At 41.1% G+C, this 263,755-nt stretch overlaps 1 protein-coding gene and 1 long non-coding RNA gene across 10 annotated transcripts; one reads left to right on the forward strand and one right to left on the reverse strand.

Moving 5' to 3' along the window:
- Nucleotides 1-19,340: 19,340 nt before the first annotated feature.
- On the reverse strand, nt 19,341-54,183 carry LOC132014030 (uncharacterized). Its single transcript, XR_009403189.1, has 4 exons — nt 54,098-54,183; nt 43,587-43,614; nt 27,325-27,566; nt 19,341-19,702 (listed from the first exon to the last, which is right to left on the reverse strand). It is a non-coding gene; the product is annotated as an uncharacterized LOC132014030 (long non-coding RNA).
- Nucleotides 53,897-238,261, forward strand: FAM110B (family with sequence similarity 110 member B). 9 transcript variants are annotated; one of them, XR_009403184.1, is made up of 6 exons: nt 53,897-54,292; nt 93,738-93,835; nt 137,698-137,786; nt 219,525-219,574; nt 220,494-220,680; nt 238,012-238,261. XR_009403184.1 is itself a non-coding variant. In XM_059394605.1 (5 exons), the coding sequence occupies exon 5, from the start codon at nt 200,532-200,534 to the stop codon at nt 201,642-201,644; it is 1,113 nt and encodes a 370-aa protein (XP_059250588.1). In that variant the 5' UTR covers nt 54,204-54,292; nt 93,738-93,835; nt 137,698-137,786; nt 174,998-175,041; nt 200,233-200,531; the 3' UTR covers nt 201,645-203,489. The 9 variants fall into 9 exon arrangements, 4 of the variants coding, with proteins under 4 accessions (XP_059250588.1, XP_059250585.1, XP_059250589.1 ...); XR_009403186.1 differs by having other exon boundaries at nt 219,528-219,574; XR_009403187.1 differs by lacking the exon at nt 219,525-219,574 and having other exon boundaries at nt 53,898-54,292.
- The last annotated feature ends 25,494 nt before the right edge of the window (nt 238,262-263,755 follow it).

Here is a 263,755-nt window from a genome sequence, read left to right on the forward strand (position 1 = left end):
CTAAAATTTATATGGAACCAGAAAAGACCTCGAATAGCCAAAGGGATATTGACTCCACTTTCTTAATCTGTAAGAGAAACAAGGCTTGCCAAATGAGATATTTCATCTAAATAATCAATCTCACTCTACTGGAGCCTGAGGCTGTTTCTAGTGACCCGAGTCTGATGGGACGTGGAGCCTCAGCCCCCAGCAAGTTGTTAGGAATGGCAGTAGGCATTGGCTCTTAACTTTGGAAGCGGACGGGTACATAGCCTCTACACACTGAACGGCGTTATGTGCCTCCATCATTGAAGAAAGACACATGCCCATCTTTTACAGATCTTGTGGCAGACTCTCACTGTTCATGTTTCCTCTCCTCTGACATTTCCACTGTTGCAACCAAAGGCCATTTCCTTTTGGTCTGTCAACAGTGGAAATTGCAAACAGCTGCTCACCCATCCCTTGGATAATAGGATCTCTGTACACATCATGTTATCAGATCTTCAGTGTCACCTCCAGTATCTGAAGTAGTCACAAAGAAGAAGAATTTTGAAGTTGAAAGGGGCTTTAGTAAACATCCAACCCAACTCCCACCCAAGGCAGGAGTCCCATCTGTATGTTCTGTGTTTGAGCCATATTTGGCCTCTGCACAAAAACTTCCAGCAACAGGGGGCTCATAACTGCCAAAGCAGCATATTTCTTATTCAGGTGACTTGAATTGTTAGCAACATTATTCTTATATTTAAGTGGAATCAGACCGTAGTAGAAGCTTATTCTATTATCTAGAATCAAACAGAAGGAGTTCATATATTGTATTTATCAGGTAGTTCACCTTTAAGAAGAAAGCCTTCCTGTTTCCCCAAATGGTGTATTCCGGTTTAAACCTGACTGTTTCCTCATGTGAAATGGTTTACATTCATCTTACTATCCTTTTTATTAGTTTCTGCACGTTCTTTATTTTGTGAATACTCCTCTTTTAAAAAGTTATTCAAATAACAAAATTGGCTACAGTTCATAAAAATAAATGATCTATAGTCATAAGCAAAAATATGGCAGAAACTCACAAGCAGAATATTCCAGAAAATAGGGAGACAAAAGAATACAGTATATTTCCAATTATATAAATTCAAAGTCTGACAAGTTTGCATATATAGATAATATAACTATAAAGAAATGCCAGCTAATGATATTTATGAAAGTCATGATAATCCTTCTCTCTAGAGAAAGAATGAAGGTGAGATCAGAGACATGTGGCTGAGTTTGGGGGATGTTTTAGAGAGTCATTAGTGTTTCATCCCTTGACCTGAGTGGTGATTTCATGATATTCACTGTATAATTTCATCGTTTGAATATGTATCTATTTTTATGAATGTATATTTTCCAATTGTACCCATTTAGCATTTTACTCTTAAAAATATGCATGCATACACTTTGACTCCATAATTTAGTTTCCAGAAAATTATTGTAAGCAAATAACTAAGGATATACACAAACTTTTTAGCTCAAGGCATGTTTAATGCAACAAAGTTTGCAATAAAAGGGGGAAAAAAAGCCCAGAGTAAGTTAAACATTCAAAGTTAGATTGAGTTATTTGTGACATAGGTATGTCTGGATACAAAAGTATACCCACGATTTTTTTCTGAATAAAAACATACAAGAAGCTGCCAATATGTATAATCACCTTTTTGTAAAAGTCTGAAAAGGATTTCAATGAAATATTAATAAGCACTTCTCAGAGGCTTACTAAGGTTCATTTTTATTTTCCTTCCTCTTTTTCATCTCTGCTTTCAGATTATTCTATAATGATATGTGCCTTGTATGCTTTTGAAATAGAAGTATTATTAAAAATAAAATATAATGGACCTGGTGGGCTTGATAACTCTAAATGACACATGAATCATGCCCACTTGCGTCCCACAAAATCTATTTTTCAGTGCAGTGAAATTTTGCACCTACTTTGTAGGAGTGACAATAGGATACTATGAAAAAAGAAACAGGGAATAGTCAAGTTAAATACAAAATCAATGGAATTCAACTCCTATCTTTTTAAATTTAGTTTTGTTTTTTTTTTAAGTCAAAGTTATTCAGTGGCAGAAATTCACAAAGCCTGTCAATGCCTTGTTGGGAAAAAAAAGCAACCTATCATGCCCTGCCCTTTCCCTAATTCCTGCCTCCCAATTTCAACTGTTTTCCCTTATCCTTTCACTGTATGTGTCTCTATTTTAAACATTGCTTCTTTCTGTAGCTTTAAGCATAATCTGCTTCTCACAACAGAAGTTAAAGATCTATCTCTTTTTCAATATACCATGCATGTGCGTACTCCTGTCTTCACAACCTCCCAGTATCACAATTGTGATTATACGAATTTAGCGTTTCCATCCTCATGACAGGAATGCAATATTCATAGCTAAGTCATGTGCCATCCATTGCTGAAAACCTTTCCACTTTCCCTGGAGGTAATAATTATTTTTCTTTGTTCATTTGCTTGGGTTGCAATGTGCTTATCTTCCCCAGTTGTAGAAACCCAAACCCATCCCCCCTTGTAACCTCCTTTCAGTTCAGCCAACATAGCGTCTATTTTTCAGGTTAACAAATTTTTTGAAGAAAAACTCCCCAGAGCTTCTGACTCTCTCAAATCAGACCTGGGTACTCGCCCAGGGCCCCTTTTATCTTCCTGGTTAATCTTTTCCCTCTCTCTATTGTCGACCTTCTGTTTCCTGGATCCCATGACTTCCTGCTTGGTGTACTGGTGTACTGTACAGTTGTACTCCTATATGTATGTGTATGTGTGTGTGTGTGTGTATATTTTAAGATTTACTTATATGTTTGAGAGAGAGCATGAGTGGGAGGGGCAGAGCCAGAGGGAGAGAGAATCTGAAGCAGGCTCTGAATTAAGCACAGAGCCTGATGTGGGGCTCTATACCATGACCATGAGATCACGAGCTGATCAGAAACCAAGAGTCCAAAGCTTAAGCAACTACCCCACCCAGGCACCCAAGCGTACTTGCATATTTTGATGGGATGCATTGTTTTGTAGCTTCCCAGAAAGTGGTGCATGGAAAGTAATTTCTCTGAGACTTTGAATGTCCCAAAATGTCTTTATTCTACCTTCTCACTTAATTGATGGCTTCTGTAAATTCAAAGCTGGAATCATTTTCCCTCAGAATTTTGCAAGCATTGCTCTACTGTCTTCTACTTTCCAATGTTGCTATTGATAAGTCTGAACTCAATTAGACTTTTGGCTTTCACATATAGGCTTATAATATTTTCTCTGAAAAATCTTGGGATCATCTCTCTGTGAAAGTTCATCTATTTCATTCTGTCTGGATACTTAGTGAAAAACAGAGTCAGTCAGTTCTGAAACTTGTCTTGAATTCCTTCTTCAATAATTAATTCACCTCTGTTTTCATGTTTTTTTCTGAGTCTTCTATGATTCAGTTGTTGAAATTTCTGAAGTCTTGATTTTCTTACCTTTTCTCTTCATTTTCCACACTTTATCTTTTGTTCTGCTTTCTAAGAGTATTTCATAAAATAATTAGTCTCTACTGGGCAGCTGAGGCTGTTTCCACTGACTGGACTCACGGAAAACTGTAGATCCCAATCACTCCATTGGGGTTTCCCTTTCTACTATTATACTTTTAATTTTAAGAGCACATATTTTAATCTGTGCATGCTCTTTTCTTTTGGGGCCTTCTATTCTTATCTCATCAATGGAATCGCTTCCCTTATCTCTCTAATAATAGTTTTCATTTTTCATGTTTTAAGTAATCTTCTTTCTGTATTTTCTCTGATTCTTCCAAATTGCTTTTTCTCTCTCTCTCTCTCTCTCTCTCTGTTCTTGTACTGGTATATTTCATATTCTGCCATCTTGGTTGGGCACCAGAAAGCTGCTTGGGAGCTCTACAGAAGAGAATAGGACTTGTCAATTATGGGTGTCACGAAAGGGTCATCTGGCTAAGCCCATTAGTTGGAGAACCGCCAATGTTCATATCTTTAGGTCTTTTCCCCAGGGTTATTTGGCTGATGGAATAATTTTCTAATGTCTGCCTGGAGTGAAGAAGGCAGCATACTAGGTCAAGCTGCGGGAAGAGGACTAGAAGTGGTCATAGGAAGTCTCAGTATTGAATACAAATACACTTTCCTACAATCCCCAACTTTCAGTGAAGAACACCAGCTTTCAGCTCCACCAGAAGTCCTCCAGTTTGGCCAGAGATCCACTACTTCACCCACCCCCTACAGAGATGTACCTCCGGTCTTCTACCAGAGTGAGAAGGGAATTTGGGAGCTCCAGCTTCTTAAACATGATTTCATGAAGTCTTCCAGGCTCCAGGCTCACTTGTGGCCATCTTCCAGGGGGACTTGGTGCTGCCAAACCTTCTCTTTGAGCAGTTTGGTGTAAATCAGATGCTTCTCAGCTTTACTGGAGCCAGCTGAATTTCAACTTTTTTAAGTGTGCTAAATCAGTAATCATCCATTCATCTGCTTTCTAGCTTTCTAGTTATCTTCTCTTACAGTCTCTTTGCTCTTGTGGAGATATATATATATATATATATATATATATATATATATATATACACACATATATATATATGCATACATACATACACACATATATGTGCATATACACATATATTTATTATATTATATTATTTATATACATTATATAAAATTTATTTTATACTTAGAAATATTTTAAGTAATCTAATTTATTAGGGATTTGCCAGGATGCACAGATAAACATGTGCATCTTAATTGGAAACTACCCATATATTTTGTCCCATGAATTTCTCTTATGACAAGTTTTTCCAAATTTTATATGTTTCAAGATATTTCTTTTTTTTTATTAAAAGATTTTATTTATTTATTTGACAGGCAGAGATCACAAGTAGGCAGAGAGGCAGGCAGAGAGAGAAGGAAACAGGCTCCCTGCTGAGCAGAGAGCCCGATGTGGGACTCGATCCCAGGACCCTGAGATCATGACCTGACCCGAAGGCAGAGGCTTTAATCCACTGAGCCACCCAGGCGCCCTCAAGATATTTCTTAATGGAAAAACAAGGAAGCATATATACTTTTACATTTTAATCTTGTGCTTTTTTTGCCCATATTTCACCCTTTTCGGGTAATTTGGAAACTCAACCATGTGATAGGAATGACAGGAATAATAAAGAGAGCTACTATTTTATGTACCCCTGACTTTATACTATATCAAAGTAATAGGTAGCTCTCATAGCTTTGTGTTATCTGCACATCTGATAACCACATTCTTCATCTTCCTTTAAGTCATGGGTTGGCAAGCTATGACCCGTGATCCAAACCTGGCCTGCTGCCTGATTTTGTAAATAATGTTATTGGAGCATAGCCACGCTCATTTGTCCACAACGTGCTACAGTGACAGAGGTGAATAGTTGCAGCAGAGACCATATGACTTGCAAAGCCTAAAATATTTACTTATTGGTCCTTTATAGATGAAGTTGGCCAATCCATGCTTTATGTTATTGATAGAACCTATTAAATATGACAAGGCTAAATCTAATCCCACTGGTGAGTCACCAAACCTTTCCCATGACTGACATTGATTTATTAACCAGTCCAATTAGATAGCCAGCAATAAATGAGCTTAACTCGTCTTTTGGATTGTACAGATCAAGCACATAAAAGATAAAACTTTAAAATATTAATGCTAACTTTACATTGAATGAATTTACTTTTAAGAAGTCCCCCATCAGTGTGGGTTTAAGCAGTGATAACATTCAATCTCAAAAAAATCACTATAGATGATATTCATGTACAGGATTCCTAAATCCTGTGCTTGAAAGATACTGTTAAGAAAATGAAAAAGCAAGCCACAAACTAGAACAGAGCCACAATATGTAACTCTCACCAGAGGACTTGTATCCAGAAGGTATAAGGAACTCTGATAATTCAATAATAAGAAAACAAAAAACTTAATAAATAATGATTTGAATAGTTTCATCACACACACAAATATATATATATAAATATGTATTATATATATATATATATATATATATATATATATATATATATATAAAATGGGTGCCAATAAGCCCTTGAAAAAAAATGCTATCTTTTGTCATCAGGGCGATTCAAACTAGAGCCACAAAGAAATGCCAGTATGCACCCACTACAATGGCTGAAATTAAAAAGATTGACTCTACTAAGTGTTGACAAAATGTGAAACTGCTGGGACTGCTATACATACTTTTAGGATTACAAAAAATGGTACAGACCCTTTGGAGAAGAGTTTGGCAGCTCCTTATTAAGGAAAAAAAGAAAAATGTAACATACCCTCACCATGACATAGCAATTCCCAAGTATTTACCCAAAGAAATGAAAATGTGTGTGCTTACAAAGATTTGTCCTGGAATGTTCAGCACCTGATTCAGAAGAGCCAAAAACTGTCCAGTAATAGCTGAGAGGATAAACAAATTATGGTATATTTATATAATGGAATGCTATCTTGCAATGACAGCAAATGAACTCTTGTAACAACATGGTTGAGGCTAAAAAAAGATCTGAACGAAAGCAATCGGACACCCAAAGGGTGAATGCTGCATAATCTCCTTTTATGAAGTTCTTAGAACAGAGAAAACAGTGTCTGATAACAGAAAGCAGATCAGTGCATGCCCCAGATTTGCAGTACAGGTGGAGGGACTGACTTTATACAGGCAAAAGGAAACCTTTGGGGGCAATTTTCTATACCTTAATACTGACGGCAATTACATGCTTCTATATGTTTGTCAAAACTCATCCCACTGCATATTTAAAATGGGTGTGCTTTGTACACCTGAAATTAATAGAACTCTGTGTGTTAACTATACTGGAATTTTAAAAAATTAATTAATTCATCAGATGGATGTGCTTTATTGTCTATAAATTATACCTCAATAAAGTTGATTTATTTGAGGCATATATACAGAAACAGGGAAAAAAAAAACAGGAACATAGATGACAGCATGGTAATGGCTAGATGGTAGAACTGTGGTTGATTTTTTACTTCCTTATCTTGCTCTTCCTTGTCATCTAGCATTTCCATTATTATATATAATGTTAGTGATAAAAAAGGATAAAAGTAAAAATAATACCCCTTCATTAAAAAAGAAAAAAGCCATTCTGTGTTTTTCTCATCCCCTGCAGTAATTTTCTCATCTCATCATGAATAGACAAGCTTATTCATCCCTTAAGCAGCAGGCCCCCAGTAGTGTCTAGTGAATGAAACAGAAATGCTGGATCACTTGGGTCATCACCAGTACCAAAACTCCCTGGTCTGCTGCCTCTTGAGAATCATCCAGAACGTCCTCCACCCAATCCTTTTTTTCTGGACCTTACCTGCTGACCTCCATCTAGTTTTATAGTCCTACAGGGTGTGTCAAAAAAAACCCAGAGATGGACAGTGGTTATAGAGGTAAAAGCAGATTCAGCCAAAAACTATTGCAATATGGGAAAAGAAATCTCACTATAGAACTACACTCAACTCCAGATACAGCAAGGAAAAGTGGGCCTTTATAGACAAGGAGCCGTGTGAAAAGTACTAAGAAGAAACAGGAGGGTGGTGGTTTGGGGGGAGGGGGGGGTTCTGACTAAACTAACTTGGCAGGATTCTTGCAAAATGCAGGCAGAGGAACCAGATAATCATAGGGGATGGGGTGGAGGTAAGGAATTTGATCAGATATGAAGGGTGATCAGGTACCAAGGGCAGGGGATTCTCACTAAACTGACCCAGCAGGATTCCTCTTGTTCTTGAGGTCAAGGCCCAAGGACAGGAGCCCAGTTGAAATAGGGCTTAAAGGAGACTGACAAAAGTTGGATCTTTATCAGGTGCCTTTTGTCTTCCCATTTCAAATTGCCTGTCCTGTGTAGGCGGGCTCTCCTCCCTATAAGACCAGGCAGGTAACAATCCCGGGAAGGGGTCATGGGCTGCTAAGACAACTCCTTCACCCAGAGCTGGGCTATTGCCCTTACCAGGACCCTATATGTGTCCCTTGCTAGTGAGAGAGCTTCTCCTTCGTCACAAGGTACTGTTCCTTGGAAGAGCCTCAATTTAGTGGGGGAGGGGCTTCGTGCAATTTTGTGCAGTTTTCCCTCCTGTTCCTTCCATTCATTTCTTGAAATCTTTCTTTTTTGGCTAGTTTCTGCCACTGTCTTTTGATCCGAGGAGGCATTCCTTCCCCTGCCTAGAAAGTCAAGAGGATATAGAAGCATTACTTAATCCTTGTCACTTCCTCATTCCTCCGGCATTGCAAGTCTTTGGTGTGTGCCTCCTCTGACAAAGATAAAGAAAATATCTAGTCTATCCTGTAGAGCACAGAAGGCTCCTCTGGGCAATGGTGACAGGCCTGATAAATTGAGTTGGGGACCATGTGTGTATTCCCAGGCAGAGAAAGGAAATTTTTTATACCCGAGGAAGCCAGCCAGATAGCAGGCAGCAAGCTGGCAAAGGTTGCCTCTGTGTCTTACCATCTTGCTTTACCGTGCCTCCTCTAAAGCTATGTTTCATGAGAGGCTTTTACCCATCATGTCAACAGATCATAAGGAATCGCTGAGAAGGTACACTTTCAGAGAATGTAGTCAAGAGACTTGCACTCCTGCCTAGCTGTGCTTCTGCTCCCGGGATGGGATAGGGGGCATCACAGAGAAGACTAAGTCTTGGTGGCACTGAGCTCCAGGTACAGGAAGGACTGGCATCGGTGACAACTTCCAGGCCATGGAAAGTCTGTTCCAGATGCCTGAGAAGTCTCCCAAACAAGGAAGTATAGTAATCTCTGTAGGACTCATAGAGTTGTATAGAGATCAGTTGATAAGTGATATTCAGTCACTCTAGTTCTTATAGAAAAAGATAAACCTGAATTTAATTCTCATGGGAAAATGTGTAGTATCTGAAAGTCTTCAGGCCTCGCAAAGGCACTGTATATTTGATATTTGAGAAAAACATCTGTAAATGATGAAGCAGGCAGGCTCTTTGAATGGTGAGAATACACACCCTCTGGTCCTGGGCTCAGTTTTCTCCATGAACGAGTGTTTGAGGCTGAACAGATGGTTAATGGCAGGGATACAGCATAAGTGAAGTACTATGTCAAGTTCAAATCTGATAGCTTAAAAAATACAAGCTTTCCCTCTTTCCCTGCATCTTTCTTACTACATTTAAAGAGAGGATTTTGCAACCTGCCTGGTCTATTATCAGGAGAACATGCAAGACAAGGAGCATTCCACTTTAATAGTTGTTCACTAGAACCCTGTGAATCTATGTGAGCTCTTCCTCTTCCAGCTCAAAGCTCTTTGCCTGCATGGAAAAAAGGCACAGGCACCTTCGTTAAGTGTGATCAATGAAATGACCCTGTACAAGTTCTTAATTGAGTATTAGATTGAAGAGTATATTAATCCATATGGAAGTTGCCATTTTTGCCTGTGATACATGGTGTTAGTAATAGAATACAATGTTTTGGAGTCATAATCTTTAGTTACACGAGAACTGGCAATTCATTTATTCTAAGAAGGAGAGAAATGGAGAAGCATAAATTTTAAAATTCAAAAAAATTTTTTGAAATGCATGTCTGCTGACAAAAAGTTTTCTCCATATTCCAGTAAGGAAGACTCACAATAAAGTAGGCTCTCCAGATAGATGGGAATGTCATTACATGAAAGTAAAATCAAAATCAAGATATATGTATAATTTACCAACTTTCCTATTTTGGTCTGAATCTATTTATTTGGGAGAGAGGGTAAAATACAGTAAGGTTTTATTCAGCAGTCTTTTCTAAGAAATTAAAAAAAAATGTGGTTTTGAAATATTTTGGTTCATGTATTTCTGAAAATATCGAAGAATATTTGCATTTGTTCATTAAAATAATGAGATAAATAGGTTTGATATGTTGACAACTTAAATGTGTAATTTTCATTTTCATCAAATTTGTGTCTTCATTCTGAGTGTATAATAAGTTGCTATTTTGGGATTGATTGGCACTCATTATTAAGAAGGAAAAGGTAGAATAAGGCTAAGGACTCTTAGTACTATGACAGTCTGTTTTCCTTACCCAGAAAAAAAGTTATCATCATTGGTCTAAGCCTTAAATACTACTACTTTGCCTTAAATACTACTACTATTTTTTTTTTCCTGAAAGGACCTGTCTAGCTCCAGGATTCTTTAATTTTACAAACCAATTAAATTATACTACTGGTGGAACAGAACAGTTACTCTGTGTTCTGTGGTATTCTATGCAGCTCATATTCTTCTGCCTATTGGGATTTTAAAGATAGTGCTACACTGAGCATGACTGTGATCTCTACCAAGTTTCTAAACAACTGAGAAATAAGATAATGGAATAAGGCAGTTGACGAATAGCGCATGACTGGAGAATGTGGCTCAGACAAAAGGATTCCAAACTAGTGACCCTAAAAATTCATCCAGGGCAGGTTGGGACAAAGAAAATGTGGGACCAGGACAGGGTTGCCCCTCACCTCTCCGCTACATTTCTCTCTCCAACAGAGCCTTCCCTAGAGGGATAGTCAAGGAGAATGCTTATTGCTTATAGGCAACAAACTCCAAATGAAAGTGGCTAGGCTAACATGCTCAGATTCTCCTTCCCAAATCACCACATGGGTCATTCTGTATCTCTAGAAGTGGAATGGTTAAGACACACAGAGATAGACTAATGTTTTTCCATCTGGAAGGGAACATCAGAATGGAATAATCTTTTAATCTTCTTGTTCTGTATCAAGGATTGGGGATCTGTGACTGTAGCAATTTTATTGTCCAATCCAAGAAAGACAGGTAGGTTTTATCCTACATGATACATGCAAAGCTGTGTAACAGACAGTCTTCCTGGATCACTGGCTGGCCAGGACAGTGAATACATATGTATCCTCCATGGTAAAGAATATCACAATGAATTAGTATCATCTGCTGTGGACAGGCATGGGAAGGTGAGTAACTGAGTATATGCAACCCATTTCCCAGACCTAAGCCCTGGGGCCTATGAATGGAGCTCTTTGAAATCAGGAATCATCCAAGGAAATGAGAGAAGCTGCATTATTTGGATTAAAAAAAAAAAAATCCTACTCTTGTGATTGTTCCCGAAATAGCATTTTATTATATTGTTCCACAACACTAAAACACTGAAAGGCATCCCTATCACCTCTGAGATGAAGGTCAAGTTCTCTGCTTCTACACCAGTATTTTCTCCCATATTCCTCTCATGACTCTACTCAGTCAGTCAACAAAGACTCTGTCTCTACTACCATGAAAATAGATTAACCAACCTGGCAGAAACTTCCAGCTCTTACCTGTAATGCATGTTTAGGAATTAAGTAATTGTGTGCTATGTGCTATGGTCTGAACATTTATGTGCCCTCAAAATTTGTACGCTGGTATTAGGAGGTGGGGCCTTTGAAATGTGATCAGGTCGTGAAGGAGAAGCCCTCATGAATGGGATTCCTCTTTTCATAAAAGAGACCCCCCCCACACACACACACAGATCCCTTGTCACTTCCACTGTGTGAGGACACAGCAAGGAGGTCCACAATGAACCAGGAAAAGGGCTCTCACTAGAATGCAACTGTGCTAGTGTTTTGATATTAGACTTCCAGCCTCCAGAACTGTGAGAAACAAACTTCTATTATTTATAAGCCACCAAGCCTATGGTATTTTTGTTATAGCAGCACAGAGCGGTTAAGACACTGTGAATCCTTTGAAATTGCTTGAATGCATGTGCAGTTTTCTTGGGAGAGGACTCATGGCTTTCATTAGACTTTTCAAAGGATCTGGGCCCCCAAATATAAACACTCCACTTTTTACAGTCCCTGGCACAGATCATGGACAGAGAACAGCAGCTTTTCTAAAATATCCTCTTTGTCACAAATCCTTTCACTGGGACCACCTTCCCCTTTAGAAACATGTCAAAGGTGGCATGGCACAGGAACAGCAGGGAGATATTTTGCACCTTCCAATAGCTTGACAGTGTCCCTTCACCTTGCTTGGCCACAGTCCATGCTTCACTATCACCACATATCCTTGGTCTAATGATAGATCCAACTCTGTTCACATTCCTACAAACACCACCAATTCCAGAGCCTGGCTGTGGGAATATCCAGTGGACCTGTTCACTGAGAATGTCTTAATTCTGCTTTTTTCTCAATCAACCCAGTTGAGCACTTTTCCCAGTAGGGAATGGGTGAATTAAGATGTTACTGTATTTCCCCCAGAACTGTTCAAGTGTTGGGAATGGAGTAGATACAGAAGAGATTTCTGGCTTGAGTAGAGTTCACTCCAAGTTCATAGTACCTTCAGGTAGGTCTGAAATGCCTGCTCTGCCGGTATTCGCCACTGCTCTTAGACGCCATTTTTAACAAAGGGCAGAAAGGAAACCACTGTTTACGCAGGTTCTCCACTATTTTGGAACTGCAAAAAATTTCTAGACTGACCTTCTACTGGGCTCTTTTTCCAAACATTTTTTCAAAACTTGGTTTGTAAAAGCAATCACTAACTTCTCAGAGAGAGCTTAAATCTGTCCTTTTCTCTTCCTAAGTTTCTAAGGTTTCTTATTTTCTACTGAGATTGGAGTGTTGCTGGGAGAACTCTTACTATATATTTTTTTCACCTTTGTATACAATTCAAACTTGAAAATGGAAGAGGGGGGCGCCTAGGTGGCTCAGTGGGTTAAAGCCTCTGCCTTCGGGTCATGATCTCAGGGTCCTGGAATCGAGCCCCGCATTGGGCTCTCTGCTTGGCGGGGAGCCTGCTTCCCTTCCTCTCTCTCTGCCTGTCTCTCTGCCTGCTTGTGATCTCTGTCTGTCAAATAAATAAAAATCTAAAAATAAAGAAAGAAAGAAAGAAAAAGAAAATGGAAGAGGTTGTTTGTGGAAAGTTTAAAAAAAAAAAAAAAAAAAGGAAGACAAAACAAAAACCCAGTTTCTTAGGTCTTCAGTTTGTGAAGTCCAGACCTTGAAAACTTTCTGTGATCTATCATTTTAACAAGTACTTAATTGTGGGAAAAAATAATGAAAAATACTTCATTTCATTTGAATATAAGAGAAAGTTGATTCAAACTATTCTCCCAGATTCTCTTTCCTCTTACCTTCTTACTGACTTGAGAGATTTATCTATTTTATTTTTTTTAAGATTATTTATTTATTTCATAGAGATCACAAGTAGGCAAAGAGGCAGGCAGAGAGAGGAAAGGAAACAGTCTCCCCGCTGAGCAGAGAGCCCCGATGCGGGGCTCGATTCCATGACCCCAGGATCATGACCCGAGCCCGAGACAGAAGCCTTAACCCACTAAGCCACTCGGGAGCCCCTTTTCTATTTTCATCAAGAGCCAAATCTTAGTTTATAAGGGGCATACGCCAAAATGTTCATTTATGGTTTTCCTCTCTTTTTGTCTGTCTTGTATCTTTTCCTCTTTTTTGTCCTTTGTTTCTATTCTGACCAGCTCCACCCATGTCCAAATTATTTAGTTCCTAAATTATTTAGTCATTATGATTTTTCCTTAGTGCCTAGGAACTTTCCAAGTATTCTAGAGATGCTCACTAAGCATTCTCCAGGGTCAGCCAAGAGAGAAGGACAATGGCTTCTTCTCTCTTCCACCTCATGGACGGGGAAAGAATTGCTCCCATCTACTCTCCAGAAGAACAAGGCTGCTTCTATGCTCATTCTAAAAAAGGTGCAAGGAACTTACTCTAGCTAAAGGTGAGAGAGACAAACTCAGCATTGTCACTCAGAAGAACTGGTAGCTTCCATGGAGGTTTCTCTTCCCTCAGAACCACCCTCCCTCCACACACACACCCCCAGGACAAAACCCCATCGCCACTTGGACTGATGATTTAGGACTTGGAAGTTACTGAGGGAGTATCATCTACAATGCATCCTCAGGAATGCATGTCATAATAACTTCTTCACCCCAAGGTAGCTAGTCAGCCACAGTTGAAGTTGGAATGTTTTCAAGTCAGAATTCCCTTACTCTAGGTGAAGTCTGCAAAATTACACCGAATTAACTTCATGAATTTTCACCTACAGATGTGGCAGATTCCCTTGTCTCAAATCATGCTATTTAAAAAGGTAATTTGGATTTCTTAATTAGGTAGAGTGGGTAATAAATTAATTTGCTTAATTACAAATGTGATATCAGTTTTCTTAGTTATGCTAAAAAATGCTATTCACTAGAAATATCAGTAGGTTAGAGAAATGCCTCTCTTCTGTTTTCATTTCAGTGGTTTCGTAGAAAAGAAAAATCAATTGAGAGATCTTGAGTTACACTCAAGCAACAGAGAAAAAAAACATTTTCAAGGGATTTCTTAGTAGAAATGTTGATGTACTGGTTCTTAGCTTAGAAGAATCCATTTATGAAAATATTTTTAAAGGTCTATAAGACATCATTAAATTTAGAAGAATAGTCTTAGATGAAATCAAGGTATCAGATTGCAACATCCAGCTTCATTTATATGATTGATATTGTGCTGATCTTCAAATAAATATTTCTACAAAAGGAGAAAAGAAGTTTCCCTGAGTTATAATATGTTCTTGGGACTTACTCTCTATTTTCTTCTCCAGATGCCATTTCCAAACCCACGTAAAGTAATAATGACAAAGTCAGTTAGTCATAAGACTTTCTATTACTATGCATGCTGTTTCAGTTTACAGTTTTAAATTCATCTTCCAGTTACTTTGTACTAGTCCTGAATCTGATACATTTACAAATGATGCAATTTTTTTTTTTTTAAGACAGGCAGAGAGAGAGAGGAGGAAGCAGGCTCCCTGCTGAGCAGAGAGCCCGATGCGGGACTCGATCCCAGGACCCTGAGATCACAACCCGAGCCGAAGGCAGCGGCTTAACCCACTGAGCCACCCAGGCACCCCAAAATGATGCAATTTTTAAAATGGAACCCAACAATTCAGCCTGACTAATATCTCACCAAATAATATTTTTTAACCTAAAGAGAAATTTCCATAGTCTGGTGAAATTCTGGGATTGAAATATAAGGATATGCCCTAAGTCTGATTTTATAATGAGAATACTGCAAACAGGCTCTGCAGATCTCCACTTGAAGCTTACAAACCTTTCCCAGGAAACTTTGGGTAGTTCAATATAATTCTGGGACTGCCATGGTTCCCTGACCTATAGCTTAAGTTCAGCTTAAGGAATGCTCCATTTTAGAACAGTTTCTAGGAAACAGGAAAAAAATGAATAACCTCCAAGTGGGCTAATTTAGCACTAATATGGTCCTCACCAAATTCAGACTCAGACACAGTTGCAGAGAGTTGTTGAAATTGATAATTATGAATCCACCACCATGAAGATCTGATATGATAGGATAAATCAAAGAAGAACAGTAGATAAAAACCTGCATCTGTGCATATATAGTCTTCTCATTTACAAACTGTATCAGAGGTAACTTGGTTTTGTGTGTCATTATTGTTCGATGTCCATTCTTTAAGCACACTCAGTGGTTCCTTAGTACTTTGATAAAGTTACTGTACTCAGTGGCAAGATTCTGTAGGCACTCTGGGATGGTTTGTAGATCTGTAGAAGTTTCTCTGGTTAATAGTCAGTAAGGGTAGCACACTCATAAAGCTTGTTCTGCTCAATATCAACACTGACATCATGGTATTGAAAGGCTTTATTCTTTACAATCATAGACCTGGAGAACTTAGTGTTTACTATCATATCAGGGACAAGAGCAGAATAAATAAACCATATACTCAGCTAAATCAGAATGTTGGGCATGGTAACGCAGCCTCACTTGAGTCTGGGAGCAATGAAATTCTTTTTCTTCTGGGATAGAGCCAGCCATTCCCACTTCTATTACAACTAGTCAAAACCCTATTCTATGTACATATCCACTGATCGACTGCTGAGGCTCTCTCTCCACATGCAGGTCTTTCTTGCCCAGGAAGTGTAATAAATCAGCTTTGTCTTATAGTTGCCTTCATATCCTTATTAACGCTTGTTCTGTGAAATGTATTTGTCTGGTCAGACTTGGATGTGATTCTATTTGCCATGCAGACAAAACACTTGAAACACGAAGACATCTTAATACTAGTTTGCTCTTAAGCCAGTCTCCTAGACCTGTCTGAACCATTTCTCAAATATAAATAAAGGTTCATATTCAAGGATTATTGTTAGGACTAAATAGATTTTTTAAAAAGCAAAAACATGTTGTAAATTAAATAATATTCACTTACTTGTGGAGCATAAGGAGTAACATGGAGGACATGGGGAGATGGAGAGAAGTCAGTTGGGAGAAATTGGAGGGAGAGACAAACCATTGAGAGACTGTGGACTCTGAGAAACAAACTGAGGGTTTGGGAGGGGAGGGAGTGGGGGGTTGGGTGAGCCTGGTGATGGGTATTTTGGAGGGCACATATTGCATGGAGCACTGCGTGTGGTGCATGAACAGTGAATTCTGGAACACTGAAAAGAAATAAAATAAAATGAAAAAAAAGGAATGTTTACAAATGTTATTATTATAATTGTATATAGATGCATTTATTATATCCTTCCTTAGATCCCATCACAAAGAGAAAGAAAAATTAATACAGAAGTAAAGGACTTTGTAAAAATACTTAGGGATTTAAAATCCTTCCATATCACTTTTGAAGTGGATACTGTTTTTTCAAGACCCTGAAATTCATTAACTTGGAAAAAGGATATACAAAAAAAAAAAAAAAGTAACCTTTGAAAACTACCAATTTAAAAGCATCATTCACAGGGTGCCTGGGGGGCTCAGTGGGTTAAAGCCTCTGCCTTTGCCTCGGGTCATGATCCCAGGGTTCTGATATCGAGCCCTGCATCGGGCTCTCTGCTCAGCGGGGAGCCTGCTTCCTCCTCTCTCTCTCTCTGTCTGCCTTTCTGCCTACTTGTGATGTCTGTCAAATAAATAAATAAAATCTTTAAAAAGTTTTTTTAAAAAGCATTATTCACTATATTAAGTTTATATTATAAATATATAATAATTAAATATATATAAATTATATATTAATATATATAAATATATAATAATTAAAAACATTATTTGCCTGCCCACATCATACTAGATGTTGGAGTGAATATATAAATACGCATACAAGACAGCTCCTAATATCAAATAATATACAAAAGATTTAAGCAGATAAAATCAATGCATACAAAATAGAGGATAGTATAATACTAAATGCCATGATCCAGACTGTGATGCAGACATGTGAGTTTTAATAAACTATTATAAGTTAAAACAAAACAAAACAAAAAAGGCATTCTTTGGCCCTCTTTTAAAACAGGAGAATCTCAGTAAGAAAGAAAGGAAGAAATTCATCAGACTAAAATTAATATGTCATGAATCAGCCTGAAGGTATTATCAGTTACATACCATAGGAAATTACACTGTGGTTTATTTTATAATTATTTTTGTCATTAAAAAATTATTGATATACAGGTGCCTGGGTGGCTCAGTCAGTTAAGCATCTGCCTTCCACTCAGGTCATGACTCCAGTCAGGCTCGGGGCTCAGTGACCCTCTCCCTTTACCCTTCCCCTGTGCTCTTGGTTTCTCTCATTGACTCTCTCTCAAATAAACAAAATCTAAAAATAATCATCGCTATGGTTCACAAAGTACTCTTTAGAAATAAAATCTAAATGATTTGCTTAACAAAAGGAGGAATTAAACAACGAAAAATACTGAGGACTAACAGCATTACATCATTACCTCCCAGGGGACAACTTTTCTGTAGTCACCTTAAAAATCGTGCTAAAAGTACATTCCTTGTCCTGGAACCTAGAACTATTGAATCAGAATCGCTGGGGAGTGGGGGAATCGTTTGCATCCATCTGAAGATTTAGCAAGCACCCCAGAGATTCTGATGCAGTTAATCTAGGGAAAACCTATAGAGAAACACACCTTAAGAAATAAAATCATTGGTAGAGGACATGGCCTCTTATTACTTAAAATGTTCTTTGGTTGAAAGTTAGAAAAAATGTTTTATTAGTAGTTATAATTAGAAAGCTTTGTCAACTTTCAGAATATATATATAGATAGATATGTATATATCTATCTATATATATCTTTCTTAAACACATACATAACATTTATAAATGTTCACAACATTCAGTATCATATAGACTATAGCATGGGTCTATAATAAAATGAAAAGTAAACGTAAAAATTTTAAAACATGTTGGAAAATTTAAATTATATTTTTAAATAATTAATTTATTAAAGGCTATATCTTAAGGGGAAGTATAATGTACCCAAAATGAATGAAAGTACTATATATCAAAAATTGCAAGGCATAACTTAAGTAGTACTTAAAGATAAATTTATAGCTATAGATTCTTACCTTAGAAGAAGAGGAAGTTGAAATTTAATGAACCAAATATCAAAACTAAAATAGAGAAAAACATAAATTATTGGTCCCAAGAAAATGGAAGTCAGATAATAAAAATAAGAGCAGAAATTAAAGAACACAGCAACTGTATCATAATTAGATCAAGAAAGCCAAAAATTGTTTTTTTGAAAAGACTACAATAAAAATCTCTGCTGAAACTGATCAAGACAAAAAGAGATAGTCTGTACACAGACACAAATATGGTTAACAGTGAAGGCAGGATACAAGGGAACACTCTGAATCTCATTTCATTAGACTAAAATTATCTTGATGCCAAAAGTATATGAGAAAAGCAAATAAAAATTAAATTATAAACCAATTCATTCATGTGCATAGACTCAGGAATATCTTCTAGCTAAATCAATCCAAGCAATATATGTGAAAGTACAATCAATTGTATCAAAACACTATCTTTCAGGAATTCAAGGTTAGTTTAACATTAGAACATTTGCTCAAATAATTGAGCACACATGTTAGTAGATTAAGATAACAAAACCATAATATTTTTAATATTTTCAATAGAATCAGAAAAAATTATTTGATGAAACTCAACTTATTTATAATAAAAATCTAAACTCAACAAATTAGAAATAGGAGATAATACACACTAACAATTGACAACAAAGACTATATTAACGATCAAATGGTAGTAAGCAGGAACACAACAGTGGTGTCTTATACCATCATTTCCAAGAAACATTTTTGTGGAGACCCTAAAATTCAGGTCTTTATACATTGCACAAGAGACTTCCAAGTGTCACCATTGCCATAGTTCCAAACATCAAGTGTCACCTGGTGCAGAGCTAACACTTCACACATACCTGTCTTCTGTTGGAGATGCTTTTTGTACCACAGCCTCCACAATAGTAACTCAAGTTTATAAGCATTTAAGTGCAAGCATCAGTTCAAAAAGATCTCTGTGCATCGAAGCTGAACCAAGTCTTTAAAGAATCAAGGACACCTGAGGCATGACATGATTCCTTTTTTCGTTTATCCTAGAATTTTTATTTATTTATTTTTGCAAGACACACACACACACAGAGAGAGAGAGAGAGAGCACAAGTTGGGGAGTGATAGAAGGAGAATGGATCCCACATGACCTGAGCCAAAGGCAAATATTTAACCGACTGGGGCACCCAGGCACCCATGACATGATTCTTCAACAGAAGTTAAGGGCGACCTGCAGTCACTGATCAAAGGAGAGGCTCCTTAAATCTCCACAATCGTAAAATCTGTGAGGTCCAGATGATCCCAACTGAGGAAATTCTTTATTCATTGTGCTTCTCTAAAAAAACTTCATCAATAGCTTCTGGCATCTCTCCATTTCTGATTTCTGAAGTGGAATCTTGTTCTGCAATAAATTATCACAAATATGGGGCTATAGCTCAGTGGTAGAGCATTTGACTGCAAATTATCACAAATATGGTGGATTAAAAAAACAGGAATGTATTCCTTCATAGTCCTAGAGTCTAGAAGTCCAAAATCATTTTCACTGGGCCAAAATCAAGATGTCAGCAAAGACTTGCTCCCTGCAGAGGCTCTAGGGAAGTACTCTTCCTTGCCTCCTCCTGCTTCTAAAGGCTGCTGTCATTCCTTGCTTGTGCCACATCACTCCCATCATGGTCACATTGCTTTCCATCTTCGAAGAATGTCATCTTCCCACCCCTGTCTCTTAGAAAGACACTTGAGACTGAATTTCGGGCCCACCTAGATAGTCTAGGATAATGTCCCCCATGTCGAGAACTCTAACTTAATCATATGCGCAAAATTCTTTTCTCATATAAGGTAATATTTGCACATTCCAGGATTAGGACTTGATATCTCTGAGTGGCCATTATTTAGCTCATGACACAAAGTGACCCGTCCTTATGGGGAACATCTGGAGGCCCTGAAGGTAGCAGTCTCTATATACCCTGGCAGGGCTCCACTCAAATTTATACCTACAATGGCTATCCTCAAACAGGTGGCAATATTAAGTTCTGCCTTTGCAGGCCAAGAAGTGACAATGCCTGCAGCTGCCATCATAGTAACAGATAGCCACAAGCTTGCAGTTGCTGGCTTAAATTTTAATTTAACAGCACATCAGTATGCTCAAAATTAAGGGCACTTGCCCACTGGCTAACACAGACCTTGCTATATAACAAAAAGCCACTAAGTAGGTATTTAAGTTGAGCCAAAAATACCGTAAAGATATTTGTCAAGGAGATTAGATTTGGAGAAAATGTTCATTACAGTAAAAACTGTAGAAAGAATAATAAAATATTTGTGCTTTAGCAAGGGTTTTTTGGTTACAAGGGACAGAAATCTACTCAAAAAAAGAGGACTGGGGGTGGGGTTACTGTAAGAATGTGCACGGTGTACACAGTGGCACCCAAAGCCGTTCCTCTTTAATCCTTTCTCAGGCCCCATTCATTTGCCTTTGTTTCTTTACATTCACCATGCGTTTGCCCAGATATACCCACTTACTCAGTTTGAGTGGAACCCATGATGGCCACCCCCCTCGGCTTGCCTCTCGATAACTTTTGGCAATTTCTTTCTGAGTGTCTTACTTCAGAAGGCAAAACACCTGATTTCTCCAGCTTTTGTGAACTAGAGCTACACTCAGAGGTTATGGATTGGCTGACCTTGAAGCCCTTGTCAATTCCCACCCAAGGGCAGAGTGGGCAAAGGATTAAGGCAGGGTCATGTGCTCAAAAACACACCACCTGGGGTAGAAGGGGCTATATGAGGACACATCTCCCCACCCTAAACTTTAGGCAGGCACCCTAAACTATATCAGCCATGATCTCCTGTTGAAAATCTAGATCATTAAAATTCAAATGACTTCTCATGAAACCAGCATAAATGTAAAGGTTAAAAATCTTAAAAAGCAAAATATACCATCTGGTTGTTATATTATAGGCATTTACTGGGGAATGGATTTTTTAAATATAAGTATGCTCAAAATCTAATGTCACATTCACAGTATTGCACTATTCCCTCTTCATCTCTACTGCTTCTAAACCTTCAGTACATTTACTAAAAGTTCTCTTACCTATAACCTTACCTTCCAATTTCTCTTTATTTCCCCTCTGTTGTCACTTAGACCTTTGGGACTAACAGGATAGCTGAGCTCTATGGGACTCAGATCCCAAACAAGCTACACTCTTTATCCCTTACCTATCTGTTTCAAAGATGCCAAGCTTTCTGCTCTGTGGGAAAACTGTTCTTAAATCCTGAAGACATGAATGAAAAGAGAAACTAGCATAGAGTTAAAAATTCCAAACCAGACCAGCACCGAAGAGATTGTTTTGCTAGTTCCTGAAAAAATGTGATGTCAATTGTGGTGAAGATCTACTTAGAGATACCCTGCCTCATATACTGAGTCCCACTATGAATTGAGAATGGTGCAAAGCACTGGATTAGGACAGGACATCCCTGGACTTGAAGAACTCCCCTTAGCAATTGAAAGCGAAATGGACCAAGTGATCACAATCTAACATTCAGGCAGAAGAAGAGGTTTGTACGTAGTGACAACTAGAAGGATCTGGAAACATAGTCTCGCGTATTCAGGAAAGGTTCCACCACACCAGTATCATGTTTCGTATATGAAGCAGATGGGAGAATTCCCCAGGCAGACAAAAGAGAAGGGGAAACAGTGGTACGAAGATAAATATGTGCAGAAGTCTCTGTTTGTATAAAAACACCGAAGCCTAGTGGTGTCGAACACAGTGGCTGGAATTTTCAGAATGTGTGACAAGAGAAGGGTAGGACGTGAGACAAGAAGCATAAACTGAAGCCACGTGGTGAAGAATCTGGATCGACCGCAAAAAAATATGGATGTATCCATAGGTCACTGGAAGACACAGAAGGGTCTGAGATAGAAGAGAGAGATGATCAGATTTGGGAGAGACAAGACAAGGGCAAGAGTAAGTTAAAATGGGGAAGACTCTGCTGGTGGGAACTCATTTGGAACACCTTCATAAGAATCCAAGTGGGGACTTAGGGGAGCCTGAAACAAGGTTCAGAAATGGTAGGAAGGGGGGCATTTCAAAGGTGGGGTCCATTGCGGTGTTCACAGTGAGTGAGAAGAGAACCCGGATGTCTTCCATCAACCCCAGATTTCTGGTGCGATTCAGAAGTGAGGACAATGCTATCAATGAACTGCTTATGAGAGAAAGAACAGAGTTGGAATAGGTTTGGAAAGTTGGGGTTGAGAAAGGGGCTGGGTGAGGATGGAGACGGAAATGTACCAAAGGTGAACTTCAAAGGATTGGCTAACATTTAAATAAGACAAAACAACGCCATGACTACACGAAAAGCTACAGAATTGTACATTTGAAATGGGTGACTTTTATGGTATTTAAATTACCTCTCAGTAAAGCTGTTAAACAACAAAAAGGCCAGAGAGAAAGGATTCACAAAAATGACTGAGAATTTCAAGGAGTAGAAGGTAAATATTCTTCAGACTTTTCCTTGCTTTTCTTATTCTATTACTTTTTTTTTTCTCACTTTACCATTCCTTGTTCAGCTTCCAACCTCAAGCTGCCTGTTTCATAATCCCCACAAGAAAGGGCCTACCATTCCTTTTAATGGACCCAAATTCTGATGACTCCAAGTCAGTAGTAAATTCACACATGCTGGTAGTAAATTCACATATTCACATTTCTCATAAAGGGCACTTGTGACGGAAGAGAAACTATAATTTTTATTTGATGGAGCATGTGCAGAATGTCAGAAGAATTTAATGCACGATAATAAAGCAAAATGTTTTATTTGCTACATTTTGTAAATGATTTTGACCTTAAAATTGAAACTTTTAGCCAGATAAACCATAACCATACATAAATACTATAATATTGGCTGAGAAAAAATTCTTTATATTGGATAAATTCATAATCCTGAACATTTTTATATCAGTAATAAAGTATTTGTATGCTTACTAATATATAACAGATTGATGTGTGATCCTGAAATCATGTGATTTATTTAAACATGCTAGAAGGTGACAACCACAGGTGTTCTACCAAGAAAGAATGAGATTACTACCAAAATAGAACTGTGATTTTAAAAAGGGGGTGAGGAGCGCAAGAAGAGCCCCATTCAGAGATCCTGTTAAAATGGACATCAGGTTGTGGTTATGTCATCTTTTCTGCTCCAAACTTTCTCAAATCTTCCCATCTCATCTGGAATAAAAGCCAAACGCCTCCCACTGAGCTTCCTGGACTCCCCCCACCCCTTCCCTTCCTGACCTGGTCTCAGATTCTCTGCCCCCATGTCACATGCTCCTCAGCCTCTGGCCCTCCGTGGGTCTCGTACCTGCTGCTCCTTTGGCAAGGCTCTGACTCTTTCTCTGCCCTCTGGTCAGAACCTCTTGAGCTAGATAACCACCTTGAGCTAGAAAGCTCTCACCTCCTCAGATCTTCCTGATCTTGGTCCTGGACCTCCCTATCCTCCACCTTTGCTCTATATTTCCCCATAGCACTGGTCCCTAAAATGACCATGTTCCTTTTATTTGGTTTTCCTGCCCCCTTTTCCACACTTAACAATGGCTCCACGTAAGCAGACCTTTGTCTATTTTGTTTGCTCACGTGTCATCAGCACCCGTAAGAATACCAGGCACATAATAAGCTGTCCATAAATATTTTTGAATGAATGAAAGAATCTATTCCTTGAAGTTTGGGCGATACATATTTATCCAGTAAGTATTCTAGAAATCAATACACTCTCCACGACTAAAGAAGATTTTTCTCGTTAACATATATTAAGAAGTACAAGGTATTTCCAAAGAGGATTTCACCTCTTTGAAGTGCTGAGAATCCAGTATGAATCTTAAGGATTTAAAATGATACACATCCTTTAAAGGAATTAAGCATGTGCCAACATGTGTTTAGCCCATCCTGTGGTCCACTGCTGGTCACATCTGCTTATGTATCAAGTATCTATAAGAAGCCAACGCATACAGTGAGTAAGGCCAAAATTCTATGTATATTTCTGTATCCAAATAATTTTTAGAAAATAATCTTCATGAAGTTTCTTGAATTCTTTTGCGTGTGTGTGTGTGTGTGCTTTCTTTAAATATATTTTATGTTTATTCCTGTGTGTTGTATTTTTTATATTGGTTGATTGTTAACTCTGGGTACAGAGAATATTTATCTTTCTTTTTTCTTGGTATCACTTCCCCAAGTTTTATCCCATAGATTAAAGAAAGCCCATGATACATATTGCTGAATGGTCGAAAGCACATAAAGGCGAGACTAAGGAAGTACTGCATGCGAACACTGTTGGCATGGTCCTCAAACTATCAATTTGATTTTCTTACATTCATTTTGTCCAGAGCTTCGTAGAGCTCTGCCCTGATTAAGTAAATAAAGAAAAAAATAATTGGAAATATTCGGCATTGATACTGTTTGAAAAAATAACTCCCATGAGAGATCAGAAAACACACACACGCACATTTTAATGAGATCTTCTATTTCAGAGTCTAAGGAACATCTGGTTCATTTGGTGATATATATCATAATGTTAAGAACATAGAGTGGCTAAAGCCCAAGAGAATAAAGTGTGGTGGAAAATATATTCAGTGTTATTGGAAATGCGATGCGTTTTATTGCAAAACAGTAAAGATTTATGACCGAGTCAGGAGGGTTAGCAGTACAGTTTTTTCATTTCTCTTTAATAAATAAATTATGTTAATAATATGTTAATAATAGCTTTAAAAAACATCAGCAAGGTACACTATAATTTTTAAGTTACATAATAAAACAGTGACGAGAAAAATGTTTCTCCAATTAAAATTTCTATTTTAAAATTCCCTACTAAATTTATCTATAATTATTTTTAGAGGTCTGTGAGGGTTCCAGCTTGCTGACCTGAATTTAATTACTGCTTAATGTGTTTCATGCACACGTGTTCAAAATTTTAAAATGTTTTCTATAGATTATTAATCAATATTTTATATTCTGCCAGTCTGGTTGAAAAGCATATGAAAATAAGGGGAATCAACAAGGAATAAAAGTTTGCTGTGCATTATTTCATGTCCTGAATTTAACAGAGTATAAATATTATTCATTTAAAAATACCTTCTTTGAGGACAACTTCCTGAGCATAAATAAAAGAGATGCGTAGCGTTATAACGACAAAGCTCACCAGCCAACCTCAAGGTAATTAACTACATGTCCATTATGGAAAACAGATTTTTCTGACAGAAGGTAATGGAAGAAATATTTGAGGATTTATAACAACTATTCTGACGTCAAGTTTTATAATATTATTTCCTTTTTCATGAGTTTGAAGAATATGGGTGGAATTCTCATGAAATTCTCAGAGCCCCAGTGTTAGTATAACGTCAGCAAGCAAGTTTTCCAGAGCCAAGTCTCGCTGTGCCTTTTACCCAGGTGAATTCCATAAACACCATCTGTAAGACTCTTTGCCTTTAAATAAGTCCATTTGCTTGTTTAGGGGAGGTATACACTGCAAGACATTTACGAAAATATGGTATAAATCACATGCAATGCTCCTCCAAAATTCTACATTTAGATAAGAATATTCTCTTACAGCAGGTTTCAAATTACAAAGCCTAGAACTTCTAGGGGGAACAAAATGTTAAGCTCCCTAATATAAACACCCCAGGAATAAATTACTGCTTCCAGGATTTTTCTCCCACCTTCTCAGCCCCTGTCTGACTATAACTTGCTTCCCCAACTAGCTCCATCATGGTCGCTAACTAAGAAAAACCATCCGAGAAGTAAATATGGAGGAAACCCTCCGAGGCCAGTTTGAGGATGTTCCATAGGCTCTCTGTTGACTAAATGTGTGCTCTTACTTCCAGAGTCTCTTCAAATATTATTCTTGCTCTACACACTGCTTTCTGATCTTGTGGAAGTAGGGCCAACTTTACAGAGTTAGTAGCCCAAGTACATAATGTCCTCCCTTGAGGGATATTGGGCTGGCTCTTTCTCCAGAAAAGTTTCTCTTTTATTCCCTTAAGACAACTAACATTTCACCATCAAAGAAAACTTCACACATTTTGGTTTCCATACGAGAGAAACACCAATGGAAAGCTAAATGTTTCCAGACTTAGAAGTCTGATGGAAACAACAATAACTCATATGTTAAAAGACCAACTTGCCAGACTCCCCTTTTAACAAGGAAAGATCCAAATACCACTTGGTTCACTTTTTCCCGTATCTCCATTAATATCTTGAGACAATAGTAAAAAAATAAAAATTAAAATTAAAACTTGCATCTGCGTTATAAACTAAGAATGACAGAACATGATATGCCAAGAGTCTAGGGCAAATTTTTACTATCCAATCTACTGCATTCACAGGGCTCAATGGAGAAAAAGGATTGTGGGTCACTTGGCCCCTACACTCAAACCAGTACAGTGTGGCTAGGAAGAAGGAATTAGGAAAACATTTTGATTTCTGCTACACATTCATTTCAGCTTCCATCCTTACCACCCACCAGAGACTGAAACTGCCAATAAAAAAATGCAGCCTGCATCCCAAAGACAAAAACAAACAAACAAACAAACAAACAAAAATGCACACACACAAAAGCAAACAAAACCTTAAGGAAAAATAAAAATTACAGGCAAGAAGAGAGAAAAGTCTTCAAAAAAAATGCATACTAAGAGATCTTATCTTTTATGCACTTAACCTGGACCAAATGAGCTACTTTTTAAGCAATGAGAATGCCGGTAAATGAGAATAATGCAAATCCCACCTTTTGCCTCAGTCTAAAAGAATGACACTGAATAAGTATAGTATCATTCAAGAATCTTCTGTGGAAAATGACAGAAACCTAAATCACCTTGTGCTAAAGAGGAAAGTTTATTGGCTCAGTTATCTTCAAGGGGTGGGAGGTGGGGAAGGGGCAGAGGTCAAGCTGGCCTTGGAGAAAGCCGGATACTACATCCAAGTGTAGTATCTCCCTCCGTGCCCGCTTCCCTCTTCCCTCTTATCTTCTCTTGCTTCATCTTTCACTCACCTTTGCTCCTTCTCTTCCTGTCTCCTCGGCTCCAGACCTTCGTGTCTCTGTCTCTTCATCTTTCCTTTCTCCATGTCAGCTGTATTCTAAGTGCTACACTCTTCACATAGTAAAGGGACAGGTTCCCAGCAGCCTTGTACTCATATCCTAACGGCTCTAACAGCAGAAAGAAAAGGAGTGTTCTCTGCCAGCTCCATTTTAATCTTGAAGGACACTGAGAGGCTTGGGTTACATTCCCATCTCTGTAACAGGGGAGAGAGTAACGTGACCAGCATGGCCTGAGTCATACATCCATGTCACCATGGTCGGAGTGAGAGAACAAGAAGAGCTCAAAGGAAGGGAGAAATGTTTTAGAAGAAAAGGTGAAAAAATCATGTTTTACTTACTGCAATGCCTGCAAATCATCAGAGCTTTTTGCTAGGTCAGTATTAACCTTCTCTCTAGGTATGGATATTTCTTTTTATACAGCTTTATTGTGGTATCATTGAAGTACATTAAACTTCATGTATTAAAATGTAAATTTGATCAGCTTGGATATAACGTATATACTCTTGAAATCATCACCACAATCAAGATAACAAACATTTCTATCACCCACAAGTTTTGCTCATGTTTCATTGCGATTCATCCTTCTCTACTCCCTTTACCTAGTGGCCATAGACCAGCTTGCTGTTACTGTAGTTTAGTTAGCATGTTCTAGAATTTTGTACAAACAGAATCATGCCATAAAGGTTCTTCTTTGCCCTGATTCTTCTTGCTCAGGATAATGTGTTTGAGAGTCACAAATATTGTGCACATGGATAATTTGTTCCTTCTTAACGGCTGAGTTGTATTCCATGGTATGTATGTACTATAATTTGTTTATCCATTTCCCTGTTGACGAACATTGGGTTTGCTTTCAGTTTAGGTTATGACAAAGTTGTTACGGGTTTTTGTGTATAAGTCTTTGTGTAAACACATTTTTGTTTTCCTTGGGTAATTACTGAAATTTGAATGACTGGGTCATATGATTGGTATATCTTTAACTCTTTTAAAAAACTTGCAAATTTTGTCCCATGTAGGCTCTCCTTTTCACTTTCCCATCAGCAATATGTGAGAGTTCCCATTGCCCCACATCCTCACCAATACTTAGTATGACCAGTTTTTTAAATGTTAGCCATTCTATTGACTGTGTGATGGTATTAATTTTTTTTTTGCATTCACCTCATGATTAATGACGGTGAGGATCTTTTAATGTGTATATTGTCCAATTTTAGCCTGTACATTCAAGTAGTCTTTTTTTTTAGTTGTTTCTCTTGTTATTGGTCATAAGAGATCTTGATATGCTCTTATTATAAGTTCTTTGTCAAATACATATGTTATATTTTCTCCCAGTCTGTGAATTGGTGAGGTATAAAAAAATAAATAAATACTTGGTGTTTGTAGGCTGTCCTCTGCACAGAGCTCCTAAAACCTTTGGAACTTCCTGAATGATTCTAATGACTTTTTGTTTTTTTAAGTATAGTCCAGACAATGCTACATTACTTTCAAGCATACAGCATAGTGATTCAAGAACTCTATACATTGTGCTAGGCTCACCACAAGTGTAGCTACTATCTGCCATCATATGTGATTGCAGCACTATTGACTATATTCCAGGTGCTATACCTTTCATCCTTCATCCGAACTATCTTTTGTTATTCATAACAAACTTCTTTCAGCCACATTTGAGTATATGTGAATGCAATGACTTAAGGTAAGGCCACTAGAAAGCCTCAGAATAGAACTGATCATCACCAGAAAGACCAAGTGATTAGAAGATTGGAACTTTAAGCTCCACCCATCTACCTGAGGGGAAGGGGTTACCTGGAGATTGAGCTCTATATCCATGGGCTGGGAGGATAGCCTTCCCCAACTTCACTAGGACAGAAGCTTCTTTGCTTTGGATCCTCCCAGACCTTGCTTTATGTCTGTTTTTATCTGGCTATTCATTTGTATCCTTCATAAAAACTAGTAAACATAAGTGTCTGAGTTCTGTGAGCCATTCTAGAAAATTGTCAAACTTTACAAAGGTATCCTACCATCCCCCAACCTATAGCCAGGTAGTGAGAAGTCTGGGAGGTCTGAGACCTGCAGCTGGCATCTGAAGTGGGGTGCAGTCCTGTAGGGCTGAGTCTTTAAATTATGGAGTCTCTGCTAACTCTGAGTAGTTGAAGTCAGAATTGAATTGAATTGTTGAACACCCAATTGCATGTCTGGAAAATTGGAGAATTGGTTGTTTGTGTTGAAAAACACTCTAATTTTCAGTTTTCTTAATGGTGTCTTTCAAAAAACATAGGTTTTGTTTTTGTTATAGTTCAATTTATCAATTCTTTCTTTTGTTTTTCATGCTTTGGGTGATCTAATAAATTTTTGCCTATTCTAAAATCTCAGATTTTTTTCCTATATTTTCCTCTGAAGATTTTAGAATTTTAGATTCCCTATTTAGATCTACATCTGTTTTGAGTTAATTTTTGTTTATGATGTGAAGAGTTGAGGATTTCTTTTTTCTGTACAAATGCATAGTTAGTTCACCACTATTTGTTTAAAAATACTACCTTTTCTACATTTGATTTTCTTAGAACCTTTGCCTAGAATCAATTGGTTTATATGTGTGGATTTATTCCCAGTACATAGGAGTAATAAGTGCCCCAGCATATCTCCTATAAACCAGACACACTGTTTACTCTCTTCCACTCATCTGTATGTTTATCTTTTCATTAACAACGAAATGTTTCAATTACTGTAAGATAAGCCTTAAAATCAAATGAGATAAATCCTATTTGTGAGAGATTGATTACCTCTTTCAAAATTGTGTCATCTGTCACTGGGTCCATTGCATTTTAATACATATTTTTCAATTGCCTTTTGGAGTTTATGGAAAAAAGTCAACTAGAATATGGATTAGGATTGTATCAGATTGCTACATCTGCTACATCCTTGGGGATACTTGTATTTTCATAATTTTAAGTCTTCTAATCCATGAACATTGTATATATCACTATATTTATTTAGGTAATTTTAAAATTCCTCTATGCAATGCTTTGTAGCTTACAGCTTGAGGGTCTTAAGCTTCTTTTGTTAGATTTATTCCTATGGATCTGTATCTGTCAGAGTTTTACATATATATGCATTTGTAATGGGAATTTGATAATGCAATTTTGAGAATCTTTAAGGTTGTTGTTTTTTTAATGCTGGAACAGAACAGATAATTCTGAATGGAAGAAAGATACAAAGTGAGGAACAGCAAAGTCAAGCTAAAACCCATGAATATAAACTGAAACTTATGAGTTATCTGGAACGCATGAAGACACACTGGAGCCTTATCAGTTCTTATTGCCTCTACCATGATGAATTTCATGTCCTGCAGGAGAAGTGGACATCTTGAATAATGGAGTTAAAGCACACTGGCTCATCAGTAAAAGCAGAAGGAGGATTTAACGGTAAATGGAAGAATTGCAGACCTAGGTATTCCCATACATCAAGGAGCTAAGCCAAGAGGTGAACACCAACATGAATGAGGTACAGAGGTTGTTTGTTCCAACCTCCCAAGCAGATATACAGAAGGGCCACTACTTTACTTCTGCATTCTGAATCTTGCATGAAAATATGACTACATTTTACCTAATTGGAAATATGCGGAGAAGAAAACACGAAGAAACAGTTCATTGAAGATGAGTTTAACACATCACAAAATCACAGAAGTTCACTCCTTATCAACTTGCCACCCATAGATATCTCTTCAAACCATACTCAGTGTTCAAGCAGAAATAATAGCAAAGTCACATTTCTACCAAACAGGAGGCAAACAATGACAACAGTAAGACTTTTCCCCAGAATGTATGCAAAGACCTTTCTGGGTCTCAGGTTGATGTTCATTCTTCTTCCAGATGATTTACACTCTTCATTTGACATTTTGTAACCTAAATAGATATAAAATAAACTACTATTAACGTATCTTATGTTAACTAGGAAACAGAAAGGTGAAGAAAACAAAAATGCTGGTTAATATAAGCATTCATATCAAGATAAGAAAAAATACTCAACTATTACAGTACTTAGTTCTCTAAGTGTTTACATGATAATAGCTGGTAATTATAACTAAATTATTCTGCTACCCATTCAAAATTCCCTTTGCCTTCAGAAAGTACATCAGCTGGTAATGGTTGTTCTCTCTTGAGTGACCAAACCTTCATTTTTGAATGCTCTAGTTATTAGCAATGCTGCCTGAATTGGCTTTTTGTAGTTTCCAATGACTTTAATCTTAGGACATGAAAGTAACTAAGAAGTGCCCCTAAGGGATATCCTACATTCCAAGCATACTGTTTCCTACCCGCACTGTGGAGTAGCTACCCTATTGTTCCTTAATGGCCATGATCAATCATCCCAGCCAATATAGTAACAACTTTCTTTGTCTGGTGGTTCACTGATTAAAGCATCCCAAAGTGGCCAGGTAACAGTCTTAACTTCCAGCTTAGCGAAATTATTGTTGTTCCCACTGGTGGAAACATTCATCTTTTGGAATTAAGATCTCCAGATAAGCAGTGTCCAAAGTTGCAGAAACAGAAAGCAAAAATTTTTCTTATAGATCATCAGGAGTCAGAGTAAGATATTTCCAATCCCTCATTTCTAGATGCCTGAATCCTGGATATGGGAGAAACAATTGACTTGTAGCACATACTGCATCCTGGAGGAAGTTTTTCTACCTCTCCAAGGTGCTGTCACCTAACTGATGCTATAAGTGAGTCCTCAAAATGCCAGTCCACCTGCTCTTTCAGGATAGTGGGAAACAAGGTAAGACCAGTTAATTTCATGAGCTGGGGCCCACTTCTGCTCTGCATCTGCTATAAAGTGAGTTCCAACAATCAGAAACAATGATGGAATCCTGTGATGATGGATAAGGCATTAATAAGTCCATGGATGATGGCGTTTAGAGAAGCATTGTAGTCAGGGAAGGCAAATCCATATTCAGGGTAATTGTCTATTGAAGTGAGAACAAAGTGCTGCCCCTTCCATGATGCAGTTGTTTATAAAGTAGTCAACATGCAACTGGGTAACTAGCTGATCACTCTGGGGAGCAGTACCATAGCTGGTACTCAGTGTTAATCTCTGTTGCAGGCTGGGCATTCAGTAGTAGCTACAGTTAGATCAGCCTTGGTGAGTGGAAGGCCATCTTGCTGAGCCCATGCATAACTTCCATCTTTGTCACCATGGCCATTTCATTCATCAGTCCACTGGGCAGTGACAGGGGCCGTCAAGGATGAAGCTGACTGGTATCTACAGAATGGGTCATCTTCTCCACTTGATCAATAGAAATTCACTTCTGTTGACATCACTCTTTAGTAAGCCTTCACATGGAACACAAATGGATTCACATTATTCACCCATTCTGTCAGATCAACCCACTTTCCCCTTCCCCTGGTGACTGGAGCGTGCCTGACCCTGAGAGTGAGAACCTCCTTAAAATCGTGTGTGCTATGCACCTCAATTGTCTCATTCACCCTAGTCCTGACCCAGGTTGATATCTCCTTCTCTAAATTACTTAAAAGACCAAGAATCTTCTATTTTAGAGTTTCTAGTGTCTATCTATCTATCTATTTTAGAAATTGAGGAAAACAAGAAAGATGCCGGAAGGCAAGAAGAATAAATATTGACCAATTCTGCCCAGAAGTTTCAGAAACCAATGGTTCAAGCATCCCTTTTCATGAAATCGATAGCAGACCAGACTGGACAGTTTAGACTTCATGTTGAAGACAGTAGGGAGTCATTGAAGAGATGACATCACTCAATTTGTAGTATTCATAGAAGTATCACTGATTGCAGTGTGGACCATGGAACATCCAAAGGGGAAAGGGGAAGGGACTGAAAACAGGGTCGACACATTCTCTTCCTGAATGAGCTTAGAGAAGTGATTGCCATTCTACCTCAAAAAAGTTTATAAGAAAAAAAAGAGTTGTCAGTTTTCCTCAAGCTAATCTAGAGGAAGGTTGGGGAGTGAGGATATTGGACTGGGAGTCAAAAAGAAGCTTCAAGGATGAGATAACACTTGTACAGTCTTAGAAAAATATGTAGATAACTAATAGACGAAAAAAGGGGGAAGGTGTATTATAGGTAAAAGTGACCTGATGATAGAGGGTCTGGTTTAAGAATTAGCAGAGCAGGGAAAGGAAAAAAAAAAAAAAAAAGAATTAGAAGAGTATGTGCAATGGCTGAAACCAGATCTTGGGGAACATCTACCCCTAGGGAAGAAACAAATGTTTTCATCAAACCATGAGAAATTCCAATGCATTCAGTGGGACTCACTTCTATGTCAGAGTACTAACTGTTCTAATTCCTAGTTGTGGTCTTCAGGAAATTAATTTACCCAGCCTCTCGCAGACCCAGGTAATTATCAGGCATGATACGATGAAGTTTGTTTAGAGAATTATGCAAAATCCAATTCCAAGCCCTCACATATTAGGTGCTTAAAAATGGCAGTTATTATTATTACAAGGATTTAAAAATGGTAACTTGAAGAATCATGCAGTTATGTAATTTTGTGAATCCCTCTTCAAAATGGGTAATTACAAAATGTTACCCTCAAGTAGGATCTTGAATGACCCTCTCTTTGTGTTTTTCTCAATTTGGGCCTGCTCAAAATATTACCAATAATTCCAATGAATCCTAGAATATAAGTTTATTAAATTGACAAATAACGTCAAGCTTGAAGAAAAAGTATATTTGATATCAAATTAGAATTCAAAAAGGAAGCAAAAATGGTAGAAGCTAAAATCATTAGGGACAGTTAGCAGAGTTTAAAAATAATGATAATAAATCTACATGAACTTTCTTTCTGTTCTTCAAACACTGGGTTAACTCTTGCACTGTGGCCTTTGCACTGGGTTTCTTCCTTGTCAGGAACATTTCACTTGCTTGGCTGTCCACTGGGTCATTCAGATGGTCATCAAAGATCATCTTTGATTTAGATGGTCATTCAAATATTATCTTTTCAGAGTGGCTTCCTTGAGCACCCCATCTTAGATAGTACTATCCTTCCATCTAGCAGCAGGTTATCATATCCCTTTCCATCACTGCCTTCATTACATTTATCAAAGCCTAACAGATTTTCATTTCATGAAGCTCACTTAGAGTATGGCAGGTGTTTCCTTTGCCCAATGACTATTTCTCTGATAAGATTCTTTGATGCCATTCACAAACCCAAGACCCCACTGGAGATTCTACTTAGACTGGGTGTGCTCTGCTGGTCCCATACTCCGTTTCCTTCCTTCTTTTCAGGCAGTAGCCATCTCCAAGCAAGAAAAGCAGTTCTTGGTGAAAGTGGGGAGAACAAATAAGGAGGCCATTGTGTCCATTGTCCATTGTCTGAATGGGGCAAAATCTTGTTTTCTCTTTGGGCTGGCAGGAAGTGAGGGAGAAATAGCTGGAGTCCAACCTTTTTCGTCTCAGTAGCTTTGTTCCACTTGGTCTGACCAAATAGCTTCAGGCTAACAAGTGTAGTTCTTAATTCAACGCCACCAATCCTCTTGGATACCTTCAGGAAAATTTTCTCAGAAAATAGTCTAATTGTTAACAATAGGTTGAATGACAATTTCAGTCTTTTCATTCTATTTTCAGTATCTTTATTTCTCTTTTAGAAAAAAGTTAATGGGAGTCACATAGGAGCTGCTATCCAGACTACTTTTTAACTATTTCAGTGCCCTCACTAATACCCCTAGGATTTCTTTTAAATGTATTGTTGGCTACTTCAGAGTAGGTTGTTATTGTTTTAAACAAAAATACTGTATACTTAGATCTCTCAAGCTTCACCTTGAAGATCTGGTTTATTGTCCCAACCTGATGGGATTTCTTTGAAATCTGTTTCATATTTTTCCTTTAATTATATGCAACTTTGTACTGCTTGAGATGTAATAGGTTATGTTCATGTTTAGAAATTTTGTAGTGTTAATGTAACTTCTTTCTTTGTACATTTTAATACAATTTTAATTGAGATATAACTGGCATTCTAGCATATATTTACATATATTTAATTAAAATGTAACCCATATGTTGGGCTCCCCGCCGAGGGGAGGAGGCGCCCGGGCCAGCCGGAGGCCTCTCCTTGGGGCTGAGCGGGATGGCGAGTGTCGCGAACCCGGAACGCACCCACAGAAGACACCAGGCTCGGGGGATCTGTCGAAGCAGGATCTCACTTTATTGTGCGGGGGCACACCTTATATAGAGCAGCAGAAGGGAAGTGAGGACAGAGGGGGAAGAGCCAATAAGATTATGCCAAGTAGCAGTTGCGGCGAGAGGAGGAAGTGCCATAGGTTTCAGGAACCGAAACTGTGAAATTGGCGCCTTGTTGGCCGGAAGAGACGGCAAGCCGGCAAGCCGGCGCCATCTTTATTCTGGGCCGCACCCTGTGGAGGCACCTCTAGTTATGTGCCTTACACCCATAAAGATTTACATGCTTATATATATTTAATTAAAGTATAATTGAATATACAAATCTTGAGTGGAAGCTTGCTGGATTAGCACAAAGTGAACCTCTGTGTAGCTATCACTTATTAAGGAAACATCAAATAACTACACCTCTTAAGCCTTCCATGCTCCTTCCCAATTACTAATACCACCCTGTCCCCCACCCCCCAAATTCCTCCTATCCTGATTTCTAATAGTTGGCCCTTCCATTAAATATAAGTGGAACCATATAGCACACATTCTTTTGTATCTGACTTCTGTTATTTAATAATGAGTTTGAGTTTCACCCTTGTGGTTGCACTGATCAGTAGCTTATTTATTTTTGTGCTATAGAGTATTTCATTGTATATTATGATTATACCACAATTATCTATCCGTTGTACTACTGAGAATATTGGGGTTTGCTCGTATTTAGCTCTTAAAAATACTGCTGTCGTGAGCATTCTTGTGCATGTCTTTTGGTTCATGTATCTATGCATTTCTCTGGGGCATATATTGAGAAGTAAAATTGCTGGGTCCAAGAGTATGAGTATGGTTAGCTTTGGTAGACACTGACAAAGTGCTTGCACAGACTTACGCTCCTACCACCATGAATCAGAGTTCCAGTTATTACACACCCTGTCAGGGATTTTGGATTTTAATTTTACTCATTCATGTAGGTATGTAGTGGTAACTTATTATGTTTTTAATTTGTATCCCTTGATTATTAATGAGGCTGAACACATCTTTTAAATACGCTTATTGACCATTTGGATAGCCTTGCTTGGGAATCCTTATCTAAGTCTTTTGTCCATTTTCCTTTGTTGTCTGTGAGTTCTTTGCATATTTTGTATATAAGCCTTTTGTCAGTCATATGCATTACAAATGGCTTGTCCTACTTGGTTTACCTTTTGATGAACAGAACTTCTTAATTTTGATGCAGTTCATTTTATTAAATTTTTATGTTTTAACTATGTAGCTTTATAACAGATCTTGGTACTTAATAGTAAGATTCCTCTAATTTTGTTCTTTCTCCAGAGAGCTTTGAATAAATTTTTTTAATGTTATTTGTTTTCTTTGTGCACATTTTATTCCAATAGGTTATAAGTTATTAAATGGCAGGATCATCATTTTTTCACTGGGAAAATGACTTATGCATTGTGAAATTCTCACATCTATGTGATAAAATCTCTCTTCTTCTGTTCTTTTCTATTAACTAAATCAGAATCTCTGCTGACCCCAAAACAGAATCAACAATATTTCTATCATACTTTGGCCTATAATCAATCAATCAGGCAACTAAGAAAGTTTTAATTCACTTAGTAGTCTTAACAATAGAAAAGCATCTGACTTTCTACTTTCAATACATGTTCTTGATTACCCAGAACTAATTGTTTTCTAATTTAATCCTCTAGGGCTATAGAACACAAAAAATTTTTCAAATAGTTTGCTTCTTAAATCTACAAAGTTCTTTCTGATTGCAAAATAGAATATTTTCCTTATCTAACTGATGTCACTTTTTTCATGCCTAGTCATTTATAAAAATACAGAACGACTGACCAGTCTGCTGTCTGCCACACTCCTCAGACTCTCAGAAACGTTAAGAATTATCTCTCTTCCCTGTCCTCTTATGACCTATCTCCAATTACCCCCAAAATTGTTTGCTATCTTTAAAATGTGATGATAAAAACTAGCCAAAACGGAGAGTGAAAAAAGGGTTATTTCTCAGACTTTGAAATGGTCCTTTTTCCAAATATACCATTCCAGTACAGAATGAAACAAAAGGTTCCAAATCTATCTCATTTTTGGCTTATGAACTGAGGATTGAGGTGGGCTTTCATTAATGAAATAATGGTTTGCCAAGGTGTTTTCATCACTAGTGTTCAAGCAGAGGCCATCTGCCCATAATGAAGTAGGCACTTTGGGTATGAGATTGAACTAGACATCCTCTCAGATCAAACTGAGACATCCTCTCAGTCAAAGATTATTTGACCCTCAGGACTTTTCCTTTTAGTAATTCATTAGCTTGCATTATATTGCATTTTCTATTGTTACTATTTATCACAAAGGGTTATCATTTTTCCTTATTCTAGATCATCCTACCTCTAATATACAATCCATTTTCAAGTCCCACTGGCTGTACTTCAGAAATACAACTCAAATTCATTAAAAGTTCCTCCATCTTAATTACTACCACCTTAGTGCAAGCTACCTCCTCCATCTGCTTCCCTAGACCACTATGAAATTTCCAAGCTGGTCTTTACAATCCTTAACTATCCTGCACCACCACCCTGAAAATTTGTGACATCTCAGCTAGATAGGTGTTGCAGGAACAGAAGGCAGATTACATTGCTTTCAGGAAGCAAGCAGAATAAAATGTAAATTTCTTACCACAGCCTTACTTTTCCAAACTCACTCTAACTTTTCCTTGATCACTGAAGTCCAGTTGTACAGGTTTTTCTCTACTTAGACGATAGAGTAAGTCCCAATTAACTCATTGTAAGTTGAAAATACAGTAATGTATCTAACTTATGAAATATCATAGCTCAGCCTCACCTACCTTAAATGTACTTTGAGCACTGATATTAGCCTACAGTTAGGCAAAATGATCTAACACAAAGTCTGTTTTATAATAAAGTGTTGACTCACTCATGTAATGTATTGAATACTGTAGTGAAAGTGGAAAACAGAATGGTTGCATGGGGACAGAATGGTTGCAAGAGTGTTGGTTGTTGGCCCTGGTGCGTAGGAGCTGTGGCTCTCTGCCGCTACCCCCCCATCACAACAGAGGAAACTACCATGTATCACTAGTCCAGGAAAAGATCCAAATTCAAAAGGCAAAGTATGGTCTTTCACAGTATTGTTTGCTTTCACAGTATTGTAATGTTGAAAAATCATTTAAGTTGAGCTATTGAAAGTCCAGACTTTCTGCACTTGTCTTCCTTTATCTCAAATACACCTAACTGATTTCTCCTTCAGGACATTTGCCACAGCCATTCCTTCTGCTTGGAATACACTTTGCCCTCATCTTTGCATGGCTGGTTCCTCAAATGCCATCTTCCCAACTAAACCTTCTGCACCACATGATCTAACTCAACCCCATCCCTCCTCAGTCACTGGCTTTCTATAGCATTATTCTATGATAAACAAGCACCCTCATCATCACCTAGATCTTACACAATCTTTATTATGTGACTGATTTTGCTCTCCCACTGTGAGAATATGGTATAAGAACCTGTTTCTGCTGCATCATCTTAGAGAAACTTTGCCATGTATGTTGCTTAAATGAATAAGTGAATTAACAAACTACTGAATTAGTGAGTAAAGGCTTTTGATGAAATGTCCATTCTTTCTGCATCTTCCTCTACTGTCATCCTCCTAATTCTGACTTGTTATTGTAAAAACCTTCAACATAATTTACACTTGTAGTTTGTTGAGTACATAACTGCAAAGGTCTCATCTTGCGCTGTGAATTCTAAGAACCTATTTAGACACACTCATAAAAACATTATCTTCAGCATATAAATATTTTAGGTTTAAAAAAAGTGTTTTAGATTCCTTAATTCTGGATTAGTTAAATTGTTATAAATGATTTGCCTGTCATTTGGTGAAGCATCAACAGTATACTATTGCTGCCATCCAAGTAATCTTTTCAAATACCTGGGATTTCTCTTCTATAAAATATTATTCTTGGATTCTCTTTTATGAGTTTTGAAGCTTTTCTTATCACTGCAGAGAAAAGAAATCCAAGTAAAAGGACCAGAAGCCAGAACACTGCAGGCATATTTGTGGCTGGAGTTATTCTACTTCTTGTACATTATGTGGTTTACCTCAACATGTGGAAAAATACAGTAAGTTCTTCATTGCCCAGGGTGCAGTTATAGTCTTGTGTAACTTAGATGCTTTATTCTTTTTACAAATATCTCATGATAAACACACACTATGCTAAAATCCTTTCTGAATAATTACTATTTGCTTAAAGAAATGGAACTTTTATCTATAAAAACTATTTTAAACAAGCATGTTTCTGCTTGCCCCATTACCTCTATTAATAAATTTCAACCCCACAAATGTGGAAAAATGCCTTTAGGTTTATTAAGATCATTTATTCATGGGAGTATACAGAGTAAATCAGACCTGCCTATCAGGAAAGACAATAAGGAAGAAATCTGAGTTATGGCTATACCAGATACGCTTATAACAGGAAATGTACTTCTTCTCTATTCCAGATAATATTTCTCTACTATTATGAGGGAAAGATTAAATTAAGTGTACAGTGTATTCAGTCTATGCCCCACTTATTACTTTTTCTGTTATGAAACATTTTTTTTAAAAGTTCTAAGAAGTCATCAAAAAATTTAGTTTAGTTTCTGACACTTTCAACGACCTCATCCATTTCACTAATAAGAAAAAGAATTCTTTATGTATTTAGTCTTAATGATTAAGAAGATCTTAAAGATCAATTGCTTTATTTTCTTTGGGATCTTGAGAATTTATGAGGGCTTACTACTATTTTGCTATATCTGTAATATTAGACATACTAATCTGAATGGAAAATTAAGATTATTTTAAAAACAACTAAAACCTTTCCTTACTCCAGAATCTCAAAATTGTTTTTTATGTACAATTTTAAAACATTTGTTTTATATAAAAATTGTTGAATATTACATCAAATAATTATGACTCATATTACTCTGTATTTCTCTTTATACATTAAAAAATCTTATTTTAGCATTTAATCATGCCGATCAACAGAGGTTAAAAGTACTCAAAAAGAATATTTTATATTAAAGTTAGTGCTACAATAGCCAAACTATGGAAGAAACCTAGATGTTCATCAACAGATGAATGGATAAAGAAGATGTGGTATATATACACAATGGGATACTATGCAGCCATCAAAAGAAATGAAATCTTGCCATTTGCAATTATGTGGATGGAACTAGAGGGTATTGTGCTGAGTGAAATAAGTCACTCAGAGAAAGACAGCTATCATATGATCTTTGTGATATGAGGAATTTGAGAGGCAGGGTGGGGATTGGTGGAGGGTAGGGAAGGTAAAAATAAACAAGATGGGATTGGGAGGGAGACAAACCATAAGAGACTTAATCTCAGGAAACAAACTGAGGATTGCTGGAGGAGAAGCGGATGGGAGGGGTGAGGTGGCTGGGGTATGGACATTGGGGAGAGTATGTGCTATGGTGAATGTTATGAAATGTATAAGCCTGATGATTCACGGACCTGTACCCCTGGGACTAAAAATACATTATAGGCTAATAACAAATAAATAAATAAATAAATAAATAAAGTTAATGCTGAATGACCAGTGACTTTCTTATGACCATCTAGAATCTTCGGAAACATTGTTTAGAAGCAACGATCTAACTGGCTGGTGTACAGTCATTCCCTGATGATTTTTTTTTTTTTTTACATTTTTAAATTTTTTATTTTTTTATAAACATATATTTTTATCCCCAGGGGTACAGGTCTGTGAATCACCAGGTTTACACACTTCTCATCATTTCTGAAGTTAGCTTCCTGTTTTAAATCTTTGTCCAGCATAGACTCTAAGAGCACTTATCAGTTCTTTATTTTATTTACAATTGTAATTTCTCTAACAGAAAAACCCTATGCTCCTCTTTTTAACCCTCCCATTTTATAGAGTCATATTAAAATTTCATTTCCTCGAGAGAAATTCTATAATCACCCCTCCCATCTGACTTCTCCATACAGCATCTGTTTGGTACTTATTTGAAATTGATCTTGCATTATATTTATTTGACATTGTTTATCTGTTAAGTTTTTTTCATGGGTCTATTCTATTACTTAAGAAAATAAAAAATTACCCATGGATTGAAATGACATAATTTGCTGATAACTTTGACTCCTTCCAGCCCTTCCACATCATATGCACAATGGGCTCTCTACAGTTTGAGTAGCTCATTGGAAAATCTCTCATAATGACCAAACTCAATTATAGATCAGTGCATCTCTATAAATTATGTAATCACTTTACTCTAGTGTTGCAGTTAGGGCGGAAGATTGCAACCTACATGAACCAATCTATTCCTCATGCAATAGTTTTTTAAAACACTCTCTTAAATATAATAAGCTACATTTAAATAGCTTTATCTATTAAAAGATTTACTCATTAGGAACAGCAAAGCTTTCTCATTGCAATTATTAATATGTGTACATATATAGAGATAAGCAGATAAATAGAAGCTTATGAAAAGCACAATTATTTACTCATGTCACATAACAGTCTGCAAAATGATTTCTAGTATATTTAGAGTTACAGCATTTGCTCTATTGCACCAGAGAGAAAATCAGTGTCTGTGCAGGGAAAGACAGAAAAAAAAAATCACAAAATAAAAATTTCTAGCACCAGAATTTCTGTATGCCTTCCCTCGGGGATGGCCACACCTGTGGCGTGGCCTGTGGAGTTGGGCACTGGAGATCACTGGCTTTTTTTGACAGCCCTGCAGAAGCCAGAGTGCAGAGAGGATATTAAATAATTTTAAACTTCAGGGCCAGTCCTTAGTTAAACAGTCTTGAAACTTCTACAGATGTCTAATGAATCTGTTATAACTCATCTTATCAAAATGTACAATGGTCCTTACCAATCATTCTATTTATTTGAGAATAAAAATAAGGTATACCCATAAAAAGTAAATTATGTATTTAAGATACATGTGAGTAAAATAGAAGTGAAGGAGAAAGCACAAAATGTAATATGACTAGCATCAAAAATTAAGTATTTTCACAGTTTAAACTGTCTGCAATATACTATAAGCATTAAAAAATTATACTGCATATGAGTCTTATGGCTCAAAATAAAAGAAGATTTTGTAGTGACTTTTCAGACTCCAGAAGAAGTCATCATTCAGTAAAGCTAAAATTATTTTATGCTAAATTAGTAGCATAAAAGATTTCATAATAGCATATGATCTTTCATATGAATCATATATTTTGGGTTCTCAGTATCTCTTAAACATTATTTGACCACATGAAACATTGAAAATTGAAATTTGTTACCTATCATATAAAAATATATATATACCTTTTAACTTAAATCTTTTTTAGAAGCTGAGGCACAGGAAAACAGACGTAGTATCTATTTCATCCACAATTTAGCTAAATGCAAGTTAAGGAGTAGGTTGTTTATATTTATATAAGATAACCTTCTGTGTTTATAAAGCTATATGGAAAATGCAACATGTCAGGGGGCTATACACTGGTGGGAAGTCTGTGTGTATAGAAACACATCCCCTTTAATTAGCCCATTTTAACTAACGAGGAATATAAATTGCAAACTGTATATATAGCCACCTAGATGGAGCTACAGATAGCCCACACCATGCATCTCTCAGCAGGATTTTATGAGCAATAACTATTCAGTGCTTGTAAATACATATTTACAATATTCACTGTAAATAAATAAATCAGTATTTCCTCTACCTATTCTTATTGTATTTGGGCTCGCCTCTTCATTCTGGAATAGCTAAAACTATGATTTAAGAGAATATTACTGGAAAAAAATGTTTTTCCTCCAGTGAGGATGGATCCTTTGCCAAATATTAGTTGACCAGGTATGCGTGGGTTGATTTCTGGGCTGTTACTTCTGCTCCATGGGTCAATGAATCTTTTTTTCATGCTGGTACTATACTGTTTGGATTACTATAGCTTTATAATATAGTTCCAAAATCAGAAAGGGTGATGTCTCCAGCTCCATTCTTCTTTCTCAGGATTTCTTTGATTGTTCAGGGTGTTTTGTGGTTCCAAATAAATTTTAGGTTACTCACCAGAAAAAAGACAGTTTCTTCAATAAGGCTTGCAGGGAAAATTGGATATTCACATGCAAGAAAAAAAAAAAAAAAGAAAGAAAGAAAGAAAAGAAAAAGACAGTCAGAAAGAAAGAAACTAGACCTATCTTAAACCACTTATAAAAATTAACTCAGAAAAAGTTAAAGACTTAAATATAAGACCCGAAACTATAAAATTCCTAGAACAAAACATAAGGAAAAGCTCTTTGACATTGGACTTGGCAATGTGATTTATTTACGTATTTATGTTTGGCTAGGACACCGGAAGCACAAGCAACAAAACCAAAAATAAATTAGTGGGACTACCTCAAACTAAAAAGCTTCTGTGCCTCAAAAGAAATGATCAACAGAATAAAAAGGCAACCTGTGGAATGGGAGAAAATATTTGCAAACCATTTATCTGATAAGGGGTTACCATCCAGAAAACATAAAGATTTCATACAACTCAACAACAACAACCGAACATACACACAAATAATTCAATTTAAAAATGGGCAAAGGACCCGAGCAGACATTTTTCCTAAGAAGATATTCAAATGGCCAAAAATACCTGAGAAGATGCTCAATGGCATCACTAATTATCAGGGAAATACAAATAAAAACCAAAACAAGGTATCGCCTCACACCTATTAGAATGGTTATCATCAAACGGGAAGGAAATACGTGTTGGAGAGACTGTAGAGAAGAAGCCCTTGTGCACTGTTGGTAGGAATGTGAGTTGATATCGCCACTGTGGAAAAGAGTATGGAGTTTCCTAAAGAAATTACAAATAGAACTACCCATCAAGCAATTCCACTTCTGGGTATTTATCCAAAGTAAATAAGGAGATTAACTCAAAATGGTATGTGCACCCCCACGTTCATTCCAGCATTATTTACAATAGCCAAGACATGGAAACAGCTGAAGTATCCATCAGCAAATGAATGGACAGGGGAAATGTAGCATATATACACAATGGAATATTATTCAGCCAAAAAAAAAAAAAAGGGAAGGAAACTCTGCCATTTACAACAACACAGATGAACTTTGAGTGCATTATATTAAGTGAAATATGTCAGACAGAGAAAGACGAATACCATGTGCTGTCACTTCTATATGGAATCTAAAACCTCAGACTCCTATCAACAGAGAACAGATGGATGGTTGCGGGGGGTTGGGGTTGGGGAGGAGGTGTGGGTGGTCACAAGGCACAAACTTCTAGTTATAATATAAATGTGTTCTGGGGTGTAATGTACAGCCTGGTGACTGTAGTTAACAATATTGTACTGTATATTTGAGAGTTACTAAGAGAGGATCTTAAAAGCTCTCATCCCAAGGAAAAACATTTGCACCTGTGCAAGGTGAGGGATGTTGACTGAACTTAGTGTGGGAACCATTTCCAAGAACACACACATCAAGTCATTATGCTGTACATTTTAAATTTATGCAATGTTAAGTTTCAGTTATATCTGCATAAGATGGCGGGGGAGGGAGAACTTGTAGCGAGGCCTTGTGCTACTGGGGGAAGAAAGCAAAATCAGCTGTCAACCACACCCAAAGAACCCCTCTGTTTCCAGCTTTCCAGGATTCCAAAACCCCATTCTACTGTGACTCCCCTACCACCTTCACCGCTCTGCTTGGGTGATTCACATCTTGTTTAGAACCAAAACAGTCATCACAACTCTATTTTCTCAAATATAATATTTTCCTTTAGAGAAAAAAATAACACCTTAGGCACAGGAAATTAACAAGAACATTCTGCTCTTCATTTCTTAAACATGCGGCTTTCTGAGTCTTTTCAAGCCCGAGGATGAGCTGGATCCTCCCGTAATTCCCCTTTCACACTGCCAGGTGGGACAGGTGCCCCGAGCAGCGTGCAGAATTGGGGCTTCTGCAGGCTGCCAGAGCTTCCTGTGTTCCACTTGGTCTTGCAAGAGAGGCTGAAGCATAGAACCTTACTCCAGTTCTGAGGGATGGCAAGTTGATGGATATGAAGTGACATAATAATTACACCACTATCAGAACACGGATTTACCTCAGTGAGTATCTGATGAAATTTTGTCAAGTGCTCTGGTTTTGCTAAGTAGTGTGAAAAATTTCACAAGGGTGTTTAGCTGCATCCCCCCCTCATATGGCTTACAGTTGTAATGAGGTTAATGAAGAGACACCCGAATATCATCAATTGAGCAGGACAATTTATTAATGCATAGTGAGGTCCGAGTTCTGAGAAATAAGCAATCTAATCAAATGAAACATAGGAAGACTTTCTAAGAACAGCACGATTAAGATATTTTCTAACAGTTTGGGAACCCAGCCAATCCAAAATTCAGAAGGTTATTATGGTTGATGATTAGAAGAAAATTATGCTAGTATTTAAATTTTCTGTTTACTGTTTTGCATAAAACTCCCAACTCACAGCTAAATAGAAAAATAGAGGCTGTCACAGGAAGACGTGAATATTGATAAATGCCATAATTATGTATCAAGATTTTTGTAGCCTATATTGATTGTGTATCCATACCTCTGTTCTATCAATAATACCAAAATGGAAGCATAGACTGATTTGTTTTTTCCCAAAATATTTCAACGTACTACGACTTCGTCTTCTTTATATTCTCTGGCATTCTTTATATTCTTTGTTTGGACGAAGAATTTGGATTGGCTGGAATAAAAAGAGGGGAGTAGAGACATTCTCTTCGTCACCCCATTCTGTCTTTTTTCTAACCTTTCTCCCTCTGTTCCTCTATCTCATCCCCCCTCTATGACAAACTAGCTGGCAAATTTCAATTGCGGATGTTCTGGAAGGATATCTACTTAGAAGTCTTGACTGCTAGTGGTGAGACTAGCAGAAAATTTATAGTATGTGTAATTCGTGAGTAAATAAAATGAGTTAGTCATTGAAGTACTGCGCCAAATATTGATTTTTACCAGTTCGGGGAATGGAAGAATAATATAGAAGAGGTAATAAAGAATACATCTGACTGGGTTGTGTGATTACACAATGAACCAGCAAAGCTGTTGTACTAAGCACAGGTAAGATGTGAATGACTAGATGCGTGAGTGAAAACATTGAAAATGAGAGATTTGGTGACAGAATAAGTGAGGGAGGAATGAGTGGGCGAATGAGCTAAAATTCACATCCATACCAAACGCATTCTGACATTTTGTTCAAAGCTTCTGATAATTTACAGGTGATTTCTGCAGATGTCAGAAATACATTGTTCATCCTTCAGATTAATCCAGGTGACTGAAAAATAGAATGCCTCCACGAAATTCTGAGTATATTTTTATCAAACATTTAGAAGCTGTAACATACACTTGAAAAAGAGTTCAGGGGGAGAAATGCACATTGAACCCTTAGGTTCATGTCTGTATACCTACTTTAAGCCTGATTTAAATAGGGGAAAATGGTTATTATGTATCAGTACCATCTGTGGCTCAGAGACCTAATATTCCCTCACTTGTCCTTTTCTCCTTGTTCTTTCCTGTTTATTATATATTTTGCTCGTTTGCATCTCCACCATCTAAAGGTAGAAAGGAGAAGAAAAGTTCAAATTAATTCATTTTTCTGGCTACTAATGGTCTGGTTTAATATTTGATTAGGACGAGGTTTGAATGAAATCAGCGATTTCAGTTATTCATGCCACTTTTGATTTTTGATTCCAGGGAAAATGAGAATTAGTGAGATGTGCACAAAATGAATTATATTTCTATTAAAGAAGGAGCTTAATGTTCTAAATTCACCTTGCCACCAATAGTTTAAAAATGCTCCATATGTTTGGTATATTATTCCATAACATGAGAATACAGAAGGTGTATGTACATATTTTTTTTAAGATTTATTTATTTATTTATTTATTTATTTATTTATTTATTTAAAAGGGAGAGAGAGGAGGGGCAGTGGGAGAGGGAGAAAGAATCCCAGGCAGACTCCACGCTGAGCAGGGAGCCCAAAGTGGTGCTTGGTCCCATAACCCTGAGATCATGATCTGACCCAAAACTAAGAGCTGGATGCTCAACCAACAGAACCACCCAGGTGACCCAGAAGATGTATATATTTTCCTAGTATTCCATATACCAGGCAAGCAAATTCTGGCAGCTTAATCCTTCCAAAAGTTTTAAAAATCCAGAAGCAAATAAAAATTCTGAACCAAATAATAACAAGAGTTCACGTATTTACTTTTTAAAAAAGATTTTATTTATTTGACAGAGAGAGACATAGGGAGGGAAACAAGCAGGGGGAGTAGGAGAGGAAGAAGCAGGCTTCCCGAGGAGCAGGGAGCATCATGGGACCCTCAATGCCAGGACGCTGGGATCATGACCTGAGCTGAAGGCAGCTGCCTAACAACTGAGCCACCCAGGTGCCATTATGTATTTATTTTGTAAAAGCAGACACAACCTCTCAAGGCTGAGGCACAGATCAGCTTTAGAGCTGGAAAGGACCTCAGCAGTTTCCAGCCCCTCTGGGTAATTAACTTGTTATACACAATATTTGGCAATCTAGAGTTTCTCAGGAAATTTTCTATTGTGTTTGGTGTCAAGAACAGACTAAGAAAATCATTTCATTCAGTTCAATTGAACAGGCAGCATCCATGCGCCCTTCATGGTCTCAACACCACGGGGCGGGGGCTGGGGGAACATTCGGTCATCAGCTCCAGCTCCTGGGTGCCAACGATAACAGCTTCTCCTTCATCTGTGTTCTCTGTAGTGGAGTTTCTGGCTCCCACTAAAATCTAGGCTGACTCCCTTTTCTTGTTTGTCCTTCAGCTTCTTGAGAACTGTTGTAAGTAGTTCCCTATATTCAAGTCCCTGTTTCCTGCCTGGATTCTGACTGATGAGAGGGAGTGTTTATGCAGGGGGAGAGGGCTAAAAGGATAACTTTAGCTATTAACAGGTGACAGGTGAGCATCAGGGCTGTCGGAGATAGCTGGATGGAGTCAGGTACAACATTTGGGTTTGTTGGTCTGTTTGCTTTTAATCTCCGACCCACTGTAGTCTGTTGTTTGCATACAGACTATAAAATACAATGCAATATAATGTTCCAGCCATGACAAATGGCTATAAAAGTTTCTAAATGGCAGCTTCCAATTTTTAACCTCATCTCTTCTCACAACAGCAATTAATTCAGAGCTACTGCTGGTCTACAGAAAGCGTGCTGAGTAGCACCGTCCAGTACAGAGCTAGGACAAAGAAAAAACAAAAACAAAAACAAAACAAAATCCTCTCTGAAGATTAGAAAATGAAACGGAAGTTAGAGACCAAAATTCTGGAGTCCCTGGTAAATTAGCAGTGGTTGGGGACATGGAACTGGCAGACAACGCATAGGAAGAATGCATAGGCAGAAATAGAAACAGGCTAGGGCAGAACATTAATGAGCACTGCAGTGTGGTAGATAGTCTGAGAAAAACAAGAAGCAAAGATGGGAAAGAGGAGGAAAGAGAAGCATGAGCCCCACAGTATGCCACTTGGGTCCACTGAGGCATTAAAGAGGCATTTTGTTCAGTGTGCTCTGCTGATGAAGGCAGGCTGCGATTCATGTTTGCCTACCCCCAAAATCAAACATTGAAATCCTAACCTCCCCAGGTGATGCCATCAAAAGGCATGGCCTTTGGAGGTGATTAGGTCATGGAACTGGAGTCCTCATAAATGGTATTAGTGGCCTCATAAAAGAGACCCCAGAGACTCCTGCTCCCTTCCCTTTCTGCCATGTGAGGACACAGTGAGAGGGCCATCTATGAACCAGGGAAGTTGGCTCCCACCAGACACTGAATCCCTTGGTATTTTGATCTCTGACTTCCCAACCTGCAGAACTATGAGAAATGAACTTCTATTACTTGTAAGCCACACAGTCTATGGTATTTTTGTTATTACAGTTCAAGTGAGCTAAGACACGGGAACATAAACGTATTACATGTTTTAGAAAGAACTCCATCAAAACAGTGGGAGTAATTTACTCGAAAAATTCAATCACAGAGAACTCAGGCTTTCTTTATTGGTGATAGAGACAATAGGTGCCAATAGAACTTTCCTCCATGATGATGGAAATGGTTTTTGTCTGTGCTGCCCAATGGGGTAGCCATTAGTGACCCGTGGCTATTGGACACCTGAAAATTGCCTAGTGTGACTGAGAAACTAAAGTCTTCATCCAACTCAATTTTAATTCATTTAAATTTAAATAGCCACATGTGGCCAGGCACTATCTTATTAACTAGATGATTTGTAGGACTGAGAAACAAGTTTGGTTTAGAGTAAAAATTATATAGGCTTTGAGGTCACATGGACCAGTTTAAATCCTTCGGTTATTAAGTCTGTGACCTTAGCTATGTCACTGACCTTCCCTGGGCCTGGGCTTCTTGTTCCTAAAATGGGGCTTCTAACATTCATGCTTAGAGCCATTGCTACGATTCAAAATGAGGCATATAGATTGCACAGACCAAATATTCAATAAATGATAGCTGTTAGTGGTATTAAATGATGCAGGTCAGTATTCATGAACATAATTCAGTTGTTTTGATTTCTCCAATCATGAGCTTGCACATGTAATAAACTGTGAAATACGCAATAAAAGATAACCCTGGGAGCAGTTGCCTCTGGTGGAGTAGCTTCTTCCCGGTGATAACGCATGGACAACGTTTTCTAGTTAGCGATTCTCTTATCTCTGCCTTGCTGAGAGCTGTCCTTTTTCAGTGCAATTGCTTCTGGCAAATCCACCCTGCTCCTCCCAAAGAGCACTCTTCACTGCTTTTTCTATAACCTCAGAAGAACTATAGGCTGTTCAGGAAAAAAGACAAATGGAGCTTGTTCAATCAATAACTTTAATTTTACATACAATTCTAAGTCAATGGAGTCTGATCAGATGGTCTGTCGGGTTTCTTTCTGTGGAGTGAAGAGCACACCTTCAGAGACATTTGCTTAACCCTGGCTCGTCCTTACAATCTCTGGGGATAACTCAAAAAAATATACATACCTATACCTCCTCCCCCTGACTGGAGACTTGGCACCGTTACCAGTGCTCCAGGTGATTCTGTTTCAGGGTTTGAAAATTACTGATGTACACTATTTCTCTCGGGGGGACTCTGGACAGATGGGAGCCCAGGTTAAATGAGAGATTTCTGTACCACTCTAGGGCAAGGACGTGGCACAGACATTACATGGGTCCAGCACAAGGATGTGGCAAACCTCTGAATACCGGACTGAAGTTTTCCCATGGTGAACCAGAGCCAGTCATTTGAACAAGTGTCACTCAGAGCTGGGCCTGGATTCCAAATCTAACTTCTCTTTACTTCTCCTCCTAATCTCCCCTGTCACGTTTCTGGAGATGGTCTACTTGTACATTTTGCAGGGCTCAAAACTGTTTCTGATATACTATCATTCAGCTCATGGGCTTTTGTGCATGAAATTTCACTAGCTGTTGACATGACCAGGTACATACCCATCTGAAGAAAAACAAAGGAAAACTCTCCCCCCTGCTTTTTTTTTTTAAGGAGTTAAAGAGGAGAAGGGAGTTGGGGGAAATTGGAAGGGGAGGTGAACCATGAAGAGACTATGGACTCTGAAAAACAATCTGAGGGGTTTGAAGGGGCGGGGGTGGGATGTTGGGGTACCAGGTGGTGGGTATTATAGAGGCCACGGATTGCATGGAGCACTGGGTGTGGTGCAAAAATAATGAATACTGTTATGCTGAAAATAAAAAATAACTTAAAAAAAAAAACACAAGCAAAGCAAAACAAAACAACCCTCCCCCCAAACTGAAATATACTTAGGGCTGTAGAGATTCAGTAAAATTCTTAGGAGTTTAAAAATTCTTAGGAGTTAAAAAATTAATTCTTTAATCTGTTATGAATTTAACCTAAAGAATAAAATCTTTAATGAAAACTACTGTACTATGAAAAAAAAAAAAAGATTTATTTATCTTAGAGAGCTCAGAGTGTGAGAGGGAGGGGTAGAGGCAGAGGAAGAGAGAATCCTTAAGCCACTCCCCACCCAGCGTGCAGCTCCCAGGCCTCTAAGATAAAGACCTGAGCTGAAATCAAGAGTTGGCTGCTTCACTGACTGAGCCACCCAGCTCCCCCACTTTATCCTTTAGAAACCACTTGGAATCAGAGGTTCAGAGCAACATCTTCATGTCTGTCTGACCCACTCCCTTACCACCCAAAAGTGACATGTGATTTACGGTGAGGCAATATACCAATTAACGTATGGATGCTTGTTAGGGTACTAGCCAAATATTGTTACATACTTTGGGAGACCATTTCTGTGGAACAAAAGAATTCCAAGCATAGGCCAAGGGCCCACTTCTCCTGAACAAAATGCAACACAGAAAAATTCCAGCACAACAAACCAACTTCAACAGTCCCTGAAAGTCTGTAGCAGGCCCTAAAATTTTCAGTCCAGAAAGGAGGGAAGTATGGGGAATTATGAAGGCATGTTTTATGGAATAATTGGCAAGACAAAAAATTTACTAGGATGTAATGGTTTAGACATATGATTGTTTTCTTTCTGGTTTTCTAACCACATCTTTTATTAATTTTTGGTTTTAAGGGGGGCAACGTGAAAATATTAAACCTACCTTAAGTGAGAACCTTAGTCCTAAAAAAGTTAAGGCTTCCTTATTTTATTATGAAGAAGCAATTTAGGTGATAGAGAAACTAGGACACATTGATTACATCCCTGACTTTCAGAGGCTGGATCACATGGGAATCTTTTATGGCTTGATAAGTGAGTATTTTGGAAAGAAATCTAACTCCCAATAAGCTAGAAGGACAATTGATTGATGCATTTCCTTAGAAACTGGGGTTTTGATTGTTTTCAGAGGTGGCTGTCTGGAGGGGTTTGTATTAATGTCATCAGGACTCTTCCCCTCTGTTACTCAATTGGCTTTCTTCTCATGTGGCCTTCCTCTCCCATAGGTTATGTGCAGCTGGTTCAGGCTTACAGGTCACAGTCTCAGAAGCTGCTATATTCGCTCAGAAAAAGGAGCCCCACCCTCCAGGATTTGATCATGGGTGTCTCCCCTCCTCCCTTTGTGCCCGGGGTGTGAAATGCTCTCTCATTGGCAGGCTTGGGTCAAGGGCCCCTTCAATGACAGGAAAGGTCTGTCCTATATGCTGTGAGGGAGCAATTCTTAAAAAGAAGAAGTTGAGACAAAGAAGTTAATTTTTTTTAATAGCTTACTTTGGGGTGAGAAGAATTACTTCTGATTTGATATACTAATGATGAAAAATAACTTCATTCTCCCATTAACACGACTTTTGGGTTTAATGAAGACCACAACATAGTGTGTGACCATCACATGGAATGCATTTGTATGCCGAAGGAAAGTTCCATTCAAAACCCAGTATCATGTCACTTTCTGAAAATGGTTCTCTTGTAAATAGCCAAAAATTTATTGTGGAAGTCTGAGTTTTATTTATTTGATAATCTCTGAACTGGAATGAAACAAGTCACACAATTCAGATATAGATGATCTTTCTGAGGAAATAGGATGAATGCAATTTCATTTCAAATGTACAAAAATAATAAAGAAATCTTTGCTAAATATTTTAAAGAAATAATTATGTTGTGAATTTGTATCTCATTCAATCGTTTTGGTAAATATGGATTTCATCCACTAGAGTTCCCAATAGTAAAAACTAAAGTAGAATGTGCTCAGTATTCCTAAAACAACAAAACTCTCAAAAAACCAAGTAATTAAGAAAGTCTGAAGAAAAACATTACAACTACACATTATGACATGAATCCCGATGTACCTTGAAACATTTAGTTAATTGGGAAACATCAGCGGACCCCATACTCTAGGGGCTGTACATCGTGCTTGAGATTTTTTTCTATATTCTTTACTATTTTTTCAAAACATTTTTTGGAGTCTTAAAGGCTTGCAGTAATTAAGTTTACAAATGCTAAGCAGGCTCCACTGACTATGCAGAAGCGAGTCCATAGCAAATGTCAGGCACTAAGATCATCTGGATGGGTTGACTAACCAGGTGAGGTTATCACATTCACAAAACAGGCTCTAGATCCCCAGTGCGCTGGGGTCTGATCTGGGGCTTCCTGGCAGTTGAGATTATGTGGATTCTTCCCACCGGGTGGGAGCGGCGGTGGGTATATATGGAAGGGGTTTGAAGGTGGGAGTGGGGGCGGGCGTGTGGGAGGGGTTTGGAGGTGAGAGCGTGGGGTGGGCCTGTGGGAGGGGTTTGGAGGTGGGAACCGGAGTGGGAATGGGGGAGGGGATAGAGCGGAGGGACTCGGCCGGGCTAGAAGTGGGGGTGCAGGAGGGGGCGGGAACAGGGAGGGTTGGGGAGGGGGCGGGACAGAGGCGGGGCGGGGCGCTCTATAGGGGCGTGCACACTCCACAGGGACACGCGCTCTGGGGCACAGCAACTCGCTCCAAGTTCCCTCCCTCGCGCTCCGCGAAGCCCGCCTGAGCCCTCCCACTCGGTGCAGACCGAACCATCGCGGCCGCAGCCAGCCGGGCCCTCCACGGCCTTGAGTCCCCAGCCCCCTTGGCTTACCGGGTCAGCTCTTCTATCCGTGGCCCCGCCGAGGCGGCGCGAGGACTAGGCGCCCCCTGCGGCCCGCGCTCGGCCCTCCGGCGGCGCCAGCGGCCCGGACCCCCTTCCTGGCGGGCCCGACCTTCCTCCCTGCCGTCCCCGCAGCTTGGAGCCCGGCTGGGGCCGCACCGCCCGGGGCCAGGGAGCGCGGCCGAGGTAAGTCTGGGCCGGGAATCCGGCCCGGGCGGGGGTCGGGCGGGTGGCCGCGCGGCACCCCGACTGCGCACAATGCCCGAGCCGCGCGCGGCTGGAGCGAAGCCGGATCCGCCTCTAAGCCTCCGCGCCCGGCCTGTGTGTCCATCCAGCAGGGCCGGGGAGCCGCACTGGCCCGGACGGACCCCCCCCCCCCGGCTCGCTGGGTGGGCCGCGAGAGGAGGCGCTCGCTGCGCGTCGGGGCTGGGCGGGGAGGCCGGGCAGGGGCGCTGCGGAGCCGGGCGGGCTTGCGGGGCGCGAGCGGCGGGCTGCGAAAGCGCGCCTGCCGCTTGCTGCTGAAGCACTGTGTAGGCGAAGGCTGTGGGGACGGCTCCTTGCGTTGTTCCAATCTCGGGGGCTAAATACCTAGGGGGTATCTGTATGTCCTAATCGCCGTCTGGGAATTCTTGCAAGAGATGCAGATTCAGAGGCTCTGAAAGTTTGTTTTTGGTTACCCCCTCCAGCTGCACTCATGGTCTCGATCGTCTCCACTTTCTTTGAAAGCACACAGATTTGAAGTAGAATGAAATTATCCTTGGCTCATTCGTGCCCCCGTCACCCAGCGGAGCTCATAACTGCAAAGCTCGTGCAGGCTGTGGGAAGCCGCCGGTGCCTGCTGCCCAGACTAGTGCCCTCTGATTGTTGTTGGAAGAGGAGTGCGTGGTGGAAATGGCAGTGACAGTTCTCCCTCCGCGCAGGCTGGTGGGAGGGTAGCAGAGATAACTTTGCTGTGTGCTTCAGTTACTCGGGAAAGTGGAAAGAAAACACCTGGTGCCGGCTTTTTAACCCTTTCATGTTGTTATTCAGATTCCAAAATGAATAGCCACAAAAATGAACAGGCTGTCTTTGCTGCCTAAGATACGGGCAAACTCTGGGTTTTTCCTCACGGCCATATCCTGTGCAAAATCTGGCACACATCTGTGACAACATTGCGTGGCTGGCATTGTAAGGACTGCAAACTGGTTTGTTTTTGAGAAGCGGAATGTGATAGTAGAATGCGCATCTTTGCAGTATAAATAATGACTTTCATTGTCCTCATATCCCCTGCTGGTATTGAAGTCCCATATATAGCCTCTTCTCCCCAATTTACACGTGGAGTCTTTCCATGGAAAATACCTGTACTAACCCGTGCCTGTTTTGTGACATCACAGCCCCTGGTCATTCAGATGAGCTAATGATTAAGCATAGTTATTTTACGTAAGGGCGAGGTCACGATAAGCCAGACTTCTTTGTCCATAATATCCCATTGATTTATCCCATGGTATTTAAGTTGCGACTATAGATCTTGTAACAGTAGAGTCACTAATTGAACAGGGAGGTGACCATGCTTTGTCAGCCTGATAATCTCTAAAGTGCTTGGAGCAGCGCCTGGAACACAGTGCTAGGTAAGTGTCACCTAGTTTTATTTTTAATTTTTATCATCAGTCCATGTGTTTTTCTGTTTGGAAAACAGTTGTTTTGTTTTTCAGATCGCAGCACTTTTAAGTCATGGTCTATTTTTATCTTGTTTAATTTTAGATCAGAATTGAGGTTGAGTTGTTTTGCTTATGACTGACAATCCATTCTGTGTGTCATTCTTACGTACAGTATACAGCAGATCTGTAAGGGCAAAAACACAGTCCTGAGCTGTCACATCCAGGTACTTTTCATAATAAGGAGACTTAATTATCCTTAAGGGCCTAAATGTCTAAGGAGGAGCCTAGACATCGGGGAAACGTGGCGTCTGGACCCCATTCTGAACGCCCTCATTCTCCAGGTTGACAATACTTCCAGTTACTACTTGAAATTCTACCGTGGTGGCACAACAGTGGGGTAACTCCCACTTGGTCAAAGGTAATAAAGGATAAACATGATGTATATACATCAACCAGATCTTACCATTCTTATTTGTTCTTCCAAATCTTTCAAGCAGCCTAGTTAGCTAACATAAGGAAAATGAAAACTACGTACTTGCCATGTGTCCATAACCAGATGATTGTGTTTGCCACCTAGATATTTTAAAAGATTTCCAGGGATTTACTTTCATTTGGGGTCCTCCCCCATGCCCTTTTAACTTTGAAATGATATCTCTCTTATTCCTCAACAGTTTACTTAGCTAATCAAAGACATGGCTAAACTCTTGGGGCCCTGCAGTACCAAAGCTGCTGTAGGCACAGTCTGACAGTAGGTGGTGCTGTAGGTAATGCTGGTGAGCAGGGTGCATTTGTGGTCAGGTAGAATTGGAGGGGTTAATTAGTATTCCTATTGCTTGCCCTCTCCCCCAAAATATGCTCTCACTACACAGGTACCATTTAACAGGCTTTTTAGGAATAAACTTTTTAAAAAGTCTCTCCTTTGTATTTCCACCTTTTTTGGACTATTTACTGGGCCAGGTTTTTCTTCCCGAAAACCATAGTATTCCAGGTGTTAAGATAGACAATGCTTTGTAAAAGTCTTATTTAATCACCTGTACTCTTTACTCTTATTTTTTAATGATAGGGTAAGGTTGACCGTTCTGAGCCTAGAGGATCTCCAACTAACCTGGACTTTTTTTTTTCAGTACTTAACTTGCAAGAGAGAGAAACAAATGATAAGAAACTCAGTTGCATCATGACTTTAAGAAAACAGCTTCTCATTTACTCTGATTTTTACCATTTTTCTGAGTCCCAGTATGATGCAATGAGCATTGATATTCAGGATGAAGACTGAAGCTCTGCAAAGCCATGACTCATCCAAGAAAAATATATTCATTCTGTTTAGTAGAGCACAGAGGGTAGGGAGTGAATAAGAAGACTCAGAACCAGGGCTCTCTGGACTGTAATCCGAGCTAGCTCTATGGCTGGCTGGGGGACTGGCCTGGTCGTGGGCAGTTGACAGTGGATTCTCTTTATTCCAACACAGGATAGTTGTTATCTTCTTTCTTCGGATGACATGAAGTAACTGGCTGAGTCACATAGCTACTAAGTTGCAAAGCTGCGATTTTAACCCCAAGACAGTGTGCCTGTGGAACCCGTGGATCTTTTCACCACACCATGTGGACTAATGTCTGTTTTGCACAGTCAGGAGGTGCTCACTGCATTCTTTTGGGGTTTGATACTGACAAATCTCTTTGTCATAACTCAGTGACATGCTTTGAATTTCCTGAGTAGTGTTGGGAGTCTAAAACAGAAGAGAGGAAGCTCATTTTAATGTTCAGAGGTAAACCCCTGAGATTTCTCAATACTTACTAAAGATTGCTTATTTCGGAAAGACTCAGGAGAAGGCTGGCAGGTTTAACTTCTTTGAGCTATGTAAAGGCCAGTGCAAATGGTTTAGAAGATGAAGTCGTGCTGGGTCCGTTTTTGACTTTCTTGCTCAGGTGATCTGGTGAGAGTCCTAGCCTCCCCTGTATCCACTACTTTTCTCCCCTTGGGTTAAAGGAACTTTATTCGTTTCCATCACTTAACTACATCAAATAATTAAATACATTACAATGATTAATGAAACACCAGATCGAACTCCTTTGATGTATTCTTTTTTTTTTTTTAATTTTACACTTTAGCCAGAGCTTGATTTAAATTTTAGTGGTCATTTTTGTATTGGAAACATTCTAGAAATATAAAATAGTAGCATTGGGCAATTATTCAGAAGAGAGCACAAATTTTACCCAAAATGTTTACCCAAGAAACTAAAGGTAGCATTGATTCTGAAGCTTGAAAGCATAAGTTAACAGGATCATTCATATGCAAGGTTTTGGAGAAAGTGGTAAGAAGTACCGTTTCTCATTGCTTGTGGTTGTCATCACCTACACAATGAACTACAGATAATGAAGGTATGGGCAAGGCTTCAAAATGTTTGCAGAATACGTTTTCCTCCTGTTTTTAAGCCTGGGTTTGTTTTTTAGATGATCTCTTGTGGTACAAGGTTAATGACCTTAAATCATGCATATTCCTATTATGACACGTTAGCTTTCCTCCTTCTTGTGAAAGGGGACTGCATGTCATGTTTATGTTTTTAACATTTCAAGTCTCATAAGGAGAGTCACATAAGAACACAAGAACACAGCATTCAAAGATATAAGGCTGGTTTTTTCTTTTTCTTTCTTTTTTTTTTTTTTTTTTTTTTGGAAACTTTAGTAGTTAGTAGATGAAGCAATTGACTTCCTCTTTCCAGTATGTTTGTTTGGTGACAAAAATAGTGAACATGTGGATGATTAAACAATTTTAAACTGGAACTAGCACAAAAGCTGGGATTTTAAAATGGTAAACACTTCAGAGGGAAGTCCAAAGGTGAATAGTAAGCAAAAGGAAATAAATGTCATTTGGCAGACAGGTTTCTAGAATTATAAGAATTCCGTGGTATGTTTTATACGTCCAAGCAAGATCAATGGGTTTTGAAATTGTCCAGCTCCAGATAAAGCTTTTAAAGATACAGTTAGAAGCATATACGAAATTTTTTAATGGTTTTGTTGTAAGGCAGAGCATTTGCTCCTCAAAAGCTCCACTGGAAGTTTGTGTCTTTTCTTTTCCTTTCTTTTTTTTTTTTTTTTTTTTTTTGGTCTTTTTCAGGAGGAATCACAGATAGGCTTCAAAATAATCATTGCCAGCATTTTTTTTTTTTTTTTTTTGGGTATCATTGTCTGGAACTTAATGAAAAGAAAGTAATTATGAGAAAGAATATTGTTTGGTAATTTCTTCTATTATGATTATTATGTTAAATGGATATTTTTAGAGCATTCACTGTGCGCCTAGGTACTAGGGATAAGTAGTGCTCAAGAAAGACTAGGTTCTTGCCCCCTTGAGGTTTTATAGTATCAAGTGGAGGAAAAAGGTAATAAAGAAATGAAAAAGATTTATTTATTTATTTTAAAGAGGGAGAGAGCACTCATGTGCATGTGGGTACACTCAAGGTGCGGGGCAGAGGGAGAGGGAGAGAGAGAATGCTCAATGCATACTCCCTCCTGAGCACAGAGCCCAACATGGGGCCAATCCCATGATCCGAGATCATGACCTGAGCCGAAATCAAGAGACAGGTACTTAACCAACTGAGCCACCCAGGTGCCCCTTGAAAAGCTAGTTTGAAGCAGTAGTAACTGCAGTCTGGAATGAGGGTGACATTCCCCGCTTGGTTGGGTGGTGTGGGAGGGCTCCAGGGAGGTTGTTTGAGCTGAGACTTACATGGGGGCGAGGGAGAGGCAATCTCTGCAAGGTCTCAAAGATCCTGAGGCAGGCGTCCTGAGGCAGGCAGCGCCTGCCTTTGTGAAGAACAGGAGATAGCGTCAGAGGAACCAGGTCAGTAAGGCCTTGCAGACCCCAGGGGGTGGGGGGGGAGGGAGGAATTTCTGTTTATTCTGAAGCAGTGGGAGCTGCTGAGGGTGTGACACAGGAGGGCCAGGCTCTAGTGTGCAATCTGGCAGCTCACATGGCCTGCTTATGGAGAATGGATGGCCAGAAAAGAGTGGAAGTGGGGAGACAAAAAGCTGTCATGGTGACCAGCCAGGTGAACTGGAAGGAAGGGAAGGAAGTGGGAGGGGGGATCCCGAGGTTTGCACAATTTTGAATTTCTCCTAACCAAACCCATTATTGCTCTTACAATGCATCTTTATTGTACTAACACCAAAAAAGAAAACATTCAAAGCCAGTTAAGCTTTGACATACAAATCCTGATTTCAGGTATTAAAATGGGAAAATAGATGTTCTTAGAATTGGTGAAATATGGCATATTCTGGAGCTCGAGCCGGTTTGTATTTTATTTCTGTTTATCAGTGATCAAGTTGAATCCTGTTTTTTGGAAAGACCTGCGGGTCATATGTAATGGAATCCCCTCCCTCAGGATTAGAGGCTGGTGTAGACAATTGCATCCAGTGTTGGTAGTCTTTCTGATACTTTCAAAAATGTGTAGAGAAGGGCTTCACAGACATTCATTCTGTTGCCCCCACATGCACGACAAACCCACTGGTGTCAGAGATTGAGGAAGCTGTGACAGTCCGTATTTGTCAGAATGGGGGATTACTGGCTCTCTTTCTGTGATACCGGGAGCAGGGCAGAGTGAGGCCAGGGTGAGGGCTCAGTCAGGGCCATGAGAATTCCAGGCCAAACACTTAGTTGAAGGCCAGCCCATTACTGAGACAGTTCTCTAGGTGACTCTGTCTGGGTGCAAAGACTGGTTCTGTTTGAACGTGAGTGAGTTATGGAGGCTCCTGGAACCTCAGTTTCTTTTCTGTAAAGCGGGGATAACCTACTTCATGTTGTACCTGCTTCATAGGGTTGCTGGGAGGGTTTCAGTAAGACGGTGCTTGCAAAACGGGAAGCACTTCACCGAGGCTAGTTGCTGTTATGTGTTACTGTGTTGCAGACTTCCCTTATGTCCTCATCATACAGGTCACAGGCTGAAAGTCCCTTTTTCAGAGACTCGCCCTGACCCCGGGAGCTAAGGTAGCCCCTTCTTCAGCCACCCTCTTTCCCATCATCCTGCTTTATTTGCTTCAGAGCCCCCGTGTCGAACTAGAACAGTATAATTTGTCTCCATGATGAAAGCGCCTTCCCCAGGTTGAAAGGGACACTGACGCGGCTGCCGAATGCACATTGCCTAGAGCCACATCAGGCCCCTTTCAGGGCCTCGTAAGTACTTACCCAGTGGGGTCCAAGGGTGACCTGCTGGTTAGGAGGACCTTGAAGGCACAGCAAAAAGGGCAGAACTCAAGCAGAACTCTGCCCTCACCTTGGCGTTTGTGCTGTGGGTTGACCGGCTCTCCAGTGGGGTACCTGAAGTCCAGCAGGCAGGATTCAGACAGTCCTTGGTCACATACTTTGGGGACAGAGAGTCAGAGGAGAGCCAGAGTTTGTATTCAAAAACAAGGATTTCTTGGGGGTAGGACATGCTCGTTGGTTCACCCTGGCCTTTCAGAGAGCGTCACTAGCTTCCTCCTCAAGCCAAATGCCACCCAAGGCCTCCCTGGTCCATGAGATGGCAGCTCCCAGGCACCCCTCCTTGTTGTTGTCGTCATCGTCCTCCTTTTTTTTTTTCAAAGTATTTTAAAAGATTGTTTTTATTTGTCAGAGAGAGAGAGAGAGAGAGAGAGCCCAAGCAGGGGGAGCGGCAGACAGAGGGAGAAGCGGGCTCCCCACTGAGCAAGGAGCCCCATGTGGGCTTGGTCCCAAGACCCTGGGATCATCACCTGAGCCAAAGGCAGATACTTAACTGACTGAGCCACCCAGACGTCCCTCAGGCAACTAGTCCTTCTGTCAGAACCACAAGAGGAAACAAGGTAGAGAAATACACCCACTGTAAAAAACAACCAGTGGTTGTCAGACTGCCCTGGACGTTCCAGAACCCCGCCCTGAAACTGGGGCCGTAGCCTGCTGTCTGATAGACCTGCGCAGTCAGCAGTCTGGGCTGTGGGCTCTCGCCCCTGCATCTGAGCCGGATCATGTTACTTACGAGGCCACATCTCACTATAATGACTCTGCTCAGGGCATTTGGACGCGTTTGTATTTCGCAAAGGGAAATCATACCCATTTTAGAAATAAGAATATTTATATATTCCTTTCCAGGCTTTTAAGCTGTCACAGTGCTCCTCACTATTTGACTGTGGTCTTTGAGTAAAGTGAAATGAATAAAATGTAAGGACTTCTCTTCTTTCCTTTTTTTTAAAATTCTTTCTTTCTTTTTTCCTTCCTTTCTCTCTCTCTCTCTCTTTCTTTCTTTCTTTTTTGTAAGGACCCACTTTCATATCGTGCAGACACACTCCGCAGTCATAGGTGTATGCTTGTGTCTGTTCACCTACAAGTGCAAACTATTTGTCGTCTTTCTTTCTCTGGCTACCGTGGGGCCATTGCTTCCATAGGTGGTCAGAAACAGAAACTGAACTCAGAAGTGTTGAGAAATACCAGTGAATCCTGACAGCACTTCTGTGCCTTGACTCCATGGTTAAAACAAGGTGAAATTGTACTTAATTGTACTATTGTACTCTTGATATGAGTTGGGGATTTAAAAAATTCTTTTAATCTATCCCTGGCCTGTGCTCATTCAAATGATCATTAATTGGAATGTTGTGATTTTTAAGAATCTGATGTTGTTATTCCCAAGACATTTTGTTCTTGTTTAGTGACCATGAGAGAAGAGGAGAAATCTTTGTGTTGGTTCTGAATGTGACTGGTCAGGGATGTTCTTTGTAGCTTTTGAGGACCTTGTTCTAACCTACAGCACAAATTGGGTGTGTAACCATGTAAATCTTTATATAATGTTTTGGCCAAAGTGGCCATCTTTGAGGGGTTAGACTAGCTATCTAGCAACTCAGTTATTTCACTTAATGAAGATTTTTTTTTCTAGTTCCTGTTAGCGAATTTGTCTTTGTAGCTCTTATACGGGAAGAGGATTACAATCATAGAAACCTATATTTTGTGGAAAGTTGAAATAAGGTTCTATCTGTATTGTTTGGAAATTGGTTTAAAGTGAATTTTCCACAGAAGTGAAGAGGAGTCCTATGCATATGATGTAGCGCGCTGTGTGTGTGTGTGTGTGTGTGTGTGTGTGTAGAGGTCAATTTTCAATATGATCTTCACAGTGGCCGCTTTTCCCAGTCAGAAGTAGCTCTGCTGTTTCCCCACTGTCACATACTCCAGCTCGTATGGCCTATTTTGCTTATCTGATTTCTCCTTCAGGTATTTTTTTTTTTTTTTCTCTCAGAGTTCACCAGCACAGGACCAGACTGCTTTAGTTGTTAATTCCCAGTGCTATTTCCACATATATTTTCCAGAGTGATTTCAGTGTGAGGCATTCAGCTGTTGAAGAGCTCTGTCTGCCCTTCAGACCTTTCCCCAAAAGGTGTTTAGATACTGTGAGTTAATGATAAAGAGACTGCATCCTGAGGACCTTTTAATTCAGGATACTAAGACATATTCAAACATTCCATGTCTGGAATACTTAAATATTCATCATTTTAATTTGGAGTTTTTTGTTTTGACCAGGTAGAATTTGTTAGTCATAGATACCTCATGTTGGTCAGGGTCCTCCAGAGAAACAGAACCAATAGACTTCTTTCCCTGTCTCTATTTCCATCTCCTTTTGAAGGAGGTTTGTTGTAGGGAAGTGGCTCGTGAGGTTACGGAGGCTGGGAAGTCCCACACCTGTCATCTGCAGGCCGGAGACCCAGGGGAGTCCATGGTGTATGTTCCCGAGTGAGGGGTGGGAAAGGCGGGTGTCTCAGCTGACCGAGAGCAGATCCTTCCTTTACCTTTTTGTTGTATTCAGGCTTTTGACAAACTAGATGAGGCCCACCTACATTGTGGGGGAGGGCGATCTGCTTTACTCAGTCTATCCATTCAAGTGAGTCTCATCCAGAAACATTCCTACAGGTACGTACTCATTCAACCAAGTATCTGGGCACCTTGTGTCCCAGTCGAGTTAATGCACAGACTTCTTTCGTCCTCATGCCATGTCACTGCCTGTAGTAGAATGGAGGTGACCTCAGGGATGCTTCTGACCTCGTCCATCCTCCAAAGTGTCCTGTTGCCCTTGTTGGAATTGTCAGGGTATCTTGTGAATGAGGTCACGTGCATCTCGCTGATGCCTTCTTTGACATGGAGGATTCAGCACCAATAAAGCCAAGATTCATCTCTTTATTTTTGGAGAAAAATAAAGCTTTGTCACACTGACATGGGGAATGAGCCCCATGAAGGGGAGAGGCTTTCAGATTGATGGCTCTTTCCAGCTGAAGTGTGGCATCTTGATATTGAGGTCAGGACCCCTGTCTGCCGTGACGTCCCCGCTCTATTTCCCTCTCTCTCTAACTCTGAAATCTCTCTCCTGCCTGCCCCTCATTCCCTTCCATCTTAGTTCAGTTCTGGGCCATCTTGACCTTTCTGGCTGATGGCCCTGCCCTGAACTTTCTTCCCTTTCCTACCTCCACTGTACTGTCTCCAAAATTAGCTGAGGTATCCGTCTGCCACATTGCTCACCTGCTCCAAGCCCAGACCACGTGCTCAAAACCAAGTCCCATTAACTTGCCTTTCCAGTTCTTCCCAGTGTGGCTTCTGTGCCCCTCTGGGCCCTTCCCTTGGGTGTCTCCCTGTGTTGCGCGGGCTCTTCATTCTGTCCGGAGTGCCTGCTCACCTCTGCTCTGCTTCATAGGATTCCGGTCACCCTAAAACACATCTGTCATGCCTCCTCTCTAATTATTTTCCTTGACCATATATGGTCTGAATAAAAAAAGAGCAGAAGAAGGGGGCGCCTGAGTGGCTCAGCCAGTTGAGCATCCAACTCTTGATTTCAGCTTGGGTCTTGATCCTGGGGTCATGGGATGGAGCCCTGCGCTCAGCATGGAGGCTGCTTCTCCCTCTCCCCCTACTTCTCCCTGCAGGTCCGTGCGTCCTCTCTCTCTCTCTCTCTCTCTCTTTCTTGCTCGCAAATAGACAAATAAAATCTTTTTTTTTAATTTTTTATTTTTTATAAACATATAATATATTTTTATCCCCAGGGGTACAGGTCTGTGAATCACCAGGTTTACACACTTCACAGCACCCCCCATAGCACATACCCTCCCCAATATCCATAATCTCATCCCCCTTCTCCCAGCCCTCCTCCCCCCAGCAACCCTCAGTTTGTTTTGCTAAATTAAGAGTCACTTATGGTTTGTCTCCCTCCCAATCCCATCTTGTTTTATTTATTCTTCTCCTACCTCCTTAAGCCCCCATGTTGCATCACCACTTCCTCATATCAGGGAGATCATATGATAGTTGTCTTTCTTCGCTTGACTTATTTCGCTAAGCATGATACCCTCTAGTTCTATCCACGTTGTCGCAAATGGCAAGATTTCATTTCTTTTGATGGCTGCATAGTATTCCATTGTGTATATATACCACCTCTTATCCATTCATCTGTTGATGGACATCTAGGTTCTTTCCACAGTTTAGCTATTGTGGACATTGCTGCTATAAACATCGGGTGCACGTGCCCCTTCGGATCACTACGTTTTTATCTTTAGGGTAGACACCCAGTAGCGCAATTGCTGGGTCATAGGGTACTTCTATTTTCAACATTTTGAGGAACCTCCATGCTGTTTTCCAGAGTGGTTGCACCAGCTTGCATTCCCACCAACAGTGTAGGGGGGTTCCCCTTTCTCCGCATCCTCGCCAGCATCTGTCATTTCCTGACTTGTTAATTTTAGCCATTTTGACTGGTAGATAAATAAAATCTTAAAAAAAAAAAAAAAGAAGAACAGAAGAAACAATCATGTCTTTTATGATGTTGAAGTTACTTGAATGTGAGGGCATAAAAGTATATCTCTGCCTTATGACTACTGTTGGACTTGATAGAGGGCATAAATCTTACTTAAAACAGCAGCTTCTTGTGCATATCTGCCTCCATCTTAAGCCACTCTGCTACGTGAGTAGTTTACGTCTCAAGATTGAGGTGAATGATCTCTTAGATGCTGAAGGGGTTCGAGGCTGGGATCAAGGCACCACTATTGATGATATCCTGAGAGATCATGGAGAAGATGAGAGGTGCCAGAATCAAGTCAGATGTCCTGATTTTTCAGAAAGTGGCGAGATCCTAGACCTGCACCAGTATGGGGGCTGCTGGCCACACATAGCTATCAAGCACGGGCTACATGGCTAGTGTGAACTGAGATATCCTGTAGGCATAAAGTACCAAATTTTGCAGATTACACTTGAAAACAGAATGTAAAATAACTCATTAATATTTGGGGGATATTTTGGACTGATTGAGTAAAATATATTGTCAAAAATGATTTCATCTTTTTCTTTTTAATTTTTATTATACCCACAAGAGGATTAGAAATAACATATTGTTCACCTTTGCAGCTTGCATTGTATTTCCATGGGAGGATGCTGTTCTAGACTCTACAATTTAATTATTTCACTCTTGCAAGAGCATTCTAAAACATAGTGTTAAGCAGATGGTTGTGTACATGTAGAAAGGGAAGTAGTAATAACTAAAAGCAAGCATAGTTTGACTAAGAACAAATCAGGCCAAGCTAACCTCATTTTTTTTTTTTTTTTTTTAATTCAGGTTACTAGCCCAGAAGATCAGAATGCTTCTCTAGATTTCTATCTGGGTTTCTGTAAAACACTTGAAACATCTCCTCTGATAAGCTCAAGAACAATTTAGAGTACATAGGGTAGTTGTCTATTGTGTGGCTGTGTCTGTAGCTGGTTGAACTCAGTTCTTAGAAGATCTTGTATAGGGGCACCTGGGTGGCTTAGTGGGTTAAAGCCTCTGCCTTTGGCTCAGGTCATGATCCCAGGGTCCTGGGATCGAGGGTCCTGGAATTGAGCCCCGCATCGGGCTCTCTGCTTGGCAGGGAGGCTGCTTCCTCCTCTCTCTCTGCCTGCCTCTCTGCCTACTTGTGATCTCTGTCTGTCAAATAAATAAATAAAATCTTTAAAAAAAAAAAAGATCTTGTATCAACCTTCGTGTCAGGAACAGACTAGGGATGCTTTCAGGCTTCCCATAGAGCTTATTCCATTTTAGTCACATAAACTAAGGTCGTTTGTGAAGAGGTCAGGTTTGACCAGGTTTCAGGGGTCTGGAAGAAGGTATACCACATCAGCCATGTTCTGCCAGACGGTCTGGAGTTCATTCATGGCACACATGTATTTAGTTCATATATGCTCAGACACTACATCAGGTGCTAAGAATCAAGATTAATAATGCATTGTCCCTAACTTCAAAATTTCATCTTGTGGGTAAGAAAAACCCCCATAAAATCACGGACTGTGTGGTAACACATTGGTGTGTTGGCTGCCCAGCAATGCTAAGAATATCACTTCTGCTCTGCTGCCACCAAGAATGGCTTAGTATTAATTGATCTGAAACTAAAATCATTATCTTTAATGGTTCATATCTAACAACTTAATACATAGCAAGTTAATTTATAGAGGGTTTTTTCCTAATTGGTTTTATTTATATTTTTCCAGCTTTATTGACATATAATTGACAAATAAAACTAATTTATGTTTAAGACATACATTGATAGACATACAATGTGGTATTTTGGTGTATGTATCCATTGTGAACTAGTGACCACAGTTAAACTAATTAACACATCCACTACTTTATGAAGTTATTGTGTGTGTGTGTGTGTGTGTGTGTGTGTGTGTGTGTGTTGAGAACATTGAAGATCTACACCCTTAGCAAATTTCAGTCGGGTATTATTAACTATACTCATGTTGTACATGAGGTCTCTAGATCTTATTCATCTTATAACTGAAAGTTGTTCTCTCTTCTTTTTTTTAAAGTTTGTTCTATTTTTTTTTAAGATTTTATTTATTTATTTGACAGAGATCACAAGTAGGCAGAGAAGCAGGCAGAGGGAGAGGAGGAAGAAGGCTCACTGCTGAGCAGAGAGTCCGATGCGGGGCTCGATTCCAGGACCCTGGGATCATGACCTGAGCTGAAGGCAGAGGCTTTAACTTACTGAGCCACCCAGGCGCCCTCTCTATTTTTTTTTTTTAATTTGTTATTTTTGACCAACATCTCCCGATTTCTCCCACCCCCTCGTCCCTGGCAACCACCATTCTACTCTCTGCTTCTGTGAGTTTGAATTATTTAGATTCTGCATGTAAGTGTGTGAGATTATTTTTCTATTGCTATGGTAGAAAGCTTGGTAATATCTACTTTGAAACATTTCCAGAACAAAAACACTTTGACAATATACTTTTGGGGGTTTATTGGACCCATGTACTAGAGTGGGTCCTTCAAACTCATTTCTCAGAACATTCTGGCTTTGCCCACTAGGTACATATACAGCTGCATTCATACAGAAGTGGATAATTCTGCATTCTGGGCAGCTTGGAACTTCTGCTGAGAATTATGAATCTACTGAGCTCTTATCAATCTAAGAGGCTTATTTATTGTGGATGATTTTTTCAAGATTTTACATAGCCCATCCACTGCTTTGATTTTGTCAGCTTTGGTCTTCCAAGTAGGTGACTCTCGGTAACACTTAGGTGGCAAGGAGTTGTCTTAGACCCTTCTAAAATCATCTTCCTGACTGAGTAGCCCTCTCACCCATCACACTCTCTGCTTTGGCTGAAGAAGATTCCAGAGGCAGCCAGGTGACACCTCCTCCTGTATTTTGGTGGAGAGGTCAGTAAGTACCTCTTGCATTGTTACCATCCAGTGTGCGCTACACTTTACACATTAAAAGTTTGTCAGAAACATGAAAGGCAAATAATATGATTATAAATAATAAACTTGACGCAAAATCAAAGCTCAGCTGTAGCAACTTAGTAGAAAATTATGATCAATTTCTTCTCTATCTTGACCTGTTTCTGTGTTTAATTTTCTCTAGGTCTGTTTTTCTCTGATTTTATTTTATTTTTTTTCTTCAAAGTTTCTCACATCTTTTTGTGAAAGAAGCAGGATTTATAGTAAAACTGGAGGCTTTCTTAATGTAATTTTTGGTCTGTAAGTGGGTTGTATAAAACTCTTTATATTGAGAAGATATGAGTCGTGTATTTGACCTTGTTGAGACTTTCATACTAAATATTTAAATCAGTGGCAGTCAGCTTTTTAATTATTTATTTTTTGTAGATGAGAAGAATATTTAGTGGTCACTTTTTTTTCACATCCCAAATCACAAGTTCTATGGAGACCTGTGGCAGAAAAATCTTCCAACTTAATGATTTCTTGTCTAGAAAATCTCAGAGGGGGATCTGACAATGTTTCTCGGCCCCAAACAGTGCATTCTCTGGGAGGGGTTGGTGGACCATGGGTGGCAGGCATACCTTTGGGTTCCCATGCCTTGTTGGGGGTGGAAGGAACCTGCTGGAGGTCACTCAAAGTTGCTCCATTTCTTTCTCAGAACAACATTGCAGTGTTGGTATTACTGTGGTCCAACCTTACTAATAGGGACAGTTGTGCTAGGAGGTGAGATGGAATCTTCCGGTCACTGGGGAGTGGAAGAGCTAGTATAGTGCATGGACTCAGTGAACCACAGCTGTGTGCAGTGTTAGCTATGGGCAGGAGGCGTTCCCACTGACCTCCACAGCCTGGCCATCCCTGGTGGTGCGTCTCATTTCCCTGAAATGGCAAAATGGAGTGAACATTTCCACATGTGCCTTCTCTGGCTGGTGTCTTCCTCCCTGGAGCGGCTCCCAGAAGTCCTGTGTTTCACGCTCCCCTGGCATGTCCCTTCTGCCAACACTACCTCCCCTCCCTGACCCCCCACTGCAGGCCTGAGGGGGATCCTTGATGGGTTTTCCCATCTGATGGGTTTTTCTAGAGCATCTCCCCATCCTAAAAGACTGTTTTGGAATTATATAGTGTACTTTCTCTGGAACTGAGACTGGCTGGGCTTTACCCAACAAAAGATTTCTCTCAGTACCGCAAATGAAGGCAAATATTTTGATGTTCCAGAATCTTTACCTATATGTATCAAAGATGGACTGTAACAGCAAGAAATGCCAAGGCCAGTGTAAGAGTGTGAGGGGAGAGGGTTTGGGATGTGCCCAGCGGCCGTCCTCAGTCACACACTAGGGGCTTATGTGGAGATGAACTATTATCCTGTCCAAGACAGCTGTCCCAGCCAGGCATATGCCCACACTCAGTAAATAGTACTTGATGATACTGGAAAGGTCTTTGTGGGGTGGAGGGATTAGAGGATTGTATGCTGTGCAGATTATCCAGCCAAGACCCATGAGGGAAAGTGATATGAAGGTCAGAGGTGGCCCAGACTAGATTGAGCCGCCATGTAAAATGGATCCTCTATTGTTTGGACTGGCAAGGGGGGGATCCAGAAGGGGCTGGACAGTCAGCTTCCTCTCCCCTATGCTGAGACTCATTGTTTTTATCCTGACACATACCAGCTTCACCATGACCCACATGGTTGTCGCCATTTCTAGCATGATCTTTCTGACTTCTGATTTGGGTTCATTTCATCTTACCTTAGAAGCTGAGTTGGCTCCACGGTAGATTTAACGGAATCTATTCAGGGCACTCTCTCAAGGGCACAGTGTTGGAAAATAAGGTCACATCTCTCTTTTAACACTGAAATAAACTGATAAATGCTTGCAAGCAGAGGAGGAGAAGAACGAGGTAGCCAGCCTTCAGTTTGGGGGCATTCATTACTGTGCTAGAAATGAGACTGGGGCATGTGGCTCCCAGGAAAGGGGATTTTCTGGGCATCCAGATCCTGGCCTCCACATGTGCAGAGATATGCTTTTGCCTTCCGTTCTCTCTCGCTTGGCAAACGCCCAAGCAAAACGGGAACTCTTGGGGCTGTCTTGGCAAAACAGATGTCAGTTCTTCCTCAAAAGGCCTTTCAAGAATGCCTACTGCAGTGGTCCACACCGTCAATTGATAAGAACCTCTGGGATTCTGTCGTTCCCCAGGGGCCCTTCCCCGAATAGGAATTTGGGGGCAGAGTAGAGGTCAGCTTGTGACACTGCTGCACAGCTGGCTTTGGGAGTCCTGGATCTGGGTCAGTGGTTCACAGATGCCAGCACACCAGAATCACCTTCTGCCAACACTACCTCCCCTCCCTGACCCCCCACTGCAGGCCTGAGGGGGATCCTTGATGGGTTTTCCCATCTGATGGGTTTTTCTAGAGCATCTCCCCATCCTAAAAGACTGTTTTGGAATTATATAGTGTACTTTCTCTGGAACTGAGACTGGCCGGGCTTTACCCAACAAAAGATTTCTCTCAGTACCGCAAATGAAGGCAAATATTTTGATGTTCCAGAATCTTTACCTATATGTATCAAAGATGGACTGTAACAGCAAGAAATGCCAAGGCCAGTGTAAGAGTGTGAGGGGAGAGGGTTTGGGATGTGCCCAGCGGCCGTCCTCAGTCACACACTAGGGGCTTATGTGGAGATGAACTATTATCCTGTCCAAGACAGCTGTCCCAGCCAGGCATATGCCCACACTCAGTAAATAGTAGGGTTAAACATAAACATAATAGGAGGGTTAAAAATAAATTGCTGGTCTGTTCCCAGAGTTTCTGATTAATAAGTCCAGGGAAGACCTGGGAAATTGAATTTCAAACAGGTTCCTTGTTGATATAGAACTGCTGATCTGGGTGAAGTCCTCTTTTTAGGGGTGCATGGTGCTTCATTGAGAGCTCCCAGGCACAGTAAAGTTGGCAAGAGCCTGTGCAGGAGGGAAGGAGACAGAGGTTATTTGAAGGTGGATGTCCTGTAAGAAAATGCTGGGCAGGCCCAAAAGGGTTGCAGACATTCTCCCAGACAAGATCTGCCTTCTGTCATAAGCTTTAACTTCTCATCAAGAATATGAAACAAACAAAGAATCTGAAACAGATAAAGAGGAGAAGGGAGTTGGGGGAAATTGGAAGGGAAGGTGAAATGAGAGACTATGGACTCTGAAAAACAATCTGAGGGTTTTGAAGGAGGGCGGTGGGAGGTCGGGGTACTGGGTGGTGGGTATTATAGAGGGCACGGATTACATGGAGCACTGGGTGTGGTGCAAAAATAATGAATACTGTTACGCTGAAAATAAGTAAAAGATAAATTTTAAAAAATGCATAATTTTTAATGGAACATTTCTTCTTAATAAGCCACATATATGTCTGCTTTTCCCTAGCCATTTTGCATTTGTCTTTATAGTCTTTGTGGATATTCATGTCTAAAGTATCAATGAGTTATGATTTGCTTTTGGGGGTACCATTTACTAAGTATTTTTAGACATTAGGAAGCAAGACTATGATGAAGCTATGTTTTATTTCAAAATTAAAAAAATTTAATGGAAATCTGTCTTTGGAGCGTATTCAGCCTTCATAAAATGTTTTTAAATGGCATTCTAAGATGTTTTTGTTAACATCAAAACTTTGGTCCATGAAAATGTACTTATTTCCTCAGGTTTAAAAAAATGTTTTTGTGAAATGATATCCTTTTTTCTTAGGAGTTTCTGGTCTTTTAGCTGATGAGTTTGATGTTCTTTTAGACAGTGAGGTTCTTTTTTGTTTGTTTTAGAGTACATAAAATGTACGCTCTTGGAACAATTTTTCTTACTTTGACAAAAATTAATGTAGATATTATTAAATGGATTAAATTTGGAGGAATAAATATAGCAAAGGTGATTTCTAAATTTAGTCTTAGGCCCTTAAGTAAAAATGCCTTCAGTGAACTGAAACATGGTTTTAAAAAGTTATAAGGGTTTTAAGGAAACATCTAATGAAATGTGTGTTCTATAATTGAAATAAGTCCTATTTGGAAACAAACTTAATTCAAAGAATATTGAGCTATTTCTTACTATATCGTTCAACTCATTCTATTTTTATGGTTTAATTATATAGTTGACCCATTTAATCTGAATACCTCACCAAACGGAAACTAGGGTATCTTTTAAACAATTTTAGAATCTGAGAAATCTGATGTGTCTTTGGTGAGGGTGGCCAGAGGGAACTAGAGCAGGTATTCTCTGTGGCTCTTTGATTTTTTTTTTTTTAATCTATGAAATAGATACTTTTAGATAAATGATTATACTGAGCAAAAAAAGAAGCTAGGAGTTCAAGTAATATCTGTATTATCTCTTGTTACATAAGAAATGACCCCAAAATTTAGTGGCTCAAAAAATGTTAAGTGTCCCATCCTGACACTTCTGTGAGGATTCGGGGTGGGGTGTCTTCTGGAGGCCACAGTCAAGGTGTGGCTGGGGCTGTAGTCACCTGGAGGTTGGGCGGGGCCTGGAGCAGATGCATCAGAGGGGGCTCAGTGAGGAGGCTGGTAAGTTGAGGCTGGCTGTTGGTTAGGGCGTGGAGCTCAGTTCCTTCCCACCTGGGGCCTTTCTGACTGCTGTTTGAACTGTTTACTTTATAGGTCCAATTTTTGGCCAGGGAAGCACAAGAGAATGGTTTTTCACAACACCCAGGACTGGATCCCTACCCAACTCCACATATTCACCAAATTTTTCCTGAGGTACAGCTTTGCACCAGAGTTCTCTAGGCAGACACCTGCAATGTTCTTTGCCTCAAGGATCCCAGAAGAGATGGTGGAGTGATCAGAATGTTCTAGCCTAAAAGGGAGGGGAGGGAATAATAGCCCAGGGAAGTTTTCCTGAGGCAGGTTAGATCTGAGCTTTGTCACATCTGTTCTACCCAAGGCAAGGTAGGTGTGAGCCAGGTTTGCTTTAGGCTTGAACTTTGTACAGTGTGGGGTGGGAAATTAGAGGAGAGGGGATTCAGTCTCTTTTGTATGGGTTTGAGGGGCATGAACACAAAGTAATGGTTTGTCTCTAAATGAAATTACAGTGGACATTACAGCAGTATTTTCTGCTAAGATTACCAGAGTCTCTCAAAAATAAATTGTGAAGAAGATATCATCAAGTTGGTATCTTGGATTGTACTGATTTTCATATTTGATTTTTGATAATTGATTTTATTGATATTTGGTATTTGGTTTGATTTAATATTTCATTTGAGTTAGTAGCTGAAAGGTGCTAATGAGGTATTTAATACTTGTACTGGGGCCAAAAACTGAAAAATATGTGACTATAAGAGCCTACACCAGTATTAATGTCCTATGGTTTCTTAAGATTTAAAGGAAACCAATGGAATTCCTAAAAATTATTCAGAAATGTACCTTGGTGTTCAGAACTCCTCTATATTTTATAATGTACTGTTCTAAGCACTTCATATGTTTTGGAACATTTTATTCTCAAACCCCAAAAAGCTTAGGCTTCTGTTACCATTTCACAGGGCTATAGAATGTGAAGTTTATTTAGAAAAGAACATATAGGGACACCTGGGTGGCTCATTCACTAAGAGTCTGCCTTTGATTCAGGGCATGATCTTGAGCCTGAAATTGAGCCCCTCATCGCCCTTCCTGCTAAGTGGGGAGTCTGCTTCTTTCTCTACCTCCGCCTCTGCCCCTGCCCTGCTCTTGCTCTCTCTCTCAAATAAATAAAGTCTCTAAAAAAAACAACAGAAAAACCAGAAAGAAAGAAAAGAACATATACACTAATTATTATGTTTTAAAATATTCAAATAAATATATTAAAATGTCTTTATCCTTATCAGTTTGTCTACTTGTTCTCCCAGTTATTGAGCACAGGATGCTTAAAGTCTTCAACTATGATTGCGGATTTGTGTCTTTCTCTCTTTAGTTTTGTAAAGTTTTGCTTCATTTAGTTTGAGGTTCTATAATTAGGTGCATACACTCTTAACACTCTTAATGTCTTTGCACTGAATTGACTCTTTGATCATTATATAATACCCCTTCTTATCTTCAGGGATACTCCTTGTCTTGAAGTCTACTTTATCTGATAGTAATGTAGGCATACCTGTTGTTTATGATTGGTGTATACATACACACACATACACACCATCGCATGTATGTGTAGTGTGTGTGTGTGTGTGCATGTGTGTATGTAAATATGTTTATAAATCCTGTTATTTTTAACCTATCTGGCCTTTATACTTAAAGTGTATCTTTTATAAGTGGCAGATAGTTAGTTGTTACTTTTTAATCAATCTTGAATATTATCTCTCTCTCTTTTTTTTTTATTGTGTTATGTTAGTACCATATAGTACATCATTAGTTTTTGATGTAGTTTTCCATGATTCATTGTTTGCATATAACACCCAGTGCTCCATGCAGTCCCTCTTAATTGAGGGTTTTGTCCATTTACATTTAATGTCATTATTGATAGGGCCAATTTTGTCTGCCCTTTCATTATTTTTATTCTGTTGTGTTTGTCCTTTCTTTTGCCTCATTTTGGATTATTCCAGTATTCTTTAATAAGCAAAGGTTTGGTTTTATTTTTACTGGCTGTTTTAGGGACTCATCTATGCTGAATTCATATTACAACTTCCAATTTAATCTAAGAATCTTACAGCTGTACATTTCCATTTACCCTCCTGTCATCTGCTGTGCTGTTGCTATATATTTTACTTCTACATAAGTTATAAACTGTGTAATACAGTAGTATGTTTGCTTTACAGCCAATTATCATTGTTTTGTTCTGGTTTTTTTAATTTAAAAAAACTTTAAAATATTTATCCACACTTTTTCCAGGTCTTTGCTCTTCATTCCTTCTTGTAAATCTGAATTATTCTGTTTGGTGTTATTTCCCTTCAACCTGAAGAACTTCCTCTGTCATTTACTGTGATGTGGATCTGCTAGTGACAAATACTCTAAGCCTTCGTTTAGCTGAAAATGTCTTTAAGTTGCCTTCATTTTTGAGGGGTAATTTTGCCAAGCAAAGGATTCTAGATTGACAGTTTTCTCTTTTTTCATTTTAGCACTTCAGGTAGGTTGTTCCATTCTGGCTTCTATTGCTCTTTATGAGATGTTGGCCATTATTATTATTATCTTTGTTCTCCTGTATGTAATGTCTTTTTTACCTTCTTGCTCTTTTTTTAAAATTTTAAAAATTTTTTATATTATGTTATGTTACTCACCATATGGCACATCATTAGTTTTTGATGTAATATTCCATGATTCATTGTTTGTGTATTACCTCCAGTTTCCCTTGCAATACATGCCTTCCTTCTTGCTTTTTAATTTTTGTGTCTTCTTATGGTGAGTTTTCAGAAGTTAGACCATGATATGCCTAAGTGTGGATTTGTTTGCCTTTTTCTGTTTGGGATGCATTGAGCATCTTGGGTTAATGGTTTGATATTTTTCAAATCTGGTACATTTCATTCACATTTCTTGAAATATTTTAAATCCTATTGTTCTTGCTCCTCTAATTATTCATATTCTGAAGTGTTTGATATTATTTCTCATGTCACTGCTATTTAGTTCATTTTTCTCCTGTCATTTTCTGTGTTTAATTTGGAAAATGTAAAGCACACTGACTTGTCTTTTGCGATGCCCATCCAGTAAATTTTTTTTTCAGATTTTCACTTTTTTAATAAAGTTGTGCATTTTAATTTCAGTATTTTTAACATACCATGTTATATTAGTTTCAGGTGTAGAGTATGGTGATTCAGCAGTTCTAGATCTTCAGTGCTCATCGTGATAAGTGCTCTTTAATCCTTCTCCCCAATTTCACCTGTCCACCCTCCCCTCTGGTAACCATCAGTTTGTTCTCAAGACTCTGTTTTTTTTGGTTTGCCTTTCTCTCTCTCTCTTTTTTTTCCTTTGCTGGTTTGTTTTGTTCCTTAAACTCCACATACGAGTCAAATCACATGGTATTTGTCTTTCTCTGATTGGCTTATTTCACTTAGCATTATACTCTCCAGCCCCATTTATGTTGTTGCAAATGGCAAGATTTCATTTCATTTTTATAGCTGAATAATATTCCTGGGTGTGTGTGTGTGTGTGTGTGTGTGTGTGTGTGTGTGTACCGCCCCTTCTTTATCCATTCATGTATGGATGAACACTTAAGCTGTTTCCATATCTTGGTTATTATAAATAATACTGCTATAAACATAGGGGTGCATGTATCCCTTTGAATTAGTGTTTCTATATATTTTTTGGATAAATACCCAGTAGTGTGATTACTGGATGGAAGATATTTCTATTTTTAATTTTTGAAAAACCTCCGTTCTGTTTTCCAAAATGACTGCACCAGTTTGTATTCCTACCAATAGTACACAAGGGTTCCTTTTTCTCCACATCTTTGCCAGCTCTTGTTGTTTCTTGTGTTTCTGATTTTAGCCGTTCTGACAAGTGTGAGGTGATATCTCATTGTACTTTTGATTTGTGTTTTTCTGATATTGAGTTATGTTGAACCTCTTTTCCTGTGTCTGTCGGATGTCTTTTTAGAGAAGTGTCTGTTCATGTCTTCTGCCCAATTTTAATCAAATTATTTGAAGTGGGTTGTTTGTTTTGTTTTGTTTGGTTTGGTGTTGAGTTGTATAACTTCTTTATATATTTCAGATACTGGGTGCCTGGGCAGCTCAGTCAATTAAGTATCTGCCTTTGCATTAGTTTATGATGGCAGGTCCTGGGATGGAGTCCTACATTGGACTCCCTGCTCAGTGGGGACTCTACTTCTTCCTCTGCCTCTCTCTCTATCATGAATAAATAAATAAAATATTTAAAATAAATAAATAAATAAATATTTTGGATACTAACCCTCTTCAGATATGTCATTTGCAAATTCATTCAGCAGGTTGCCTTTTTAGTTTTGTTGATTGTTTTCTTCACTGTGCAGAATCTTTTCATTTAGATGCAGTCCCAAAGCCCATCTTGGCTTTTACTTACCTTACCTCAGGAGATACCCTATCACCCTATCCAATAAACTTTTTATTCAAATACTGTATTTTTAATCCTGGATTTTTATTTAGTTCTATTTTAGAATTTCTATTCTGTACTAATATTTATCCCGTCTGCTCCCAGTGTATGCTTATTTTTCTATATATTCCTTAAGATATTTATTGTAGTTGTTTTAAAGTTGTTAACTACTAGTTTCATGAATGGAGTCATCCATGTTTCTTTTCTTACTCACTAGGTTAATTCTTTTTTTTTTTTTTTTTAAGATTTATTTATTTATTTGACAGGCAGAGATCACAAGTAGGCAGACAGGCAGGCAGAGAGAGAGAGAGAGAGGAGGAAGCAGGCTCCCCACTGAGCAGAGAGCCCGATGCGGGGCTCCATCCCAGGACTCTGGGATCGTGACCTGAGCCGAAGGCAGAGGCTTAACCCACTGAGCCACCCAGGCACCCAAAACTAGGTTAATTCTTAATTATGGATCACATTTTTCTGTTTCTTTATATATATTGTAATTTTAAAAATTGTATCCTAGATGTTGTAAATAAAACAGTAAAAACTGAAGTATATTTTGTTTCAAATCTCAGAGTGTGCAGGCTCTTCATTTTTCATGGATATTAGGGTGAGGAGCTGGAAATTCAGATCCCTTAGAATTCAGCTAAAGCCTGGGTTGCACTTTTAATCAAATTGAGTTCACCTGATCTCCCTTTTTTTTTTCTTTTCTTATCTCTGTCAGTATTTCAGCTGGCAGAGTGTGAGACTACCATTTTAGATATTTTGATTCCCCTCCGCATTCAGAGCCTAAGGTACCATGAGAATCTGTGGGCTATGTGATTTCTCTTAGCTTTCTAACCTCTTCACTGTCGCTCTGTTGGTTTTTAGAGAGGCAGGTATGGGGGTAGATGGGAAGACTTACTAGTAATTTGCTGTTGCATTTGTTGTTCTTCCAGATTCCTGTTTGTCTGTCCTACCAGTTCACACTGTCCTTGAAGGCTGGTGTCTCCGTGTTCCTGCCAGGTCAGGTCTGTCTGTGGGATCTTCATCCTGCTCTACAAGCTAGCCAGGCCCAGCCTTCAGATATGCCGCCTACGCTGGCTTTCGTGAAGGGCTTGTTTCTTGTTGAAATTAGGTCTTGTTGAAATTAGGTCTTACTACTCTTTGCTAGACTGACCCACAGAAGAGTATGGTTTTATTTTGTGCAGGTGAAATTCCTTGTGACCACAAGATCAAAGGCCTTTCTACATGCTCTGTATCCTAATTGGAAATGAAAGTCTCATATACATTTTTTAAAGCAAATGTCCCACAGTTTGAAATCCCTCAGTGAGTTTTCTGGATTATGGTCCGGTTTGATCAGTGGAGAACACTGGCAGGTGATCAGTGCAAGTTGAATGTGTTGGGTGAGATGCTTCCCCTTTTTCCTATTTCCAAGATTAAAATTGGATACCTATACAATTTTAATGAGCCACCCCTAGTTAGAGATACCCAACAATAAAATATCTGAAAGAGCATAAGAATAAAATCAAACCTTGTTCTCTGGCACTTGCCCTGAGACAGACTTCTTTTCAGTTATGAAACTGGCCAATCAAATACAAGTCAGCAAATAGGAGAAGTTAAAGATACATAAAGTGGAACCATAGCTGTCTTAGTCTTTTAGACTGCCGTAACAAACTACCATTGACTAGGTAGCTTAAGCAATAAACGTTCATTTCTTACAGTTCTGGAGACTGGGAAATCTAAGATCAAGGTTCAGGCAGATTCTTTGTATCATGAAACCCCATTTCCTGGTTCATGGACAACTGTCTAGTCTTGTGTCCTTACAGGGCAGAAGGGGTGAGGAAGCTCTCTTGTGTCTCTCTTACAAGGGCACTAATTCCACTTACGACGCCTCTGTCCTTATGACCTAACCACCTCCCAGAGGTACTGCTTCCTAATACCATCACAAGAGGTCCATTGCAATAACATTACTACCACTAACGGTTGAAACATAATGGATTATTTACTGTATTTCAGGTTTCAACCCAGTGGTATTGAATGTGTTGTCATTTAATTCAGAACAATTCTGAGTAGAACTGAGATTTAAATTGGTAAGTGTTTGACTACAAAACAAACACCTCTAACTACTAAGCTATTAATACCCCCTTGTTTAACCACTTTTTTTTATGATCAGTCTGTTATTTAATATGTGTTCGATGGTCCTATCAATTCCTTTTTGATCATCCAGTAGCATTTTACCTAATACATAGTTTTTGTGAACAATAATGTGAAATGTTTATAAAAGAATTCCAAGACTATGTTTTTTGAAGTATATAATTTATTTGGGGGAAATAAGGCTTACATTCAATAGCCACACAGCCAAAAAGTGCTACAAAAGATCATGTAATAAATGCTGTATTTATGGAGCAAGTTGTATTTTTTATCATGCAGTTTGGTATTACCATCAAGATAGGTAAACTGTGGGATGCCTGGGTGGCTCAGTAGGCTAAGTGTCTGTCTCCTGCTGAAGTCGTGATCCCAGGCTCCTCAGCAGGGAGCCTGCTTTCCCTCTGCCTGCCGCTCTTCCTGCTTGTGTGTGCTCGTCGTTCTTTCTCTCTGACAAATAAATAAATAAAATCTTAAAAAAATTTGTATATAAGACTGATGAATCACAGACCTGTACCCCTGAAACAAGTAACATATTATATGTTAATTAATTGACTTTAAATTTAGAACAATCGAAAACAAAACCAAAAAGATGAGTTATGTAATTTTGAAATAGTTTACTACTATTAAAAAAAAGATAAGAAAATTGTCTTAAATATAACAGAGCCATTAATTTGATGTTTACTAATGGTGTCACTTTTTCCTGGCCGGGAATATATATATTAACAATTCATTTCCTCGAAGCCCTAAAGATTGGGTATAGCAGACATGAAAAATGAAAAGTTCAGTCCTCCGTGAAACCGTACCCTAACTGATTTTACAGACATGCCAGGTGGGGCTCCCATGCCCTACTTGCTCACTTGCTGGAAGCAGCATTGGGATGGGAGGCACGAGCAGCATCGTGTGGTCTGTGGATGCTCATCTTCCTGGATCCTCCTGATACCGTCCAACTCTTGCTTTAATAAACATAGTGATTTCTGTCAGGGCTTCACTGCTGAGATGCGTCTGGCTCTACATTTCTGTTCTGATGGCTAAAGCTTTCCTGTGATACGTGAGGTCAGGAGTGCCCGTAGAGGGGCGCCTGGGTGGCTCCCTCACTTAGGAGTCTGCCTTCAGCTCTGGTCATGATCCTGGAGTCCTGGGATCGAGCCCCTGCTTAGACGGGAGTCCACTTCTCCCTCTGCACTTCAACCTGTTTGTGCTTGTTCTCTCTCTCTATCTCAAATAAATAAAATCTTTAAAAAATGAAAAGAAAAAAATAAGTACCCAGTAGACATGGGCTACAACGTGGATCAACCTGGAGGTCTTATGCCTTAGCATAAATGAACCAGTCTCTAAACCAGTCTCTAAAGGACAAACGCTGTATAATACCACTTACACGAAGTAGTTGAAGAAGTCCAGTTCATGGAAACAGAATCAGCAGTTGCTAAATATTGGGTGCAGGGCCACTGGGGATGGGCGGGGGGCAGAGTACAGAATTTATTTATTTATATTTAATGGGTACAGAATTCCAGTTTTTCGAGGTGAAAAGAGTTCTGCAGGTGGATGGTTGTGATGCTTGGACAAGAATAGGAATGTGTTGATGGTTAAAATGGTAAATTTTATTTTATTTTTTAATTTATTTGACAGAGAGAGAGATTGATCACAAGTAGGCAGAGAGAGAGAGGGGGAAGCAGGCTCCCCGCTGAACAGGGAGCCCAATGCAGGGCTCGATCCGAGGACCCTGAGATCATGACCTGAGCCGAAGGCAGAGGCTTAACCCACTGAGCCACATAGGCACCCCAAGATGGTAAATTTTATATCAAGTGTATTACACCACTGATTAAGAAACCTAATTACATAAAACCTCATGTCAGTAAAAGCATGAATTTAAACGTTAAATAAAGGAATGCCCAGTAGATTGCATTGCATTTTATTAAGATTATGCTTAGTTTTTATAGGACAGCAGAAAATGCCAGTGTTGATGCTGACATTGTTCTCTCCTTGCTTATTAATGAGATGAATAGCTTTTTTAAGAGATAGCTAAAAGTAGAAGATTCTTTGGCTTGATATCATTGCCACCTGCTCTGGAAAGTACTTGAAAGGGACTCCAGTGATAGTTCTCGCCTAGACAAAGGGCCCCAGACCTCAGCATTGTTGAACAGTTTTAGTCTCTTGAGGACCAAATAAAAAACAACAGTGTGGGAAAGCCACTGTGCCTGCGTGTTTGATGAGCATAACGAGTGTGTGTGTGTTTTACAAACAGTGTAATTGATTCTTAGAGTCCCTGCGGTCCAGCATTGAATATATCATGGAGACTAATTTTTTAAAGCAAAAAAAAAAAAAAAAAAAAAAAGTGAAGAGAGACAAAACATCTCATCAACACCCTCGTTTTTGGGATTTGGACATTCCTGGTAGAATAAGAAATCACCAGTTTATGATCATAGTGGAAAACAGAATTTTGTTGACAATTTCTTGGCATGGTAGGGTTATGTAAGTACTATTAGATAATTTTTATTTTTTGAGGAACATAGTGATTGATTTAATTACTCATTGATTTAATTTAGTCATCCAAAAAGTGTAACGTAAAAAAGTGCAATTATCACATCATCCGGCAGTTGCACTTCTGGGTATACACTCAAAAGAACTGAAAGCTTGTGTATACCCATGTTCAGAGCAGTATGATACACAGTAACTGAAACATACAAGTAACTCACGTCTCCATCGGTGGAGGAGTAAGTTAGCAGAATGTGGTATGTCTATAGAATGCAACGGTGTTCAGCCTTCCAAACAAAGGAAATTCTGACACGGTCTACAACGTGGATGCACCTTGGAGATAGACTAAATGAAATGAGTCATTGCAAAAGGACAGATACCACATGATTCCACTTACATGAAATACTTAGAGTAGTCAAAATTATGGAGACAGAAAGTCGTTGTCAGGGGGAGGGGGGAGTGGGAATGGGATTTGCTGTTCAATGGGTACAGAGTTTCTGTTCTATGAGATAAAGAGAGTTCTGGAAATGGATGGTGGTGATGGTTGCACAACATTAGGAATGCGTTTAATCCCCCTGAACTTTACACTTAAAAATAGTTTTAGATGGTAAGTTTTGTGTTGGGTATTATACCACAACAAAAAATGTTTAAATATAACAATTTAAAGATCAGTTTCCAGAAAAGATAAATGCTTTTTGCCTTAGGTTAGGAAGTTCCTTACTGCTGCGTTTTTTTTCTTGGAAGAAGTATTTTCCATAATATAGGTTAATAAGGGATTTTGTACATAAAAATTTGAGTAACTGCAAAATACATGTTTTCTGCAAATACTTTCTGCTGGACAAAGAAGTACAGTGACTTCGGAAGTTATATTTTGGATTTAAGAAATCTCTGGTGTTGTACAAGTTCAAAAGAAAATTTAAGTTTTATTTATTGAAGTAATCCCTATACCCAGTGTGGGGCTTGAATTTATGACCCCAGGATCAAGAATCACATGCTCTTCCTCCCTGAGCCAGCTAAGCACTCCACAAGTTTGAAAAAAAAAAAATTTTAAAGATTATTTATTTGAGAAAGGGAGAAAGAGAGCATGAGCAAGGTGAGGGGCAGAGGGAAAAGGGTAGAGAGAATCCATACACAGACTCCCTGCTGAGCCTGGAACCCCACACAGGGGGCTTGGTCCCAGGACCCCAAGATCCTGACCTGAGCCAAAATCAAGAGTCAGAGGCTCAACTGGCTGAGCCACCCAGGTGCCCCTCAAGTTTGAAAATTTCCAAGGAAGGAAACTCCTCTGTTTTTTTTTCTTCCCAGGGTAGCATATTAGTCCTCTGGAATATATCAGAATTACTCCTGCTTTATATTCACGTTGGTGCATCTAAATACTGTCCCACCCAGCTGTTGCTGGCATGTCAGCTGGGAACTACTTACCATAAACTGTTTGCTTTGGAGTTTTATTAATCTTTTCTAAATGAGATATTATTTCAGGTACTGACTCACAATCATTAAAACCCTGGAAAAATGACAATATTAGTAATTGGATTATAAACCAGTCAATAAGTGCTAGGTTTATAAACACATATTTGTATAATAAGCTCTGTGTTGAGTGTTAAAAGTGAATATTTGAAATGACACTCTTTCTACAAAATGTGTTGTTTGGAACAGGTGCATTTATCCTTAAGATAAATTTGTGGACACTGTAGTAAGCCGTTTACAGGTTTTTTCATTGGGACGTTTTTCAGATATTTTTATCTTGGATAGAACATTTTTGACCAAATATGGTTTGCTAAGTGTTATTGTTCATGGAGAATAGATGAACAAAAGTGATGGGCTACCTCTGAGTGAATTTAATGAAACTTTTGAGTGTGTTTTTGTTGTTGTTGTTGTTGTTTTCTTTTGTTTTGTTTTGGTAAAGCCTAGAGAAATATAGGGATCTGTTTAAATTCAGTCTAAATACATTAATTATTAGAAAACATAAAAAGCCTCTTTTGAAGGAGTCTTCACGGTATGTGAGGAGTTTCATGTGAGGTGATTACTGTCTTTTTGGTTTGAAACTCAAGAGAGTATCTAGTTGTATAATCCTGTCTTTTTGAAAAGAAAGGGTAATTTTCTAGGTTTAAAGAAATCAATGGTTCATAATCAAGTGACTCCTGTGTACCTGGCATTTTTGCACATTTTGTTGAAATACCTTATCCCAGAGCAGGTAGTATTTCCATTCCTTCATGGAAAAGCAGGCAGGACAAGTTCAGGGGGCGTTTGCCCATTCTGATTCCTTCACTATCTCCTTTATAACACATTGGCATGTAATCCTTCCTGATCCTTTGAGGTAAGGATGCAATTATCTGCATTTTATGGACCGGGAATCTGGGCTTTAAAAGGTTAAGTTAGTTACTGAGGGTCACATGGTGAAGGTGGGAAAGCAAGATGTGAACCCAAATGACTTCGCAATAGCCAAGAGTGTCTGTGAAGTAATTATTTTAGTTCTGTTCCTCTATCCCAGTGAAGGCTGCCTGGAATCATTAGAGGGTCTTCTGTCTTCTGTAGCCCCAAGATGACACCATTTGCCTGTACCCACTACAAAATCCCAGTTGATATGCTGCTGATGGGCATAAGGACATACAGAACTGGAGTATCTTGGAACCCCTGACTCATCAGAAGTATCTATGAAGTATCATGACCTGGGCTAAGTCCCAGGGATTAAGAGGACCAGGCAGGGGTTTAAGGTTCATCAGGGAGATACAGCCGTAACTAATCTTTGGATCTGGGGTGAATGTTTTCATGGAGACCAGAGGCGCCATGGGCACAGAGAGGAGGAAGTGGTAAAGCGTGGAGGGCTCCTTCTCAGAGGAGGGATTGTTTGAATTGTGTGGAGGCCAGGTTGCCTGAAGCCTCCAGACGCACATCAGGAGGTGTGGGATATTTCAGGCGGTGAATGGCAGGCACAACGTGAAGGCAAGAAAGAGTGCAGCCCCATGAGCGTGTTCTGCAGTGATTCAGGACTGCTGGACCCAGCATATAAGGGAGATGGGCAGGAGAGGCGAATTTAATAGGGTGCCCCCAAACACGAGGGGTGTTTGGCTTTGATCCTGTCTGTGATACAGAGCCACTGGAAGAACAGAAGGATCATAGGCATGAGGGTGGGTTAGCCGGGCATAGTCCTCAACGTTATGAGACATACATACATACACCCTCAACGTTATGAGACAGGTTATGAGAAGGATCCATGCAGAAGGTTGGAAATCTGGGCGTTCGTTGGGAGACAGGTTGCGGGATGACAGGTAGCACATTATGATGAAGTGCTGGAAACAGAATAGGGCTCAACTGTCAGCTCAGTGAACTTACGCTGCCCGGTGTCCCTACCTCATGAGGCAGTCTCTTCAAAGTTGAGATTGGTCAGGGCTGGAATGCTCCTTCGTAAGCCATATTTGCCCCTCTAACTTCTGCCTCTCAGAATGATGTCTCTTCCTTCCACCTTCCACCTCCACTTCCCTAGGTGATTGCAGTATTGCTGGGTCTTTTTCCCATGGGCCTGTGCCTCAGTTTGTCAAAGATCAGACAGTATGTAACGCTCTTACCAGAGCCTGGGTTGTGTAGGAGTTACAGGGTGATTCCAGGCTTGTGCACGCTCTTGGGGACACCAGCACTGGGTGGATGGCAACCGGTAGAAGATGGAGGCACCTAAGCTGGGCTTTGGAATGGGACTTGGAATGAGTACATCCAGAGTGTAATGGTGTGTTATCCGCACCCCTACGCAGCTGGCCCATTTGAAGCACAGTAGTATTTGTGTGTATGTATATGGAATTTGATAACTCTGTTAGCTCAGCATGTGATTTCACTAGTATTTATGCCATAGGTAAAGAGTTGTGTGATAAACTCAGGCTTGAAGGTCTGTTTCAGATTAATTAGTTTAGAACTCCTATCGCGGAGTGCATTATTTACATTTTTTGGTTGATAAATTTTGAAAGGGCAAAGAAAGGGCTCTTTTTTAATCTTGGTGTCTTTTCTCATCTAGTTACCAACAACATGGCAGCCCCTCAGAGAATATTTGTTGAATGAATGCCATTTTTTCCCTCTATATTTGACACTAATACTATAAAATTTTTCCATCTCTATACATTTAGAATCATGATTCTGTTACATAATATTTTAGCCCTTTTTAACCTCTGAGTCAGCTGTAACTTTGATAAGCCTATCTTAAGTATTTATTTACATCGTAGATAGGCATGTCCTGTAGATCAGGTCAAAGCTCTGTGGATGCTTAAGAGGTGTTTCCCAAATAACATATCAAAGAGTTTTAGAATAATTTTGGAGTTGATTTATAAGCTGACCCATATTTCTTCACGTTTCCATACTTGATAGTTTTTTTCTATGCATTTCTTGGTAATTCTTCAGTCTCCTATATATTACCCTACATGGATCACCAACAGTTTTTTTTTTTAATATTTTATTTATTTATTTGACAGACAAAGATCACAAGTAGACAGAGAGGCAGGCAGAGAGAGAGGAGGAAGCAGGCTCCCTGCTGAGCAGAGAGCCTGATGTGGGGCTCGATCCCAGGACCCTGAGACCATGATGTGAGCTGAAGGCAGAGGCTTTAACCCACTGAGCCACCCAGGGACCCCATATTTTATTTGTTTATTTGACAGAGACAAAGACAGTGAGAGAGAGCACACAAGCAAGGGGGCAGGACCGAGACAAAAACAGACTCCCCGATCCCAGGACCCTGGGATCATGACTGAGTCACCCAGGCACCTCTGGATCACCAACAGTTTTAGGAAGACTTTTCTTTTACAATGAGGAGGTTTATTTTATTTTATTATTTGTTTAAAGATTTTAAAAGATTTTATTTATTTATTTGAGGGAGAGACCATAAGTGGTGGGGGGGGAGGGCAGTGGGAGAGGGTGAAGCAGACTCCCCAGTGAGCAGGGAGCTGGACTCGGAGCTCCTTCAGAGGACCCCAGTGTCATGACCTGAGCTGAAGACAAACATTTGCCCGGCTGAGCCACCCAGGCACCCTGAGGAGGTTTGTGTTAGACTACATTTTATTAGCCCACTTTCTGGAAATCTATTATAAAGCCAAAACATATTGGATTTGTAGAAAAATGGAATAATTTAGTTTCCCTATAAGCAGTAAATTTGACTGTTGGTTTTTTCTTTCTCTTTTTTGGTGGTCTCCGGCCTGGTACTTACTTACCCACCACTGATTATTAAATATGTGAAGATGTGGAGTGCCATCTGCTGAAGGATTTTCAGGTCTTATTGATGAGGTTACTGATTTCCAGGTTACATGATGGTGGCCCAGAGTTTCGTTTTTAATCAGTTTTGTTGAAGTATATTGAATATATAATTGAATTCACTGATGCTAAGGGTATAATTCAGTGAAAATATGAAAATTCATATTTTCAACAGTATGCACAGGCATGTAGCACGACTACAGTCATGATATAGAACATTTCTGTCCCCACCATACGTTTTGTCATCCTTGTTGCAGTCAGCCCCGTCTCCCCTTGTAACAATTGATCTGTTTTCTACTGCTGTAGTTTTGCCTTCTCAAAAAATTCATATACACGGAATTAGACATTTAGTCCTTTGTGTTTGGCTTTTTAGTGTAACGTTTCTGAGATTAACTTATATTGTTTCATGCATCAGTAATTCTTTAATTACTGAGTAGTGTCCCTTTGTGTGCTATACCGTAATTTACTTATTCATTAGTTGATGGATATTTGAGTTCTTTCAGGTTTTGGGATATTAGGAGTAAGGCTACTATGAACATTTTTGTACAGGTCTTGGGAATTTGTGACTTTAAGTTTCTCTTGGGTAAATACCTCAGTGTGAAATTTCTGGGTCATATGGTGTGTGTTTAACTTTATAAGAAACTGCCCAGTTGGACAGAAGAAAGAGAATTAAGGAGTCGGTCCCATTTACAATTGCACCAAAACCTTAAGATACCCAGGAAAAAACCTGGGAATAAACCTTTGCCTCTAACCAAAGAGGCAAAGGATCTGTACTCAGAAAACTATAGAACACTCATGCAAGAAATTGAGGAAGACACAAAGAAGTGGGAGAATGTTCCAAGCTCATGGATTGAAAGAACAAATATTGTTAAAATGTCTGTGCTACCTAGAGCAATCTCAATTCAGTGCAATCTCTATCAAAATACCATCAACTTTTTTCAGAGAGCTGAAACAAATAATCCTAGAATCTATATGGAATCAGAAAAGACCCCAAATAGCCAAAATAATGTTGAAAAAGAAAAACAAAGCTGGTAGCATCACAATCCCAGACTTCAGACTCTGTTACAAAGCTGTGAACATTAAGACAACATGGTACTGGCACAAAAACAGACACATAGGTCAATGAAACAGAATAGAGATCCCAGAAATGGACCTCAGCCCTATGCTCAACTAACCTTGACAAAGCTGGAAATGGAAAAAAAAAGACCATCTCTTCAACAAATTGTGTTGGGAAAGAAAATTGGACAGCCACATGCAGAATGAAACTCTACCATTTCCTTACACCACACACAGAAATAGATTCAAAATGGATGAAAGACCTCAATGTGAGACAGGAATCCATCAAAATCCTAGGAGAACACAGGCAGCAACCTCAGTGACCTGCAACAACTTCTTGCTAGACATATCTCCAAAGGCAAGGGAAACAAAAGCAAAACTGAACTATTGGGACTTCATCAAGATAAAAATCTTCTGCACAGCAAAGGAAATAGTCAACAAAACTAAAAAGCAACTGATAGAAAGGAAGAAGATGTTTGCAAATGTCTTATTAAATAAAAGACAAGTATCCAAAATCCATCAAGAACTTATCAGACACAACACCCAGAAACCAAATAACCCAATCAAGAAATGGGTAGAAAACTTGAATCGACATTTCTCCAAAGAAGACATACAAATGGCCAACAGACACATGAAAAAGTGCTCAACATCATTCAGCATCAGGGAAATACAAATCAAAACCACAGTGAGACATCACCTCACACCAGTCAGAATGGCTAAAATTAACAAGTCAGGAAACAACAGATGTTGGGGAGGATGTGTATAAAGGGGAAACCTCCTATGCTATTATTGTTGGGAATGCAAGCTGGTGCAACCACTCTGGAAAACAGTATGAAGGTTCTCAAGAAGTTGAAAATAGAGCTACTCTATGACCCAGCAATTGCACTACTAGGTATCTACCCCAAAGAAACCAGTGTAGTGATTTGAAAGGGCACCTGCACCCCGATGTTTGTAACAGCGGCGTCCATAATAGCCAAACTATGGAAAGAGCCCAGATGTCCATCAACAGATGAATGGGTAAAGAAGATGTGGTGTGTATCTATCTATCTATCTAACTATCTGTCTATCTATCTAGATCTATGATGGAATATTATGCAGCCATCAAAAAATGAAACCTTGCCGTATGCAACAATGTGGGTGGAACTAGAGGTTATTATGTTGAGTGAAAGAAGTCAATCAGAGAAAGACAATTATATGATCTCATGCATGCAGAATTTAAGAAAAAAAGAATCATAGGGGAAGAGAGGAAAAAATAAAACCAGACAAAATCAGAGAAAGAGACAAACCATCAGAGACTCTTAATCATAGGAAATTAACTGAGGTTTACTGGAGGGGGAAGGCGGTTCAGAAGATGAAGTAACTGGATGATGGACATTAAGGAGGGCATGTGATGCAATGAGCATGGGGTATTATATAAGACTGATGAATCACTGACCTCTGCCTCTGAAACTAATAATACATTATATGTTAATTAATTGAATTTAAGTTAAAAAAAAAAAAAAGAAACTCGCCATTTATATTTCAAAGTGCCTGTGACTTTTTGGATTTTCTGCCAACATTGTAAAAGGTTTCTAATTGCTTTATATCCTTACAAACACTTGATATTTTTGCCCTTTTAAATTTAGTCATTCTTGTGAGTTTTTAGTGGTATCTCGTTAAGGTTTTACTTTGCATTTTCCTGCTGACTAATTATATTGAATATCTCTTCCTGTGCTTACTTGACATTTGTTTATTTTCTTCTTGCAAGTGTTTAAATCTTGTCCCCTCCCCCCACAGTGGTTTGTTTTGCTTGTTTGTTTGTTTGTTTGTTTGGGGGGGGGTGTCTGGCACTGAGTTTTAGTACCATGAATGAGTGATTATGAAGAAATGTAAGGGAGGTATTTTGTGGCTATTTTGTATTTTGTGGTTGACTTATTTTCAAGAAAGGAATCCCATTCAAAGGATATTTTGTTTCCTACACCATTTTTTTGCTGTTTTGGGCATAACTAGAGGGAGTCTTCTGTTATCTGTTGGTTTATTTTAATTTAACTTGCCCTGCTTCCCTACCTATACAGTTGACTTTTGAACAGTACAGGAGTGAGGGACCTGATCCCTTACCATGCAGTAGAAAATCCCCGTGTAACTTTTAACTCCCCCAAAACTTTACTAATGGCCTGCTATTGACCAGAAGCCTCCTCTATAACATGAACAGTCAATTCACACATACTGTGTATGTTATATGTACTGTATATTATATCCTTACTGTAAAACAAGCTAGAGAAAACAAAAATGTTATTAAGAAAATCATAAGGAAGAGAAAATACATTTACAGTACTGTACTGTTTTATTAAAAAAAAGAAAATCAGGTATAAATGGACCCTCACAGTTGAAACGCATATTGGTCAAGGGCTAACTGTTCTGTTGACAAAATCTGTCAACTCGTATTCTCTGAGAAAACCTGAGGATTCTATTAACTAGCTCTCTAAGCAAACGTTCACAGGTATACATTCATCACGTGCAAACCTTGACTCCGTCCGATGCCACTGTGAAAGCCTCCTTAATTATCTCCCTCATCAGCCTACAGAGAGCGAGGACATCGTCTCGTGCTTTTGGGTCCCTTTGCACCTGGCACTGTGCAGTGTGAATAACCGAGGAGTCAGCAGATGACTGTTGATGATAATAAGTTGCTGATCTAGGTAAATTAAGTGCTCTTGAGTGATTCCAGAATTTTAGAGAATAAGAGTTCTGTCTGAACTGGTAGGTCTAATAGGGAAATATCTTGAAATTCTCACTTTACAAACTGCTTATATAAGCTCTCTATAAAATCTTCTTGAAATTGTGTTTTAGCAAAGCTATGATTATGATTTGACTGTGAATAAGAGAGGGAAAGTCTATTTTTAGAGTAGACGTATCTAGGTTAGACAACCTAGGAGTATCCTAAATTTTATTTCCGGTTTCTCATGGGCATGAATGGCTTAATCTATTTTTTCCAGGGGAGCAAAAGGCAGAGTATGTTTTTGATAATTTTGAGTAGTGTTTCATATTAACGTAAAGTGAAGTTGACTTACCGAGTGGTGTTCACGCTGTGTAGAGTAAGAGATTTTTAGAAAACAGATGAAATAATAAGCTCTTGAAGAGTTTATTTATGGAAAGTAAAAACTAGTTATGATCTAACAGAGCACTTGATTGGCATCTCTGAAATCTGAGGTCCGGGACCTGCTGAGCTGTGTGACTTTGGAAAAGTCAGTTCACAACTCTGGGCTTTCATTTCCTTAGTTGTGGAAGGAGTGGATTTACAGCAGCTGACCACGCAATCCTAGCTTGAAACTATGTGCTGTGAATTATTTCTATCAGGATGGCTTTAACGTCACATGGCGACTTTGAGGAAAAATCCAATCCTGAAATTCGTTTAGGGTATTATTCTTTAACCCGATCATAATGATGTGACTTTGACATGTCTCAGTCATTAGAAGAAGAGCTGACATCTGTGTTGTTTTTCTCTTCAAAAGTGTGAGAAGGAAAAGGCAAAAATAATGATAAAGATGAAAAGGATTTTTTTAAAGGAATTTTTGATACAGTTTAAGGCAAAGCAAAAAAATACTCGTTGGAAAAATTGTTAAATATAAAACTTTTTACTTTGTTATTATGAGTCACCATCAATCTCAAACACCTCTGGGCCCCATTTAACTAAAAATTTCTCTAATGCTTTTTTTTAAGTATACATGATTTTATTCGTTTGAATTCCGGAATCATCTATTTCTGCAGGCTGATAAAACCTTAAATTGCAGGTAGTAAATAATCAAAAAGAGTTGTAGAACTTGGGAGTGCATATTTCTATTTTAATCTGGTGCTAATTGTTACTTTATATTCTTGCTGAACATTGTTAGGTACAGGGACAGGGGAAAGAAGATTGTTTTGAAAGTTTTAAATGTGTGGGAAGTATCAGTCTTAGTTGTTATTTAAATAGACATTTTCAGGCTTTTTTTTTCTTTTTCTTTTTTTTTAAAGCTCTGCAAAATCTGGCTCAAGATTTGCAGCCTTACTAATAAACTTCCGACATACCGTTCATTACACATTACTCCACAAAGAAGATAATGAGGGTTGGGACATTGCATTGACCTTAGTGAAGTAGTTCTAAGCCATTGTCTGTCGAAGTCGCAAGTGCCTCCTTAAAAATTTTACTGTGGATTACTCCTACATCTATGGAAAATATACAGTAAATCTCAATTTAAAAAGAAAAGATACCTTTTGCAGTCGGGGTATTTTCTTTCCTGTCTCTAGCTCCCACTTTCAAGTAAACAGAGATGTAGTTATTTGGATTGATGGTATACAAGGAAAGCAGATGCTGGAGAAGATGTTTAGATTTTCCACCATGGTATTTTCTTGGTGCATTGCTGGATATTCAGATAACAATTCTTTCAGGATGAATCCAAATACAATGAAAGCGTTTATGTGTCAGAAGACCTGTGGACTGGACTTTCCTCAAAAAGCCTCAGTTTCTCTCTCCATTTGTAAAACGGAATCACGTTGTTTCTGAGCCTGAGTACATGCCTGGTCAATTGTTTCCTTCTTAAACATGAAACGTTGTGTGCTCACCATTTGGGACAGTGCTGCCTCCGAGGTCTGCCCTGCCTCCGAGAGAGAAGCCTCAGGATAACTGGACATATGTGAGAGCTCATGCACAACTGCATTTGGAAAACGAGACAAGCTGAAGCGCCTGTTTTGTAATATTTTATTTGCTTAGAAACATTAAGAAAGTTTCTGAAGTACATGTGTTTCCCTCCGCACAATTCCACTGTCGGTGAGGGGCTACCTTGTGTCCTGCATGGTTTTGTGACCTAGAAGGACTGACAAGACACGTGGGTGGTTGTGTGTTTGGAGGGGCGCAGAGCCACTGGGGCTGGGGACTCCAGAAAGATGCAGTACACAGCCTCCTTGGGATTGTTTTCCAATAAATGCACAAGCAAAGCCCACCCCGTGGTTGATTTCTGTTTTCTCCTAGAATCGACTTAAAGTTGGCTAGAACGGCTATATTTGAAAGAGGCTTTGGGCTCAGTTTTTTCCCCCCGGTATAAGGAAGAAATATACTGTCTCTCATTCAAGGCAAATTGGTCTCTCTTTCTTTCTCTCTCTCTCTGTTTTTTTTTTTTTTTTTAAGGATTTTTTAATTTATTTGACAGAAAGAGAGATGACAAGTAGGCAGAGAGGCAGGCAGAGGGCGGTTTGGGGAGGGGAGCAGGCTCCCAGCTGAGCAGAGAGCCCAATGCAGGGCTCCGTCCCAGGACCCTGAGATCATGACCTGAGCTGAAGGCAGAGGCTTAACCCACTGAGCCTCCCAGGCGCCCCAACATCGGTCTCTTTTTAATGATCCTTTAAAAATGGATTAATTTTATCCTCTGGAATAATTTTTAATCTGTGTCCTTTCCCTTTAGAAATCCCCAGTTGGACAACAAGAGAACCTACCCTGTTCTTTCTGCATCTTGAATTGAACGTTACCGGGACTCTTGGAGGTCTGAGAAGGAAATAAAAGGTAATTCCATGTGAAAACATTTATTATTAGATTTATGCGTGACCCGGAGGATCATAAAGTACAACCTTTTTATTTGTGGAGCAGAAGTTAGGTGTCCACCTTCCATTTCAGCTGCCCTTTCCTTCCTTCCTCTGTTCCTTCCTTTCTCTGGTCCTTTCTCTTCCTTCCTTCTTCCCCTTTCCTCCCTCCCTTCCCCACCCCCTCCCTGCCCCCTTTCTTTCTGAGCATTCCTCCATTCAGCTCTCCTGGGCACCTGTGCTCCGTCCCTCCCTGTCTCTCTGGCCCCGGCAGGAATGAGAGCAATTGGCAGAAAGTGCTGTGAACGTGCTGCCCACCGGTATCTGAGCACACTTGGCCATGATCCCAACAGCCTGTATTTCATGTTGTTTGTTTCCCTGTACATTTAGCTATTGAGGTGGGCCCCTGGCTTTAGTAACTGAGAGCCTCGTGTGGTTGGGCATTTAGTGGGCCATAGTAGGAAAGACGTTGGTAACCATTGAATGGACATGGGGCATTTATTCAGAGGAAGGCTTCTTATTCTGTGATGTCTTGTGCTCCGGTCAGTTAAAAGCCCTGGACTTTGGGTCACGTGTTCCTGGGACCATTGAGCTGTGCCAGCTTTGAGGTTGGATTTCGGTTTCCTTGTGAGTTTCTTCAGGGAAACTTGAGGGGTGGGTCCCAGCCAGATTTAAGCATTGGCTTGTGGATGAGGTGGTTCAGCTCTGACTGCACTAGCCCTGGCCCCTTTCCTATCTACTCTCATAGCCCTTCTCTTAGGTGGGATGGAGGGTAGCCGTGGAGAGCCAAATTCCTTGGGGTCTGTGGATAAGACTGTGGCTTTGCTGTTCTGAGGATCTGGGCTCTGCCATGTAATGTATGTGGGAAAGCTGTTTGCTCTGTGCCCTGGTGTCTTCATCTGTCAAGTCAGGATAATAGTAGTGCCATTTCATAGGATTATTGTGAGCATTTAATGAGTGAGCTGCAACATAGAAGGGCGCATGCAGGATGCTTAGTAGCTTTTGTTACAATCCCCTTCTGCAGAGCAGAGATAATCACACTCACTTCTCATGGTTCCTAGAAGCATGAAAAGAGGTGGTCCTATACCGTGACCTTTAAACAACATGGGTTTGAACTGTGTAGGTTTACTTATATGCAGATTTTTTTTTTCCATAGACGTATGTACAGTATTGTAAATGTATTTTCTCTTCCTTATTGTTTTCTTAACATGTTCTTTTCTCTAACTTGCTTTTTAAGAATATAGTATGTAATATGTGTAACATATGAAATACGGTGAGTCAATCATTTATGTTCTCAGGAAGGCTTCCAGCCTGCTGCAGCCTATTGGTAGGTAAGTTTTGGGGAGACAGAAGGATTTTTGACTGCATGGGGGTTGGCGCCCCTAACCCACATGTTGTCGACTGTAAAATCCATTATGCCAGGCACATAGTTCACTCAGCAAATGGTAGCCCTCAGGGGCAATGGTAAACTAACAATAGCATTGCCAGCAAACGTATGCAGAATGGGACAGATACGGTGACTCTGAGTGCGGGCTAATATCTAACAGTACTATGCAAGAATGGCTACAAATTCAGGGGGCACCTGGGTGGCTCAGTTAGTAAGCATCTGCCTTTGGCTCAGGTCATGATCACAGAGTACCAAAATCAAGCCCTTATTGGGCTCTCTGCTCAGCCAGGAGTAGACTTTTCTCTCTGCCTCCTCCCCACTCTCATGCTCACATTCTCTCTTTCTCTCTCTCTCAAATAAATAAATAAATGAAATCTTTAAAAAATATGGCTACAAAGTCAGTTTGTATTCATTGAAAGCATTTTTTAAAATCCCATCATTAGCTTATTAAATCGTTGCCCACACATTGGACACAAAAGTTAACTCAGAAAGGCTTTGTTTATGATTAACTATTGAAGTAAGTAGATGCAAAGTTATATATTCCTCTCATTGTTTTATTCTTATTAGTGTCTATGTTTTAAATAAGAAAGATAGCCTTCTCTTGGATTTTTATGAAATCGTAAAACTACTATAAGAATAAAGATACTAGATCTTGAATAACTTTAGAATCCCTTCTCCTACCTATACATGTCTTTGATCACAATATATATGTGTAAATATTTTGGTATTTCTCATTAGATAATGCCTTTCTTTCATCATTCTTAAGTATTAAGTATATTGAAATATTATCACCCATGTTATATGGTTATTCCAAAACTATAAAAGGGGAAGCTGAACTGAAACTGAACTGAACTCTAATAACATTTGATTCTACTATACCTAAATTAAGTGAAGCTTACAGGAGTAGCTTTGACATGCTTTTTTTCCTATACTCTGAGCCAAACACATTGGAGTCTTCAGTATATTAGAGAATTTCTAACCATGTCTTTAAATATTTTATTCATTTATTTGAGAGAGAGAGAGAGAGAGAGAGAGAGAGCGCCCAAGTTGGGAGGCAGGGGCAGAGGGGGAGGGAGAAGCAGACTGCCCGCTGAGCAGGAAGCCCAATACGGGGCTCAATCCCAGGACTCCAAGATCAGGAACTGAGCCAAAGGCAGACACCCAGTTGAGTGAGCCACCCAGGCGGCCCTCTTGCCCTTTTTTTTTTTTTTTTTAAGATATTTGCTTTTGGTACACTTGAAACAAATGACATTCCATGGCTTGAGAATGTCTTTTAAAGAAAAGAGTATATCATTCAAGTGACTATGAGTCACCTTAGGATGTGAATGTGTTTGAGCCCTTCTAGTGACAGAAGCCGTCTTGTTGTCCTTGCACCTGTGCGTGGCAGAGAGCATGCTCAGCGAAGACGGGAACTGAATTAAAAACACAACAAGGCAGTTGGAGAACTGAAAGTGCCCTTGCTAGAATACCAAGAATATGATGATTTTTCAAATTTGCCTTTAGTATTACTGTAATTCAGTTTGAATTATAAATAAAGACCTTTCGATGGGAGTGACTTTTTGCATGTATTTGGAAGCTGTGAAACTAGTTCTTTGGTCTGTCTGAAGTTTACGATGCTGATAGGCTGAGGTCTGTCTTGTCTTTCCTTCTGCCCGTCCTTCCTGCTACCTCTTTGTCTTCATGCCCTCTCTTCTTCTCTGTCTGCCTTCCTCCCTCTCTGCGCCCCCACCTCCTGCCTATTTCTGAGATGGACCAGGCCCTCTCTGTCCTTGGTTGTTGTCTTCAGAGGTCCCAAGGAGAATTCAAACTAATAGCAGCAATCAGCTTTGATCAATGATGCTGCAACCCCTGCCCTTTCTGTTATGACTTGTGTTCTGGTAGACCCCCGTCCCACCTGAGGGAGGGACAGCCTCTCTCTTAGACTCCATGACTGTACATCTCTGATATGGAGTTAAAATCGCCCCCACCTCTCTTTTATTTATTTAAGAGAGAGAACAAACGGGAAGTGGGGAGGGGGCAGAGGGAGAGGGAGAAGCAGGCTGCCTTCAGTGAGCTGGATGCAGGGCTTGATCCCAGGACCCTGGGATCCTGAACTGAGCGGAAGGCAGATGCTTAATGACTGAGCCACCCAGTGGCTGAGCCTGAAGTCCACCTCTTAGAGTAGTTTTTGTCAATGTTCTCTGCTGCATCTTTCCTCAGCTAATTTGGGAAGAAAACATTCTGCTTCTATTAACATCACTCTTTTCTGGCAGAGAACAGTATTATGGTTGTGTTTCACAGGAAAGACCCAGGCTCAGCCAGAAGTGTGAAGTTCTGTTTGAAATCAGACTTATTCTCTTATCTGCCAATATTTATTCCTCATGATAGAAATCTAGAACTGTGACTCCTGAACTGGCTTAGCATTCTTCCCAGAAATAGACATTAATCTTTTTTCACAATGCTCTTTAAAAATTTTGTATTTGCATATAAATTGACATAATCATTATGATTTTTTTGGAGATTTGCACAATTTAAAACATGTGACTTTGTTACATGGTTGCACAGAAATTATGGTTTGTCCTGAGATTGAACAAGTGAAAAGAGTGCAGCTACTTCTCAAAATTTGTAGCATGAGGAAGGCAGAGCTTCTGGAAACCAGGGAGTAGTTTAGTTGCTGTACTGAATGGAATGTTGGTGAGCCCCTCCCCTCCATACCCCTGCCCCCTCCACCCTAAGGTAAGCTTTGGTTCAAACTCTCAAGGAGACTTCTTTGCTTTGGGTACAGATCTGACCTGAGTACCATCACAGAACAAGCCATTTAAGCAGGAATATATTTGTATATATGTAATATACAATTCTTAAAATCTTAGGAATATTTTAATTTTTCTTTTCCAAGTACTGAGCATCCTGGTTTGTGTTGTTTGTTTGTTTGTTTGTTTGTTGTTGTTACTGTTTTTGTTTTTTAATTTTTATTTTTTGAGTTTCTGGAATGTAAACTCAGATTTTCCTAGACTGAGATTTTCTGAATAATGTCCAGTCAGCCAACCCACCTTCCTCCCTTCCTCCCTTCTGTTATTATTTAGTTGAAGAAGAAAAACATCTGATGGTATGTTTCAGTTTTTCAGGGGCTGTTGATAGACCTTTCATATATGAGTGGCATTCAGTACATGTTGTTGTTGTTGTTGTTATTTTTTTTTCTTTTTTTGCCAACTTGGTTTTCTAATCCTAGGCTCTGATTAACCTAGAAAGCCTGTTACCTATAGTACATAAATTCTAACTTTTACTACATACGATTCTTCTAAAAAAGCACTTAGTGCTTTTTCAGGTTTCATACCCAAATGTGTAATTTGGCTTTCCTTCTCTAAAGGGAAATGTGTCTTTTGTATTGATTTAAAACGTTACCAGTTTAGGTTGCACACTGAAATTGTAGAGATGAGAGGCTCTGCTTTAACAAGAAGTACTGGGTATAATCTTTAAAGTTTTTCTAGTAGCATCCCTTTTCAATGAGTACCCTTCTTTGCTATGTTTTCTGACTTGCTTCCTAGGTTGATTAGAATCAGAGAGCAAACATTTCTTCCCTCTCATTGTTCAGGGACACCTCTCCACCCACCCTGATCAGTGTTCCATCTCAGAAGCTCCTCTCCCTTGGTCAGCCGGACAGAGAGGCATCACCAAACCATGACAAAGCAGGGACTGTCTGGGTTTGAAATGCAGGCTGTAGGAACCAAAGGAATTCTAGATTGTTCTGACCTAAGAACTCACCCGATTTTTGTTTCTCAATCTTCAAAAGGTACTATTTGGAGGATCTTTGTGCCTATTGAAAAAAATGAGCTGTCTTCCTCTCCCTGAACGATAGCTAGCACAAGTATAAACGCGTGTTAGCTTCTTTTCACTTAAATTTTAAATCTCAGATATTACTCATTCTGAATTAGGTGGCAAAGCTCCATCGTGCCCTGGGAACACTATTGATGACTCTTCTCTATACCAGGAGCTGTGTTGTGTTTGCATTTGAAATCACGACATGCCCAAGTTAGACATGTGGATTTCACTTCAGTTCCTTGGTTTTATGGAGGAGAAAATTGAGACCATGTTCTCGTTGCCGTCACTTAAAATATTTATAGGAATTCAGCAAAGATACCATTTTCTATTGTTATTCTCCCTGTATTTTTATGTAATTGAAATATTTCTGGGAAGTAAGTAGTACATTAAATCTTATTGAAAGTGATTAAGCAGGAAGGGATAGATTTCCTTTATCTGGGACCTATCAGAGCCGATCTGGCACTGGGATTTCCTAAACAGTCACATATTTCTATGTCTTCATGTAATAGTTCACATAACAGACGTGTCTTTGGGCGTCCACAGTACCAACCATATGGAAAGATTGGGCTCCTGCCTTTGAAAACAACACAATTTGCCAGATCGATTTCATCTAATCCTGGACTTCTGTAAGTTTAGCATTCTCTTGGGCCACAGAGACGTTTTTGGTAGAAATTTCCTGAAGTTGCTGAAGAAATCCTATCACCGGTGTGTTAGTTTACGCAACTGCATTTCCCGCTTGTCCCTCTGAGGTCATTCTGCACGGTGTTGCCTGCAGTGCCTGGAGTTAGGGTACAGTTATCCTGGCTGGCTGGAAGTCCCAGGGCCTCCTCACTGGCCCTGCTTCAGGGAGGTAAACTGAGCCCTGAGTCATCCTCATGCTAAGAGAGCTGCGAGAATGTCCTTGTGAGAGCCTCCCATGAGTGGGTCCTGTGAAAATTGCTAAGAGCTTAGATGATTCTCCGTGTGATTCAGAGACTGAACTCCTTTCCCTCAGATTGCACGTAATGTGTTTAATACCCAATAGATCCCATGCTGGGGAGGCAGAGGGCTGACGGCAGCCCCAAAGCACCCTGGGCTTTGTGTTCTAAAGAAGGCTTTTGTCACCAGCTCTGATTTCTTTTGCTCCCCTTGGAACTCTTTGCCATCCATGTAGAAAATCTTATCGATGTGGGATGGCACCGAGATCACACGGTCTTGAAATTTTTACTCCCTGGTACCCTTCATACAATTTTTAAAATAGTAATTTGGTAAATTGTTTCTGTTGTATCGGCTGTGTTCGGAGCCAGGCCCGTCTGTTGGACCCTGGGAGGGGTGACGGGAATTTGAGAGCTGAATCCCGCTCTGCTGTCTAGCAGTGGTTTGAGTTGCCTAGAGAGGTCACTTCCTTCTCTGAAGGTCACCTGTGTTTTGACACGCTGTACCTGCCTCAGCTCTCTCTTACTTCTGCTTTTCTTCCTGCAGCACATTTACTTTTTCTTGCTTTTGATTTGGGCACAAATTGTTCTGTCCCCAAAGCCAATTCATCTGCGTTCTGTGACAGTTTATTTTTTGAACATAAAAGCAAGAGCAGTTTGTTTTTCTCTAAGCATTTCATTTTTACCAATATCTGAGATAATGCTCACCAAGAGAAGATACACGCACACTCAGAGACACAGGTGCTCCTGGATGGTCTCTCCTGAGATCAGGACAAGCATTTTTTAAACTCTGTTTTCAGCGAGGCTTAAAATGTCCACTCATGATGTTTCTTCTTTCTCTGTTGCCCTTACTTCAGCAGCCCAGATGGCATATGATGGTTTATTGGTAAAATAAATTTTAGTGACAAATGCATGGGGTTTTTTGTTTAAAGCGGGGGGCTAGAAATGGGAAATGGTAATTGCTAGCGTACATCACAGTAACTTAACCACGTGAATAAGCAGTAAGTGGAAGTGTTCACTCCAGCGAGAAATAGGACCGTACTAATGTAAACCATGGTCACGTTTCTGCCTCTTCTCCTATTCTGCCCTTTTACCAAAACTGGAAACATTCCACCATGACTGGATATTTTTGATGGTCCCTGTCACTTAATTCATGGTGATATTTCAGTCACCACGTCAGCACACGTTCTTTTATGATACTGTGTCTCTCCCCTCCCTCGTTTGGATTGGTGGGCATTCCTACTTACGGAAGCCGCAGCCAGAAGAAATCACAGCAGGTGCACTGCACGCTGGGCAGTGTCGTTGCCAGATAGGGAAAGTGAAGGCGTTGCCCTGGGTGGTGCAGTGTGCTCACCATAGTGGTCACCAGCTGTCACAGACATGTGGCTTCAAGGTTCTGGGGTACTCTGGCTGGTGGAGGAAGAACTTGGGGTCAACAGCACTTCCTGGTGTGAACCATCTGGTAAGTGAGGATGCTCCCCAAACTAGCGTGTGTCTCACCACGTTCTCCATTTTAGCTACAGGACTTGGTAATCCTGCAGTGATCTGATCACCAGATGGTCGGCAGACGGCTAACTTTTGCTTGAGTCTGGAAGCAGCACTGAGAATCAAAGATACTTCCTTGTCCCTGAGTCTGTCATACAGGGAGTAAACGGGGATCTGGCTTCAGTTCTTTAGTAGGACTTGACCTCAGATAGGCCGGATAAAGTCTCCAAGCCTTAACCTCCTCGTGTTTACCACGCAGAGAAGTAGATTCTGATTTCTCTGCTTCACAAGACATACAATTTTTGATTTGACCATGATAATCAGGTGGTAAATTAGAAAAAGTGTTGTTACGGGACTGAAAATCATGTTATTCCTTTTTCTTAGACACCATGCTTCATACTTGATCCGGGATATTATACTAATTGCATTTATGATGAAGACATTTTAAAATCACAGATGTTAATTGATGTAAAAATAGAACGTCTGCATTTTTATTAAGCTGTTGAGGAACAGGGTTTGGGTGCTTCTTCCTGATTTTCTAGCCAGAAGCACCAGCGATAACTGTGGGTAAGATGTCAATGTCCTGCAGAGACGATATGGTGTGACCTATTTGGGTTTTGGCTGCTTTGTAACGCAGACTGTTTCACACAGCATGTCTGTTTCTAGTGCATTCACCCATCTAGTGCATTCACCCATCTGGTTTACCTGGATTTTCTGCTGTTCAGAATCACAGTGAGTTCTCCCCGTCTCCTCGCGTAAGCGAGGGCAACTAGTTCGGTGATGCTAACACGGCAGCCTGTAGGGAAGGGTTTAAGAGGTGCTCTGGACAGCTGGGTCACCAGGGTAATGCGTGCACCCCCCCACACACACACCGTGTGCTGAAGTTTATGGGATGAGACTGCCCTTTCCACTCCACTAGGTGAAGAGGTGGGTGAGGAAGTCGTTTCCTGGGTGTCACGCTGTTTTCCACTCTCTAAGAGCTGCCATCTGCGTCAAAACCAGTTATCAGATCTCCCTGGATCCTTGTAGAAGAATTGAAATAGAGAAAAAGCATCTGTTCATTAGCATGCCGGGCCTCCCTGTGATGTCTAGCTGCCCCCCCCCTTCCCCCGCGACACTGTGGAAATGGGCCTGACTCCTTTCTGTCCCTGAGACTTTGAGCGACACTTTGATCTTCAGAATACATCCCTCTCCCTCAGGGCTCCGGGAGCGGACACTGTTTGCAACGGAGATGAATGACATGATTTTCCAGGGTAGGAGTGTAATGCCTCAGGGATTGTCTGATATTTAAAGACCATGAATGAAAGCAGTGGACAGCTTGCCAGAGCAGGACATGAGAGCTATTGGACGATTGTTCCCTTCTGGGTTGGGAGCCTTCTTGGTGGCTGATTGTGTAAACCGGAGTTGTTTGACCACTGGGTGTGTGTCTCCCCACAAGGAGAGAGGGGCTGGTAAATGTCAGCCCAGGCACTGGCGGCACGTAGCTTCAGGAGGCCCCGTGCCTCAGCCCTGGTGGCCTGTGGAGGACGACTCATGTCCGTGATCAAAGCACTCAGGTGCCTGGCGGTTTGCTTTCAGATGTGAGAATGACTTCAAATCATGGGTTTTACCTTTGTCAGAAAGTTGGGATGTCAAGCAGTTTGGTCTCATGAAAGCTCTGTCCTGTGAATCAAGAGTTTTAATTTCCATTCTGGAGGAAATCACTGACTAATTCTTAAACCCATGACAGGTTACCTAATCTCTCCCTGCTTTGGTTTTCTTACCCAGTGACAGTGATTTCCAAATTTGAACACTTTAACACTGTTTACTGTGGTCTGGCACTGGTCTCAGTACTTCAAATGTATTACCTCATTTAATCCTCGTAAGGGCTCTGGGTTATGTTCTATTATCCCCATTTTATAAATGGAGACACTGAGGTATAGAGAAGTGAAAGACTTCATCCCGGGTTACACAGCTAACAGTAGTGAAATAGTAATAGAAATAGTAGGGAAATGTAATCAGACTGATTCTAGAATTCCATTCTCTTAAACAACATGCTGGATTGTCCCTTTCTGAAACATTAGTATAGCAGCCCCTGATTCCTGTGTAAGTGGTTTGATTGTGTGAGTATAAATTGATTCTTTCCTGCGAGGTATCTGAACCAATGAATATGACAACCATTTGGTACTTACATAAATTCTGGGGGGCTTGCGTAAAGCACTGTGCTACTTGGAAATGAGTTTCTGTAGCGGCCTGGATTCATACTTAGACATTTGGGTGCTCAAGGCACCACATACATTTGTGCAAATGAATTGTGGATGGCCCTAGGGTGCCACTCAACACAGACCACCATAGTCATGACATCTCTCAGATGGCATCACCGGCCGCCTGTACCGCTGTATCCCCAACCCTGTATAAGCTAACTGATAGCCTTATTTAGAAAACATCCATGCACATATAGAAAAACATATTGCACCTGTGATAATAGTTCATGCTTTATAAGCTCACCCTCGTGTATCAAAGCTACCTTTGAATGAAGTGAAAAAAAACAATTATTTTACATAGCATACCTCTATATGCTGGCATGCCCATATGAAAGCAGCAGCTGCCAGGTAAATAAAGAGGCTGGTAGGATTGCAACAGAAGAATGAAAATAAGTCCCTGTACTAATTTCTCATTTGGATGGACATGAGTTGGCCAGACTGTGGGTATTAGAATTACAAACTAATCAGCTTAGTAATTTTGCAAATTACAGACCTCACCCAACAGAGTCACAGAATAAAAGCCAGCTTGAAATATTTCAGCTGTCACTTAGCTTCACGCCAACACAACTCACTCACACATCAGATTGTAGAGATTCACAGCTATCCTTCAACAAAGCCCCACTTCTGTTTCAAATCAGGTAGCACTTGGAAATCCTCATGAGATAAGGACAAAATACTATGTGGGTGAATTGAAACAAAGCCCTCAACCCACTGTATCTCTTAAAGACGTTGAGTAGTAAAGAGGTTATAGAACACTTACACTGTTTAGTTTTAGGAAATCCTGAGTTAATGGGGTAAAATAAAGCTCTCTTTTTAAGCAGCTTGAATTAGTTAGAAGTTGAAGCTTTATAGTCTGTTAAAAAGTTATTTTAAAAATTAGTGAAGTGGGGATGCCTGGACGGCTCAGTTGGTTAAGCCCCTGCCTTCAGCTCAGATCATGATCCCAGGGTCCTGGGATGGAGTCCTGCATCAGGCTCCTTGCTCAGCATGGAGCCTGCTTCTCTCTCTGCCTCTGCCTGCCACTCTGCCTGCTTGTGCATGCTCTCTCTTCCTCTCTTTCTCTCTAACAAATAAATAAATACATTAATAAATAAAATCTTTTGAAAAAATTCGTGAAAATTAGTGGAGTGAATTAATTGTAATCAGACAGTAAGTCAGTGTGGTGTACATCTGTGTAATTAGAATAGTTAACGACCATGTTTATTACATGGGGAGGCATAGCCCTGAGTCCGCCATGTTGTGTGGTTCAGAGCACACTGGAATTGCATTCTCTAGCCACTCAAAGCAGTTCTGGATACATCTTTGGTAATCAGGTCTACACAGCTGTATCCCATCTCTGAAAACATGATCACACTCTCCCTTGCTCCTGTGTGGCTCAGCCATGAGGGTCTTGACTAGTCAAGATGCATGGTAAACTGCATGAGGGCAGGAAGTTTCGTCTGTTGACTGCTCTATCCCCAGGGCCTAGAGCAGTACCTGACACCCAATGGGTGCTCTACTAATAGACAGCAAATGAGTGAATTGAACTGTTTCCTCATCTAGGATTGCTGCATTCTCCAAAATTATTTGTACGCTTTGTGGCAATTCTGAAGAGTGCCCACTTCAGAGATAGAGAAACTGAGGCCCAGAGAGGTTGTCAGAGCCCAGACATTAACTGTCATAGGGATAGTGAAGCCTTGTACTTCCATGGATCGGGTTTTCTCTGTTATACCGTGTATACCAAGAGTCTTCATTGAGCACGTATTCACACGTTAACAAACCCGAGATAATCAGAATGTCTCAGTACCACTTACATAATTTCTTCCCCGCCCTTTCAACTTGAGGAACCCACTAGAGCAGAGATTTGAAGAAGGAAATTCGTGTGCACTTCTTACCACAGATGAATACATGAACTTGTATTCGCATGTCTTAATCTTCAACTTGCATCACCTACCCTAACTCACTTTTGTAAAAACATGACATGTCAAGTCAAGCAACCACTAGTTGTGCCATTCAAACGACTACATCTCCTGTCTTCACTAGACTGTGGCATTCTGCCAAATGACGGCTGTGGGGTCACGATATTGTAGTGATCAGTGTCCAATTGAATATGCGGTGCTTGATGGCTTGACAAATGCTGGAGGGAATTTGCTTTACTTACCTAGGTTCCACAGGTCTTATGGCTTAAACTGAGGAGCCTGTTGTGTATCTGTGACAGATTTCAAGAGCTGGTGTTGTTGAACAACCGTGATGTTCACACGCTTTCAAATCCAAAGAAAGTTCATTGGAAGATTTAAAATTTGGGTGATGGTAGAGAGCATTTTCAAACAATACGGAAATGGTATTCCTGGAGTGAACCTAATTGGGTGGAAAAGGGAAACTCAGTAGATTTCTTTCCTTTGAAAACTGTAAAGATTGTACAAGAATGAGATGCCCTCCATTTTTTGGAAGCAGTGATGTGAGCCTTCTGAAGGATTTCAGATGGTAACGTAATTCCCTTCCTTATTTTAGCAGTCCTGGTCTGTCTAGAGAAAAGGTAAATATTAGTTACCTGAGCTATGGCATCCATGGTCTGCATTTGGTAGGATGGTTGTCGTGAGGTTTGAGGGCTAGGGTGTATATTCCTAAACTGTAGCTGTATCTGGGGTGTACTGGGAGCTGCCATGTTTGTTTTTTTTCTCTCGTGTCCTCAGCATTGTCCCTGGAAGCCACTGGGCCTGGGCTTTGGTTCTAGTCACTGAGGCACCGCAGCTGACCAGGGGCACCAGAGGCCTCCTGAGACTGGAATTAATCATGTTCTCTTTCCCCTTCTTTCTCTCTTCTTTTTAAATTGATGCTAATCAAGCAATGATTCTTTGTAAATCTTTGAAGAAGTAATTTCCTATCAAAAAGTAATAGAGGAATTCTGTCTTTGTACAGTTTATACTTGTTTTGGTAAATGACTGCTCTCTTGTAATACTTGAGAGGCTATTTCATGCCAGTAATGAATATTGAGATTTTAGTGTTTTTAAAAATAGCTTCTTCATGTAGGAGGTTGGTGTGCTTGGTCACCAATATGAGAATTTTGGGGAAAAAATGTTAATGTCAGAGTCGAACTTAATTTAAACTTTAGCTTCTTTCTTTTAACTTTCAACTTCCCCAGAACAGTTATTAGCATAAAAGCTTAATGGATTCACACTCCCTGGGGTATATATGTGCTGCTGAAATTCAGTGTTTGGTTCTAAATACTTGCTTAATAATCCCTAAACCCACTCTGAAATGCTAGTGTGCTTAAGCATAGTCCATTATTACAAAGCCAGGCATATTTTGAGGATAAAAATAGAAGCATTGACTATTCCTTTGGTGCCTGTTTGGTGGAGAATATTTTGGTGCTGCTGAATATTTTTCACTTTTAAAAGAATGTTACATTGACCTCACCATTGTTCTCACGTTGCTGAACCCTGACTCCGTCATCTCCACTGTGGAGTCTACCCATCTCCCTTCCCTGCCTTGCACCTCACAACATGTCTGGGTGATCTGCTCTCCTGCTTGTGCTCACCCTGGGCCTTCCTTTCCCTTCTGCCTTCCCTCAGCACTGCCTTTTTTTTGTTATGTTCTGGAGTTTCTCCATCCTGATTTGCAGATCTGGGACACTTACATTCCTTTTTGCCCTGACCTCAGGACCTTGTGACTTGCTGCTGTTTTCTCTTGTCTTGCTAGGTCAGAGGCGCTCATCCCCTCCACTTCCTGCCCTCTTGTCCATCCACTTCTTGTGACTGAAATATGTGCTCACACCAGGGCTCTGGCTCAGCCATTAGGTCGTTTTGCACCCTTAACATCACACCCACACCTGCTTCCAACTATTCACACATTGATTATCTCAGCCTTTTTTTTTTTTTTAAGATTTTATTTATTTTTACTTGAGAGAGAGAGAGATGAGAGCGCACACACAGAGGGAGAAGCAGACTCCCTGCTGAGCAAGGAGCCAATGTGGGGCTCAATCCCAGGACCCCAGGATCATGACTGGCGCCAAAGGCAGACACTTAACCAACTGAGCCACCCAGGCACCCCAATTATCTCAAACTTTATGTCACCTGCTGGAGTCACTTAATCGATAATCTACTCCATAATTAAATGTACTAGTTCACAAATCTCCAGATTTTCCTGCTAAAACCATTCTCCTAGCTTTTCTGCTAGAGTACCACTGAGGTTGTTACTAAGGAACCATCTTTGGAAAAACTGGAGAATCACCTGGACTCCTCAGCAGTCACTCATTAAGTATTTTGGTTCTTGGACTTTTCATATTTGCTCTTTAATTTTTGTCTTTCCTGAGTTCCAAGTCAAGCGCCTGTCTTCTTTCACCATCTAACATTGCTGAAGCTATCTCCAGTTGGTTGCTCTGTCCCTCGGGCATTCCCTTTCTGGTTTACTTTGTGTGTTGCCTGTAGGGGCATCTTGATAAAATAGTCTTCGTGTCACCTTCATTCTTAAAAACCTTTTGCTAACTGCCTTAGACTGTGGGGGTAAAAGGTACAAATAAGGTAGGTGGGTGGCCACCTTTTGCCATAGGCAAGCTCTGATTTACCTTTTTAGCCATTTCTGTTCTCCAACTTGGAATCCTTCTCAGCTCTGTTGATCTATGGGAGATCTTGAATGCTTTGTGCAAACGCTGCTCATTTCCTCACTCTCACCCTGGGGTAGAGTCCCTGCTCCCTTTCTTCGCCTAGCTAAATAATGGTAATACAGGCTGTAGTCAGCAAAACCAAAGGGGCATCCCGTGCCTTCTTCAAAGACAAAACTCTTACTTGAATTTATAGCCCTTATTGTTTTATGATCTCACAGTTAGTTTTGAATTATTGGTGGGGTTTTTTTTTTTTGTTTTGTTTTGTTTTGTTTTTAACTGTGGGTTAAAAAAAACAACATAAAATTTACCACCTTAATATCTAAGTGTACGGTTCTTGGTGGTGGTGTGTTACTGTTTTATATTATCACTTTCAAATTTTCTGTATGTGGATTAGCTACATCTCTACAGCTGATACATAAACTGAAGCCTTGGGTTAGGTATTGTTTGCTTCATTTCCTTCAGTTGTGCATTCATTATGTGCCTATTGTTTCCAAACACTATGTTTTGCATCCTTGACTCTGTCTAGTGCGTACAGCAGATGTGAAACATCTGACAACTGAGTTTTAGACATTTATTTTAGGAATAATTTTTAGTGGTGGAACTTGAAAACAGCTTATGTGAAGAGTCATAGCTCATTCTTTTAAAAATAAATGCCAAATTAGACAAGCATTATTCTGGGGGTAATTTCTCATGTAAGAAGAATCTTTATAATAGGGATGAAGATTTTTATTTCCTCTCAACAAGACTGGTATGATAGATATTTAGTGTGTGTGTGTGTTCTTAAACTGTAATGTTCAGTATTTTCTATTATAACCACTCTGTCTCTCCAATTTCCTGGTTATTGTCATTTTTACATTGCTGGGTCAAGAATGAAAGGTTTCGTGTGTTTAAGTCCCAAACTCTCATATAGTCTACTCTGTTTCTGGGAAGTCAGCTTGGTTTTAATATAACTTTTTTATTTGGAGAATTTTAGAAGTTAGTGAACTAATTGATGCGCCCTTCCCATGGATGGGCACCATTTTGTGGTACTCAGGCTATTGTTTTAGACATGTGCAAACTTGATTGTGACAGATTAAGAACTGTCACCTTTCATATGTAAGCAGATGACAGTGGATACAAGTATTTCATGAAAAGCTAGTTTTCTTTAACTAAAAAAAATGTAGTTGGTCACAATTCTTAAGCATAGAACAAATGTCAGAACTGCCATTAATTAGGTTAGATGTTTCTGTATAACTCTTCACAGTCTTGGATGGATGGATGGATGGATAGATGGAAATATATACTTTTTTTTCCCAAAATTCTGATTTTATTTTACTCTAACATTTTTTCTTTAGTTTCATTCCATCTTATTTCTTTTTTTTAAGAAATAAAAACTGTAGTTGACACAATGTTACTTTAGTTTACTGTGTACAGCATAGTGATTCAACAGCTCTACACATTGTGCTGTGCTCATCACAAGTGTAGCTACCATCTGTCACAATACAGCGCTATTCCAGTACCAATGATTATATTGCCTATGCTGTGCCTGTATCCCCATGACTTTATTCATTCCACAACTGGAAGCCTGCAGCTCCCACTCCCATCACCCATTTCGCCCATCCAGAAAATAGTATGGAGGTTCCTCAAAATTTTAAAAATAAATACACATATGATCCAGTAATTCAGGAATTCAACAACTGAGTATTTACCCGAAGAAAATAAAAACACTAATTCAAAAAGATATTTGCACCCCTATGTTGGTTGTAGCATGATTTACAATAGCCTAGATACGGTAGCAGCCTAAGTAGCCATCTGTAAATGAAAGGATATAGAAGTGACACACGCGCACACACACAGGCATATTCCTCAGCCATCAAAAAGAATGAGGTCTTCCCATTCCTGCCAACCTGGCTGGGCCTAGAGAATATTATGCTAAGTGAAATAGGTCAAAGAAAGACAAATACCATATGATTTCATTCATTTGTGGAACCTAAAAAACACAAATGAATAAACAAACAAATTAAGTATACACTTTCTTAATTGATCACTCACCATCATCACACCAAACATTATGTGAGTCTCAGAGTGTACTCTATCTTATACATCACACATATCAGTAATAACACTGTATTGATTGAAATTGTTTTAATTCTTCTTTTTTTCCTTTTTTTTTTCTTTTGAAGAGAGTGTGCACAGTAGCAGAGGGAGAGGGAGAGAGAATCTTAAGCAGGTGGCCCCCTGCAGCGAGGAGCTCCAGGCGGGGCTTGATCTCACAATCCTGAGATTATGACCTGAGCTGAAATCAAGAGCCAGATACTAAACCAACAGAGCCACCAGGTGCCTTTGTTTTAATTCTAATAGACTTGTTTTGCTCTCTTCTAATAGTCTGAGGGTTACTGAAAAGCAGGGGCTGCCTTGTTTATCAGTAGTGCCTAGCAGAGAGCCTAGCATGAAATAGAAATGGAGCAAATGTCTATAAATTGAAATAACAGCAGGATTGCTTATAAAAGCAAAGTGAAATGCTGAATATTTATATTTTAACAATAAATATCTACTCTTAAGCAATGGGCAAACATCCTCTGATATTTACTTTTTCTTATAATATGTGGATGGCATGTGTATCTTAGCATTCCCTGGAATTAGTCAATAAGTACTTACAAAGGATATAGTAGATAATATAGTTATTATTTTGATGAATAAAAGATGAACACTTTTCCTAATATATATCATACAAACCTAAATAAGTTGTAATGTTGATGTTGCTCTTGCTGATGTTAACATTAGTAAACTATTGCAGAAGGGCTGATTCCTATTTTAACATTTCTGAGAAGTATTGCTTATATGTGATGATCTTTAGAATAGTCACTGTCTTAAAAAAAAAAATAGTCACTGTCATTAAAGATGTGTATGTCCTGGGGCACCTGGGTAGCTCAGTCTGTTAGGCATCTGTCTTTGGCTCAGGTCAAGATCCCAGACTCCTGGGGTCAAGCCCCACGTCAGGCTCCCTGCTCAGAGGAAAGCCTGCTTCTCTCTCTTTCACTCCTCCTGCTTGTGCTCTCTCTCTCAAATAAGTAAATAAAATCTTTTAAAAAAATATGTATGTCCTGCTTGTCCTCAGATTTCATGGTTTTATAGGATGTGTGGAGATTTCCTTCAGTGCTGCTTCTACTTTTCTTTTTTTTTTCACTTGTTGGTTACACATTCATGCCTATGAGGACGGTTGATAATCCTGAGCGTTATTGGGAGGAGGTACTTTTAGGATAATGTTATTTTTATGTCAACAGAGTCTGGCTTAAAAGAAAGCATATTAGTTTTCTGTTGCTGTGTAGCAAATTTCCACAAGCAGCCATTTCTTAGTTCACAAGTCATGGCTCACAAGTCATGGCTCGCCCGGATTCTCCATTCACAATCTCACACTCAGGGTATTGGCTGGACTGTGTTCTTGGTTGAGATTTTGGGGAAAAATCAGTTTCTAAGTTCATTCAGTTTTTTGGCAGGATTGAGATCCCCATGTCCTGGCCCTCAACCGAGGGCTGCCATTAGTTCTAGACGTTTCTAGAAGCCTCTGGCATTTCCTTGCCCAGGTCCAGCAGAACCTCTCATCAGATCTTCGTCACTTCCCATCTCTTTAGTTTCTCTTCTGTGCCCAGCCAGAGAAAACTCTCTGCTTTTAAAGAATTCATGAGATCAGGTGAGGCCCATCCAGATAATTTCCCTATCCTAAGGTTAAGGCACCATATAACATCCCTGAGTGCAGGAGTAAAATCCATTATATTGACCGTCCTGGGATTATGTAGGATGTGTACGGGGTTGGGAATTCCTGGGGGCTGTGTTAGAATTCTCCCTCCCCAGAAAGTTCAGTTAAGATACTTGGGAAATGCCAAGTGTACCTCCACACTTTTACTTTGAGAAGCTGAAGACTATAGGCTTCAGCCTATAGGCTTTCTCTTTCTCAATCCTACTATAGTTCTGTAGGAAAGAGCAGTCGTCTGTCTTCATATTAAGAGAGGTCTTTATAGTCAGTAAGGTTTACGGTTTACTGTTTGTGGTTTTCATCATTGATCTGTATTCTTTCAGCCAATCACTCCAGGGCCAGTGGGGGCCCTATGAGGACTGGAGTCAAGTGTGCAGAGTCTTACAATTAACATGGAAACCAAACTGACCCAGGTTAAGTAAGGGCTTAATCCAGGAGAAGAACTTAACAAGGGAGGCCACAGGGAAGGCTATGAACTTGACAAGCTAGACCATAGGGAGCCGCCCTCAGTTCATGACCAGAGAGGAATGACTTGCCAGAGTCACTGTGTTTGGCCGATGAACCTGGAAACTGTATTATGGTTAGAGGGAGAAGCCAGAAGCAGCAACCAGCTAGGAATTCAGAAGCGAATGTTTATAAGTGGCAAGGAGATCTAGAAATTTATTATGTTCCTTGACTTACATTAATAGAAATGCTGCTAGTAAAATACATGAGAGTGGGGGGAGCTTAAACAAGATAAAAGAGAATCAAACTGCTTTGTACGATCTCTGATCAACTGGGTAGAACTTGGTTAATTTTAATAGAGACCATGGATAGGTGTTTTTCAGGCTGCATGTCAGGTGAATGATCCATTTGTTATTAACTTGCTGATGCAGTTGGGCTGATGAGTATTGCTTTAAGTGCCTATCCGTTTTTCTTCATGTCCAAACAACTTCGCTAACCAGAAACACCTGGGGTTATATGGGTGCCCAGTACCCGATGTGTAACTGACATGGAGTTGTATTTCACACTGATAGCATTTGGGTTTGCTTGTTGCCCTATCCCTTGCAAAAAAAAAAAAAAAAAAAATGCAACACTCCTTTAAATGAGATGGGTAATTTACTACCATAGTGATAGGCTGTTTATTGTTTTGGAATACCACACTTCTCTCCTTGTTTAAATCACATACTCCTGGTTTTCTCAGGGTCAGTATTCAAAGGGAGTTTGGGTTTTCCTTCCTATCCCTTCCATTCATTTTTCGGCTGAAGAATTTTTAAGATACAAACAAATAGACATAAAAGTCATCTCTGAGCCTGGGAACCAGACAGGGAACATATCTGTTTTCACATAAGCAAAAAAATGCTGCTGCTTTCACAGCTATTCACCGTGGAGTTCTCGCCACATCGTTGGCTGATAGAACTATAAATAAACTCAAACTTCAGAGCTTTGTACCTCTGAGAAGGAGAGCATTTAGCTTCATCTTCTGCGACTAAAAGTCGCGATGCAACCACAGTACGAAGAGGACATGGTAATTTGCAGGGTAGCGGCGGAACCGGAGATGTGGACATGCTGACGGTTTTAAAGCAAAGCTACAGAGGAAACCATTTATTCATTCCATAAATATGTATTTGAGCCTCTTCTACAGCTGGGGATATAGTAGGAAACAAATCAGACAGTGAGTTCTGCCCTTGAGAGGCTTCTGTTTCCTTGAGATGGAGCAGAGATGCGGAAGAAAAATACATAAAATATTTGATATTTCAAGTGGTAAAAAGTAGCATTCAGGAAACTCAGGGATGGGGATAGATGTATGTGTTGTAGGATGAGACAGTAGCATCTTAGAGGGTATGCTAGGCTCTAGGACAACCCTTGTATTGGGTGGGGAGGCCAACAGAGTATGCTGTGGCTTTTCCATAATGTCCTATAAGATGACATCTCAGCAGACTGGGGTAGAGATTCTCCTGCTGGCCGTGAGGACGTGAGCCTTGAGAAGGCCACATGGCGAGAGTGGGAGCTGCCTCGACTAGGGAATGAGGGTGGGCCCCACCTGCAGCCAGCAGGAAACTGGGACCTCTGTCCTGCAGCCTCAGGGTTTGAATTTGGCCAACAGCCACAGGAACTCAAAGGAGAACCCTAGGATCCTAAAGGAAAGCTGCCCGGGAGATACCATGATGGCAACCTTGTGAGACCTGGAGCCAAAGACCGAGGTAAACCACACCCAGGCCTCGACAAATACTGGGAGATGTTAACTGGGTGCTGTTTTAAGCCACAGAATTTGTGGTAATTTGTGACACAGCAGCAGAGAACTGATACAGGTAGGGGCCAAGGAAGGCCTGACGAGGAAGGGATGCTTGAGTCAAGCCTGTACCTCGGAGAGTGTGAGCCAGTCAGGCAGGGTTCTGTGGGAAAGGACCCCAGGCAGAGGGAGCATCCACGAGAGCATCACTGATGGGGTGAAAGGGGGGTGGGGGAGGTATGCTATCAGAAGTGAGGTCGGAGAGTGTTTGGAGCCAGAGTGGAAAGGGCCGTTGGGCTGTTAGGGTTTCGGCTGCTGCCCTGAAGGCAATGGGAAGTCATTAGAGGGGTAAGGACCAAGGAGTGACAGAGTCCGACCTTCATTTTAACAAAGTCTCCTTGGCTTCTGTGCTAAGATGGCATGAGACCAGTAAGACACTTGCAGTAACTCAGAGCACAGGTTTGGCAACTTGGGCTAAGGTTCAGTTGTATCGGGGTGATGAGGAAAGGTCAGGTTCTGAGAATATCTTGAAACTGAGTGTATGGGATTTAATGACATCTTGGATGCATAGTGTGGCAGAGAGAGGAGCATTAAGGATGACTCCAGGGTTTCTGGCCAAGATAGCTGGAAGGAAGATGCTGCCATTCATTGAGAAGAGCAGGGAATAGGGTCAGGAGAGGGATCTGGAGCCCAGCTTTGGGCCCCTTAAGTGTGAGGGGCTGATGATAGGCACAAGGAGACACCAGATTGCTTCTGGGTGTACCAGTCTGGCATTCTGGAGAGAAGATGGACTGAACATACACATGGGGAACTAGTTAGCACATGTATGGGACCTAAGGCCGTGAGGACCCCAAGATAGTCAGTGTAGATAGGCAAGAAAAAGATTAAAGGCTGAAGCACTGGTGCTCCAGTAACATATTTCCAATTGATTTATCGCCATGAAAAATGTGTTTTCTATTTCTCCAGAACTTCAACTCACTCAACACTTTTTTTCCTATTTGCTTTCAAGATATGGTATTATCTGTTGGACCCTGGTGAGTAGGGAAGTACAGCTGGATAGGAAACCCTGTTGTCACCTCATGCTGGAAGATTCTAGCACTAACTAGGAGCAGATCTCTTCTTCCTGAGGGGAAATAGATGTGTAAGCCTAGACCTCCTTCCAACCCCAGCTGAATAAGAACAAGCAGAGCATTTGTGTATCTTATCAGAGACCTCAACTTCATTACCAAAGAATGGATAAGCAATCAGTGTGGCTTTTCAAGATGGCATTTTCAGAAGACCCATGACTTGCTGGTATAGTTTGCCTTTTTTTTTTTTTTTTTTTTTTTTAAGATGGAGAAAACAAGCAAGCGCGAATGGAGCTGGGCAGAGGGAGGAGGAACGAGACTCTTAAGCAGGGTTCATGCTCACTGTGGAGCCTGATGCAGGTCTCCATCTCATGAACTTAATGTCACAACCTGAGCCAGAACCAAGAGTTGGACACCTAACAGACTGAGTCACCAAGGCTCTGCTAATTTGCTATGCATCTTCAGTTAGACACCACTAAACAGAGAAATAGACAAAAATAGGAGGGTACCCGCTGGGACTTCAGCAGATAGGAAAAGATAGAGACTCCGAAGAGCAGGGAAGTTGAGAGGAGGGGAGAGAGTAGTCTCTGGACCCCTGTGTAATCTGCATTTATCAAGAGCCCCAGAGCTGGAGCTCACACCCCTTTGGAGTTATTGGGAGTGGGGAGAGCCGTGTACCTCACAAGCAGAAGATCTCTCTACCTGTGGATACATCTGCTTTTATATAAGTATAAGTATAATTCATAAATTTCTTTTTCAGGTTCATTAACATATTTATTCCTAAATCTTCCAAATTAACAATTACTCTGTAGCATTTTCTCTTCTTGTTTTGCTTTCCCAGTTCTCCATATTATCAGATGGGCGATTTAATCTAGTATCGAATTGCTACATTGTCAAAGTAGTGCCTTTTTTTTTTAAAAAAAAAAGGGGTCACACAGGCGGTGATAGAAAATCTTTGGGAATGGAGACAATTATTCATGCCCTCTCTCGCTCCAGAAAGGGCTCGAGCGGCAAACCTTCAGAGTTTGGGTTTCAACTGGTTGAACTTCTGGAATGAGGACACCGGGTTGGCCTTGTTACCCGGGACAGTAGCCGTGGGGTCAGAGGGCAAGCCTGTTTGAATGTACACACCCTGATTTATGGTGCTTTAAGTCCAGAGTACCTGTCCTTTCTGCCCACCTTGAGCATTGCTATGCTCAGACCTGACTGCACTACCAAGGATTTTGTTTCATCTCCAACTTCATTCCCCTTCTCCCACCCCTGCAAGCATCTTTTTTTTTTTTTTTCCATTTCCAGTTACATTCCCTTTTGGCATTTAAATAGTTAACCATTCCTCATCTAAAGATTACATCTGAATTAATTTTCCTTAACCTGTGAACACAGATTCTTTTGTGTCATTGGAGAATACATCATGCTTTTCCCTACTCCCTTAGTGTTTTGTGTGCCAAAGCACAGCATTTTTCAGTGCCCTTTTCAAGTTGAGTGAATCAGTTGAGCTCTTACGTTAACAGCGGTGAATTTTTTTTTTTTTTTAAAGGTGCTTTGGGCCTGGGGAGATATCCAATCCCGGGCCAATGAAGCCTTCCTTTGTAAGAACATTTTCTGTAGCCATCTTGAGTCACACTTAGGACATACTCTGTTTCCAGCTGTGATCAGCGTTAACACCTGCTTGCTAATGTGCTGTGTGTAAGAAAGGATAAACACCCTCAAGTCTTCTGCTGCTTGATAAAAATTAGCAACTTCCAGAAACTTGAGAAACATTTGCCACATCTAACATTATACACTTGGATACAAAGGATTGTTTATTTGTGTATCTGTTTTGCTCTGAAGCATCAGTTTCCAATTTAAAAGACCAGATTCCACACTGCTTTTAGGCCAGTCTGGGTCAGAGGTTGACAAATGATGGCCCGTGGACCACATCCACCCCACTGTCAGGTTTTGTAAATAAAGTTTTATTGAAACACAGCCACGATCATCCATTTATGTGTTGACTGTGGCTGTTCCATGCTGTAGGTGCAGAGTTGAGAAGTCATGACAAAGACTGTGTGATTTGCATAGCCTAAAATACTCATTATCTAACCTTTCACAAAGTTCGCCAACGGTGGTCTAAAATATCTAACTTTTTTTAAACTAAAAATTTGCAGCCATAGCATAATTTTGGAATCATTGATGTCGCCAGCTTTTTAAAGTTGTCCAGAAGAGTCCATAGAGAAAAGAGCCAGTGGTTTAAAATAAATAAAAATTCAATGTTGTTGTTTTTCTACTACCACTTCCATTTCCACAGGTTATCAAAATGTGTTTAACTTAAGCAGAATGTGTGGAAATGTAAAAGAAAAAACATTTCAGGTCACACTAAAAGAGAACATTGGCGTTTCTCTGTAACCTCCATATTAGGATGCATTCTCACAGGGCCTGATCATATTTAGAATTAAAATCCTCGTGAAGGCATAATTCACACATAGCCCCAGGTCTCCCTTATCACCCAGTTTGACGTGATTATAGCCTAAAATGAGGCTGCATTTGCTTTGACTGAAATCAAATAAGAGCTTAGTTTGCTTCGTTTTCCGTGTGTGTGTGCACGTGCGTGTGTGTCTGTGAAGATTCCAGTGCTTTTCTGATGGGTTAATTACATTTTCATACTAATGCGTAGTTTCTTTGAGCGGCTGTTCTATTTTCCATAGGCTTTGGTGGTGAATGTGTGTTCCAGTATGATAAGGATAGACCCCCTCCCCGTGCTCTTTCCACCCCCATCACCGGGGTAATTGCAGGGTATTGTCGTAGAAGCCGGACGCAGAGAACATTCTCTCCATGGCTGTCTTGTGCTTCGAGGGCTAAGGCTGTCTTGTGCTTCTTCACCGGGCTCCCAGTGAAGAAGTCTGTTGTTTTCGGTGGGAACGGCCTGCCTTTCTTAGCCATCCAGGCCTGGTAAATGAGGGCAACGGAGGGGTTGTGTCAAATGTGGCAAAATCTAATTACTGCTTGATTTATAGCCACATCACACTGTAGCCGAGGGGCGAGTTCACTGCCATGAAGCACACTTGGCTGGTTACAGGCTGCCTGAGAGTTCTGCTCGCTTCTGCTGGCCGCTGGAGCAGGTGGCTCCTCTCGTTGCTGAAGTCTCGGGCCCCTGGGGGGAGATCAGGCCAAGGCTCTTCAGGCACCTGATGCTGGCATGGGTGAGGTCATGCTGGGCTTGCTGGACACACACACACACAGCACACTGAGACAGCTACATGCAGCGTTTTTGGCAAGGCTTCTCTTCCCCATTTCCTGGATATTAGGAAATGAAACTAGTGTATGTTCCTAAGGAATCTAATTGGAGGCTCTGCCCCCTTCACTGTTCTGATTTCTTGTGCTGTTGTACATCAAGCTCGAGGATCCAAATTCTCCAAGATGACAGTTTCCAGTGCAGAAACCCCCTGGGTGGACCCATCCCACTCCCTTCCCAGTCTCCTTTAGAAGACCCCGTGAAGGCTCAGAGGCTCAGAAGCAGACGTGTAGCCTCATGGGGGCAAAGGTGCATGGCAGGGTCCGCTGCCCGCGCGCCCCTCCTTCTACTGGTTCTCACTGGCAGCCTTGAGGTTACAGACCTCTCTCTGCTCCTGACCTATGAAGTGGTGACAGTAGTTAGTATCTGCTTCATAGAACTGTGGCAAGGGTGAAATGAGGAACAGGTGTTTTTTGATGGGGCCAGACACAGAGAAGGTTTTCAGTGAAGATTAGCTGTTCCTGGGCCAGAACTGAATGGAAGACTCACCCCCGTCTGTGTTCTCCTGTTCCTGCCCCTCACCCTCACAGGTGGGTCGACCATAGTGGTTTGATCTCATTTGCTTTGTCCCTGGGGACAGCCAGTTTATCACTGATACATCTTGGAATTTTCTGCATGTGGCTTGGCTGGGGATTTTTGTTTTTTGTTTTTTTAAATTTTCTATAGATGGTACACCCCCTTATTAGCTTCAGGAAGCCAACTCCCACCTTGCCTTCTCTCCTCTCCCCTCTCAAAGTTGTAAACTAGTTATCCATACAGCTGTTTTTATTTCAGAAGAAACTGAGGCATAAAGAAATTCAGTAATTTTACCTAAATCCACATAACTCATAAGGAACAGAATAGATATTCAAACCCAAGACTGTCTTAAAGCCTCCTAGGACCTCGAGATGCTTAACTGTGAGTTTGTTTATGTGACATACAAGTCAGGAAAAAAAAATAAAAGGCAAAGGGATATAGGATATTCCTGTGAAATACGTTTTAATTTCTTCCAGAAAACTGCTTTATTACCAATGTGAGACGGATAAAAAAAATATCGTCAGGTAAAAAGCAGAAGAGTCAACAAAAACTTTTAAGAGAGGTGTTGTAAAGGGGTGCTAACAGTGGTTGACTGTTGAAAATAAGCTTTCCCAGGGCCTATAAATAGAAAAAAAAAAAAATTCTCAGGTCCTAATAGAGTCATCTAAATCTAAACATAAAGGTGCAACATGACATTCAAATGAGTAAAATTATAACTGACATGAATTCATGGGGGACTGAGTCGTCTTTCTTCTTTATATATGCGTGGCACGCTATGTATAAATAAGAGGTTGGAAAGTTCAGAAGAATTTAAAATAAAAATAGTTTTTAATTAAGACGTCAAATCAGCAATAAGATTTTAAAAACTTTGTAGTGAGACTATGTTGGAAATAGCATTCTTTTAATACAGTATGGGATATTTGTTGAGGTAAGACTTAGAGATATTAAGTGTACAGTTTGATAAGAAGGTCTAAGAAACATAGACTCTCATAGAACCACCCTGATCAAAATGTAGACCATTTCCATCACCCCAGCAAATTCTGTCTTGCCATTTGGCCGTCAGTTTCCCCTTTCTAGCACCATAAGTTAGTTTTATCTGTTTTTAAATGTATATAAATAGAATCACAGTAAATATCCTTTGCTCTGGTTCCTTTAGTTCGATAATATGTCTTCCAGATTCATCCATGTTGTTGACTCAGTAGCCGGTTCCTTTTAATGCTGAGTAGTATCCCATTCTGTGGGTGTAGTGCAGTTGCCTTTTCTCTGGTCTTCTGTTAATGGATATTTGGCTTGTTTCCAGTTGGACATTTGGAATAAAATTGCTGGGAACAACACTGCACAAGTCTTTTTGTGGACGTATGTTTTTCTGTATCTTGGCTTATACCCCTGAGTGGAATTTCTGGGTCAGGGGCCAAATGTGTGATTGACTTCAGGCTTTCCCATTAGCAGTGTGTGAAAGCTCCAGTTATTCCACGTCTTTGCCGACAATTCGTATTGTCTTTATTTTTAGTGATTTGAGTGGCTATGAACTAGTGTCCTACTGGGTTTGAATTCATATCTCCCTCATAACTAATGCTTAATACCTCCTCAGGTGCTTACACATGTCTTGTGCATCTTCTTTTGCAAAGTGTCTATTGAAGTCTTTTCCCCTTTTTAAAAGTTGGATTGTTGGTCTTTCTGTAATTAATGTGTAGCCCTTTATTTTTTCTGTCTAAAAGTTCTTTTTCAGATATACGTATTAGTTCTATCTTCTCCCATTTCATGTTTGTCTTTTTTTTTTTTTTTTTTTTTTTTTGTACACTTTTCTTTTTGGGGCTGGTTTTTTTTTTTTTTTTTAAAATAATTTTTGTTTTTTTTTTTTAACTTTTTTTTGTTTTTTTTTTTTTTTTTTTTTTTTTTTGTGACTCTGGGATATCTTAACCTAATTCAAGGTTGCAAAAATATGCTCATGTTTTTTTCTAGAGGCTTTACACTTTTAGATATTAACTTGAAGGTCTGTGATCTGTCTCGAGTTGATCATTTTGGTGTGAGGTAGGGGTCAACGTTTACTGTTTTTCTAAATGAATATCCAGGTAATCCATCATCATTTTTTGAAAGTGTTTTTTATTCTCCACTGAGTTGTCTGAGTTCCTTTGTCCAGAATCAGTTGTGTATTTATGGATATATTTCTAAGCTCTTCTGGTTCACTGATCCAGTAGTTTGTTCTTATTAATGCCATAATATTGGAATTTCCTTGTCTTTATGCAATAGCTTATGGTCTTTCTTTAGGACCCCTTCTTATCAGTGGAAGCTCAGATGACCCAGCATACAGGTTCTTCACAGTGGGACACGTTTCCACAAAATGGGAAACATCACTAATATTTGACATGGAATTTTGCAGGTGGAGTGTGTTTTGCAGTTGGATGACTTCGGTTTATTCAGATATGAAAAATCTGGTGTAATACATTCCATTTCACTGCAATTTAGGTCAGAGAATAATGCTGGAAAGAAATATGTATGAAGGCCTGAGTGAACACAGACTACAGAACAGCACAAAACTAGTATATAAAAAAGGAAGATAGGTTAATTGAAATTCCAATTAATTTCACACAACTGAGTCCAGCCAGAGTTTGAAATGACAGTGCTTTAGTATTGCTCCTTCTTGGTTGTCATTGGAGTTTTTTTTTTTTCCCCTATAAAATACATCTTTGGATATCTTTTGGGAGGACAGAAATGAAGTTGTTTGTCCATAAGAAAAAAAATAATAGAGGAAATTCTGCTCAAGTTCCATTGCTAAAAATGAGGAAATTAAGAAGAGTAGTAATTACAAATCAAAAAAGATCTTCTTTCTCTATGCTTCCTCTTCTGTTCCTGTCCTAGGCTGGGGTTTGAGGCAGGAGGCTCTGGCCCATCTATGCAGGGCCTTGACTCTTGCCTGGAACATCTAAAAAAGTTAAGAGTATTGATTTTGAGCTGTTAGACCACCCATGACTACTGATGAAGTATCGAGACCTTTAGGGATTTCTAATTACTTCATCCAAAAACACAGGATCCACTCTTTGTGGATAAGCTGTGCTTATTGTAGGCAAAATGAAATTAAGTAATCTCCTCCTGTACCCCCAGCTCACCCTCAAGGTAACAGAACACGGAGTACTATCTTCTTAAATCCTGGCATTGACTCATATCACATATTCAAATTGCATATGTTCTTAAAAGACATTAAGAAAACATGCAGGGATGCCTGGGTGGCTCAGTTGGTTAAGCCGCTGCCTTCGGCTCAGGTCATGATCCCAGAGTCCTGGGTTTGGGTTCCTTGCTCAGCAGGGAGCCTGCTTCTCTCTCTGCCTCTGCCTGCCACTCTGCCTGCTTGTGCTCTCTCTCTCTCTCTCAAATAAATAAATAAATAAATAAACCTACCTAAAAAAAAGAGAGAACACATGCAAATATTATGCCTACCTTTTGGAGGAAGATGATTAAAACTGCAAATGCTCCTTTAGTCTATAACATGTGCCAAATACCATCAAGATAGGGGGTGAGTGGTTTCTCTTACTGCCCTCTGGGCTCCTATAGTGCTTTTCCACTAATCTGTTAGGCACTTTATGCCATTTATTCCTTACAGAACATTTCTCTGATGTTAATTTAAAAACTTTCTATGTAATTTGGTACACAAATCACTGTGTAGACTTGACTCAGACTTCATGATAAAAAAACATTCATCGTGTGCTATTCCATGTAGAAAGAATTTAAACTCTCCTCTTCATTAGAAGACCTGCCTGCAGTAGAATTAAAATACCTTCTCCCTGAATGGGAGCACTGATTTGGCAAAGATCATGAGCAGTCAGTTCAAGAGGAATGTAATCGAATACTTGAAATTTAAATTAGCTTGTAATCTGACTTTGAAAATAAAGCAGAAGAGAAGCTCAAGAAAGTTTCCTTAAGGTGAATTAATGTCCTTCAAGTCTCTTCCAGTTTCAAAGTTAATAACATACATACGATAAAAGTAATATGCAATGAGGCTTATCTTTTCCTGTGCTTATTCTCCCTGAGACACTGACACTGTGATTAGAAAATGCTCCCTATAGAGAGAGCACCCACATCCGCAGAAATGGTTTTCAGATACCACCAGAGATTTACAAAGTGTCTCGGTAATGTTTGGAGGAGTAACTTTTCTCTTGATTGTCGCTGTAAAGCATAAAGCGATAACCCGAGAAAGAACCTTCAATAATAACACAGATTTTGTTTATTTTGAAACTAGTCAAGTGTTCCTATTTTCAGAGGTTTCTTTTCTCTTCAAATCACTTCTTCCTCATTCTTGAAGGACACATTGTTTTTCCCCTAAAAATCACTGAGCAGTAAACACTCCAGGAGAAGAGCACTAGTTAAATGAAAAGGGTCCCGTAATTATCGTTGCTGCTTTTAACAGGATTCCGAAAGAGAGATTTTTTTCTTGCTATAAAAGAAACCATGGAAAAGAATGTCTACATATGGAACTAGGAGCAGGAGAAAATAGGAAATCCAGATACAGAAACTAGGCACCAGGTATGAAAAACTTAACATTCAAAAAAGGAACTAGAAGGGGGAGTGATTATTTTCAGTAGGGGAAAAAAGAAAAGTCTTGGCTTTACAGATAATTACACATTTAATGATATAGATGGAGTAGAGCTTAGGTTGCTTCAAGGCAAATTTGTGTTAAACACTTCCCACTTGCACATTAATTTCTATTGTGACACTTAAAAAATTGGTCCCTGGATATAATAAAATTGCCTTTAAGATATACACAGGTAAATGGAAATATCTTTCCAACAAAATCATCGAACCATTATCCATTAATGATCCTGAGCTAAGGTTCACAAGTTTTTTTAGACTATGAAAAGTAAAAACAGTCAGTAGAGGCAGACACACTAAAAGGTGGTTGTTTTGCTTTATCTTAACTTTAAACTTAATTGCTACTCTAGTAGTAACAATCCATAAAGCTTCAGAAACCTGCCAAGGTCTCAGTCAATCTTGAAGCATGCTAATGTTCCTAACTTTATATCCAAAGAAATGATTTTTTATTTCCTTCATCACTTAAACTTACTGGCTTCTTTCCAGACGTTTGAACCGAGTCATGCCTTCCAAGTGTGTAAGAATGCTTTTAGATAAAAGGAGACAATTATCCAAATAACTAAGGCAAGGAGTATCTGAATTGCGCTTAGCAGTGTGGACTTAACCGTGCCAGGAGAGGCTTGCCCTAATGTCTAATCAGCAAATTGACTGACAATCCACGCTGAACTCTTGATTCCCATTCTGATGGTCTGACTTAGGGCTGGGAAGATTAGCTCATCAAAATTGTGTTTGCTGAGGCTGCTACTTACTCGCTGGTTATTTACCTGCTGGTTAGCAAAGTTAAGTTGCACCATGAAGACTGGCTGTAGGCTAGATCTGTCAACCAGGACACAAGGCAGCAAGAATCTCCAAGCCTGAGATATTAGAGGGGCTGTACTCATTCAAAACTTGCCACCCACAGGTTTTTCTTTTCCTTGGGAGGGAGTAGGAAGAAACACAAAGTTTTAATAAACAATTTATGTTCAATGTTAGTAATAGCACAGTAGAAAAATTTAAAACTTCAGACAAGTCAACCACGCAGAAATTCACTATTCACGTTGTAGGATTTGCTCCCACACCTTTTCTCTATATATTCAGACATCTCTGTATACATACATAGGGAGGTAATTTTAACAAAATGGAATCATAATACATGTTGATTTATGACTCTCAATATTTTAGCTTATAATCTCATTTAATAAATACTCCTCTAAATATCGCTTTTGAATAACTGTATAATGTTCCATTAATTTTAATTATGCACATTATGGTAATCAATTGGCTATTGTTGAATACAATTTTCTTTCTTTCTCTTTTTGCTCTAGAAGGGATACTGTGATATGACAAATACCATAACTATATATTTTTTGCAAATATCCTCAGTTATTTCTAATTTATTTTTGTGCACATGATCCTTAGAATGATTTTCCCATAGCACATGGGCATGGGTAAATGTATACACATTTGTAAAATTTTCAAAATGTTTTTTCCCACATTGCCCCAGGGGGGGAAAAAAATCCATGCTTATTTAAATTCCAAATTTCTAGATGAAGTTCTTAACAGTATAACATTTCCCATCTGGGTTGTCCCCAGAGCATGCTGATTATATATTTATATTATGTACTTCTTTTGCTAAAAGAAGGGTCTGTTTTTCTAATACCAATAATATCACTTGGCCTGGATGCTTAATTTTTTGGTCAGCCAAGTATGATTAAATAATGCTTACAAAAATGCTAGGTACTCTCTAAATGCTTTCTGGATGTGTTAACTCATTTAATCCACATGATATCATTATCTTCATGTTATAGATGAGAAAATTCAAGCATGAATAAGTTAAGTAATTTACTCATGGTTGCCAGTTGGAAAGTAGCTGGATTGGGATAAAATATAACATGATACAAGGTGAGAAGTACATGACATTCTAGCAACATAATTACTCCCATTCAGGAGGCTAAAACTTCTAAAGTTTTGATATGAGCCCTTTGAAGACACCTATCCTTTGGCTCCTACTAACATTAAAAGTTTCAGAAAAGGGGCACCTGCGTGGCTCAGTGGGTTAAGCCTCTGCCTTTGGCTCATATCATGATCTCAGGATCCTGGGATCCAGCCCTGCATCCAACTCTCTGCTCAGCAGGGAGTCCGCTTCCCCCTCTCTCTCTGTCTGCTGCTCTGCCTACTTGTGATCTTACTCTCTATCAAATAAATAAATAAAATCTTTAAAAAAAAAAAAAAGAAAGTTTCAGAAAGACCCCAGATGAATTTCATAACAGTTTTGTTTTGTAGTTAAATATTTATTTGGATGAAACTAATCGTTCAAAGTTAGTAATGTTATAACATGATTATGAGCATTCGTACCATGCATAGTTGAAGTTCTTCCATGAACCTTTTGCTTAAAATAGCAGCACATATTGCTCATGCAAGATGATATGCCTTGATTTTGGACAATAATCATAGAGATAACACTCAAACACTGATGCTGATGCTATACAGAACTATTTATAATTATAGGAAATGTCATTTAACCGAAATCTGAAATGGTTAGGCATTCCACTTGAGGAGACAAGAGCTACAATTTAGGATGTTAGTCCATTTATTATAATTTAAAGGTTTGTAGGAATTATCCATGGTCAGTAGAGAAAGAGTCCAATCCTGAGCCCTTTTGGTAGACAAAGATAAATGATAAGGTAAACACTTTCACATCCTAGAAGATGCTTATCAATGTCCATTAAATATGGTATGATTTGAGAACAGAAGGGAAGGTAATAAGCTCAGGACGAATATTGCAAGCCAATTCAGAGCTTATTATATAATTTTATATAAGATTTTTATATTACATATATGTTATGTGTGCTATATTTATATTATATTATTTATCATTATATATAATATATTGGCATACATAAAATTATTTAATAAAATTTAATTATTACACCCACGGGATAACTAATTTTTTGAGTATAAGAATAAATGTGGTTTTAGTGTGAAACAGAGCAAAATAGGAACAGATTGAGTCTGGAGTCCCTGAACAAGCCAGTCTCTGAGGCTCCCCTTTCTGAATTCTGCACCTCACCCCTCCAGGGAGCAAAACTCCCAGGTGCTTGTGGCCTCCCTTGTCTGTAAATTCTGCCAAGGGAGATATTCTCAAACCAGGGTCATATAATAGGGAGCCGATATATATTTCTGGAACTAAACTAGATGATGAAGCAACATCACCTCAGTATTTTATTTTATTTTTACCTTAGTATTTTAGATTCTCAAATAATCTCCTCTTCTTGTCTTAAACTTCCATTTCTTAAAAGTTGCCAGTCAGAATGTCAAAGATTAATTGTAATTGGTTATTTAAAATCATTCCTGTTAAGGTATAAATCCTGATGTCTTAATTAGTGATTTTTGTTGTTGTTGTTAAAGAAAGTTTCTTAGTGATATTAATTTTTAATTTCCAGAATGCTCATTCATTAAAGGCTCTCTGCTGTGCAGTACCATTTGGACATGTGGGTTCTGATTCCAACATGTCCGCAACCATGTGTGAAAGTCCTTGTGCATTCGACCTCATCAGCTGAATAAACCCATGTTTGACTTGTAGATCTATGTAAATATAAATGAGAGGAGGATAGGAGGTTTGATTTCTGAAGAATATCAAAGTTCGTTATTTATGCAGTGCTTAAAGTTGTATGCAATGAGAGACTTTCAAAATACCCTATCATTGATTATTAGACTTTATAATTAGGAAACAATCATTTGGGTAAAACTGGGCTGCTCTAGAAAACAGTTGAATCGAAAAGATACTTTCCAAAGAATATTGTGTTTGTGAGTTAGGACTCTAAGATGCTAATCCCAGTGCAAGACTGACCTATAATTTAGCCATTTCAAAGTCTGGAGTCCTAAACTCAGTGGTCCATTGGGTGGGCCGGGGTGGCAAACTGTTAGGAGAGGCTGAGAGCATGTAGGGTCTCATAAGTTTATTATAGGGGGTACAGCAGGAGCATGGCCCAAGGAAGTGGGGAGGGAGAGAGACCCTGAGGAATGGTCTGTCCAGGCGCTGTGCTCAAGAACCACTGACTTGTGCTGTCCAGACACGCACTTGTGGGTCCTATGAAGGCCCTCTAGGAGGGTGCTTGGGCCGTGTGGGATCTTCACTTTACAGATAGAGACCGTGTGTGCGAGGGTCTCAGACACACCTTACTGTGCTACCAACTGCAGACCATTCATAGCAGGCCTCCACGACAATCTCTCCTGAGCTAGTGGCCCCCAAATTCCTAACTCCTTAACTATCTCAACTGTTCCCTACCCTTCTGTCTCTCTTCGCCAATACTGTAAAATACGTATCAGAAGGATAAGAGAAAAGGTGATGGCACAGGCAAGGCTTTGAGAAGACACCACAAGATGCACCATTGGATTGTAAACCGAGTTCCACCGAGAGGACTCACGCAGTCTGCTTATGGCCTGGCAAGATGACCATCTACACACAATCATTTTTATCAGTGAGTGGCTTCCCAGGCGTCCTTGAGAACGGACTCCCACAGTGGTGGTTTGCGCTGATATGCAAAGGAGCCTCTGAGGCCCTGTTGACACGGTGGGGTGGCTTCTTGGTCAACAGGGCAGCATGCGAAGCCTCTGAATGAAGAGGGGCCTGAGGGCTGCAGGTGGTCTTTGGAGCAGCTGGGGTGATTTCTAGCAGCTCCATTCCGTCTTTCTCAGCCTGCCCATGTTACACCTGCATCGGGCACCTTGTATGCTGCATTCTAAGAAGGAAGGGAGGGAAGGAGGGAGGGAAAAGGAAGGGGGGCGGGGGAAGGGAGAAAGGGAAAGGAAGGGAATGGAAGAGAAAAACGAACAGCCAGTGCTTGGGACTTATGAGCAGAGAAGGAAGGAGCACCATACTTCCTAACTACTCACATGCTTTTCCACCAGTTGTCCTACCCATTCTAGTCAGAGGAGACTTTCACAGCTGGGACATGCTTTTCTTTTCCTTGGAGTTGGTAGTAAGTGGTATGCTAAAGCCACTCACGTGGTCTGGGGGGAGCTGATTGTTAACATCTGTGCCCAGTGACTTCATGTTAGTTGGTGGCTTGACATCCCACGGTGGACATGCTGCTGGTCAGGGCCACATCATCCCAGGCTGGCTGTTCTGACACAAGCTAACCCATAGTGGGCATGGGTTGGGATCCATGGCATGTCCTGGACCATGGCTCGGCTGCTGGTCTTTGCTCCCTCCGCTGGCAAAGCTGGGGGAGTAGAGCTGGACTGGGACTCCCAGTCAGCTGAGTGAGAGAATCATCAGCCACGGAGATCCAGCTTTTGAGCAGATACAGTTCCTTATAACAGAAACAGCCCTCCTGGATCCCTTTCAGCAAGCTGGACTTTGACCAACAATGGAAACTGAGACACAACTGATCAGTCTAAAGTTATCTAGGAGCCATAGGCTTAAAAAGCATCATTTTTAGTATATAAAACCCTAGTTTCTGTTCCAAGGAAAGGACATTTAACAAAGCTCTACATGGAAATTCTTCTTTTTTTCTTTTTTAAGACTTACTTTATTCATCTGAGGGAACACAAGTGGGGTGAGAGGCAGTGGGAGAAGCAGACTCCCCGCTGACATGGGGCTCCATCATGGGACTCTGGGATCATGACATGAGCCAAAGGCAGATGCTTAACAGACTGAGCCACCCAGGTGCCCCCCTAGATGGAAATTCTCAAAACGTAGGCTTTCCTCTCCTCGTTCTCCAAGGTTGGAGATTCAGAACAGAATTTGAGGAAATCATTCAGGTGGGTAAATGGTATGTGTGGTGAGGGACTAATCTTCCTTGCCCGGTGTGCAAATATGAGATGGACATGTTTGTGTTCTTTGCACAAGGAAGGGTAAGTGAAGGTTTTGCCTTGCAAGATAGTGGGAATCTCTTACTCTTTAGAAAGAACTGAAAAGGAATCGGCAGAGTTTCAGGGGGCTTGTCCCAAACTCTCTTCCTCCTTTGGTGGGTGCTGTTTGCCTCTGTGTCTCCATGCCCTTCATTTGTCCTCAGGCCCCATCAGCAGCTCCAGGACCTTCACACACTCTTGGTCCTCACCCGCCCTCCCTTTAGAAACCTTCTGCCACAGACAAGTCAGTCCACCCCCACTTCAAGGCAGTTTACCCCATGGTGCTTACTCATTTGTTAATGAATCACTTAATGTTTCTCTCTCTCATTAGGTGGAAGCTCTGTTAGGAATCAGAATACTCTGTCTCTCTGCTGTCTTTGCACATAGTAGGTGCCAGAAGGTGTTCACTGAAGGAATGAATGATTTTTCAGAATCAAGGATGCGTTGACAAAAGTTCAAAGACAAAATTGCTTATTCTTGAGGTCAAAAAAACAAAGGCTCACTCAGCAGAGAGGCAGTCAGAAAGATGACCAATTAACCGCTACTTAGTTTCAAACAAATATTGGTTCCAAACATGTTGAAAGATAAGACCGAAGAAAGGACAGCCGCTCCCGCCTCTCAGAAAGGGTCTGCTTAATGCTTATACAAAACAGGCATGAGAGAAATTCATCAAACAGCTTTTTAAAGTGCCGTTTTTGAGCTAGCAGTCTGTTAAATGAAGGGGAAGGCAGGGCTGTTCGATGTTTCCTAGATAAATGCCTGGAAGTGTTACTAGTCTGTATCCTGGCAGCCTCCAGGGAGCTGTGCCTTAGGCCAAATCACTGAAGCCAATTCCTCTTGGAGTTATAGCTCCTGATGATACTGATTGCACTTTGATAATTCCATGGTTGACGCTTCCAGGTAGCACGCCGAGCAGTCATTTTCTTTTGCAGACTCGTCTCTGTCGTATTCTCCCAGAGTTTGTGTCTCCGTGTACGTTTCCCCACACTTGCTGGCTCTTGAGTTTATGGACCATGAGTTGCTGTGCTCTCCCTTGGAAGTTTATGGGCCATGCCGTCCCTTTCTCCAGCTCACTTCCCAGACAGGTGTGGGACACAAAGACTGGAGGATGAAAAATGATCCGTAGGCAGGATTCCTTTTCCGTGGCTCCTGATTAATCCCTGGAGATATCTGGTTCCTTGGAGCAAATCATAATGCCTTTTGAGAATGTCAGCTTTCTCTGAAGGTTTTCAAAGGAGAATCAGAGCAAAACAAAACTACAGAAATGAGAAGTTTGCATCATTCTACTGGATTACAACTCGACTGGTAAAATATACCCATTTCTGAGAATTACTGAAGGAAAGTTTAACATGTGAACAAACAGATTTGATTAATATCACCGCAGGATGGTTAATTTTGTAAAACATACTGAGAAGAAAGAAAGGACTTTAAAGGAGAACAAATCCAGACAAAAAGCTGCATTAGACGAGCTGACTTCTCCTCTCCCTTTCTCACATAAACGTGTCGTTTTAAATTGAATCAAACTTCTCATTATCTACTTTCCCAATTTATATTCCATAGAAAACACTTTTAAAATGTATATCACATGATCTATATTGCAAATCATTAATGAAATGTAATTATATGCCCATAATTTCCTGAAAATACCTTCTAAGATTGGTTCTTATAGAGTCAAGTAAAATTGTAGCAATTACATAGACAAAAAGGAGGTGTAATAATTTTTGTTTCTAGAGTGAGTACCAATAATGATTTTCTGTGATGAATCAAGTCTGCCATTAGCTTGTCACTGTTAATTCTAAACGGTGTTTCTGACAAAACTCGGCAGTGGGGAAGTGTTTAGATACTTTTTTTAGAGTAGTGTGATGCTGGAAGAGAAGGTAGACAATAAGATGTAGCATCAAGCTTGCTGCTATTAATAATAGCTTGATTAGAACTCACTGTGTGCCAGGCCCCGTGCTAAGTGCTAATAGCTCATTGAAATAACCCTGCAAGGTGTCTCCCATTATGGCCTCAGGGATACAAGAAAAATCCAGTCCCCTGCCCATTCACAAAGGGAGGAAATAGCTGATCCAGAACTTAAACCCAGTCAGTCTGATGGTTAGGTTCATGCCTTTTATCTATGCATCGGACCACCTCTCACAGGATTTGGCTTCTAGACTAATTTTTGCCATTAAATTGTGAGGTGGGCAAATTTATTTAATTTTTGCTTTTATAATAACTTCTTTTTAATATATTTTTATTAATAACTTCTGATATCCCTTTTCCATCTCATCTAGCTCTTAATTATTATTCAGTACTCTAGTCAAGATTATGACTTTTGACACCTTGATTAGCCCTTTTCCACTGTGGATGGCAATGTGCATGGTATTTCCAAGTATACTGAGAGATTAATTAGCACTTTAGGACAAATGAGTGGCAAATTGCTAACCAGGGTAAATAAAGTGAGGCTTGGATTTTATAGCACTCAGATTTTAATATCCTCCTTGTATCGATTGTATTATTTCTCAGTGCTGGGATCTGTTAAGTTTAAGTCAGCCGGTAGTTCTGTGGATTGATTTAGCCACTCTTTGTTTCTCTGCATTGGAGAAAAAACCAAGAATGTACTTTTAAAGATCACTTATAGTTTATAAGGTGATGCATTAATCTTCAAAATGACAGGAAATCAAGATGATTTTGTCTGTGAAGTTTAATTATTAAAATTTAATTTGCTCATGTGCTTTGCTCCAAGAGCTCTGTGCTAGCAAACTAGCTATAATTAGATTAGCAGCCTGCTAAGCGCTGGTGACAGCCTGCGCCTCAGAGAGCATGTGCTGGATTCTGCATGAGCCTCTCCTCATTGGCTGCTAGCATCACTGCTCGCCAGTTTGATAGGTTTCCACAGCACTCTTTATGCTGCATTGGAGACATAGATACAGAGATACTCCTCTGTGTTCTTGCAACGGTGGAGGTGCTCAGCTGGTAACGGTAAAGGAGGAGGAGGGCACCGGGGAGAAGGTGTCTGTCTTTGTTGTAGTGTATTGGAGCCACCAGCTGCTGGCTGCTGGGGATCAGGGAAGAAGTTTCAGTTCACGGTAATTACTTGGAGGCTTTCTCTCGCAGGAAAAACAGGGCCATGCATGAAATGAAGCGCGTTCCTCATGTCATCTGTTTAATTTGATCTTGCTTTTGTTAATATCATGCATACTCCAGCGTTCCCGGATTGTGGTGTGTTCTGCCGGAGAAGGCTCGGCCGGTAAACAGCTACCCTGTTCATGAAGGAATATTGTTTTCACCTGGATTCAAGTGTGTTGTGTAGTGGGGATTGATGCTTATTGGTTCTCTTCTGTTTGGGAAAGTCCGATGTTGCATCAGCGTAAGTGTCTTTGGAGGTGCGTGTCAGTAGCCGGTTGACTTTGTTTGCATGGAGTCCGGACTCCCGTGATTAATGAGCAATCAAGGAGAGTTCAGTGAGACACGCTTTAATTAGGACGGGGCAGCGATTCGCCTCGTGTCGACGCGGGGTCTTAGCAGAAGTAATGTGCTATTGTTTCTTCAAAGATGTGTGCAGCCTTCATTTTGGATGGTTTTCTTTGTTTCACCTTTTGTAGTTTTCCTTAAGCCTTCTGAATATGGAGAATATTAGCATATCCTGTTTTGCCAAAAAATATATTTAGGTGTGTAGTCCGCCGTGCCAAAGGGAGAATTTTTCACTCTGGGCTTTGTTTAACAGGGACATTGCTTTCGGAGTTGAAATGAAATCACAGAAAGGTGGGGTTCTTATCACTTTGCCTCAGGTTTGACAGCATTCAAAAATTCCTGGGTTGTTTTCCAAATCAAATCATAAGTGATCCTAAATTCCATCATAAAGATGCTCTATTTTGGAGGAAAAATAGCTACGTGGCCCAGGCTGGGCTGAAGGAAGCCCAAACAAACGCAGTGGGACTCCTTGTTTTTCAGGGTACCTTCGCCGTAGAGTGGTTTTACACCAGGAGAGCCCCTTGGTATCCCTTAGTCTTTAAACTTAAAAATCGGTGTCCTTACCATATCAGGCTGTGGAGACCACAGAAACTTGTGTATTGACTCACCAGTCACACGGCTGGCTAGCTGCCACCATGCGTCTCTCTATCAGTGGAGAGCCCTGCTGAGAGCTGAAGGCTGTCAGGAATTCTTTCCCTGCTCCCGAAAAGCCAAACATTGCCATTTCACTATTTTGTTAAAATAACTGCTTTGACTTATGGCTCTCTTCTGGCTGAAGGGGTTCCATACATTCTTTGGCAGAGGAAAACTTGAGCTTACTTAACTGGGCTTCTCTCCCTCACCCCACCCCCACCCCAACTACACGTTCCCCTCCCTAGGCTATCCCGAGGTGTAATAAATTGTCGAATGTCCTGTTTCTCTCAGATGACAGTGTGAAGAAAAAAAAAATAAAGGCTATTATGAAAGGTGGTCATTGATGGTGACGGGGCATCATGTGTGATGACAAAGTTTGATAGTTGTTCAGGGTAACGCGGGGTCTCTAGGGACGAGAGGCAGGATGCAGCGGTTCCATGTTAAGTCACCACATGTGACAGGTTGGATGTGAGAAGGGCCGCTTACTTCCTGTCTGGACTCCCCTGACACGAGCCACGCCTGCTTCAGACCTGAGAAGGGTGCTTTGCAGTGGCCGAGATCACAGTCGGCTCCAGTGCTCCTTGCTCTCCTTCCCACACCCCGACCCCACGCTCCCCTTTCAGCCCCCGGTTCGTCCAGACAAGGAAAACAGCCTGCTCCTGACAGTCCAGCTTGGACACTCGTTGGGGGAAGAATAATCGGATGCATTTCCATGACTCTCTTTCTCCCTCTCCTTCTCTTCATCTCCTGAAATACTTCCTAAATTACCTTGGTCTTACAGAATTTCCAAGAAGTAGGCTGCCTTAAGAGTAAATGATTGCTGTCCTCCTCCGTAAACATCATAAGCCTCCTTTCGTGAGCTCAGCTCCATTAGGCTGTGTGTCCTAGGAAGCTGTGGGAAATAGTTCTAAGTGACAGACTCTCATGGGCTGAATCTTAAAAGACTGTGTGTCTAGAAGGAACTCCTTAAAAATGTGATGTAAATGTAAATGTGCGTGGATATTGTGTCATGTTACCTAGGATATCCCAAAGGGCCTTTTAACATAACACTAAAAGGGCATTTCTCAGATAGCATTAAATGAAACGTTATTTAGCTTTTGGCAAAGTTAACAGAATCTGTACTTTTATCCTCAGATGAATTACAGCTCTTTTTTTTAAATACATTAAGGGAAATTTTTATGTATTTCTGAGATAAAACTGTAAAAATAAATTTCTTAGACACTTGAAAATTTTGTTCTTTCCCCTCCTTGTAATTCTGTGGCTCTTTCCTGAAGAGAGAATGACATTCCTGACCAATCAAACATAGGTCCGTTAGCACGAACTAGAACAGAAAATGGATAATCTTCTGAATTAAAACACGAAGTGATACTTTATTTTTCTTGTAGAGGCTCGTAATCAGCAGGAAAAATGGAAATCAGTTTAAAAGCAAAGTCATTTCGTATATATAATGTGCCACAAAGCAGCTGGGCTGAGCACAGTCTGGAAGGAATTGTAGGAAAGAAGGAGCAGTGTGCACTGCGGGCTCTTGGATGTAAGGGTTGCAGTGTAACACCTGTGGGTGGCTTTCTGGCTTGATACCCGGGCATCTGTGATACCAAAGGAATTGAGGGACATCTGTCATTAGCCGTTGATTACCATCTCAGGACTGACCCTCCAAAATCTGCCTGGGTTGGAAAACTCTTTGAAGAGACATCAGGCCTCTCCTCTAAGTGTATTTCTTTTTCTTTTTTTTTTTTTCTTCTTGTTATTTCATTCTGTAGTTATGTTCACTTAACATGTGCTCGGATCTGTGATAAGCATGAGTGAGAGAAAGATAGACACATGGCCCTCTGTCTGTAAGAAGTGGTCCTGTGGAAGAAGAGAGAGAGTAGAATGAATAATAATACATAACATATGGTGTACAAGGAAAACCGAGGCATTGGCTTGACGATACCAAGGAGGGGTGACCAGTTCTTTAAAAAGGGTGAGGAGAGAAGGCTTTAGGAAAAGAGATAGTAGCACCCAGCCCCCAAACCAGAACTCTCCAACTGCCACTCAACCCACACAATATCCACTACTCCTAATACCTAGCAAGGGTTGGTGTGGGCCGCAGATCTGTTCCATATCTCACACTGACTTTCAGTTTTATTATGTGGTCTGTAATTAATGTAATAAATATAAACTCATTTTTTTTCCTCCTGCTAACACACCTTTTCAGAATACACAGTGGTCTGTTGCATGGAAGTATTTTTGTTTTAATAGATTTACATAGCTTGGGATTTAAAAAAGATTCTTTAATGTCACCAGTAATTTAAATATATTCAGTAGTTTCAAAGTTCATCTTAAAGGAGTCACCAAATACTTTCCTTACTGTTGGACTCCCCAATCATTTAGTGATTATTTTTGCAACTGTTGGCATAGCCAGGAATGATCATTTGCCATTGGATGCCTATTGATGCTTTTATTTAAGTCGTTCATTTTGTAGATGCTCATTAGAGACAAGCTTGCAGAATTGGGGTTTGGAGTATAACACTGGTATTGAACCTTACTATGAGTAAGGCCTTCTTCTTTCTGTGTACATTTAATTGAATTTAGACATATTTTAAATCTTGCTAAATTTGGTGGAAAGTCCACTTCAAGGATCGTGTGTTTGTGTGTTAGATCTTGCCACCAGTGAAGCGTCTCTCTAAAACACGTTCTCCATTTCCAGTGTACAGAGCCTGGCATCACAGAACCCTCCGAAATCTGCTGTGTTTTGCCCTAGTCAGGCTTCCCTACCGCTTTTTTCTTAAGTGGGAATATAGCCTTTACTTCTCTCCATCTTCGCCCCCTCTCACTGTGTGGGAGGTATACTCCTTCTGAGCCCACGGCCCAAGCTAGCAGCCCGCTGACCCGCTGGCCTCTGGGAGACAGCTCCCTTCAGTTTTTCTTCTGCCTGGAAATGTTTTCTTTCCAGTCTCCTCCTCTCTGGCCCTCCTTTTTTTTTTAAGATTTTATTTATTTATTTGACAGAAAGAGATCACAAGTAGTCAGAGAGGCAGGCAGAGAGAGAGAGGAGGAAGCAGGCTCCCCACTGAGCAGAGAGCCAGATGTGGGGCTTGATTCCAGGACCCTGAGATCATGACCTGAGCCAAAGGCAGGAGCTTTAACCCACTGAGCCACCCAGGCGCCCCGTGGCCCTCCTTCTAAGTAGACGTTCTCCGGAGTTCTGTGCTTCATCAGCTTCCCTGTCACATGCCCTCCACTGGCCAGTCCCTCCACTGCCACAGACTTAGCCAGCACTCCCGTGTCCCCATGTGACCCCTACTCCCATTCTGCCAGCCTCCTGAGCTCTTTGTGCCTCGTGGGCCTCCGTGCCCCCTCTGCCTGGAACGTGCATCTCCCAGTAGAGCTGTGGCTTGGTCCCTCCCCACCTTCTCCAACCGCTGTGACGGCAGGAGCGTTCTGAGATAGCCCTTGTTGTATGTAGCCTTCCCTGTGCGGAACGTAAACTCTGAGGCCAAAGATTCCTCCCTTAACCCCCAGAGCCTAGAACAGAACCGGTCTGTAGGAAGTGCTTCTGTCAGTACTTAAGAATGAATGAATGAATGAATGCATTTATGCATGCGTAAATGACTGCTGCCATGGGAGTGTGACAGTGCAGGGGAAGGGTGCCCCTGCGGCTGTGAGGAGTTCTACCCCAGCCAGCTGAGTGGTCTGTGGCAAGTGCCTCACCTGACTGGGCCTGTTTCCTCTTCTGAAATGGGGCTTGCACAGCAGGTGGGCGCCAAGGCCCTTGGAAGAGCTAACACCTTATCTCACCATGAGATAGACTTGGGCTCGGGATGTGCAGAGCAGCCATTCCGGAAATGAGATGACGTCCTGTAAGCCTTTATTTATGTGACTCTCTCAACCTGATATTTATATTCTTCTGTGTAAGTGCTGTCTCTGGTCAGACGGCTCCTTAAAAAAAAAAAAATTGAAGTGAGCAAAACCCTTAGCTTCTACATGAAACATATAAGAACCAGCACATTTTGGTGTACTTACATGTTTATCTATTTTTTTATTTATTCACCATTTTTAAAAAGAATTTTCTACTGTTATGTATACTTAGCAGCCTGCCTCTTTTTGTCAAGTAAAAAACCAATCACCATTTTTTTTCCTGTGTTTTCAGATATTCCATGCCGCGGAGACTAGCTGGATGTAGAACAGACTCCCTGTGACACCTGCCTCCCGTCCATAAAATACTCATCCCTCTCTCAAGTAAGTACGTCGCTTTATTTTGACCCATTCTGAGCAGAAGGTATCGATTCTCTCTGAAAACCTGTGCCATTATTACATTATGACAAAGAGGCTGAGAGGCTGAGCTTTCAGATATTTTGCTGTCTGGCAAAAAAAAAAAAGTCCCTGTCTTCGAGGTCTCTGCTAGGACTAAAATAACAGTCAGCATGATTTACGTGTGCTTTTGCAAGGGCTTCCGTGATAGGTCTTTTACATATTTGCTTTAATAATTATGGTTTTTTCAAAGGCCATGTCATATTTACCAATCATACTGATCAGATATTTAGATTTGAAGACAATATTAAAAAGTGAACATCTTTGCACTTTAATGAGAAGTACACTGTCTGTGGTTGGGGAATTAAATGAATTTTTCTGACCTGTCAAATGGTATAGGGCCAGCAACGAGCGCCCTGGGAGTTTGGGGAGCGAGCGTTTTGCAGGATGGCCCCCCAAAGGAGGTCATGTCAAGAGGGAAGTACCTAAATGCCAGCCAAGGGACAGACTGAGAGTAGGGGGCACGTGTTGCCAGAGAGCCAAGCAGCCCTGGAAATGTGCCTGCTCCGTGGAAGGTGTTGCTGGGGACTTTGCCCCACATCCGTAACACCCCAGGATTCCTTCCTGTCTCCAGAGCTGATGGAGAACAGAGACATCCTAGAACCAGACCCATCTCATGAAGGAGCCAAGGAAGTGGATGAACAGTGGTCAAGGTCCAGATGGTTCCTCCTTTTTCCAGAGAGATTGGGAGTTCAGTATCACCAAATGAGGACATTGGGGATGTTTAGAAGTTGAAGATGGCTCTCCAAGTAACTGATGTCTACAGTGACCACGAAGTGGTAAAGAGCAGCTCTCATGAGGATACGGTCTTAACCTGAGCACCATATTCCCGAGCGACCACATGCTTTGATTTGATTAATAGCCTTCCTCAAGCCTCTTTTCCAGCATCTCTATGTAATGGGCCATTGCCTATAGAGTATGTAATGCGCTATATAATTTATTATAACTGCGTAATGCGTGACCTAGTTGGACTGATGTTACCACTCTCCAGGGACTTCAGAATCCAATTTAGATTGACAGGTAAGAACCAGCCTAGACCAGGTAGATTTCCTGCAGTCCATGGACAGAGGGGCATTATAGAATAAGCCAGCAGGTGACCCTCAGTGATATACCCTGAAACCCTTTACTCATCACCTTTAAGACCTTGTCTTCTGATCCCAGATTTCCAAAGTTCTGAATTGAAAGCCCTGGGCTCCTGTTGGCTGGAGGGAGCTCCTCATCTCCCATCCCCAGGTCTGAGATTGCAGAGCTGCCCATGAGCACAGGCAGATTTAATGGAGAATGCCTCCAGCATTCTGTGTGCTTCACTCCACCTCATTCTAGGAGCCCACCGATCCCCATCTGCCCACAAGTGAGGAGTTTTCTGTGACATGTGCTATATAAAAGCAGAAGAATTCCCCCAGCAAATGGGCCTGTTGGTCTCCCTTATGATTTCCAACACCCCTACTCCCACACACAGCCATGTGTGATGGTCACACTCACCAATGTTCACCCAGCTGGCTCCTGCTGGCAGGTGAATTGGCCACCCTGAAGGGCAAAAAAGGGCAGAGGGGTTGGGGTGACATGAGTATAACCTTAGCTTCACTGTTCACCAGCCTGCGAATGGACTTTACTTTCTGAGCCTCAGTTTCCCACATACCAACTGAGAATACCGGCAAGCTAGTAGAGATGTGCAGAAGGCTAGGGGCATAGCTACAGAGTGCCCGGTACGGCGTAGGCACAGGAGAGATAGAGGACCCTTCTTCCTCCCTCCCAGACAAATTCTGGAGAAAACAGTCGGTTACCTTCACAGGCATAACCGTCTGGAGTTTGTCAATATTTGTCGATATTCTTATTTAGCTAGGTCCTGCCCTGGGGAGATTAGAAAGGACTCAGCCACATGACTCAGTAGTGCAATGTCACCTGGACTGGAGACACTAATTCTTAGCTTTGTATCTCATTCGCAAATAAAGTCAGGTCACTGTGTGCAAGTTGATTTCAGTTGTGTGTTGGTTTTCCTAGAAATAAGATGGAAGCATTTCTTTAAAAAGCTATGTAAAGATTGCTGTGAAAAGCATAGTTCTTTTTTTTAATTTTTAAATTTTTATTAACATATAATGTATTATTAGCCCCAGGGGTACAGGTCTGTGAATCTCCAGATTTACATACTTCACAGCACTCACCAGAGCACATACCCTCCCCCTACCCATCCCCTCCAGCAACTCTCAGTTTGTTTTGTGAGATTAAGAGTCTCTTCCGGTTTGTCTCCCTCCCAGTCCCATCTTGTTTCATTTATTCAAAAGCATAGTTTTTGTCTTACTATCCAAATGTTTTCAACTGTTTTTGGCGATTTTTGCATTTAAAGTTCATTAAGCTTTCTTCTTTTCTGAGCTCTTACCTTAGATAGATAATTAGCCTTAAGAAGGCATATGTACTAATCTTGTCATTAATGTTTTTCACTACTTCTCAATACCTACATTTAAGATTACTTTGTTTTTAGAGTACAGGGTGTGTCTTTTAAAACCAGGGTTCCTTGTTTAAGGAAATTGAGAAAAGAAAGGCATAAGGTGGATTTGTAATGCTCCTTTGGTTAAATTTTTGAGTTTTTTTAACCTGGAATATGAAACCTTCTATATGTTGTATATGAGTCATTTTTTTAAGATTTTGTTTATTTGAGAGAGAGAGAGAGAGAGAGCATACAAGCAGGGGTGGGGAGCAGCAGGCAGAGGGAGAGGGAGAAGCAGACTCCCCACCGAGCAGGGGGCCCAGACTCTGGGATCATGACCTGAGCCAAACGCAGATGCTTAACCCAGTGAGTCATTTTTTAATAAGGATATACAAACATTGATTTCTGTGCATTATCCATGTGATTGCAATTTCAGGGAATAAGTTACAATGTTCGCCTTTGTTTTTAGTTTCTTGTTATCTGAGTCAAACTTAAGTCCTGATAAAGTCAGTTTCTCCTGGAAAGTTTCCTTTTTTAAAACTTCTCTGGGACAGCTCTTTTTATTCTTTTATTGTGTAAGTGCTAGGTACTTAAGAAATTGCTGGGAGCAGAAACCACCTTTATACGTATGCCCTTTTCTGCGGGTTAAATGGTCCTGACCAAAAAATATGAGCTAGTTTTCCCCAAACAGTTTTTTCTCCATTTCTGCGTTTCCCAGAGCTGGTCGTCCGTAACGAAAGATTTGTTCCTTGTCCGCGACTCCTCTACCTTTCAGGCCTAGCATCTCTGACTTTTGCCTTTTCCCAGATCAGCTCTTTGCCAAGCAAATATGACTCAGAGCTCAGGTTCCACGGGTACAGTCAGGTGTGGCTCCTCAGAAGCCGGCTCAGCTGACCTTGAGCAAGGTCTCCCCAGGAGCCAGCGAAGCCCAACCACTGTAATGAGAGCCACCTCGCAGCCCAATGGAGCCAGGTTTCCACCTCGCTCACTGCTTTTTAAAAAAGAAGAGGAAGAAGAGGGGCATTCTCTGGCAAAAATAGCTGGGATTTTTACTTGTTTTATTATTTTTACTTGTTTTATTCTCCAGGCTTCTTTAAAGATAGATGTAAGGATATTCTCCTCTCTAAAACAAAATACTCCTCTCCTCAGAAAGTATCATTCTATTTTTGAAGATTTAATGCCTGTTTATCGTGAAGTTCAAGAGGCCATTATGGATTGCAATTTAAAGTGTTAAATTGCCAATTAAGTTATTTGCATATTTAAAAATGCTGTTTTCTAATCAAAGAAATTCTATAAGTTACTGTGTGTGTATCTAGTTTTTCACTGTTAATTATTAATGGCTCTTACAGAATTGATCAGTTCATTGTTAGTGTAGTCACCGCTTTTCTACAAAGAGCGGTGGAAGAGTGAAGCCCATAGTCTGTGGAAAGCTTGCCTTAGGAGCTCTGTGCTACAGGCATCATATGCCTAATCTGTAGTCCGCACGCTTGCCCTGCAGAGAAGGCATTAGAATTTTCATTGTGTGGGTGAGGATACAAGAATTGAAGAGCTCAATCTGATAACAAAAGGCAACCATGTGACAAGATGCACTGGGTATAAAACCCAAGTTTAGGGGCACCTGGGTGGCTCAGTGGGTTAAGCCTCTGCCTTCAGCTCAGGTCATGATCTCAGGGTCCTGGGATCAAGCCCCGCATCGGGCTCTCTGCTCAGCAGGGAGCCTGCTTCCTCCTCTCTGTCTCTGCCTGCCTCTCTGCATACTTGTGATCTCTGTCAAAGAAAGAAATAAATAAATCTTTAAAAAAAAAAAAAAACAAAACAAATGAACAAAAAAAAAAAACCAGCCCAAGTCTACCCCCAGGTCTTTCAGCCCTTTGATTTCTTTATTGTGATGGGGTCATGAATGGAATGAGAAGGATAATTGAGGGTGACTGGACAATGGGAAAGTCACAAGAAAACATGGATGTCTGGTGGACTATCAGAGCAATTCCTTGGAAACCATGGGCTGTATTCAATTAATTAGAGAAGGGATGAGGCCCCAAAAGTCAAATAATGAGAGAAAAGAACCGTAAGAGCACACCCATTAGAGAGAAAAAGATACCTTCAGAGTGATTGCAGCTGTGATGGGTGAAAAGCTACACTATCAAGACCTTACTTTTTCTTCTCCAATTTGTTGAGTGTCTGCTCCATCATTAGGTATAAATTGAGAAAGCGTTTGTGCATCCTGACTACTCAGAGAAGTTTAGAGAGGTGGAGGCCCGTCAGGACTGACTAGTGAATACTGGAGTATCATCTCCATACTGGTCTTTCTCCTCCATAGCCTGGTGCTGTGGTCTGAATGTGTCCCCCACCCCATTCATATGTTGAAATCCTAATGCCCATTGTGATGATGTTAGTTCATGGGGCCTTTGGGAGGTACTTAGGTCATTAGGGGGGAGCCCAAGTGATGGGATAGTACCTTGGTTAGAGAAGCTCCAGAGAGATCCCTTGCCCTTTCTGCCATGTAAGGACACCGTAAGAAGCCTGCAACCCAGAAGAGGGCCTTTACCAGAACCAGTCATGTTGGCACCTTGATCTTGGACTTCCAGCCTCCAGAACTGTGAGAAAGAAACGTTTATTATCTATAAACCACCCAGTCTGTGGTTTTTTGGTATAGCAACCCTAACAGACTGAGACACCTGAGATGAAGTTGGTCCCTGCACGTGGCCTTTGGGTAGTTCTTGCACATACCTACTCTTTAGCTTCACAAAGCCCTGGTCTGGTATTACCTTGAAATTTACCTCTTGCTCTTGCTTGAGTCTCATGGGTCTCTCTAAAGGGCACATTTAAAGCAGAGCTCAGCCCAGCATCATCCTCAGACAGAGAGATCCAGTTTTTGCCGTGACGGTCAATGGGAGGAACTTCCTCTGGAAGGAAGCCCCGCTGAGGGACCGCTGGCTCTTACCCTGCACACCCAGGCAGGCCTCAAGCCCTGCTCGCTTTTCCTCAGGGCTTGTATGTTGGCGACAGCATCTCTTCAACACCAGAGAGCTCGGGGCTGACTTAGCCTTATTACAGCAGTCAGCCTGTCTCTGGTCTCTGCTCTCAGTCCATTTAGCAAGCAGAAAATTCTTTTAGAAACACTCTGTTCATCTTGTTACCTCCTTGCTCCCAAACTGTGTTTTCTTCCAGTTACCTATCGATCAGATTTCAAGTCCAGAGCCCTTCAGTTGAAGCCACCTCTCAGCTGACCTCCCCACTCTCAGCCAGAGTCCGCCTCCTTCACCCTTCTCGTGTTCCTGACACACCTGGCTCATCTGAGTGTGTGCTCTGCTTCTTGCCCCGCCCTCCCTACCAGTTGCTCATTCTCAGAGTCCATGAGTTCCTTTGAGGCCCATTTCAAAAGTTAACTTTTCCTTTATTTAAAAAAACAAAAACAAACAAACAAAAAAAAAAACAAGACAACTTTTTTGAGCCAAATCCAAGAATCTCTACCATTCATTGATTTATTCAACAAATTCATTCAAGCCATTTCTTCACAATTTAGTATATATCCATGTACCTTTATAGGTAGTCTTACAATTATCCTTTGCTTTAAGCATTTATATGATTCTCAAATTATATGATAAGTTTATTTAAAAATTGCATCTTACTGTAAAGGATACAAACTCCCAGCGGTGATGTGGGAGCATCCCTCTGGTGCCTTCCCCCAGGGAGCATGGGTTGGACTGAAATCTTAAAAAAGACTTGCAGATGTTCTGCAGTTGTCCGAACAGTTCTAGGGACTGATTATCTTCCTGAAGAAGCGTGAATTTCTTTACCAGCACGGCAAACCTTTCGTGAAAGTAACAATTTCATTCAACAGCCCAGATTGGAAAGCTATTGCCAGTTCTTAAGGTCTCCAGAGTCGAGTGATCTAAGTAGACTTTAAGAAAACACAGTCGAGAGAAAAACACAGCATATCCTCTGGAAGGACCCCTGGAAGGAAAACAGACCCACCGACAGCAAAAAGCACGAGTAGAAACTTGATCGAAGTCCCACCCGTATAGGAGGCCCAGTTCAGGTTTCCTCTGCTGTGTAAAGACCTCACTTTCTCCTAAATCTTCATTTGTTCAAAATTGGCATTGCCCGTACTCCTAGTCCCTTATGATGGTGAGTGCGTATCCTGGGCTCTCTGTAGTCCCTGAGTCCATAGGGCGTACTTACCATTGCCTGGTTTCTGTCACAGTTAAGTTCCCTCTACCTTTTGCTAGCACGTTATACGCAACTGGGGGGTAGGAATAACATGTGTACTCTGTGTCTTTAGAATCTAGCAAGCTATAGAGGATTTGTAGACTTTATAGAGTCTTTATTTATATTTTATTTGTAGAGTAGTTTGTAGACTGTAACAGGACTGAAGGGCTTTCTCTACACCTAAAGAGGAAAGTCATAGTAGTTTTCTCATCTGCCTTTTTACAAACTCTGATGGCAGCCTTTGCAAGTACAAGACACAGCAGCACCAGGTGTCAACAGGACTGGTGGTATCGTTTCTCTGAAAGAAAAAGACACCGTCTACTCGTGGAAAAAGGAAGGGGGGACAATGTCGCTCTGGCCAGCAAGAACGACCAGGAGACCTCAGCTTTATTTCTGCGTAGCTGTTGGGATCTCTCTCCCCCGCCCGTGCTCGTCTATATATACCAAGGTTGCACAACCAATCACTCGCAGCCGCATAGATACAAAATCCTAAGTTCCGCCTACTGGCTCGCATCCAGCCGCCTTCTTAATGGCGTGTTTACTTTCGGGCACCGAAAAAGTCGTGCGGCGCCCGGGGCCCCCCCTGCGGGCCCAGCTGGAGCAGCTCCGCACCGTCGCCACCTGGCGGCGGCGACGGCTTGAGGCAGCGGCAGCCGATGCAAGGAGCGGGCACGGCGGAACCCAGAAGCATTCCCGCGCATGCGCTACAAGCCGCTCGGGCACTGACAGGACAAAAAAGAAAATTTAAGTTATTTGTGGTGGGTTATCGTTGAACATTTTGGTATAGAATTAGAAGAGCTTGAACTCCAACTTTAAACTAGTCCAAGTGGGGAGTAATCAAGGCATAAATAGCTTTATCGAAAAGCTCTTTAAATCTGGACTCCTCAAATGCATTTCAATCTGATTCTGTTCACAAAATTTAGTTGAGATACAAGTCTGTTCTTTAGGGAAAATTCAGCGTTCCCTAGGGACTCACGGATTCAACATTCAGAAACTCAGTTGTTTGTATTTGGCTCCAAGTTCAGTAATTGCCTTAATTTGCAACTTGAGGGAGGTCCCACCTCAAAAGGCGCACATCAGCACTGATGAAAAATAAGGAATGAGCACAGCTATGCCCACTGTTCACACTCACCCCAGCTTCACGTTCTGTGTGTTAATCCATTCATTTCTTCCATTAAAAAAATACATGTATGTAGGCAGAACAGAAGCTCTGGTTCCATGCAAGAAGAGTATGGTTAATTCATGGGTAGGTCAGATCCATGACATATGAAAGATTCCAGTACTACATCTTTGGTCTCTTCTCATAGATCATAGCAATCTATGAATGCCAACTAAGAGTCTATTCCCTATGTCCTCTGAAGCTTCCAGGTGTATTTCTGGGAGGTGTGCTTGGGAGCAAGACCTCCACAGCTGACATTCTTCTCATAGAGTGACATTTTTCTCAAGGAGAGAGTGCAACGTATCGATGGGATACACTCCCCACTGAAGAGACAAACACGCAGCTTTCAAGCATCATTTTAATGGCAGTTGGCCTTCAATAGTGTCAGTTTCAGGTTTTAAGTGGTTTGATAAGAGTCTCATGCTTGCCTTCCATCCAGTTGGCAGTGGTCTTGGAATCTCATTTTAATACGACTTTTCACAGAAAAGCTTAACACCTTTCATACCCTGCTGCTCTCCATCTCCCAGGTAGAGAGGGGGCTGCCGAACTGTTGTCTTCACCTGTTAATGTGGATTACATGCCAAAGAGCTTCCACTGAGATGCCAATGGGGTTTTTATACGTCATTGCGGGAATCATGGTAAATATCCCCACCCAGTAGTGTGCAATCCTAAGCGTAGCACAAGGTGCAAGCTCCCATCCTGCATTCCCCAGACCCCCTTCTGCACTCCGTCTTGCAGGGGTTGTCAGCGTGGTCATCCCTGGCCAGACAGAGTCAGGATCGATATGTGACTGTCTCTCCAGTCCCACTGCCTTTTCGTGCTTCTGCCTTAGGCTCTGTCTCCCTGCTCCAAACCTGAAAGCAGACAGCAAAAATAAGGGGCGAAGGCAGGGCTTCACTTCCTTTTACCCTCCAAGAGTTTCATTTGTGGTTCATTTCATGCTGTACTTTTAAGAAAGAAAAAAGAAAAAAAAAAAAGACCCACTTTTTTTTTTTCTTTCATACCATTTAATCATCCAGGAGATCTTAGAAAGCTGATATCCTTATAGATTTAAGATTTTGACCACTGGCTTGTTTCAAACCAGAAAGATGCAGGCGTTTGCTGAACTGGGCCTAAGAAGGTTTTACTTGACAAGTTTTTAGAGAACATAAATAAATGATCTCAGAATATACCTGGTATGTTTATGCATACGGCCTTTGAAGACCATGTTCATCTTCTCCCCCACCGATGTGTATTTCTTCACTTTGAATCTGCCCCGGGACTTGGTCCCTGTTATGTAACATGCTGCATTCTGCTTTCATGTAGCTGATTATTCCTTCCTGCAGTCCTTGAAACTGCCTGGCTGTAGATGAGACATTGCCCACCACCCTGTTGTTCATCAGCTGTGTACTGTGCTCACATCTTCATAACTGACGCTCCAGTCGTTCTGAGCTAGTCTCCAAGAGTGCCAGACCAAAACAAATGGCCTCATTTGGAGCCTTTGGAAGCATCTCTCTAATTCTTAACATACTTTGGTCACTAAGCACTCCATTAAGATATGCTAAAGTGCATTTAGGAAGAGTTCTATGAATATGTTACTTTAAGTCCTTCTTTAAGAAACAGAAGGTTAAGGGGCACCTGGGTGGCTCAGTCGGTTAAACATCTGTCTTCAGCTTAGGTCATGATCCCAGGGTCCTGGGACAGCCCTGCATAGGGCTTCCTGCTCAGTGAGAGACTGCTTCTCCCTCTGCCTCTGCTGCCCTACCCTGCTTGTACACTCTCTCTCTCTCTCCATCTTTGTCAAACAAATAAAATCTTAAAAAAAAAAAAAAAGTGAAGAAATTCCTTGAAGACATTTTATGCCATATCTGCACCACTTAGGGGTTTTTCATTATCCTTTATTTGTTATGACATCATGCATTAATCTATATTTCAAACCGCTTATGATTATTAGACTTCTGTATCCATTGATCTCATATTTTTAAGACTACTGGAACCTGGTTTTGAAGTGCTATCTGAGACATTCTTCTATTTTAAAGTAAGAAGTAGCCACCTCATTTGGCACTTAATGTCATACATAAGTAAGACCACTGTGCACTATCTCAGGATATTTTGTAGTGAATGTTACCTCTGTTTTAAATGTGTGCCTTATTGCTGTGATGTGTAAAAATACTTCACAAACTGCCTTCTTTGATCTCTGGTCTCCACACTGGTCGGTAATGGCTGGCGATATTCTTAGAGTATGTGTTCATACTGGTATGTTTCCCGGTGAAGACAGTGCAGTGTTTTTTGAGGTTTTGGGGAGGGGGCTTTCAAGATTTTATTGATTTATTTGACAGGGAGGGAAAGAGAGCATAAGCAAGGGGAACAGGAGAGGGAGAAGCAGGCTCTCCACTGAGCAGGAAGCCCAATGCAGGACTCGATCCCAGGTCCCTGGGATTGTGACCTGAACCGAAGGCAGACGCTTAACTGACTGAGCCACCCCGGCACTTTGAAGATGCTGCAGTGTTGATGGACCAGAAACTCCATAGCATACATAATAACTTACATGTTGTGGCACAAGCAGAAGGTGGTGAAGCTGTGTTTGATTTAGGATTTCCTGGGCTCTTTGCAGGGGCCTGTCAGGGTGGGAAAGCATTTATGTGCATCAATCACCTCCCTTAATTTTCGTAACAGGTCGTTGTTGGCAGAGAGCAGGTAATCAGGGGGCGAGTTACAAGCCCATGTTTGTCTGCCTGCAGGTGCAGCCTTCTCATCCACCTTACCGAAGGGTGTCAGTCATAGCTTATGCGCCAGATGTTCCTCAGACTTCAGAGCTAAAATGTTTCCTTCCTATTTAGAAACCATATTCTTTGGGCAGATGAGGTTTACGAAAGGATTCTCTGAACCAGAAAACTTGCAGTAGATGCCAACAAGAGTTCCACTTCAGGCTGTTTACTCAATAGCGGCTTCAGGGATACCCGTGTTCTCCATTTCTGTCCTCATCAAGGGTGGCGTGGGGGGAGTGGCTGGGGACTTGGATGGGTCAACTGGCCGTCTGGGACTCAAGTCACTGGACTTTGCTGCCAGCTCTCTGACTTGAAGCTGGAAATTTGCTCCCTGCCCCAACAGACCTACAGATTGTATAAATTCATCAGCCTTGGGGTGGGGGGTGGGGCACTGTCACCTAAGGCAACAGAAGCACAGGAGAAAAGTAGCATCTCAGAATAGCATGACTCCTCTCTGGGAAAGCCAGCATATATACCTCTCTGTCTCCCTCTATATCACAACTCTGAAAAAAGACCTCTGCCAAGGGGACCTCATTTGCTCATCAGTTGAATGAATGAATTACATTTCATCACTGGTTTTCAGTATAGGTCCCTGGATTACAGAGGTTTCCAGGCTGATGCAGCATCGAGATTGGAGGCTCTGCTTCTGCCCAAACCACTGTGTGTCCATGTGTTTTATACATGGATGTTCCACATAACCTTTACTTTAGAGACCATTTCTGTCGCTAAAAAAAAAAATGCTCTGAAGACTAATGAATATCAAGATTCTTATTACATCCTAAGCTCTACCCTTCAGGGCCCAGTACCAACTTAAAAATCAATGAAATTAATGTCAACATGGGTAAGTTGTCAATGGGAAAATACGAGTTGGCTTACCAAATTAATTTGCAGCTTTCCAAAGATGTTTCTGTTGGGTAAGGCCAAAAGAGCTCCCCAGAAGTAAGACTCCCTATTAGCTAGCTAGCTCAACACCAGATACCCACTTAAAGCCCTACTCCTACCTTCTGTAAAGTTTTGCTCTTCTCCTTGCCTGCTTAGGTCTACCTGCATACTTCGAAGGGCACAGGTGATTTAAAGTGTGAGGTTGCTCCCTGCTCACCACCATTTGCTGACTCTGATCACTTACACCACCATTTGCTGACTCCCATCACTTGAAGTTTAGGCCCCTTCACTTCAGATACAAGATTCCCCATGATAGTCTGTTTACCTCTTCTTCTCTGTCTGTGCCCCTGCCCCCATGAAAACTTCCGTGTAGGATTATGAAAGGATACCCAGCCTCTATAATACCAAGTTCTCAACACCCTTGATCTTGGGTTTAGACTGTTCCTGGCCTGGCACTCAGTTTCAGGAGTCTGCTTATGTGCATTCCTTCCAGAATGGCTTCATTACCCTAGACTCCCGTGATTTACCCCTACATGCTACCCTCAGGTGGTCTCATGGCCTCTTCTACACTTTTCCTTCTGCACTGAGATCCATCCTTTCAATTCCATTGGTTTCTCCTTTCCTCTCTAATCTGATCTCCTGGGCACCTGGGTGGCTCAGTCCGTTAAGCATCTGCCTTCAGCTCAGGTCATGATCCCCGGGGTCCTAGGATGGAGTCCCCCATCGGGCTCCCTGCTCAGTGGGGAGCCTGCTTCTCCCTTTCCATCTGCTACTCCCCCGGCTTGGGCTTTCTCAGTGTCTTTGTCAAATAAATAAACAAATAAAATCCTTAAAAAAAATTCTGATCTTCTCAATGACAAAACATAGATACCAGTCATTTTTATATCCCTAGTGGTATCCCTCATGGTTAGAATAGCACCTGGCTCATGGGAGGGGCCCAGTAAATGTTTGCTAAGGTGAAGTTAGATGAAAAAATAAATTTTATTACAGTATGTATTTTAAGCAATGCACAGAGTATCAAAAATTTACTTATTTTGTACTTGTGATAGTATGCAAGGATTATAAATAATTTTGTAATTTTAAAGGATAATCACATCCTTTGGTTTTTCCATTAAATCTCATTTTACTATGTGCATACATATATTCGGTGAGCTTGTACACAACGGTGAATTTCCCCATTTAACCAGTCACTCCATAGCTGTCTTCACTGTTTTACTGACTTGATGAATTCCCAGTTCCATCATGGCCCAAATGTTTTTAAGTCACATATCTAGTTTAGAACTCCTATAATAAAATGACATTTCAGGATGGAATTCTCCATATTTTGTAGTTAAATTTTGAATTCAATGAAACGTTTCTTTTTCTTTCCATAATCCCTTGTCTGTATCCTCTTCCTTCCTGGAGGAGATCCGAGTAGAGGGATTGTATATGCTGCTTTGATAGGATGCCATGAACACTTAGTTTAATAAACCACATTATATTTTCCCCATTTTCCAAACTTCAGGAAGGTTTCTGATCATCACTTGATTGGATGCACTAGAATTTGTGTGAAAGTTCCAAGAACACTGAGCACTGCTTTCAAGTTACACCTTCTGCTTGGCCCAGCTCAATCCTGAGTGTGGGGCTGGGCGGGGTGACAAGAGTTACAACCACCTTCCAAGGGGAAGTGATACTTTATCTGAAAACCATCAAGGACAGATTTTTCTGCTTTTCATGCTCCTTTTTTGATCAGAGGGTTTACAAGATGAAACCCATGCACCTCAGCTTGCTGCCTTATAAATTTGATCCCTTGTAAATCTGCGACATTTTTCCTTGTTACAACAGTTTTATATTCCTATGTACATAAATACTGCCTTTTGACAGGATCAGAGCGCGCGCCATGAATATTCCTTTAGCAGTGGTGAAAACTCTGCAATAAAGCGTCGAAGTTTTAGGATGACAATCAAATGGTCCAACAAAGGGCAGGGAGAAGCTAAAATAAAACCTTCACAGATGAGTGGTTTATTTCACATCAACTCTGTGGTCTTAATACTGTCTATCATTTGCTGCCTTTGTGTATCACCCATGTGAATCGGTGAACTTTAGTGTACGGGGCTCATAAAGCATTTTGTCCCTTGAAGGTCATCCGTGGCTAAGCTATAATCTCTGCTGTTCTGAGAACATTCCAGATCTCTGTCAACCACATCATTTTCACCGGGGATCTGTTTCAATGTTTACTGCTTCTATTTTGACTGCTGCTTCCCTCAGTGTAGTGCTTAAAACGTGGTGCTTTAAATTCACAGTAATTCAGTTTCATAAATTGATCTATTTGTGGGTGCCTTAGTTTTATGAGTTTTGCTTTCCACAAATAATAATAATAATAATAATAGAATCTGAGCCCAAAGCCATTACCTTCTACTGCCAAAATACATTTCTTTCCCTGGTCATTTTTATTTATTTATTTTTTCCTGATTAGCATGGTTTTACCTTGCGGTTATTCTGTTTGGTATGATAAATGGATTATGAACAAAATAAAGACGAAAATAATTATGACAGTTTGAAAACACATTCACCGGCTTGGAGGAAATCATAAATACCTAACATTGTAATGATTTGATACAGAGAATTTGAGAAATAGATATAATATTTGTGCACTGATAAGTTTTATGTCTAAGCTAGTTATTTGTGGTAAAAGTTCGCGTAGTCCTTATTTATTTTTAGATCAGGTAATCATATTTTCAAAGAAAGCATTTCATAGAAGTAACATGGCACCAAACTAGTTTTTACTTTAAAAAACATATTTTTGCCATGATGGCATCTTCTAGAAAATTTTATAACCTATACTTCTGAAGTATGATCTTTGTACTTCTCCCCAAATGCATCCTACATTAGCAAGATTCAGGAGCAGATCTTCAATGAATTAGTTTTATTCAAAATAAAGCCTAAGGTGTCTGTATACTCTTTTGGAAAGTTCCTTTGAGAAGCTCAGTGTTTTCATCTCATCATTTATTTATTTATTTTTTTAAGATTTTATTTATTTATTTGACAGAGATCACAAGTAGACAGAGAGAGAGGGAGAGGAGGAAGCAGGCTCCCCGCTGAGCAGAGAGCCCGATGCGGGGCTCAATCCCAGGACCCTGGGATCATGACCCGAGCTGAAGGCAGAGGCTTTAACCCACTGAGCCACCCAGGCGCCCCTTCATCTCATCATTTATAAGGGTTGCTCTGGGGTTTTCCCCGCGAGGCCTCGTGAAGGACACTGCCTCATTTTTAATAGTACCAATACTAATCCACAGTAATAATATATAGCAGAGGACATTTCTGGGATGATTGTGCGCTTTGCCCACTTTTAAGCATTTCCCTGGAGTTTTCTCACTTCATCCTCCCAACATCCCCTTGGTACAGATGAGGAAACCAAATCACACAAGTTCCATCCTTGTGGGACTGCTTTCTGCTTGGGGTCAGCTGTGCCTTACAGGTGTGTCCTGGCTGTGCCTTGCAGGTATGGTCTAGCTGTGCCTTACAGGTGTAGCCCAGCTGTGCCTTGCAGATATGGTCCGGCTGTGCCTTGCAGATGTGGTCCAGGTGTGGCCCAAGTGTGGCCTTGTCTTCACCAGTCTAGTGAATTTTTGACCGTACAATCTCTGTAATAGGCCAGAAGTTAAAACCACCCCAGAAGTCGAGCATTGTAAGACCAAAGAGAAGGGCATTTTTATGCTCATCTCTCCAACCCAAGTTCTATTTGAAGCCTAATGGAGATGCCCCAATTTAGGGATTAGTGGCTACTCGTTTCTGGGTTATAGAGCATCTTCTGTGCTTCTTGTTTCCAGTTGGGGCATAAGCCTTTGTCTTTACAGAAACCATGTTCTGCCTGATCCTTCTGATAATCCCTTGGTTATTTGTCTCAACTCCATTGTCCAGCTGTGTTCACGAAGCCACCTGGTCTGCTTGATGTACATGAATGATGTTATACGTGTCTAGCTTTGAGGCTCAGTCCCTTCTCCATCAGGATTCCACATCAGACTTTTATAACCAGGTGAGCTGTAACCCACAGCATGAATTAAAGTGAAATCTGTGAGTGACTTTATCACCACCATGCCTCCCTCAGAGCACATTCCCAATGGTCATTGACACCTTGAAGAGGTGAGAAAAACATGATGCTCAGGTAACTTACCAACATTAATGCTATGTGCATTCTTTTTTTTTTTTTTAAAGATTTTATTTATTTATCTGACAGAGAGTCAGAGGTCACAAGTAGGCAGAGAGAGCAGGCTCCTTGCTGAGCAGAGAGCCCGATGCGGGCCTTAATCCGGGGACCCTGAGATCATGACCTGAGCCAAAGGCAGAGGCTTAACCCACTGAGCCATCCAGGTGCCCGCCATGTGTGCATTCTAATAAAAATAATTACACTAGCAAAAATCATAGTTGACGGTGATCCTGAAAACCTGAAATGCAGATCTCTTCCTCCTGTGGTCGCTGGGTTATAGGGAATGTGTGAACTGATCTCTCCTTGGCAGAGCAGCCTGTTACCATGGAAACGTGCTTACTAGTTTCTAAATCCTTCTGGCTAGTTCCAGGAATATTAACTCTATACTAGTACTAAAAAAATCATTCTAAAATTTATATATCTGGCATTTGAATATATATAATTATTTAAAAAAGAGCATTCACTTCAAATTACAGATAGACTCTGCTCATCTGAAGAGTAGTACATTTGCTATTAGTATTTTTTTAATGAAGATTTAATTAGTTTATTTGAGAGAAAGAGAACACGAACAAGTAGAGGGAGAGAGGGAGAAGCAGGCTCCCCACTGAGCAGGGAGCCCGATATGGAACTCGATCCCAGGACCCTGGGGTCATGACCTGAGCCGAAGGCAGACACTTAACGGACTGAGCCACCCAGGTGCCCTGCATTTGCTATTATTAATAATAGTACTTCATGTAAGTGTAGTAACCACTGCTAGTAGACTGAGGTTCAATTGCCACTGAACCTTTTCTCCCCCATCATAGTTTTGGCGGTGGAGTCATCTGGGAGAACATAATTTTATTTAGTCATACTTTGCTATTTATGTACTATTTTTGTCTTTTAAACCTCAACTTCCTTATGGAGACATGCTGTATTTACCAAGCCTACTGTCCCTGCACAGACAGGATAAGTAACTGTTCACTTTTTCCCCCTTAACAGTAGATTTTGGGTGCGGCGCCTATATTCCTGCTAATTTCTTAGTCTAAAAGTCAGGATAGCTTCTAAAGGAATATACAGAAATCTCAAAGTTATATAGTAATTAATCATGATATGTTAAATATTTGTGGTTTTTGAAAAAGGATAATTAGGTTTTAAAAATTGAACATGAGTCATTTTCAGTATTTAAGTCTATTTTGCAGACTCTGAAGAAAGTAAGCTTGTTTATTCATTCTGGTTGTTAAGTTCTTGCTTGTAATTCAGGTCTGATCCTCTGGTCTCCCTGGGCATATTTAGTGTTCCCGTGTAACACATTAATTTGCATACATTTCTATACGTGTTGTTAAGATGTTTAAATGGAGGGGCGACTGGATGGCTCAGTGGGTTAAGCCTCTGCCTTCAGCTCGGGTCATGATCTCAGGGTCCTGGGATCGAGCCCGGCATTGGGCTCTCTGCTCAGCAGGGAGCCTGCTTCCCCCTCTCTTTCTCTGCATGCTTGTGATCTCTGTCTATCAAATAAATAAAATCTTTAAAAAAAATGTTTAAATAGATATAAATGTGGATACTGTACATGCCTATTTATCCAACCATACTGTTGTCCACTTTCGGAGGAAATCTCATCTACTTCTTACGTGTTTCTTATGGTCTTTCTTACTGCATGTTTTCTGCAAGGTAGCATATGGCCTTACACATAGGTGTACCTTCATTAGGTACACATTAGGTACACTTCATTGCCTCACTTTTCATTTTTGAGAATTTTCATTGATTTCTATCCTTGTCTTCATTTTTCTTTCCCAGTACCCCATTGCCAAATATTCAGAAACATCACCCTTTTGTTCTGCTGTCCCAGTCACAGTTTGTGAATTTGTCCATGCCTTTGCTTCTCTGGAGTGCTCTGTCAATACTGTCCACCAAACTCGGGATGCCTTGGGTGGCTCAGTGTGTGCAGCGTCTGCCTTCGGCTCAGGTCCTGACCCCAGGATTCTGGGATTGAGTCCCACATTGGGCTCCTTGCTTATCAGGGAGCCTGCTTCTCCCTCTGCCTGCTGTTCCCCCTGCTTGTGCTCTCTCTCTCTCTCTCTGACAAGTAAATAAAATCTTAAGGAAAAAAAAAATTGTCCACTAAACTTTTCCTGGCCCTAATGCCTTCTCCTTGTCCCTTTCTTATCTCTCGTATTGTCAATTCGAGGATATCTTTTGGAAGTCAGGGATTAGAAATTCTGTGCTTCTAGTTCTCTATAATATCTAGCATATAGACATTTACAAGCTATAAATATGGAAATGCCACTCCCTAGGTTTAATTTGGTTCTTCCCTCTATACTTTGAAAAAAATAATCATTAATACAATTTTGGGTATATGAAGTTATTACCATAAGATGCATTCTGAAGGTGGATGGGGTCCTTCAGAGAGCAGCATGCAAGGGGGTGATATTTTGGCCCCATTCTCAATTGAATGCATTCCATAGATAGTCTGAGCTTGCTACCGCTGCAGTAACAAAGTTTAGTAGCCTGAGTGGCTTCAACAACAGGAAGGTTTTGCCTCTCCGTCCAGGAAACAGGGAAGTCTGAATCAGGGTGTCCAGGCTTCATTCCTTGCTCCCTGCCTCTCCCTCACGTTCTGGTGGCAGTCTTTGGTATTCGTCGGCTTGTAGAAGCATCACCCCGAGCTCTGCCTATATTTTCACACAGTGAAAATCTGTGTCCAGATTTCTCCTTGTCAAAGGGACACCTGTCACTGCATTAGGGCCCACCCTCCTCCAGTATCACCTCCTCTTAACTAATGACATCAGAAAACTTCCCAAACAAGGTCACATCTTTTTGTTACTGAGGAGTAGGTGGGACTTCGACATGTAAGTTTTAGAGGGATGGAATTCAACCCATAACTCCTATCATTATAGTAAAACTCCCTTTATAGCCCAAGTCTGTTTGGTGATTAACAACCCGTAGACCTTGTGTTGGGACCACAGGACAAACCAAACCCAGCTGGTGCAGGTGCTCTTACCAGATGAAGTCCTGCGCATTTATGCCGCAGCCAGCTCCACCAGGCACTCCGATGGTCGCGTGCTTGGAGCGTCCAGTTACGCCTAATCATCCAAGCTTCAGCTTGTTTGAAGAGTAAATTCATCGTGTCTAAATGTTTGCCAGTTGTCACTTCCAAAACAAATCTTTAAACATCTTTGTCACCTTTTCGTCAAATGATAATTTCATTTTAACCCAAAAATAACCATGACCAGATGAATATTTCGTCAAAATAGACCACGGTATTTTATTGATTAGAGCTGTATTGATTTCCAGTCGAGATAAACTGACTTTCTCCAAAATCTAATTATTTTTCCTGATTGTGATTTAATTATGGTGGATTTAAGACCCTGGCCAGTAGGAGCGCCAGGGTCCAAGGGCAGATGGCAACTATTGGCTCACCGTCGTTTGTCATTCTTGGTACCTATTTCCTTGAAGCTACAGGTCTGTGACCTCCAGCCATGAGGCAGAAGAAATTGTTCGTTGAGAGTCCCATGGCACAGGCATCTAGCCTGAAGGGAGACACTGAAGCAGTCGCTGGCTGGAGCTAGCTATCCCTTTCACCAGCTTGTATTTATTCTACTTAAATGATGCTCAGGTCCTACATCTAAAATGTCAAAGGAAACAAAATCTTCAGTATTAATGCTACTTCTGGTTATTTTTTGGGTCATCACTTCTTACTCTTCCTTTCATTCAACAATGCTAACTTCTTCACCAACACTTTCCAAGAATGTGTTTACATGAGAGCAGAGCCAGGATGTTAAGAGACCCAGATTGCAAACAACTTTACCACTCGTCAGTGACATTCGGAGTGAGTCACCCTGCCTCAGTTACAGAAAGAAGAGCACTGATTGACAGAACTGGGAGAAGACAACACTGAGTAACAAATGGATATTTCTCAAAACCTCTTTACTTCCATTTCAGAGCCCAAAATTAGGAGATTACTTATTCACTGTGTACCAATTTCTTATTGTATAATTTGATTTTCATTTTAGGGGGGCTTTCCATTGTTTATATAATTTGATCTCCAATAAAAGATGTCATTCTCATGTCTAACTCTTGGTTCAGATTATATCTAAGTCAAAATATTCAAGAATATTTTTTTAGACCTAGCAAGCTACTTTAAACCAGAATCCATGGATTCTAGTTACAGCAAGGAATTTATTTGGGCATGTACTACTTATAAAGCTAATTACACATGTTGCATGAACGAGTTGATTTCTGCCAAGATTGTCACGATGTATTTCAGCCTCCAAGGGGGGGTTCCCCATCTTAGCTGTGCACGAGTCCATTGCTTTCTTATACCTACAACTCCTCATATACCTCAGCCGTGCCATTACCCAGGACGGACATTAGTCATTCTGGCTGGAAACTTCAAAACCATTAAAGAGATTCAAGAAAAGAGTGACATGATTGGACTTGTGCTTTAGAGAAGTCTGTCATCATCTTCCTGTGTGCAATATTATATAGTGCAGTGCTCATTACAAAAAGACCTATTGAGCGAAGGAGCTCTTCAAAGCAATAAAAGGGTTGAATATGTACATAAGGGTCTTAAGCCTTAATTTTTAAGAATTTCTTATTTTGTTGAAGGCAAGTTTCAGTTCTCAAAATTAATTAAACTTTGTCAGGGGACACAGAGAGAGGTTTATGTAGCTGACCTAGTTATTGCAATATGTAGAATGGGACATGTATTTCTAGGAGTAAATACCCATGACGCATATCAGTCTTGATAATAAACCGCACAGGTGCAGTAGCCCCGTGTTCCCATCATTTCCACTACTTTGACTCTTTTCAGGAGACATAAGGTACAAAAGTGAGTCATAATAGTTTTATTTCCCCAGCACATTCTGTCTCCTCGCTTGGCACTTACCAGCCTTTCCTTGAAGCTCCACTAGTGCCTGTTCATAATTCTCATGGACTGTGTTTCACACTCCAGTGTAGTTGACTGGTTGCGTTGGCCAACTAGAGCACACCTTGTCGGGGCTGGAACCCTGTCATTCTGTGACTCTCTGCCTGTCACCCACCGCCAGTCTTCTTCCTCAGCCTACTCAGTACATGTTTGTAAAATGAACGGATAAAGGATGAAGACAGAGCTGCTGTGACTCTGCAGCTTGCTCCTTAACCTTTGCCTCCCGGCAGACTTGGATTCCATGCTTTGATTTTTCCTAAGACTAGTCTCTTGAGGTTCACCTGTCAACTCGAGAAACACAATTGATTGGCTAAGATATTTCTTGGAAGTGTGATACGGAATCATGTGGTTTAGATTGGGACATTATAGTCCCGCCTGTTTTTCTCGCAAGAATGGCAGCAAAACCTTCTTGAGCTCATGAGCATGTGGTGGATGTTAAGGAAGTCTAATAAAGAAGATTGCAGAACATTGGAGAGCAGGCTGGGTCCTCAGACAGAGTAGAAAAATCCTGTGTTGCAACTACAAATAAAAAGGAAATGTAAATGTATCTTTTTATATACAGACCATTTTCTTCCCCACTCTCTTTGCACCTGGGAGAGGGAGGACCACAGGGCAAAGTGAGACTAGATTAAAAGACTATAGACTTTTTTATAATGTAGAATTGATTGTAATTGTTAAAAGTCAACCTGCAGTAACTTGCTTGCACCCTTCTATGCTGTCATGCGGTATTTAATTGCTTTTGCAATAATTACTCCCCACAGTTTTTCTACTGATTCTTTTTACGTTATTATTACATATTTTCAAAAATTCGCAATTGATTGCCTTTTTCACTATTCTTTAAATACTTGAAATTATGTTTTTATATGCCAATACAGCCAATCCAAATAAAAAGCACACTGTATGAAGTTAATTCCAAAAAGTTTCTCAGATGACATGGCTCGGTGATTTCTTAAAGGATAGAAGAGCACTTTATTAATGGAAAAAACCGAAGTCTATCTTCTCCTGGGAATACAGGTTGCATTTTAACTGAGCAGCTGTCAGTCAGCCACTTCATATTATTGACATTTATTAGGCAGTGGATTTCTACATTAGCAGTCTCTTCTTGCCTTCCCTGAGAGAGGAGAGCTTCCTCAGATGGGTAACCATCAAATCTCCAGCCCAACAGCTGTGCCCAGCAGTGGAACTAGGTGCTCTGGGACATTGGTGTTTCTTGTATGGGGAGGGCATAGTTTCAAAGACGTTTGCCATTCTCCTAAAATTGCTTTGGGCTCCATGTTGCCTAAGGTTGAAGAACAAGTTCAGGAGCTATAATCACCTGGATTTCATTATAGCTCTGCCACCTAATAGGGAGGGGGGTGATCTTGACAAGTTAGCTAACTTCTAGAAGCCTCTGTTTCCTCAGTTGTATGCCTGATATACAACTTGGATATAAAGTACTTAGGATACAGTGTTACTTTGTTATTATTTTGATGGTCCCATTTTATTATTTTTTTTCAAAAAATTTTTTTATTAACATATATTATTTGCCCCAGGGGTACAGGTCTGTGAATCATCAGTCTTACACATTTCACAGCACTCACAATAGCACATACCCTCCGCAATGTCCATAACCCAGCTACCCTATCTCTACCCCCCAACCCCTGGCAACCCTTAGTTTGTTTCGTGAGATTAAGAGTTTCTGATGGTTTGTTTCCCTCCCAATCCCATCTTGTTTCATTTTTTCCCTCCCTACTCCCCATGGCCCCCAGCCCTGCCTCTCACATTCCTCATATTGGAGAGATCATATGATAATTATCTTTCTTTGATTGACTTATGGGGTCATGGGGGGTAGGGAGGAAAAAAATGAAACAAGATGGGACCAGGGAGGGATGGGCCAGTTTTCATTGCATTAAAAAGGATGATTGAATTATTTTTCAAAATGTTTTATTTTTTCCAATTTTCAGGTGTCATTTCAACTCTGAATGTGTGTGCAAAGCTGGGGAATTTGGTTGTTGCACCCGTGTAAACAAATGGGAAATAGTTATAGGCCATGGAGTTAGGACAAAAATGTCTAGTGGTTTTATACTCTCCCCAATCATTTCTCTTTCCTTTACCTGGTTCCAGTCTACATGAATTTCAGTCCCACAGTTTAGTTAATAAAACCCAACACCACTGTTCCGATTTCAGCTACCATAGTACATTAACTGTCACTGCATTAAGTGGAGACGTCCTAGTCAGCTCTTCAATCCACAAATCACTCCATATAAGCAGTAGGTTCTCATCATGATGAATGAACAGTCATGTCACTTCTTTCAGGGACCATCAGTGATGGGTCACTGCTCCTCTCATGTCCAGTTCACCCAGAGCCAGATGTGTAGCTGCATCTCCCCCTTGCCTCCCAGTAATAACTCGCAACATTTTATAAAAATGGATACTCAGGGAATTGGCCAACCAACATGGAAGTGCCACACAGCAAGGAGATTGGAATCGAAGGTAAACAGAGGGAATGGCTCTCTGGGGAACATCAACCTTGTGTCATTCAAGAGACTCCAGAGATGCCATAGGAGCTGAGTGAAGAATGTTTATCGCATGGGTGAGAAAGCCGTTGGGCCCAGAAGGATGAGGGTGTTCCACAGGAAGTGACGCCATCAAAGACTTCACGTTGCAGGGGTTTTGGGGCATCCTCATGGCACTGAAAGCATAAAGGATTAACTGTTGGAAGAGGAATGTGACAGTTCACCACAATGTAGAAAAAAAAGCTTGCCTCCTTCCTGTAGGGTGAGATGGAGAAGGCAAGCATCAAGCATTTGACCTCCTCTTGCTCAGTTCTCATAAGAAATTAAAAATTCTCGATGTGTTTATGTTGTCGATTATAGTGTTTTAAATTAGAGCGCTCTCTTCACTGCACATTTATAACCGACAATAAGAGAGCTTTAAGGTTTTGACAAAAAAATTTAAAGGCCACAGAACCTTCATCATTTTTGTCATGTGTTAGTAGGTACTTATTGCATGGTTTCAGCTTACGTGGTTCTTTTCCTAGGCATCCCCTTGCAAAGCAGGGCCCGTCTGTAGTCAAAAAGAGTCAAAACAAATCCTGTTGCCCTTTGGATTTTCTATTACTGAAAAATCAGTTCACATATCCTCTTTAATACTGTCTTATTTTCCTTTTAAAAGGAAAATGCTTCCTTCTCCTCTTACTTATAGCCTTTTAAAGGCAGTTCATCTAGTAACAGATGCCTTCTTGATCATAGAACTTCCCTGACTGTCAGATATTGGCTATTTTTAATTTTCAAAAAGTCCGGAAATTAAATATTTAAAGACTCCTGTTTTTGCGGTGCTTTTAGTGAAATATATTTTGCCCTGTGAAAGTTAATGGTTCCTTTGTTTTCTTCATAAAAGAAGGCCCTGCTGGTATGTTTCATAGGCCCACAGCCGGATCACTGCATTAGACGTAGCAAGGTTTAGTGACAGTTCTTTAGTGATTACTAGAGTCACCATTCATATCTGTAGCCTCTTGAGGGGTGAGAAATGTAATCTTGTTTGCTAGCTTAAGTCAACAAGCTGAGGGGATTCATTGTGTATCTCGTCCTATGCGTGCAGACTGTTTTGATTTGAAGAGCTCTAAAATAATTAAAACCGTCTTGTATCCTTCAACCTCATAATAATTACCATTTAAAACCTCCGAGTCAGTTGGTTTTGAAAGATGTAGTATAATGAATAATAATCATGGCCTCTGGGTTATGTCGAACGTCTTGTGCCCTGGTGTGTCTAATAGAAAGGAACCTTGATTATAATTTTGGAGACTGTCCCCAGTGCCACCAGCATGCCCGTGTCGCCCTGCAGGTCCCCACGGGGCCTCAGGCTGACAGCATGCTTGGTCACGTACAGTAATGAAAAGTCTTGTACGGGGAATGTTTGTGCTTTCAGTGATCGGTTTAATCAGGTTCAGGGAGTGAAGCTGATTTTAACAGAGCGCAAAGTAACTCTGATAGTGGAAAGATGGGACTTTCTGTACTGTTTTTCCTGTTCTTACTAAAGTAACCTCCTTAGCAAGGAAAGTGACTACTTTTGTTCTTTTCGGAATCTGACCCCATAATGTACATGAATCAACATATAGTTTTTCATGCGATTTATTTTATCCTACTTATCAGCTCTATAAAGGGAAAATGTTTTGCTCCAAAGCACTGTTTCCTGAACCTGAGCCAGAGATTCCCATGAGGAACGATGAGGAGGTGACAGACATAGTAAAGCAGGGGGGAGGGGGGAGTCAGAAATGGTGATTTTGAAGATCTTTGCTGGTTCTCAGAGTCTAGTTATTTTATTTTATTTTATTTTTTTACTTCCATCCAGAACAAAAGGGCAATTTCAGTAATAGGAAAATGAGGAGCGCACAGACCTAAGGCAGCATGGGTGCAGCGGAGACCTTCAGAGTCATTGTAGGCCCACAGAAGGCTGCCCCGAGCCCCTGAAGGACAGGCCTTCACTTCAGACTTGGTCTAAAACCTGACAGGAAGCCTCTCCTTTGGCTTGAATCCCATGGGAGGCTTTCTAGTACCTGTTAGGAAAACAGGTGACTTGGAATTCAGTGCTTGGCCTCCCGGCCGGAGGTGTCTCTTCCTCAGGGGAGCTGGGCGTCATGGCCCAGGCCTCCTGACGTAGCCTCCTGATGGCCAGGAGGACAGCCCCCTTCACTACAGCCCTGCACGCTCCAGCTCCCCTTCCTCCCCCTCCTCAGGCAGGAGCCCCTCCCCTCTCCCACTCTGTCACTCTGTGACCCCCAGAGACTGTTAAAGAAGTCTGTGCTGCCTTTCTCAAGAGTTTCATTACTTCTTCACCTTCCGTCCTTCTTCCAGAAGGAACTTATTCTTGACCACCATGATAGGCCTGCTTTGGGGGTGCCTGTTATGCACCGAGGCACTGACATGCGAGGCGTCGAGCCACCCATCAGCCACCTTCAGCCGTCTTACAGACGTTAATGGATAAAGGAACAGCTGCCTTGGTCAGGAAGTCGCCAGTAAATAGCAGAATTTGGATTCGAACGCTTGTCCTCTTGTACAGCACATCACACATGTGTCGGCTTCATGTTTATCTTCCCCGCTAGACTTCATAGTCCTTTGTCTTACCTGCTTGTCACTTCTACTGCCACCCTAAACATCCAGTACCATGCTTGGCCTTGGCCTTCTTTCCATAAATAAATTTTACTGGAGGACCAAATGAGTGAATCGATGAAAGTTTGAACAAACTCCCAAGAAGCTACAGAGTAAGATTAAAGAGTAAAATACAATTTTAGAGGCACCTAGGTGTTTCAGTGGTTAAGTGTCCGCCTTTGGCTCCGGTCCTGGGATCGAGCCCCACGTTGGGCTTCCTGCTCAGCGGGGACCCTGCATCTCCCTCTCCCTCTAGCTGCCTCTCTCTCCCTCTCCCTCTCTCTTTCTCAAATAAAATATTTTTTTAAAAAAATTTAAAAAACAGAGGTGCCTGGGTGGCTCAGTCCTTAAGCGTTTGCCTTCAGCTCTGGTTGTGATCCCAGGGTTTTGGCATCAAGCCCTGCATCGGGCTCCCTGCTTGGTGGGGAGCCTGTTGCCTGTTTTTCCCTCTTCTCCCCCCCCCCCCCCCGCTTGTGTTCCCTCTCTCACTGTTTCTGTCAAATAAATTAATAAAATCTTTAAAAAAATTTTTTAATAAATAAAAGCAAAATCCAATTTTATAAAATCAACATAATATTGGCAGGACTATTTTTCTGCTGTACCTGTTTGGCCATGGTGCAAGTCTAGGGCTAAACTTACTTCCTGGCCTCGAGCAAAAAGCCACAGTAGCTGTTTCTAGTAAGCGTACTGGAAAGTGACAGTTGCATTCTCCACAGTACTAATCCTGCATGGACCCCTTTTCTGGTTACTGGCCAGGTGGCACGTAAAGGCAATTTAGGGAGGCAAGCTGGTGTAGAATCCCTTCTATTCCAGCCCACATGTGTCCTCCACTGCCAACAGTGGAAGGATAGGCAGGGAAACAAGGTCAACAATCCTGGACAGTGGCGAGGTGCCCAGGTTGCTGATGAAGAATCCAGAGGGGCCGGCAGGCATGCTGCCACCATCAGAAAAGCAGAAGGTTGTAGAACTGCCAGAGTGGCCATTGGAGCTGGTGTAGTCCCACCTGCTTTGATCCGTGACCCTTCAACTAAACAACACCCTGGTGCCCTCAAGTCATTAATCTGCCCTTCTTTGCAACCAGTGTATTATGGACGTGAGTCACGCCTGGAGAGAACAGTCTATGGAATTACTCAGTTTACTTACTCAAAGGCTGTAGTGAGAGTCTTGGAGACAGGGCCACAGAGAAAATTTGGAACATTGTGCATCCTTGTTTATTCCGACGATTCTTTCCCTTCCATTGCTATCACCTATACCACACCAGGGACAGAAGTCTATGAAAAACTGAGCTGTGGAGTTCATTGGACAGAAGTCATCTGTGAGGGGTTCCTGGGTGGCTCAATCAGTTAAGCGTCTGCTTTCAGCTCAGGTCATGATCCCTGGGTCCTGGGATCAAGTCCCACATTGGGTTCCTTGCTCAGGGGGAGCCTGCTTCTCCCTCTCCCTATGCCTCTGCCTGCCTCTTCCCCTGCTTGTGTGCTCTCTCTTTCTCTCTCTCTCTCTCTCTGACAAATAAATAAATAAATAAATCTAAAAAAGAAAAGAAAAGGAAAAAATAACACTGTGATGCAGGACTAGCAGGAATTAAACTTGCTATACATCATATCCACTCTTCACATTTGGGCTGCCTAGAATGATTTATTCAAGAAACCCTACAAAGCAGGTGATTATATTGTCATACCCACTTATTTACAGGAGGAAATGGACTCACTAGTCTATTTGTCCTAACCAGAAAGTACTACTAACTGCTATGATTAAAAAAAGGAAAAAGAAATCTATGTTAGTTCGTTTTTTACATGATTATGCATTTTAATTAGTAGAGAAAAAAGAAGGGAACTGTTAAGATGATTAAAATTTAAGTGTTTCTTTGGAGAACCATTGACTCATGAAATGGCTCAAAAAGTAGTCATGGTTGGAAAATTTACCCTGATATATGGAATGAAAAGTTAATTCTGTTTTAAGTAAAGGTAATGGTATTTTGAGTATATTTCACCTGGTAGCATTATCTTTCCTGTCATTTTTTTTCTTTTCCCTAAATCAGAACCCCTAACTAAAGATTCTTATTCTCTTAGAAAAAAATTACTTCAAAACTTGACCATGTTATTGGCCAAGTATTACACTTTCTTTTTTATTTCAAATGCAGACCAACAGGGGTTAGAAAAATCAGATTAAAGCACAGATTTTGAGGGGCCTTTTTTCAGTTTTTGAGAACATTTCCACAGAAAGTCAATTACATATTGGGCATTTGAAGGTGTCACTTGAACAATGTGTAAAACTGTCCGACACACTCTGAGTGATGCGGGGGGGAAAACACTGATGGTGATTATTCCTCAAATGAACTCTTTAAAACTCCTCAAATAAACTATTACTCTTTAAATAGCTATAAAAAATGCCACAGGAAATTAGATTCCAGATTATGGCAGGCCAAATACAAAATCTTTAAAGTGTTATTTTAGAACACCACTTTCCAGAAGATAGCGTGATTTCTTAATGGTATAAAACATATTTGATTGAATACTATTACTTGATTGTAACAGTTCATATATTTTACACTTTAAAAAAATATTGGACTTCTGAATAATGTGAATTGATTGATCTTTATGAAAATAATGTTAGGTTTTGTACTTATTTACAATTCTGTGAGTCTCTTTTGGCCAACATAAAGCAACGTTCTAAATGCACATGTTCATTTTGTACCAGACCCAACCCCCATCTACCCATAAGTTTAAAATATTAGACTGTGCTCAGTAAAGGGCTGTCTCAGTGTCATGGACAAAAATATGCCCCTCACCCCTTTGCTGTCCATTCAGTGCCTTACTGGCTTACATTTAATGCCGATTTTTTTAAAAAATTAATTATCTGTGTTTTGAACTCAGTAGATTTAGGGGCAGGAATTGTGAAGGGGTTAGGAAATTTCTGGACACACGAATAATCTAATGATAAGACCATTAGAACTAACAACCTGGTTCCATGAGGAACACCAGAAACCTAAGAGAGCAGACCTCTCCAGGCAGTGTTTCTGGGTAGTTACGTAATAACCAGGAATGATCAATAAACAGATATGCAGGTGTGTGAGGTACTTTTAAAGGAGTCCATCACAAATGCTCATTTAAGCGGATCCTTACATAGACATGCGCTGAGTTAGTACAAAGACATAGCTCCTGATTTCCCTGTCTCCCCAACTGTGAGCAGGCCCCTCATTCGCCCACAGTGGGAAGGAGTGAGGGATTAAGGCCACAGCCTCTCCTTTACCAAGCACACAGTTATGCTGGACAGTGTGCGAGGCACTGTCCGTGTCTCATTTAACTGAAATAAGGAAACATTCACCCTCGGATAACCAGATACCTCATTGTTCGGATCAGTGACATGTAAAGCAAAGACCATTGGTAAAAAGCAAATCTCTCTTGAGTTGTTTCTAGGACTGTTTAAAATCGTAACTGTTTAAAATAGGTTTCAGTTTAAAATCAGTATCTTCTTATTGACAGTTTACAGAGTAATTTCTACAAATAAGTTCTAATTTGTTTTTGCTTGAAACATCTTGAATATATCCTTGTCAAAAGCTAGACTTCCACAGTCTGAGGAGCCTAATCTGTACCTTGAGTGTTTGTTTGTTGAGCTAGTAACAACCCCAGCTCATCCTGCAGTGAAAGTCCCCTGGTTGTGACTCCCCTCTGCTGTGGGGGGTGCTGCTGAGGGCTGGGCCTGGTTGCTGGGTCCCCCCGGTGAGTTTGTGGCCCCACCTCGTAGTTCTACAGCCCTGACCTGATCCAGCCTTGTTCTAGATGAGTGCTGATTGCCATGAAACCTGGAAACCATTTCTGGCTATGTCTTCCCAAGAACATTCCCCTAGGAAATATAGGGCTTTATGGTTTTAAGGGATCTTCCAGTTTCCTGCAGAAGAAGGAAACAAATCTCTGACGGGAGGTGAGTCATTAATAAAGGGGGGTCTCCTGGGTACAGGTCTTTAACGGCATTTCATAGGTGTCCGTGCACGCAATTGCTTTGGATTCATGTCTTGGCTCAAACTCAGTAAGCATAGATGATAAATGGCAGAGGAGAGTGTAAGTGACTTCTTCATCGTTTTTTTAAAAAGGCTCATGTACGCTCACAGCCCCTTGTCCCTTTAGTTTGGTATTCTATGTTTTAAAGTAACTCACATTCTGGCCTACCATTAATGTCATCTGCAAACTTAGTAAGTTTGCTCTCGCCTGCCCTCTGGGTCTTTAATGATCATGCCTTGTCCCTTAAGAAGGGAAAGACTCACTAATAACTCAAAGGCTAATATTTGTAGAGGGAGACTGTACTCTCCCAGATTATCACTATGATATGAGATGGAATCAGAAGTCCTCAAAGGGTCCGTCCGTGACTTGTCCACTGTCCATGCCAAGAGGCTCTATCAGTCTGAGAGAATTATTCCTAGAATCAGGATTGCTGTTTCTCAGGTCAAACAAATTTGTATTTCATAATTATTTATTCATTATTATAAGCATAATTATTTGTTATTGTATTTCATAATTATTAAAAATTCATGCCACAGTAATCAGTTAAATATTTCCATGGATTCTCAGAACTATCTTTGAAAGCTGTAATTAGGAATAATACCAATCAGCATTCTCTCCACCTGTGTTCATTCTGGGGCCCTGTGGCCTCCACTGTCACAGCCAGCCTCACACTGATCTCAATGACTTGACATTCTTTTTTTTTTTAGATTTTATTTATTTGTTTGAGAGAGAGAGAATGAGAAAGAGAAGAGAGCATGAGAGGTGGAAGGTGAGAGGGAGAAGCAGACTCCTGGTTGAGCAGGGAGCCTGATGATGGGACTTGATCCTGGGACTCCAGGATCATGGCATGAGTTGAAGGCAGTCACTTAACCAGCTGAGCCACCCAGCTGCCCATGACTTGACATTCTTGATCATGAGACTCCCAAGTTCATCTCTTTTGAACTCCAGGCACAGGACACCAGGCTCTTCCTTCTGGACTCAAACACCAAAGAGGGATTCCCCTTTTTAGTTACCTGGATGAGTTGGCAAAGAGGCAGGTAGGGGGACGGGCGTGTGCTTTAAGTGCCTTTTCTGGTATGGATGTGAAAGATGAACCCCCTAGGTGAGTAACCAGTGTTTAGTAAGAGCTACTTATCGATGTGAGCCAGACACTGTTATAAATCTTTCGCGTGGGGGCGCCTGGATGGCTCAGACGTTTAAGCATCTGCCTTCAGCTCAGGTCTTGATCTCTAGGTCCTGGGATCAAGTGCCATGTCGGGCTCCCAGCTCAGTGGGGAATCTGCTTCTCCTTCTTCCCCTCCTGTGCTCTCTCTGTTTCTCTCTCTCTCTCTCTCTCTCTCTCTCTGTCAAATGAATAAATAAAATCTTTTTAAATAAATAAAAATGTTTTGTCTGTATTAATAGAGTTAATCCTGACATAATTCTAGGAGATGGGTAATATTTTATCTCTTCTGACAGAGGAAGAGTTTGAGATACAGAGAATTCAAGTATCTTGCCAAAGGATATTTAGCGAGTTAGGTAGAGGCAGTATCTCAACCCACCAGGTGCCTCTCCAGACTGGACGTGTGCAGTCCTCTGAATAAGGGCAGCAGGAGCGATTGTCTTCACTGGCGTCAGACCTCTAGGGGAACTGAGTGCTCTCAGATTACCTGTTCCTCTCTTGCAGACTTTGTTGTTGTTTTAATTTGTAGTTGCATAACTGTAAGTTCTAGGAAAATCTGTTTTCCCTAGAATCTGTGACTCATCTTGACTAACACCATATTTTAAAAATATTCCACTGCTCACCTACCTGTGCCCACCCCGATGCCCCACCCCATTCAGTTTCCTGCAGATTGCTTCCTGGGCTTGTTTTCCATTTTCTTTAGAACTGCAAAAAGGAATTTCCCTCATATGTCTTTTGTGTAGCTATGGAGTGCTATTAATATAGTACCTTTACCAAAGAGTAAATCACACACACACACACACACACACACACACGCACACTAACCAGGGCTGTACTAAGATCATGTCAGAGTATGTAGGAGCTTCTTGGGACTTTTCCCTTGTTTCTGACCCTTAGCTTCCAGATGTCAGTACTGTGCACAGGTGGCTAGCGATAGAGTGTGCCTTATTCAAATGTTGAGTTATCCTCATTACTCTGAGTACAACTTAGAGTGGGGGGAAAAGTTTTTTGTAAATTCCTGGTAAACAGTTCTGTTATTAGAAGCAGAATAGCATAGTGATTATGAGCTAGAACTTGGGAGTGTGAAATCCCTGGATTGGAATCCCAGTTTAGCCTCTTGGGGACGCTTCAAACTCTGGCAAGTTCATTGACTTATTCAGCAGTTATTTACGGACTCCTATGTGCCAGGCACTGTTCTGGGCTATGGAGATGCAGAGGGCAAAACAGACCAAGGCTGCTCCAGTGCAACTTAATACTAGCATGGAGACAAACAGTAAGTAAATAAAGGTTAGATTATCCTCTGGGCTCCACCTTCAATATATTTCCAGAAAATGACTGTTCTCATGACCACACTGCTGTTACTGAGGCCAGACCCCTGGGATCATTGAAGTGGTCTCTTTACTGATCCTTGCTTCCATTCTGGGCCCTACAACCTATTCCAAAGAACCCCAGCTAACTCCTGGGTCCAGATCCCAGCTCAGCACAACAGTGGCCCCCATGCCCCTGTGGAGGTGGTTGCGGTATTTATAAATCCCACAGCATGGCAAGGTCATGCCCCTTAGGTGGTCCACCTCCTTCCACACCATGTCTGTGATCACCCTCTCACCTCCTTCCAAACTCTGCTTAGAGGCCCCTTCTTCAGTGAGGCTGAAGAGTCAGTGAGTCTGACATAGAGAACATTGCCTGAATGTGGAAGGAGCTACCGTATCTGTTGAACATGCAAATACACCAACCCTAAAATTCAGACCAGATAATTGCCTTGAGACTTTTAATGTTCAGTAACCCATCAGTAGGATAAAAGCCTATTCTGAAGGTCTTGGGAGCCCTCTTCCTTACACACACTGACATTTGGATGTATCGTGACAGTCAACCCAGAGATGATGAAGAATGAATATTTAGCCTATTAGGAGATAAGGAGAAGACAGGTAAATTACTTTATTTGTTCCTGTCCAAAATCTCTTCCATTTCAGGTTTGTAATTCTGGGTTCTGGAGGCTGGGGGTTATAAGACCCTGTAGAGTGTCTGGAATGGTTTGTTAACTGCAAACCATTTCAAGCTTCCCCTTAGTTCAATGCACACAACATTTGGGGGCTGCCTCTGGGAGTGTAAGTGTAGCAGCTCCCTCAAGACCTAAAGAAAACTGAGTGAGGAGGCCAGAAAGCACATGTCTGAGGACCCCATGGGATGGCTTAAAGCAAAGAGTCTCTTTAGTGGCAGGTTTATTTCACAGCATTTTTTGTGTGTGTGCTAGTCCTATCCAGAATCCCTTAAGCAAGGAAAAAAAAAAATCAATAGCAGGTAAACCAATTAGGGAACCTAAGTGAAGTGGTTTCTGTGAGTCTAATAAAGCAGAAGGCAAGCTGAGCTACATGAGAAGAGCTGATAGGATTCCGGGCAGTGCTTTCTTGGTGGCAGCTGGACACAGATACGGGAACAAAGAGGCGTTTGTTCGAGTTTCCTCCCCAGTGGGACGATCCCTGAACCAACATTCAGGAAAAGAGCCAGAGAAAACTTAGAAAGGGGGAAAGCTGCAGAGGCCAGAGCCATAGAATGATTGCCAAAGTGGGGATGGCAGATATCTGGGGTTGGGGGCAAGTTGGTGGGGGAGGGGTGGGGCTTAGCCTCTCAGCACCACCATTTCTTTGTTGGCCCAATGTGATCCTCAGAGGCATGCGGTGTGGAGCCAGATTGCCTTCTCTGCATTCTGGCCCCCATGTCTTCCTGTCTGGGGCCAGGCGGGCACATCCTTGAGCAAACTATTGGACATGGTAACACATTAGGGCCTCAGGTTCTTCAGTTGTAAAGTAAAGGATAGGCAGAACCCCTCCTGACTGCCATAGGAGGACATCTGTTCATATTCATTGAGCACCTTGAACAGTCCTGGTGCACGTAAGCACCATCTTGGAGTCATCTCTGTAGTCATTACTACTATTTATGAGGCACCTCATGAATATGTATACCAATAAACATAGTGTGTAACCAAAAGGCATTTTTGCAATTTCCTTATTTAATCTGCATTAGACTTACTAGGCACTTACGTTGCCTGTTTCTTTAGGGAAAAAAAAAAGAGAGATTAAATATGAGACAACATTTTAAAACTTTAAATCAAGGGGCGCCTGGGTGGCTAAGTTGGTTAAGCACTCTTGATTTTGACTCAGGTCATGATCTCAGGGTTGTGGGATCAAGCCTGGCATAGGGCTCCACACTGAGCATGGAGTAAGCTTGGGATTTGCTCCTGCCCACTCTCTTCCCACTCATTCTCTCTCTGTCTCTCTCAAATAAATAAATGAAAGATTTAAAAATAATTTAAAAAAATGTAAATCAAAAAGTATATCTATCTCTATAAATACTTATGCAATCCCGTGAAATCTCTTGACCTCCAAAAAAAGTATCCGAAAGATTCTAGAGTGAATTCCTTAGATATGGAAAAGATATATCCTATGTGAACAAATGTCATTAACCTTAAATTTAAAAAAAAAAAAATGTTTACCTAGTTACCATCAATTTCCATATTGATAATAATGCCATTTCCATAATCTCAAGAGTCTTAATTTGATATATTCCTTTTCTCTTTCCTCCTCTCTCTCCTGACCTTGTTCCATGACATCATTTTTCGTAAATTTGATGAAGGACCATGTACTGTCCCAGAAACGCCGATCTCTGCTTCTCCAGTCAAGAAGCAAGCATCATTCACATCTCAAGAGCCAGAAAGCTCTGGTGTCTTACTGACCATGAAAAGGGCATTTCAGATTTCAAATGCTTCCTATTCCAAAACCGGTCACATGTTATTGCAGGACATGATGGAGACCAAATGTCAGGTCGGAGTGCTGTGTCAGATCAGTGCGGGGAAGTTTAGCTAAGTGGCTAATGGAAAGCTTCGTACTACTGGTGACTTCTAAGCAGAGAGTTCTCGGGGAGGGGAGAGGATGGCCATGGTAGGATGCTTCCTTAGAGACAGAGTGAAGAAGGATGCTTTACTCAGCACATTTGGATTTTCAGCTGCAAAACAACAGGATCTGTAGCTGCTTCTGTGAACCCCTTCCATGCCATTCCAAAAATTCCTCTCTGAACCCAAATATGGTTAGCAAAGTACCTCTTTTTTACAGGTACAATTTCAGGTGTTAGTTTGTCACGGACTGCAGAAAACCTTTTACCTTTTCTACTCTAAAACACGTAATAATAGTAATAATGATACAGCTACAAAACCATTCAACCATATTTGTGCTTCCAGCCTTATAATCTCATTTTTAGATTCTCATTTTAACATTGCCTGCAGACGTTATTCCTATATATTACTTTAAACATTCAGAATTAGTATTATTCATGATTCCTCTGAACGAGGAAGATAACAGTATCCCTCTGGTAGCCAAAGAAACTCTGTTGAGTGCCCATCTCCATGCCCACTGTCTCAGGATGGCTGAACTGAAATTCAGGATAGAACAAGTAAAAATCAGGTAGCATCTCTGAAGAAAGTTTGTATGCGTGCTCTCTTTTGTCTTCGTTTTCTCTTCATCTGGGTTGGGGAAATGGTGGTTTTTAAATTTCTCTTTGGGATAGAAGATCTAATACTCCAAATAACCAGCTTCTCATTGGCAAGGTTTTGAGAAATATATATTTTGAGAAATACATATTTTACTTTTCTTGAGGGTCCTTGTAGTCTTTCTGCAGCAATCGCCTTAGCATGTATTCGACAACTCTGATGGTTTTAATTCCTCCCGCTGACCTGTTTTCTCAGACATTCTCTTGACTGTACCTCTTCCCAGGCTGCCCCGTGCAAGGAGAATGGCTGCTTGCTGGGACCAGTTTGCCCTTTGGTGCTTGCGGTGCCTGGCAGGGTTCTAAGTGCTTTGTACGTGTTACGCCCTTAACTGTGTCCATCTGGTAGGATAGGTGATATGTGTCATGCCTTTACTGTCAAGAAAGCCATAATCTGCATCAGGGATGTGCCTCCAGTAAGCAGGAGAGCCCAGAGTGAAGCCAGCTTCTGTCTGAAGTCCAAGTTCATACTTTCAGTCACTATTCCTACGGTCACTGAACAAGTGAGCAAAACATCCTATCTCCCGGCCTTGTGTCTGCGACTCAGTGACTCCAAGGGCACCTTCCGCAAGGGCATATGATTTCTGATTGAACGAGGGCTGAGGAAATGCACATGGCCTGAGCATATTTAAAGAAGATAGACAAAATGCATTTGCTCATAAATATTTATCATTCTGTACACCCTGTACATGCCACATTGCTTTCTTATTGAGATTGCTTTGGGAAATCACTTTTTCTGGGCGTTTCCCTTCTGGTCTTCCCAATCTAACTATTCTTGTGTAGAATGCCCTAACAACTGCTTAATAGTGAGGAGTGATGGGGGATGTAGGAATGAGAGAACAACCCCACTGATAACTATTATCTAACCAGGAGACATTCCGGGAAGTGTACCTCAGGGAGTACCTCTTGTATTTCAGCAGGTGAACTTCTTTTCTCTGCAGTTTATTTTTGTATTAGAATACTGGCTTATAGACTTCTGGATCTCCAGCACGGCGGCTCCATTGCTGTGGATAAAGATAATCCACAGGGAACGAGCTGCTGGGGAACTCAAGGGGAGGGAATACCTCGCCCAGACTGTTGGGGTTTGGATTTATCTGCCCCAAAGCCATGTTATAAACAATCTCGCGTTTTAAGAAGATGCCTCTGGGATCCATGAAGTTCCCACAGTGAGGAAACAAGAAGGGATGTAACCGAGCCATGAGACTGGAGGACGAGGGGGCCGTGACTGAAAATCCCGGAGGGGTGTCTGGACTCAGAATCCGCTGTGAACTTTGTTCAACAGACACACCCCTCGCCTGCCGGAACAGCATCCACGTGGAGATGGAGTTCAAGGGTTAGTGATTCAGAGTGTCCCTCCCTGAGAAGCACTAGGTTAGGGGATGCTCGGAGGGAAGCTGCTTTGGAGGCCTGTGAGAAACACGCTTCTCTCCTCCCTTACCCGTTGCTCCTTCCATCCCTCAAACCTTGGCTCCTGCAAACCGGAAGATCAGTGATGTCCTTTGACCATGTGCGTGCACGGCCACTTCAGTCATCTCACGGATGTTATAACAGTGCAGCAAAACCTTCCGTGTGTTGTGATGTGGGTCTGAGAAGTCTGGTAGGGTTCTGCCAACTAAGGAAAGGTGGTTTGGTCTTCAGTCAAGATCAGGGTCCCAGACTTCACACATCCATGTGAGAATGCTCCATATTGAAAATCTTAAATGTAAAAAATTTAACCTGGGCTATATGCAGATGTGATGCAGTAATAATTTAAACTCACTTTTCATTGTTTCTTTTTTTTCATGACTTGCCCTGGGAATATGCCAGACATCAGACAACTATATTAAGGTTGGAGTCCTCATAGTTTATTTGTAAGTTAATTTGATTATAAACAGTATAATATAGCTACCCATCCCACATAGTACATGTACTAGAAGCCTACCTCCTTTCTTTTAGAAAACTGTCCTGTTTCGTAGAGTTACTTGTGGCCTCCTTTTGCCTTAATGCCTTCTTTCCTGATATACCTAGAGCCCATTTTTTCCCAAATGTTCCAACGTTTCTGCCATATGCCTTTGAATAATATTTCACAGAAACTCAAACACGCCTCCTTCCTGAGGCTCTTTATCCCCCAGGGTCATTTCCAGGCCAGTTACTCTCTAAGCTACCCCACAGCTGCTATGGCGGTGACTTCTCAACACAACGCTAGAGCCTCCCTTGGCCCTTGGCGGAGGGGGCCGGTGTGGGGAGAGGGTTCGGGGGAGAAAGGGTTGGGAGATCTTTCCTTTTCTTGGATTCCTGTGTCTTTCCTTTCTGGGTTTATTCTCCCATCTGACAAAGCACATCCTCTATGAGCTCCGTAAATAAAGTTTGCCTGGGAGGTGTACTTTTGAATCCCTACATGCCTAAAACATGTCTTTATTCTCTCTGTGCTTGAAGAAGGATGGCCTGGGCATATGATTGTAGGTTAAACGAGCATTTTCCCCCAGTTTTGAAGACAAGGCACCACTGTTCACTGGAATGCTCTGAAGAAGTGCGGTGCCATTCTGGTTCCTGTATGTGTTCTGTTTATCTCGTGAAGCTTTTTTAAAAAGATCTCCTATTTGTCCTGAGTTCTGAGATTTCACAGTGATGTGACTTCCTGTGGATTGTTTCTTTATTCTTTTCTTCATTTGTTCTTTGAACTGCTCTTCCTGGCTTCAGATGCCTGTGTCCCTCCATGACTAATTTTTTTTAAATTTTTTTAAGAATTATTAAATTCTTAAATAGTGTCTCCCTGCCTTAACCTCTATTCTCTTTGCCTAAAATGTTTATTACTAGATTTAGTAATATTACTAGACCTGGATAGAGCATCTCATTTTTATCACTTTTTTCATAGCTATTTCCTAACTTCATTGTTTGTTTATTTGTTTTGTTTGGTTGGTTTTTGTTTTGCTCTACCTTCTGGGAGAGTTGCTTGATTTTCCTTCAAATCCTCCTATGGAATCTTTACTTCGGTTAAATATTTAATCTCCAACTCTTATTTATTTATTTTTTTAAGGAGCATTTGGTTTTTATATTAGGGCTGCAATAGCTTTACTTATTTCTCTAGACAATTTCCTAGGCCTTTTGAATTTTCTTCAGATGTCCTTTGAATACCTTGTTTTCCTCCAGGTTCCTTTTTTCTGTTCGATTATTTGGGTCTCTGGCTTTCATGTTGGAGGCTTGGCTGCCCATTACCACTTAAAAGGGAGTTACTGAGAACCTGATCAGGATCTCAGGGGAAGAAGGTAAGACCTGTCGATGGCAGAATGTACTATATTGAATCCCATCCTAATCCAGCTTTCTCCAGATTGGAACCCCTAAACTTCCCGAGGTATGCCTTTCCCTCTGCCCAGTGCACGCGTGTGTGCACACACACGCACACACACACACACACACACCTGGGCTGATGAGTTTCTTCCAAGGGAAAAAACAGTCCTTCCCAGAAAGCATCCTGTATCTGGCTGCTGGCATGGACAGCTTGGCAGAAGAAGTGAGACAAACGCCCCACCACTTGTCACCTTCGCTGTCACTCAGTCCTGTGGGGGCTCACCGAGGTGCAGTGGGGTCTTGCCTCTGTTCCCCATCATGGGGGGGCTCAAGGACCCCCCAGTATTGTGTTTGGAGTTTCACAGGATCTGTATTTTTAGCCTGCTTACTAGCCACACACACCACCCCCCCGATGGGCCTGTCGTGTGCCAGGGTCTTGCCTCTTTGGGGATGTTGCCAAGAAAATTCACTTGTCACTGGGATCTTCCAGCACACTTAGATGCCATTTCCACTGTCCTGTTGGGTTAGCTTCTACTCATCCCTCTGCTTTGGGTCTCTTGCTCTTTTTGCCATTTTTATTAGTTTATACTCATTTTATTTATTTATTTATTTTTAAAATTTTATTTATTTATTTGACAGACAGAGATCACAAGTAGGCAGAGAGGCAGGCAGAGAGAGAGGGGCAAGCAGGCTCGCGGCTGAGCAGAGAGCCCGATGCAGGTTTCAATCCCAGGACCCTGAGATCATGACCTGAGCCGAAGGCAGAGGCTTTAACCCACTGAGCCACCCGGGCACCCCTTTATACTCATTTTAACAAGATGTGGGGAGTGAAAGGAGGTAAAAGAAGTCAGGCTGCCATCTTGAACCAAAAGTAACATTTGGGATTTCTTCCACTTTCTTTATATATATATTTCACATTATTCAAATTATAGCAGTTGCTAGCTATATTCTCCATATGATGCTTCCATCTTTAGAAACCATTGTGCAGAAAATGCTAAATTCTGTAACATATCAACATGACAGGGTAAAGATTTTATACACTGATACTAATTATAAATTATTTAATTAACATGACTTGTGCTTTTTAAAGATCAGTTGAGAGAGAACTTGTCAGCTGCGCCAGACTTGTTTCCATAGCTGTCCTGATTGTAGACTCCGCCACACCATTTCTTGCTATACAGACTTGCTTTGGAAGACAGAATAAAAGCAGATTTCTAAGTTAATTACTAGTGTTTGTGACAGAGATTCAGTTTTGTTCTATTTTTATAGAAAATGTGTTCTTCTGATTCTTGAGGAGGTTATGATATCCATGTAGGAAAAAGGTCTCTTTAATTTTATATGCTCTGCTAATCTTCCTTGCTTTATCTCTCTTTTATCTTTTTTCACATCTTATTCTGGAGAGAGGATCCCTGTTATTTAAGAAGAGTGTCGATATACAGAAGATAATAATGGAAATATTCAGCTCTTAAAGGGAAGACAGGGTTCCCAAGGAACATCTTCTTGGCCACTAGGTCTAAATAAATAGGCTTGATTAGAGCCTAACCTGCAGATTAGAGGCTATCCATATACTGTCAGAACCTTTAGTACTAGGTGAATTAGGGTACTCAGTCATCCTGAAATAAAGTGAATTGGACCAGATGGGTCTCTTAAGTCCCTTCTGATGATAAAATCTACTGTGAAATCCTCAGCTTTCTTGATAGCAAAGTATAATGGACCATTGCTCAGAAAAGTTCTAATGGATTCCTTCTTGGGTTGCACTATCTACCAAAAAAGTTGCATTCCCAAAGCCAAACAGAGCTCATAGACAAGCTAGATGTAGAAATTGGAATTCCATATTATGCTACACACCTAACTTTGTTCATGATCTTTGCTTGCGCTCTTTCAGTCCCAGAAATAATAGCGTGCACCCCGGTGACGCATGTAAAGGTAGGCGAAGGCAGAAAGGGGAAGACACCCTCCACTGGCCTGGTACGTTTTGAGATATGCCAGAGGGTAGGAAAATTGTTGGGTTTTTTTTTGTTTTGTTTTGTTTTGTTTTGCGTCACCAATTCTAGAGCAGCTTTCCATTCTTAACAGAACTTAAATTTGCAAAGCACGTGTTTTTAAAGCTTTGCCTCTGACTTTAACACACATCTCTGTTAGAATGGTCATTTAATATAGAGAATGAATGAGGAACACTTAGGAAATGTCATATATGAGATGACCGAATCCTGTTCTTCTAAGTCAGTTATAGGAACTGGGGAATTTAAAAAGAAAAATGATTCATTCCTTTTAAGTTTTGTAGACCAAGAAGTCAGTTCTGCCCAAAATCCTTTTTCTTTGATGCTATTTTTTTTTCTTTTTAATTTGTTGTTAAAATAAGTTTAAAGCACTTCAGTCAGGAGTAGGAAATCATTGAAAATCTAGAATTGTTCTATATGAATTAGATGTAATTTTTCCTTGAAAATAGTTTTGAGAAACAATTTCAAAGAACACTATGAATGTATTATTTTATTTTATTTTACTTCTAAACTCATATACTTCCAACTTGGTATCTTCCCAAGCATGAGTAAGTTCATATGTTAATGCCTTATTGTTTTCAGTACTATTTTAATAACATATTTCAATGCCAGAATCTGAACTGTAAAAAGGAAGAGGTACTTTTTTTTTCCAAAACAAGGTTTCATTTTAGAATCTCATAACAGTTTAGAAAACACAGTCCCATCTTTATGTTTTTGAGGCCAAAATTTGAGTCTTGGGTTGTTTTTTCAGTATTTAAAATATGGAAAATGTTAAAGCTTATTTCTTCATAGAAAATGTCTCCTAATCTGATAAACATGTTCATTTCTGTTATAGTTTAACCTGTTATTTTTTAATCTGTGTTCTTTTTAAAATAGTAATTGTTCATTTATTTGGGGGAACAGAGTGGGTATTCCCCCCACATCCTGAGCAGGCTTTTTTTTTTCCCACTTTCTATTCTGAAATTATAGATTAAAAGAAATTTACAAAGATAATAGAAATGCCCTCCCAGCACACTCCCTACCTCCCCTCATGGTTGTGTCATATAATTATAGTGCAGTATCAAAGCCAGGAAATGGACATCATGACAGTATGTATGTGTAATGACATACATACTTTACTTTCTCACGTGTGTAATTTCACATAACCACCACAATCAAGATACTGTTCTATTTCACAAAGGTCTCCCTTTCCATACTCCCTTAAATACACACACACACACACACACGCACACACACGCACGCACACACACGCACCCCTCCCTAACCCCTGACGACCATATATGTGTTCTCCATCTCTGCAGTTACGTAACTGACAATGTCATATAAATGGAATCATTTAGTATATGACTTTTGGATATTGGCTTTTTTCGCTCAATGTAAATGCCTTTGAGATCCATCCAACTTGTTGCATGAATCAGTAGTTCTTTGTGATTTCTGACTAGCATTCCACATTCTGGATATGCTGAAGTTTAATTAACCATTCACCCACTAAGGGGCATTTTTCAAGTTTTTGACTATTACAAATTAAGCTACTGTGAACAAGTGTGGATAAGTCTTATATGGATTTGGTTTGCATTTCCCTGGAATAAATGCCCAGGAGTACAATTCCTGGGTTCTATGTAAGTTTACACCTGGCTAAAAAAAAAAAAAAAAAAAAAAAACCTGTCAACTGTTCTCCAGAGCGTCTCTACCACGTAATATTCCCACTCGTTGCATACTGTGATCCAGTTTCTCTGCAGACTTACCAGCATGATCTTGGTGATAGCACGTTTTTATCTTAGTGGCCGTTAACAAGTGTGTAGAGAGAACTCTGTCCTCTTAGTGGTCAGGGATGTGGAACATCTTTTTCACCTGTTTGTCTGCCCTTCATATGCCCTCTTTGTTGAACTGCTTCTTTGTATCTTTTGCACATTTTCCAGTTGAACTGTCTGGGTTTTTTTAAAGTTGAGTTTCGAGTTATTTGTATGTTCTAGATAGGAGTCCTTTGTCAGATACATATTTTGCAAGTATTTTGAGTCTGTAGCTTATCTTTTAATCCTTGTAACCGGGTCTTTCACAGAGCAGAAATTTTTTAATTTTGGTAAGTCTAGTTAATCCATTTTTTTCTTTTTTGGATCATACTTTTGTTGTTCTATCTAAGAACCTTTCACCAAACCCCAGAATCCCAAAGATTCTCTATTCTCATAATAGAACCTCTATTATGTCCTTAAAATTCTCTAGCTTTATGTCTTCCAAGTAAATCTATGATCCTTTCTGAATTTCTGCATAAGATAGGAAGTTTGGGTCCAGATTCATATTTTGGCCTATAGATGTCCGGTTTCTTCAGCACCATTTGTTGAAAAGACCGTCCTTCCTTCATTGAGTCACTGTGGAATCTTTGTCAAAATCAGCTGACCGGGGGCACCTGGGTGGCTCAGTGGGTTAAAGTCTCAGGTCATGATCCCACGGTCCTGGGATTGAGCCCCACATCAGGCTTTCTGCTAAGCAGGGGGCCTGCTTCCCCCTCTCTCTCTGCCTGCCTCTCTGCCTACTTGTGATCTCTGTTTGTCAAATAAATTTAAAAATCTTAAAAAAAAAAAAATCAGGTGACCATACTTGTGTGTGAGGGATACTTGCACTATATTTGGGTTCTCGTTCCGTTCCATTGATCTGTATGTCTGTCCCTCTGCAGTATCACACAGTCTTTATTACTGTTGTTATTTGATAAATCCTAAAAATAAGAAGAGTGATTCCTCTCACTACATTCTTTTTCAATATTGTTTTACCTCCTATAGTTCCTTTGTCTTTCCATGTAAGTTTTAAAAGAACCTTATGTGTGTTTGCATGTAACTGATACAAGGTTTTGCTTGGTACTCTTCCCGTCTTGCACAAAGTTGCATTTAAACTACTTTGCTTCTATCTGCTTCTTCTTTGTCCTCTATATTGTCTGACATGATTGTCTACTCTGAAAATATCAAAAATTAAAATTTAAAAATCTAAAAAACAGATTCAGCAAGGTTGCAGGGTATAAGATCAACATACAGAAGTTAATTACATTTCTGTATACTAAAAATGAATGCAATAACGAGTGCATAGAAAATTAAAAATCCACTATTATCTAAAATGGCTAAAAAAACAAAATACTTAAGGGTAAAGCTAACAAAGTACATATAGGCCTTATATTTTGAAAGCTGTAAAACTCTGACAAAGAAATCTGGGATGATATAAATAAAAGGAAAGACATATCATATTAATAAACTGAAAAATTCAGTTTAGTAAAGATGTCAATTATCCCCAAATTTCTAAGCAGATTTAATGCCCCCCAAAATCCCAGAAAGATTTTTTTATAAATACAGTTTCCATTTTCCTGCATTTTTTTTTAACAGGGACATCTAGAATTTCCACATTTTAAAAATGATGGCTTGACCAGGGAAATGATTTTCCAACACTACCAAGTACTTTTTTTAATACTTCAAATTAAAGGGACGCCTGGGTGGCTCAGTTGGCTATCCATCTGGCTTTTAGTTTGGCCCAGGTCATGATCTCAGGGTGGTGGGATTGTTGCGCTCAGCAGGGAGTCTACTTGAGATTTTCTCTCCCTCTTCCCTCACTCACATGCCTGCATGCACCCTTTCTCTCTCTCTCAAATAAATAAATCTTTTAAAAAAAATACTTTCAGTCAGTAGTAACACTTTTCCTGTAAAACTTGAAGGCAGTAGCTTCTGTGTGCCATGCCTCGTGCTGCCATCCTGAGTGCCCACCATAACCTTCATGTCCACACTGGGAAGAAGGTGCTCTTGTCATCTCTGTGACAGAAAAGCAGAAGTGCATGGAGGGAATTTACTCAGCCAAAGTCACAGGACCAGATCGTACAGAAGCAGGATTGAAACATACACCAACTTGAGTCCAGAGTCTGCCCTGCAGTCAGAGGTCTTGCTGCCTTCCTCAGTATTCTAAGGGACTCAGACCAACATCTTTCTCAGATAACCCTACTTCTTAAAAATCACCATAATCCTTTTTGCTACCTGCTTTCCTACAAGGCTGTTTTGTTTGTTTGTTTGTTTGTTTTGAGAGAGAGAGAGAGAGGACGGAGGTGAGGCAGGAGAGTGGGGCAGAGGGAGAGAGAGAATCTGAAGCAGGCTCCATGCTCAGCACAGAGCCCGACTCTGGGCTCCATCTCCCAACCCTGAGATCACGACCTGAGCCCAAATCAAGAGTCAGATGTTTAAGTGACTGAGCCACCCAGGAGGCATTACCCCCATGCAAGGCTATATTTTCTAATATTCCCAGTATACCGTAACATTCCAGTTCTAGCTAGAGAGTTGGACCCAAGGATTATATTAAATTATCCAGCTGCAAGGCAACATTTAATAGATCATTTTTGGGGGGCGGGGGGGGAGAAAAGAGGTTTAGCTAAAGAGCTTTCCCATCTGTCAGAGAAGGGTGACTATGGAAGTGCTGTCTTTTGCCCTGCAAGTGGAGATGGATTTTGGAATGACAACGTTACTTTTCATAGGTGTCAGGGGAAGTAGGTCACTTTATAGTATTTATCAGAATATTTGAAAAAGCTGACATTGAAAAATGAGAAGTTGAATATTGAGTAGTTCTTTGTCCAAAAACTGGAAATGGATTACTAAGATATTTTCTTCTGAGACAGACAATAGCTTTTTGTATATACTTTCTTTTCTCCTCTTTCCCACTAAGATAAATTTGAATTTAATGGTCAGTTGTAGCTTCACAAAAGGAGTCGTTTTGCCTTTACATATATATATTTTGGCTTCATTTATTGAAATATTTTTCTGGGCATACTTGTATCCACAAGAAAGCTCTAACCTCCTTTTGCTCCAGAAACAACAATTGGAGAAATCGAGAGAGCCTCAGTAATAAAACAGGTGAGCATTTAAAAGCCTTTGTCTGTCTTTAAAGCTATTAAACAGAAGAGAAAAATCCAGTGCTCTCTCTCTCTAGAAATCAGTAAAGAAAAAAGAATATCACAGAAGAGTTAGATTCCCTCTGCGCTAATGGAGGGGGAAGTTACATGAATCAAAATGTTCATTTTGGAGATGTAGGCATCGCATCCCGTGGTTCCTAGTGATATTGTTCAGTTCAGAGCCAGCGGCCTCCCATCGCAGGCGTGCAAAGTCCTGACTGCAGGATTTAACGACTCCCATTTCTAAATTGCAGTTGTGGATAAACATTTTCTAAAGAATCTGGAATGACATGATCTCAAAAATGATCTGATACTCTGCAAGCAAACGTAACACCATTAGCCTATGCACCAAGGTCAACCTCCCAGCTCTTGAGCACATCGGAGGCTACCTCTGACCTCCTGGTGTCATCAGCGCCTGTCTTGCCCCGTAATCATTCCTTAACCCAAGACGTGGCTCCTAGGTGTGATGTCCATGGTCAGCCCATAAACGCACAAGGCATCTTCAGAGCCTGTACACTGCTTGAAGGATTCTGCACAGTCCGTATATGGAAACACGCTGTGTAAAAGGTACTAGAATTTCTGGGTCATAAAGCATGTGAGACACCAACTACAGTACAGATCCAGAACCACTGGAGCGTGTGGGAAGAAAGGTGGTCCACTGACAAGGCCCTGCTGGGTCTCCGTGGCCATGGTTGACAAGATGTCCATCTCCCTCTTCCTTCCTCTCTTTCATCCAGGCCTCTTCATCCATACCTTCTTCTTCTTCTTCACTGTTTCTTGGAAGACTTAAACTGAATATCAGAAATATTCTTGCCACTTTCTTGGGGCACCTGGGTGGCTCCATTGGTTAACATCTGACCTTTGATTTTAGCTGAGGTCATGATCCCGGTTGTGAGGTCCAGCCTCCAGTCAGGCTGTGCAGTCAGTGGGGAGTCTGCTTGAGAGAGTTCTCTCTTTCCCTCTCAAGGGCCGGGGGGGATAAATAAATAAATAAATATATATATATATATATATATATATATATATATATATATATGTTTTTTTTTAAATATATATTTAAATATTTTAAAAATATATATTTTTTAATATAGTCTATTCGATTATTCTTTCAGTTTGTCTTCAGATGTTTCTGCTGACTTTGTCTTCTGTCTTTGTGTATTCTCTGCCCTCCTGTTCCTGTCTTCTTGCTCTGAACATAGATTAAATCTACACAATGGGAAATGTTGAAAAAGCACTTGCCATTCACCCGCCACACCCTCCTTCCCACTGCATGGATCCCCTCTAAAATTTCTTGAACAGATGGTAAGCCTGTGTCTTGCACAAATCCTTCCTGGGAAGAAAAGCTCATTCTTTACAGAGGACTTAGTTCCAGTGCAGGATACTCTTAACTGTTCGAAAATTCTTCCTTCAGTCAGTCTGCAGATCGCCTCTGCAGTCTCTGTTCTTCCTCAGATAGCAGTGTTTCTCCAGGTCCTTAAAAAGAACAGTGGCTAAGGCGGATTGCCCCCTGTGCTAACGTAGGTCCTACTGCCATCTGCATGGCACAGGTCAGGAACAAGGAGGCCAGGGAGATGCTGCGGTAAAGGGTGGAGCCAGGGGAGGAACCCCAGAACCTGAAGGATGCAGCCCCATGAGCCCCTCTTTCCTCCTTGTTTGCTTAGCCCATCTGGTCCTCTGTCATCGGTGTCTCTCAGACGACTTTCCTCCACTCACCACTGGAATGGTTACGGGTTAGACTCTGACTTTTCCGTCTTTAGCTCTACCCCCCTGCTGTTCTTCCTTAGAACCCAGCCATCCTATCTCACTGCCTTTTCTCTGAGTTGTGCAGTCTGCGCTCTGGAATGTTGTGAATGCCACACTCGCCTCAGTATGTCCAGCACCTACATAGGTGGCTGGTGCAGGGTTGGCTTTAGTCGGTATTTGTCTAGTGATTGACTTCCTGCCATTGATATTATATATGCGGTGAATTCTGAGCTGTTTCTCCCTGGGGTCTCTGATTTCCCATTGGTAACCTTCAAATTCAGGGAAGCGATATGTTCTTCCTCTGTCTTGTAGGAGATAAAATTGTAATTGATCAGAGGATCTGCTTTTGGCAGAAGAAGCAGTAAAGGGAGAGTCGTCGCTTCTTGTCACTTGTAGGTTTTGCCTCTGTGGCAGTCTGTTATCTGTGCCAGAAGGTAGCTGCTGACTCAGTGGAGTCAAGGAACGTTCCCACAGCAACAACACTGGTGTTCCATCTTGCAGCATCTGCCCATGCCCACCCATGGTCTCTGAGGGGGCGTCCATAACCTCCACCTGGACCCACAGCGTCTCTCCCCCCTGCCATTCCTTTAGAGCCATCATCATTCAGAAAGGTCTCCTCCAGGGTCACAGGCCAGTTACAAGATGTCCCAGACAACCTCTGACTCCTCTAAGCCATTACTCAGCGCCTGTGTTAATGTTTGTAGTTCTGGGTTTTGTGTCCCTGTTCTCAGCACGTTTGTGTGAAGCCTCTCTCCTACCTCATGCTCATGTTTCTTTTTCTGCTATATCTTTTCTGTCAGCATACACATGTGCTGTCATTTCTACCATCTTAAAGAGGTAAAAAAAAAAAAAAAAAAACTCTCTTGATCCTACTTCCCCTCTAGCCATCACCTCTTCTCAAAGCTCCTGGAATAAGCCGCCAACACTCAGTCTCATCTCTCTTCCCTTCTCTCCCTAGCACTTTCCCGAGCTCTTTCTACTGAAGTCGGCAGCTAGTTTCCACCTTGCTACTTCCTTGTTCTCTTTTTCTTGTTAGCAGCTATACTTATCAGACTATGTATTTTCTTTATTCCTCTTACTTATCATCAGGTATACGAGCACCATAAATGTGGTTCATTTTCTTCATTGCCTGATCTACAGTAGATGCTCAGTAAACATTTTCTGAATGAACCTTGAGGCTGCTGGTGCTTCCTACCTTCTAGACCTTCTGTGTACATGAACTTGCTTAACCATGCCCCTTTAGGGGGCTGCTCCCTTGAGGGCAATTAGGTTGTAGGACGTTGTCATTGTCATAGCAAGTGGGTCTCCATGGTCTGAGGGACTCATGCCTTCTACAGGCAAGCCCAGAGGTGGGCTTAAGCTTCGTCAAGACAAAGTCTGGTTGTTACCTCATCACCTGATGACTAGCTTGTTATTTTTCCTGCGTTAAGAAGACATTCTGTAAATGAAACAAGATGGGATTGGGTGGGAGACAAACCATAAGAGACTCTTAATCTCACAAAACAAACTGAGGGTTGCTGGGGGGAGGGGTTTGGAAGAAGGGGGGGTGGGGTTATGGACATTGGGGAGGGTATGTGCTTTGGTGAGTGCTGTGAAGTGTGTAAACCTGGTGATTCACAGACCTGTACCCCTGGGGATAAAAATACATTATATGTTTATAAAAAATAGAAAATTAAAAAATAAATAAATAAATAAAAAGAAGACATTCTGATTTCCTTAGGAAGATATTGGCATAATTATTTTCCACCAAGGAGGGTGAAGTGAAATTTTGAGATCCCCTCAGAGAACCTTCCCAGACCGAGTTTTTATTGTCACAGCCACAGACTGGATGTATTGGGCCTATTTTTCATATTTTATGAAGGCCATCTTGCCGAGTTTTCAAAACATCCTTCCTCCTCTCATTCCCCCTCACTGTTTCATCCCTCTGGCACAACCTAGCGTGGCTCTCTGCAGTTTCTCCCGACAGCGGGGGACACAGTTTCTGCCACCGCAGCAGGAAGGAGGTTTTGTTATGAAAGCAGCCTGAGGCCTGGCATCGGATGGGTTGGAGGTGGTGAGGAGGGCACCTGCTGTGTTCTTTCCTCCCTGCCTCTCTGGCTCACATCCAGACCAGCCCCTCGTCCCTCCTTCCAGGGATGGGTGTTTCCATGACTGTTAGAGCAGTGCAAGGGCACAGGGTGAGAATATAGCCAGACCTGAGGTTGACAACAAGCTGGCCAGCTTCAGGCAAGTCCCTTACACGTTCTGAGCCTCAGTTTCCCCATCTGCTAAGTGGAACAAATGATACCTGTTAGGCAAGGCTGATAAATATAAGGTATCCATCCCACCTAGCCTGAGGTCTGGCAGAGGAAAGGTAGCGCCCCACCTCGACAAATGGTTACTGCTCTATTTCTCTTCTTAGACTTAGTGATTGTGCCTACAATCGAAAGCTTGAGAGATCATGAAACACTAAACCTCAGCAACCACATTTTGGCACAAGCAAGATAATTCTTGTTAAAAAATAATGGAAAACTTCATTTCTCGCCAAACAAAATATGATAGAGACTGAGGGGGGAGAAAAACGATTTCAAAAAGTCTACTCCCTTTTATCACTTTGAATGAGTCATTTTTCTTTAGTAAACAGGAGTGAGAAGCTTAAAATTAATCAAGATAGAGGCAGATAGCATCATTCTAAAGTGAAAGCATGAAGGGAAGTAGTAAAAAAAAAAAAAAAAAAAGGTGCCTTATATGTGAGTGGATCATGAAGGCGGAGCGTTCAGAGCTTATGAAAGACACATTTTGTCCATCCTGCAGTGTCTGTAGTTTTTACAAGTTTTTATCAGATTACTTTTACTATGGACTTGCGATTACCGTAATCCTGAGAGAGCCTCTTAAATGCACAGCTGTGTGTTTGTTTTCTTTGCATAGCAGGAGCATGGAGATGGGGAAGGAAGCAAAGCCTTCGGGATAGTTTTAGCTTTTTGTTGTTTATACTGAGGCAGAGACCCATCCTGAATTGAACACATGTCAGACAGGGTCCCTGCAAGAGATACCATCAGGGAGTGTGGCCTGGAAGAAGGGGTCCTGGTGGCAGTTGAGAATGGACAGGCGGGAGAGGGTTGTGCTCCCCCTCACCCCCCGAGATGTATCTTTGTCACCAGGATCTCCCCCTCCCTCCTAACGGCAGCTTGCTTCCAGACACCTCCAAACTGCCTAGCAGAGCCAGCAGTTTGGCCTCCTGACTGCTGTTCCAGTTCCAGCGAGCTCAGATGCAGAGCTGGAACAGGCCTGGGCAAGTTGAATGAACTTATTAGTCATTCCTGAGCTCCTTGTCACCTGGACCCAAAAATAATACTTCAAGTGCAAATTGTGGTGAAACCTTACCTTGTGCCATTCTCAGTTGGAAAATGATTGGTCTAAGATTGGTAAGTGCTAGAGATTAAACTGTGTGCCGCGAAACTAGACGTCGATCTACTGAGGTGTCATACTTTGAAAATGATTATTTGTCCCACAATTCCATCTAACCCTTAAAAATGAAAAAACTACAGTTATCGCTTCTGGGTACACTTGAGGCAGAGAACTAGTTGTTCTAACAACTGCTGTATACCAACTATTCAAGAAACAGTAATTCTAAGTGTTCCTTGGCAAATGAGATCCACAGTATTTGTTTGAAATGAACCTACTGGTTGTGCTTTAAAATTCTACCTTGTATTAATTTCCCTTTGTGCCACATTAGCGTTCTAAGCAGAGTTCAGTGCTGGTGTGTTCGTTAAGTTGTGCATTGGCAGGCTGTTGCCCCAGAGTCTCCAATCAGAAGGAGGCATTTTTTTTTAATAATTTTTTTTTCTTTTAAAGATTTTTATTTATTTATTTGACAGACAGAGATCACAAGTAGGTAGAGAGGCAGGCAGAGAGAGAGAGAGGAGGAAGCAGGCTCCCTGCTGAGCAGAGCCCGATGCGAGACTCGATCCCAGGACCCTGAGATCATGACCTGAGCTAAAGGCAGAGGCTTAACCCACTGAGCCACCCAGGCGCCCCCAGAAGGAGGCATTTTGAGTGTAGTTTCAAATGTGTTAAGTTTCTTCCCAGTGGCACTTTTGGAGCTTTTCATTTGACATATTAATTGAGTCTTTATAATATAAAATGATGTGCTAGATCTTCTGCTGGGTGCTTGGTATTTTATTTCAGCCTACTATGTGCATGGCTGGTGGCTTTTCTAGAAATAGCAATCAAAAGCACGTGATCCCTACTATCCGATGCTCTGGGTCGTAAGATAGTATGAAATCTCCGTCTTATGTTGCTCGTTCTTCTTTCTAATTTATTTCTCATTATTTCCATCCAAGTTCAGGTAACTTTGATAGCTCTGCAGTCAGCGGTATCCAGAAAGAAAATGAAATTAATGGAACCCAATTTATAACCACTCCACCTTCTCTACTTCTGCATTTAAGCTGTTAGCAAATAGCATGGTTATTTGATTTCACAAAAAGTTAGGAAGGTAAACTCTAAGTAGTAAATAGCCATTTGCTAAGCAGTAAATAACCAAGGTTAGAGTTTAGAACTAAAATATAATTAGCGTGGGTCCTTAGCCATATTACTCAAATAAAAAACACGTAAAATGCATCACCCATATCTTTTTAAAAGCACTGGAGTGATGGTGTGACTCAGTGAGGTGGGCCTCCTCCTTTAGGGACATTGGCAAGATTGAATTTTAAAACCTCGGGCACCTGGGTGGCTCAGTGTGTTGAGTATCTGCCTTTGACTCAGGTCATTATCTCAGGGTCCTGGGGTCAAGTCCTGCACTGGGCTTCCTGGTCAGTGAGGGGCCTGCTTCTCCCTCTCCCTCTGTGCCTCCTTTCTGCTCGAGCTCATTCGTGCTCTCCTTCAAATAAATAATTTTTAAAAAATAAAAACCTATAAGATGCATTAATGCAGTCCTGAGGACATCATATGTGCTTACCAAGAAGTGGTCATGATTAACACGTTAATTATTAAACATAATACCTAGGAATTTACCTAATACAATTAGAGTGATCTTGATCTACTGTCAAAAAAAAAAAAAAAAAAATGCTGCTTTGTTTTTTCTCCCTTCAGGTTGAAAAATGTTTCACAAATTTATTTTAACACGTTGTGAAGTGTATTTCAGAGTAAATATCCTTTTACCCCAAGGCTGATGCCTAGAAATTAAAAATATTTTCAGAAATGAAGGATCGCTCTGTATTGTCACCCTTAATCTTTGTTGTTGCATGTATGTGCTGTGGTTGCCGTAGAGTACAAGTTTACACAGCTAAAGGGAAAAGTAGTATGCAAAATGCATTTACTGAGAATGAATGTCAGTGGAGAATGGGGCACAGGGTACCCAGATCCACACAGCCCCAGATTCTTGGTCAGTTCTCTCAGAGGCGAGGCACAAGTACTTACCCTCTCCTCCTAAACAGGGGCTCAGATAGCATTTCGGGGGTAATCATGGGGATGGATACGGTGGCACTCTTAGCAGTATCTCCGTGAACAACACACGTAGCTCACAGAGTTCATAATCCGCGACATCGTTAAGCCCCTGCAAGACCATTAGGTTCCTGGTCTCTACCTAGGGGACCAGCTAACACTGAGACCAACGCGAACTAGCCAGGCTTCTAAGGCCTGCGATTTGAGTGCCCTAGTCTATAAAAAAGGAACGTGGTCCCTTGAATTCAACATTCATTTAGAATTTGGCCCTGGCCTCCCACATTCTCGCAGCTGAACGTAAAGCCACATAAAATTCTCACTAGAGAGAATAAAAGTGACAGAATAAAGAGAATAAAAGTGATCCGAAAGTGGTATCATTTTATGTTTGTTCGGAGAAGACAGGCAGGCCTATGGGATTTTCATTAGGAATTCTAGTAGCCCTGCTTTTTAATTATTTGTAGTTATTTTCATTAAGCAAGCACTTATATTGGCCAGTGATTTTTGGCACTGGCTACACACACAGCCTTGATTTCTGTAATCTCCGGTGAAATCAGGCAGAGCTTCTCCACATTGGAACAAGTTGATGGCCCTCTTATAGCAACGTTTCCTTTACCTTTGGCCAAAAAAGAATATTGAACCAGAAGTGTGATTTTTTTTTTCCCCTCTGATGCCCTTTTTCCTTTAAATTGTCTTAAGTAGGAGAAAGGCATTTTCAAAGAAACCCGTAACATTTTTAAATAATGGATTGACTTCAAACTGAAAATGAAGCATGTGAATATGTTTTCTAAATGACCTTGAGAATGACATTAAAGAATCCATCATAGATTGAGATTTGACCTACTATTTTTCTCCTACCAATTTTAGGTTTGATTTCGTTTTTAATAATGACTTTATTATTTACTCTAGCCTGGTTCACTCACATAACTGTTTGCTTTGAAATTCGAAACCACATATTTTCTCTGTAACTCAGATAAAAATGGGGTCACGCAAATGACCTTTCAGACAGAAACTGCATGGTCCATCCACTTTGACAGAAATAGCACACACTCACACACACACACACACACTATCGCTGGAGAGTAATGGAATCATTTTAAGACAAAAGATCATTCAGTTACCATAAAGCTTGAAATCTAATGATGGTGATTATCAGTGCCAATTTGTGGACACTGGGGACGAAATTTAATAACCGCTCACATTTACTGAGCAAACTTGGTGCCGAGTTCCACGCTGAGCCCTTTTCAGTGTATTCCCTCACAGAATTCCCACATCAGCTCTAGGAAGCGTAGGAATCATTATCCATAGATGAGGAAATTGAGGTACACTGAGCTTGAGTAATTTCCTGGGGTCGCAGACCCCACTGTGGAGTAAGCGCAGTAGACCTTGACCTGGAACCTGGGCTCTGAACTGAGGAGGGGCAGCGAGTCCAAGGGCAGAGGGAAAACCTGAAAGATATTATGTGGAGCCCTTTTGTCTTTTGCCCTGGATTCATGAGGGTTAAACTGGAAGTGTGTGTACTCTTTTTCCCAGTGCCCTGAGAACTCACCTAGCCAAGTTCTTCTTTCCATCCCCACGATGAAATCTCAGATGGGACCCATAGCTCTTCAGTTAGTCTTAAATAATTGAAAATTCTCAGATCAGTTTCAGGATAAAAGAGCCCAGGCCAGCATTTGTCTCAACCCAGACTCCAACCTCTCATCTGGTTTAAATGAGCTTCTGCCTCTTCCAACTTGGTGTTGGCTTGGAAGGGGAGGAGGAGGAATTACTGTGGAGGAGGAGACATTGTAATAAACATTGTGGGTTTTTCCTCTCTCCTTCCTTTCTCCAGTTCCTTTCCCACTCATGATTAGGTATCACCTCTGACCTCTCCCTGTAGGTCCTGTGAGGGTGTGCAAATGTGCAGGGCATGCAGAGTGTTGTGGGGAAGAGGACAGGATTCCTCTCCTTGTCCCTGGGCATGGGCTCTTCGTAGCTGGCTCTTGCTGGGAGTTTTTGGGTTGCCTGGCGGCAGCCACACCCCCTCCAGCCACTCAGGGGGCGCTCACAGCCTTTCCCTTGGTGCAAGGCGGCTGGCTTCTGTTGAGGGTGAATCTTTGGGGGAATTCCTTTTATCATAACCCCAGACCACCTTTTCCCAAGTACAAACATGGACCTAGGAAGCTCCCATCCCTGTACACATGGAAACACAGCTTCCTCTCATCTGTCTGAGATCAGGTTAGACAGACATAGCCTCCTACATCACAGTCCTGAGCAGAGAGCTGAGACTCCTATGGCAAAGTTGTCTCCCCTTCTGGTCTTTGTTTGCCGACTTGACATGAGGCAACACTGTGGGTAACAAATTGCACCCCTCCATGCTTCCCTCTGGACTTGCTCGGCTCACAGCGCCACCTGGAGGGTATTTCCATAACACAGGGCCTCCTGGGTTGTCAGAATAATTTTCTCACATTTATCAAAACGCAGGCACAAGTCTCCTGCTGTTGCACCAGTGTGCCCCAGCACATTATATGAGAGCTAGTGAGATAGACATCACTTCTTGATCCATATCTGGGTAGTTGTTTTAAGTGAAGAGTTGGCCTCTCCCACATATGTGCCCTCATTCCAACATCTGTTTGTATCCTACCATTGTGTAGAATGCACATTTCAGGAGAAACAGGACTTAAAGGAGGTGCTGAGAAAGTGTGGAAGTGGTTTACCTAACATGTGGAAAATTGAAACAAAGTAATGGAAACTTAGGGTGGAGATTGTTACTAAATAACATATGAATGAAGACCTCCTCTAGCCAACTGAAAAAAATAAGCTGAAAAATGATGAGGATACTGGAATCAGAAGTTGAAACGTTATTTGGAAAAGCCCCTAGGGGCACCTGGGAGGCTCAGTTGGTGAAGTGTCCACCTTCAGCTCAGGTCATGATCTCAGGGTCCTGGGATCCAGTCCTGCATCCGGTTCCGTGCTTCTCCCTCTCCTGCTTCCCCTGCTTGTGCACTGCTCTCTCTTCTCTCTCTCTGTCAAATAAGTAAATAAAATATTTTTTTAAAAAGTCAAAGGAAAAGCCCCTGGCTTCCAAGAGTATTCAAAGTGATAGTGTGAATGGCCGGATTATTTCACTTACAGCTTGGAGCTGATGCTGATGGTCACGCTGAGGTCAAAAAAGAGAAGCTTCAGCCATCAGAATTATAGATGAGCGGGATTCACCAGATGATAAGAAAGAACGAGGCACGTCATTCAGTAATTGAAAAAGTACAGGTCCTGAAAGGGCAGTGGTTTTGACTTAATGCTTCCAGATGGTTGGCCCTCTGAATTCTTAGTTTCTGTTCAGTCACTAGTGTGCAAATACAGTCCATTTTTGGAAACATACTTACTTTTCCACTTCTGATATGCTCCTCTACTTTTGCATTGTATTTTTTACAATTATTTTAGCACTGTGAAAGAAACCGATTCAAAGGAGTCTGCACTTGGAAGGGAAGATGTTGAAAACATGGCGTATTCACTAAAATTGATAAATCAGTGTCTTCCAAGGGGAATGGCATTGCTTCCTTTAGCCCCCAGAACTCTTAAGCATTATTTTTTAACGCATTTTGCTTCTAAATATAATCTTTTTGTGATAACCACGGTATTGTTAACTATGTGCGATATGTATTAAGGAGGTGACAAATTTTGTGACACCCTGCTGGTTCAGAAATCACCAGCGTTGGAGGTCAGGACCGATGTGTGCATGCACTGGGCTGGTTTGTAGGGGCCGCTAGAGTTGGGTTTGGCTCAGGCCTGGCATGCAGAAGAGCAAGCAATGGAAGAGAGAGTGTACTTACCCATAAGCCACTTCTCAGTAGTCATACCAGAAGCCCAGTCATCCTCAGTATGCCCCCTCACCCTCCACACCTGGTGTGTCTGCAAATTCAGCCCAGTGTACCTCGTCAGCATCTCTTGAATTGTCCATGCTTCCGTCCATCCCCAGAGACCCCCTCCTCATAACTGTTATGTGAACAAAAAGTGCCTCTGCCCCTACTGAATCTTCTCAAATCCCGTAAAGAAGTGGGTACTATTATTATCCCCATTTTGGAGATGGAGAAGTTGAGGCCCAAGGCTACTCAGCTTTATGGGGCTGAGCCAGGACCCAGACCCAAAGTCAGCTGCTCTGAGCCCTGCTGCTCTCTCCCACCCCCAGACAGTTCTGACTGGCTCCTGTCAAAGCCCCTCTGGCTCCCCTCTCCAGCTACCCATTCTCTGCCAGCTGGGGATTTCTTAAAAATACAGATCTGACCATGTCACTGATGCTTCATTCCCCTTCTGTTTGCTCCCCATACTCTGCCTAAAACCTGGAGTCCATCTGCCCTTGCCACCCGCAGTGGGTCTCTGACCACTGTCCCCTTAGCACACCGGACCAGCCACTGGCTGTCTTTGATGTTTCTGAATTGTACCATGAACTCAGTAGACAGCCGCTTTGAGAATGGATGGACGCGCCTTTATTCCAGATCCTCACTGCCCTTCATACGACTGACTACTGAGAAGTGGTTTGTGGGGAAGTCTTTTGGGACAGTCCTGCCACATTTGTCACTGGCATTATCCAATTCATATTCGTCATATGCATTTTGAGTCTTTTTTTTCCCCCTAAATTATCATGACTTCCTGTTTCTTTACACCTGACACCTAATTGCTCCATCGACAGGTACTAACTGATTGAACACAGCCCATCATTCAGTGAGCACTCCTACATTGTGAGTGCATTTCTCTTATATTTGTTAAGAATTCAAACGTCACATTGTCCTATGAAACTGTGTGTTTTTTACTTCACTGACATGGATGCTTGTCTGTTCTTAAACGGGAATATCCAAGAACAGCTGTGAGAGGGACCCCCCCCACACAGCAAGTTGGAATTTGATGCCTTAAAGTCATTAGCACAAACACTATTACAAAAAAAGTCAGAAAGCGACATGGCACAATTGTATATGTATCGCAGTGTTCTGTGATCAGACACATGAGGAAATTAGAAAGATCAGTTCTTCAAGAATCCTTATTAACCTCAAAGGTAAACTGCTTCTTTTCTTATTTGCCTCCAAGAATGTTTGAACCGAGATGTTCTCAAGCTCACCAAATTCAACACATTCAATTTTTATAGATAAGGTCACCACACTGAGCTGTTTGGTGATCAGAAATTGAATTAAACTCCCCCTTGACAGCAACATTACCGCCTTGTCCATGCCGGAAGGCACCTGGGAAATGGCCAGTCTTCACATATTTAAGAAACTTCTGTAGGTGGATCTGGGACTGTGTTCAATCCCAGGGTGTCCTTGCTCTAACTGCAGTGCTTTCTTCATACTTAAAATTTAAAGACCAATTAAGCATTAACTATCTCTTTCTTTTTACTTACCAGAAGCACTTGGCCCCCAGTGTTTCACAAATTGAATTTTAAAATCGGGTGAGTTTCTGCAGAGATCTGGATTTGCTGCTTCAACAGTGAACAGCAGTCCCCATGGCAGCCCTTAGCTGGCGGCCTCTCACACAGGCCACAGTCGCCCATCATCAGCCCCACCTCAGAGGCACTGCGGTGCGTGGTACCCGGATTCCAGCACCTTTACCTTTAAGCATTTTTCACATAAAGTGTGTAGAGGCATTTCAGTTCCAACCTGTTGCTTCCTAGTACAGCAGCGGGCTTCCTTCCCTTTGCCCTGGCCAGTCAAAGGCTGGACCAGCTTCCTGGGCATCACCTGGGATCTTTGAGAAATGCAGAAGCTCGGGCCGCATCCCAAATCTACTTCAGGATTTTCCATTTCAAGGACATCCCCAAGCAGCCACCGGCACCTTCAAGTTTCAGAAACACTGCTACAGTGAGTGGGAGTCACCATTTGTTTCTGCGCCCTCTGTCCCTGCCTGGTATTCCACTGCCACACAGATAACATGTCCAGAGCGCAGTGGAGTTCACACGTGCTCTGCTTCAGCTGACCATTTTGTACCTTGGCTCTGCCAAGCTTTATTCTCCAGTTCATTCTAGACTTTCATGAAATGTTCCAATGAATATTCAGCAAGGTCGAATATAGCGAAATAGTTTGCAAGTGGACATTTCTCTCCATCTGGCTTATGTTTCCTCTTCTTAGCCAGAAGTCAGCGCTCAAGCAGGACTGTATAACTGTGGCGCAAGCAGTCCTGTGCAGCTGAGGTCAAATTTTGCTTTCCTGGAACAGGATGAGGCAACAGCAGTCTCTCCTGGCCACGCCTGAGGGGTCTGCCCAGGTGTTGGGGACCAGTGGCAGGGCTGCGTCAGCAGAGGGTCATGTGCCACAGTGTTCCCTGAGCACAGTTTGTGGTTGTCACAAAATGACGTCGAGATGTAGCCCCGAGTTTCCAGGTGTATCATCTACCACTTGACCCATCTTTTCACCAAATGTACTTGGTCCTCATCGAGACCATATACCTTACAGAACTCTGGGAATGTACAGCTCTGTCCCAGCCCACACTGTTGAAGCAATGAAAAGCACAAGAACACAAGTTAGGGATTATATGATTAAATAAGTATTAGAAGAAGGAGCAGTCTAAGCCACCTTCATTATGTTTGAAGTACGCATAGTTTGTTGGCTACTCCAGATCCTCCAACACGCGACCTGTTCCTACAGCATTGTCTTCTGCTTTCAGTTCTTTCAGGAAGCTGTTTTTCTTGTCCTCTCTGAAGAGTTCAAATTAAAGCTTTTTAAACTCTGAACCTGGTGCTGTGTAAATATCTGTTGAAAATTATTAGGGCAATTGGGCATGACAGAGGAAAGAAGCGGGGTGGAACAAAAAGGAAATGAAGTGGAAAGTGGTTGCAGTCAGTGCCTTTCTTACATAATCCTTCCACACCGGTTTTGTTCTAGAAACTGCTCACCAAGGTTAGATGGCTGGGAGCAGACAGTCTTGCCTGCAGGAGCCCTCCGGAGGGTGTCTGCCTCCGTTTACCCATTTTCTCGCCTTTTTTTCCAGGAAGAAATCAGTGTGAAAGCAGCCCAGTGAGCTTCCTGAGGCGTGAGCCCTGGTACACAGACTGGTGTCCGTCAGTCCTGTGCGTTGAGAGTAACGATTCTTATTTAGTGTTCAAAGATCTCAGAGCCCGCCGTGACAGGGCATGCTGGAGAGTTTGGGTCAGTGACAACATAGATATTTGGGCTTCTGGTCCTGATGGAATGGATGGAATTACAAGGGAAGAGTCATGCAGGGGCATGGGCTTTAAGGCCAGTTCACAAAAGGATGATCAGGACAACTCATCATTCAGAGAGTATTTTCCTAAGAACAGTGAATGCAGGAACCATGGTCCAATCATAGGCCAATAGTCCCAGGTGCCATTTTCAAAGTGGAGATAGTTCGTTCATTCTTAGCTTCTCAGAACCCCATGATTTAGAGGGAGAGAGGATCTTGGGAATCTCATTCAAGCACCTCATATCCCAGATGAAGGGAGGAGGCCCCGGAGAAGAGGTATGAGCTCCGTCACCTACCCCCACCGGGCCACCTTCCCACTTGCCTTGCAGAAAGCTTGCTTTGGTCTTTAACACAAAGCTGATGGGTGCAAATCTCAGTCATGTCCTTCACTTTGCTCCCAAATGTACTGCCACTGTCCCAACTGCAGACACATTTGGAAGCCCCAGATGTGAAGATGGAGCTGGAGATGTTATACTCATTCACTTACTGGGGAGAAATGTGGCCTGGTAGGAGTGGGGGCATGGTGGGTGGGGCAACCCTCTCTCAAGCGCCTGGTAAGATCCAGTGGGGTTGCCTCTGAGCCCAGGTTCTGCTACCTGTTCTGCTTCTGAGCTCCACAGGGAAAGGGGCTCCAGTTCACCTTCCATTAGGTGGACCCTAGGGTGGTAGATGAAGAAACACAGAAGGCTCCGCGGAGAAATTGCCGCTCCCCTCTGGCATTTCATTCAGAATTTGTTCAAAGAAGCAATCTCACTTAATCTTCATGAGAGGGGGGAGGAGGTGGCTCTTTCAATTAAATTGAAGTATCATAACAGAACTGCACAATTAAAGGAAGTCATTATGTAGGAATTGCCTTGGGGCTTCTCAAGTCTTGCCTCGGAAAATATTTTTATTAGAACAAATCCTTTTGCAGATTACCGAAATTGTCTCTTTGCAAAACATGGCGGTGAGTGTATTTGGAGATTGAGTTTTTAAAAGATGGTAAGGGAGGGGTGCCTGGGTGGCTCAGTGGGTTAAAGCCTCTGCCTTCAGCTCAGAGTCCTGGGATTGAGCCCCACATCTGGCTCTCTGCTCAAGCAGGGAGACTGCTTCCTCCTCCCTCTCTCTGCCTACTTGTGATCTCTGCCTGTCAAATAAATAAATAAAAATTTAAAAAAAATAAAAAAATTATTAAAAAAAAGATGGTAAGGGAGAACAATCAGGCTTCCCTTCCCCCACCTCCACTCTTGTTCTTAATAGACACTTCATTTTCTTAACATGCAAGTAGATGATTTTATGGTTATACCACTCTCTTTATTTTGCAAATTAGTTTTTTGATGTTAGTTGAATACATGATCCTTAATATTCCTAATTATAGCCAAAGACGCCGAAAAAGTCTGTACCCAGTTACTTTGGGATGCTGATGCATTCAAAAATGTTCTCTGCCAGCAGTAACAGGCAGAGAGCAGAGTTGTTCTTAGAAAAATGCTACATATATTGTGTACTAAGTAGAAAGCCGTATATATATTGTGTACTAAATAGATTTCTTTTGGGAGTACTGATAAATGTTTCCTTACAGTGGTTTTGGTTGAGGGAGAAGGTGGTCAAATTGTTCAGAAAGCCATGAATAATAAGTACCTGAATAGTTAACTATTATGCCAGTTTTCTCTAACGTGACATATTTAGGTGTGACTGACCTCTTTAAGATTGTGTTCTGAGTTCCCTAAGGGATTGGGGGACCTACACAACACAGAGACACTTTTGTTTTCTGCTCATTAAGTGTGAAAAATCATGGAGCACTTATAATCAAATTATCTAGTTACAAGGTTAATCTAGAGGTTTTTCTAGTTTTGTTTAATTAAAAAATAAGCTTGTAGTTAACAGGAAGTCCTACATTTGTCTCCGTTTTCAGGAGAAAATGTTTTCAAATATATTAGTTGGCAAAAGTAAGATAACCGAAACAAGCTTTTTTATTTTTATTTTTTTTCATCTTTGCTGCCAATCCCTTTTCTTGCCAGTATTTTCAGTTTTTGAAGAATTAAAGAAGTGCTCGTTTCAGATGTTATGGAGAGATTGGGTAGTAAGAAATCAGAAGTTTTGCTTCGCTGAGAAAGAGACGTATTCTAATTCACCGCTGCCAGAGACTGCAGCAGATGCCGGATTCCTAGGAACCCAGGGGCGTTCAGTGAACTGGGAACGCGGCTCTGCCAAACCCGCATTTCCACATTCAGCCAGGATTTCCTGGGTTTGATACAAGAAATGCCAGCCGGGCGTGATTAGGGGGCGGATCTCACCAACGGGGAGGCGGCCACAAGAGCCCACGCGTGGGAAAGCTCGGCCCCTCTCTGTCCCCCAGCACCCGGGTCCGACTGCGGGCGCCAGGGCGCGGGCTGGGATGCCGGGCGCGGGCGGTCCGCGCTCCGGGACCCCGGGATCGCCGCCCAGAAGCGGCCCAGGGCCGGGAGGCCGGCGGAGGCGGGGGCGCCGCGGGGTTTCTCTGTTGCTACAGCCGTGATGTCACTCGCCCATCCTAACCCGCGGTTGGTTGTTGTGTGTTTCAGCTCTGCCTGCAGTTGAGCACAAAGACCTGGAGGAGACTCCCACATCCTTCAGGGAGAAGAAAGGAGGCAGCTAAGCAGATTAAAGGAACTTGTGGCTTGTGGCCTTTCAGAAAGGGGGAAAGTGAATCAGAGGCCCGGTGGCAGTTAATGAGCTGTGAGATGAGGCGCCGCTGCTGCTGACACCCAGATTCCAGGCTCCGTCCGCTGCCCTTTGTGCTTCGTGTACATGTGTCTATTCAGCGTATCCGGAGGCGCCCAGACCAGAATCCAACACGGCTGCCGGGGAGAGACCACCCACCATGCCCACGGAGACCCTACAGACAGGTAGCATGGTGAAGCCGGTCAGCCCCGCGGGCACCTTCACCTCGGCGGTCCCCCTGCGCATTCTCAACAAAGGGCCCGACTACTTTCGCAGGCAGGCCGAGCCCAACCCCAAAAGACTCAGCGCCGTGGAAAGGCTGGAAGCGGACAAGGCCAAGTATGTCAAGAGTCAGGAGGTCATCAACGCCAAGCAGGAGCCGGTGAAGCCGGCCGTGCTGGCCAAGCCCCCGGTGTGCCCCGCCGCCAAGCGCGCCCTGGGCAGCCCGACGCTCCGGGTGTTCGGCAGCCACGCCAAGACCGAGAGTGGCGTGCAGAGGGAGAACCTGAAGCTCGAGATCCTGAAAAACATCATCAACAGCTCCGAAGGCTCCAGCTCGGGCTCGGGGCACAAGCACAGCTCCCGGAACTGGCCGCCTCACCGGCCAGACTCCACCGACCTGCACCGGCACTCCTTCGCCGAGTCCCTGAAGGTGTACCCCACGCAGGGCCGCGGCAGCCCGCAGGAGGGCGGCTCCCACGTGGGCAGGAGGCTGCTGGAGCAGTCGGCCGAGTCCTTCCTCCACGTCTCCCACAGCTCCTCGGACATCCGCAAAGTGACCAGTGTGAAGCCCCTAAAAGCGATCCCCTGCAGTAGCTCCGCCCCTCCCCTGCCTCCCAAACCCAAGGTCGCCGCCATGGCCACCGTGAAGTCCCCGGAAGCCGAACCGGTGGAACCAGCCTGCGGCGTCAGCCGAAGACCCTCGCTCCAGCGGTCTAAGTCGGACTTGAGTGACAGGTATTTCCGCGTGGACGCGGACGTGGAGAGGTTCTTCAACTACTGCGGACTGGACCCTGAAGAGCTGGAAAACCTTGGAATGGAAAACTTTGCAAGGGCTAATTCCGACATCATATCCCTCAACTTCCGCAGCGCAAGCATGATCAGCTCAGACTGCGAACAGTCTCAGGACAGTAACAGTGACCTTAGAAATGATGACAGTGCCAATGACCGAGTGCCATATGGCATTTCTGCCATCGAAAGAAATGCTAGGATCATCAAGTGGTTATATAGCATCAAACAAGCTAGAGAGTCACAGAAGGTCTCCCACGTGTAAGACCAAGTGCGTGCAGAGGAGGGAGGGGTGGGTCTCTGTCTGTGCATCCGCAGTCGTGAAGGTTGTGAGGTCTCCTTGAAGTGTTGTGAGCTTCTCCACTCTCTTTGTGTTGCTCGTTGTGCAATGTTTCCAAGTTGCATGCCTGTCAACATGGGGACTGACCTGGCTTCCACGTCAACCATCGCTGCAGAGCCTGGCTGAACACAACGTCATCTGCCAAGAGTTTCAGGCCAGAATCCGGTTAGGGCTTCAATCTTAAGCAAAACTGTTTACACAAAAAATGGTATACAACTTCTTCGATATTTATGTGGTTCTTGTGTTTTTATATCCCACGCTCTTGTGTCTTAATTAAAGGTTTTATCAACTGGCTTTTAAGTTGAGAGTAGAATCTTTTTGAAATAAAAAGCCAATTTGCCTACGTGTGAGCCGGAAACAGTGGGGAAAATCCATGAGCTCTGCTACCAAACAGATACAGTGACTGACCTAAGCTAGAGAACCAGGCTGGGTTTTCTGAGGAAGAAAGCGGTGAGCCTGATGTCAATCATTTGCGTATTGGAATTCTCCTGCCACTTACTAAAGTAGTGGTTAGGGCAACAGTGCTACGTTTTGTGTCCGATTAAGTGTGTAAATGTTGGTGCTTCTGTGTAATACCCCAAGGAAAGACAATCAGAAACAATGAAGGTGATTCAATCTAGGAGTTTGGGGGTTGGGGGTTTTTGTTGATGTTCTTCTGATTTGGGTTGATTCCAAAATTTCTACTATTAATCTTATGACGGGAATGATCCTAAAGCTGATACTAAATGTCTTTAAAAAAAAAAAAAAAAAACTTGTTTGTTTTTTGATCGAGAACTGATATTCTGTGCTGACTCTCTTGCCTCTCTCCTTCTCTCCCTGTGCTGTTGATTTATTTGGGAGAGGGGAGTGGGGCTTGTGCAGGTGTGAGCTATCTGAAGACATGAACACAAATGGAAATACCAGCCATATCAGTATAGAGCCTCCCATTCAAAAGCGAATACCTTTCTTAACCGAACCATTATCTGAGCAGTGCGATTGTGTTGTCTTGCATATGTTATTCTCCCAGGCTGTGGACCTTTGTTACAGCTCTAGGAAACTGTAGAAACATGATGCCATGTAGCTTTTCCACCCCTTGGTCTCTAGTGCTGCATAATCGACTCATTCCTGTTTTCCCCAGTAACCTGTCTTGCAGGTGGATCGTTAGCTGTGGACCAGCTGACAGTTGTAGTGTGTGGTGGCGGAGAGGTAAAAACGTGTAGCAGTCTGCTTCATTGCGCCGTACTCATGCTCTGAAGTTCTCAGCAGCACTACCTTAGACTTTATCAGCTAATGGGAAACTTTTTATGGTGTAAATGCTGTAAGACTTTGTACATACTTCAGTTGTTACGAAATCTTTAAGAAAAAAGAAAAAGTTACGCTAAATAAATAGCTCTGGTGCAGGCACTAACGGTGGTGGTTTCTCTTTGTCCTTGTCTTTGCTCCTGCCACGAAAAGTTTAACTTTGGACTGTGAGCCAGAAGCAGGTTTTCAGTAGCTTCGAAGGAACATGTTTTCATTAAGTTACTTTCGCCATATCACAGTTATTCTGAACAGCGATAGCAGTGTGCTTTTGCTAAAAGAGTTTCGTCAAGCTTCCTAAAATATGCCACCTCTTCTTTACTTAGTTCACACTTGCGTTATTTTTACCTTTTCTTAAACATCAGAGTTTTTCACATCTTCCGCAAGACCTTCGGTTGTAAATATTTATGAGTTCTTAACAGCGGAGACCTACCTTTGAATGTTATTTGTACAAGTCCAGAGTCATTAGCATTAAACGTGTTCATACATTTGTCCACTTGTTCGTTCATTCCTCTTTCAACAGGTCGTTTGGTGAGGGGCCCCCTTTTGGGGCCTCGCAGTTGGCACAGGACCACTGTGGTCAACAACACAGCCTTTGCCTCAAGGAATATAGTTGCGTCCTTTAAGAGAAACAGCATTCCTCTTAGTGGACAGATCTTATCTTCTCTTGGTAGGATGCGGAGTATTCAAGTATCTATTGGATCAAGCTATCTGAAGATTAACATTGCTTCAAAAGTTTCATATACTCGGGGTGCCTGGGTGGCTCAGTGGGTTAAGCCGCTGCCTTCGGCTCGGGTCATGATCTCAGGGTCCTGGGATCGAGTCCCGCATCGGGCTCTCTGCTCAGCGGGGAGCCTGCTTCCTCCTCTCTCTCTCTGCCTGCCTCTCTGCCTACTTGTGATCTCTCTCTGTCATATGAATAAATAAAGTCTTAGAAAAGAGAAAAAAAAAAGTTTCATATACTGTGTAAATGTAAAAGAAAGCATTAAGAAGCAGTTTTCAGAAGCAGACATGATAAGATTCTCAACTACTACAATTTGCAACTTTTTCCTTCTGGAAATCAAATGTGGTTGCTTTACTTTCTCTCTGCTGGTTTGGAATTCTTTCTAGTTCTCTGATTAGTTATCTGTCTCACTAGAACGCTTACTTTCCAGAAAGAAACTTCTGGAGATGTAGCTTTCAGTGGTGATGACACAGTGCATTCAAGATTATAGAATGAAAATAGGTTTCTTTCATTTAGTTCAAAAATATATATATATGTATGTATATATATATATATATATATATATATATATGCATATATATACACACACACACACATACACATATATATAAATATCCTCCCCTCACCGTTAGGGCAGAAATGTGGCCATTTGAAATATTCATGGCATAGCATTTATATGCATCTCTTTCTAGGGCTATTGAAATACCAAAAATAGATGTCATTTTTCTAAGGACACCAGTTTTCTGGGAGGCGAGCACTTCTTAGCTAATTTAATATTATTGTCTGCTATTTTATTTTTTTTTAAGATTTTATTTATTTATTTGGCAGAGGCACAGTGAGAGAGGGAACACAAGCAGAGGGAGTGGGAGAGGGAGAAGCAGACTCCCCGCCAAGCAAGGAGCCGGATGCAGGGCTGGATCCTAGGACCCTGGGATCATGACCTGAATCGAAGGCAGCTGCTTAACAACTGAGCCACCCAGGCGCCCCCACTGTCTGCTGTTTTAGTCATGGATTCTGCTGAAGATTTCAACATTTCAAAGTCACATTTAATCTGTGTCCCACCAAAATTCAGTCTAATCCTCTGTGGCCTTATTTGTGCATTGGACACATGTGAGCCTTTTGGTTCCCTTTATGGAAGGGGGAGCTTATTATTTTTTTGTTCGTGAAATTAGTGTTTCTATAAAGGACTGTTTGAAAGGCTTAATATTTTTTTTTAAAGATTTTATTTATTTATTTGACAGAGATCACAAGTAGGCATAGAGGCATAGAGGCAGGCAGAGAGAGAGAGGAGGAAGCAGGCTCCCCGCCAAGCAGGGAGCCCCATGCGGGACTCGATCTTAGGACCCTGAGATCATGACCTGAGCCGAAGGCAGCGGCTTAACCCACTGAGCCACCCAGGCGCCCCTGAAAGGCTTAATATTAAATCCTAAGAGTGAGACATTTCCTAATTGTGAAGTCCTTTTTACAAAGTGCTGATTCTGTGCGTGCTTGAAAATTATCTCGTGTGTGTGTGTGTGTGTGTGTGTGTGTGTGTGTGTGTGATGATCATGATGATGTTGGTAGGAATACAGAGTTGTCGTGTAGTTCAGCATACTTTTCCCCCGACACAAGGCAGAGTGAAGCGTGATTTCACGAGATGGCTCTAAATACTGGTTGTTTCTGAAAACCGCCAAATCTTAAGACAGTCCTCCCAATATCCACCCTCTCTGCCATTGTCTTAATTCAGGCTTTCCTCTTCCTACCGGAGTGATTGTTCCTGTAGCCTGCTAACTGGAGTCCCCTCGGCCCCAGCCAATCTCCCTTCCCGTCCCATTTCACGCCAAAGACTCTGATCGCATCACTCCTCTAGAGAAAGACGTCCTCCAGCTTGAATATGTTGCTGAAAGGATAAATCTCAATTTCTTATCAGAGAATGTTGGGCATTTACCTTTCAGACCCCATTTTCTGTGTCCCCACGTCCCCAGGCTCCAAGCAGAAGTTGTTTCCATTGCCACTGTGTTAGTGATCTGCTGCTGCAAAGCAAATTTCCCAAAGCTCAGCAACTTAAAACAATAAATATATATTATCTCCCTTTCTGTGGATTAGGAGTCCACCACTCCTGTACCGGCGTAGTTAGATGGTTCTGGCACAAGGGAATGTCGTTAGGCTCCAGACAAAATGTCAGTTGGGGCTGCATCCTCTGAAGTCTTGACTCTGGCTGGAGAATCTGAAACCCCAAGATGAATCACGTGATGGTAGTGAGAGTCCTTACAACATGGCATCTGGCTTCCTCTAAAGGGAGTTGGCCCAAGAGAGAAAGTAATGAGGAAGCCACAGAGCCTTTTGTGATCCAATAGCTGAAGTCACACACCTCCACTGTGTTCAAATCATCAAAAACATATCACTACATACCGCCCACACTCATGGAGAAGAGAGTTAGACCTCATCTTTTAAAGGAAAGAATGAGAATTTATGGACAGGTTTTAGAATCACCACTATTGCTGTTTCAGTAGTTTTTCATTCTGTGAGGAATGCTTTTTCCTTCCTCCTGACCTTGCACACCCCTGCTCTTTCAAGACCCAACACAAGGATCAACTGGTGATATTTTTGCATTTCTGTGTTGCCTTTTCCCACCACCTAGTAATTTGTGCACTGCCTATGGGCCCAGCATTTGCTAGTTTAAATAGTGCTTGTGTGTAAGTGGTTAAAAGGTATACCTTCCTCAAAACAATTTATTTTTTTAAAAAAGTCCTAATAATTCATAAATCTCCAATGATTATAATGTGAACGGTGACCCCAGGGTCACAGCACAGCAGCCCAGATCTGTTAGATGCTTCATAAGTGTCAACTGGATTTTTTCTTAACCGATCACTTTTAAGTCCTGTGGTAGTTACTCAGTAAGTGTTATCAAACCAACCTGGGCTGGGGGGTAGTTACCATCCCATTTTACAGATGAAGAACCTCAGTTCCGTGGAGGTGAAGCCCCTTAACCAAGATCCCATAGGAGGTAAGAGGCAGAATAGGGCTTGAACTCAACACCACAACTCCAGCTCTGTCCCCCACCGCCCCACCCCGCCGCCACAGCCCAGCTCAAGACAGAGAACGGCAGACTAAAGTGTCTTATATTTTAAAACCAAAGTGCTCTTAAATTCATCTTATTAATTTCATCTGCGGCCTGTGTGTACAAACCTGTCTCAAACAATTTCACTCTTACCAAAACGGTCACCAATAAAATTTAGAAAAAGACTTCAGCTGTTCCATGATGAATAACCCAGAGCCTGCTTAGTCCAGAGACAAGGCTGTCATTAGAGAAGTGTTCTTTCAGTTTTGAGTGCACTGTGATGTTGAGGTACATCCTGTCTTTTTTCGCCAAGGACTTTCAGAAGGGTAAACAGAGATAAATGCCCATAGTTCAACAGTCAGGAAGCACATTTTAGCAATTTAGTGAATCAGCATTACTCCCTTCTGCTGTCCTTGAGGAGGGACATGGTGTGTTTTGCCCAGAAGATGCACTGGGGAAGGTATAACAAGGTTAAGGATGTTCCAGAGGAACTGGATAGATTCTTAACTCAGAAAGGATGGTGAATCTCACCACAATTTTGAAAATCTGAAACCTGCCTTGTCCACTTAGCTCTGTGAGATGACCAAGAGTCCCACTGGCTTCCACATGGCTTCCTAGAGCTGTCCCGTGAAGGCCCACAGGCTTGGTGGCGGTGTTGTTCGCTCTGCACAAGGCACCATCGTGGAGGATTTCTCTCGTATATTCAGCTCACACTCCCTTGCTTTGGCAGAAACCCAGCAGAAGGAAAAACCAGAGGGAGATGGGCCTCAACAGCCTTTAGGAACCTCCTCCTCTGATAACTGACTAAAACTTTGCCTCCATTCCCTCACTGGTAAAACAGAAGGAACGTCATGTGGTATGTGTGTTCCCTTGGCCTCAGGGCTGTGGCGGCCCTGAGAGCTGTTTTTGGAACATTAGAATGAGATGTGGGATTAACAAAAATTCAGAGAAGCCTGGGTTTCATGTTGTCATGGTAAGCAGGATGGCAGGCAAGGCTTGATGGGGACCAAATACTTCCCTGACTGGCATTTTATGTACCAGCCGTGAGAGATTTCTAGTTGGGGAAAGAAATGAAGTCTGCAAAAAGATTCTTTTCTCAATGGAAGGAACCTCTAGAACTGTGACAGGTTGTCGGAAGCTGACAGGATCAAGTGTGACCAAGCTCACACAGCACACAAAACTAATGATGATAACAATGAAATAGTCATTCACTAATTGGGCATTTTATTCATTCCACATTCATGAAGCAATCCGTAAACAAACTAACTAAACTAAGTGTGTCTTAGATGTGATGCTAAGCCCTTCATCACATCATCTCATTTTATTCTCACAGGAACTTCACAAGTGAGTTAGAATCCATTTTGTCGATGAGAGATCCAAGGATTGGGCAACTTCTCAAAGGCACACATCCAGTAAGTGGCAGGAGTGAACACGCAAACCCGTGTTCGTAAAGCACGTGCTAAGACTCATTCCTTAATGAATTTTTAGCATCTAAGAAGGTGGGAGCCATTTTCGCTCCTTTGTGGTAGGTAAGGCATATCACGGTAAGGTAGGTAAGGTGTATTCCCCAGAAGCCGAGAACACAGCTGCAGATACCGGATTGCGGTTCTTCCCCACAGTGAGGGACTCAAACCTGCTTCTCATATTTGATCACATGAGGACCGAAGCGGAGACATTAGCAATCAATTCTCCCTCTCTGTCATATGTTACAGAGGAGGAAACAGGTGCAGAGAAATGAAGCGAGGGAGGGGATTCAGGTGTGTAGAGCAGGTGACTCGGCCCGTGGAGCTGGAACAGAGACATTGGTGCCCACCACCCTCACTGAGGACCAGCACCACGAACAAGTCCATCACGTGATGTAGTTAACAGGTATTACTCCTGTGCAGTGTTTCTTGTCCTCAAAAACTAGCAGATATTTAAAGAAACTTTAATTAGATTAATTAGATTTTCTATTAACATGCATTAACTATTTTTCAATTTAACCACGGCAGATATAAAAATACTTAACAGAGATGAAGGGATTTTTCTAATATTGGAAATACTTAGTACTATGCTCACATTATTTTAGTAACTCCACTGTCCATAGATGCCCCATATTCCTCAGAGAGCTTAGGGGCCATTTTTGTAGGCTTCATTCTTTGCCTCCTATATTCTCTGGCGCAGACATTGCCACTGGTTGTGATATCCGTTTGCTTCTCCTTCTGGCTCACCAGAGGATGCATGTTCACACCTCAAAGTGTTAGCTGTGGCCAGTGAAAGGATGTGACCATGATAAGAGTAGGGTAGAGCCAGTCCTGGGTTCCCCATATTCTCTTCCTTCAAACATGGCAGCCGGCAAAGTTGCCGAAGGTGGAGTTGTCAGTAGGGTCCTGAGTGAGGACAATGGGGAACAGAGCCCTCCACCCCATACATACAGAATGGATGTGTAAGCCACAGGGGATGAATCCTATCTTGCAAGCCACTGTGATTTGGGACATTATTTTGTCCTGCAGCACAACCTGGCCCTTCCAGACTATTCTTCAATTGAAAACTAACCAACAAAACTTAGAAAGCTACAAGGATTCCAGCAAGAGGCAGGATCAAAGGGCCAGCTCTACTGCATATTTTCCCAAAATGTGCCCCTGAAACACTATATTTGAATTCCTTGAGATTCTCAACACAAACCAAATTTCTTAGCTCCCTTCCAGACAATCCCGAGTCAGAAGGACAAGGAGTGGGCCCAAGAATCTGCCGTTTTAACCAGTACCCTGCAAATGGTTCTTTGGCAGGTCAAAATTCCAGACTACCTAAGTTCACAGTTAATCAACTTTCAAGGTCACTAACTGGAAAACAGGGAGAATGCTATAGTTGTCAGATATGGAAAATGTTTTTGATACATTCTGGAATCATAAATACAAGCCCTAGTCCTTGGGATCTTACTTTCGGAAGTGAAAAACACAGGAGAGACCACATGCCAGCTCTGATAAACACAGCAGGCAGAGTGGCATCACGTTGTGACCTCCCTTCACTTCCTTTGCCCAAGGCACACTGGCCTCTGGGACCTTCCCCTGGACCACTGCCATAGCCTCTGAGTGGGGGCTCCACTCTGCTCTCTCCTCAATTCACTTCCATTAAGGAACCCGAAGTGACCTTTGCAAAACCAATAGCACATTGTATCATTCTGCTGCTTTAAACCCTTCTAGTGGTTTTCCACGGTGGTGATGACAACATTTAAAAATGCCTCTCTTCAGGCTGTAAGACCCCACGGCCTCTCCTCACAACCCTGGCCCCAACACCGAGGCTCCCCATTTTCTCTGCTCCCACTCGTGTTTGTGAACAGCACAAGCTGCTCCCACCCCCCACCCCAGGGTCCAGGATCGTGCCGTTCTCCTTCACAGACCCTTTTCCTCTCGACAGTCTGTCCTCACATTGTGGACTGTGCCTCTCAGATTTCGCTGGCATTGCCATATTCCTTTCCTGCCCCTCTATGTAAAGACGATTCCTAGTGTTAATTAATCTCTATCCCTTGCTAATTTCCTTCCTGGCACTTAGCACAATCTGAAATCCTCCTATTCATTAAGCTATTGTCTATCGTGGGCACCCTTTTACCCCCCTTGCCTGGTTCAGTGCCTGGCATGGGGGGAGGGGCTGAATAATATATATCTTCAGAACAAATGGATGAATCCAAACCTAATTCCACCTCATGGTTTTGCAATCCCCTCATCAAGTTGTCCTTCTACCCCTCCTGTCTTTAACTGTGACACTGTCATTCTACAAGTGAGAACTGGGGTTGGCATCTAAGTTTCTTGTCCTAGTATTTGTTTTTGGAAAATGGAGAAAACAGCACATTTAAGGTCACAGGAGTCCACGATATGAACCTCTCTGCATAAAAGGATTTTATAAGCAAGAATTTGTCACTCATTGCACAATGACCATAAAAAGAAGTGGAAGTCTCCTACTCACTCCATATCATACATAGCCAAAAGCAGCGAGGACCTCTCCTTGGGATAAGCTGGGGGGGAAGGCAGGTGATGATCTAAGAATACATGATCTCTATCTTGACTTTGTCTCAAAGGTCAACGAATAACATACCCCATTTCCTTGCCAAAATACCAGTTTGCCTTTTATATGAAAATACGTACTCATAGCTCTACTGGGTATAAGTCATTGAAACCTTCCTGGCAGACTGTCTCAAGGCAAATAGGGTTCAGAAACACCTTCCATTTTAGCCTTGCTGTGCACAATAACTTCTCTCAACCATGGGCTCAACATCCCCTTCTTTGAAAATTCTACTAACTGGGGAATTAGAAAAAAAAAGAAGAAGAAGAAGAAAAGAAAAGGCAAGCCATGCTTGAATGCAGTTGCTCTCTCAATGGAACGAAACTGTGGTGGCTGGTGATTGAGAACATATGGAAGATGGACGGGGAGGGAGAGCGCTTCACGGCACCGCCTCCTAACATGTTGGGGGGATCATGTTTCGCCTTCATAAGTGTAAATAAGTTGGAAGCTTTCGAGGATTTCCAGGCATGCTTAATCTGTTCTGATCTCCCTTGCCCCCCCCCCCAAGGTTTTGTTTTCGTTCTTTCATAATAGATGGAGAACAGCAGTCAGGGGAGTTATTTCTGTGCCTCTCGGTTGGCCGCTGACGGCCGGGCTCTCCAAATGTTTCAGGCAGGCTTCTCAACCATTTGAAGGACTTGAACTACTGAGCATTTTATTTCGGAAGTACACATGGACACATTTATTTAGGAACTTCACGGGCTTCACCAAAAGCTCTTCCCGTTTGCTCGCAATGAATAGACAGCTGCAGGTGGTGCCAGGAACGTGGGGCTAAGGTCTGTGGCTGCGAGAAGAGGATTCCATGTGGCCTGAACAAAGGCTTGCTGTGTTTTGTCCATGTTTCAAATTCCTCAGAGCATCTCTGTGTGTAAGCATTGGATAAAAAAACAACCCACTCCTCCCAGACTCCTTGCTCTGATCTGCTTCCATGTGCTGAGAATTCTCTGGTTTAAAGAATCTGCGAGTTGAGCTTGGGATAGCATTTCAGGTTCCAAGGGTTTGTTGTCAGCCTTTAATTCACGACCTGATGCCTTTTAAATCCGGTTTAATGGTCGAAATGGATTTTTGTGCTTTCTGCTCTTAAATGTGTTTGTAAGCACACACATGTCAGATTTCTTAAAGAATTTATTCCAGACAAGTGTGCAGAGGGTCAAATTACACTACCGTTATTTTTTAAATTAAGATCCTGGTGAGTTGGGGGAGGGGGACTGCAGGGGCATCTGACCTGATACGTAGCCTGGCAGGTAGGAAGGCCAAATTTCAAACTGGAAAGAAAATGTAAAGCATCTTCTCTTCTTCAACATATATGAACTCTTAATCCTCTTCTCCTGGTGATTTAGTTGCTTCTCCACACATTCATGTTAAGGGCGACAGAAGACATTAGAGAGCAAACATATTGCCTTGTGAGAAGACAGAACTACAGCTAAGAAGGTGACATAGTTGTGTTTGCCTTTCCTCTTTCCGTTCATACGGGTGCCCGGAAGAGGGACCCTCCCCTGAAGGCGGGGACTCCCCACTGCAGCGTCGCCACTGCCTTGTTAACTGTCTGGTATGTGTGGGATGTAGGTGCTTCAAGTTTGCTTAATGAATACAGGGTAAGAGAAAACCCAAGACTCCTAAAGAGATCCCTTTAGGAGTCCTAATCTGAAGGGAGAGATTAGAAAGGCTCAGCAGGGTGCTGTCCCTTCACACATGTTCTCTTTGTCCGCCCCCCTCCTGCTTCCTCCATCTCATTTCCCTTCTGAGAGTGGCTGCCCCATGGCAGGCTCTGCTGGAAGCCTAGGGGTGAGGCAGTGACCCCACCAGGCAGAACATCACTGCCCCTTCCCACCCCACCTCCCAAGGAGCTCCGGTCTCCTTGTGAGACCACACAATAGATAAGCTAAACAAGCAGATAAACAGAATATGAGACAGTGACACAAGCTTGGGGGGGTGCAGATAAAACAGGGCTAAGTGCCGGGACTCCTGCAGGGCACAGTCAGTCAAGCGTCTGACTCTTAGTTTCAGCTCAGGTCACGATCTCAGAGTTCTGGGATTGAACCCCGAGTCAGGCCCCATGCTCAGCATGGAGTCTGCTTGAGATTCTTTTCTCTCTTTCTCTGCCCCTCCTGTTTTTGCTCATGCTCTCTAAAATAAGTAAGTAAGTAAGTAAGCAAGCAAATAAATAAATAAATAAATAGATAGATAAATTCTTTAAAACAAAACAGGGCTGAGTGATAAGCGGTGGTCTTACTTGGATTATCACTTGAGGAGTAACTGAAGCAAGTGAGGGAGGAACCCTATAGATATTAGGAAAAGCAATTCACGCAGGACCAATAGGGCTGATGAGAAGCAAAGAGCCTGTTAGCTACTTAGTAATGAGTGTCTAAGAGAGAAAAACATTGTATGGGTCAAAGGCCATGTAGGGGACCCTCTAGGTTAAAACAAAACCTCAGCTATTCTATGGAATCTTCGTGAGTACATTTCCATTCCAAGAGGCAGTTTTAGTGTGTAGTGGTTCTTAAGCTGTATTTGAGTCTGGAACCACTTTGAGAGGAACTCGGTTCCCACAAGATCGCAGAAACAAGCTGATAGCCAGACGGGGGTAGGCAGTCTCATAACCCACCCTCATCACCTGCTGTGTCCCCAGTGCATGGACAGTCAGACATCCAGGAAAGAGAAGGGCGGAGCTATGGAGAGCTGCTGTGTGGGACCACAGACAGAGCATGGGGAAAGATTATGTTCTCCTGACACAGAGTATTTGTTTGCTTAGTCTGACTTTAATTACCACCAATTGCCACCGCTTGCTAGTCTTATTTCTGTTTTCTTTAATTAATAACATTTCTGTAATAGAAAGTAAATCATACCAAATAATACATGATTTCAAAGAAACACCATTTTTATATCTTTGAAATAAAGTAAGACGTGTGTGTATATATATACATATATATACATATATAACTCTATGTAGATATATTATATATGCATATATAACATACATATACTATGTATACATCTATAATATACATTCATATTCTATGTATGCATATATAATATATATAGTATCTTTACAAGCTGGTCAGCTTACTTGAGCTCAGATTTCAGTTTCAGTGGTAAGTTGGAGAATGTGTTATCCGCCAGCCCCAATTGGAGAACCAAGACAATAGAAACCAACAGAAGAGTGCAGACCAGCAAATACTCACCGGGTGGAGGTTCCTAGAGACAGAAAAACTAGTCACCTTGACTGGAGCCAAGCAGAGGCATCTCTGGGAACTTGAAACTTCGGTGTCCTTGGCCTAGCCAGGGGCAGCTTCTCACACTCTCCTATCTGCTCTGGAAAATGCCAGACCCTCCCCACCTCCCCACTCTGTTTTGGTAACTGAGGATTCAACTCCCAGTGCCTTCTCTTCTGGCCAGAAACCTCCAGCAACTCACTTAGACTTGCTGAGCCTTCCCTTCCTGGTTTGTAAAATGAAGACACTGTTGCCTCTCCTCAAGAGGAAAGAGTTACTCTTTCAAGAGGGAAAAATTTGTGTACACAGTAGCACTCGGTGGGGTCTGGTGTCTCCCCTCTTTCTCCCTGTTCTCTTTCATTTCATGAATTTCTGAAGGTATTGTCACTTCATAGGGAGCTCCAACTTTAGAAAACAATTAGCCATGGGAAAACTCTCTTTCATTCATTTACATAAGAATTACCATGGCAGTCATTCTAGTCTAGGATTTTGTGGAACACAAAGGGAAGTCTGACAGGTTAGTAGTGGAGAGGACACAACTCCAGGGTGCATCATTGTCTTCCCCCTCCACAGCTTCTAGCAAAATTCCTGTGGACCCCAAATCAAACTACCTCCTTTCTAAGCTACCTGATCTTCTCGCCTCCCTTCCGCATATGCATATGACCATTATTCATCATAGAGAACATTTGGCAATAAATCACATATGGCTCTGTGGCCTGTCTGCCAGTGTTGTTTTAATTGTTGTTTAAACATGTTGTTTAAATCTCACATTAGTCTATTTAACTTTTCCCACTGAGAAAGCAATAGGAAAACCCACCCATCTAAATGTTCATACTGTGGTTTCATTTGGGAAAACCCACTTTGCATACACACTGCCCAGAATTAACTCCCACTTGAATTTATTTTGTAAAACTTTCTGGGTTTGCTTTATCTGTAAAATCAACTGTAGTCCTAAAAATCGTTTTTGCTCAAGTGGGAAGTTGAGACGTGTAGACATGGGCAGTTAATTAAAACCCTAGGTGGACAATCCCTGCTCAGAATTGAACATTGCCATTTCTTTCACTGTGAATGCCTGAGTCCAATATCCTTCAAAGCAATTGGATTTTCCATTGTGCTGCATTGTTACTGTAATAGGAACTTTAGTGAACTTGGGGTAGGAGAGGGGGAGAGAAGCCAGAGAGAGAGAAGTTTTCCTAAGTGCTGTATACTGTTGTGAACTTGACTTTTGGAGATAAGGTTTTTTGGTAGAAATTATGATGTATGAGAGCCTTCCATGGGCTGGGAACTACACTACACGCTGTACCTAGTAGATGAGTTGTTCTATCTCCTCGCAGTAATTCAGGGCTCAGTTGTGCAGAACTGTATGATAGCACTGAACTTGAAATTGAAACAGGCAGTTTGCTGGAAAAGTGACCAAGAATGGGGACTGAGTGAAAACAACCTATTTGCTGGGCTTGTCTGAGATGATTGAGTTGTATAGTTCCCTCCCACCACTGGCCCAGAAAGGCTAAGGAGCTACAAGACCATCATACAGGATTAAATGATGTTCTGGATGCTCCTAGAAAGTGAAGTCTTTGAAAGACTTAAACATGTGGAGCCAAAAGGCTTTTCTGTGTGAAAGCTTTCTACAGATGTCTGTGCGTGTGTGGGTATTCATACTTTTATTACAGACGTTGTACTCTATAATTTCAGGATTTGAAAATGTGAATAGAGGGGACAGGATTCTGCAACGTGGGTTTTGTTGGATGATTCTTAATCTAACTGAACCAGTCCTTTAAGCACACTGATCCCATCGCCACCCTGAGACCTTGCAGATAAAGTAGATGTTGCTGCAGACAGTGCTTAAGGCAGGAGCACGCACGCATGCCAGCTACAAAGACAGCCCCATGGGCATCGTCCCCTCTCCTGCCCCCAGTCAGTCACAGACCAGCAAAAACAATGGCCCTGTCTCTCCACCGAGCACTCGTGTGCTCAGCAGAGCTCGTTAAAACGCCACCAACGCTGACCTCTGTGTGAGGTGGCATTTCTTTTAAAATGACTGCAGTTTGTCAATCTGCAAAAGGAGATCTTATACCCTGGGGAGGCAGAGCTGAGGATGCAACATGGGAGCTCCCCCCGGAACAGAGCAAAGTCCGTTCAACTGTTCGGAGCGTGAGATGGCCGAAGAAGGGAACAGCATCATGCACCCAAGAAAATAACTGAGGGGCAGAAATAAGGGAGTGGGGGGCAAGCCAGGGAAACTCCCAGAACTAAATGTCTAACCAGTTCAACTAAGACTCCTCACCTAGATTTTGGTGGCAGTAGTTTGATTTGTGAGCGCTCAGGGTAGGTTACCTCTAACAACTCTTCTGCCAAATAAATACCTAAAAATTCTGTCAAGCTCTCATGTCTCCGGTTCGTTCTGATGGCCCCAGTGGGCTGGCCCTGAGTGGATACACAGAACAGCGCAGCCCACCCACAGAGACCACCAGGCTGCCGGGCACCGAGTCCTGGACTCTGGTAGAAAGGAGATATGGAGAAGGGGCCGGCACACTGCTATCCTGTTCTCACTCATGGTTTCAGTGTCATTGACTAGGAGGGAATTCTACGTGGTCGATGGTAAATAACCTACACTGATCTCAGATATTCCTCTGGGTACCACAGTCCTTGGAGGTCATGCCTGTGGGCATTGCTGGTTTGACCTTCACTCTGCAAACAGTACCACTCCTTCCCTGAAGACACCCGTGCCACCCCTCCCCACAGCCACCACTTCCCCTCATGCATCCAGCTTTCAGTGGAGGGTTGGCCTGTGACCCAGGAAGGGCAGTTATAGAGTGTTCCAAGTCACAGGCCACGGGGACAATCAGAAGTCCTCCCAGTGAGAAAGTGGAGGGGAGGGAGATCCACTAGAACAAGCCAACAAGCCAGTAAGGGGTGACCCAGGAGCCATTGGGGGTCACCATGGAGAGTGATGCTAAACCAAGATAGGGGCCATTCGTCAGCCATGCACATCTGATGGTAAGTTCTGTAGCCAAAAAAAAAAAAAAAAAAGCCACAAAAAACCCTCCCCTCCGCCCCTCCACTTTTCTGCATTAGTTTCAGTTGGGTTTTCCATCATTTTCAACACAAAGAGTCCTGACGAATGCCCTATGTATGGTGTCTTTGAGAGAGTCTGTTAGTTTAAAGACAGGGAATATTTGCATAGAGTTAGTTTGAGCCAGTTTCCAGGACTCATGCTCTCCTTGGAGACTGTGCCCACTCGAAGTCTTCATGAGAGCTCTGGAGTAGAACCAGAGGGAGCCCATCAATGGATTGTTAAGAATGGTATTTGCTGGGGGCGCCTAGGTGGCTCAGTTGGTTAAGTTTCTGCCTTTGGCTCATGATCCTGGGGTCCTGGGATCAAGTCCCATGTTGGACTCCCTGCTCAGTGAGGAGCCTACTTCTCCCTCTCCCTCTGCCTCGCCTCTCCCCACTGCTTGTGCTCTCTCTCACTGTCTCAGAAAAAAAAAAAAAAAAAGTCTGGACCACAGAGCACCATTCAACCACCACCCAAGTCAGGGACTCCCTCCACCAGGGTGCGAACAGCCCTCTGAAATAAGGGACACTGAAACATAAATTTGTATGTTCCTATTTTGCAATTAATATGTCATAGTTATAGAAAAACTAATAAGATAACAAGAAAAAGAGGGACTATTTCTCCATCATTCTCACTATACACATAGGTAAAGATATCGCTAATTCTTGACTACCACTCCATTGTACTGGAAACACACAGACCAGGCTGCTACTATTATAATTCCAAGACCTAGCACTATGCTTGCCTCCTAATAAACACGATAAGCTATTAGAATAGTGAATGGGGGAATGCATGCAGGAAATGGTGTAGCATAATGCAGCTTTTCCAACCCTTCCCAGCTCCCATGAAAAGCTCATATTTGCAAAGCTCTCTGGGATCAATGAGGTTCCTTACAGCTGGAGACAAAGTCCCACTTAAGGGCCCTACCCCAGGTATATAACTCCTACTACAGTTTGAGGAAACTCAGAAGGAGTTCTGCACAGCCTGGTGTCAGACTTACATCAGTAAATGCCTGATACGATGATCACATAGGCTGGGCACTTGTCCCAAGAGGTACTACCCTGATTCTTCCTTCTACAGGAGAATCAAAGCTCAGCTACCCAGCGCCTCCCTTTAGCCCTCGTCTGGGGAAAGGGCATTTCCTCCTCGGTGTGTGAACTTGAACCTGGATCCACAAACCTGAAATGTGATATGTTTCATGTTGGTTAGATTATCTTGGTATTTAGAGATGGGATACATTTGGGGAAACAACACAAGGAGAATAATAAGAGTGATCGAAGTTTACTTTTATTTTGGGATAAGAGACAATCATAGAGTAGACGAGGCATTGATCATTCTTATGTAGTTAAAAAAAAAAAAAGTATTATACAGCTATTCCAAAAACAGAGCTCCAGAGTATTTTAAGAAATGGCACCTCTGTGAGCATGTGTGTATCCTCTCCCACAATAACTGCTCCACAGGAAAGCCTCATTTAGATGTACGAGCTCTAGGCAACTTATTGAAAAGCATATGTCCTTACCGTAATACCATACAACTCCAATGACTTCGGAAATACTCTGTCACCTCAGCTTGGAAATGTGTAATGCACTGTTCATATGGGGTCAGGTGCCTTTCACGGTCCCATGGATTTATTGTGGAAGGGAGCGTTAGTGGTTCACAGCCAATAAATATGGGCTTTGTCTTGCCCCTGACGCACACAGAGCCTAGTGACCCTGCTTAGCCTTGCTCAGTCCCAGACTCTTCATGAAGGGATGACAAGGACAAGTTTTCCGGCTTTTGTGAAAAAGTCCAGCTATAACCATTAACAGTGAGGGGCAAAGTGACTCTTCAAGTTTTATGATTGCCAGTCTTTAAAAATCAGTATTTGAACCTAAGTTCAAGCTTGGATCTTAAAACTCTTTTTTGGTAATACAACAGAGGTCAAAAATCATGTTAGTTTTCTTTCTATATCATGTAAAATTGTATCAGAAAGCTATCTTAGTGAATATTACATTGAAATAAAATATATTATGTGGGGGCACCTGGGTGGCTTGGTTGGTTAAGTGGCCCACTCTTGATTTCAGCTCAGGTCATGATCTCAGGGTCCTGGGATCGAGCCCAGCATCGGGCTCTGTGCTCAGCAGAGAGTCTGCTTGAGGATTCTCTCTTCCTCTTCCCTCTCCCTTCCTCCCTCTAAAACAAATAAATAAATCTTTCGTATATATATTATAAAATGTATAATGTATAAAGTGTGTTTTATATATATATATATGTACACATATATAAAGCAATGCTTTATATATGTGGCACCCTATATTAGACCATACTATATTATATTAATTGTTGGTGTGTTGTGCCATATTAATAGTAATCACCAAAATATACTCTGTAAATGAGAAAGAAATAAAATAATAATGAGAACCTGCACATCTTGTACAGCCACTGAACACTCTTCAAATGTAATCACACTTTCTTTTAGCAGCATCCTTGAGAGAGAAGTATGTGAGTCCTTTCTGCATGGCCACCCAGGTAAGATTTTGATTGTACATCCTTCGTCTAGAACATTATACCAGGGCCTGTTTTTCTGGAGTAAAATCTGGGATATTGAGGTCTAACCCAATACTTTTAGGGAGAGCTTTATTTTATCTCTCTCCAAGACACAAGTGCGTCTTTCTGACCGGGCCTGTGTGAAACAAGAGGCTGGAGGTCAAGCAATGTCTCCCTTGAGACTAGCTGACCAATGGTTGTTCCCTCATGGCAAGGGGAATTCAAACATACTGGCTTTCAGTTCTGTCAGAGTACCAGCAGAGGGAGGTGGCTGGGAGGAGTGCTGGTCTCCCAGCCCCTGCCCATGAGGGTCCCGCCTGACTTCACTTTTCTTCCTCTAATGCCCTCACCATCAAATGTCATCTCCTTCTCGGTTTCTTTTTCAACACCACTTATGGAGATTAAATAGCCTTCCCTGACATGCTGGTCATACGATCCCATGGCCCTTTTTGCAGATTTTGCCTACTTTTATTTATTTGCTCTTGTGTTGATTGTCATATGTTTGGTATTACACAGTAAGCACCACGGAGAGAGGGTCATGATGTCTTGTTGTCTGATGTACCCCCAGTGCTTAACCACAGTTCCCGGGTCATGAGTATTTATTGATGGAGTTTTTAAAAGCCTATGTAAATCCCTTGATGCACTCTTTGTGTTATTCATTGTTAATATTATCAGCTTTCAGTTTATGCAGCTAATGGATGTGGAAGAAATTACAGAATTAGGATTTCACCACGTTACCACCAACAGAGCGATAATCGATTCAGGCAAGAATCATCAGTGCATGCCAAAACTTCTAGATACGTGTTTGATGAAGAACAAGGATATTTACATAGCCTCAAAAAATCTCCCCACAAACTACAGGTTAATTAAAAGGAAAATTTTTAATTTTTCTACCTTATAGTAGAGAAACCTAGTAGATACCAACTTAACCAATGGCTCCAAGTAACATCACCAATGCTGCAACCAACCAATATCATGAGATTCCTGGTGTGATGCACCAAAAGGACTGAGCATCACCTCCGTAGAGTCCACGTGGAAGGAGCAGAACGTCTTTTCCTTGGTTCTCATAACAACACCAAAGATTATAGGTAAGACCCACCCCCATAACACTAACAAGGAAGCAGTTGCAGGGAATTAGATGACTTGGCTAATAATTAGCACTAGAAGGTGTCAGAGTCCCACATTTAGAGTGAGACTCCAGCCTTAGTCTTCCATCCATGTCCTGCTGCCTCTCCCAGGCCCTCAAATCCACACAAAAGATGAGTGAGTGGCTCCAACCATGGGAGGGAGCCTAGTGGTGAGCTCATGGAGAGGAAATCTGTGGCTGTGGGTCTCGTCCCACCATGGCCACTATCTATGAGAACACGGCGGGGATAGGGGGTTCCTCTGCACCCCTGCTTCCTTTTCTGTAAAAGATGGTTCTTGTATCATCTATGATTCTGGGAAGTAGACCTTTTTCTCTATACTTTTGATACATAGATTTAGCAACTATTCATTTGCACTATGACTTGGAAACTTGCTATGCATGTTTTAAGAGAGGTAATTTCCTTCAGAGTCAGATGTTTTGACACAATGAGTACAGTATCTTAAATTTGAGACAGGAAGAAAGAAAGGGGAAATGGTACGCTATTGGAGAACTTTCCAGGTGTAATAGAAAATGAAGCAAAATTTCTAACACCCCGACAACAGGTCAGAACCATCCATTCATTCATCCATCCATCCATCCATCCATCCATCCATCCATTCATTCATTTGTTCATTCACTCATTCATTTAATCATTTGGTTGAACCATAATGTCCAAAGCCACATCTCCATCAAACAAATCTCATTATATAATACTCCTCTAGAGGTTAGAAACCGTAAGTCTTCATTGGCTTGACTGAAGCACAAAAAGAACACTGTCCCCCACAAAGAAAAGGAAGGAGTTTTCGCTTTAATGTCTTCATTCCAGGGATATTTAATGTGGACTAGTATGTGCAAGGCATGATACTCTGGGATACCAAGGGAGGTTTAAAGTAGAACGTGAATAAGGGGATAAAGGATGAGTAGACTGTGCATGTGGAGACGGAAGGAAGGAGCCCTACGTGCAAACACAGGAAGAGAAGTACTTTAGAGTTAACGAATCTGAAATCTTTGTTGTAGGTTTTTAGGACTTCATCGGGAGGATTTTTTTTTTTTTAGCAGAAGTTTGATGCTGTAGTTTTTTGTTTGTTTGCTTGTTTGCTTAAATGCTGCTAGCTGAAGGAACCATAGAATGTTTGGCATGTCCCCAGTAGCCAACAGTCAGCTGGGAGAGAGCTGGAGCCCAGACCAGGGCCCAAGAAATGAAACCTCTGATTTCAATGGCTACTTGAAGGACAGTGAGTTGGAAGAATCTCAGGGTCTCTCTAAATTCGCTTTTTAAATACTGTGCAGTGAAAAATACTTCTCATCCACTAGACAAGGTTGGTCTCTCCCCTGTTCCCAGGAAACCTAGTCACCTTTCTCAGATACACCCCTGGTTATACTCCAAAACCTTCCCCGTGCCTCCTCCCCACGGACATTATCCCTGTCTTGCAGGATGAGGCTCTAGTGATGAGGCTCTAGAAATAGGGGGGTGGAAGATGGGTGGAGGGAGAGCAGAAGAGCACCCCGAGCTGTCAGATCTGTGTGGGTCAAAGAGCACCCCACAACAACAGGCAGATAAGGGGGGTTGTTCAGAGAGACTTTGGGGTATTGGAGGGTAAAGGCACATCCAGTCTATGGGGAAGACTGCCCCCCTTGGAAGTAGGTAGCACAAGAGGGGGGATGACCCAACTTCACACCTCTCCACTAGTTCCTAGAGGTTGGGGGGACCAAAAAGCTGTGCCATCCTCCACCCACCACAGATCAGAGCAGCTCCAGCTCAGGTCATTTGGGCCTGTGAGGGCAGCAAATGAGATGCAGAAGGGAGGGATTTGGCCTGCAGGTTTCAGATACCTGTTCCAAGCCTGAAGCTCTTCATTCCTCGGAGGCTTGGATACACTCCATGCACAGAGTAAGTAGAAGGAGCCGACGCTCAAGTCACAGCTGGCAAGATCCACTTAGGTTATGCAGTAGGGCTACTTGAGAATCCAGAAGTAGCCAGGAGGGAAACAGCCCATAAATACTTGATGCTCAGGCATTAGCTCTTGTCTGAGTTCTCAGCATATGTTATTGACAGTCGCAGGCACCTCTGAGAAAATCCTCACACATTTCTGGCAGAGGCCACGGTCTTTCCCTGCTGGTGAGAGTCCTCCACTGGAAGGGTGTCAGAGCCTGAATCATTCTCAGAAATCCCTGAACTAAATTCTTTGGAATCACCTGCCCCCCACCACTCACATACCTGCCTCTGCAGTGGCTTCTGCTGTGTTCTTGTAGGAAAATCAAGCTGTGGAGAAAAAGCAGGGATGAATTATCTGAGAGAGAAGTGTTGACAAGATAAATGATGGTCTTGCCCCTTGGCTCTAAGTTTCTGGAAGGATCGCAGAAAGGGCATGTCTGCTTATCCACATGCTTTACTCTGCAAGGATATTCCATCAGACTATTTAATGAGGAAGTTCACAAACAGTAACAGCAACACTATTCCTAGGGGGTGGGAGGGTCAGGGAACTGGTGCTGGTGTAAAGAATGATTGTTACTATTTCACAGAGAGATCAGGGCAGAAATCACGAGTAAACATTTAGAAACTTATGGCTGGGACTTCTGGGTGGCTCAGTTGGTTAAGCATCTGCCTTTGGCTCAAGTCATGATTCCAGGGTCCTGGGATCTAGTCCCACACCGGGTTCCCTGCTCAGTGGAGAGTCCACTTCTCACTCTGCCTGCTCTTACCTGCAGCTTCCCCCTGCTTGTGCTCTCTTTCTCTGACAAATAAATAAAAATAAATAAAATCTTTAAAAAAAAAAACCTTTTATGGCAATTTGACATGGCCACGACATGCGAGCCTATGACCAAGGGACCCATCTCACCAAACAGAGTAGAGACAAAAAACACCAGTCTGCAACAGACTGGAAATGAAAACACCAAACAAAAACCAAAACAATCCTTCACTGCGGGTAGCTTTAACAGCAGGGCTATGGCAAGTATGGTGGGGAGGGGACTGGGTTTTAGTGGTTCATCATGAACATGCATGGAGTGTCAGCCTGTGCTAGCAGCTAGGAGCAGAGGCAGCAAGACTGTCCTTGAGGAGCTCATGGTGCTCTTGGCAAAGCAGATGCATCAATGGACTCGTGACCTACTGGGATAGATGCTAGACTAAGCTTACTTTAGTTTTTTCCCCTGCACCTCTAAAGCAAGGATGCTCTTCTTGGTTATTTGGGATGCCTGGTATTAAGGATGCTAGTGTCCATATACTGAGCATTTATACAGTGTCAGCCTTTAAATTTAAAGCTTTGCATGCATTGTCTATTCAATCCCCACCAGAAGCCTGTGGGACAGCTACATTGTTGTCGCTTTCAGCTTACCGATGTAGAAATTGAGGCCCAGGGAGGATACAAAATCTTGTGCGAGATCATAGATTTAATAAATGGAAAAACCAAAATTCACAGATTGCCTGACTTCAGAATCCAGATTCTTTTAGTTTTTTAAAGATTTTATTTATTTATTTGAGAGAGAGAGAAAAAGAGCACTAGCCGGGAAGGAGGAGGGGCAGAGGGAGAGGGAGATGCAGACTTCCTGCTCAGTGGGGAACCCGATAATTCAGGGCTCCATCCCAGGATCCTGAGATCATGACCTGAACTGAAGCCAGATGCTTATCTGACTGAGCCTCCCAGGTGGCCCCAGGATCCAAAATCTTAACCCTTACTTATGTTGCCTTTAACCAGCCACACTGTATTTGCCTGTTAAATGATAGACGCTTGGTACATAGCAGGTGCTTGGGATAGGGTTGATGACTGTTGAGCAAACATTCATTCCCTCCCTCCCCAACCACACTCTAAGAAAGATGTGTACACCCCACACCCCTGATGGTGCATGTGGCCAGGTAACTTGTGTGGCTAGCAGAATGGGTCAGCGTGCCAGCTTTGACCACAAGAGCATCACATTTCCACGTGCCCCTCTTGTGCTCCTGCCTATGCTATTAGGAGATCCTTGGGTATCCAGTGGCCTAAGGAAGACAATGAATGGAGTAGACCTGGTCCTATGTCAGAGTTGAGAACCAAACTCAGCCGAGACACCTCCATCAGGCGACACCCACCGAATGGGCAGATGAGGATAAATGCTTGATGTTGTATGTATGTGGGTTTATAGTCATGATTGTGCATTTTGTAGCAGTACCTGACTAACAACAGGTTTAAGAAATATTTGCCGAATAATGTATCTGGTGCCATGGGGGCATAGAAAAAGATACTGACTCAGTGGATGCGGGGAGGAAAGTGTCCTCCTAGAGAAGCTCCTTCCTGAGTGGTTAATCCTGCAAGCTTATTTACGAGTGGATCCCCAGTGCCTCAGCCAGCACCTAGCACTGACCTGTAAATTAACATAATTTAGATGAATGAATACCAAAAATAAATTAGGTTAATATAAAGTGAGGTCTATGAGCTAAAAAAAGACTTTTTATCTAAAGGACTAAAGTTGGGGCACCTGAGTGTCTCAGTCAGTTGGGCGGCCGACTCTTGATTTTGGCTCAGGTCATGATCTCAGGGTCATGGGATCAAGCCCCGTGTCTGCTCTTCCCTCTCCCTGCCCCTACCCCTGCTGCTACATGTGTGCTCTCTCTCTTTCTCAAATAAATAAAATCTTTTTTAAAATTAAAAATAAAAAGGGTTAAAGTTATCAGTACTAAAATTTACAACCTAGAGGCAGAATGTTCCTCAAATTTGGTAACTATTCAGCGTCTTCAATCTGAAACAGCCATAGCTGGCTCTTTATCCTGGGGTACCCTTTGATGTCACATAAAGGCAATGCCAAAAATGCAGCCCTTTCTTTCTCTCCCAAAATGTGGATGTTCACTCAGTACATGCACTGGTATCTTGCTGCCTGGACTCAGAGAAGAAGCGACAAAATGTCACAAGATCGACAATTGGCCTCGAACTGCCAGTCGAAAAGAAAACTAGAGGTACTACTAGCAAACTTCCAAGAAATGCTGCACACTCAGAAGATTCTGGCCAGATTTGTACAGTGCAAAAGGTTTAAACAAAACATCCAAACTTCTGCGTGCTTAGCAATGCTGCACCTCCCTGAACCTACCACACCCAGACACATCAAAAGCAAGAGAATGAGAAAGAGTGAGCAAGCTCATGAATAAAAATTACATTTAGCTCTAAATGCCCCTTTGCTCCTAGTGGCTTCCCACAGAAGGAGGATAGACTATTTTGAGCAGATCAAGCAAAACCACCAGCATATGTAGGTTACATCTGAAACAAAGTCATTACCATGTGAAGTATCCTTAGCAGTCATAACCCTAAGAACACAGTGCAGTAGACTTGTGTGTAGTAGCACACCTTGAGGTGGAAATGGGTTTTTCCTGAAGAACGTATTTCTAGTTCATCTCCATGAATATTTGATGTATCTATATTACTGGGCTTTCAATTTGTCTGCTGCTTGAGCAGATGGCTAGTAGTATAAAAACTTGGAACTTATTAACACATCTGAATCCCAAGCCACTTGGTTCATTCTGAATACCAAATTAAGTATTTGGATGTTTTAAATTAAAACACATAATTCTTAAAACCTTGACTAGGGGTTTAGATTCTGTAGTCAGATTAACTAATGAAGTCACAAATCATGGAAGATTTAAAAAAAAAAAAATAAGGCACGACAGAGCCTCTTTAAAAGATGATTTGTCCTCAGGAGGGAATATGTAAAACATTTCATGCCAACCCCTTCTACCCTGATTATTTATATACCATACATTATAAAGGCACCTTATTTTCTTCTGTACCACTCATGGGACATTTTCACTATGTCACTCATCAGTCAAAATGTTCTTATATTATTGTATATGAAACCAAGTTTGCCTCATAGTTTCAAAACTCCCTGGACAATTTTTTCATTGGCTTTACCTTCTTTCCTCAGGGATCTACTATTCCCTTCTCTCTTCTACCTCCTAACAAATCCCTGTGCCTTCCCAATTCATTTGGCAAAGATATGGCAATGAATTAATGTGCTTTGGTACTTGGTGACTCTTCCGGGGCGGCAGGAGGAAGAAAGAAACCCCATGTCTCCTGCTCTGGGGAGCAGGAAACCTCTGTCCTACTGCCTTCTGCTCCCTCCAGCTACAGTCTTGGGCAACTTCTCCCATTGCCCAAAGATTCAGTCCCTGCAGAATCGATCCCTTGGGGACAGCCTCAGATGCTCCCTTCTGTGTGGCCTTGCCTGTCTGTCCTTAATCATGATGTGGAATTCCTGAAGTTAAAAGTCCCCCCCACCGGACAAACAAGCCCCCTTCCCTGGATTGATCCATAGTCTCCTCCAGCTACCCTGTCTCCTTTTTCTCTGTCCGTTCAAAGCCAAACGTCTCTGAGGACTTGTCCACATTCTCTGCTTCTGCTCTCTCATGTACTGTTCACTTCTTAACTCACTGCAATCAACCTCTGATGCTCTCAAGTCACTGACACTCCCTATGTCGGGGTTGCCCAGGACCCCCATGTTGCCAGGTGAAGTGGGCATTCCCACCTACCTGCATTCACTTGTTTCCTCCTGGGACATCCTTCCCCTCCTCTGCTGTCATGGCGCCATCTTCTCCTGCTTTCCCTCTTGCTGTGCTGACAGCTCTCTCTGTTTCCTTTGCCTCTTTTGCCAAAACTTTAAAAAGGGTGGAATGCTTCAGAGCCCATTTTTCTACACTGCTTTATTTTTTCTATATTCTCATTCAGTCTCATCAGTATGTTGATGGCACAGGCTTGTGTCTTCAGCTCTAGCCTCACACCTGAGTTGTAGACTTACACTCTCTGCTTGTGATCTCTCCCTGTATAACTTGAAACCTGAAATGAGATACATAACAACAAAACACCACCTAGTCACTGATTTCACTTCTCGCCCTCTCTCTTCACCCCTCGGTCTCCCCCATCTTGGTGATTGGCATCACTGTCCCCTTGCAGTTCAAGCCATTCCACTACCCACGCTTTAAATGACTAAGTCAGTCCTGTTGGCTTTATTGTCACAGTGTATCCCCAATTTCTTTACTGCTTTTCACCCCTCAGGTACCACCCTTGTCTAAGACATTACCATCTGTCACCAAGAATATGGCACCAGAGCTGTAGTTCTCAAAGTGTGGTCCCTGGACGGGCAGCATCTGCATCATCTGGGAAATTGTGAAATACAAATTCTGAAATATTGAATCAGAAATTTGGGGGGAGTGGCCCAGAAACCTGTGTTTTAACAAGCCCTCCTGGGGATTCTGGTAAAATCCAGAAAGCTGACTTAACTCTTTCTGCTTAATTTTTGTCTTACATAACACTGTCTTTTTTTTTTTTTTAATTTTTACTTATTTATTTGAAGGAGAGAGTGTTGGGGGGGATGTTGAGTGAGGGAGAGGCACAGGGAGAAGCAGACTCCAAGCTGAATAGGGAGCCCTCTGTGGGACTCCATCCCAGCACCTTGAGATCCAGACCTTCGCCGAAGGCAGATGCTTAAACTACCAGACACCCAGGCACCCCTTAGACCATACTGTCTTGCAATAAAACTTCCAGTGACTCAAACTTGTTATAAAAAAATTAACCATAGCACATACTGTTCTAAGTGTTCAGGTCCCTTTCTACATCTCTGATCACATGTCATGGCACATCTCCCATCCTGCCCCAATGCTCCTATTTCATTGACCTTTTCTGTTCTTTGACTGTGTGAAACTCATGTCTACGTCAGTGCCTCACACTGACTGTTCATTATTCCTGCAATGCTTTTCCCAAATCCCCCCAGTCTACCTCATTCTCACTGGTTAGATTTCAGCTGAAGTGTAAACTCTACAGAGAATCTCCCCTAAACTTCTTATCTACTCACCTGATCACTTCCAATTGAGTTTTTTGTTTTGCTCGTAACATTTATCACTACTTAAAACCATATTATTTTTCACTTTTCCTGGTTATTGTTTGTCTTTCCCACTTGAATTTAAGCTTCAGGATAAGGGTGACTTTATCTCATTCATTACTCTATCACCAATGCCTAGAACAGTGCCTGACACATCCACATTTGTTGAATGAGTGAAGATCCATGTTCTAGAGCTATCTCTACCTTGAACTTGGCTGTGTGACTTTGAGTTAGTAACATTTCACGACCTGAGTATCTTATCCTGGATAAGTGAAGATGCTGGAGTATTTAATTTCTAAGTTCCTTTCCATTTTTATAAGTTGTTAAAATCTATCAATGTTTTATATATTTTAAGAATGTTTTAAGGATCATTAAGAATCATGTTTTAAGGGGCACCTGGGTGGCTCAGTGGGTTAAGACGCTGCCTTCGGCTCAGGTCATGATCTCAGGGTCCTGGGATCGAGTCCCACATCGGGCTCTCTGCTTGGCAGGGAGCCTGCTTCCGCCTCTCTCGCTGCCTGCCTCTCTGCCTACTTGTGATCTCTCTCTCTCAAGTAGATAAATCTTTAAAAAAAAAAAAAAAAAAGAGTCATGTTTTAAGAATCATTTAAGGCATTTCAAATAATCGTCCTATATGCAGTAAAGTAAACACCAGAAAAGATGTTTTAAGAAGAAAAGAAAATAAGGAAAGAGGGAATAACAGAGAATGAAAGATAATGAGAAGAAAAAGAAGAGGAGGAGGAGGAAGAAGGGAAAGAGAGAGAAGAACTTTCTATAGTCCCACAAACCAGAAATAGTTATTGTTTGAATTTTTGTGTATTCTACCCAATATTTTTGCTATGGGTATTTTGCTTTCCCATCCTTAAAAATGGGATTATGTTATACTTTTTTTTTTTAATTTCCAATTACTCTTAAAGTTTTATGATAATCTTTTTTGTATGTATTAGTTAAGGTTCTCATTTGCAAACAATAAAACTTATCTCTGGCTAAAATGAACAGAAAAGGAACTTAGGAAAATGATATTGAGGAGCTCACCTAAAAGGCTAAAGAGTCATGACTGAAGCTCACTCTACTCAAAACAGTACTCAAAATGATACCAAAGATTGAAGCTATGAATACAGTTATTGCCACCCATGCAATCCACCACTAGAATCAATTTTTTACATCACCTACTTTCATTTCAATACATGACTGGTGAATGCCTATGTTATGTGCACACACCTTAGCAGCAAGAAAGCCAGGAAAAGAAGGATCTGGTATTTTCAGCTTTCAAAATGGAAGCCAAGTTTTGCTCCATAAAATAAGGAATTGCCCCAATATAATTCTTCATAGATGCTACATGGCCTGAAAAGAAGGCAAATTTCCAGTACAAATCACTTCTTAAGACAGACACAATGACATGTACACACACACACACACACACACACACACACACACACACACTGTGCAATTATAATGCAACATATAATGCAGCTAATGGTCTCACACCTGAAAATATGATCATCAATTTCCCAAAAATGATCAATCCAAATTCTTTAATTACTACAGCCATCATGATTCAAAATGTCAAAACTATGTCCATTCCTTCCTTAGTTCTTCATAATCCTTTCTTTTTACCCTGTAGCCCATGGACTACATAGTATAGTCAACAGCCACTAACATACACACAAAGATAAGAGAAGAAAGAACAGTAGTGGTTAATAAATATATGCATGAAAATACAAGAAATAAAATGCAATTACATGGCATGGTCCCGTTTCTGCAACTAGTCCCCAGGCTTTATTTGGTAATTATGTTTTGCCTCTTCCTCTACCCAGTCCTTTTGCCTTCTGCCAGCATTTTATGGAATGATGAAAATTTTTGTTTCTAGAGGCTGTGTCCCCTTGGTAGTACTTCTATTATAGGCTTCCTTTACTTTTTCATGTACCAGTTGATGTCCTAACTACGTCTGTAGTTTATTAGCAATCTGATTTTCCATAGAGTTAATCATCCCAGTGAACCATAACCCTATTTTCTTACCTGTTTTTCCAGTGAATGAAAAGCCTGAAGTATAGGTAGCAATTTTAGCGTGACCAGCTACATAACTTGCAAAACTGTTTGTGAAATAAAATATGGGTCTCTTGTTAAATATGTATTAAGAATTTCAAGATGGGGTACCTGGGTGGCTCAGTCATTAAGCACCTGCCTTTGGCTCAGGTCATGATCCCAGGGTCCTGGGATTGAGCCCCACATCGGGCTCTCTGCTCAGCGGGAAGTCTGCTTTTCCCTCTCCCATTCCCTCTGTTGGGTTCCCTCTGTTGCTGTCTCTCTCTGTCAAGTAAATAAATAAAATCTTAAAAAAAAAAAAAAAGAATTTCAAGATGACAACAGCAGAGCATTAAACCAAGCATGGGGTGCTTCTACGCATAGGACGCTGTGGGACTACAGGGACTGCAAGCCCACGGGTTGCACTGAGTTTCAGTTTTTCATTCAATGGAACAAGGATTGTATCCTATAGTAGGCTGTATTTCATTGCTACATCAATATCTGTCTCATTCCACATGCTTATCTTCCAATGTATTATTATTAACACTCCTGCACTGAGAGGTGAGGTCTATGTCCCCTCCCCTTAAACTTGGCAAAATCCTTGTAATTGCCTTAACCAACATAATGTTTTTCTCTCTCTCCCTCCTTCTGTCTTTCTCTTCCCACACCCACCCCTTCTTCCCTACCTCACTCTCCCTCTTTCCATGTACTCTGGAACTTTGAATTACCCTAAAGTTGCTATGCTGGAGCGATCATAGGAAGAGACTACATAGTGAGGTACTCAATGAGCTCCAGCTGTTCTGGTCCCCAGCTGTTCTAGTCACCCAGTCCAGGCTAAATGACTAAGTGAAGAAGCAGCCTTGGACCCCAGTCCCAGCTACCATCTGCCTACAACCTTATGGGAAATCTCAAACCAGAATCATTTAGTCAAATACATCCACATGTCTTACCCAAAGTCTTCGTGATAGATAGATAATAAATGATGATTACCATTTTAAACCATTAAGTGTTGGAGTGAATTCTTTTTCTACAGCAGTAGATAACTAATCCAGATCCCTTGAGCAATAACCTTCAGCCAGCAAAGTCCATGTTTTAGGGATGGGAAGCAAAAAAATTATGCAAAAGGATCATTCAGTATAATAGTGAGAGATACACTCATCCTTATATCCAATGATCCTTGGATGATAGTGTTCTATTTAGAGAGAGAACAGCACCATATACGGAGGTGGGTTCGGACTTAATAGTGAATCCTAGAGGATAGTACCACAAACTTACAAGGGTGGTTTCCCAGTTAAAGCTGTAATGGAAATGTCAATAAGAATTTTGAGAGCAAAAGGAGCATTTTGAATAATTATTCGGGAACAATAAGGCATAAATCAAGGCCATCTTAGGCACAGCAAGATGTATGGTCACTCTATCAATAACATACTTCTGGTTCCTGGGATATATAGTAAGACTGGTAAGTCACATGAACATTAACAATCATCTTACATCTACTGATGTAAATTCCTTGGTCAAAATAATGTTGTCAGGGATACCAGGATAGAAAATAAAGTCTTCAGCAAATCAATGATAAGTGATTTGGGGCATGAAAGTGACTTCAAATATAGAATACCTGTATTCTATATATATTCCACTGGGGACAAATTGCTGCTCCTCCACGAAAGGCACATCCATCCATCACCAGGTGACCAGCTGGTCCACCCAAGATGTGTCATCTGTTGGGACTCATAGTGGTCACTGGTGGTGTGGTTCAGCAGCCAGATGACCATAGGAGATGTTCAGGAAATGGTAGCTGGTAATTACAAGTTTGTGTTTCAATATCTGGTAGGCACACTCCTGTCTTAACAATTTTTTTTTTCTAAAGATCCTTCACTTCTTGAGCCTGTATTATTTTAGTGGAATTTCAGAATTCTGTTCCAATTTCCAAAACTCTCTTAAGGGATTCTGATTAGAATTCTAGCTAATTTATAGATTAATTTGGGACTTAATGAAGGCTATAGAGGGAAAGTTGCATTCTTAGACATATAAACTAGTCAAGGTATTCATGAAACAATATTCCACTGCTTAATACCTGGCATATGATACCTCATAACAGATCCCATTGTGAGCACTTTAAAATTGACCAGTTCCAAGTCTTTCCTAGAAGAAAAAAAAAAAAATCAAGTTTTCCCAAATGATTGTTGAGATTTGTTCATGGGAACAATTCAGGTAGAATGTGTAATAATAATCTACAGTTCCTTGGAAAATATCAATTAGATATTTTGATATGTTGGCTCCATCCAACAGTAATCAGACATATGGTCCTTGGAGCTTCCTGTGACTTCATGTAAGTGATCATTTCACAATGGTTCTTTCAAAATATTTCTTATATTTTAAATGTGCAGCTTTTCTGGTGGGTCAGCTGTACTGTAGGAGCTAAATTCCGTTTCTTTTTTTTTTAATATTTTTATTTTTAAGTAACCTCCACACCCATTGTGAGGCTCAAACCTACAACCCTGAGATCAAGAGTCACATGCTCCACTAAGCTAGCCAAGTGCCCCTGTTTCTGGCAAAAGAATTGTTATGCATTAGTTTCTTGCTTGGCAAAATAAATAAGATCTAAACAAAAGATTATTCCCATTTATTTTTTGAGAGTGGGTGAAAACTACATATGGTAGTAGATAAGAAACATTTTTCAGAAAGTTCTTAAAAGCCATTAATCAGGTAGACATAGTGATCTGAAAATTCTGTCTTGCTTTTCCAGTATCTTGAGGCAACTTTACAAATTTCTTGGTGAGGTTACAAATCTAGTTAATTGTATTAGCATCTAGCATAATTAACATTAAAGTGCATTTCTGTGACATTTCCATATTCAGAATTACTTATTCTTAACTAACCTAAGAAGTGGGTAAAGATATATGAAATTTGTAAAAAAATATCTAGGTTTATGGGGAAAAAATTACAAGAATTTACTATATAAGCCTTTATTCTGGTAACTTCTAACGTTTCTAGTTAGAAATGATTTTCTTAAATGTCATTTGGAAGCAGATAATAACATCAGAATAAAAGTCTTACAAAAGAGGTTTAAGATTATTTAGTTGCAGAGACATTCAGGGAAAAGTAGATAAATAAATTGCTTACTACTCACTTAACAGAAGACTCAGAGCACACTATACCCTTTCATTTAAATTTTTATTGAGGTACATCATATATCCAGTAAAGTGCACAATTCTTAATTGATGTATTTTAATATGCATATATACCATGAATGATGTTATTGTCTGCTTCCAAATGACATTTAAGAAAATCATTTCTAACTAGAAATCAAATCAAATGACAAGACATCCCAGAAGGGTCTCAAGGGTCTTCCAGCCAATATTTCCCCAGCCAAAGGTAAATGGTAGTTTACCGCTATCACTGTAGATTAATTTGCCTGCTCTTGACCTTCAAGTCAATGAAGCCACTTGTAAATATAATATGTAAAATTATGTGACCGACTTCCTGCATGTAACACTATATGAGATTCATCCATATTGTTACATGTAGCATCCATTCCATTTTCATTTCTGCAACTCAAGAGTAAAAACTGAACAGTAAAAACTCTGAGAGAGTTTAGAGAAGAGCAAAGAAATAGCTAAAATTTGGTTAGTTAAGCATTGGTCTGCATCTGCATTTAATCTCCAAATGAAAAGAGCCAGGATTACTGTTTATAACTCTCACATCCCAGAATGATCAGCCATGAACCCCAAGGGCCTCAAAATGGAAAGCACCCATAAGAAGCATCTCCATAAGGAAGAAGAGAGGTGAAGGCAAGCATCCTCCGGGACCTGGACAATAAGAGTTTACACAGTAGTTATCAAATGAGTATTTTGAGTATTTGGTTAAATCAAAGGGAGTATTCTCATTCTGGCAAAAACATGGTTGGAGTCTAAACGGAATGGGTAATGACATCAAATTAAAGATGAGAAAGCTTTAATAACTATGAGAACGTGGAATAATATAGAAGGCAATTATACTATCTCCTTCTCCGGGAAGTTTAGGGAAAAAATAGGAAATAAGCATTTCCAATAAGCACATGAAAATATTCAACCTAATCAAAATAAAGTAGAATTGACCCTTGAACTGTGCAAATCCACTGATATGCACATTTTCCCCTCAATAAATACAATATGGTACTATAAATGCATTTTCTCTTTCTTATACTTAACATTTTCTTTAGCTTACTTTATCATAAGAAAACAGTACCTAATAGGCATAACATTAAAAAAAAAGTGTGTTAATCAACTATGTTATCAGTAAAACTTTCAGTGAGCAGTAGGTTATTAGTTAAGTTTTGAGAGAGTCAAAAGTTATACACAGAATTCCAACTGCAGAGGGTTAGCACCCCTAGCCCCCATTGTTCAAGGGTCAACTCTATTAGAACAATAATAATCAGAAATTGCAAAAGTTAAGAAAGATCCCAATATCAGTGCTGGCCAGAATGTGGGGAATGAGCACTCTAAACACAGCCAGTGGAATATAAATTAGTACATCATTTCTGGAGAACAGTTTGTCAGTATGAATTCACTACACTCTAGTAGTAATTCCATGTCTAGGGATTTCTTTTCAGGAAATAATGATGAAAATAGAATTATATGCAAGATTAGTTTTTATAACAACATTTACTGAAATTTAAATATCTAATAATTAGATACTAGTTTCATGACTATCATATAGTAATATGACATAATAATATAGAGCCAAAATCAGAAAAACAGACTCTTAACTATGTAAGAGAACAAACTGATGGTGACCAGAAGGGAAGTGGGTGGGGGTTGGGTGAGACAGGTGAAGGGGATTAAGAGTACGCTTATCATGATGACTACTGTGTAATGTATGAAATTGCTGAATCACTGTAGTATACACCTGAAACAAATAACAACACTGCATGTTAACTCACTAAAATTAAAACAATAAAATTTTTAAAAATTAAAAAAAAGACTTACTTTTAAAAGAATATTAAGTGGCATGAGAAAATACTTTTGAATAATGCCAGGTGAAAAAGAAAGACATAGGACTGTATCCAGCAGCTGTCATAAACTCTTTTCTGTTTGGTCTATATAATGCTTTAAAAAAGTTTAAGGTTGGGGCACCTGGGTGGTTCAGTGGGTTAAGCTTCTACTTTCAGCTCAGGTGGTGGTCTCAGGGTCCTGGGATCGAGCCCCAAGTCAGGCTCTCTGCTCAGCTGAGAGCCTGCTCTGCCACCCCCACCCCCCTCCTCGCCTGCCTGTCTGCCTATTTGTGATCTCTGTCTGTCAAATAAATAAATAAAATCTTTAAAAAAAAAAAAAGTTTAAGGTTTATGGAGCACCTACGTGGCTCAGTTAAGCATCAGACTCTTGGTTTTGGCTCAGGTCATGATCTCATGTGTTGTGAGATCAAGTCCAGCATCAGGCTCTGCACTAAGGGCAGAGTCTTGGGATTCTCTCTTCCCCTCTGCCCCTCCCTCCCACTCACATGCTCTCTCTTTCTCTCTAAAATAAATAAATAAATCTTAAAAAAATTTCTTTAAAGTTAAGGTTTCCAGAGAACTTGGTGCTCTGACTTTCTGCAGAACAAGGTATTCGTCCCCTGTATTGATGGCAGTGTGCTAATGGATCATGGTCTGCAGGAAGGACACATACTCAGGGTGTCCTAATAAGTGAAAGAGTGCCATAGAGTAGGAGATTAACCTTACAAATATAGAATGGCCTGCTGCATTGTAAAATTTTAAAGGGCTGAATGGTCTGGGCACGGAGGTCAACCCTTTTATGATAAAAGACAGCACATCTTGTATCACTTGGATTTGCAGGCAACATATAACTTGGGACCACCACTCCTCCAACCATTTATCAAATGACTCCAAAGGCTTCCTGTTTTGGGGGAAACCCAAAACAACAGAAGGTACTGCTGCAGGTCTAAGTCCTGCCATTCATGCTGCATGGCCCTGCAGAGCCCCCAGTGCTAGAGAATTCTTTGTGTGGCAGTCGCTAATTAAAGAGGTAGAACCCTAGAGTTCTGGGGTGAGGACTTGCTTTCCACAGCAGGAAACTGAACAGCGACTCAGTAATTGAGTGGGATATCCAGTGACAGTGTGATCAGTCTGGCGACCACAGGCTGGGGTCTGTCACAAGCTAGAGCTGGCCGGAGAGCAATTGGTTGTGCTATGGAGATGGTACACAGTGGGGGATCCTCTCAGGGCAGGTGGAGAGAGCACAGGTAAGATTCAGAAGTATGTCACTTCCTTTAGCTCATACCTGAGGCCTCCAAGGATGTTGACAGGAAAAACCTGAGGTTCTTCCTGGATTAACTCTGTGTGTATTTGTGTGAGCTGAAAATGGATTCTGCTTCACTAGAGCCAATTCTGACAAATGGCCATATTCATATAACCCACACGTTTATCAAGACAAGTCATCTACTTCTAAGGAGTGATTTGTATACAGACTTTCTCAAAGATAGCTAAATGAACTAATCTCTCAAAACTATGTTTCATAGGAAAATGACATCGTTCTGTAATCACAGTACTAATCTTAAATTAACTGTGGCGTTACTTGCTGTAGTCAGATTATTTAGTAGAACGGATGAATAAAACTCAAAATTTAGCTAGTACACAATTACTAGACTTAGACCCATTATAAATGAACTGTCAAAATATATTGATTTGTATGGGCAATAAACAAATATATAACTTTTAAATTCTTGGTCATTTACTATATTTCTCAGGATAACATTTTTATATTCATAATATTAGACAGAAACCCATTATTTATCTCTATCATCTATCATCTATCTACTTACCTGTCTATCTATCTATCTGTTATCTATCTCTATCTTGTATTCTGATCCCTTTTAGCTCTGCTAGAGAGTAACGTTTGGGTTACATTAGTTTTTGTCATAAATCAGAAATGTCCTGATTCAGGTACTCGTGAAGTTTTAGTGACAGTTTGTTTGCTTGTATTCAATAACAGAAGGACTAGAATAGGTCTTCAAATGGATTCCTTGGTACTAGTGGCTCTTCTAAACATATCTAATTTGAATTTTTCATTTACACAGCTGGTTTTATTTGCTCTGAGGTATTATTGCAAAAAGGATAGAAGCAACACATGTGTTATACTAAGCTTAAGGCTCATTTAAACATTTTATCTTCCAAATCCTGAACTACAATTGACCCCTTCAAAGTTCAGATTTATACTTAACTTGTGGAATTATTAAAATCCCTATTTTTATGAAAGCAGTCACAGAAAAAATATTGGGAATAAAATCTGTCTCTCAAAGTCTACTAAGTAATTATAAATGGAACTAAAATTATTTACACGATTTTCCTTAAATAACTCTAAAGGGTATGATTTAACTATACAAATAAAACAATTCTGTATTTGCTATTATTTCACTTGTTTAAATTGTTATTTGTTTCTGCTTCTTTATTATCTAGGCTCCTGAGTCAAAAAAGTCAGACACGAAAGGCCCCTTGGATGTTGTCCTATCTTCAAATATTAGAAGACTTACTTTCAAACATTAACTTTATGTTTTGCTGATGACTTTTTTATGGCATCTATTATAAAGTTACCAGAGAAAGAAATGTAGTGATGGAACCATAAAAAATACATAAAATACATCATGTGGACTATTTTATATTCATCTTAAGACTAAAAGCTACTGTAAACTGGGATAGTGTGAATAAAATAAATCATTTTAAATCATCTCTTTGGGTGTCATATTTTTTATCTAGTTTCACTTTAGAAACATGAAATGCATTATTTGTCAAAGCACTGGTTTTCCCCCACCAAAGGTACAATTGATTACCTATGGAAACAGACACATGCCTTTAGCAAATCTGAGGCGCGATCACCACGATTTGCATCACATTAAATTCTTGCTGCAATGATCAGTCCTTTTATTTAGTGATTTATCATGCCCTTGGAAGATAGACTGGGGACAGTTAAGGAGGAAGATGATTGGTGTCTTGGTAATGGCAGGACCAAGGATGTGAAGGCAGATGAGCACAGAACAATACTTGGAAGGGTGTTTTCCCAGTGCTCCCACTTTTCTATGGCAAGACCCTTGGCACAAGAGCCTAGATGATCAGACACAGTGGAGGGAGAATGTGCCAAGGCATGAAGGCTCTTGGATGCAAAGAAAGAAGGACTTGCTATGGGCGATAGAGGGAGGATATTGAAAGAATATTTTTAAATAGGCCCTTGGCATAGGTGACTGGTTTAGGAAGGGTACTTGAACATGTGTTTATTAGTTCTTTTATTTAACAAATAACAGTTATTAAACTGTGCCAGGTGCCTTCTAAATATGGCAACACAAAGGGACCTTTTGATGGTTCTTTCCCTCATAGATTTCACACAGCTTCTGGTGAGACTGTATAGGATGAATTGGAAAAACAAAATAATAAGGTCAGTTAGAAAACATTTTCAGCAACCCAGGAGAGAAAACATAAGCTTGTTGACGGCAGTGGGAATGAGGATCGAGAAGTTGAGTTGGGTTCAGTTTAAAAATCTATGGAAAGTTGATACAAGTTGATAAATCGTTTTATATGGAAAAGAAGGGAAAATTTTTTTGAAGATCTCAATAATTTGATAAATTAGAGATATCAATAATACAAATAGCAGTCTTCAAGTGTAGGTTTGTAGAGAGAATTTGGGCTAAGATTGGAATGAACTGATTTTCAAGGTCTTTTGAGGTATCTAGTTGAGTCAGGAGTTAGAACAAGAAACCATGGTTGGGTTAAAGAAAGGATGACCATATAATTCATCATCTAAACCAGGACTCCTATCATCCAAACTATCATCAAAATCATCCAAACCAGAGTGCATTGGACACTAGTAATACCTACAGCAGGACAGTAGACATAAATTGGAAATACTTCAAGCAACCCAGAATGGATGGTGACTCTTAGTTATAACTATCCACATCATCTGAATAGTTGGCTTTGTAGAATAATATAAAATTATTAATTCTACTCCCTGAAATATGTCATTAAATTGTGCTTTGGGAGACACTGATCTTAGATTACATCCTGGGAAGTTTTCCAAAGCTGTGTAAGAGGCTTTGGTCAAGCAAAAGTTAAATAAATGTCCCAGTTAATCTTTAGAAGCCCATCTTGTAGTCACCATTTTGCCACAGAAAATATCAAATGGAAGAGAAGGTAGGTAAGTTACAGTGCTTCTGCAAATCTCTGTTTTCAAGACCATGTCCAGGGTTGGAAGGGGTGAATTCCTGTGTGAGAAGTTAGGGCAGCACTGTGGACTGTGGCAAGTATGGGATGGGACAAATAGAAAAGCATGGCGATAGGACATGCTCTTCACAATAGAGAAACTACCTGAAGAGGAGGGACTGTGAAAACAAAATGTCAGGGATCAACAGTAATGTGTTGGCTCACAGGAAACATTTATTTCCTCATTGCATCCCATCCGATGAAAATGTGTATTGGAAGATGCCTAAAGAAATGTGAAGGGGATGGTAAATGAAATGGGAGGTGTAGCAAGGACTCATCTAGATGCTGACTAAATTTTCTAAATTTTCTAAATTTTCTAAATTTTCATCCTCTGAAAATGAAATTTATTTTTGGAAAAAAATTTATTTTTGGAAAGTCTTACCAGGACTGCTCATACTAAATCACAGGAATCCATTGTTAAATTTTCAGGAATTTTTCAAGCCCATTTTTAAATATAACCATTCTTAAAAACTGTATAATATATTATACAAGATTATGTTAAATTATTTTATTGTACAAAAAGGTATAAACACTTGAAATAATAGTTTCTAATTATTTTGTTGCATTGTACTCTATGCTCTTGAGGATTTTTGCTTCTTTTTGTACCTATTTGGCAGAAATACCATGGATGGGGGCTACTTATACATCTCCCCCCCAACCAGTGCTGCAATTTGTTGATGTCTAGTTGGTAGCTTGAAATCAGTCACAATGGGCATACCCAACAGAATATAGGTAAACATTACAAAACAGGGCAACATTCAACCCTCAATCTCAAGAACTGATTGTTCAATATCTATATCGATAATTACTTTACCACTTCAACTGTGTATTTTATGATGAGAATTATTTAAGGGGGGTGCCTGGGTAGTTCAGTCAGTTACATGTCTGCCTTTGGCTCAGGTCATAATCCCAGGACCCTGGGATGGAGCCCTATATCCAGCTCTCTGCTCGGTGGGGAGTCTGCTTCTTCTCCTACCTCTCCACCCCCCAGCTCAATGTGGACACTCTTTCTTAAATAAATAAATAAAATCTTTTTTTTGTTTGTTTCTATTTCATTGGAAGTTTATTTCCTTAACATAAACACAATGGAGAAATAATTTTTACAAAGAATTAGGTAGCTTTCACTACCCTTCTTTTTTTTAATTTTTTTTTATAAACATATATTTTTATCCCCAGGGGTACAGGTCTGTGAATCACCAGGTTTACGCACTTCACAGCACTCACCAAAGCACATACCCTCCCCAATGTCCATAATCCCACCCCCTTCTCCAAACCCCCCCCCCCCCCATAAATAAATAAAATCTTAAAGAAAAAAATTAGTTAAGGGGATTGCACATATTAACTTGAACACAAACCAGTGGCCAGGTGAATGATTAATTGCAAATTATAGTAGACTGTTATGCTTCTATAGGACTCCTTTCTAGAAGTAAATTCTCAACAGTGACAGCAACATATTAGCACTCATGACAAAAAAGCAACTGTTTAGGAACTGTCAGACCATTCACTTTTTTTTTTTAAACATTTTATTTATTTATTTGACACAGAGAGATCACATGTAGATGGAGAAGCAGGCAGAGAGAGAGAGAGAGAGGGAAGCAGGCCCCCTGCTGAGCAGATAGCCCGATGTGGGACTCGATCCCAGGACCTGATCAGTGGCTTAACCCACTGAGCCATCCAGGTGCCCCTCAGACCATTCACTTTAACTGAAATGTTTTTATGACAAAATGTTTCAAAAAAAGTTAGGAAGCATTTTGTAACTATTTCTCTGAAATATTTGCACTCCAGTATACATTCATGTATATTCACAACAAAAACCGGAATCTTAGCCTGAGCACTGCTCTGTGTTAGAAAATACATTATATATTCCTGGATCCTAGACAACAACTCTCAATTTTCTGAGAACCGACTTCTTCCTCAATTAATTGTCCACTCACAGATTAGATGGGCTCTTTTGACATTCTTTGTATTATTTTTACATTTGTGTTTACTGCTTTATCCCTTCGATGATTTTTTCCTTGATAAAAACATGCTAACAGAGACAGCTTACTTATAAAGCCTAAATTAATGTCTTTTTAACCACAGTAGTTTTGCCATGACATGTTTATGTGCCAGAGTTAAATAAACTTATATTTAATTTTTCTCGTCGTGGGTGGGATGTAACTCAGATTTAAATAGCTGTGGTCCCAGTAATTTGCCCCCCCCTCCCCGGAAAACAAAGCCAAGACCATCTGCATTTGCTAACATAGAATTTCAAGGAGTTGCTAATCCTTGAATCAGCTAATCAGCTGATTTTTATTTTAACTTCACAGCGGCTCCTTTAATTTGTTGCTTTTGTGTGCTGGTATAGATTTCACTGACACTCTTTTTTTTTTCTAATATTTTATTTATTTATTTAACAGAGAGAGAGAGATCACAAGTAGGCAAAGAGAGAGGGAAGCAGGCTCCCTGCTGAGCAGAGAGCCTGATGTGGGGCTCGATCCCAGGACCCTGGGATCATGACCTGAGCTGAAAGGAGAGGCTTAACTCACTGAGCCACCCAGGCACCCCTGACACTCTTTCGTAAGATTGGATAACCTAACAATAACTGAAAAATTTGATTTCATTTCTCTCCCTTCTGCCTGTTCTAAGAGGCTTACAAAAGACCAGTGTGCATAAGCAGTGAATTTTTATTAATAAATTAACATACACACTTACAGCATATCAAATTCAGTTGATCAAGAGGAAAAGTGATTTATATGAGCTACCTAAGATATAGTATTATTTAAGGAAAAGATGCAATTTAACATAATACGTTAGCCATTATTTGTAGTTGGTAGGCTCATGCTTCCTGGATGTATGGAATCCAATAGGAAGGCATGATTCTAGTGACTCTTCCAAATCATCCTGAATAACTGTATTTCAAGGAGCTACCCATATGAAAAGAGTCACATATGAGAGTTCAGAGGGTCTTACTATTTAACTTAAGCCTTAGCTAGAGCTAATGCCCCACCATTCACTATGGACTGACCGAAGTTTGGAGCCCCTCCTATCTTTTATAATGCTTTCTGAAAGGGTCTTATGGAAGAACACAGTAAAAAAAGGAAAACAAATTGAACACAGAGAATAACTAAAACTTTATCTCTTCTTCGAAAAATATTTTCAGCATTAGAGCAAAAAAGTGTTTGGCCAAACTTTAAACAAGAAAATCATTAGCTAATTACATAGAGACAGGCTCGGTGCAAGCCCTGAGTGGAGATGTTTTGTTTTGTTTTTTAGGTAGTGCCTTCTCCAAAGATATTTCTATAGTAAATAAATCTTAGGGGTGTGTACTCTCTTTAATAGATAAATAGGTGCTAGGTAGGTAATAGAAGTAGACAGACACACATATCTGAAGGTGTGTGACCAACCCCACTGCTCTCCCTTCACTTTGTGCCCGTTCTGTATGGGATCTAGGAACATAGGGTCTTGTCAATCTCCTTCTTCTGTGCCCACTGAATAAATGTTCAGTGCATAATGTACATATGTAGGCTAAGCCTCCATCCTCTCCATTTTAAAATTGCAGCTCCAGGGGCGCCTGGGTGGCTCAGTGGGTTAAGCCGCTGCCTTCGGCTCAGGTCATGATCTCAGGGTCCTGGGATCGAGCCCCGCATCGGGCTCTCTGCTCAGCAGGGAGCCTGCTTCCCCCTCTCTCTCTGCCTGCCTCTCTGGCTACTTGTGATCTCTCTCTCTGTCAAATAAATAAATAAATAAAATCTTTAAAAAAAAAAAAAAAAAAAATTGCAGCTCCACACTCACCACAGACAATACGGCCACCTTTCCAGGATGAAGGAAGTATTTGACTAAAGAATTCACAGACGTCTTAATAGGAGCCCCAGGCCAGCCTGGGGCACCAACTCACAATTTTTCTCTTTATCCTGTAACTCTCCCAGGAGTGTCACTGCTTTACTCATTGTTTTGATAAAAGCCTCCTAGAAGGAGTGTCTTAAATACAGAGCATATGGAGGCACTTGGCAATGCCCACCCCCCCACACTGAGAGAGTGCTGTTGTCAGTAAATCAGACTCCTTCTATTGTAAAGTCCATTTTATGTTGCTAAGGGGAAAATAGCACTGAAACATTAGTCATCTAGAATATGTTTTTCAACTCAGAAAGCAACAGAATGTATCTCCGAGGAAAATTCATCTGAGGCTACCACCGCAAATGAAACAGGAGGTTTCGGAGTCTGGAAATTTGATTTAAAAATAATTTTTGCACAAATAGATTTATGCTCACATTTTTAGATAAATGTAAGTAACACATCACCTATTTCATAGGTCACTTTCCAGCTAAAAGTGGTGGTGGAGGGCGGGGCAGGGGGGTTGGTTAGATGGGAACAGTTGAGGAAAAGAGTAGAAGATAATTCTTCAGGGACCCCTGGGTAGCTCGGTCAATTAAGCTTCTGATTCTTGATTTTGCCTCGGGTCATGTTCTCAGGATGGAGGGATTGAGCCCTGTCTGGTGCTCTGCCCTCAGCACAGAGTCTGCCAGAGACTTTCTCTCTCCCTCTCCCTCTGTCCCAGTTCTGTTCTTGCATGCAAGCACACACTCTCCCTCTCTAAAAATAAATGAATCTTTAAAAGATAAAAAAAAAAAGAAGAAGAAGAAGAAGAAGAAGATAATTCTTCAAATGAAATATGATACTTTTGTAGCCTGGCTTTTTTTTTTTTCCTTTTCTCTTAAATCACTTTTTGATTTAGACAACAAGGAAAGAAAATTATAAATTCTTTTAGTAATAAACCTGAGTTCCACACAATTGACAGTAGGAGTGAGATTGGCAGGCATTTTGATTGGCATTAGAAGTCTATTCCTGTTTATTTAATTCTGAGGTACCATTATTTTGATATTACGTTAATAGAGAGGGAAAAGACATACCATCATCTTGTCAAGCTATGCAGAGAAATAGATCTGATTTCCCATGGGGAAATTATAAACATATCTTCTTTCCTGTTGGGATAAAATCACAACTGCCATTCATTTCCTTTTAGCCTTATACTGGTTGTCTCTGTGCCACCGAGAGTGTAGATGTGGTGACATTGTTAGTATACCAGGATCATGATCGTGAAAAATATCTATGCAGGAAAATGATGCAAAGGGCAGCCCGGAGTATAGGAATATGAGATCACCAAATGCATCTGCTGGTTTTTCAACTGTGTTTTGAGAGTAGATTCTGGAATGTGCATAATTAACATGTGTTTTGCTTTAGACTGTTCGTTTTGTTTTTTTTTTTTTCCTCTTCTGAATGTGTCATTTTTTAATTTGTTATAGCTTGTTGAGTATTTATCAAAAGACTTAAATTATTGAAACTATGGGCTTACTTTTTTGGGTTAAATGTAATTACGTGTTTATCAGAAATAGATGAAGAGATTAAGAACTTCTGATCTACGTAGGGCAAAGTCTGACCTGAAGGACTTCAGATGAAGGGAGACCCACCTCTGAGGGAGGGAAGCCGAAGGGACTCCATTTTAAAAAGTCTCCATCTCTGCTGTTTTTCTGTTAAGCCCTGTTTGCACATGTTCTATATTTTGCTTCTAAATAAACCACTCCAAGGGGGAAGCAAGGAAGTTAACTATTCTCTGGATTTTGTCCTAGACCCCCAAACACCCGACAACATCTAAGAAGAGCTGGATCCCAAACACATTCTAGGATGTTAGCTTTAAACAGTCCTTGGCAGATACTGGTATCAGTACCCCTACCCTGGGTGATTTACACAATAACTCCTACTATTCACCCATCACTCACCTTTGATTCACCCTACCCTGGATTCCCGAAGAAGTATGGATCCTGAACTCCTTTTTAGTATAAAATGCTAACCCTAAGCAATGGGGAGACTCATTCTTCTTTCCTTTCCGAGTCTCCCAGACACTGTCTGCTATGCTGTGTGTGTCGCTCACACTGTTCAATAAACTTTGCTTGCACTTTCTCCTGCTTGGGTTTGATTTCCATCCTGCACAAAACCAAGGACCTGGCTGATCCTGTGGGACTCCTTCAGGGTCCTTGAACCTAGCCTGCCTGCATCACCTCCATGAATTAGAACTTGATAGGAGTTAACAGTTCTATGAAGCCTTTCTCTCCCTCCATGGATGTTTGAGAGAAAATATGTGTTCTTGCATAAGTAACAGACTGTTGTCAAATGTGATTACCACAAAAACCTAGGATAATTAATGAAATGAAGTCTCCGCTATGGTAGCCAAACTATCCTCAGGGACCACCATTCTCCCTTCTGCTTTATGTGATATGGGTCAGTTCCTTTAATCTCTAACCATCCTGTTTTTCTTTCTAACACAGTCCTGGTCAAAGTCCTCTGGCATCTACAAACCTAATCAAGAAAGGGATCTCTTCTACTGCACCATCAGGACTTCAATGCAGAAGCCAAAATACGAGTAAACTGTAGAGATTTAATGGAACTTTAATAGAACAACAAGTCATTTTTCAACTGCATTTTGGTGTTTCACAGAGTAGAATTCTTCCCTCCCCTGTCGATTTTTACTTTAAGTTTGCAGATGTCATTCTCCTCCTTATAATGATTGCAAGGACACGAAATCAGGTAGAAACACTTTTATTTACTTATTCAAAAAATACTTACTATAAGCCTACTATATGTTAGGCCCTATTCTAGACCCCTGATTGCAGTAGTGATTAGACAAAGTCACCAAAAGGGTTTATGTTCTAGGGGACAATCTAGACAATACAAAATAAACATGTAACACCATGGCCACAGTGATACACACCTTGAAGAAAAACAAAGCAGAAGAGGTGGGTGAAAGTTGACCCAGGAGAAGAGAGATGGGGGGTCAGAGAGGATTTCTCTGTGGAAGTGACATCTGAACACAGAGTTGATGTTGACAAAAATAAGGTAGTGAGCCACATGAAAAGGGCCTAAGGAGGGGCATTCCAACCCAAGGGACTAAGAAATGTAAAAGCCTTGAGACAGGAAAGACCCTGATGTAAAAGGAATCCTGATGAAGGCAACTTCAAGAGGAGATCAGAGAGCCTGACCAAAGTCAAATCATGGGTGGTATTCTGGATTATGTGAAGGGCTTTGGATTCTCTTCTTGGCAGGATGGGAAGTCATGGGAAAGTTGACAGCAGAGAAATGTCATAACAGATTTATATTTAAAGTAAAATCATTCTGATGGCTATGGGGAGAACCAAATGTCAGGAAGGGGGAGGAGAGGGAGAAATCAGGGACAAGAGTAGAAGCAAGGAAGACCAGACAGGAGATGATGGCTGAGACTAACCAAGAGATAGAGACAGAAGTGGCAAGAGGATGTCAGACTTGGATACATTTCAGAGGAAGAGCTGCTAAGATTTGTTGATGGACTGGACATTAAGGGAGGGATGAACAGTGGGGATAAGGATAATTGTAGGATTATAACTGGAAAAATGGAGTTTTAAGTTTTGGAAACTGGGAACATGAGAAGGAGCATATTTTGGGAGTGTCTTCATTATGGCCATGTTAAGACTGAGGTGCCTATAGAGGAGTCAATGTAGAGTTTAGAGAAGTAGTCAGGGCTGGAGAAATAAATTTGGTAAGAATTGGGACTGAACAGTATTTAAATCCATGGGATTGGGCAAGGCCCTCTAGGAGATGAGCGTAGATAAAGAAGAGATCTAAGGACTGTACACTGGGCTCTAAGACCTTTACATTTCAGCAGTTAAAGAGAGGTAAAGCCAACAATAGAGGCTGCGGAGGCATGGGGAGGATGGTAAAACACAGGAAGGATATGGTGCTCCAAAAACCAAATGAAGAAAGTGTTTCAGGAGGAAAAAAATGATCCCTCTGTCATAGTCTCCCAAGAGATTGAGTACAATGAGTACAAGGACCCTGTGGCCTTAACAATTGTGTTTTCAGTCTGGAGGCAGGGGTAAAGGCTGGGTGAGGTGGGTTGAAAGGAAAGTTCAAGATAAAAATGTGGAGAGAGTCCGTAGAGACAACGGTCTCTAAGTGTATGGCTATAAGGCAACAGGTAAGTATGGCTTAGGCTGAAGGGAATGGGGGTTCTTGGAAAATCATTTTTATTTTTATGGGAATTATAGTATGTGTGTTGACAGTCCTGATCTAAGAGAGAAAAAGTAACTGATGAGAAACATGAAGGACAGGAAATGATTAAAGGATCAAAGTCCTTGAGTAGCTAAGATTGAAACAAACATCAAGTGGTTGACCTCAGGTAGGGGGTTAAGCATTGTGAGAAGGCACACAGAGAAAACGGACAAAGATGTCAATAGGTTGGTAGATTTGATGGAAGGTAGCCAGGGTATTTTTTTTTCTAACAGTTTTTTTTTTTTTTTTAAGTGAAATGAGAAGGAAAGTCATCACCTAAGAGTGTGAAGAGAAAAGGGATGATTGACATTTTTAGAAAACAGATGTGCAATAGTCCTCTCAGAGAGAAGAATCATTCATTGATTAGGGAGAGAATTAAGGTGAAATTTTTGAGCAGTGTTGAAGAATTACTTGAAAAAATATGGCCTTCAATTTACAGTGAGCATGTCCATCTTAGGGCAGGGTTTTTGCTCAGCCCATCCTGCTGCTTTTAGATGGGATATGGCAGATGTAGAACTTGTTTCATTCCAGGTAAATAGGACAGACAGTATTGGGCATGGATTAGAAAAACTTTCTTGTAAAGGGTTGGACAGTAAATATTTTAAGCTGGCTTTATGGGCCATAAACTAATGGATGTGGTTGTGTTCCAGTTATTATTATTTTTAAAAATATTTTATTTATTATTTGACATAGAGGGAAAGAGCACAAGCAGGGGGAGTGGCAGGCAGAGGGAGAGGGAGAAACGGGCTCCCTGCCAAGCAAGTTGCCCAGTGCAGGGCTTGATCCCAGGACTCTAGGATCATGGCCTGAGCCAAAGGTAGACAGATATTTAACTGACTAAGCCACTTAGGTACCCCTGGTTGTGTTCCAGTTAAACAGTATTTTTATAAAACAGAGAGCTGATTTGGCCTGAGGACCTTAGTTTACTGTCCCCTTGTGTAGGTAGTTGAGAGTACATGCAAGGGACTGATTGTAGTGATGGACTCTAGGCTGGGTGGTATCTGGAGTGGAGGCAGGAGGATGTGATAAATTGCAAATGACTTGGGCATCACGGGGTTAGTGAATACTCCTGGAAAAAGGACACTGATGAAGATGAACTGGAAAGAGAAAATTTAGACTGTTGGCTGGTTGACATCTTATTGTGAGAGAAGACACACTCATTGGGTAGGAACCATAGGAAAGTAGGAGCCTTGGAGTTTTAGAGGCACCTTCTAATGTTCTGGGGCTGAGTCTTGGTGAGCAGAAGGAAAGAAGGAAGTTTCTTACCAAAAAGCAAGTGGTGCTCTAGAAGCTTCCCTCAAATCAGGGGCATCTAGTGTTTAGATGTTTCCTTCATCAATTGCCTTGAGCAGCAAGATGGGCTGCCATCCCAGGACTCAGATCTCTCCCTAAAGCCTGTGAACGATGGCATGACCAAATAGAAGTCATTTTGCAAGAGGACGTGCACCCTGAAGTCTACTTTAACTCATTTGCTGGTTACTTCCTGTGTATCTAGTACCATATTTCTTTCAGGTCGTCGTTTGTTAATATTCTATGGGAGGGGAAAAAAAGGGTTATTATTATTTTAGCAGGATCATCTTACTTGATATCTACCACATGACATTCTTGATACACCTCTAACAAGTAATGCAATATTTATGATGTCTGACTTCTCATTAGGAAAATTTAATGGCCGTTACAAATGTAAACTTGGTAAATTTATAAATTAGCTCATTTATTTGCTTATTCATTTATCTGATTTGCTAGGCAGATAAATATTGTTGACCCTGAATAATGCAGGAGTTAGGAGTACTGATGCCTCACCAACACAGTTAAAAATCCCAGGATAACTTTTGACTCCCCCATAGCCTACTATTAACTAGGAGCTTTAGTGATACCATAACAGTTTATTAACATGTATTTTGTATGTTACATATACTGAATGATGTATTCTTACAATAAAGTAAGCTGGAGAAAAGACAGTGTTATTCAGAAAATCATAAGAGAAAACACATTTACTGTATTGCACTATATTTATCAGAAAACATCTGAGTATAAGTTGATGGATGCAATTCAAACCCACGTTGTTCAAGGGTCAACTGCATATTTAATGTATGGTCTCTGCTCTCAAGATACTTAAAGTGCAGTGAATTTTGTACATAAATAGTTACATGACACTAGATTAATTATTCTGACAAAGCAAAGAGAGTAATTCGTTTGTTTCTCCTCACAAGTTTCTTTTTTAGTACTTTCTATAGGACAGACAGATAAAAATGAATAAAATATTTCTTTCACTCTCAAGGTGCTCAAAGGACTGGCACATGTGGGGGTGGATACATAAATAATTTCCAGACACTACACTTACTTCTACTGCAATGGAGAGGTACAAGTAAGCTAACCTGGGGGCGCAGAGGAGGTAGAGATCACTTTGCTTGGAAGGTCAAGAAAGGCTTCACTACTGGGTATTTACCCCAAAGATACATATGTAGTGAAAAGAAGGGGCACATGAGCCCCAATGTTCATAGCAGCAATGTCCACAAGAGACAAGATATGGAAGGAGCCTAGATATCCTTCAACAGGTGAATGGAGAAAGAAGATGTGATTTCTATATACAATGTAATGTTATTCAGCCCTCAGAAAGGATAAATGCCCACTATTTGCATCAGCATGGATGGAACAGGAAGGGATTATACTAAGTGAAATAAGGCAAGCAGAGAAAGATAATTATCATATGGTTTTACTCATATGTGGAACATAACCAATAGCACAGAGGACCATAAGGGAATTGAGGGAAATCTGAAGAGGAAGAAATCAGAGAGGGAGATGAACCATGAGAGACTATGGACTCTGAGAAATAATCTGAGGGATTCAGAAGGGAGGGGTGGGGGATGGGGTAGTATCGTGATGGGTATTAAGGAGGGCATTTATTGCAATGAGCACTGGGTATTATATGCAGATAATGAACCATGGAACTCTACATCAAAAACTAATGATGTACTGTAAGGGGACTAAAGTAACATAATAAGAATAAATAAATAAAAGAAAATTTAAAAAAAATAAAAGAGAAGGGAAAGAAAGGCTTCACAAAGGCAGACTCCTGAACTGGGTCTTGTAAGGTAGTTAGGATATCCCTAAGAGCAAGGGAACATTCCTGGAGGGAGGAATAGCAAATATGTCTGGTGCAGGTTGGGCAAGAGAATCAGGACAAAGGAGGTCAGTAACAGGTCCTGAGGCTGAGAAATAAGAGAAGGAGAGGAGCTGCAAGGAGACTGCAGATGTGATCATGCAGGCTGGGGAGACCCACGAGGGCATTCATCAGGAAAGTGAGCATCACATTTGCACCTCAGATTGCTGGTGGAAGATGGATGGATCCCAGGAAAGTGATACGGGAGGCAAAAATTTTCTAATTTATTTTTTATTTATTTCTTTTCCCAGGATTAAGCAGTCTATTTGAGTATCTAGTAATCATTTCCGAGGGGTGGATGGAGGAGTGGGAGGTGCTTCTCAGGGAGATGTCTAGGGCAGGGCAGGGGTCCTGAGCCATCCGCTTGCTCCCAAGGAAGGGGATGCCAGAACTTCTGGGTCAAACAGAACACGGTGGCCTCTCTCATGGGGTTAACCCGGAGGGCCCCCCACACACCTGTCAAGCTCCCTGCAGTGTCCCTGCGCCCCATGGAGCAGCGGCTGTGGTTTGTGAGCTGAGAGCCCGGGCTGGCCGCTGGAGCAGGTGCTGGAAGGTGTTGTGGCTGGCACTCTGTGTCTCTTTGGGGCTGATCCATGCTGAGCCCATGTTGACAGCTCAGCAGGAGCATCTGGGAGCCCATGCAGAGGCGGCTCAGGCTTTCTAAAAAGTGCCAGGTGCACCTCTCTGGGGGGTATTTGTTCCCAGGCTCCCAGGAAGCTCCTAAAATGTCTTGTAATTCCAGCGCTCTCTGTGCCCCGGACGAAGCCCTCTGGGGTGCTGGCAGGAGCAGCTTTCAGCTGTCTCTTAGCTGGAGCCAGAGAGCAGACCTCTGGCCCCATGTGGCTATTCTTCAGCTTGGCGGTGGGGGTGGGGTGGGGTGGGGGTGTGGAGGGGGGGGGGGGGGGGGGGGTTGGTGAGGCAAGGGGGGCTTCCTAAAGGAAGTACTTCCAGGTCCACAGCTACTTTATTTTTTCTTTACTTAAAAAAAAAAATGTTGGTTACAACCTATTAAATTGGTATCATGATCACTAATAGCCTGAGTTGTGAAACACACAAACTCAGAATTGACTGATTCACTAGGTCCTTTATAATTTTAATCTATGTTGTTCTTAGGTGCCTTCTCTGCTTACATGTCATTTTTAAAAATACTTTATTTATTTATTTATTTGAGAGCAAGAGCAAGTGTGAGAGAGAGCACAAGCAGGGGAAGGGGCAGAGGGAGAAACGCATACTCCCGGCTGGGCAGGGAGCCCCTCATGGGACTTGAACTCAGGACCCTGGCATCATGACCTGAACCAAAGGCAGATGCTTATCAGACTGAACCATCCAGGCATCCCTACACATAGCAAGCCACGTGGCAAATATTCATAGGTGGGCCTTCTCTGACACCCATAAGGGAATTCCTTATGGGTGAGGAGCAAGACCTCTTTCCCTCAGTGTGCATCTACCTCAGGTCTCGCTGTACAAGCACCACAAATTACTGAACTAAACCCAAAACTTATTGCTTTACATTAAAGAGCTATCATGAGACAGGGGGTTGAGGAAGAATGTCTACTAGCCATATTCTTGGTGCCCTGAAGCCTTGTCTATCCACAGTGGAAAGAGGGCAACAGGCTCACACTTCTAAAACATAACTTGGCTAACGTTACAGAATTGAATAGCCTGAAGGAATTAAAAAAAAAAAAAAAAAAGGAGGGGGGAGTTCTACTGGTCTTAATGTGATTCTAAGTTCTTCAAGGTAGGTATTTTTTTTTAACCTACTTGTAATTTATTTTCAAAAATGCTTCCTCCTCATCCAATACATGAACATGGCATAAAAGCAATTTTGGAAGCAATATTAGAAATGCCAAAGTTAGGGTCGAACTTAAAAAGACTGTCAAAAGCCAAGGTGGAAAATGATATTATACACAGTTGGCCACCTGTTTGTGTCTCTATTGGACTGTGGTGTTTGTGGTTTTATCACATTCACCTGCTTAAATTGAACCCACACTGCTCTATTGGACAAACAGAATAACTGTCTTAGCAGACTTTAGTTTTTCACTTTTCTCCTCTGCACTACCCAACACTGTTTGAAAATAGTGGCACTGTTCCACTAGTTATTATATGGAATGCATCAAAAATGCTATATTTTCCTCAATATAATTTAAAATATACTGATGCCCTTCAGCATCGTGAGATGGGAAAAAAAGCAGGTTGCTCTGTCTCGGAGTCCTAAGATGCAGGTGGTATCTTGAAAATCGTGACATTTTTAAAGAACAGGGACAACTAAGTTATTTATATATTTACATTTAATAAATTATTTATAGCTCTAAAAAGAAAGAGATCCTCATGGGACCTATAGAAATGGGAGGGACAATATCCCTCATCATTACTGGTTTGATACCTGTGGTTATGATATCAAGATGGGTGTGTCCTTTCTAGGCTTACAGTATGTGGCATTTACAACATAATGTTAGAATGCTTACCTTTGGGGCGCCTGGGTGGCTCAGTAGGTTGAAGCCTCTACCTTCGGCTCAGGTCATAATCCCAGGGTCCTGGGATCGCGCCCTGCATCAGGCTCTCTGCTCCGCGGGGAGCCTGCTTCCTCCCCTTTCTCTCTCTGCTTGCCTCTCTGCCTACTTGTGATCTCTCTCTCTCTCTCTCAAATAAATAAAATCTTAAAAAAAAAATGAATGCTTACCTTTATGGTTGATGTATAGACAGAGGGACTTTCTCAGATAGGATTTGTTCTTCCTCTGGGCAATGAAGACCCCAACTAGATAATTCATAATCTCTTTGCAAGGCCATATTGATGCTTTGGACTTATATAATAGACCCACACACTTCAAAAGATTTGTTGATCATGAATCACTTTGCCTCTAGCACATTTCTATAAATTAGGTCTTGTGGCATTGTTTATATGGCTGATATATCAGAGATGATAAACAGATTGTCTGGCTTTTCAAGAGAAAGATGAGAGAGAGTAAAAAGAGGCATTCTCTGGTAAGGAATCTCCTCATGTAGTCACAGCAGCTGGAAGTCTGCTTATCATTTTATTTCTTGATGTAAAAGGAAGCAATCAAGGAATTTCCAACACGACAGAATGTACTTAATCATTCTGAAGCAATCACTTATCCACTGGTCAAAATAGGACACTGCTTAGCTAACAGAAACCCCAAGGAGCCTTCCATCAAGGAGATTCTAGCAAGATGGCACAACCACTTCCCTCTGCTTAAGCCCCATCCTCTTCATGTCAGTTCCTATTGCTCTCCACAAAAACACTAGACATGGGAAAGTTCATAAAACATAGCCAAGGAAAAGCAAGAATGATTGTGGCTAATGAAGAAGTAAATTAGGATGAGTCCCAAGGAAGACTATTGAATCATGTTCCTCTGTGCAACTTGAGTTGTTTTGGGTGTGATCCCCAAAAGTACATGTGATGGTCAGTTTTATATGCCAACTTGGAAGGTATGTTGGGTAAGATGAACATTTAAGTTAGTGAACTCTGAGTAAGAAAATTGTTCTCCATAATGTGGAGGGACCTCATGCAATCTGTTGAAGGCCTGAGTAAAACAAAAAGACCAGCTTTCACATGTAAGAGGGAATTCTCCAGGAGAGTGGTTTCAGAGTTCATCTGCACCATTGGCTCCTTTGGGTTTCCAGGCTCTTGGTCCATGAACTAGAAATTCACCATCAATTCTCCTGGGTCCCAAGCATATGGGCCCACACTGCAGGTTTTGACATGCCATTCTCCATACCTGTGTGATCCAATTTCTTATGATAAATCTCCTCCTGTGTATGTATGTGTGTGTGTATGTCAATTCTGTTTCTCTGGAGAACCTTAACTAATACAATACAATATTCATCAACAGATCAGTTGTACCACTTGTTCATTCATAGACTTATAGAACTCTGGATCCTATATTTATTGGTCTCTAAAACCACACTAAAGATGATTACCAGAGTAGACATGCTTTATTATCAATATCTGGCTTACTTGCCACTCTTTGAATTTCTTCAAGACCCTGAGCAGAGGCAGGTCTTGATGGTCATGATTGTACCAGGTCACCCAATCCCCTTGGCCTACAGGTGGACCAGAGGTGGATAATGACTAGGGGCATAGGAAGATAGCTAATCCATCTGCTGGTCTGAGATAAATAAGTATTTGGCCTTAGGGATCTGAACTAAAAGACATTGAAACAGTCAGAATAGATGCTCTTGATGAAAACGGTACTTATGGGAGTCTGGGTGGCTCAGCTGGTTAAGCATCTGCCTTCAGCTCAGGTCATGATCTCAGGATCCTGGGATCCTGGGGTGGAACCGCATGACCAGGGGCTCCCTGCTTAGTGGAGAATCTGTTTCTGTCCTTCTCTGTGCCCCTCCCCCCACTTGTGCTTGCTCACTCTCTCTGTCTCTGAAATAAATAAACAAAAATCTTCAAAAAAAAAAAAAGGAAACAACTTTTTCCAAGAGGCTTTGTAACCATCTTCTAAGCCTACAGGAGGCACAGGAAGTGGATAGCATGCCTACTGTGAGGTAAAGAGAGAGAGGCCTGAGACTGAGAGAAGGAGAATCATGCATTCACATGAGAAGAACTACACGAAGGCTAAGAAACCTGCTATGCACAGAGAACACTGTGAAAGATCCACCCCTACCAACCCACTATGACTTTGGCTCCTGGTTCCAGCTGCACCATTATTTCACCTTGGGATAAGTCACTGCCCTTCTCTGGGCTTTAGTTTTCTCATCTATGTAATAAAAGGCTTACCTTTCATTATGGAATTCTAGAGAATCCGGCAGTTTTAAGTTTGCCCTATGCAATAGAGATTGTTTAATGATAAGTTTTCCTTTAATATTTTTAGGCTCTATATTCTATCAGTTGGATCTGTGGCAACAATGTGATTGTTTTCCTTAGAGAACTAATTTTCAAACTCTCCTTCATATCGGGAACCCTTTGTTTAAAGGAAGTCTTACAGGGAGATTTAAGCAAATAAAACAGATTTAAGAGCTGAGCGGATCTTATCAGAGTAACTGGGGCTTGGAGATACACCCTGGTGGCTTTTCCCAACCTCCCCTATTCCCACAAACCCCACATCTCAAGCTATGCAGACTCCAGTGTGGAAAGCCTTTGCCCTTGAGAAACAGCTAAGATGAACACGGAAGACAGAGAATGAAATAAGTAAAAACTGCAGGAGCAGCTGGAGACCTGCGGGATTTTAGAGATACACAATCTGGAACTATTTCCTGCCTGAGCATGGTGAACTCCAGCTAACAGCACACACAAGGCAGGGGCTGAGGATAGACAGCTGCAAAATTGGGGCCAGAGGTGAATGGGTATTATGGAGAAAAATAACAGAAGAAAGCAAAGGTGTATGGTGTGGTTTTGTGTCTCTGGCTTCAAATGACTTAGAAAATAAAAGAAACAGTGAAGGAAGGAGAAGCTTTTTAAGATACCGTTAAGAGATTTAAAAGAAGGAGACTTCCTTTTTTTTTTTAATTTTTTTAAAGATTTTTTTTTTTTTTTTTTTACTTTTTTAATTTTTTATTTTTGATAAACATATATTTTTATCCCCAGGGGTACAGGTCTGTGAATCAACAGGTTTACACACTTCACAGCACTCACCAAATCACATACCCTCCCCAATGTCCATAATCCCACCCCCTTCTCCCAAACCCCCTGCCCCCGGCAACCCTCAGTTTGTTTTGTGAGATTAAGAGTCACTTATGGTTTGTCTCCCTCCCAATCCCATCTTGTTTCATTTATTCTTCTTCTACCCACTTAAGCCTCCATGTTGTATCACCACTTCCTCATATCAGGGAGATCATATGATAGTTGTCTTTTAAGATTTTATTTATTTATTTGTCAGAGAGTGAGAGAGCATAAGCAGGCAGAGTGGCAGGCAGAGGCAGAAAGAGAATTAGGCTCCCTGCTGGACAAGGAGCCCGATGCAGGACTTGATCTCAGGACCCTAGGACCATAATGTGAGCTGAAGGTAGCAGCTTAACTGACCGAGCCACCCAGGTGTCCCAAGAAGGAGACTTCTTAAAGGAGTTCCATAATTAACTAAAAAGAGGAAAAGGGACTTTTCTTAGGAAAGACTAGATTTGATGTTGTTTCCATTAGAATCAAAGGAGCTGAGAGACCAACAAAAAATGGTGGAGTAAAGCCCTTCAAAAATTCTCTCCTTCATAAAAGCAATGAGAACAATGGCAGAAATCATCAGAATCAACTTTTTCTGAACTCTGCAAATTAACCAAAGCTTCAGCCACCTGGGGAGGACTTATTCAAGGAAAAGAGCTAAATTTCTGTAAGAATAGTGAGCTCTGTGGTGTTTCCAGTTCTCCTATCCTAATTCTCCCCTCAAGCTCTACAGAAACCTTGAACATTTATAGTCAGAAATCATGGTGAAAACATCAACCCGGCAGCTTGGAGGCAGAATGGAGCTGGTGGAGCTCTTCCCCAGAGAATTAACATTAGCTAACCTGTGTTGTATTTTCCTGCAATACCCCACTTGCAAGATTCCCTTTAGTTGACCTTATTTAGAGCTCACCCCATACAAACAATCTTTTTCCCATGTACATTTGTTGAAAATAATCAGAAGCAATTGAATATTGTAGCTACCTACAATAAAAGATAACAGTTAGAGCAAACAAAATGATTAATAGGAAAAGCTGGGGCATGAGATGTCCGTACGGAGCATTGAAGGCTGCAACATGTTGCTGGGAATCTAGAAAACCACATGCTCAGATAAGGCTACTTGTACCCCCAGGGTTGTGCACATGCCTCAGAAAAGACAAGAGAAGGCCCAAAGCACTCACTTTGGGTTAAGCTTATGGTTCTGCATAAGCAAGAAGTGAAAACCAAGACAGAGTTGCAAATTGCCTGGCTGAATGTTGAAGTCATGCCTCAACACATGCGGAACTTCTTAGCAAATACAGATAGAAATACTGGTTTCAGGAAGTAAAGGGTATATTTTTCTAATCATTAGTTGACCAATATGCTAACCAATCAGAGGTGTCACTGGCCACACAATGAATGCGGACTTTACAGAATTGGTTCAGAAAAGTTATTAAGCAAATAAACGACCACAAGCAGTCAAAAAAACAAACCTGAGAAGGAGAGAGAATCTGATTATCAGTTTCCACATTATATTATTTAAAATGTCTAGTTTCAAAAAAAGAACTATAGGACTGGCAAAGAAACAGGAAAGCATGTGTCATGCACAAGAAAAAATATCAATTAATTAAAAACTGTCCATGGGGAAGCCTGAACATTGGACATAAAAGTCTTTAAATCATTAAACAGAGACTATCAATAGGTAGAAGTACAGAAAAGAACCAACTAAAAATGCTGTAGTTGAAAGTATAATAACTAAAATTAAAAATTTATTGGAAGCTCTCAATAGCAGATTTCTGTAGGCAGAAGTAATAAACAAACTTGAAGATAACTCATTGAGATTATCCAGTTTGAGGAATGGAAAGGAAAAAGATTGAAGAAGAATAATCAGAGATCTGTGAAATGCTACCAAACATCTCATCATATATATAATATGAATCTTTAAAGGAGAAGAGAGAAAAAGACAAAAAGAATATTTGAAGAAATAAAACTTTCCACAATTAATGAAAAATATTAGTTTATACATCCAAAAAGCTCAATAAAATCCAAGAATAATCATTCAAAGAGATCTGCACCAGACAGGTTATAATCTACACTTCACTGTCCCACTTTCAATACCGAATAAAAGCACTGTACAGAAGATCAGTAAGGAAACAGAAGACTTGGACAATGATATAGACTAAGTAGAACTCACAGACATCTATAGAACACTCCACCCAACAACAGCAGGATTCATATTCTTCTCAAGTGCATGTGAAACATTCTTCAGTATAGACTCTACATTAGAATACAAAATAAGTCTTAACAAAGTTTAATAGATTGAAATCACATGAAATACATTCTCTGGCTATGGTAGAGTGAAGCTAGAAATCAATAACATAATGAAAATTAGAATTCACAAATATGTGGATATTAATTCACACTTACACAATTGAAAGGTCAAAGAAAAATATTAAAGGACATTAGAAAATACTTAAATACCAATAAAAATAAAACACGCCACACCAAATCTTATGGAATGCAGAGAAAGTAGGGCTCAGAGTAAATTTATAGCAATAAACACACACATCAAAAAAAAAAGATATCAAATCAATAACTTCACATCTGAAAGAAATAGTAAGAGAAGAGCAAAGTAAACCCAAAGCTAGCAAAAGGAAGGAATAGAGATTAAAAGGGAATAGAATCAATGAAATCAAAAGGTTCTTTGAAAATGTCAACAAAATTGACAAACTTTTAGCTAGACTTACTATGCTAAAAAAGAGAGAACATTCAAATTACTAATATTAGGAATGGAAGAGGGAAGCATCACTACTGACCTTATAGATACAAAAGAATTCTGAAGGAATACTATGAAACCTCATATACCAACAAATTAGAAACTCTACTTGAACAGATTCCTAGGAATATACAAACTACAGAAACTGACTCAGTAAAAAGTTAAAAATATGAATTGACCTGTAACAAGAGATTGAATTAGTAATTAAAATGTTATCACATGCACACACACAAACACACACAAAGCCTAGGATCAGATGGCTTCACTGGTAAATTCTATAAAATGTTTTAAAGAATTAATACCAATTCTTCACAAACCCTTCCCAAAAATAGAAAATAGGGAACACTGAGAAAAGAACTCATTCTGTGAGGCCAGTATTATCCTGATAGAAAAAGCAAAGATTTTGCATGAAAAGAAAACTGCAAGCCAATGTCACTTATAGATATAAACACAAAAATCCTTAACAAAAGATGAACAACTTGGACAGCAATGTATTAAAAAAAAAAGATAATACACTATAACCAATTGAGATTTATCTCAGGAAAAGAAGATTGAGTTAACCAATCAATGTAATATATCATATTATCAGAATAAAGGGAAGCTATAGGATCATCTCAATGGACGCAGAAAAAAATTTGACAAAACCCAACACCCTTTATGAGAAAAACACTCCGAAAAAGAAAATTTTCTCAATCTGTTAATGGGCAAACCCACAGGTAACTCACTTACTGGTGAATGACTGAGAGCTTCCCCTAAAATCAGGAATAAGGTAAGGATGTCTACTGTCACCATATCTTTTTAATATTGTACTTGAAGTTCTAGCCAGGAAAATTAGTCAAGGAAAAGAAATAAAGGCTTCTAGTTTGAGAATAAGAAGGAGGAGGAGGAGGAGAAAGAGGAGAAGGAATAAGAGGAGGAGGAGGAGGAGGAACAGCAGCAAATGTGTCTCCATGTCCAAATGAACTGATTTTGTATTTAGAAAAATCTCAGGGATCACCCCCCAAAAACTTATTAGAGCTATTAAACAAGTTTATCTAGTTTGAAAGATACAAGATTAATTTTACAAAAAAAAAAAAAAAAACCCACACACCACTGTATCTCTATATACTTGCAATGAGCAATTTGAAAATAAAAATTTAAAATATCCATTAACAATAACTTTGAAAACAATAAGATACTTGGAAACTAATTTAATAAAAGACGTGAAACACTATTACACTAAAAACTAAAAAATTTCATTGAAAAAAATTAAAGAAGTTCTTAAGAAATGGGAAGGTATCCCATGTTCATGGATTGGAAGAGTTAACATTGTTAAGGCAATATTCTCCAAATTGATCTATAGATTCAACACAATTCTGATTAAAATTTCATCTGGATTTTTTTTTTTTTGAAAAATTGGCAAGTTCCTCCTAAAATCTGTAAGAGGAAATGTAAGGGACCTAGAAGCAAAAACAATCTTTAAAAAAACCCCACAAATTTGAAGGATTCACATTTCCCATATTCAAACCTTATTATAAAGCTACATTAAATCAAGACAGTTTAATATTGGGATTAGGTACTGATATAGATCAATGGAATAAAATTGAGAGTCATATTTAAGATGAATCTATTCTCAAAAAGGGTGCCAAAACAATTTAATGTAAAGTTTTTGTTGGTATAATTGGATATCCATATACAAAAGCATAAAGTTGGAACCTTGTTTCATACCAATACCAAAATTTCATACCAAAAATTAATTCAAAATGGATCAAATACCTAAATGTAACAGCTAAAACCATAAACTTGGAAGAAAGCTGATGTAAATCTTTGTGACTTTAGACTAGGTAATGGTTTCATAGATAGGACACCAAAGCACAAGCAACAAAGGAAAAAATAAATAAATTTAAGTTTGTGCTTCAAAGGACACAATCAGGGAGTAAAAAAAATCCACAGAATTGGAAAAATGTCTGTAAATCATATGTACAATAAGGACCTTGTATCTAGAACTTATAAAGAATTTTTATAATCCAATAATAAAAAGAAAACTATTTAAAAATGTACAGTGAATCTGAATAAACTTATTCCCCCAAATTTATTGATTTTCAACAAGCACATGAAAAGATGTCCATTACTCATTAGGGAAATGCCAATCAAAACAATAATGAGATACCACTTCACACTTATTAGGTAGGCTATAATTTTAAAAGACAAAACAGTAACAAATGGAATGTAAAATGGTGCAGCCACTTTAGAAAATATGCAGTTCCTCTTATGCTTAAATATAGATTTACCATATTATACAACAATTTCAATTTCCAGGTGAATGCCCACAAGAATTGAAAACATATGTCCTCATAAATGCTTATGCATGAATCTTCAAGAACAGCTTTACTGATTATATCCAAAAAGGATATAATATAGGAACCCAAAATATCCAGCTGATGAATGGATAAACAAATGTGGCATAACTATATAATGCAATATTATTCAGCCATTTAGAAAAAGAATGAAGTACTGATTTATGCTACAACATGAATGAACTTTGAAAACATTATGCTTAATGAAAAAAGCCAGATACAAAAGGTCACATATTGTATGATTCCATTTATATGAAATGTCCATGTCCATAATAGGCAAATACATAGATGCTGAATATAGATTTAGTTGTTGCCAAATGCTAAGGGAAGAAGGGAATGAAGCACCGACTACTGTGTTATGGAGCTTGTTTGGGGACTCATGAAAGTGTTTTAGAATTAGGTAATGGTGAGCAATGAGCAAGATGGCAGAGGAGTAGGAGACCTAAATTTCATCTGGTCCCAAGAATTCATCTAGATAGTTATCAAACCATTCTGAACACCTACAAACTCAACAGGAGATTGAAGAGAACAGCAGCAATTGTAGAAATAGAAAAGTGACCACTTTCTGGAAGGTAAGACATGTGGAGAAGTGAATCCTAGATGATATATGGGAGGATAGACCGTGGGGCAAAGGCTGGCTCCTGGCAAGCAATAGACTAGTGAAGCACAAAATCGGAACTTTTAGAAATCTGCTCCACTGAGGGACTTCATCCAGAGGCTAAGCTTGGGTGGGGGGGAAAGGAACCCTTGCTGGGACAGTGTGGTCTGAGAACCTGTGGGGTCACAGAAAGACCTGGGATGCCTCAATGTGGCAGAGCTCCCAGGTGTCAGAGCAGGAAAGCCAGCTATAGAGATGAACCAAAGAGTGAGCTTTCAGCCCAGGGTTACCTTAAACCATGATCCAAGGCATAGTTGGGCCACTGCTCTTCGAGCAGGGACCCTACTAGTGGCAGATCTGGGGAGAACCCCTCCTTCCTCCTCTGGAAGGAGCAGCATGGGTGTGCGCTGCAGAAATCAGCTGGGTTTGGAGACTCCAAATGGGGCCATGCATGAGAGATAGAAACACTCAGTCACAGGCTGGGGGAGCCTAGAGTGTGGCCAGAGACCAGGGAGACAGGAGGGACTGACTCCTCTCTGAGGGCACACTGAATGGGAGGAGAAAAACTCTTGGCTCTTTCAAGGCTGGAGACTGGGAGGCTGCCATTTTCATTCTCATCCTCTAAGGCTGTATGGAAAGTGTTCAGGGAACAAAAGTTCCCGAGAGCAAACCCAAGTAGATTACTTATCCTGGCCCCTGGCAAGGGCGGTGCAATGCCACCTTGGGCAAACACATTTGAGATTCACTGCAACAGGCCCCTCCGCCAGAAGATCAGCAAGAATATCCAGCCAAGACAAAGTTTACTGATCAATGAGAACTGCAAAACACAGTGCTAGGGGAATACGGTGCATAGAATTCATGGCTTTTTTCCCATGATTCTTTACTCTTTAAAAGTTAATTTTTAAAATTTTCATTATTTCTTTTTTTTTCTATTTTTTTGAATGTTTTGAAAGTATTGATGAGATAAAATAGTTAAAATAGGTTAAGATAGGAAAGACTATCTTAACCTATTTTAACTATTTTATCTTATCATAACTATTTTATCTTATCAAGATAGTCTTATTAAGATAGTGTTTCCTATCTTAACCTATTTTAACTATTTTATCTTATCAATACCTCTTAAAATCTAATTTAATTTTTATTTCTATAGTCATTCTATCCCTTCATTATATTTAACCTTTTTTTTTTGTATACATACAAGTTTTTCTTTCTTTAAAATTTTGGGATACAGTTTCTTCTAACAGACCAAAATATACCTTAAATCTAGCATATGCCTTTGTACTAGTCTCCAGATTGATCACATTCTCTCTTTTTTTCTTTTTTCAATCAACTTCTTATCTTATCAATTCCTTTTTTAAAATCTTTGTTAATTTTCATCTTTGTCATATTCCATCCCTTCACTATGTTTACCCTTATTCTCTCTATA

This window comes from Mustela nigripes, chromosome 3 (assembly GCF_022355385.1).
Source record: "Mustela nigripes isolate SB6536 chromosome 3, MUSNIG.SB6536, whole genome shotgun sequence".
NCBI lineage: Eukaryota > Metazoa > Chordata > Mammalia > Carnivora > Mustelidae > Mustela > Mustela nigripes.

Coding starts and splice junctions, on each gene's coding strand:
- FAM110B (XM_059394605.1), top strand. CDS start 200,532: ATGCCCACGGAGACCCTACAGACAGGTAGCATGGTGAAGCCGGTCAGC.